The sequence below is a fragment of the Cheilinus undulatus genome, linkage group 8, assembly GCF_018320785.1.
Source record: "Cheilinus undulatus linkage group 8, ASM1832078v1, whole genome shotgun sequence".
Classification (NCBI taxonomy): domain Eukaryota; kingdom Metazoa; phylum Chordata; class Actinopteri; order Labriformes; family Labridae; genus Cheilinus; species Cheilinus undulatus.
In genome coordinates this window covers 11,278,847-11,567,204 of record NC_054872.1, presented here as the reverse complement: position 1 = coordinate 11,567,204, position 288,358 = coordinate 11,278,847, and the positions used below count along the sequence as shown (strand labels likewise).

General features: G+C 39.4%; 4 protein-coding genes and 1 long non-coding RNA gene across 17 annotated transcripts; 3 read left to right on the top strand and 2 right to left on the bottom strand.

The window, feature by feature from the left end:
* Nucleotides 1-45,195: 45,195 nt before the first annotated feature.
* On the bottom strand, nucleotides 45,196-86,693 carry ube3d (ubiquitin protein ligase E3D). 2 transcript variants are annotated; one of them, XR_005992235.1, is made up of 11 exons: nucleotides 86,432-86,693; nucleotides 80,496-80,707; nucleotides 79,874-79,964; nucleotides 74,203-74,425; nucleotides 68,876-68,948; nucleotides 68,713-68,791; nucleotides 67,905-68,013; nucleotides 65,054-65,220; nucleotides 58,119-58,257; nucleotides 45,545-45,660; nucleotides 45,196-45,417 (listed from the first exon to the last, which is right to left on the bottom strand). XR_005992235.1 is itself a non-coding variant. In XM_041793831.1 (10 exons), exons 1-10 carry the CDS (start codon nucleotides 86,521-86,523, stop codon nucleotides 45,640-45,642), a joined length of 1,206 nt encoding a protein of 401 aa, XP_041649765.1. In that variant the 5' UTR covers nucleotides 86,524-86,693; the 3' UTR covers nucleotides 45,196-45,639. The 2 variants fall into 2 exon arrangements, 1 of the variants encoding a protein (XP_041649765.1); XM_041793831.1 differs by having other exon boundaries at nucleotides 45,196-45,660.
* Nucleotides 86,694-88,055: 1,362 nt separating this feature from the next.
* dop1a (DOP1 leucine zipper like protein A) lies at nucleotides 88,056-130,930 on the top strand. Of its 2 annotated transcripts, XM_041793292.1 has the most exons (38): nucleotides 88,056-88,407; nucleotides 92,545-92,740; nucleotides 93,985-94,166; nucleotides 94,269-94,439; nucleotides 95,640-95,829; nucleotides 96,139-96,237; nucleotides 97,710-97,809; nucleotides 98,876-98,985; nucleotides 99,769-99,883; nucleotides 100,019-100,139; nucleotides 101,539-101,658; nucleotides 102,038-102,155; nucleotides 103,059-103,088; nucleotides 105,562-105,828; nucleotides 111,291-111,816; nucleotides 112,075-112,358; nucleotides 112,455-112,607; nucleotides 112,724-112,824; nucleotides 113,938-114,203; nucleotides 114,347-116,477; nucleotides 117,370-117,481; nucleotides 118,035-118,217; nucleotides 119,100-119,225; nucleotides 119,576-119,710; nucleotides 120,047-120,102; nucleotides 120,240-120,344; nucleotides 120,588-120,654; nucleotides 122,555-122,699; nucleotides 122,953-123,032; nucleotides 123,690-123,799; nucleotides 124,032-124,181; nucleotides 126,338-126,399; nucleotides 126,772-126,924; nucleotides 127,240-127,376; nucleotides 129,403-129,458; nucleotides 129,552-129,716; nucleotides 130,012-130,141; nucleotides 130,334-130,930. In XM_041793292.1, exons 2-38 carry the CDS (start codon nucleotides 92,603-92,605, stop codon nucleotides 130,640-130,642), a joined length of 7,503 nt encoding a protein of 2,500 aa, XP_041649226.1. In that variant the 5' UTR covers nucleotides 88,056-88,407; nucleotides 92,545-92,602; the 3' UTR covers nucleotides 130,643-130,930. The 2 variants fall into 2 exon arrangements, with proteins under 2 accessions (XP_041649226.1, XP_041649227.1); XM_041793293.1 differs by lacking the exon at nucleotides 103,059-103,088.
* A 5,068-nt stretch (nucleotides 130,931-135,998) lies between these two features.
* On the top strand, nucleotides 135,999-244,746 carry snap91a (synaptosome associated protein 91a). 10 transcript variants are annotated; one of them, XM_041794454.1, is made up of 29 exons: nucleotides 135,999-136,733; nucleotides 188,856-188,998; nucleotides 194,883-194,958; nucleotides 201,947-202,049; nucleotides 202,499-202,592; nucleotides 204,691-204,802; nucleotides 205,310-205,416; nucleotides 207,127-207,168; nucleotides 215,198-215,259; nucleotides 215,454-215,462; nucleotides 216,561-216,573; nucleotides 216,823-216,980; nucleotides 217,087-217,175; nucleotides 220,518-220,532; nucleotides 220,819-221,040; nucleotides 224,073-224,150; nucleotides 226,532-226,777; nucleotides 230,268-230,348; nucleotides 230,641-230,709; nucleotides 231,060-231,188; nucleotides 233,517-233,588; nucleotides 236,377-236,583; nucleotides 239,991-240,197; nucleotides 240,296-240,314; nucleotides 240,514-240,604; nucleotides 240,748-240,819; nucleotides 240,979-241,113; nucleotides 241,232-241,320; nucleotides 242,758-244,746. In XM_041794454.1, exons 1-28 carry the CDS (start codon nucleotides 136,604-136,606, stop codon nucleotides 241,310-241,312), a joined length of 2,862 nt encoding a protein of 953 aa, XP_041650388.1. In that variant the 5' UTR covers nucleotides 135,999-136,603; the 3' UTR covers nucleotides 241,313-241,320; nucleotides 242,758-244,746. The 10 variants fall into 10 exon arrangements, with proteins under 10 accessions (XP_041650388.1, XP_041650393.1, XP_041650396.1 ...); XM_041794459.1 differs by having other exon boundaries at nucleotides 216,820-216,980; nucleotides 224,094-224,150; XM_041794462.1 differs by having other exon boundaries at nucleotides 216,820-216,980; nucleotides 226,532-226,639.
* Nucleotides 244,747-247,542: 2,796 nt separating this feature from the next.
* On the bottom strand, nucleotides 247,543-256,796 carry prss35 (serine protease 35). Its single transcript, XM_041792629.1, has 2 exons — nucleotides 256,626-256,796; nucleotides 247,543-249,914 (listed from the first exon to the last, which is right to left on the bottom strand). Exon 2 carries the CDS (start codon nucleotides 249,893-249,895, stop codon nucleotides 248,636-248,638), a length of 1,260 nt encoding a protein of 419 aa, XP_041648563.1. The 5' UTR covers nucleotides 249,896-249,914; nucleotides 256,626-256,796; the 3' UTR covers nucleotides 247,543-248,635.
* A 7,804-nt stretch (nucleotides 256,797-264,600) lies between these two features.
* LOC121514223 lies at nucleotides 264,601-265,692 on the top strand. Of its 2 annotated transcripts, none has more exons than XR_005992268.1 (2): nucleotides 264,601-264,732; nucleotides 265,340-265,692. It is a non-coding gene; the product is annotated as an uncharacterized LOC121514223 (long non-coding RNA). The 2 variants fall into 2 exon arrangements; XR_005992269.1 differs by having other exon boundaries at nucleotides 265,337-265,692.
* Nucleotides 265,693-288,358: the final 22,666 nt, after the last annotated feature.

Here is a 288,358-nt window from a genome sequence, read left to right as displayed (position 1 = left end):
GTAACTTCTTGTGTGAATGCTTGTGTACAATGGCTGTTTGGAGCAATTAGCCCTGAATTAATCACAGCAGCACTTTGTCAACACTGGACATTTCTTTATTAAAACAAGCAAAGGCAGCAACTCTAAAAGTTTTCTGTGACAGAAAGGGTTTTTTTTTTGCTCTTCTGCCAATCTGCTACAGCATGAGTGAGTGACAGTTAAAGAGGGAAAGATTGCTTGTTGTGTGAATGTTGTATACTCTGCTAGCAGACCGGAAATGCACAGCATTTCATAATTACAGTTTGCACTGAGACCAACACGGACATCTTTCTGTGACAGAAAACGATGTCCCTCTTCTGCCGCCCTGCTTTGGCATGATTATGTGATAGTTACAGGGAAAGGGTTAGTTGTTGTATGCAGTTAATGAGTTGTTGTGTCCCAGCTAAGGACTCTAGCAGGCCTGCTAGAGTCCTTAGCTGGGACTGAGCCACAGCAGGGCTTCTGTCTGAACTGGACAATGTGTCTAAATCCAAACAAGCACAGAGAGCAACACTGAAAGCTTTCCTTGACAGAAAAAAAATGTTCTCGCTCTACTCCTGGTCTGTTTTAGCATGGCTTCCCAATCATTGCGGTGGGCTTGTTCTAACCTAGTATTGTTTCTCTCCCACAGGTTCTCTGTGTCCTCTGCTTTCAGTCTATTCCAAACTTAGCTATGTGTCTGCAATCTTTCTCCTTCTATTAGAGAAAATATGTAAATGTTAATGATCTCCTCATCTAATCGCCATGACAGAAAATAACCATGTTACTCAAATGTTACACCGTTCTGTTCATGTTAGTGTTAGCACTACTCTTTTCATCATGTATCCCTTTTTAGGAAAAACTCCAGGGGCTAATATGCTAAAAATAAATGTAAGTAAGGGAGAAGGGCTACGCATGAGACTGCATTGTTTTTTTTTTTTTTGTCCAACTAAATCCTCTCAGCAACAGGCTCCTCCAGTCAACCGTGTTAACATTTCCAAGTAGAAGCACACCAACATAAACACTACTTGAGATGTGTGTGCCTGCGTGTCTCTTATCCACTTTCTAAACATTTCAGAGAGAGCCACCATCAAGAGCAAATAACATTTCCCTTCATTTACAAATAAAACGTGACAGTGACACATTTCTGCCATCTGGAGACTTCTGAGTGGTTTTTATATAATCTTAAGTGTTGAGTACTCTACCGTAGACTGAAAAAAATGGTACAGATTTACTGTTGAGATGAGAGTTGAACAGTAAAACACAGTAAAGCCTCTGGACTACAGAAGAGCTAGGTTGCTTTATGGTCTTTTCAGTCCTGTAATGTGAAGTGCACTGAATAAATGACAACAACAGGAGTAAATAAAGTAGAAAAAATAGTAGAAGCACATGGAGAAAAGCATAAGCAAAGGAGTTCCCTGATAGATAAAAAAACAATGTCTTATTGTGCTGCTGGATGTCAGGATAAGAACACGAAAAACCATATTTGCCATTTCCTTTTTTGGATGTACAGTATATTTCTACTGATTTACATTGGTTCTACATTATTTCATCAATTAACTACACAATTAACAAAAAGTTTATCCTAATCCAGACATACAGATGTAGTCTACTGTCAGTATGTAAGTCTTTGATTTGTTTTTAGAGCATGTTTTAATCAGATGTGTTTTATTTTAGCTCTGCCACTATACCTGCTGGATATTCCAGTCATCTGTATGTAATATTATTAAAAAGTAGAAGAGTTTAGGAACAACAGCCATGAAGCGGATTTACAGAATTACAGATAATTACAGAGCAGGGTCAAGACTGCGAAGGCACATGGTGCGTACAAGTGGTCAACGCTCTGTTGATTCCATAGCTGAAGAGTTCTGAACTTCCACCAGCATTCATGTAAGCACAAAAACTGTGTGGTGGGAGCTTCATGAAAACCCATGCCATGAAGCCTCACACCACCACGTCCAACAGCAAACGTTGGATGGAGTTTGTAATCTTAACTGGTCTGACATCAGGACCCTCCTCTACCTCCTTAAGAGAATTAACAACCCAAATTTTGAAAACTTTCCAATCACTCTAATTTCTTTAATGAAAAATGTTGTAGTTTAAACCCCAAATGGAACAAAATATAACTGAACAAAGAGAAAATTACAAAATGTGTTAAATAAAGCAACTTCCCAAAACCAGCTGTTTTCGATTTGCTGAAATGAATTGTAAGCAAGATTATTAAATGACTTTATTTGAGCTGCAACTACTGACAATGACATTCTAAAATGACCTCATTGTGTCGTTAATCTTTGGTCTAAATGGGGCTGAAGAAAACTCGTCTTCTGCTGCAACACATTTAAAACTATTTGAGAAAGCATCCAGGTGGTCAAAAACTTTCTGAAGTGAATTATCCACAAGGTTCTGTCATCTCACTTTCTGTCACCCACAAGAATGAAGCCCAGCATTAGTTCTTACAGGATATGGTTGGCGTACGGACAGCCGTGATCAGCCGTCAGCCAGCTTATCCTAATTATTGCCTTCCAGCTCCAACAGCCAATCACAGCTCTTTTTTAACACAACGGTGTATTTAGATATGACATGCTTCTCGCTATTCCCTGTTTGCAGTAAAGCTTAATCTCCTCCACCCCAGCCTCCTCCTTTATAGCATAAAGCTTGTTGTACCCTCATATTCAGATTTACGCTACTATGGATTGATTGCTTTTGAACTAATTTCATTGTATTTAATACACATTGTCATTAATGTATCTATCCATATAGGTGTTTCTAGCCATGCATTCCCTGGAAAGTCAAAGCATGCTGCTTGACTAACCCAGGGAGCATCTTTGAGCAGAGCCTTCTCCGTCAAGTAAAACTGTGTATCCATTTTGCAATAAGATGTTAAAATGTGAGTGTTCATTACTGAACTCATCTTCACTGTGTACAAAGACAAAGATGGTCCATACAGTCCTCATACAGTCCAGCATTGTTTGTCAGAGTGTTCTGAGCACTTAACACCTCAGGAGGCAAACCATAAATAGATTTTGTTTACATAGTGTGCACATTTTCCCGGAGAACTTCAGAGAAGATGATCAATAACTAATCAAGCAGAATGTCAAATACAGCTGCAAAGCAAAAATTAAAAAGTTTCTATGAAGAACAGCAGGTTGAGGGACTTGCTGAGGGAAGCACTTTAACAGCAGTGATGATGCATTGAATACAGCCTGGTAGTCGGCTTTTGTAGATGTTTTGCGAGGCCATACGGTCAGCAGGGAACAACATTAAACGCTTGGTAATATGATGTAGATCAGCGGAGGTTGTCACAATGAGTAATGACCTCAGAAACACAGCAGCAAGGCACCAGGAGCGCAGACATCCAGGAGGAGCTCGATCACGCCATCCTGCAATGCTTCTTTACAAGGTCATGTGGTGCAAAGCCCTTGTTTAAAAACACGTAGTTTTTTTTTTTACCTCAGCAAATTAGCATGCTCAGCAGGCCTTGAAGAAACAGTGTAACATGGTCCACACAGAATAGGAAAGCTGTTGTTCCTGTCATTAATCTGTTGGTAAAGAGGTGTTAAAGTGGACACTGGTTCAACTCCTCCAGCTACAGCGCTTGCAGAGGGAACACAAATTTGTAATGTTGCCTGAAATGACCCAATTTTTTACAGCTCTTTACACAAGCAAGCCAGATGGAAAAACCTGCATCTCCCCAGGCTTGTTCCTGTATGCTACAAATATATATTTTCTTTTTTAGTGTGCCAGTTGATTATACGTATTTATTCTAGAATGTGACAACTAAGTAGAAGCATCTAGAAGAACACTTAAAAAACAAAAAACTTGAGCCTCCAACTTAACATGTGCACAGGATGTACAGCAGAGACCACCTTCAGTTATAATTATGACTTTGTGAAATATAGAATTTCACTCTCCAATCAGGTGATAAAATGGGAGAAGATTCTTTTGGCTTTTCCTGATATGACTATTATTTATCCTTCCATCTTCTTCCCTGCATTTTGAATTTCTTTATTGTCATTTCAGAAACTTACCAGTGAAGCTTTCTATAGCAGGGAAGACATGATTGTAGATTGATTTCTGATATTTCAGATAATGTCTTAATTATTAATTCTAAAAACTTTTGCAATTAATAACCAAACCAAATACAGGGCTTAAGCAGGCAGTGGTGTAGCTACATAATTCACACTTCCTGGACAGATCTGGATAAACAGGTGCATCTAAAAAATTAGAATACCACAAAAAGTTATTTTTTCCCTGTATTTTAATTAAAGAAGTACAACAAAAAAATTTAAGACTTTCTTTTGTTTAATCATGATGATTACAGCTTACCACTCATAAAAATCGTTGAAGCTCCTTTTATGCAAATTACTGCATCTACAATGGCGATCAGTCCGTGGCACTGCTGGGTTGTTATGAAGCCCAGGGGGCTCTGATAGTAGCCTTCAGCTCATCTGTGTTGTTCTCTCATCTTCCTTTTGACACTTCCTCCAGAGATTCTCTACAAGGTTCAAGTCAGACCAGTTGGCTGACCAATCAAACACACAAACACCATGGTCAACAAACCAGTATCTGGTAGTTTTGGCTTCACTGTGGGCACGCGCCAAGTCCTGCTGGAAAAGGGTATCAGTATCTTCATCAAGTTTCTCAGCAGATGGAAGCATGAAGAGCTCTAAAATCTCCTGGTAGACAGCGTGGACTCTAGACTTGATAAGGCACATGGCACCCCAAACCATCACTCAAACTGGAAACACTGGACTTCAGGCACCTTGGGTTCTCTGCCCCCCCCCCCCCATCTTCCTCCAGACTCTTTGACCTTGATTTACAACAGGACTTTGGACCACTGAGCAATGGTCCAGGTCTTTGTTGCCTTAGCCCAGGTGAGATGCTGATGATGTCTGTAGTTCAGGAATGGCTTGGCACTGAAAACAACTCTGTCCTACTTTGGAATTAGATTAAACCTGCTGATCTCTAACGCCTCCTAAAGACTGTGCGTTTTTAGCAATCTTACATGTTTCTGGCATGCTACATTGTGCAACATAAATCTCATGCAACATCAACTTTGGCGTGTGCTGACTGTACAATGACAACTCCCACTAGCTGCTGAATCACAGGCTATGACAAACGCCGGTATGCAAAGGATAAACGTCATCAGTGTGTACCATTCATCTACTCTGCCAGTGCTATGGGAAATGTTGTAATTGTTGCATTCATATACTTAGAAAAACATCAATTACTTGTTGCTTTCTCTTTCAGTGTACTGTTTAACATTTTACTTGTATGTTTACTCATTGTTTGTCCGTAACTTTGTCTGTACTGCTGCTGTCTTGGCCAGGACACTCTTGAAAAGAGATTTTTAATTTCAATGAGGTTGTTCTGGTGAAATAAAGGCTAAATTTAAAAAAAAAACATCTGAGATCAAGATTTTCCTCCAAGTTGGAATCCCACAAACTTCTGCTTTATGCCATTGTCTCCATTTTAATTCTAACTTGTTTGTTTGTTTGATGGTCACATTGTGAGATTTTATCCCATGCCACAGGTGTCAAACTCAAAATCCAGCCCGCAAGATGATCTGAAGTCTGCAGATTTCCTCAAGTATAAAAATGTGAATGTATCCTTGATGATTTAAGATATCCTTAAGTCACAAAATCTGAAAAAGTAAGGAGTAAAAAATTTAGATAAGAAGGAATGTGGGAAAAGAAATTTATTTGTGTTTTAATTTCACATTTTCAATTTAGTATCTCACAGTTAGGACTCAAACATAGGATTTTGACTTTTAATTTCATACTTTGAGCATTTCAACTTGTGATTTTTACTTCTCATATAATATTTTGAGCTTTAAGGTTTATAATTCTAATTTTTAAGTGATATTTTGACCTTTTTAACCAATTATTTTGTATTTTACCTCATATTTTCAACTCCAAACTTTGACTTCATAATCCCATAATTTGACCTTTTAGACTCACAATTTAAAATTTTGAATCATATTTTGACTTTTAATATCATGATTACAAAATTTATTTCATATTTTGACCTTTTACACTCATGATTTTGACTTCTTTCTGAGATATTTGCCCTTAAAAAACATTATTTTTCTATTTCAATTTCATATTTTGACCTTTTTGAATGAATAAATTTACTTTTCTTAGATTGTAAGCCTTTAAACTTATCTTTTAACTTTTTAAATGTCAAAATCATGTATCATCATTGCTAAGTTTTGTATTGGGTTTTTCATTATCTGTGAAATGAGATTGACAGTTTATGGTTTAAAAGGTGACCCTGATAGGCCCTCAGGTTAGTCCTGAATCCAGAATCCAGCCCCTGCTGTGATTGAGTTTGACACCCCTGTCCCATGCAGTCTTTGGTTGCAAGACTGGTTTGTCAACCTGTCACACAGTACCATGAAGGACTACCGTTTTAGAGCCAAGATCAAAATATCACAACCCAGCCCAAGATTGCACAGAGTATACCAGGCCTTTAACCTTGCAAAGCAGATGGATACGCCAGTTTCCTTATTTTTCACTGGCGAATCCATCTTGCAAAGCTCCCGCCTGAACCGTTTCGGCCCGGTTAGAAAGTGACAGGACTAATCAGCGACGAGGAGCAGTTCTCTCAGGTGTGGAGGAGTCGTGACGTAAGCAAGCAGCAACAAGAGGCCGGTGCAATTATGGGAGCTCAGCGTGGATGCTGCTAAATCGTCAGTTTTGTCAGAACTTGAAAACATTTCTTTGCAGTGAGTTGTTTACTTTTCAAAAATGACAAAAGTCGTGTACTGACATGTCTACAGTCGCCATGGTTCACACTATTCGGTAGTTGCGCACGCGCAGTTTGATAGTGGCTACGTTACGTGTTTTGTTGCTCTGACTGGCCCATAAAGATGCAACAGACAGAACGTCCATCCAATCACAGTCTGAGTTTTTTTCAAATCCTCTGCCCTTTCCCAAACGCTTAGTATTGAAGGTTTTCTAAATGGATGTGTGAAACAAATCCATCTGGCGTGTCAGGTTACCAGGCCTAAGGCTGAAGTTAAATTCTTCAGCTTGACTATGCTCATGGTGATCTTCGTCTCCTAGTTCAATCACTTAGGATTCTATGCTATGGCAGTTCTTAAGGAAAAGAATAAGTTCACAGTTTTGGCTTACACCATGTATTAACAGACCATTTTTCTGTGTATATAACAATCATGGAACTCTTACTCTCCTGAATATCACAAAGCAACTTTTGGGAAAGGGAGCTGTTTTTACCCCAAATATGAAGGACAAGTTTGCATGTCTTGTGTATGTTTCCAATGTCTCAGCCAGCTAAAGAAGCAATGTTTCTACAGTGGAGGTCTTTGTGACTTCACTAGGGTTTTTCCTGTGAGTTGCATGATACAAAGTGAAATAAATAACAAGCTGAGAGCAAAACTTTAAAAACACCAATCTCTATTCACAGGACTGACAGAGACAGCAACAAAGGCATTCTTTTAAGGTGGTGCACATCTTAGCAGTACAAAAATAGCAATTCACTGGTGACTGGATGGTGAAAGATGCAATAATACTGACCACAGTAGCTGAGACATTATCCAGGGACCATAAAAGTAAGAGTGAAATAATGTCTGTTATGGCTGATTTAAGTAACCCCGCAGGTTGGTAGAGTTTTATTAAGAGTCATAGAAAACTTCACATTGTGAAAACCAGAGAAATGTTCATCAAAATGTCATCTTTGACTAAAACAACACCAAGATGGTTGAAGGCAGACTCTATATTATCTAGACAGTGTTGTTGTTTTGAATTATATTTTTGCTTTTTAAGGTTTTGCAAGGAAGCAGATTTATCTTCTACATGTGTCAGTAATGCTCTTTAACAAAAAATCTCATCCTGCTTTCTTTTGCAGAAAAATATGTCAATCATCAGGAAACTTTGTTGTGAAAATAAAAAAAAATGTTTTCTGCAGCATGCATCTGACACCTTGAGTGGCAGCAGTTGCAGTCATTAATAAAACAGAATCAACAGTCTATCCTTGTGCTGATGGGTGCTTTTTTCCTCATAAAGAGGCATCAGTGTTCATTGAAGACTTTCATAACAAGATTAAAATTCCTTCCATGAGCTGAGGCATAACTAGTCTACAATTTCTTGTCTTGAGTTGTATGTAGTCCAAAACTTCATGCGGCATTCTTTGCCGCTCCTTTTCAGATATTTGTATAAAAACAAAACTTGCAGATGATGGCTAAAGATCAGCACTAATACTTCAGTCAAAGAGGTGAGAAGAAAACTGGAGGTGTTTGGGAAAAGAGTTGATGTTGTTGCTGTTGGACGAGAAGGCTTGACCCGCAATTTCCATTCCAGATCACTCCAAAGGTGGGGCTGAGGTCAGCATCTGTGGGCCTGTCAAGTTCTTCCACACCAAACTCATCACACCATGTCTTTATAGTCCTTGTTTTGTGCACTGGGGTACAGCATTGCCCAAAATGTCTTGGTATGCTGGAGCATTAAGACTGGCCCTCATTGGAGATAAGGGGCCTAGCCAAAATCCTGAAAAAACAGCCCCATACTATCACCCCTCCTCCACCAAACTTTGCTCAAACATTGGCGACCATGTGCATTTACAGTTGATGGCCCTGTTTTGTGTCTTAATCTGGTTTACATTTTTTCAAATGCAGCTACCAACACATAACTGTGCTTGAAGTCACTAAGCTCTTCAGAAAGACCCATTTTTATCAAACATGTTTGCAAATGGAGACTGCATGGCTTGGTACTTGATTTTATACACTTTTGGAACAGGTCTTATTGAAACACATGAAGTCCATTATTAACATGTGTGGCCAAATACTTTTGTCCACATAATCAATCTTTATTTGTTTAGGTCTAATTCATAATTAATGTTATCTCAGAAGTCTTTACAATGACAATAAATGGTAAATGGACTTGAGCACTGGTCATCTGATACTCAAAGCGCCCTTACGCTGCAGGTCACACTTACCCATTCACACCCATTCACTTCACATTTCTACACACTCAGAGTGAAAGCTGGTACATAGGGGGGTCATTAGTATTAGCAAATTCTATTTGCATGCATCCACACATTCACATGGCATGGATGCATGTGGAAGCAAATTGGGGTTAAGCCCAACATTCCTTCTTGTAGCTGTAAACCAGAATCTTTTATTGCTAGTTTGTCCGCATTTTTTTTTACAAGTTTTTTAACCACAGTTGTGCACCACCCACAGAAAACCATCCAATAACGAAATTCATCTCAGCGAGATTTGTGGCTATGATGCTGTAGGTATCCCTGATTTGTGCAGGAGGGCAGTGACCGATTGACAAGTGTCACTTGATTAACATGGTTAGTGCTTGATGGGTAACTTGCTGTGTCAAATTATCTGATCTATGACCAGTAAATGTCATCTTAAGCATCCTGCTAAAGACAAAAAAATATGGCTCAAAATAAGGGATGACCCGGCTAATACGAGACAGTTGACAAACCTAGTGAACACTCTGCACATAGCTAGACTCGTCTCCACTGTTGTTCCCAGTTGAAGATCAAGTCCTCCAAACACAGTTGACTCACACTGTCCTGCTCTACTTCTGGGGTTTTTGTGCCCAGCTCTTTGTGGACCTCCCAGCACTAGAGATGGGAATTTATAAGATTTTATTTATATCAGTGCCATTAATGATTCTTCTTATCGATTCAGTTCTTTATCCATTCCCTTACAGATTCCTTCTAAGGAATGTTCTTTGGGTTTTCACTGTTGACTCAAGTTTTTTATAGAGTTTTCTTTTCTCTTAACACTGAAAACGATGCCATCTTCAGTGAGAGTTGTTGACAAGCGCACTTTAATTACTTGCTTTAATAAACAGTTTTGATAACTAAAAATGTTAAACATCAAGTGTCGGGAGGAGAACATGCTAAAATATACAAACAGCAAAGGCAAAGTAGCACATCTCAATAGTAAGCACAAAACACACTCTGTCACTTACTCTTCTGAGCTTGTAGCAAAAGAAACACATTCAGCATAGGTGTGACATCAATCCCCAGCTCCAACTCCTGAGGTAAATACAACGCAGCAGAAGCCTCCAAATGATGACTCAGCGCAGCATTTTGAGATTGTATTGTAAAATCTGCAAATATTTATGATTTTTTTCATGCACCAGTACACTGAAGAAGTCTTCTGGGAGGCAAGGCCGCCAATAAGGGAGCTTCCTGGGGCCCAGCCAAGCAGGGGGCCCATTGAGGTCTGCAAAATCATGGTCAATTGTGAAATTAAACTGTGATAACCATATTTTATTTTTAACCTGAACAATTATCACTCTTGTTAAAGCAACACAACACAAATTTCATTTATTTTTGCTATAGTACAACATTTTTCAAAATGTAATCCCCTTTTATTGAAACCTTTTATTAGTAATATTATCAATGTGGATGGACACACTAAACTATTAGGAAAGTAATGTCAAACTTTATATCTAGGTCATGATGTGCACAAATGCATTCCAGAAAATAAAATAGAAAAAAATTAGACAACTTTTTTGAAAATATAGTGAATAATTGAAGAATTGTTAAAACAGACAACAAAATGGTTGAAAAGTGGCAAGAACGGGTTAATATTGTAAAAATAAATGGGTAAAAAAGGGCAGAAAGTGGCAAAAAATGGGGTAAGGTGGCAAAAAGTGGCAAAAAAACAATGCAAAAATAGGTGAAATGTATGATGAATGGGAAAATGGGCTTAAAGTGACAAAATTAGGCAAAAAGTGGCAGAAAATTGACAAAAAACTAGCTGGAAAGTGGAAAAAATAGTGCAAAGCAGCAAAAATCAGCAGCTATAATGTAGCAAAAAGGTGCAAAAATGGCAAAAAGTGGCAAAAACCAGGCAAAAAGTTGGGCAAAAGACAAGGCAAAGCAAAAACGGGGTAAAACTTATTTTAATGAAAAAAATGGGAGAAAGGTGGCACAAATAGTTGTATAGTAGAAAATAGACAAAAAGTGGCAAAATGAGCAAAAAATGGCACAGGCAGCTTAATTGTCAAAAATTGTAAAGAGATGTTGCAGAAACGGGAAAAAATGGCAAAAACAAACGAGCAAATAATGGGCAACATATTTGCAAATACGGGCAAAGAGAGGTTCACTAAAGTGTCAGAATGGGCAAAAAGCAGCAAAAATGGAATAAAAGTGGGGAAAGATTTTGCAATAATGGCAGAAAAAGTCCCAAAAATGGCAGAATAAATGGTGAAAATGGGTTTTAAAAAGTGGCAGAAATGGTTGAGGAAATATGTGATGAAAAGGGGTTAAAATCTGACAAAAAGTGGATCAAAAAAGTGTGCAGATTTTTTTTAAAGGTGGCAAAAATGGGCTTAAAAAGTGGTTAAGACAGGTTAAAAAGTATCACAAAAATAACATTTCAACATCAGAACCCAATAATAGTTGACACACTTTTAAATTCCAAAACGGCATAACTGTTAGCCAGGACTCTAGCACAATGCTACGAACCAACGCACATGCATTAACATCTTCAATAAATCAAAACTGGGGACGGCCCATTCTCTGGGTTTTTCAGGGGCCCATCTACTCTGTGGGCGGACCTGCTAAGAAGTATCAAGGACAATCTGAGCGACGGTGTGGTGTGCAAATCCAGACAGCCAATCAGAGATGCCTCCAACTGGAGTAGTAAGATGGTGATAATGAGAGGTCTTATGCTAAGGATTGGTTATTTCATAGCTGATCATAGCATCTTGCACTGCATGGTAGCACCTGTGTCTGACTGGACTTGGAGAATTTTGTGGCACTGGCAGATGTCTTTACTGTCTAGATCTTTGCTTGTGGTGTTCTTACTCTCAGATGTGCGTTGCTTTGGACTAAAGCACCTGCCAGGTGACACTGTGACATTGTCGTGCTGGTACAGGGACAAAATGTTGTTGCTGCTAGATCCTTCTCTCCGTGGTTGATGTTCTCTCTCAATATAGGTACATCTTTTCTATCATGTCTTCATCTGTTTAGGTTGAAATGAAGGAATAAGCTTGTCTGACAACGAAAGGAGTAGAAAGTACAGATATTTGTGTTCAGATGTAGGAAGTACTAGAAAAAAATCAGAAAAAATAAATATTCAAGTAAAGTACTGATACCAGAAAAGCTGCCTAGTTACTATTACAAAGTATTTGTCTTTCAATACTTCCCACCTCTATTTGTGTATGTTAAGACCTCAGATTGAGTCCTCTCTCCTGGGAGTCTTAGCTGATGAGAAAATACTTACACCCCCCATCATACATTTCTCCAGTTACAATCTCAGCCCCAGTTGTCAAGTTAGACGTTCCACTCCTTTGCGCTCCATCTTGTCATTTTCTATTCTCTCTATGAAATGAGACGAGTCTCCATGCCAGAAGAGCGGTCTGGCAGCAGAGCTGGGGAATAATGAAACAGGCTTCAGATACAGCACAGGCTCAGACAGGCTCCCGACAGATGAAATGCAATATTCTGTAAGTGCTGTGTAACATGAGCCTCATATGTAGATATCAGATAGGACTTGACGATACCACCATTACCGCTCACAAGCCAACGCTTTGGGCAATTAGGATCTCTCCGGTTACTCCCCTGTACACGAGCCAATCCGAGATGAGAGGGATAAAAACTCAATTAGCTTTTGTCAGCGGCTGCTATACAAACTGGCTCACATACCCCACATTTTCACTGTAGGGTCATACGCAAGTTAAGGCCTTCTAGTTGGGCTTTCCTCTCCTGCTTAATTTTTTGAGTTGAAAATCCAGTCTATCCTTTAAAACCAAATTCTTGCAGTTCACTGAAGTATATAAAGGTGCAGCTAAAGAAGGATTAATCTATCATGCTCTTTTGCAAATCTCCTAAACAATGTGGGGATGAGCATGATCAGTTTATCTGATTTGACAACCTGCTCTGAGGTTTAGTGGGTCCGAAAGTGGGCAGGAAAGTCTTGTTAATTTAGTAATCTCAAAGGAACATGGTGGAGCTGCTGCATTTTTAGTTTTCAGCATGGATGAATCGAGATGATTTTCTTTTGCCATTTCTTCTGAAACTTTAATTTGTTTCTGAGCTTCATTTGTAGCTCTGCCCTCAGAGATTCTGTTTGTAAAAGATTCATTTGTTTCAAATTAATTCTTGTTCATCAAAAATTGTCTGGATAAAAACCAAACAAGAAAAACGTACAAAATGATGTCTGAGGGGTTTTGTGAGACTAGTTCTTCTTTCCAGCTTGGTCTTCCTCATTATGGACCTTATAATGTGACCCAGTAAACCAACAGTCATCTGATTATCTCTTGGCTTTCTAAACCTCATTTTATTCATTTACTTTTGTATTAAATCTAGTGTTTAGAGTAGCACATGACTTAGTAATGCATTACTGTTATTCCAAGACTTTTGGCATTAACTTGGAGTCTATATCCCGGGGTGCTGACAGGAATTATGGACCCCATGAAAAGTCATCACTTCTGGCCCCACTATCTGATTGCATTTCATCCATCTCAATAAATCAAAGTGTTCCTGGTGTTTTGTTACTTCTCTTTTTGTTGCTGTAGCATCTGAAAAGGTTTTCATTTATTATTTAGTTTATCATTCTGGTGCTGGGACAAGCAGATATATTTCATGCGTCAGCATTCAGCTGCAAAATATGGAGATATGATTTTTGCTCCTATTGGCCAGCTTGAGCGGAATGCTACTTTTTATCATCATAAAAAAGGCAGTATCCTTACTGATGAAGAGTGAAGAAAGTAATCCCTTATGCTGATAAGTAAATGCATGTGGAAAAATATTTTGAGAGCCTTGGTCAGCCATGGGCCCTTACCTCCAATTTTCACATACAGCGACTGCGCTGCCATCCACCGACGAATCGTACTGCAGAGCACACCGCTCCCTCTCTAGTCTATCAGAGCATTTCCACAGCCGGCGCTCCAGTCTGGCAGCGGCCGCAGACTTTCAGAATACAACACAATTCACAGACTCCTGATCGTAAATCATCACTATATCAACGTTATGTCTCATCCTGCAGCGAGAGCAAAGGCTCACTGAGAGGTCAGTGGGTCACAGAGCTACAATGGCACCACTGACAGGGAAAAGTTAACTTTTGAGGACATTTAGCCAAAGAATTTTACATAAAAATACAGATCCTTTAAGTAAACTATAACCTTTTCACTTCCTAATGTACTCACCAGATGGCAGAACCAATAATATCATGGACTTATACCGGAAAGGATGATAAACAACCCCAAAAGGTACAGTAAAATCGTCCACTGTTGACATGCTATTTCTGCGTGAACTCGCAGTTCTCCTGTGATCTCTGCCTGCTGATCAGGGTTGTGCGCCGCGGCGCAGCGCTCTAGACACGCCTCCAGTGGGTGAAGTTGCTTGCCTTCAGTGTGTGGCGCAGTAGTCCTATGTGGAAATTGCGGGTAAGAACAGTCCTTACCTTTCTCTGCCTTGTGGCACCCTGTCTTTCTTTTACAACTCTAGTTTAAGGGCACTAATACAACCACGGAAATTTAAAAATCTTAATTTTTTGTCACTTTATATAAAACAGCGAAAAAGTAAGCCATATATGATTGATGTTTACATCTGCTAACATCTGCACAATGGCATCCTGGAAAAAAGAATATACAACAGTAAATTTAATCACCTTAATCTACAACAAAAAATGTTGCTCGACCTTTTTACCAACAGGAATAGACTAAGACTAGCTAAATATAAACTTTGCACAAAAAGTAAGTTTGGTAGATTATTTCTTTGCTGTAATAATGACAATATATCTTATACCGTTGGAAAGCCTGGTTACTTCCTTTTTAAATGGTGCCACATTTGTAAGGAACATGCATTTGTGGGATGAGCAGTACAGCTGAGCATGCTGGGTGTGCCAATGAAAAATGTGCCAAATCTTCTCTGCCAATGCATAATAGCTTATTTTGCTAATTGACTCTTGTTTTAAGCTTCTGGTACCCCAATGAGCTGACACTCATGTGCCTGACTGGCAAGCTATGCAAATTACAATGAGTCCAGATTCTGTCCTTTGCAGTTGGATTGTAGGGTGAAAATGTGGAGAATACATGTGTTGATAATATGCTATGCCAATTGGTGCATGAATAGAGTAACATCTTTTGGTGGAGGCAGTGTGATGGCGTGGGACGGCATCTCCCTCACTGGAAAAATAAGGCTTGCCATTATTGGAGGAAATCTCAATGCAGAGATATTGAGATGAGATTCTGCAACCAGTGGCAATCTCATATCTCCACAGTCTGGGACCGAAATCTATCCTCCAAGATGACAACACTCACCCCCACAGAGTGGGATTTATCAGAGACTACCTCCAGAATTTGGGATTGAAGAGGATGGAATGACCTCAACCCCATTGAACACTTGTGGGTTCAGCTTGGGCGTAATGTTTGTGCACCAACACAACCACATTAGCTAACCTGTGACAAATGCTGGTTGAAGAATGGGATGCCATCCCACAGCAGTGTGTGACCAGGCTGGTGACCAGCATGAGAGGGAGGTGCCTGGCTGTTGTGGCTGTGTATGGTTCTCCCGCAGGTTTGTTAAATAAATAAACTGTAAAATTGCCCATATGTCTTGAGGTAGAATGGCAGGATAAGCTGTTTGACATTGGCAGAGAAGATTTGGGTAATCTTTCATGGTTGCAACCCACATACTCAGCTCTGCTGCTCATCCCATAAATGCATGTTCCAACCAATGTTGTACCAACTGAAAGGCAACAAAACAGGCTTTCCAAGGTAAAAGATTTATTGCTAAGAAGTACTGTTACAACAAAAAATAATCTACCAAACACAAATTGTCTCACTTTTTGTCAGTTACCAATAATATATAGAGACACACCAAGCCCTTTTTCCAACACAAAATTGTCAACGGGTCATCAATCATGACATCCTCATTAATAGAGAATTAAATATTTTTAACATCATGGTATACAGTAAGTGTTAGAGTTTGCTTGTATGGATTATTGAACACATAACTTAACCCAGAATGAGTTTCATGTGATATCCTCTAGCTACACTCAGATCTCATCAGCTGTTGATTCATGTGAATCTAGCAAAATTATTATTTGTTATTTCAGTCTAAGCAGACAGTAAAATGATTAGCTTAAAACAACATAATAAAGCTGTTCATGGAGCTCAAAGAGCATTTCTGCTATCTGCTGGCTAAGTTGATATGTGAGCTGTTTTCAGAGCAGAGGCAACAGATGAGAAGATTTACTTTGGATAATCACTGAAATAAGACTTCAAAGCATGATTGCTCATTTCAAGTTTTTTTTTCTTTTTTTCTTTTAGAGAACATGACTTTGCAGATTTAGATTTTGCATTCTGTTCATGGGTTTTTACTTCAAAATGCAGTTAATTTGAACTTTTTACCTTGAATATCAATGAAGCATTGATGTTAATGAAACAATATTATTCCGGTACAGTCATGGACAAAAATATTGGCACCCCTGGAATTTTTCCAGAAAATACATCATTTCTCTCAGAAATTGTTGCAATCAACAAATGTTTTTGGTATACATGTGTTTATTGCCTTTATGTGCATTGGAAAAACACAAAAAATCTGAAGAAAAAAGACAAAATTGACATAATTTTACACAAAACTCAAAAAATAGGCTGGACAAAATTATTGGCACCCTCAACTTAATATGTGGTTGCACAACCTCGGAAAAAAATAACTGAAACCAATCCCTTCCCATAACCATCGACAAGCTTCTTAGACCTCTCAACTGGAATTTTGGACCACTCTTCTTTTGCAAACTGCTCAGATCTCTCAGATTTGAAGGGTGCTTCTTGCAACAGCAGTTTTAAGATCTCTCCGTAGGTGTTTGATGGTATTTAGATCCGGACTCGTTGCTGGCCACTTCAGAACTCTCCAGTGCTTTGTCTCCAAACATTTTTTGGTGCTTTTTGAGGTATGTTTGTGGTCATTGTCCTGCTGGAACACCCATGACCTCTGACACAGACCCAGCTTTCTGACACTAGTCCCTACATTGCGGCCCAAAATTTTTTGATAGTCTCAAATTTCATGATTCCTTGCACACAGTCAAGGCACCCAGTGCCAGAGGCAGCAAAACAACCCCAAAACATCCCTGAACCTACACCATGTTTGACTGTAGGTACTGTGTTCTTTTCTTTGTGGGCCTCATTCCTTTTTCTGTAAACATTAGAATGAAGTGCTTTTCCAAAAAGCTCTACCTTAGTCTCATCTGTCCACAAAATGTTCTCCCAGAAGGATTGAGGCTTACTCAGGTACATTTTGCAAACTCCAGTCCGGCTTTTTCATGTCTCTTTGTCAGCAGTGGGGTTCTCCTCAGTCTCCTGCCATAGTGCTTCATCTCATTCAGGTTACGGCCAATGGTCCAAGCTGACACTTATGCACCCTGAGTCTGCAGGACAGCCTGAATTTGTGTGGAAGTTGACTGAGGATGTTTATCCACCATTCCAACTATCCTTCATTTGTCAATTTTTCACTTCCATCCACGTCCAGGGAGATTAGCCACAGTTCCATGGGTTATAAACTTCTTGATTATATTTCACCCAGTGGACAAACGAATTTCAAGATCTCTGGAGATGGTCTTGTAACCTTGAGATTGTTCATATTTTTCCATAATTTTGCTTCTTAAGTCCTCAGACAATTCTCAGCTCCTCTTTCTCTTCTCCATGCTTGATGTGACACACAAGCACACAACACAAAGGTTGAGTCAACTTTAATACATTCTAATTGGCCTCAGGTGTGATTTTTATATTGCCAGCACCTGTTACTGCCACAGGTAAGTTTAAATGAGCATCACATGCTTGAAATAAAATGATCTACCCACAGTTTTAAAAGGGTGCCAATAATTTTGTCCAGCTCATTTTTTGAGTTTTGTGTAAAATTATGTCAATTTTGTCTTTTTCTTCTGATTTTTTGTGTTGCTTCAATGCGCATGAAGGAAATAAACATGTGTATGCCAAAAACATTTGTAACTGCAACAATATCTGAGAAAAATGGTGTATCTTCTGGAAAAATTCCAGGGGTGCCAATATTTTCGTCCATGACTTTATATGATGTAATGAGATTAAACGTGATAAGGTCAATATTGCTGCTGAAGTAATGATTTTTAAATAAAAATGTTTTATACCAAAGCCAAAAAATACATAAGAAAAAAGTGGAGAAATATGTGTGTATTTATTCCACAATATTTTAGTGCTTATGCTGTTGTTTTGATATCCTTACATGTGGCCATTGTTCCACTATACTTCAACTATTACATCTTATTCTTATTGGAGCATTTTTGCACTACCCCATGTTCATTTGATGCCTCTGCTGTGTACATAACTGGCTGCTACTAAGTATAGCATGTCACTTCACATCGACACCTCAGTTGAATTGCTACTGACTACACAGACTGTCAACCTTTCATTATCATTATCATTATTATTATTATTATTATTATTAGTAGTAGTAGTAGTAGTAGCAGTACTAGTAGTAGTAGTAATTTTTCAGTTTATTCGTCATGGACAGTAGTTATTGTTGCATTTACAGTGCAACCCATGCAATGTATGCAATGTATACATGACTTTTAGCCATGGCTAATTTGCAGTCCTTGTCCCAGGTTAGGCTTTTAAGGAAGGACACATATGGTACAACAGAATAAAATGGACAACCACACAGATGCATAAAAACAGCACCAGCAGGGCAGACAGACATGCACCCTAATGACAATGACTAAAAAAAAATAATTAAGATCAGTTGGTGAAGTAGCAAAGAATAAATAGAAAAGAAAGTTTTTCTGAAATTGCTCCACAATTTTAGTGTTAGTGTTTTGCAGACTGGTGAACCTGGTCCTTGTTCTTTACTTGTAAGAGACTCATCCTCTCTAAAATGCTCCTTTTATACCCAGTCATGTTATGTTATTAGTTGCAAAATGATCCTCCAGCTGTGTTTCATTAGTACCACTTATGTTTCCAGACTCTTATTGCCCTGTCCCAACTTTTTTGATATGCATTGCTGCCACTGAATTCAAAATGAGCCAGAGTTTTTCATTAAATAGTAAAATGACTCAATGTTAACATCTGATATGTACTTTATTTTCTATTGGAAATAAAATATGGGTTTATGAGGTCTGTAAATCATTGTATTCTGTTTTATTTACATTTCACACAGTGCCCCAACTTTTTTGGAATTTATGTTGTATATCTACTTTCAGTGTCTTAATACATAGTATGACTGAATATATCAAATGTCCTGCATGTATGACAAAGGTTTTAATCATATAATAATATTCAACACCCACACAGTGTATGTTATTTAGTTGCACTGAAGTATCTATCCTAAACATATTCATATATTTCAAATCCAGTGCCACAGATTGCGAGCTAATTTTCCTTCACTAAAATTCAAATTTAATTTAAGAGGGAGAGAATGAATGTGTGTGTTTACATGTGAGTGTGTTACTGTGTTTGTGCTAAAAAATCAAGCAGACAGCTGCTGTGGAGAAATGAAACGCTTCCCCCTGGTTGTGCCCATTAACAGAGTTTTCTAACATGGTACCCTCATCAGCAGTGATCCTGAACAAGGCTGGCAGGGTTGCAGGCAGGCCAAAGCCACAGGCGATACTACTGTGCTACACTGATGTTACAAAGAGGAGTGTAAAATGTTAATGACAACAGATCGCCTGTGCATGCACACACTCTGTAATCACATCATCGTCCCTACTGGCCAGTTAGCTCGTCACCCTTCCTCTGTACAAGCTGCGTTTACAGCACGAGTGTTAATGAGGTGTGCATACGAGCAACGATAATAACCTCATGACACAATAACGCTGTTGACGTGAACACAGTCTCATGCCATGCTGCTTGCTTCCACAGCGACTTTGCTGTGGTGATGGAGCCATTCATGTGATAAAGAAGCTATTCGATAACAAGCAGAGATAGAGGAAGATCAGAGGGAAGAGGCTGCTGTGATAAGATCCTCTGCTCCAGACTCTGACAGCCCTGAGAGGCATCATTTAGCCGTATAAAAACAACAGAGAGCTGTACAGTTCACAGTCAAAAGGCAACACAGAACGCTTCATTTCAGCCCGCTCCTCTGAAATGTTTCATGTCAAACATCACATCGCTGAGTGTGTGCTGAAGACAAAAATCAAGACAAATCTAAGAACCAAGAAATGTGCACAAAAAATAAGCTTGCAAGATATGAACTCTACTTTAATTTTGATCTACTTCGGCATGTTTTTTTGGCTGACCGCTGAGGTCAGCCCTACACATGGCCCTGTATGTATCTGGGTCTCTGACTGTCTGGCTGAGTGAATGAAGCTACTTTCAGAGTCATACCATACAGAGTTAGGTTTAGTTGTACTGAAGCCTTCAGTAATGGCTGCCAGCCATTTGACTAGAACTGGACCACATTTCTGTATGACATAAAGAATATAAACAACCCTCAAAGCTTTTCATGTTGTGAAGACTTTTTTCACTCTTCTGCTGACCTGCTTCGGCATGAGTATGTGACAGTTAAGAGGGAAAGGGTTTCTTGTTGTGTGAGTGCTTGTATACAAGGCCTGCTAGTGGAGCGATTAGCTCAAAATTAGCCACACTGGCACTTTTGTCAGAAATGGCCTGCATTCCTTTATTAAAACAAGCACAGGGTGCAGCAGGAAAAGCTTTCAGTGACAGAAAAGGTGTTTTCGCTCTTCTGCCGACCTGCTTCGGCATGAGTATGTGATAGTTACGTGGAAAGGGTTGGTTGTTACGAGTAGTCATATACAAGGCCTGCTAGTGGACTGATTAGCTCCGACTAGCCTTGGTTTGGTCTGAACTGGACAATGTGTCTTTAAAAAAACAAAGGCAGAGAGTGACACTGAAAGCTTTCCGTGACAGAAAAGACATTTTCGCAGTAAACGTCTGTTTTGGTATGGGTTTCCAGCTGCTGTTTACTTGGAACTGGACCACATTTCTTTTAAAAGCCAGAGCAGAGATCCACACAGAAAGCTTGTTTTGGCAGAGATGTTTATGCACTTCTCCTGTACTGATGTGTCCCCTCTCTGCTGGAATCAAGCAGCAACCTCTGGTCCTGAAAAATGAAGCCAATGTGGAATTGCAACAAATTTGCTATACAGCAAGTGTTTACTTGAGGCTGGCTGCAGGAACTCTGGAAGTCATGTACACAACATGTTAAAAAGCCGTTTATTACACTAGAAATAAACTGGTTTACAGCCTGGTTCAAAAAAAAATGAAAAGTGTCTCATTAGCTAATGTCTTCATGTCCTCACACTATACAGGGGGTGAATTTTTTTTGTACCACAGTTGTTTCGATCATATCAAAGAAAAATCTCACTGTGCACCGGCGCGTCTCATTTGATTAACAGATAGCTTGACAGAAGCTACAGTATGTAACATGTCCATCCTACAACAGTACTTTAAAAGCCAGTCTTACAATACAGAAACTTTATTGTAAGACTGCGTTTACTGCATTACCACAGGGTGCCAGGGTGGCTTAGTTTAGCACTATGTCACTTTGGCTGCAAGCTGCAGTCCTCTCATGAAAGTTTGAATGTCATGTGTGTGAGAATTGTTTTATAAGATTAGATACTTTATTGTTATAGTACGCAATACAAGAAAACTTTGTTGGCAGCAACCAGCCTAGCAGCAGTAGAGAAGACCAAAGAAATAAAAGTATGAAAATATAGATAAAAAAAACAATAAAAACTAGCCAGGAGACTGAGGAGGATGGTGATGGCTGAGGTGAAGAAGCGAAAAAGAGAGGCAGACAAATCCGGACTATTGGACAAGATTTAACAAAGCGGCAAGAGCTTTGCAAAACAGTAGATATCAAGTTTAACAGTTGCAAACTGGTTATGATTCAGGTGAATAACAGACAGATGTAATGTTAGGCTATGGCGCAAGTAATGTATCAGACAGAAATCAAAAAGTTGTCTCTTTCCTTTGTCAATCTTTAAGCCAACTTTATGGCATAAAGGTCAGAACCATCCAGTCCTTGTTTCTCCCTGTCTTATTATACTCTTGAGAGGCCAGAATGTTGACTGGTGGCCAGCCCCCTTTTTAACAACTTTTCTTTGGCGCATTTTTGGGTTTGAGGCAAGACCATGTGTCCATCTGGGATGGAGGATGGGAGCTGCCTGATACTGGAATGCCAGCAATGCTTTTATGAACACCTGGCGTACTTCCCTCGCTGAGCCAACTCATAGCGAATTGGGCGCCCAGGATCTGGTAGGCTGGTCCAGACGCTGGGGGCAACCGTGTGCGTCATAGTGGGGGCATCTGGGAGGATAAGATGGGGCATGGGACTGGAGTAGGCCTAGAAGATGGCCATCAGGAGGCCAGAGCAGTACAGGACCAAGGTTGACATGGAGAAGCGCCAAATTTGCAATAGTTATATAAACAACGGCTGAATACACATACACATATTCCACGTGCAAAAAGTTTGCAAAGAACAGGCTGTAGATGCTAGCAGAGTTTGAGAAATGCAAAAAAATCCAGTATTACTGTACCTTGCCAGTTGGCTTCTCACAACATCATACATAACCATCTCTGTTTGTCAGCATATTCAGGTTGTCTTTTAGGGGTTGGATAACAGAGCTTTTTGTGATTTACAACAGCACGGTTACACCAGGACCTTTGATGGGTACCAATCTGACAGTGTTGCTTCAATCAACTTTGGTTTAAACCAAAAAGTTCAAAACCTGACAATAATTAGTTATCAAAGTCTACATTGGATAATATATTGTATAGCACTTATGGCAAAATTTGAACAAACATGTTCTTCAATCATGCCATGCTATATACATTTTTGTTCAAATGACACACTTAGCACAGAAAATGCCTATGTCTCTGCTGATAATGAGGAGGGGTAAAAGTCAGACACAATTTCCAGTGAAAAACTACAACAAATAAAAAGGGACAAAACATCAACAAGACAATAACAAGCATTTATGTTTGATGGTTTGTTTTCTGTCAAATTTAGGTAACAAAAATTCAGTATTTTTTCCTTACTTTGTTATTTCTATAAAAAAGTATTTCAGATGAGTCTGTTGTCAGTGGAAGAACTTTTCTCTGCTTCTCCGAGTATGTTCTAATTGTGAATTTTAATAAAAAGAATAATTTTGCTTTTACAATGATAAGCAGCCAGAGTAAGGGCTTGCTGAGAGTGACAATTTAAGTGAGCAGAATGGTTTGAAATAAACTCAACATTATTGTGCTTTAATGAAAGGATATTGGCATGGTAAGAAGACCCCTAGGTTAAGGGCTTTGCACACAGTCCTTTTTTCCATCCCTAATGCACACACATAAAACCCAAGTTTTCATACATCAGATTTTTTTTTGGAACAGAATTGACTTTTTGTATCCGTCAAAGTCATTTAAAAGGCTGATTGATTATTTAGAGCAGTGGCTGCGGCTCTCTTCTCACTCCCTCGCTCATCCAGCCTGCCCCCTCTCTCACTCTGAAAGTTCAATTTAAACACTGAGATTTGTACGTGTACTATTTGGATGTGAACCATCAAACATTACCGATAGATACCAAAATTTGTACTCAAAACTATGCAACAAAGACTGAATTGAAAAGTTCCGCTTCATCTCTTGATTTTGACACAGGGCAAGCCTGTGCCACATGAAGCGCTCTAGCAGGATGGATGTACTTAAGTAGTGAAAGAGCAACAGAAGCATCTTCACTGCTTTTTTGTCTTTACAGTATGAAACCATCTGCCATTTTCAAAGATTTTTTGCAGTGAATACAAAAAAACCCATGAAACTCAGTATACAAGATTTGGAAATAACAGACATAGTGTGCAAAGACCTTTATGCCCCTACTGAGAAGTTACTTACATTACTAACCACATGGACTTTACTTGACACAGCATTGCTATCTTCAACAGACCCTGGCTGCATTGCTGCATGGGCAGCAAAAGAAACCTTACTTCTCAGGGTTGTCATCCAATTAGTACCACAACACCTCCAGGAGGCAACACAGTGAATTCTGGGAATCCAAGAGCCATGCACTCCTCTCCATGTAAGCCCCCTCTGTCTACCCTACCATCACAAAGACCTCCTTGCCTCTGTGCAGCAACTAACTGACCTTACCCCAACCCCTAACTGCAAACAAACAGTTTCTGTATTTCTGTAAACTGGTAACATAACTGTCATCCTAACATCACTGTTTCCATACGGTTTGAAATTTCACACAAGTCTGCTGAGGGTGGCAAACACCTCTCTGAGTGTGGTCTTTCTGTGAATTTGTTAGAATATTAATTTTACATCTACAATGATCAGCAGCCACAGTATGGGACTGCTGAGAGTGACAGTTTAAATTAGCAGTATGGAAATTACAAAAGCATCAAACATCCCTGTTACCTTCTGCAGATAACGACATGCGCAGCAATTAAAACAGGAAAAAATGCTGCCTGTCTCTCCCTTCTCTCGTCACTCCGCAGAACTACATTAAATGCAGGATATCGTGACCATGATTCATTCTCTACATACAGTTCAGGTCACCACAGCTCTGTGCAACGTAACACAGTTCAGTACAACACATGTAGCCTACAGCAATCTGAAATGAATCATTTCTCAACTTTGTTACAGAAGCTATAAAAGCTGACACAATGCGTTGTCAGTTCTTCAGCCAGAGGCATCATGTGGACTAACTCTGCAACTCGATCCATAGATGAGAGGAAGAAGAAACAAGATCCAACATCAAATATATAAGCACCAAAGATGGACTTTACATGGATTTGAAAACTGAAAACAAGCCAAGGCAGACTTAATCTACAACTCCAACTCCAATTAAGATGGGGCGCTGTGTAAAATGTAAATAAAAACAGAGCAGAGATTTGCAAAACTCAGAAAGTCATATTTTATTCACAATAGAACATAAACAAAATATCAGATGTTGAAACTGAAACATTTTACCATTTCATGGAAAATATTAATTCATTTTAAATTTGATGGCAGGAACACATCTTGAAAAAATATGGACAGGACAGCAAAAAGCTGCAAATAAGTGGTACTAATAAAACACAGCTGTTAAGAGGTGCATTTTGCAACTAATATGGTTAATTGGGAACAGGTTAATAACATTGGCAAGAGTATAAAAGGAGCATTTAACAGAGTCTGTCAGAAGTAAAGATGGGAATAGGTTCACCAATCTGCAAACAACTGCATCTAAAAATTGTGGAACAGTTTTGAAAAAAAATGTTTTTTTTTTTAAATACGATTTTAAAAATAATACCACATCTACAATATAGAAGACCATCAAAATAAGATCTGGAGAAATCTCAGTGTGCAGGGGAGAAGGCTGAAGGTCAGAATTACATACTCATAGTTAGGGCCCTTAGGTGGCTTGAATCAAAATAATAATAATAATATTAATAACACATTTTATTTGGAGGCGCCTTTCAAGTCACTCAAGGTCACCTTACATGAAGCATAATAAAATATCATTAAAACATCAACATAAAAGACAAGTGAAGTGCATAGTGTCCAGTTAGAGGGAAAATGCCAGTTTGAACAGGTGGGTTTTGAGTTGGGATTTGAGAAGTGATGGAGTCTGACTGTCTTATGTGTGGGGGGAGGGAGTTCCAGAGTCTGGGTGCTGAGCAGCTGAAGGCTCGGGCACCCATGGTACTGAGGCGTGATGTGGGGATGGTTAGTACAAAATAGGCATGACTCTGTCCTGGAAATCACTACATGGACTCAGGAACACTTCCAGAAATCATTGTCTGTCATCACAGATGCAACTTAAATCTGTATTGTGCAAAGAAGAAACCATATGTGAACATGATCTGGAAACGCTGCAGTCTTCTCCGAGCCAAAGCTCATTTAAACTGACTGAGGCAAAATGGAAAACTGTTCTGTGGTCAGGTGACGCAAAAAGTAAAATTCTTTTTGGAAACCGGAAACCATGGATGCTGTGTCCTATGAACTAAAGAGGGGAGGGCTTATAAGCCAGCTAACCAGCTTGTTATCAGCACACAGTTCAAAAGCCTGCATCTCTGATGGTGGGGTTGCATTAGTGCCTGGCATCTAGACATCTCTAGACATCATTGAAAATTCAAGCCGGATAATGCTAAACTACAAACTGCATCCATCACAATGGATGGCATGGCTTGGCAGTGAAAGAGTCTGCGTGCTGAATCCATACAAAACATTTGGCGCATCATAGGACAAAAAGTCTGGCAAAGAAGACCCAGAACTGTCTTGCAGCTAGAATCCCTAGAATGGGACAATATTCCTCTCCCAAAGCTCTAGCATCTGGTCTCCTCACTTCTTAGAGGTTTGAGATTTGTTGCTGCGATCAAGCTCAAAATGAGCTAATACTTATCATGAAATGATACAATGTCTCGGTTTCCACATCTGACATGTTGTACTCTTGTGAATAAAATATGAGTTTATGAGATTTGCAAATCATTGAATTCTGTTTTAATCCATTTTTTACAGTGTCCCAACCTTTTTGGAGTCACGGTTCTACAACTCTGGCAATGGCAATAACAAGGGGTTGATAGAGAATTATCTCACTGCAAAGTACTAACTCTGTATGAAGACACTGTAGCTATAGGTTTAAAGAGTAACGGTGTAAAGATGCTGTTTGTCGAGCATTAATTAAGCCTCTAAAGGCGTATAGCTATGCAGCTCATCTGGGAGAACACAAAAACATTTTTTCTCCCGACGGCCCCTAATGATTTCATACTGTGTCTTTTGTTTCAGTTTAATTGGCCAAAGCTTTTAAATCATCATCATACTAAAGACTTTCCTACAATAAAAAATATTCTGATTTAGCATAAGAAAAAGCTTGTGAAGATAAAATAAGATAGTCCTCCTTTTTGTCCCTGAGCTGTAGAAAGACACTGCTTCAGTAAAGAGAAGTTTCATTTCTGACAGGAAAGTAGATGAGATGAGACTCTCAGCTTGTCAAAATGTCCTTCCCTCCACCTGCCGTCTCTGTGGGATAGCGTTGGTCTTTGTTCAGACTCGGGGACAAACCCTCCTCTTAAAAAAAGGCTTCTGTCTGATATATGAGCTGCCTGAGACCTACGTGCAGAGGGAACTATAATTTGGAAGCAGCTCCTGGAAATGGGACTCTCGCACCTCAAAACATTAATGCCTCAGGGGCTCACAATGAGCACAGTCCTGGAACCATTCAGAAAACTGGACTTGGTCTCATCACAATGAATCCCATCTAAAGATAGAAACATGAAAATATATTGGAACAGACAAAAGGCCTCTGTTTGGCAAGAAGCAATGGGTAACACACAAACTGGCACCCATGCACACAGAAACCGTGGAAACCGTCCTAGCTGGCTAGTGGGAATATGTCTCTGCCTATTATTCGCTTTTGTTCCAGATCTCCACTTTTCTCTGGTTTATCAAGTGAAGGATATGTTGCTGCTGGGTTCTCAGGGTCAGGCCTGCTACACAAATACAAGGCCTGTTCACCCTTGGGCTACAATCAGCTGAAGCTCCTGGAGAAAGAGGGGGAGGACAGGAGAGAAATGTGCTGAGCCCGTTAGTGCCCTGTTCGCTTTTCTCTCCCTGGCTGCAGCTTATTGTGTTCTAGAAATGCTGGAAAGATAGATACTCTAATTTTATCTACTGTTTTTTTATATTTTTGGGGAGAATTCTCTCAGTGTCCATGTTTATAGTCAGGGAACAGATAGTCTGTTAAAAAGAAGTTGTTAAACTTTTTAAATTCATTCCTCTGACTGAGATTATAACTTTGTTTTTCTGAGTTTTATGTATTCCAGTCATCAGGAAAATTCCCATGGGTTCAGCTTTTTGGTTCACAATGGAATACCAGCAAAACTATATCCTTTATAAGCTCGGGTGGAAACAAGAAAACATACACACTTAAGTTAAACATGAAGAGCATTTAATAAACCAGGAGCAAGAAAGCAAACTGCCATATCACACAGGAAGTAGTCCGTGTCATTAACAAACAATGGAGCTTTCCATTGTGAGCAGCTGGTTTTGGGCATTCACCCTCTAAAGTACAAAGCTAATCAGATTCTGCCAACCATGAATCCATCATATCTTAAATCTGTTATCCTCTCTTCTGCAGACGTCATTTCAGTGTGGACACTGCAGCCCTCCTCCACCCCAGCCACCTCCATTCAGTTCATCAGCATTAAGTCCAGATCCTCATAGGTCTTCTGCTCATCTCATCAGGCATACCTCAGTCTCCTCCTCCAAGCCACCTCATTGGTGTCCCAGTCCAGCTTCTCAGAAGTCTACTCCTTATCTGAAGCTGCATCTTCATCAACGCCACCACCAGTGTCTAAAAACCATTAGGGCAGTATCCTATTCCTGCTGTTTGCCTCACTACCTCTTCAAGTACATGAAGTCATCACAGGAATCTAATCGCCAAAGACATTGCACATTTCTCTTTCATAAAAGTTTGTAAAATCAAGTATTGTTCAACCAGTATTAAGTCTCTGATGATTGGACTTAAATTGGCTGCTTCAGGGGACATCTTTGCTAAGAATCTAGTAGACACAGATTACACCTGGTTTAAAATTAGATTTTTTTAAGCTGCAGATGACCTAATTTTCTGTTGTTATTATTATTATTTTTTGGGGGGGCTACAACATATTACAAAGACTGTCTTTTTTTTTAATGACGAAGAACATGTCACAGTGGAGATCACTGATCTCTATAGGTTGGGTGTAACCATGTGATCCTTAATGTCCTTGCAGGAAGTGTGGGATGGTCATTAGGACTGAATGGGAATGGAGAAAAGTTAGTACTTTACAGCTCATATGGAATACGAACCCTAGACTTTACCAAAAAGTGATTTTTATTACAGTCTAATGGATTTACCTGGTGTGGAGGCAATCAATATCACAAATACTCTCCCCTGCAGACCTCCTGGTGTCCAGTGTATTATAGTCAGATGAAGGGAAACAAAAGTCTTGAGGAGTCTTGTACTGAGCTAGCTGTGCCCCTTCAATATATGAAATAATCCTTGTTTCATCACAAACATGCTTGGATTGAAACACTGATGTACCATCAAAGCTTGTGGGATGAATGACCAAGAGAAAATAAGCTGTTCATGAATGAGCCTGTGCAACGAAACGGCTCTGTAATGTGAGCCAGTGTAGTTAGCTCTAGTTTGAGTGTCAGTTTCCTTTCCACCATCCTTTTTGTTATTCAATCCACATTTAAAATGCCAAACTTGTATCAAATGAAGAGCTGTTTGGGGGTCAAATCCACTGAGGTCCACTGAGCTTAGACTAATGATCTGGATCTCTTAAGAGATGGATATCCCATACAATGATAGAGTATGGAGATTGGTGAGGGGGACCTCAGCTGAGTAAAGAATTAAATGTGCTTAACTGTGACAAAACAGTACTAAACCAAATCGGACCGATTTGTGGAAATGGACCATGCATGAGTGCTGTGTTACACAGCAGTATATGGCTATGAATATTTCATTTCTTTCAGGACACAAAAGAATTAAGAATTTTTTTATGTTAGCACTTTGAACACTTGGAATAGTCATAAACAACTCCAAACATGACCTTTTTGGTAGTGTTTTTCTGTGCAGAAATCATTAATTGCCTGCCAAGGGTAATTCTCTGCCGCTGTGACATCATCTGTGAAGAACATTTAAGGAAAATGAAAATGTATTTTTCAAATACAATTTTCAAATCAACTTTTGGTTGATCTTGGGGGACATGTCTTTTCATCTGCTGAGATTTTCCATGGTGTTGAAAGGTGCACTTGTGAAAAAGTCAACTACATCATGAGCTCATTCATGTAGGTTTGCAGTCGAATCAAAGTGTCCGTGTTTGGAGGGTTGTTATACAGTCAGTGTACGTTAGCATGTTAACTATACGGTGTAAATTCAAATAGACACCCTTAGGGGCCCATATCAAGTACCAGTTGATCCAAAATTTCAGCCCCACACCACAAGGCAACCTCACGACCCTGCTCCCCTTCAGTTTAACTGCTGTTGTATTTTCCTCTCAGGTGTGTTTGGTATAGCATGACTGAAATCTGTACGTAATCCTTCTCTCTTTCAAAGGGCAGGTGTATTTGTAGCCAGGTGCGTCTTGCAGCACCTTCCAGTGCTTATTCTTTGATAGACCAGGCTCCAGCCAGGTTTTGCAATTTCTCTCCTTTCACTGTGCAACTGAATGATCAGAAACGATCAGAGAGAGGCGCTGGTTACATTTAGGCACTGTAGCGTGGCTTCATTAATTAATAAAACCTCACATCAACAGTAACACAGATCTTACATTAACAAATGTCCCGTGAGCTTAAGATCAGAGAAAGGTATAAGCAAACATTCACTTATTATATGGTGCTGGGACATTTACATTCTGTTAGTGGAGCGGGAGTGTTTGCGCACCGCTGCACCGCTGGGGTGAAGCGGTAGTGTTAGTGGAGCTGTGACCATTTCCTCCTATTCTGACATCAGTAAGGAGGCCAACAATCACCAATGTAAGACAGATCCCTTTATATACTTTGGTAATTTGCAGAAGCTTGTGAGTGGCGGCGCTTTGCCAAGCATTAAGAAGCCTGTTAGAGAGACACAGTATAATGGATCTCTTTAGTTCAGTTTTTTCTTGCTTAACATGGTTGTGAGTACAAATTTTGCCCTAATCTATGATGCTCCAAGGTTGAAATCAACAAAATGGGCACATCACTGCTTTGAGGGGGGGTTTTCTGTGCAAGGGAGGAAAAGAAATGGGGAGAGAGAGAGGAGCTGCAGCTGGGTATAATAACATATGTGTGTGCAAACAAGCGTGCAATGGGTTTGAGGCAAGGGGGAGGGCCCAATAAATATATTAGCACCAGAACCAAGAACAAGATAACAGCTGCATGTTAGCATTGGCACTGCAAGGTTTTAACTCAGTGCATTGATGGGTTCAATCAGATTGAAATGTGATGTTTGAAACTTCTCCAGGACATGAAGGCAAAGTTTAACCATGTTAGTTTAAAATGTGAAATGCTAAAACAAAAGCTTTATGCTAATTTTCTGGGCATACAGAGATAAGAAAGTAGGAGGACTTGAGAAAAAATGTCTGAAAGAAATTATGTTGGTATTTAAGTTGTAGTCAGGACCCTAGTTGTCAATAGTGTACAAATGGTTACCAGTAGCTGTGAGTCAGGGTCTTTTGGGCCTTGGTCCTCCTGGTCTTACTACTATACTCTTGTGAGGCCTTGACATTGACTAATGACCAGAAGTGCTACCTGGACTCCTCTGTGATGACTTCTCTTTGGCACATCTTTGGGTATCGTTGGAAGACTGTGATGCTGAGGTGCTAAGCTTCCCAGTGCCCAGGACTGGGTGTGCTGGTTAAGATGCTGGGGGCAATCACGTGCGTTGTGGATGGGGCAGCTGGGGGAATACCCGGAGAGATGGGGCATGGGCCTGGAGTAGGCTTTGGCGATGGCCATCAGGAGGCCAGAGCAGTACAGGACTAAGGTTGACGATGAAGTGCTCAACCGGCATATTCTCCCATACCTGACCTGAACAGCTGAAATGTCTTTTTTATGCTGACTTGACAACACAATGGTTGAAATGTCCCTAACTTGGTCAGCATCCAGTTTTATGTGAATCCAAGCAACTAATAAAGCATGACTACATGACAAAGATTAAAGACTGATTAAAAGAATTCTAGTAATTAGATCAATTAGGAAGGAAGTGTTTTCTTGAAGAGAGGAGACATTTTGCCCTAGAAGCTCAAATCTGATGACCTTTGGTTGATTGTCTTTTTACCAATTACCTTGAGGGATTAATAAAGTTATTGCCTTTTTCCTCCCTCCTTCACCCTCTTCTATTCATTCTGGCCTTATATGCAGGTGCCGACTTTAAAGCTAACTAACACCTGTGCTTTCCAATGTTCGAGGTAATCTTCTAATGAGGATATCCTCCTCCTGCAGTGATTGCAATTCATAGTGTGCTTCCTCATCTATTTTGCATATGTTTTTTTTTTGCCAAAGATAACTGTCCATGCTGTTCTCACCTACCCCTTCCTCCAAATCACCCACATGTTTTTACTCTGAACATCTGGCAGAAGATTGCAGAAAATCAGCACCTTTGTGCAAAGACCATGTAAATTCTACCACTGCAAAAGAAATTCAGAGTCCATGTGCTAGCTAGAATCACCAGGGTAAAACACAGCCATTTAAAAAGATCCATCAGACAAGGATAGGCAGTTGTTTGGGTCTCATGCTCCAAGGGGCCTCAAGAATAAAGTGTGTATGAAATATGAGGTGAATATCAAACCTACTTACATTGGGCAAAATTAGTTCACAAAGCATCGATTTGCTTTAAAACTTAGAAAAGAAAAATACTGATAGCATTAAGGGCATCAAAAGGCATATGACACTAATCAAACTAAGATGTTACAATGTAAAGCTCATTATAGTTAGGTAGATCCTTTGAAAAAATTTAAGTGCTGGATTACTGTGTGGTAAAATTCAATAAATATACATGCATGATTTGTGGAAGAGGAACAGATATTGCAAATATCCCTTTTTGATTTTTATAAATAAATCATAGTCAATATAATTTGGCTGTTTGACGAAAAAAGTCTTTAATGTCAAAGTGAAAACAGATTTATACAAAGTGATGTTAATCAAACAAAAAATATGTAAGGTAAAATAAGTGACTGCATGAATATTCACCCACTTTAAAGTGACTGACCTGATTCTGCAGAGGTCCAGCCAGTTGGTGCAAGTGGTCTCACAATGAGTAGAATGTGGATCACCTGTGGAACACCTGAGTGAAGTGAATCTGTCACAAGTGTAGTATAACAACACTGTCTACAGAAGGTTCAGTCACTGGCTAATCAGTATTCCTTGCTACCATTACGCCATGAAGACAAAAGAACACTCCAAGCAAATCAGAGAAAGGTTATTGAAAAGTATAAGTCAGGGGATTGATACAAAAAGTTCAAAAGCACTGAACATCCCCCGGAGTTCAGTTAAATCATCAAGAAATGGAAGGAATGTGGCCCATGTGTAAATCTGCCAAGGTCAGGCCATTGTTAGAAGAACTCATTAAATCTCGACTACAGAGTTCACCAAAAGGCATGTGGGAGACTCTGTGATCAAGAGGGAGAAAGTTCTTTGTTTTGATGAGACCATAATGTTGCTTTTCGGCCATCAGACAAGACACTATGTTTGATGGACACCAAATGCTGCACATCACCACAAACACGCCATCCTCACTGTGAAGCACTGTGGTGGCAGCGGCATGCTGTGGGGATGCTACTCAGCAGCCAGCCCTGGAAGGCCTGTAAAAGTAGAGGGTAAAATGAATGCAGCACACTATCGAAAATCCTGGAGGACAATCTTATTCAGCCTGCAAGAGATCTACTACTTGGGAGGAGACTTATTTTCCAGCAAAATGACAAATGACAAAAAAGCTCCTTATGGATAGATAAAGTCAAATTATTTGAACTAAATTTATTTCCTTGACATTGTTACATGAAAATAAGTGGTTTACCATGCTATGCTTACTGTCTATGATTGCATTCTGCTAAATTCCGAGGTGTCTCTTTGCCTGGGGCCTCAAAATAACTACTAAATCTGCCCCCGATTATATTTTCAGACCTTTCTTTGTACTCAGAGTAGAGCTTCAGACACCTCTAAACTTCAGGAACTCACCCATGAGGAGACATGAATCTGCGTTGACTGAGGCATTTGTCTGAGTTGTGAGTGCTGACAGATTGCTCTGTCACTAATGCCCCCTCCTCTTCATCTCTGGCCCTGCACCCAGTTCTATCCATCTCTCATTAGATCTGCCCTGAAGCAGCAATACAAAAGTTCATATATCTGTCATCCCATTCATGGGACACAGCCGAATGATCTATCTTTGCTAAAAAGTTAGATCTCATTTTAGAAAAAAATCACTTATCAGCCTTGTGTCTATTGCACTGCATCATCAACCATTGCCTCCAACTATAAAAGTAATACTTACATTTTTCATCTTTTTTTCCTTCTGCCCAGCATTCACCTGTAGAAATCTTTTTGTTCATTTTAAATCAAAGTTTTCTTTAACCAAGCACACACTATGCACCTGCCCCTGGAATACAGATTAGCAGCCACAGGAAACTTAACTGCTTATTATTCCATAATCCAAGAGGAACATAAGTGCTGATAAGCATTTTGCCACCGACAGTGAGGGAAGAGCTCCTCTGTCTCCACACACAGAAGAGGAAACCGATTCATCTTCCTCCAGGCTGGAGGAGATATCAAGCAGCAGAACTAGCAGCAGAAGCAGCATCCCAACACCCTTCCTCCAGCAGAGCTTCCATCTCCTCTGTCAGCTGTCAGCTCAAAACGTCTCCTGCCTGTCAGACTGAAGCTTTCAACTCAGTCTGTCTCTGTCTGCCCAACTACAATTACACTTTATTTCTAAAGTTAGAAATAAGGTTTAAATGTCACTCTTAAAAAAATGATGTGTATTCTGCAACTTGAACAATACAAATATTGCTGATACATTCGACAAGTTTCATTCCCACAAACTGCATTCTCACACTGGCATAGCCAGTCATAACAGTAAGCAGTTTTCAGTGCGCCATCACGCTGTCATAAGCAATAAAGTTTCAAAGATGCTGTCTGGGTGTTTGTTTTTAAGATGTTTTTTTTTTTCGTTTGGTTGCCTCATGCTTGCAGAGGCAGCTGTGTCATTCTTCCCCAGGAGCAGGTTGACTTTGTGGCCTGTGCCTGCTGGAAGGCCTGGCAAAGTTTGCTCCAAGGTTGCCACTGGGGCTTGTAGGAACCAATAGACAAACTAATGAGCCCCCAAAGGCCCTACTCGTATGACCCATGGCCTTATTAGAAAGCTGAGATGGGGAAGTTGCAATGGGACGGACAGGGTATGGGTGTAGGGAGTTGTGTAGGTTGTTACACTTGTGAGGAAACAGGGCAAAGCTGGAGGAGAAGACAGTGTTTCTTTGATGAAGATAACTGTGAAAAAAGACCAAGTATCCACAGGCTTGCAGCCAGCAAGGAAAGTCTTTTTTCTCTTCCTAAAAGCAGACTATTTTGCAGTTTCTCCCCTAATTTTTTAAAAATGATTTTGGAATGCATTTGGAGAGCAATGCAAATCCCACAGGAGTGGGAGGATTACCATTGCTGCAGTTAGGAGCGGATGTGAGTGAAATACCTGCAGGTAGGGATAGCTAGTGCTTACCATGATGGAATGATCATAAGGCAGAAGAATATTAGTGTTGTTATGACAACACATAACTGACACTTTGCTAACCCCCTCCCAAAAACACCCACTGTCCAATCCAATGTTAGCAACCATAACTATGCACAAGAGGCCTGCCAAGATTTGACAAAGGGTGTAAAGGTCTAGAGCAGGGATATCCAAACTTTTTCCACTGAGGAGGCCACTTTTATATGCCTCATCCTGAGGACTGTAGTCAGTAAAACCAATCTTATGATGGTTAAGATATGCTTAGTGACTGGGTATACTTAAATGATCATTTTACAGATTTCAGGGAGGCCAGTCAGATTTCAGCAAGGACCCTGGTCGGCCCTGGCTACAACCGGTCTGCCCCTAAAACACCATCAGTACTGCTATAAGCCTTCATAATCCATCAAGGCATTATAAATCAAAATATTGTTATTATGTTGGTTACCAATATGTTTTCCATTTACAATGTCTTCATTTAATTGCAAAAAAAGCTCCAAGAAGTTCAATCCAGTCAAGCACATGTTTCATGTTCACAGGTGGGCCATATTTCACCTAATGTTTAGAATTTGCTGCTTCCTGATGGCCATTGTCCAAGCCTGCTCCAGGCCCATGCCCCGTCTCTCCAATTATCCTCCCAGCTGCCCCCTCCACGATGCAAGCAGTCGCCCCCTGGCATCTGGACCAGCTCACTGGGTCCTGGGCACCCAGTATGGGGTGAGTTGGATCAGGACCGGGAAGGTGCACCAGGTGCCCGTAAAAGTGCTGCTGCCATTCCCATATGAAGCAGCTGGCCCTTCCAATTCCTGCTCTCATGAGCATGTCAGCATTAGACACACTGTCTTGGCAATAATTCCAAAAGATGGGCTGAAGAAAAGTCGCCACAAAGGAGTCCAGCTGGCAATGAGTCAACGAGGACCAAGGCCTGGAAGACTCTGACTTTCTTCCACTTGCTCAGAAACCAGGATGCCACACTGTCTTGCTCAGCAAACCCATCGCCACATGCACGAGTCCAAGTCTGCGGATGATGTCAACCTTTCAGTCAGCAGAATGATGGATTATGCTGCCAAGGTATGTGAACTGCTCTAGAACTTCCACACTTTTAGCATTCACAGACACAGATTTGATGGCAGCATCTAAGGCATCCCCAAATGCCTGGATCTTTGTTTTGACCCAGGAGACGTGCACTCCTAGCTTCAGCCTCCTCACTCAGCAAATTAAGAGCCAACACAAGGACAATTGTCCAAAAGCATCACAGCATCATCAGCAGGTTATTGTAAGACTAATAACGTGCTTTTAATAGCAATAAAAACACAAACCTGATCTGGCTTTATGTCTGAGCAAAAGCAGGGCTTGGGCCACATGTTTCTTTTCGAACATTACCAGAGCCTGAGACAGTAGTAACTGAGCTTGACAGCAAACCCAAGCTGGAGTTACCCAGTTACAGACTGCTTGCTTACATATAGATTTTACATAACCAGACCTTAAAAATGACCGAGAAAAAGTTCTTTAAACACACGTAATGAAAAGTTAGGTCAGCTGTTTCTTACACTCATACAGTCAGTAACACCATGTATGTTACAAGGAACCACAATGGGACTACATTTCACTAAATTGAAGACTTATAACTGAAGACTGTGCAATGTTTGTCGCCATAAGCTGTGAGAAGGTGCACTTTCCATAAGCACAGACTAATGTAGACTGTTAACAATACTCCAGTGACAAATGACATCATGAGTGTGGCTCTCATGCACATATTGTAGTTTGTTTCTACCCCTCTCTAAAAAATTTCAGACCTTTATTTTCCCAGAAATTTTGTCATTGCATGCAGAATACACCATACTTTTAAAGTTAAAAAATATAAAAGGGTAAAGGACCACTTGCTGAGGGCCTGATCTAAAAAGGATTGCATGTTTTTGAACCACTAGTCAAAAATGCACTTTATAATTCACAAAATATACACAAAGTGTTGAATACATGCTTCACACAGAGATGCATGACAGACATTTTTAAGTTGATATTTGCATCGTGGGAGCAGGTATATTTACAGCCAACCAAGTATATTTGCAAACCATTTTTTCTTAAAAAGAAAAAAAGAGAAAATGTAAATAATCTCCATTTTGCATGCATGAGAGAGCTTTTTTAACAGATTATCTCTTCTTTAAGTGCTCTGATCGAAGAGTGAGAATTTGTTTTAAAAAAAATGTGCTGTTGCTTCAGTCTTCTTCTGCAGCTCTTTGCTGCCACCATCATCCAGCGCTCCTGCAGTCTAAGAGGATGGTAGTGATATGCTACCTCATTTATAATAAGCCTTCACACTTGCAGCTCACCTGCTGTGAAACATTTCAAAAAGCAAGTGTTATTGAGTATCTTTATACAACATGCTGTTGATGAATGCTGTTAAATAAGCAAAACAAAAAATTAAACACAAAGAGAGGCAGACCATGATGGCCAACCCTACCACCCAAGTACAATACTATTCTGTGGGAAATACCGTGGATGGTAATGGTCAGAAACCCATACGGACAGGGTGGGACTAGGATTAAGAAATCAACAGTGCTTTATACATTTTTTAGAGCTTTACACATTTTTTTAGCTGTGCTTTAAGTTGTGTCAAAGGTGATTTCTCATAACATTATCTTTAACAGAAGAAGAATCACAGAGGTGGTGCTTTTAGCAAGATAGAGCGTTCTATTTTGTTTTATTTTGTTGAATTAGATTACAATTATAGGCTGTTGTAATGAAAAGTAGGAGACACATTTATCATCAAAAAATTACTTACAATAAAATCCAGAATACAAGTTACACCATTATATGAGCTGCAGTCTGTTTCTTGGAATCTGCCAACTGGAAAAAGTTTAAACATCCTCCTGCATGACAATTTCTATTTTGTTCGGTAAAGTTCAAAACATGCAGTTTTTGTGCAGATGTGCCACTCTTTTAGAACCATCTGCTTTCTACCATATGGAGTTTACTCATCTACTGGCTATAACAAAACAGTCAAGCTCTCAGCCTGCAGTGATGGTTGTGGGACAGACTGACAGTTCACCAGTCACTCTGCCCTCCTCTACCTGACACTAGCTGTAGCTGTAGACACTTTACTGAAGAGTGTTTTCAGTCAAACAGGGACTCCAAAAGAATTATTTACTTTAGGTATCATTCTTGTTTTCTTTAAACAAAGGATTACGATCTAACAAGGGAGAAAATCGCCTAAAAATTGGGACCAACCCCTGTTGGTATATTCCATAGCAGTGTCTTGCAGTTTACAATGAATAGGATACATTCTCAGAGGAAAAAACTCAGAGGGTGACTGGATGAATGTTCTGTCACATCTTTACAGGCCAATCAGAGCAACAAAACACATGACGTCATCGCCACTAGGAATAAACTCCATATAGAACTGCATAATGCGAACCATGGCGACTGTGGACGTGTCAGTACACGACTTTTGTCATTTTTGAACAGAAAACAACTTACTGATGTTCTTTGTTCTTTTTTTAGCCAAGAAATATCGTCAAGTTCTGATAAAACCATCGCATCTACGCTAATCTCCTTCGCCATAATGGCACCGGCCTCTTGTTGCTGCTTGCATATGTCACGACTCCGCTGCGCCCGAAATTACTGCCCCTCGGTGCTGATTGGTCCTGTCACTTTCTAACAGGGCCCAAACGGTTCACATGGATTTGCTTGTGAGAAACAAGGAAACGGGCATATCCATATGCTTTGCAAGGCTGGGGGGGGGGGGGGGTCGTACTGCAAAACTGCCCTCCTGCATACCACTACAGAAGATAACATTTAAATGCTCTCTTTGGTGCCTCTAAATAGTCAAATTTAACAAATGCTCTCTTAAGTGCCCTCTATGTTGACATAAAGTGGCTTAGTATCAATTTAGTAGATATGTGACATGGTCTTTAAATGGACCATGCATGAAAAATTATCCTCCATGCTGCCTTTCCAATGGACAATAAGAGATAAAGTGCCCTGAAGGAAGTCTTCCAGTGGGTATGGTGTCCTCTCAGCGGACGAAACTACCTGTCCAGCAATTAGAAGATGAAGTGAACCACTAAAACCTTAGTGAAAAGGTAATTGTCATTGACATCCTCCCTTGTGTCTCTTTGTTAAATCAGTGGTTAAATGGATAGTAATTCCTTGTCTCTTTTTACAGGAGTGTTGTAGGTATCATCATGATGAAAAAGTTGCATCTTAACCAGGATTTCTGACTATTTTACTGTAAATTTTTGACGTTTTGAATGATGGTGCCCCACAGCGGGTTCCCTCTGTTATTTTTGTCCCTGCCCCTTAAATATCCTGAGTCCACCACTGGCTTACACACTATTTATGGCAAATGTTTGGCATTTGTAGTGGTAAGGGGGCCCTTCAAACCTGACCTAAATGCTAACCAAGGAACTCTTGAAGAACTACCATGGTAAGTCATGCCAAGCTCTTTTATTGATAATGTTCATTAGAAATTCAACAGAATATTGATAAATTTGATTGGAAAAGGCCAAAATATCAGGACATTCCTGTAAAACTTTTTTCCTATAAACAAAGTCACATTAATGATGTCTTAAGTTTTCATTTTTCACCTTTATGGCAATCAATGAGAAGTTAAAAAAAGAAATAAACAAGAAAGATAGTGTGATTCTGCTCTCTCAGACAACTCCAAAGGTTCTCGAGATAGATGACCCATTAGGCTTGGGTGACTAAAACAGGAACTCAATCTAATGCCTCATTTCCTCTCAGAGATGAAACAAGCTTTATGGCTTGACCTCTCCCAAAAGGAGCTTTCTTTCTACAGTGGCCGTGGTGTAATCTCACACATCGCTGTCTCGCTTAATCCGAAAATAATATCAAACACATTAGCAAAGGCAAAGGCCTGGAAAATCCAATTTGAAATTCATACTGTGGTGCTCGTGGACTTGACTCGTAGACTTGATCACTCCATATGTGTGATGTCACATATTGGTTTAATGGACATTTATCTCCAATGGGAGAGAAGTCACTGAGGAGGAAGGCAGTTCTGGGGGAAGACAGCGTTTCCCGTTGCACAGATCAGTACCTGTCTAAGCACTCTGGGTGGGAAAAGTTTTCAGATTTAAATCTTTCTTAGCCAAGAAAAATAGATCATAATAATGTGTTTGTTGTTGAGAGCTGCACATTTCATTTCTACAGATGCATGGGTCTAGGTAAAGGAATATTGGTGGGCCCACTTTGACAAATATCTTGTCACTTGCAGTTCATATATTTTATGAGTTGTAGTTCAAGCAAACCTGGTGCAATTAATGAAACCCTTGAGTAGCTGCATCAAGTATGTTTGAAACAACACTGGTTTTGCATATTTTAATTTTTTCTATTCTATAAGTTGCATTTCCAGTTAAATTTGGGGAAACCACTTGAAGCATTCACTGGGTTGAGCTATCTCAGTTCCTTTTGTTTGATTTTTTTGCTGCAAACAGCTGAAAGTCTGTAAATGTTCACTATAAACCTGACTTGCAATGGGAGTTGAATAACTTTGATCGCAACTGTATGTCTACAAACTATCTACCCTTTTTGCCTGTGCCAAAATGTGGCTGTCAACAGGTCCAATGTTCTTTATTTTGTGTTATGACTGAATATGCACAACTAAGTGTATTTTTGTACTGTTTTTCAAAGCAAATTAGCAGATTAGAGCACTACCACCCCAAAACTTAGACGTAAACCATGATCCATCCCAATCCTAATGGCATTTTTGGCTTTATATTGGGAAGTAATGGTCATTGAGAGCACAAAAGCATGCTTTCATTTCAGCCTAAAGCACTTCTGAGCCTAATTTCAGCCTAATAAAACCACAAGCCTGGCAAACAATGTATTAGCATTGTCAGGGTTATTACACAGACGTTGAAATGTGCTCTTTTAGTTTATGCAAAGTAGTAATCTGCAAGATCTTCAGGTTTTCTCTGTTTGCCCTCAACATTTAATTATATGTGGATCAGGCTATGTATTATACTTATAATTCAGCCAGATCAGGGTTATAAGTTCAACCGTAATAAAAAAAGGCCTTTCAAAGATGGAACTCTATAACAGATAAAGGTGAAGCAATGCATGAGAATGGAAATCCAGAGTATTTAAAGTGGCCTCAGTTGGAAACCTTTTCCCTCATACCTTTACTGCACACGTGTTAAGCAGAGCAAGCAGAAACTGTCATGCACCATGGTGGAGTAATTACCAGGGCTATGGAGAAGACCTTTGTTCAGACTGATATTTTTCATGAAATAACTGTCTAAAAAGGCTAATGAGCTGCACTGTGTCAACACATACACTGTGCTGGCCAAAAACACTGTTAATTTGACACATCTACTGTCTATCATCAAGGGAAGAAAGACAAATAGGCTCTGAGACTCCTCAAGGCCTCTGGTTGACTGTGCCTACTGGTGAGTTCAAACCGCAGAAACAGCCAGCAACATGGAGGAGCTTCTTCTGCTCAGCGGGCTTGAAACAAATGGGTTATTTAGAGCCTACTTCATTTGCACTTGTGGAGAAAGGGCAGAAAGGAAATGAGAACCCCTTGACGGTTCAGTGTTGGATGTATTTAATTAGCCAATTCACTCTCTGCTTTTCCACCTCAGTGGGCACAATACGTCTTTGTATTTTTAAGAGTAATTGTCACTTGCCGCATCAGCATTCAGCCGATCCAGGCATGAAGTCAGAATATGAGAAAAATAGCCCCTCTATCTCTAGCAAGAGCTTGTAAAAATAGCCATGCAGAGAGGTATTTTGCTGCATCGCTGGTAGGAGATAACCTATGGAGCTGGATACTGCGTTCATGAGCTGTGAAGTAGAGGTGTGGGCATCGTAGGCTTCAGCAGTAATCGGTCACAGATCATATAAACTGTATCCAACTGAATAAGCTCTGCAGGGACGTTTGCTGGTTAACAGTAAAATAATGTCATGTTGATTTACAGAGATAGTCAAAGTATCCAAGCGTCTCAATGATCACATCATAAAATATCTTTACTAACACATAAATAACATACTGTGAAGTTTAACATCAAGTCTGAATCTCACAAAGACACTAGAACAGTAGTTCCCAACATTTCCCCCATACTTGAATCTAAAAATAGCTGCCCATCCCCTTTAAATGCCTCATCCAGTTTCATTTAAAGCCTTTAACATTAACTATGCATTAAGTGTAATACCATTACTTTAGTCCTGACTACCTTAGAGCATTCAAAACCCTCATGCCATCACCTGAGATTTTTGCAGAGGGGAAAAAATACTTGATTATCATACCAAAGCACAATAGTTACTCTGGTTAAAATTGACTTAAGTAGAAGTAAAAGTACCGGTCTATAAATCTACTCAACTAAAAGTAAAAATGATTTAAGATTACTTTAGGTACTGAGTGCTGAGGGGAGTTGTAAAGTAAACTATTGTTCCTTACTGGCAAGAACAACAAGAGAAAAGCTCTTCAACCAGGTTGTTCAGGTAAAGTCACACCTCTATAGTAAAGTTAAAGACACCACAACATTGACAGTGTTCATTAAACTCTTATATAGTTACATTATCAATTTAAAAAGATCTTTTTTGGTCCACACTACATATAGTTAGACTACACTTCTGAAAGTTTTAAATATTTAACAGTATTACAGAGCTGCAGTAACTCTAGAAAAAATCTGAGTCAACCTCATTGCTTCCTGTAGGAACACCTAAAGTCACAGCTTGGAAAATCTAATTCAGTGAATAACTTCCCTCATGGTGCAAATAAGTCTCACATAAAACACAACAACAATCCACCAGAAACATGACTAAAAGAAACCCAGCAGGGGTTACTGGCAACATCCAAACAATACTAAAAACATATAAAACACATCTAAACACTCTGACCAAGGGCATGATGGGACACTACACCAACATATCTCCCCAGATTTAAAATTGCAGTGGGCAAAGCTTAGATCAGTTGACGCTTTACAGAGTTGAACTAACACTGGTGGATCAACACTGTCAACAACTCCAACACTGAAGACCATTTCAGTCGAAATGGAGTATAAATTACACTTTGGAGTTAAAATCAACTCCGAAATATAAAACCCTAAGATATCAACACTCTAGTTTTTGCTGCTTTGGGATGTGATGTTTAATCATTCTCTGTGCTGTTGTGTAGTCAACAGAGATGGAAAAGTACAAGAGTATTGTACTCAAGTAAAAGTACAGTATGTCTGGTTCAAACTTACTTAAGTAGAAGTAAATGTACTGGTTTCAAAATGTACTCAAAAAAGTACAAGTAACCAAAAAAACACTAATCAGTTACAATAGTTTAAGTAAATGTAATTGGTTACTTGCCACCCCAGGATCTGGCATCCAACCTTGGGCAGGGGTTCCCAAAATGGGGGTTGCAAGACACTGGGGTCAGGGAATCAAATTAAATTGAATGTTTTACCCATTTTTGTAAACATATATATGCACAAAAACAGTTGAATTTTAAATAAAAGTCATTTGCTGAGATTTACACTGAAATTAGAGTTGCACGATTTTTTTTGTTTTTATTTTTTATTTATCATTTATTTTTACAGGGGGATCCACTGAGACCGAGAGCTCTTTTCCAGGGGTGCCCTGCAGTTACTACTGGCTTGATATCTGTATCAGCAGATATTAGCTAAAAAGGGCAAATATCGGTATCAGCAGATATCAGAATTTCTGACAATATTTACATCCAATATTTTGGCTGTGAATATCAGCATATACAGTACAGTGCAGAGGTTTGAGGCATGTAGGGCGCTAACGGTTCTTCACAGGTCCTGATGTTCCACAACCCCGGGCTGATGAGAGGAGGGAGGGTGGCCAGAGTCAGTGTCAACACATTTGACATGTACGTATGTCGCTCAGCAGCCAAGGTCGAGCTTAACAGCATTTCTCTTGTCCAGGCCTTTGCACCCCTGGTAATACACCCAGCATCCACCAACAGTTTTCAGGTGCTTAGAACATACACAGGACAACCAGGGGGTTGTGGCAACCCTCCTACCCACCCTAACAGTACCCTAGACTATGTGTAAGTGTCACATCTACCTATAACTCCACCCTAAAGCTGTGGTTTTTGTTTTGGTTTCATCAGATTATTTTCCCATGCCCTTGGTAATGTACAAAGACATCCAGAGCATGACCTGGGTTGTGTCAATCCTCCTTCCTGCCTGATGGGGCCCTCAGGTGGGCGCACTTGCCATTACATGCCTTACTTCAGCCTAAAATTTCAGTCCAAACATGCCTAAAACTTCTGCACAGTACTGTATGGACAGCAAATTTTGGCCATATATGGCTAATAAATTAGTGGAGTTTTAGGACCAACAGGCCTATGTCAGTTGAGATCTTTTTCTTAGTTCATCCTCTCCTTTAAACTTTAAAGTGTGTGATAGGGACTACAGTTTGTTTCTTTGATCATCCTCAGACCTTAATGTGTTTTCAAAGGACTCAATTAGTTATGTAATGTGTATTTAAGTATCGGTACCAATATTGGTATCGGCTGAAATAAATCTGTAAATATCAGCTTATTGGATATTTGCAAAAATCTAATATCGTATATCCCTAACTGAAATCAAAGTAAAATCTAATTACTCCCTAAAATGTAGGTCTGCACAGGACTTTAATGTGCATGGTCTCTGCTTGGCTGTAAACTCAGTTGTTTTGCTGACACTACCAACCCCAGACCCACACAGTTAATGTGGTTTAAAAGTACTCCGACATACTCTAAGAACTACTTGACCAGCACATATCACGATACACTTTTGGCAGTGAAGAGTTTGTGATGTTTTGGAGTTTAACTTTACTTTTTCCAAATAATCTCCACTACCACGCATGTTACATAAACACTATCTATCATGGACGCGCACTCTCACATAAACCCACAACTAGACAAAAATCTCCTCGCTCCCAAGCTGTAATTACAGTACACTCAAAGTGGAGGATGCACTGCTGTACCCTGGGGCTGAAGTGCCTCTATAATAAGCTTTCATCAAGAGCCAGCTCAAGAACAATGCCCCACATATCAACCAACAGTGCTCTCCAGCAGACTGGAAAAAAAGACAAGATAAGAGTGATACCTCCAAAAATACTACAGTTTAATCCGTTTATGTCAAGAATAGTACAAAACATAAAAACAAAGCAAAGTTCAGGGAAGGACAAACATCATTCTCATACAAGAAATGTTTGTTTACATGATACATTTGGTTTAAAATTATGATGCAGAATCAAACTATCTGGTCTATGAAGGACAATTCTGATACAGTGAATATCTTCCACTTTTGCATGAAGACTGGTAACAACCTGTGTCAGCATGAAATGTGTGCAAGTGGTGACAGAAAAAAACCGCAGACCCAGTAAGGTTTGACTTAATAAGACATTCCACATTTGCTGCCATTACCTCTGCAATTATTCCCCTTTTAATACTTACTGGAAGCCAGCTTAAACTAACACGCTCACAGAATTTCCTCTCTGAGCTGTCCAGGGTTTCTGGAAGAATGATGGGTGGAGTCCTGACTTGTCACCTCACAGTCTCAGGTATGCTACCTGGAAACAAACGGCAAAAAGAGAAGGATAGGTTTAAAATCTGTGTGGGCAAATTGAAATAAGCAGATAAAAATAGATTCACTTAACTAAAGCAATTTACAAAACTTAGTTTGGACTAAAGAGAATTTCTGTTCCCAAAAGCACAGATGTACTGGATCTCTGCTGTCGGCTGATCAGTGCGAAAAGACATTTTCTGCAATTACTGTCATCAAACAACAAAGAGAACCACAGGTGGTCGAGATTTAATCAACTTCAAAAACACACATACAGAAAAACAAAACAAAGCAGAGAAAACAAATCGCCTCAGCCCAATCCCCCCTCTCTTTCCTCTCTTCTTCCATCTGCTATTCCTGGGTGTTTGCCTGCTGCAGACATTGGTTGCGCTCCACTGAGAGCTCTATATTGGGATGATGGATGAGGGCATTTGCCTCACTCAAGGCCCTGTCTTCTACGTCCCCATGCCAATGTCTGCTCACCACTCAAGCGCATCAATGGTAATTCATACAAATGATAACAAACGGGAACTGGAGGTGAGCTGCTGCTAACACAACTCTGAATGTCAGGAAAGGAAGAAAAGCATAATGAAGAACCGAGCACTGGGACAATAGAGAAGAGAGAAGTCGGCGCGTTTCTGGTTTTGCAACACTGAGGCTGTGAAAATAAAGATAGGAAAATTGAGTATTCTTCCCCTTTGCCTTGACAAGTATTTAGCCAGGCATAAAACCCACAGCTTCTTCTGTGGGGCCCTGCTATGGCCAACACTGGAGCTATGGCCAGGTAGTCCCAAACTATGAATACATGAAAACTGAGTAGAAAGTCTTTTGAATACTGTATTGATTCCTAATTAAATCCCCTGAATCCTTTGTCATAAAACATATTTCTCTATGGCTGTTACCAAAATCAAATATCTTTGACATACAAAAGGATTTAAACTAAATATAGCACCACCCTGACCAAATAATCTGTTTAGAAGTATGCTAACTTATGTATGCAATGGCATATGGATGTACATGTGTTGACGAAATTGTTGGTGCTCTTCCGTTAAAGAAAGAAAAACCCACAATGGCCACTGACATAGCTTGTAACTGACAAAAGCAATAATAAATTGAAATTTACTGAAAATTGACTGATAAAAATTAGACATTGCTTTTGGATTATGGTTCAAGAGAATCATTTTAAAAAACAAATTAATGAAACTGGCCTGGACAAAACTGGTGGCACCCCTAAAAAGATTGAAAATAATTTGCCCATAGGGGCATGTTAAACTAAGGTGTGTCCTGTAATTAGCATCACAGGTGTCTTCAAACTTGTTATCAGAAACTCTGCCTATTTAAAGAGTAAAAGGTAGTCACTGTGCTGTTTGGATACCACACTGACTATGGACCACAGAAAGCTAAGGAGAGGGTTGTCCCAGGAGATTAAAAAGAACATTATAGACAAGTATGTTAAAAGGAACCCTGCATGATCATACAACTTCATCTTGCTGAATAGATAGTTGTATCGCTCATATGTATATTGATCTTTTGAGTTTTGAATTTATAAACTCACCAGGAGGCCGCGATGATTTGGGCCGCATTGATGGTGTGATGTCACTTAGTCAGAGCACTCCTCCCTATTGCTATGCAGTAACCGGGTTTTCAGACTTGCAGTAAGTTTTGCTGCTTGCAGCTGTTGCTTCCATAACAGCTTTTAATACCAGGCATGAATTTGCTGCATGTTGGCTTTGCCTCCCTGCTGTCAGTGCTCTGTCATTCCTCCTGTGTTTTACCTCAATAAACCTCCCTACAAGTGACTGGATTTAGTGTATAGTGGAAGCGTGCTGGTAGCTTTTCAAAATAAAAGCATTATGTACAGGGAAGGGAGTGCTAAAGTGGGGTTTTACTTTGAAATGCGCAAACCAGAAGTGTTTATTTACTGTGTTCATCTTTACCTGCAACATTTTGAACCGTGTGGAAACAGAAAGCTTCATAAATAGTAGAAATTGGGGAACAACTTTATTAGGTTAATAAAGAAACAGATTCTACTGATTTGGATGTACATATTTGCTACAGCAAGGTAAATATGGCTCTGTATTTATCATTTTCCTGTCTAGTTTCACTGATAAACACTCATGGTACAAGGAAAAAATAGATGACACCTCAAATCTCAAAATTCTCTACGCAGTAGAGACGTGCAGCGTCTCCACAGCGTGTGAGATGCAGCCCTAATACTGGCCAGTCTGAAACAGCTGTTACTGCATAGGAACAGTGAGGAGCGCTCTGGCTAAGTGTCGTCACACGCAACCAGTGCAGACCAAAACACGGTGGCCTCCTGGTGAGTATTTTTTATTTACCAAATTTACTTAAAATGCAGATATCTAGGATACCTAGTGAGTGTTTTTAGTTCAATATACCTATGAGAGATACAAATATCTATCTGACAAGATGAACTTGTCTGGTCATTCAGGGTTTCTTTAAAAGGTAAAGGCTACAAGACCATCTCCAAACAGCTTGATGCTCCTGTGACTACAATTGCACATATTATTCAGAAGTTTAAGGTCCATGGGACCATAGGGACATGTTAGCACTGGCCAACTATATCACAGGGGTTTCTGCACCAGCCAGTGCCTTTAAAGTTTAGAAAGAGGAAGCAGCTCATGTGTAAGCATGGTCATGTAGGCCAATCTGACAGTTGAGGGCTTTTGGGCTCAATCAGTTCTAAAAGTTGATCATTTTATTCTGTGTATAGTGTGCATAGTGAGTGGCAATCAAGGCAACGTCTGGGATGTGTTACAAACTTCTGACAGAAATTTTAGTCTGTGGCCTCTACAATGTGTTCCATCATGCCAGCACTGATGACTAATCGGAGAAATGCACAAAAGTCCTGAGTGTAAACAAACAAAATGGTGAAGTAAAGAACAATGATGCAGCTGGTGCTGTGAGATGGAACTATGAGGAAACTTCCTAAGCGCTGGAAACAACACCCCTACTTTTGTGAGGTTTCATTTAAGGTCTACTGTGACAGACTGAACAAAAGAAAAAAATGTAGCAAGAAATTGCAGATGCATTGAACAACCCGGTAGGTGTTCTAGCCCCACCTTCTGCCTTCCAACATCATCGTGTTGGTGGTGGTTGGTTTAGTGTGGTCTGACATGTCTGTCAGTCAAGTTGCGGTACAAATTTCTGACTCTTTGATCGCCAAGTCTAACATAGTACCCCATTTTAACAGACAAAACAATTATGTTGTCTGACTTTTGCATGAGTAGATATTTTTAAAGGTTTATCACAAAGAGACTTAGCTATTCTTCTCTATTGGAGAAGAATATGTGGGTGTTGTTTGATTACACTAATTGGTTTCTGCAGATGGTTTAGCAGGGTGTAATGACACAAATGACTGATAAATTTCAAGAACTGGTCGTCTAGTTTTTCTTTTGGTTTGTGTGATGAAATGAAATAGAAAAGAATTGACACCCCCTACCCAGAAAAATAAACTATAACCTGATTAAGATTAAAAGCATCGGTAGACATCATTAAATGTTCAGATCTAAGAAAAGACACTTCTTTCGCAATATCAGTCTAAATGACTCTTCTAGCTGTGCTCAGTAAATGATCATGAGTGGGTTTGAAAGTAAAATGTCAGCTTTGCCAATTTTGGACTGCAAGCGGCTCAGCAGCGTACAGAAAGCAGAGTATGTACAACATGAAATGTGAAGTCTGACAGACATACAAGCTGGTTTAGAGCCGGGCTGAAAAGACACTTTCTCTTACTCCTGCTGAATGGATTTCATGTTTTTAGACTTTATGAAAAGCAACAAAAAACATCTTAGATAATTTGTATCAAACAGACAAGATAACGTGAAGAAAGCTGATAGCAATGCTGACAGTAAGTCTGCCCTGAACCCTTGATGATAACATGCTCAAAGGTGTTATGGTTCTCTGATCTCATTGAAATTCTTTTGAGCTTTAGCAAAGTGATAAATAAAACATCAATGCAAAGCCTTAAGAATAAAACACCTCGCTGCAGAGCGATAACCTTTGATTTTATTTTACATCTCTGTACAAGAGCTCTTAATTTAAAGAAGGGACTGTGCAGGAGTTAATCTCTGGGTATTAGAAGGTGCTGGGACAATGACAAGATGAGTGAGGAAATCTGTCTAACAAACATTCACTTTGATCTTGACACTTTCAAACATCTAAGAGTTCAGGGGTCTGTTACGACCAGACTCCAAGCTCTCACAGGTCATCTTTTACTGTGGGCCCAAAAATACATATACACTATTTGGACCAAAGTGTTTTTTCCATATAGTGGACATCAGACCCGTTTCTACAAGTGTATAAAACCAAACACCTAGCCATGCAGACATTTGAAAATATTTGTGATACAAAATGGGTCATTCTGAAGAGCTCAGTGACTTCAAGCGTGGTACTGTGATGGATGCCACCTTTGCATAAGACGGTTCATGAAATTTCCGTCCTGTTGGATATTCCAAACAGCCAAACAGCTGTGCAAGCCTCACATCACCAAGTCCAATGCCAAGCACTGGAGGGAGTTGTGTAAAGCACAACAACACTGTGTTCTGTGGAGTGATGAATCACGTTTCTCTGTTCGGCAGCCAGATTGGCAAGTCTTGGTTTAGCAGATGCCAGAAGAATGTTACCTGCCTGACTGAACTGTGCCAACTGTGAAGTATGGTGCAGGGAGGATAATGGTATGGGGCTGTTTCTCAGGGTTTGGGTTAGGCCCCTTATCTCTAGTGAAGCCACTTTTGGACAATGCTTGGCTTCCAACTTTGTGGCAACAGTTTGGGGAAGGACCTTTTTCTATTCCAACATGACAGTACCCCAGTGCAAAAAGCAAGGACTATAAAGACATGGTTTGATAAGGTCGGTGTGGAAGACCTTGACTGGCCTGCACAACGCCCTGACTTTAACTACATCAAGCTTCTTCGGGGTGAACTGGGACAAAGATAGTGAGCTGGGCCTTCTCGTCGACAACATCAGTGCCTGACCTCATAAATGTTTTACAAAATGAATGGGCACAAATTCCAACAGAAATATTGTGGAAAGCCTTCTATGAAGAGCGGAAGCTGTTATAGCTGCAAAAGGTGGGGCCACACCGTATTGTAAGTACACGTATTTGAATACAATGTCATTAGAGTCCCTGTTGGTGTAATGGGCAGGCAGCTTAATATTTTTCTTGGGTTCAAATCCCAGTCTTGGCACTGTTTGGTGTATGTACTTGCCCAGTCTCATTTCCAGACTCTCTGCAAGTGTGTTGGACTGTCCATAGTAATTATTGAAGAACTGAAACTGGAATTCTTTTCCATTTTTGCTTGTTGTCTGAAGTTGCTCCATGGTGAAGGATTTCTGTTGTGGTCATTCGCACCTCCATTTTAAATGGAAAACATCAACATGTGACTGTAGGAGCTGGGGATCTAACCCCTGACCTTCTAGTTGAGGGGCAACTGACTCCATCTTCTGAGCCATGGCTGACATGCAGTAATGATGAAGAGCACACTTGCAAGGAGAAAAGAGTATGAACCACATGCACAGCAATCACGTTGTCATCATCAATCCCTCCAGCTTGCTCAAGGCACATTCATACATTGGCTTGCCCCTACCTCAAGCAGAAATTCAAAAGAGAGCTGGCAGGAAATGTTTAGCATTAAGTAAGAGAGAGAAATTTGGCAGCCTGCATTTTAAACAAGTTTTGTTTTAATCACATGTGAACTGGCTACTGTGCAATCAAACCTTTACTATACATTTCTGTAGTCACCTATACTCGAGGAAATATCTGACAGGCCATTACTCTGCCATTAATACTTTCAAGTGGAGAGATATCCTGACGCAAATACTGACCAAGACCAGCTTCCCAGACCTCCTGCTCTGGTGATAAATTCCTCTTCCTATTCACTGGTCCATGTTCAATGAATCAAGACGTGCAGAGAGAGTAATTTATTCTGACACAGTGCAGACATTCCTGGTGGGAAGCTGTGTGGACTGCAGAAAGACTGAGGTGATGTATGATCGATACATCTCTCAGTCCTTCATTGTAAAATGTTGAATCACTTTTTGGATCAGTTTCTGTTTAACCTACACGCTGTCTCTGTGGGAACGAGGAGTAGATTAATGTGGTAGGGGGAGGAGGGAGGTGTCTGTTCTCGGGCTCCTGAGTGACACCGGGAGCTTGAGCCACTTTACAGCCCATTACACTGGCAGGCCCAGGGACAGAGGGCGGGGACACAGCAGACATTCCACATGCAGCATAATAACAGGCCGGGTTATGGTGCAGGCTTTGATCTACTCACAGGACTGAAATTAAACAAAAAAAAAACATAATGATGAACTCACTTTATTCAAAAGAGTTACCTTCAAGCTCTGTAACAGTAGAGATTTCTAATTATACCTCAGGCTGATTAAAAGAAAGTGCATGAGGAGTTGGTGAGACTCACCTTGAATGTAATAGATCTGACCTAGTTTGGAGTTCGGGAACTCGTTTAAGTCAAAACTTAGTATAAAAGGTTGCCTTTTGAAAACACTATCTACCCACAAACTGAACATTGACTTTTCAGCCTGAATGTATTCTATACTTCAACTATTATAGTTGCATAATCAGAATCAGTTTTACTAGCAAAGTATATGTGGGCACAAGGGATTTGACACCACTTCATAGCTCTAATGTATCTAGTGTATTTCCTCTGGAAGCAAGGGTGGAAAGAGTACAAGAATATAATGCTTAGGTAAAAGTAGGGTTCATTTGATTATAATTTACTTAAGTAGAAGTAAAATCACTGGTTAAGAAATCTATCCATCCATCTTCTATACCCCTTATTCCAGTCTGGGTCGGGGGGGGGCTGGAGCCTATCTGGGCGAGAGGCGGGGTACACCCTGGACTGGTTGCCAGTCAATTGCAGGGCTGACATATAGACAGACAACCAGGCACGCTCACATTCACACCTATGGGCAATTTAGAGTGATCAATTAACCTAATGAGCATGTTTTTGGTGATGGGAGGAAGCCGGAGTACCAGGAGCCACACGTGCGCGGGGGGAACATGCAAACTCCGCACAGAAAGGCCCTGACCGGGAAGCGAACCAGCAACCTTCTTGCTGTGAGGCAACAGAGCTAACCACTGCGCCTAAGAAATCTACTCAAGTAAAACTAAAAAAGCAATTCATCTAATGTTCACTCAGAGCACTGAGTAGTTATTTTTGAGGGAACATGGGACATTCTGTTATCAGTCTACATGTTTTTTGTGGACTGATAGGTACTGTGGGAAAATGGGGTCTCAAGGCTGTTGTGGCATGCGGTCAGGTCCCTGTATGGGCCAAGTGAGAGTTGTGTACACATTCTCGGCACAAAGTAAGACATGTCCCGATGTGTGTTGGCCTCTGCCAGGGCTGCCCCTTATCACGATTCTGTTTGTGATTTTCATGGACAACATCTCAAGGTGCAGTCGGGGGTGAAGGGTATCTGGTTTGGGGACCTCTGAATTTCTGCTGTTTGCAGATGATGTGATTATGTTGGCTTCAGCAGCCAGGGACCTCTAGCAGGCACATGGGCAGTTTGCATCAGAGTGTGAGGTGGCTGAGATGAGAATAAGCTTCTCCAAGTCTGAGGCCATGGTTCTCTGCCAGAAAACAGTGGATTGCTCCCTCTGGGTGGGAAGTGAGTCTCTGCCTCAAGTGAAAGAGTTCAAGTACTTCAGGGTCTTGTCCACTAGTGAGGGTAGAATGAACCGTGAGATTGACAGGTTGATTAGTGCAGAATCAGCAGTACTGCATCAGGTGTTGAAGTGAAGAGGGAGCTGAGCTGGAGGGCAAAGCCTTTGATTTACCAGCCATCTACGTTCCAAACCTCACAGCCTATGGTCATGAGCTTGTGTAATGTCTGACAGCATTAGATTGCCAGTTTGAGTGTTTAAAATGAGATTCCTCATGAGGGTGGTAGGGCCGAGCCTTGGAGATAGGGTGAGGGGCTCAGACATCCGTAGTAGGAGCTCCTTAATGTTGAAAGGAGCCAGTTGAGGTAGTTCAGGTATCTGATCAGGACGCCTCCTGGTTGCCTCCCTGTGGAGGTCTAGGAGGAGACCCTGGACAGGCCCCGAACCTACTGGAGAGTTGATATATCCCATCTGACCTGATAGCACATCAGAATCCCTACGGAAGAACTGGAAAATATTGCTTGGGAGAGGGATGTCAGGGCTAACTTTCTTTGCCCGCTGCCACCGCTACATGATCTTGGATAAGTCGAGGAAGATGAACGGATGGATGGATGTGACAGCAACACCAGAAAATTCGACTTCAAGCATTTTTTGAATGCTTGTTTAAATTATAAGGATCATAATACATTGAATCAATACTAAATTATGCCATAGAGTTGCTGTCATAATTATTTTTGCTTTTTATATTCGTAAGGCATTCTGGAAAACATCCTATAACACTTGAAGTTTGTCTCTAGAAAATCTCAGATTGAAACGCCAAGTAGCCTTGGCACTTCACCCTACACTCCCATCCAGGCAAGATAATATAATATAATTTATCATTCCTATAATATAGTAACATGTGTTGTTTAATTCATTGCCTCTCAGGTGTTCTTGGTTATATGTTCGGTGAAATTTTCATGTCCCTATAATTTTTGGTAAACCAGTTCCAAAGTCCTGGTAAAACCCTTTATTTGCAGGATTCACAATACTGGGTGTAACTTTGCCATCACTAATCTCATTATCCACACCTGTGTTTTTCCTTCTGTGACATGTCTCCTGTGAAAAGGCTCATTGTGCATGTTAGCTCAAAAGACACCTAAACAGAGCAGTCATTGTTTGATGTTATTAGTAACACCTATTTTTCTGCTACAAGTCAAAATCTGCTGTGAAGAAGAGCCAATTGCTTACCTGAGCAGTCAGATGTGCACAAACCTCTTTACCAAACTAAATAGATGAAACATTACAAATATACATACATATACATAAATACATATAACTTATTATTTAAATCTAATATTATGACAGCTTCATAATTTAGCCAGCAGCTTTGTTGTGGGATGTAACTCACTGTTTAGTTTTTATTTTGAAGGCCTTGCACAGATCTTACCAATGAAATCACAGCACCTTTCACATATAATTGCTGCTATTACAAGGGTTTTTTGGTTCAAGGATTGCTGTGATCTCACAAAGCTCTCAGCACAGCTCCTCTTGAGTCTTTGGAGAGCAGACAAAATAGGTGAGAGCACCTGTGTGGGCGTGCTGGGCCTTTGTTATCCCTCCACCTCCCTGTCAAATGTCTAATCTAAAACTTCTGGATTAAATTGGTTAGATAAAAATTAAATTCAAGAAAAATAGTAATGAAATTCTGTTTTCTTAAGCATTAGTTTAGCGAAACTTTAACTTTAAGAGGGAACAGCACAGCTGAAAAAACCTCTCTGTCTCTCTCAGATCTGTCTCTGTCAAATACAGCTCTTCACATCATTATGAGCCTCTATGCTTCTCTCCAAAAGCCACAGAATTTTTTTACCTGAGTATTTTTCAAACAGTGTTTTAAACCAGGACTCCTAGACTCTCTAAGACCATCTCTGGAAACTGGAGATGGCCTTGTGATCGCATTACTCTCCTGTCCTCTGCCGCCTATAGCACAAGCTCCTTCTATCAGGATGTGGTCGACTGTGCCAATTTATCTTACTGTCTATACTGCTGTAACCGCTTCCACCACCAGACAGATACTATGTCCTATCTGTCTGGGTCGCTCTATATGTAGCCTTCTCCATTTCACTTAAACCCAGTGTGTCACCCCTCCCACTACTGTTGATTTTCACCAAAGACAACAGTGCTGTTCATCCCTGTGCCCCACTGTGAAAGAGAAAGAAAATATCTCTGAATTTTTGTCCTCAGGGATTATGGTGACAGAGGGAAATGACAGTCAGCATTTTAAGGTGTGAGGAATAGTACTTTGATAAAAGACAGGAGCCTTATAGTAAGCATTTTTCTATGTCAGGTATAGTGTCATTATACTGAGAAAGGTGCCTATAATAAGAGTAATGGCACTATGGTATTATTAAGCTTATGCTGGATACATCCAACCTACATTATCACCCTGAATTCTTATATAATTTAGTTTCACAAAAGCATGCTAACCATAAACAAATTATTTTAAGCCACAGTTTTTATATTTCCAGGTTTTATATCAACCTGACATGCCAGATAGACCTTTCATATATCCATCGCATGGATATATTTCACATTCATCAAAGAACTTCCAATACACCGTGTTTGGAAAGGGCATTTCTTTTCAAAGAAACGGCAGGTGATTGGACGAATGTCCTATTAGTCACATTCCTTATAGGCCAATTATAGCAACAAGACAAGATGAGCTCATGCTCTTTGCATGTCCTCAACAAGTTCTTTGCATGTGCTGTTGAGGAGCTCAGTAGGCAGGTGCTGTTGTAGTTTACGAACAGTGGAGCTTGTTGGTGGATCAAACTCAAACCAAGGCCGGTGTCGAGAGGTGCAAAAAACATATTGTCTGCCAGGAAAGACTTTCAGTGGGGTTCTTTGCTCTTCTTTCAATAAAAAAATGCTGTCAAAATCTGATAAAAACTCTCCTTAAAGATTCATCTGGGTTAATAGCTTCAATGGCAGAAGCCATTGCTTCTTGCCTACAGTGCACCTAAACCCAACCTGCTTTTATCGCAAATGTATGCCATAGCAGGCCTGGAGAAGAGTGAGAACATCTTTTCTGCCAATGAAATCTTTCATTGTGGCTCTGTGTTTTGTTTTAATGAAGAAAAGTAGCCTCGTTCTGATAAGGCCTCTTGAGATAAACAATCCCAAAAAAGGCCTAGACCTACGGACAGACAACTCTTTAACATCATATATCTGGTCTTGGCTATTGACTCCACAGAGGCTTTTTAAATTTTGCTCTGTCCACTCTCACATCAGGCTAATCAGTGTAATACAACAGCCTTGAAAATCACAGATACAGTATCTATAAAAGTATTCATCCGCTTGGTATCTTGGTGGCCTCTCTCCCTAGTCTTCTTGTAGGTAACTCAGTTTGTGAGGGTGGCCTGATCTAGGCAGATTTACACATGCCCATGTTCCCTCCATTTCTAGATGATGGATTTAACTGAACTATGGGAAATGTTCAGTACCTTGGAATTCTTTTTTGTATCCATCCCCTGACTTGTATTTCTCAGTAACCTTTTCTTTGAGTTGCTTGGAGTGTTCTTATGCCTTCATGGTGTAATAGCAGCCAGTAATACTGATTAATCAGTGACTGGACCTTCTAGACACAGGTGATTTTATACTCAATCACTTGAGACATATTCAGTGCACTCAGGTGATCCCCATTTCACTAACTGTGAGACTCCTGGCACTGATTGTGTGGCCCTCTGTTGAACTAGGTCAGTCACTTTTAAGGGGGTGAATATTCATGCATCACTTACTTACACATTTTTGTTGAATTGATATAACTTGGCAGAAATCTGTTTCATTTTGACATTAGAGAGGATTTTTGTATTTTTTGTCAAAAAAAAAAAAAGCAAAATTATATCGACCATGACTGATTTATAAAATCACTAACCAGGGGGTGAATACTTTTTATAGGTAGTGTATGTAAATGTTATACCACATTTCCTTTAATGGTATATTTCCACTTTCAGTACAAAGGACACCACCATCCACCTGTGGCAGTAATATAAATCAGTTTTAAACACTTAATACTGAATAAGTTATTCATGTCAAACAAAGCTCAACCTTTTACAAAAATAGATGTGGATATTTTTTTTACTGGAAGAAAGTTCTTCTTCTTGAATGCATTATCTATTTCATCTACACTGAGAAAGACTCCAAGACTTGAAGATAACACCACTACTTCAGCTTAAACAAAAGAAGCCTCACATTAGTAAAACTGCAGATTTACCCTTTGAAAGACCTCCTTACCTTAAATTATTCCAGTTCTCTTGTTTTTGTAGCAGGTAGAAAAAAACTTGTTTAAGTAGAAGTAGTCACTTCCTAACTTTCTGAGCAGTAAGTGGAGGATAATGGTGCTAATTGCTCTGTAACTATGTTTAAAACAGCTCGGAGAATGGAGCTGTCAGCAAAGTGAACACCTCCTATTTTCTCGTCAAAGGGTTTCCCTTGGCAACTCGGCTAAATATACATATTTTGCACCATTACAGGTGAAGAGAAGCTGGAATAAGGCTGACAGAAGTAAAACCTTACATTTGACCCTCATAATCCCTAAAGTGGAGCTGTTAAGTGAAAGCTCTGAATCATGAAATTAATTAAGGTGGGATAAAACCACCACCGAACAGTGCTGGATAATGGAAAAACAAAGTGCTGTAAGTAAGAGTCGGTGACATAAGTGATTGCTGTCAGCTAGAAGAGTTCCTGCTTTGTTGCTCATACAGCTTTTTTAGACTTTAAACGTCAACGTGCCTTAGTCATCAACTGTTGCACGTTACAAAACATGGCTACAGTCTTACCTTATAAGACCTCATGCAATGCATGGAGGTAGGAAGTATTGAGTTGCTGGTGTCTATCACTTGCAGCAGCTCCTCACAAACTGTCAGCGGCAGGACCACCGGATGTCCTATAGCATTGACCTCCCAACTAGATACAATCCTGAAAACACACAGAGAGAAGAGCAGGAGTGATTTATATCGACCGCCACTGCATTATACAACCAGGAGTCCAAAAATAGCAGCTGTAAATTCAACGTTGAAGCATTCACTCTGGCATTTTAAGCAAGGGAGTTTTAAACCGTAAACTTAGCAAAGATAACCAGGCATACATAAAAGTAGATTCATGGTGAGCGTGTGACTTTGGAATCAACATACGTCTGTATACGTCTGTGTGGGAGATGGAAAAAAAAAGTTGCAGAGCTAAAAGCAGGGAGAGTGATTGAGAGAGGAAAGATTGATGCTCTGTCAGTGAGTGGTGCTGATCCAGTTTGTTAGGGTGACATTTAGCCATCTGTGCACTATCTGTGACGGAAAGTCTCTAACTTTGGGGTTTTGAAGACGTCACACTTAGGAAACAGTACAGTTAAATTTTCATGCATGGAAAATTAGCCGCTCAACAACATGTCCTAAGCTTTCGACATAGTAAATTTATTCAAATTATGATGTCAACATATTTAACCAAACCTCCGTACAGCATCACTTAAGTGCTGGGAATGTAGTTGCAGTCATCTACATTAAGGTTTGTTTACTCTCATATCAGAATGGATTTTATGGAAAAGGAGTCCCCCATACAATTTCCATTAGACTCAATTTCCATATCTATGAGAGCTTATTCCCATTGTACTGGGCTGTGTTGGTGCATGCGACTTTCATTCCACTCATAATCAAGTGACTGCCATTAGTGACAAGCATAATCCACTTAGGCGCTGGCTCACTGATTCTCCAGCCAATTATTGGCACTTTTAACAACACATACTGCAACCTCAGGTCGCACTCGACTGTAACGGACTGTATCCTGAATAAGAGGGCCATCATCCAGGGAACTCAGTTCCCCAGGCATAGCATTTAATTTAAAAGTGTCAGAGATGAGTGATGAAGGATGAATGGTAAATTATGTAGAGGGAAATGGAAGTGTGTGTAACACCAGCGTTTAAGCTTTGCAAGACTTCAGAGAAATGTCAGAGTGGGTGAAATTTAAAGTGTGTGCTGCAACTGTGAAGCGATTTAAAAACCCAGACTTTCAGTGGGTTTCGTAACTGGCGAGAAGTTGGGAATAAAATTAGGTAGAGAAGGAGTGATAATTTGTCAGGCAGATAACTGGGCTAGTGTTAGATCAAATCCGTATCAGCCTTTTTTCACTTGATAAGTGAGGAGAAAATGGAGTACTAAGAAGAGAAAAATGGATTGTAATAGTATATTATGTATCTGTAAATTTAATGCACAGTGCATGGGATCCTTATCAAACATCTTCAATGGTTAGTTCACTATAAAGTAGTTATGTACTGATATTAAAATCAGAAACAGCTTTATTGGCCAAGTCTGCTTACACAACAAGGAATCTGACTCTAGTTAGTTCTCAGTGTACAGGAATTAAACATAAAAAATAAAAAATTGGATTTAAATATGTAAATAAGTTCTTGTAGGTATTATTTCTAGTATATATAAGTCCATTTGCATTGATAGTATGATTGCAAGATGTACAAAGTGTGCAAGCATACTGACCAGACATGATCTAGTAGCACTTCACATTCATTTTTTTCATGTATTTTTGTTGTCATGATAATGCGTAACACTTATGTAATATGGAAAAGAGTGATTCACTGTTGACACTTTGATGACACTTTTCAGGTTAAAAAAATCTTGCACTGTCTGTGATTTGAAAATTGCAGCATGACAAATTGCTATTTAATCTAATTTTCAATTAATTTCCCAGCCCTAATATAAGCACAAAAATGCTTTGCTAGCTCAGTGTTTTTATCCAAGAAGAAGATAAATTTGAAAAAGAGAAATAGAATTATGGTTTTGAAAAGGCTTTCCTTTCTCTAGCTGTGCTCATAAGCAGAACATGATGTGCTTAATTAGATAGCTTTATGAGAAATTTAAAAGTGTAGGACCTAATTCGGCCATGGAAAATGAATCGTTCTCAGCGGATATCTTTATTATAACAAGACTGAGCTAGCAAATCACTTTTTTGTTTATATGAGCTGTGAAATTTCACTGCCATGCTAGGATGGTGATGAAAGGTGATTATCCTGCTTGATGAAATAAAAAAAGATGTGATCATTTCAAAAATTCATTGCATGACTTTATCTAACAAAATTGCCATTTTAGGCCTTTCAGAAAAAGTTTTATATTTGTTTCACATTTATTTGCTTGCAATATTCTAAAACCAGATGTTTGTGGCTTGACAAGCTGAATCGAAGCGACTGCATCAGGCGGCTTGATTCAAGCTGCAACGGCTCTCTTCAGACTGCCGCAGCTTTCACCAGGGATGTTCTAAAACTGTCTCATTGTGCCGCAAATCTTTTGTCTGAACGGGGCTTAAGAACAGCTACAGGAGCAACTAAAGAGAGGCAGCTGTGTTATGGTTTAGCAGCATTCAACCACGCTGATATTCCTTAACTGATTAAAAAAAAAAAAACGACTCATAACTCTGGTACTGACTACCAAGTGATCCAGATTTAACCATCTGGCCAGCTAATCACACGTCTGCCTCACCAAAGATGGAGTTTCTTATCAATAGGCTGTCAACAAACATGGAGGAAGTCTTAGAACAGCACAGGCTACATTAAAATCTGATCATTTCAGTCAGTTTTGGGACACTTCCATGAAGTTTTCACAGCAGTTGAAAACAGACCACAAAATAAAAGATCAAAACAAAATCTGATCTGAGCAAATAAAAACTGGACAGAGAATGAAAGCTTACACTGTGAATACAGCCAGGGGACTTTTAAAGCCCATCAATGGCAATCACAGTACTGGAAATGCCGTCTAAATCTAACTTTTGGTCCAGACAAAGAGCTGGAGCTGAGCAGGGCCTTAAGCCTTCAGACAATCAGCTATCATGATTATCTGTCTAACATTGAATTTTACAGATCGCTGACAAAATCAATTAATTAGAAAGAGCACTACTCTGAATCTGCTGTGATATTTGTCTTCCCCTCTGGGTCTGATTTCACTCTCCACTATTATTTTTCAGTGTTTTTCATAATAACATAGAGATTTTTGAGAAGACTCAGAGCACTACTCCTGGTGAAATGTATGCACTAACAAGGAGTAGTGCATATAGTATATTGGCTTGTTTTTTTAATAACATGTTTATCTCCTATCACATGTTGTAAATCTAACATTAAATTGCTCAAACTTTTTCTTACCATATATGCTAGGAGTCTAATAGTTCACATAGGTCATCGTTCACTTTGTACCTCATTTTTCGGGTCAACAGTTCAGTATGGGTTTGGTTCATTAGTAAAAAAAAATCAGCATAAAGTCCTGGATATATAGATTAGATCATGTAAAAATGAGACATATTAATTCAACGCCTTTTAAATGTATTGGCAGTAACCATCTTTAACCATGTCAGTGTTAACATCCAGCGGCTTTTTAAAAACAATGTGAAGATGCTGAGATGTCAGCAGGTCTTGTTGTGCTGCTGCTTTTGCTAAAATTTCTTCTTCATCTGTTTTGTTGTGCCTTCCCCTTCTTTGTTGGTTGTTCAATAGCGGTTAACAAACAGTTATGAGCGCCACTGCCACCTTCATTGGCATGTAAATACTGCTGTATGTGTAAACTTTTCTCCATTCAGATGTACAGTCATGGACGAAAGTATTGGCACCCCTGGAATTTTTCCAGAAAATACACCATTTCTCCCAGAAATTGTTGCAATTACAAATGTTTTTGGTATACATGTGTTTATTGCCTTTATGTGCATTGGAACAACACAAAAAAGCCGAAGAAAAAAGAAAAAATTGACACAATTTTACATAAAACTCAAAAAATGGGCCGGACAAAATTATTGGCACCCTCAACTTCATATCTGGTTGCACACCCTTTCGTCCATGACTATATTTGCTGAGTGACTATGTGCACCAAACCATGACCCTGACCTATGACAGTCTGGAACTAACACAGATACCGTTTCACTCCTAACTGGTGCACGTTGGTTCAGAATATTGGTTATCGCTTTCATAAGCACTAATAATCAGGAAGCACTACAGGAAGAAATTGTTTCTGAATACCCTCTTATGAAGTTTTTAAGAAGATCCTGAAAATCACATAAGTGTTCTTATTTGTGATTTGTTCTAGCTAAGAACAAAATCTAAGGACACTATGGAGCACTTTTACAAATAGTGCTGATATGAGAGAATTTGCAATTGTTTTTATGATTTGTTATAATTTGGATGTTACAGATGTTATGCTTCTTCTCCACTTACTCTTGTGTACCTTCTGTGTTTGCACACTGCCCTGCAGACTCATGCCCTTATATGGGGCATAAAAGGGTGTTTCTCTATGATAATCTGGAGAAATGTGCACATGCTTCCTGCTTATGAGTGCCTGGCAGTTATCAACCTAACCCTCTGAGCCCCAAGCTTTTAATCCTTTTGTCTGGACTTATTGTCTCAAAAAGCTTGTAGTGGAGAGTCAAGCTCATTTTTCAGGACAAACCTGGGCTTTATGTGTGCTGCAGTAATGTCATTTGAATTTTTAAAAATGTGTAGGCCTACAAAGACAAAGTAAAAAAATTAAAGAGAAATTAAAAGTCAAAGATTTCTATGTGACACACAGTAAACAATAATGACTTTTTAACACAAACATGTTCTCCATCTCTTTGGGACCAAAAAGTGAAAAAAAATTATTCTGTGACAAAAGGTCTTCATAATATTTGCATACCAGAAAGTCCTTGCACTTGAATTGGCTGAATTTGGGCCATTTTTCAAAACAGTTCCTGCCTGCAGAGACACAGAGGGCCACATCACAGCCTCTCTGTCTCTCTTTCTCTCCATTATGAGCTATTCAGGCCATCTCCCCCGTTAGTGTGACGGGACAATGGAATGGCCTGCCATTGGTTGTCACAGCCTAGGTGACAACCAGTGTAGGAAAATAATATAGTGGCTGAGCTAGCAGCAGAAATGATTGAAAGATAGATTAAAAAATTGATAAAAGACATTCAGTTTCAGAATTAATGGTGTGGATTTAATCTTTAAAAAACCTGTAAACTCACCCAAGTTCCAGGTTTGCTAGAAAAGCCTCCGTAAGGGCTTTGAAGAATACATGGCTAGTGTCACTGGTTCAGTGGATATGGTTCAAAAGTTCTAAAAGCTGTGTCTCTTTATGTCATATATAACAACGTCAGGTAACATACAGGTAAATGAGCACTAACTTATACCAAATTTCATCCTTAAACCAGAATTTTACATATTTATTTCTGCTGTATAAAACTGGCATTTTTGAATGGGTGTGTATATGACTTCCAGGGATTCTGCAGACAGCCTCGAGTGGACATTCTGGGAACTGCAGGATTTTGCATTACTGCTTTGGTTTAATGTTTAAACACTGGAGGTTGCTGGTAATTTATACCTCATTTTTAAAGGCTGTTTTCTTTGTTCAAAGTGGACTAAACCTTTGAAAAAATTTTAGTTAACAAAGCAGTTATACATAAAATACCCTTTTTTCATTCTCTTTGACAGAAAAGGGGAGCTGTTGCTGTTGGTATTAATAACTCTATGTTTCTAGGTATTAAAATCGTCATAAGGTGAAGATTTAATGTAATGAGCAAGGCCATACAACAATAATAATCATCCATACAAAGTTAATAATACAGCTGATAAAAATAATAAAATCAAAGAGGTACTGGGTATCAGCTAACACTCAACAAAAGCAAGGATGAAAACTTTAATGTATGTCAAACAATCATGTGAAAAATGAAGTTTGCTGCTACGCTGAGGGATTTTTGTAATACTCATATTCCACCCCTGTAAATTTTTGAGGTGTAGCACTTGTGTAGCATTTTCACTTAGGGGAAATGTTTTAAGGTTTTTTTTTTTTTTTTGGTCTGGAGTTGAAAAAACCTTTGTAGAAAGGCACAGCTTGTACAATAGGTGTTAAAGCTGAAATTCAGAAGAGCAAGTTCTTACTCAAGCTCCATGAAAACAGCAGTGCAGCAGTCAAAAGTTGCTGTCATGGCTTGTTTCACCAGGATGACGTCTCTCTAAGTACCCAGCATGCACCTGTGGTGAAAAAGCTTCCTGTGCATCACTCAGCCAGTACAGTTAATCGTGTCATTTTTATACACCCTTACTGCTTTTACTGAGATGACAAGCTGCTCTCCTTTCATGTGAGTTTTGCCTCTAATTACCCCTCCTCTGTCAGTCAGCTGCTTGTCAGAATGGTAGAAACAACTAAACCTTCCTGTTCTGCCTTCACTCTCCACGACTGCAGGGGAGAGAAAAGGGAGGAGGTGGAGGAGGAGAAGGAGGAGGAGGAGGAGGAGGAGGAGGAGGGAGAAACGGTGAGTGCTGATTCAGATGAAAATAATGAGGGTGGAAAGCTTCTCCAGTGGGGTGCTGCTGTACTGAATGTGGAGAGCCACATGCAGCACATCCACCTACACCTCTCTAACGCATCACAGCAAGGTGCACATAGTCCCGCTCCAGTCAGAACATCATCCCCTGTATGTGCAACAAACTCAAGTGTGGCTTATGCAACTGAAAATACTGAGAAGACAAACAGTGCTAAATAGCAGACTAAAACTTCTGAGCAGGGACTCTTACTGCAAAATGTTCTACTAAGACTTGAAAACTTTCCACAAACAAAGTGTTCTTTTATCCCTTTGTGGTGAGACAGGTGGTGATGGAGAGGGTGCTTCAGCGAGATGAAAGGATGAGATTAAAAAGAGGAAGATCCAAGAGGAGGGGAGGTTTGGAGAGTTGGAAAATGCGATAAGTGTCCTTGCTTACTCTCTCTGCTCGCTGCTGGTGTCAGAGCAGGCGGTGTAGAGGAGTTTCAGGGCTCTGGCAGCTCTGCGTGATGGACTGTGAAGAGCCGAGGAGCTGATAGAGCTCTCACCCCCAACACACGTCTCTGGGACTGATGCAGTGATGGAGTCACTGTTCAGGAGCCAGAGCTGCAGGAGGAGCAGACAGGTCACTTGAAACATGGCAGATATTACACAAGCAAAGGAATCACGCTCCAACCAACAGACCAAAAGCAACTAAAGTAATGTGGCAGATTTTGGAAGGGAAGCAAAATTGGAAATAAGGAAACAGTTTGAACGATGCTCAGATTTAACTAAGACTAGATGAAGGTGTTTTATGGTTTTTTCTTGATTCGCTTTATCTCATTTTTTAAAACAGAATTTCACAGCAAAACAAACAGTATTACTTTTTATAGTTTTTCTTTAAAATGTATAACAGACAGAATGACTTGAGCTTGTAAAGCACTTCTCTAGACTCCTCAAAGGCTGCATGCACAACAAAAGCCAAACTGACCTGAATCTGATTTTTTTATGATTAAGCACCGAGGACTATGGCCTCCATTTATGGGCGCCTGCTCCACCAACCAAGCCAAACTGGTGCCCAGAAATTGATTTTTGGAGTTAGATCGGTTTTCTCATGACAGAGTGAAGACAAGCCACAATGAAATCTCATATTTTAAAATCTGATTTGGGCTGCTTTCATATGTAGATCAAATACATTGAATGCACAAGCCTGACACAGGCCACATTTTAAAAACTAACATGAACAGATGATCCCAAAAAAAACAGGTTCGAGCAAAAAAATAAGAGTTGAGCATTAAGTCCTGCAGTGAAAATGCAGCCAAAGTGCTGCAGATCGCACTTTTACATCCCCCCACATCCACACTGGTCAGGGGTTTGATCCCCAGCAAAACACTTAACCAAAAATTGCTCCCACTGCTCAGTAGGGCTGAACAATTTAGGAAAATACTGTAACTGAGATTTTATTCCCCAATATTGGGATTGCAAAGCAATATGTGAATATATTTATTATAAAAATTATATTATATTAGTTATAGAAATCAATATTTTTGTTGTATTCAAAACTTTTGGAAATATCTGATAGAAGAATTTAACTAAGATACACTGCCTGGCCAAAAAAAAAAAGTCGCCACCAAAAAAAAGGTCACACACTCCAATATTTCGTTGGACTGCCTTTAGCTTTGATTACAGCACGCATTAGCTGTGGCATTGTTTCGATAAGCTTCTGCAATGTCACAAGATTTATTTCCATCCAGTTTTGCATTAATTTTAATATTGATGATGGGAGAGTCTGACCACTGTGCAAAGCCTTCTCCAGCACATCCCAAAGATCCTCAATGGGGTTAAGGTCTGGACTCTGTGGTTACCAATCCATGTGTGAAAATGATGTCTCATGCTCCCTGAACCACTCTTTCACAATTTGAGCCCAATGAATCCTGGCATTGTCATCTTGGAATATGCCCATGCCACTAGGGAAAAAAAAATCCATTGTTTAAGAAATGAGAAGTTACTCATGGCATCAGCTGGGGTTAAATAACTTGTTTCCAGCTGAAAGATAATCACCCATGCAGTAATTATCCAATAGGAGGCTCGTACCTATTTGCTTAGTTAAATCCAGGTGGTGACGTTTTTTTTTTTTTGGCCAGGCAGTGTATATATCGCTGCTGTCTGGCCATAACCTCCTATCTTGAAAATCACACTTTTTTCAGTGAATAGGGGAAAAAAAAGCTGTATTTTTCAAACAACTTAACACTGTATGGTCATGGTTAGCAGACACGTTTTATCAGCTTTAAATCTGTAAAAAAACACCGACAGATGTATAGAGTGACACAATCAGTGTAGCAATGATTTATGAAAACAATGTAAAAAAAAAAATGGAGATAGGAGGTCTTGGCCTGACATCAGTGATATATCACATGGGAGCAGTTATTTTTAATTCATACAGGCATTTCAATGCGATAATTCTACATATTGTGGAAGTAATCTCATTCATGCATTCACACACCACTGACCAAGCAGTAGGAGAAATGTGGGGTTAACTATCTTGCCTTTATTTAGAGATGACCAACTCTACCGCTGATCCACAGCCACACTATCTATGAGATCAAGTGAGAAGAAAATATTTAAGAAGAAAAAAAAAGAGAATCTTTTTATTGAATTACTTCTGTTATTTTGTTTCTCAGAGACAATGAGGAAATTTGACTGTCAGGATTTTATATTACTATAACAAATTGGCCATTTTGGTCCAATTTCACACAAGATTAATTTTATTATTACTGCTTTCCTTTCTAAGTGAGGAGTTTTAATATCCTATAATTTAAATTCTGCCAAGAACACCATTTGTGGAGACCTGGAATACTTCACTGGGCCAGTTTATGTTATGCAAATGATGAGACACCAAATTATCCTTTGCCAGCTCCAAATAAAATAATATTAATATTTGAGTAAAACACATATTAGTCATGTACTGAAGCACACAATTTTACACTTGAACCTCTTGTTATTTTTATGCTAATACCGGATTATAAAATGATCCTTCTGGTCTTCAGTATTATGCCCAAATAAATGATTCATTTGCAATCATGTTTTCCCTTTTTGTAACATTTTAATGCTGTTTTACTAAAGAGCCACTTGATATAATCCACTTGTGGTTGATTTTTGAGCTGACATCCTGGCGCTCAGCAACTTTAAAGAGCAGTCAATCAGATTTTTAGAACACTTGAAGGACATGCCACATCATTTCTGAAATGATTGGGTAGTCTATTTTTACTAAAAGCCTGTGTTCTTCTCTGATTATATCAGGCTGTTCTCACCAACAAGAAGGCTTTTCCATCAGGAGTCTGCACAGAGAAGTGGAAGGTGCTCAGTGAGTTGGACAGATTCAGTAACCGGGCTGCAATAGTCTTCTCCAAGCAGAGAGATCTATCAGAGAAGACAATACAAGTTAGTTACATATTTGGTCCTCAAAGATTAGCAATACCATATACCTGTTTAACATATTCACAGTAAAACAGAATGAATGAATGGCTTTGCCTCTGGAAAAATGACCAGTCTTTAAGTTTTTCTTGCTAACCAACCATGATAACACAGCTGTGGGGAAATAAAAAAATCCTAATGTTTGTGTGAGATCCCAAAGACACAAATGAAAAGCAATAAAAGTACAAAGAGTCAAGCAATGTTGCAATAATGTTATAGAAAATATACAATTTCAATCACAGTGAGATAATGATGTGTATGTTCAATCATTTCACCCTGCACTGTGGGTGATGTTGATATTAAAAGGTTTAATTTGGGTCTGCATTTTGTAAGCTCAAATTATTTTGAAAAGCCTGAGCACAGCACTAACATGAGTCCTTTCTCAACATTTCAGCAGAATCCAGTCAGTCTTGTGTCTGAACTGGGTGATAGAAAAGAACAACTGATTTGTAGACCCTTTTTTATTCTTACAGGAGTGGAAAATAACAACAACAGCTCAACTACAATTACTGTGTCTGACTTTGTCGTCTCTCCTTTATCTCTCATACTAAACAGACTCCTCCTGTTTATTTTCTGATGAAAGGATGTGCCTCAACAGCTGCAGTTCACAAATCGTCACCACAAGCAGCTTGGATAAAAACCTGCCTGTTAAGTGAAGCTTCTGGTCTTCTGTCTCCAACAGCAGGCTCCACCACCACCTGCGTGATGTACAGTTTCAGCGCCTCTGTGGGATACAGTAGAAAAAATGTTTGCATACAAAGCTAAAAATTTGTGGTTATTTATGAAAATATTAAAGAGCTATTAATACCTGGGGCAATAGCTTCTCCTAGCACTGATGAGCAGCTTGTGCAGGAGATGAGTGCCAGGCGGCGGCAGGGTTTCTGCACATAACAAAGGTAAAAATCCACAAAATCGCTCACAATATGAACCCAGTTGAGGCTGTTTTAAAACTGCAATCAATAGCCATCTTAATCAGGATTGAAGAAAAAAGACAAGAAAAGACAACGAGAGTCAGAGAAAAAGATGCATGGCAGGAAGATTATCATTTGTTACTCTGCTCTCTCTATCTACCTCCCTTTCCATTTCTCTCACTTTCAGTCATGCAGAGAGTGCTTCTCGTGCAGATAATGAGTAATATAAGAGTATGGAGATCAATCCTCATCTGCAGCATGCTGGAGTTTGACTTTACTGATTCAGCCGTCTAAGCCTTGTGTGCCTGTGTGGGTGAGTGTACCAATAATGTGAATATAGATCCAATTTTTGCCTTATATTTAAAAAGTCTGGAATATGGCATCTTATTTTCAGAACCTACTTCTCACAGCAGCCAATTTTTTCAGTTTATATGCCAGTGATATGATCCACAATCATTTAAATGGTTCTTTTAAATAGACCTATTTGAACAGAATGTAAAACTTTTTAAAATAAAAAGGTTACAGAATTGATTTTTTGTTCGCTCTCTGATTTGCCTGCTGAACCACTAATCATTAACTACTGCTAAGCTACTTTCTCTTTAACAAACTTTTGCCTGTGCCAATTATTTTCAGTGCAGTGTGGTGAAATTGTGACCTTAAATGTACTTTACACCGCGTTCCACATTATTATGCAAATGACATTTTTCTCTTATTTTTCAAGTCATCAGCCGTTAGAGGATAATTCAAATGGTTTTGAACAAACTTCATAATGATAACCATGAATTTCTTAAAAATAAAAACCTCAAAATGCCCTGTTCCACATTATTGTGCATAACAGAGTTTTAAAAGATTTTATAGGTTGTAAAGAACTGAAAATGGTCATTCATTGTATTTGTAGCATTAGGAGGTCTATGTACTGAAATCAAAAGCTATTTCAATCAAAAACATCTTAACAGGCCAAGTTACATGTTAGCATAGAAGACATTTGTGGCTGATTCAGAGCACAGACAGGTTCATGCAGATGAAGGCATAATGAGGAAGGTTTCTGATGGACAAATACATCAGATTAAGAGAGCAGCTGCTAAAATGTCATTACAAAGCAGCAAACCGCTATTTGAAGCTGCTGGTGCCTCTGGAGTCCCACCAACCTCAAGGTGTAGGATCCTCCAGAGGCTTGCAGTCGTGTATAAACCTACTATTCAGCCACCCCTAACCAATGCTCACAAGCAGAAATGGTTGCAGTGGGCCCAGAAATACATGAAGACTCATTGTCAAACAGTCTGTTTTACTGATGAGTGCCGTGCAAACCTGGATGGTCCAGATGGAGGAGTAGTGGATGGTTGGTGGATGGCCACCATGTCCCAACAAGGCTGTGAAGTCAGCAAGGATGTGGCGGAGTCATGTTCTGGGCAGGATTCATGAGGAGAGAGCTGGTAGGCCCCTTAGGGTCCCTGAAGGTGTTAAAATGACCTTGGCAAAGTATATAGAGTTTCTGACTGACCACTTTCTTCCATGGTACAAAAAGTGACTGACCACTTTCTGCCATGGTAAAAAAAGACGAGCAGTGCCTTCTGTAGCAAAATTTTCTTCATGCATGACAATGCACCATCTCATGCCACAAAGAATCCCTCTGTGTCATTGGCTGCTGTGGGCATAAAGGAGAGAAACTCATGGTGTGGCCCCATCCTCCCCTGACCTCAGCCCTACTGATAACCTTTGGAGCATCCTCAAGCTAAAGATCTATGAGGGTGGGAGGCAGTTCACATCAAAACAGCATTTCTGGGAGGATATTCTGACATTCTGCAAACAAATTCAAGCAAAAACTGTCCAAAAACTCACAAGTTCAATGGATGCAAGAATTGCGAAGGTCACTTTAAAGAAGGGCTCCTCTGTTAACATGTAACTTGGCCTGTTGTGTCAAAATGTTTTTGATTGAAATAGCTTTGATTTCAGTAAATATGACTTCCTAATGCTGCAAATTCAGTGAATGACCATTTTCAGTTCTTTTCAACCTATAAAATCTTTTAAAACTCTGTTGTGCTTAATAATGTGGAACAGTGCATTTTGAGGTTTTTTTTTTTTTTAAAAATAATGGTTATCATTATGAAGTTTGTTCAAAAACATTTGAATTATGCTCTAACAGCTGATGACTTGAAAAATATTCTGACTGTCATTTGCATTAATATTTAGGACAATAAGAGAAAAATGTCATTTGCATAATAATGTGGAACGCGGTATAACATGGTTAAAAGGCTTGCATGCAGTGTGCATCCATTTTTTTCAGCTCAATTCCTTAGGTGAATGTTTTTCATGAAAAATGCTCTCTTTGGATCTGACTCTGAGGGCGACCACACCAGCAATTCAACCCACCAAAAACCATATGCTCAAAGGTAAAATACTGATAATATGTGTTGCTCTGCTAATGCTAAGGTACTATAACACTACTTATAGTAAACTCACTAATGTAACACTGCAAGTATCATTAGCATTATGTAATGTTAACAAGCTAGCATCAAAATCTACATACTATTTAGTGTTAATGCTGCTAATAAAGCAGATCAGACTGTGTAAGACATCACTTTAATCCCTCTGCAAAACAAGTTCTTTGTTAATGTGCTACAGAAGGACAGCTAACATCAGCTGGCATCATTAGCATCAATATTTTAGACAATTTTACCAATTTTTTCAGAGATTGTGAGTTATCCATAAATACTCCACTGTATTTGCCCTGCTCCTTTCACTGAAGCAAAGTTACAAAAAAACTTCAAATCAAATGAATATATTTAAACGTTAGTCAAACTCTAAAGTATTTTCATTCCTTTAAAATGGGTATGAATTGGGCAACAGGAGATTTTAGCCGCATCCCAAGTCGCTTGTTCATTAGTCCTCTGCCCTCAGTCCTCTGTCAAACAGGAAGTAGTTTCTGATCTGTCATCTTAAAGACCATCTCAAAGACGCTTAGCTGGTGTGAACACAGATGATTGAGGACCGAGGACTGAGATTTGAAGATCAATATGCAGAGACACATGAGCACAGGCTTCCCAGAACTCTTTTTACTGAAAAACACGCCCCTTATTGGATAGCACTCACTGATTAGACGCTGCTACACAGTGGATGTCAATGCAACTTCACAACACCAGAAGAGATTAATAATAGACGATAAACTGACGTAACAGACTCTAAACAGAATATAAACATCAGTAGTTTTAAAAGACTCAATAACTGATGGATTGGGATTTAAAAAGTGTTTGAAATATGTATTAACAGTGAAATATTTAGAATAAATTAGTTAAAATAAATATAAAAGAGTGAATCACTATGAAGTTTCATATTTGATTTGTTTACCTTCAAACATAAAACATGTAAAAGTTTATAACATCAAAAGAATCAGATATAAATATTGCTTTGGTGGTCAGTTATTTCTGTGTTTGATAGATTAAAGGGATAATAGCTGGTATATTGGTCCCCCAAGATCTAGAAACAGCTTGCACAACTAAAGGAAACTAACCTATTACTAAGACTATAGGAATTATGGCAATTAGCGAATTTGCCAAAATGTTGAAGTATCCCTTTAAGAAGAGAATTAAAGTCTGATGGAGCAGAAGTCTGGTAGTAAGAAACATGTTTGAAATCATCGCAGGGTCAATAAAGTTTCTGTCAGTCTGATCATTAGTGAACGTCAGGTTTTTACCATTAACCTTCACATTGAATAATTAGGCTAAAATAGCTTTATAATAAAGCATTTGTTCGTAGAAAGAATCTGCATGTTTTCTTAGTAGACTGCAGGTTTCTCTTCATGCAGGTGTTTCTGATCCCACACTGAGACCAAACACTGCAAATGTGGATATTTGATTAGAATAAATACAGTACAAATGATGCAGACACAATGTTCATGTTTATGCCTCCTGAGAGCTGATTGATGATCAGCCCGCACCATCATCATAAAATGACGTCACTTCTTGTGACGCTAAAGAGGGAAGGGCATCTCATGGGCCGTTAAACATCGTTTCGGTTTTTTTTTTTGGCTTCAGTCCTCTGCTTCGATCCCTGCAGTCTCTCCCTGAGTCTCTGGTGTGATGGACTAAGACTCAAGGAAAAGACTCAGGCCAGAGACCCAAGCCATAAAATAGAGGAAGTGAGATGCAGTCTTTGTCTAAACAAGTTACAGCAACCAAAGAGGGCAGGGCTTGATAAATACTCAGTAGGGCTGTGTCAGAAAGTTTAACACTCCTCTTAATAAATGGATCATCACATTGAGCATGCAGTACGTTGCTGATTAATAGCATGCAATCTAATGTATATGAGAAATCTCCAGATGTATATTAGGTTGGACAGAAATTTATAAAAGAGAGCTCACTGGTTGTTTTAAACCAGCCTAAAATGCAATGCAGCTCTCTGACTATCCAGTACCAAAGCTAAAAAAACACTAACCCTACAGTAATGCATTGTCAAATAACACTCAAACACAACATAGATAAATAAATCAATAATAAAATTATTTTCATTGTTGACATCTATTTACAGTTAATTGCTGCACTAGCTTGTTGTTGCTAGCATAGTGGACAAGGCTCAGACTGGATACATTTTAGTAATAGAGTACTGTGAAGCAGGGAGATGAAGTGGAATTACATACTAAAAGTCTGCTTAGTAAGCAGTAGTACATCACAAAATTGTCATGTCAAGTTTGCAATAACATAAAAGTATAAAAGACTGCAATTATTTTTGTCTTGAATAGTACTTGAAAGGTTTACCACAATGCCTGCAGAAAGAATCTGTAACAGTGCCAGCATTGTATTTTGAAGTACCTTGATTTTCAAAAACGGAATAACTGTTTTTTTTTTTTTTTAGAAAATATGAACTTATTTTGAAAGGAGAACTGTAAGAACTCAAGTCTTGTATTCTTATGCTACTTAATATTTTTATGTTTTGAGTTGAGAAATACACCTCAAAACTATCAATGGTTTCTGCATTTCCCTTAATAACAAAGCAAATAGACTCATGGTACCATTATTTTTATATCATAATTGCAATCGCAAATCACAATATTACCAAGTGATATCCCAACAGCACATAATTACCAAATCATGCAGGGCTAGTATGCAGTGTGCTGTATACACATTTGAATACATAGTAGTAGTATGTAGCATGCAGTTTTGGACACAGCCGTTGTCTTAATGCTCAGAATAAAACTATAAACTGATGATTTCCTTTACGAGCCCCTCACCTTTGGGTCTTGTCTGTCCTCTGAGCCAACAGGACTCACTTCCTCAGTGAGAGTCTGTGCACAGCTGCCATCTCTATTCAGGAGGAAGAAGGTGTCACCCAGTAAACAATCATCAGCTCTGGGCAGCAGCTTCTTGTTAGCAAACGGGTCTGGATGGCAACACCAGTCGTCCACGATGGCGTTCCAGTTGCCATTAGGAAGAGGAAGAACTCTCTTAAACTCTCTGAAAATGAGGGAAAGGATTTATCTGTCAGTGGATGTTTAGTGATATTTGAAAATGTTTTTTTTAAGCACCAGTTTCTTTGGGGACTGAGAAGATTGGAATACAAAAACGAAAAATCAAAGAAGTAATTAACTGACCACAGAGACTGAGCTCTTACATCAGTTATTCCTTAAAATACATTTTATTAATTTAATTTACAGTCAGACAGTCCGTGCTTTGGAGGTTTTTTGACTGACAATGGAAAATTATTAACAATTTCTTATAACTTCCAATATGTCAAAATACCTCCCTGCCAAAATGTTTTTGGCATTAAAAACTTGCAGGTAAACCAGCCCTTCACAATGATATATAGATAAATTACAATCAGACATGTTTGCAGACTATTTATTTAGGGGGTACTGGTGGGGATTTTTGTGATGCAGATGATAAAATAATTTCATCAGTTTAATATTTTGAAAGCTTGATCTGCTGCAATATTTTTGTTTTTCTATCTTAAATTCTATCTCAGCTTTTGGGACCTTTAATGTCTGTTCTGAATACACTGTATCAGCCATACATATCAGCAGTGCATCAGCCTTAAATGGCAGCAAAATATACAACTGTACAATCAGGTTTAGGTGGTCGCCTTAAGCCGGACATACACTGTGCAATTTTAAGCCAACCATACGACAGTCGTGGCAGAATGTCAACTCATACAGTACGTCTGAATATCTAATGACACAAGACCATCATGCACAATTTATGTGCTCACACTACACAGTCTGATGGTCGTGCACAGCCTGAGTGTACTGTACAAGTGAAGTCGGGACAGACTGTGACAGAAATCCGCAGAGCTCCATGCTTAAAAAGTTTCACACACTGAGGGTGAAATGTTTCCAGTTACATTCTTTCTCTCCTCTGCTTTCGCTCTCTACCCCACGAGAAGCATCATCATCTGTGTGAGCTGCATGTCTGCGGGTAGGAATATTTCCCGCTCGCTTATTTCTTTTATTATGGCGGGGATGGTGGCATCAGAAAGTCATTCCAGTTGTTGTCATGGTAATTTAGGATGATTGACAGTTTACAAAGGAAAAAAATACCCCAAAGTCGTATATTCTGCTCGCGTTTCTGCTCTCACTGTGAAGTATGTTAACCTGGCACGCCAGATGGATTTGTTTCACACATCCATCTGGGAAAGCTTCAATAGGAGACGTTTGAGAAAAGGCAGAGGCTTTGAATAAAACTCGGAGTGTGATTGGATAAACGTTCTGTCTGTCACATCTCTACGGGCCAATCAGAGCAACAAAACACGTGGTGTAACTGCTACTGAGCTGCGCGTGCGCAGCTACCGAGGAATAACGCTCAACATGGCAACTAAAGACATGTAAGTACTCGACTTTTGTCATTTTTGAAAAGAAGAAAACTCACTGCTGTTCTTTGTTCTTCTTTTAACGAAGACGTCATCAAATTCTGATAAAACTGGCGCTTTAGCAGCATCCACACTAAGCTCTTCCGCCAATCACACCAGCCTCTTGCTGCTGCCTGTTTACGTCACGACTCCGCTGCATCTGAAAGTTCTGCCCCTCGTCGCTGATTGGTCCTGTCACTTTCTAACCGGGCCCAAACTGTTCAGACAGGAGCTTTGCAAGATGGATTCACCAGTGAGAAACAAGGAAACAGGCGTATCCATCTGCTTTGCAAGGTTAGAAGTGTCTGGAGCCGTACGACCAAAATATCAAACATGCCAGAAATCAATCGACAAGTTGGGAGCAGCTCGTGGGGTCTTAGTCGGGCTGTTGTCAGCTGTCATATGCCCCTGTACAAAGAACGGCAAATGTAAGTTGGCCCGACTTTAAAGTGAGTCGTGCGAGACAAAATTCATGGCTTATTGGGACAAAAATCGGACAGTGTACACCCGACTTAAGATGCAGCACACCCGGCACACCAAGAGCCTTGAACATTCTGAATAACCCCCCTCACCATAAGACAACGACCAGACTGTCTAGTTTCCTGCTCCTCTCTCAACTCTGCTTGACTCAGCCTCTATTTACACAAGAAGACACCTGGTGTTTTTACATTAAAAATATGTGTACGTAAGGGTTAATGCCCAACAAGGTGTCCAGTTATCAGGGATTAATGGACGACGCGGAGTCCATTAATCCCTGATAATTGGACACCTTGAAGGGCATTAACCCGCTTATACCATGGTAACTTGCCAACAAAAATAATTAATGAAACTACTAATTTATGATTTCATACGTTTTGTGATCAAAATAGAAAGTTTTACAAAAACAACAATTTCTTTCCCTAGCAACGCGTGAGGGCTTGACTAATAACTGGAATTAGCCATTCCAATCCCATAACGTTCTTAGGGAATGTAAACGTTATTTACTCCAGTAAATAGGCGGGCCATAGATACGAAGTCACAATGGAACGAAAAACTAGTCCGCTCAGCACACTTTCTGAACAGATTTATCAATGAAAAGACATGAAGACGAGTGAGACTGAGAGTCATCTGTGATCAAGCAATAAACCTGTAAGTTAACATGAACAGTCATCTGATGGAAAGCTTAGTTTTAGCAGACCAGCTGTTTGAATGAACAGAATAATACCTCCTTCAGCACTAGAGTTCACAGACATGAAACAGAGCTGTCCACGACCTGCAGGTGCTGACTCTCCGTCAGACACGTCAATATTTATCAAATATTATCATGCTGGTTGATCAGATGCGTTTCCTCGTGGCTCTACAAAGAAATAATGGCTTCTTTTCTTTTGTTTGTGTTATTTGAATCCTCTGACAATAGTCTATAGCAGTTAGAACAGGAGGGAAGTGAGTTTATTGCGATACTCAGTGTTAAGGTTAGCCTGGAAACAAGACGCACGTCGGATATAAAAGATAAGACCATCTTAGGTTACTGGTCTTAAACCTGGAGTCTGTCATTTTATTTATGTCAGTAAAGTGATGGTTGATGCCGGTCCGCAGGCTCCTTATGCTCTTTAGGCCGGTAGCGCTGTACTCCCTGCCTGAGTTTCCATTAGCCAGCATTTGCTGGCCATTGGCCGGTAAAAAGGGTGGAAGTCCGTCAGATAAAAATATAACCAGTCAAAATGTCTGGCAGAAAACATGCAAATGACCAGATAAGTAAATACTGAATACTTGCATATTATATTTTGTGTAACCTGGAAGATATGTTATGAGAATGTGTTAATATAAACTCAGAGTTGCCTAATCTCACTACATCTACAGTCCTGCGGTGGTGGGGTTGTTTATCTCCTCAGATGGCAAGCACATGGCCAATTATGTATGCATGATGACGTCAAAGTAAGTCTATCTCTCTTCGGCGTGCTCACTATCACTGGGGACTCTGCAGGGAAAGTGGGAAAGTTTGACCAGAGCTTTCTCGTAAAGCAGAATTTTAATCTAAGTGAGGTTTTCCTGGTTAACCGAAGGCTTAATGTCATCAGTGGTATGGAGGGATTGTATGTCATCGCTGCGAGTAATGAGGAGGCTGAAACAAAGGGAACTGTGTAGCTGAGCGTTGTAAACACTGATGCAGCAGCAGAGAGAGAGAGAGGCCTACGCTGAGCAGAATAGTGAACTTCAATAAACTACCTCTGACCAATCCTCAGATAAAGTTGGATTGTAGTCAACACAGAATCCCATCGTGCAGAATGGCATGGACCGCTTGGAGCTTATAACGAAGGCTCTGTCTCTCTTCAGAGGTTACAGTTATATCATCATGAGGACTGATATTAGTAGCTGACGGTAAGACTCATTTTTCATTTGAAATGTAGAGTTCTAACGCAGTGTCCAGTTAACAGAGCACCTTTGATATGTGTTTGGATGCTTCGTTGTTGTCGGTGGAGGATGGTATTTGGCTGTTGTAAGCTGCAAAGTTATGATAGCGGCCAATGAGCTAACAGGCTAAACGCTGCTGATATGAAGCTAACTGTTGTTGTTTATGAGTTTAACGTGGGTGTGTATTGTGTAACTGACTGCGTGTATAAGGAAAAGCGCAGCTTTCATTTTGATACTTTAAACCACTTACACAAAAAAATAAGAGAGAGATTTATGTGTTTTGCTGCTGTTAATGCAGCAAAATAATGTTAAAGCAAATGTCTGGTAGTTGTTCTAAATGGCTGGAATTCTTGAGGACTGCTGGTCATTTTGACCGGGGACAAAAAAAGTCAAGTGGAAACGCCTGCACAGACTCAGAAAATATGACTGTCTCAGGTTGCTATGGTTACTCCTAACCCCTCCTAACAGAGTAACGGCTACCGGCTGCTGCGCATTAATTTGGAACAGTGAAAAGATTTTTTGACCAGGACTACTTGAGAAGTTAAAAAGGTGTCCGTATATCAGAAGTTAATTGACACCAATGGAATTTCCAGAGCCAATCAGAATCGAGTATTCACAAAGACCATGGTATAAATATCAATATTTGCTGAAATACATGTAGAAATATTGGCATGTCAGGTATCAGCAAAAATCAAACATTGTGCATCCCTAGAAATTTTGAAACATAATTTGCATTTGTTGTGAGTAATGCCTCTTGCAAGCCCTTATTAATATGCATTATGCAGCTTAAACAAGGTTATTGAGGGCTGAGTCTGATCAAAAGAATAGCATTTTGGAACTTAAACTCAGACTGTGAGTTGAAGGACCCCAAAAGGTTCGGTGGGACAGAGAGGATTTGTGGAATAGGTGATTCATATTTCCACTTTAAGTGACCTCTGTCCTATCACATAAGGATATTTGACTTATTGTTAAAATATTAATAACATAGTGATGCCGTTCTACAATGTTCACTTGATTCATTACAATACAGCACAGGGTAAGCAAACAGTTCTGCTTTGTAAGAGTCTCTCAAAGAGGACGTTCTGGTGGGTGCATTCAATGATAGCTTTAATATTTCTGAGCAGCCATAAAGAGAACATACTGTCCTGAAGCATAATGAGGCATAATGTTATTGAAAATCCAACATCTAACCTGCTTCAAGCACTCTTCCTGCCCCGTGTACTCTCCTCTGCCATTGTTGAAAGTGGAAAAAAGGATGGTTTTGGCAACTTAGAGCTGGTTATTGCTGAGAAACATCGCCAGGGGCCAAGGGTCTGGGTAATGCAGTGATTGCAATTTTCAGCATGTCACATTGCTGACCAGAGAAAGCTACAAGCTTTGGGCAATAAGAACAATATCTCTGTCCAGCTGAGTCACCTCAAGGTAAGAAAGAATTGTTTTTTAATGGGCAGCACAGACCTTTACGTCACACTGACTCTATAACTCTAACCCAGTCAAGCTGACAGCTGTAGACTCCGCTCAAACTCACTCCATCAATTTTTCTCCCCCAGACTACCACTTCTAACGGTCGGTCAAACCAACAATAAACACCGGCTCTTCTTTCCAAGGAGGGGGGTGTGAATAAAAAACCCATTTCCACTGATACTCTTCTTCGTCTGCCTGTTCCTCACCTGTCCTCGAGCAGTCGGGTCATGCAGCCCTGGCAGTAGAAGCAATAAGTCTCTTTTGTCCGAAGTGTCTCCATCACGCTGACAGAGGCGTCTGTGGAAGGCCGAGGGGAAACAAAAAAATGAGTCAGGTTTTGTGAAAGAGTGGTAACCTTGTACTACAGAGTGCAAAATCAATAAAATACTGGGTGGCAGAGGAGGCTTGGCAAGGGAGCGGACAATCAATCTGATTTGATTGGATTTGACGATAACTGTCCTTAGCTGTATCTTTCTATTTTGCCAGAAGGGACATAAAACATCTCAGGAAATGCCAAAAGACAGAGTTTGTGGATATTATGCAATGACTCTGGGGTAAACTTTTGATGATATGAGATCAAATCAAATGGAAATATTCTCATGGCTGAGAAGATCAGTTGCGCTTGGGCCGCTGAGTTACCCAAGAGTAAAATTTACACCTTAACTGTCTCTGATGACCAAGTGACTCAGTCCAATTAATTCAAAATAGACGGTGAGCTCTAAATAGCTACCAAAAGACTTTGTTCTCGTCTTGGCACAGAGGAGGCTAGCAAAGCAGAGGGAGGTTGCACGTGTCTGGATGCAGTTCCGTAGTTGTCCTCAACGTTACCTTCATCTGCGTCTCTTGTGACACTTATTCGCAGTCTGAAATGCAGCTCCTCTCCACAGGATTCTCCCGCAGGTGTTGGAATGCAGGATCCCTGCTCGAAGGTGACTCCTGCCGGCAATTTCAAACTCAGCTCACCCTTGGGAGTCTGGATGTTGAGGGAACAATCTCCACCAGTCACGGCCACATCAGCAGGGCTCTTTACTATATCCTTCCTGGAGAGGAGAAGCAAATAGACAATTTACACACATTTAAGTAAATATACATTAGAAATCTGAAAAATCTACATGCTTATCTATTTTCTTTGCTGAAGATTAAGGGAATAAACACCTCTTACTAATTACTGTATGTTAATATGAAACTTCTGTCAGGGGACAGTATTTAACTCAGCACAAAGGGGGAAACACCCAGCCTGCTTCCTGAGGTCACATTTTCACCTTGATGGGTACAAAAGCTCTGGGGAGTTAAAGCCACACTGATCAGTGAACTTTTTAGAATGCTTGCAGGCAGACTTTTGTTTAACAGAGTCAGGGAAATTCTTTCCAGTTGTTTACAGTCTTTTTTTAGTCTCAGTTATTTTCTTTGTCTGTTTTCTTATTGTGGACAAATGGATAAAAAAGCAGTACTTGTATTTTTATAAAATGCTCAAAGAGAAAAAAAGATAAGCAGATTTTAAAGATGAAAAAGTATTCTAGCAGAACATCAGACCAAAAGCCTGATTTCTTTTTTTTCCAACAAAATGTACTCTAAAGTATAAGACCTTTTTACTGAAGAGGCTGCAGGTGATGCTCAATGTTTTTTTTTTTTTAGTGAAACACAAGCCAATATCCCAAAAACATGTCGTAGTCGAATCATAAATAACACTGATTTAGGGAGATTTTTCATAGATGAGGTCTCAGCGGGACGGATACTAAGTAAGCCAGCCATAAATGCAGCACGCTGGACTGTGCATTAAAGTTTGTCATTTATAAATCAACATTTATACACTTGCTATGGTGCAGATAAGTAGTCTTCAGCATTTTTTGCCCAGTGCACACCTACAATCAGGCCAAAGTCTTCAGGAACACCATAGTCATATCTATACAAGATAGCCTCTTTAAAACATGCTCCATTTACTCAAGCCAGAAGTGTCAAACTCAAGGCCTGGGGGCCAAATCCGACCCGTGGTACAGTTACACCCGGCCCGCAAGATCATATTAATTCTCATTATAACTGGCCCTAAAATATAAGGTCTGCAGATATCCTGCAGTATAAAGATTTAAACTTAAGCTTGACGATATGAAATATCCTTAAGTCATAAAAATATGAAAAAATAAAGAGTTAAAATAACTAGATCAAAAGAAATGTTGGAAAAGTAATTCAATTTTTTCTCATTTCATATTTCCCATTTTGCATTTTAAAATTATGACTTCAATCTATTGTTTGGACTTTTACTTCATATTTTGACCATTTTCAATTTATTATTTTCACGTTTTGTCTCATATGTTGACCTTTTCAACTTATAATTTTGACTTTATCTAATATTTTGACCTTTTCACTTTAGGATTTTGACTTCTTATCTCATATTTAAACAGTCAATTTATCATTTTCACTTTTTATCTAATATTTTGAACTTTTCTAATCATTATTTTGACCTTGATATCATATTTTGACCTTTTAGGTGCACATTTTCAATTCTAGACCATATTTTTGCCTTAAAAACATGATTGTGGCTTTCTTTTTATATCTAAAAGCCTTATTTTAATATCTAATTCCATGTTTTGACCTTTTGAACAAACAAGTTTGACATTTTATTTCTGGTTTTGAGCCTTTTAACTAATCATTTTGACTTTTTAAATCTCAAAATCATTTATCATCATTGCTAACTTTTTTTCCCCCAGAATTTATTACTGGCAAAAAAAGAGGTTGACAGTTAAATGTGGACCCTGTTAGGCCCTCAGTCCAGACCTTAATTCAGAACCCGGCCCCTTCTGTGATTAAGTTTGACACCCCTGACTTAAGCTGTTGTGTCTGTATTGATATCATAAGGTTGTTGCCTCAAGGCCCACCAGTATGCCTTGCAAAACCATTTGAGAACCACTGGTGCAGATAACTATGTATTGCCTTGTCATTGAAGTCAGGGGTTCTGAAACTTTGCAATGAAAAGGACCCCAAGTACAGCACTAACCTCTGGCAGGGACCCCCCCTAATATAGAATTTTTTGAATTCCTTGCAAATAGTGATGACAGATATCAAAAGTTGCAAATACAATTACTAAATTTGGCTTGATTACGTATTTTCATAATAAATCAGTAGGGATGGGAAACATGCATAATGTAAAATCTCAGTATTTTCAAACCAAATTTGCTTTATTTTATTGAAAATATTCAACAAAAATTATATGGTTCCGTTCAAATTAATACTCTGAGTTTTTCTTTATTGGTGTACTTTGAAGTTTCAGCAGAGGCTTTCCAATGAGGCTTTCCTGGTTAAATAAATCTAAATTAAAAAATAAATAAACTAGGATTGGCATGAGGAATCATTTATCTCTCTATTTACTGAATCAATACTGAGTACAAAGTTTTTCTTTTGTTATTATCCTTTCCCATACAAACAACAGGTTCATTAAAAAAAAATAAGGAAGAATGGAAGGAATAATGTTAGAAGCAATATTACTGGGTGACTGTGGATGAGTGGATGGAGTTGGTCATCTCACAATCAGAAGGTCAAGGGTTTGATCCCAAGCTCCTGCATGTCGATGTCTCCTTGGGCAAGACAACACTGCTTCGTTGGTGGCTTAGAAATGTTTATGGTTGCATTTGAAGAGGATTGGCTAGTACTGATAGTCAGTTCTCCATAACAACATCTGCCATCAGTGTGTGAATGTGGTGTAAATGGGTAGGTGTGACCTGCAGTGTAAAAGTGCTTTAAGTAGTCAGATTACAAATGCTACACAAGCTCAAGTCCATTTCCAGAAGGGCTACATTATTATTTATTTTGTCGATCTGACTTGAAACTTATTTCAGTGTTTGTTCATAAAGAGGTAGAACACAATTATCTACGTTTCTCATTCTTATGCTGAGTTTCCAGGCAGTCTGTCTTGCACTAAACAAAGCCTGAGGGGAGCAGCAAAATTCAAGAGAAAAGTTAGATATTCATTCTCTTCAAATCTTGAATTTCCACGAATACAATCTATGAATAAAACTTACCAATCAGGCCTACACATAACTAATGCTGCTTCTCAAAAATTCTTTAAAATGATGATCAGCATTTGGTTTTCTTTTATAACTGCTGTTTTAATTATCAACTGCAGATTTCTCTAACCTTCTTGTCATTCATTCAATATGTTTTGTTGAATATATTTTAGGTACGTTTTTCATGAAATCAAATGACTGGCATTGACAAACAACACATACAGTGCTTAACAAATTTATTTGACCACCCTAACCCTAACCAAAGTAAGGTTTATGCCACCGCTGCCCTAAATTTACAGCATTGGTAATCATTTTTTATGTTTCTATAATGGTTAATACACCAATATGTAGAAGCTCTTTAAACCAAATGATATTTTTAATGCTTAAATAGAATTACTATTATTATCCATGAGTTTTCACATTTACTGATTTACAAAAACCTGAAAAAATAGTAAAGCACATTATTATTTCTTGATTAATATGTCAAATTGTAGTTATTTACTTGCGTTCCTGAACAGAAAAATGAGTTTTAGTGGTTGAATGTTATGCTTGATTCATTTCTGACTTCTCAGAGAAGCCCAGTGAGCCGGCTCAAATTTGGGTGAATTCAGTTTGAAATCCCTCATTCCTGTTCAAAATGGTAAAACGTCAAGAGCTCACTGAAAATGAAAGAATCCGCATTAAAGCACTTCATGATGCTGGATGGTCCTTGAGACAAATATGAAAGGTGGTCTAACACATTTGTTAAGCACTGTATATTTCAATGTGTAGGCCTAGTTATTTATAACTAATGAAATTACATATAAAATGCTATCATGCCAAAAAGTATTACTAGTTCATTTTTATGTGTCGAGTCCCTGCACCCCCTCCCTCCCTCCACTGCCCCCAACCGACCCTCACTTTGAAAACCATTATTCTCTGGTGGAGAGATTATTATATGAAAATTAGAGTCTTTTGGCTGCTCTAATGTTTTCTCCAAAGCTGGGCCCACTAAAAAATAAAACTATGATAAATAATACTGTTATGGTGAAACAGCCCTCTGTGCCTCCTGCTGAGTGCTGCTGCCTCAGCTAAAGGAAGTACTGAATTATGAGTGACTAGCTGAGAGAAGCACAGCTTTCTCTGGAAACAACCTGGATGCAGACTATGCACTTACGCTGATAAGACGTTTCTAAAATTCTATTTTTTCCTTTCTTCTCATGGTGAAATAAAATGTGCAGTGTACAGTTGTAGTCTGAGTGGATACTTGTTTAATGTCAGATGGTCTTTCTCAATGTTCCAACATCAGTAGCTTCCTCCTTATTATCCTCCAAATTGCACACAGGGTAAAATTAAAAAGGGTTTGAAAAAGACACTCCATAAGAAAAGATGTGGGAGGAACAATGCAGCCACTACAATGGCCGCCTACGTGTGAATCTCTCTTTTAATTTTTCACAAAATGTAGATATCTGTGTTTTTTGTACAACATGCATATTAAAGACACCATTGATATTCAGATAAAGTAAACATGTCTGGATGTAGATTGGCCCTTTCAAAGAGAGAAGCAAATCTCATTTTGATGTCTGTCAAATGTCATTAACTCCATCTAGTGATGACAATGGTGAACTGCATCCACTTCTTATGAGTAATGCCCTCTTATCAACACTCTTTGCTACTGATCATTGTGCATCTACGGTAAATTCACATTGAGGATCACATAGCAAGATTTGGGCTGATAAATAACTTAGTAGGCTGTGTTTGCAGTATTGAGGTAACTTTTCAGACAGCCATGCCTGTCGAGTGAAACAGCACTTTGTGAGGACACAGAAGCTCAATCTGTGAACATCAGTGGTGGAAGAAGCATTTCAGTTGGTGTCTTTAGTGAAAGTAGCAATAACAGCAGAAAGTGTATTACAAGAACGAGTCCTGGAATCAAAGGAGCAGCAATATAAGCCATATATTGAAAAATATATGTGCAGGTACATTAGAAAAACATCTGGCACTGTTTCAGAAAAATTGACAGGAAACCAGTTCAACTCAAAGCCATTTTAGCAGAAAAAGCTTCTTAGATTTTTCCATTAAGGAGGGAAAAATGGCTGTTTTGTTTGGAGTGGTGATTATGAAAATTGGACTCTGCACCCACATAATAACTGAACTTTGTAGCTGAGGGAAATGGTCAAAACAATACACTTTAGAATGAAGACGAAGGATGTGTTTTTGAAAAAATCATCATCAGGGTAAGAGAAAGTGTGGTGTGTATACAGTGAAGTATTTACTAGTATTTAACCCTCTTTAAACCTGTGTTTTTATAGTATTTTGCTTATAAAAACCTAGAATATTATGAGTCTATGAGTTCTAAGTTCTACTTAGAATTTGTTAAATGCATCTATTCTATAAAGATATGGTGCCAGGATAAAGAGAGCCTAAAGGAATAAGTTTATAAACGTGGTGCTGCATGCCTTACAAACCTGGCAACCCCTGATATGCTCCTATTTACTCCGACTGGACAGGTAGATAATTTGTGTTATTTAGCAAGGCAAAGCCTAAACTACTGTACACATAGGTGTATTTATATAAAAGTATAGCTCAAATCTAGCCTAGTTTCTGTTTACAGCTTTCCCCGTGTTGTTTTGAACCTGTAGCATCACTTCTAATTCATCAGGCTAACTTGCTAATACTGCTTGCTAACCTAGCTTTAAATACCACCTTGCTGAAACATGACACTTATAGAAGAATATATTCATATTATCCTTGTGTAAATGCTAAGCAATCTTTTAAAATAATTACCCGACAATAAGTAGTCCACTCTGAAGCCTTTTCCTGAGCTCTAAGAAAACTCCAACTCCATGTGTTTTGGCTGGCATCTTCAAGTCAGACATTCAGACAGCGAAATATTCAAATAACCCTAAAGTTAAATAATGCACTCTTCAAAAACGATGCTGCTCAATGAACCTGGATAGCAACATAAATTACAAAGCAGAACAAACATAAAAATATATCTATCTTCTTTCGTAGATATCAGAGGTTGCCACTTGTCTGCAGCGTGATGTTACCGTTATCAAACACACCAAAGTTAAATTGGAACATCCGGTATATAATGTCAAAATAAAAGTCTGTTAAACAGCCCCGTTTTGGCATGACAATGTTATTAGTTGTGATCAGTGCCATCAGTTGATAAGTGAATGAGCACACATGCGCGACCCCAATTACCAGTACATTTTATTCATGTATTTATTGCTGCAAAAAGACAAAAGTTTTTTTCAGGTTACAGTCCCCATAGATTTAAAGCGTACAGACATACTGATATTTTTTTATGCCATATAAAGAAGGCTACAAGTATTAACCTGTGTTGCCGAGTTTTAATTACTTCCTAATACTAAGTCACATTTCAAAACTGTATCTCCCTTTCTCTGTGAGTACACCCTTTTTATTCCTTTTTTGCTCTGTTAGAAAATGCACAGTGAAAGCAAATGTATAATAAAAGGAGTCCTATAAAATTCTGACTCAGTGCCAACAGATTAGCAAATAGTGTCAGATATTTCAAAGCTGGTAATGTGCTTAGGTGTGCAAAATGGCAAGAGTTTCTAATGACCCAGATCAACTGGCATTTTACACTAGATGGGTCCTGAAGCATTTACATACTTTTCCAAATAGGTAATCAGGCCTTGGGCTGGCTCAGACAGATTTAGGAGACCAAAATCAGGTGAAAACTGATTAAAGGGGTTCTGATGTGCAGTATTTACTCCCTGCTGTCTTGTAGGTGGAAATTCAAAGTGTAACTTACAAGGTTGAAAAAAAAAAAGATATTTCCATATCTTTGAATAGAATATAATGCTGTCAAAAGGGTAGAATGTAAAGACAAACTGAGTTACACTAAGGAAATAACAATCAAGAAACAAAATAAACCAGGAATTTAAAAAAACATTAACAATTAAACTTTAGTGGAACAGAAGCATTGCTGTTAACCGGCATTTTCAGTGTCAAGGACAATAAAGCTGTATGTTTGTTGTTAAATTTTTAATTGCATCCTCTGAATATATAACACTGACTTTTTTTAAGGTAAGAAAAATATCATACTATTCAGTCAGACAGACTGTAAGAGATGGGCGATAACCAGACAATATGTATTTAGTTTTAGTGTCTTTTTTAATAGTTATTTTGTCTGAGATCATTATGAGTTATTGAAGTGACGAAGACAGTTAGGTCCTATGTAAATATCATACACTGATAGGTGTCGTTGTAAATTGCAAAGTTTGGAGATGTGAAAATATTAATTTGGTTTTATCTTTTATTTTGAAGAAAAATCACACTATTTCCGGCGCTGTTTCCTGTGTGTCTACATAGCTTCACAGAGCAGGGAGGCGGAAGACGTCCATGCGGAAGACATGAGCAGTTGGACGCTGTGGTTGGACGTGCGGCTGGTCTGCAGTGCAGTCTGGGAGCTGTCAATCGTTTCGCTTTGTATCTCTGGCACTGGAAGCTACTGACGCGCTCATCAGTGTTTATTTACCCCCATCAGGAAAATGATGAGACAAATAAGAATATGTAGGAAATAATAATCATCTGCCTGCTTCTGGAGCCTTTTATAAAGGGACGTGACTTAAATGAACGGGTGACATCGGAGCCGGGCCTGAATCTCCATCATTTAAATAACCTACCAACGTTAGCTACCCTGCTAGTCGTGTTATCGACGTTGTCAGCCGTTTTCACCTGGCGAACCCGGCACATAATTGAATGACATTGGTGGCCTATATCCTATACTGGTAAGCTTTTATATAAGCGTTAAATCCCTAGGTTTCTAAGTGTCATGTAACTAACGTTAGCTAAAATGATCTCACCTAGCTAGTGACAGGTAGCTGTTAGCTATAACGTTAGCGTTAACGTGATGTATATCTCTCAAACACACTTACAACTATTGTATGGGGTTTATTTCTGTTTAGAAATATTCCTTAACAAAAGCTGAGTTTGTTATAACATTATTTATACGTGTTATTTTAATACAGTAGGCTAAAATGTCCGAGCTTTGGTTGTACCCGTTGTACTGTTACTGTTTTGTTTACTCTTTACACTTTGAAACGAGACTGTGTTTATCTAAGAGCAAAAATGACAGCTGTCACAAGATAGCTCTCACATTAGTTAAAAATATAACGGCTGCCTCTTTGCTGTACGTCTCTGAAAAGTTTAGACCTTGTTAAACCATGTCAGACGCCACTTACTGCTCCATTTATACGCCACAAACACTTTTAGAGCAGACCATTCGGCATTTTTAAAGCAGGTAATGCACATATGTGATTAATGACAATGAATAATAATAGCAGCAGTAGGCTTAATGGCTCAGTAAGATCCTTTACTGAGGATATTACTCGGTACTGAGTCACCAATAATCTTATTAGTTCCACCTTTGCTGATGTGACAAGGTAAATATCTCCCATGACAAAAATGTACAGTAAAAAACAGTATAACTGTCTAGCATTGCTAAGTGCTTAAAGCCTATTTTAAGTATTAAGCTATTAATTTATCAAAAAAAGAGCCTAGCTGCATTCATTTATATTACTGCTATTGAGTAGCTTTTTGTGTGCTTGTACTTTTTAGAGTAAAATTTTAAATCACTGATTTTACCGGACCAAAGTATGCATTGGGGACAAGTATTGCTCTTCATTACATTTTAAAAAAACAACTCAAAGTTAAAATGCAGAGGTTCTAGCATTCTGTCAACACATGAAACTGGCCTTTTGTTTGGCTTTGACTACACGGTAAACTATTGCTAGTCAGTGATTCCACATCACATCTCAAAACAGCGGTCTCTTTTTGAAAAATGTGTGACTTTAGAGCCATATTCTCATTTTGTTGTCACCAATAAGAAAAGATCATATTTAATTGTGCTTTCCTCAATAGCCACTCACAATCATTGCTTTCAGTTAACTTCTAATTAAATACTTATTGCTTTTACTTGTGTAGGTTTTTAGGCCAGTTATTTACCTCTACTTAGGTCAGTTTTAAAGTAAATGTCCTTGTCCTTGAGTACAGTACTCCTGTGCGTTTCAGAACAACTCCCTGAAGATAAAAATTAAGTAAATATCTTTTATGCTTCATAATTCCAGTTCTGCACAGATCTTCTCCGGTCTGGGGTTCAGCTTTGAGACTGCCACTCTCAATTCATTTTTAAAGTTCAGTTTTGATCTGTATCTTGTCTTGATTGAGGCAGCAGCAGAAAAACCTATCTTACACTTGTAGGATGTTTCAAAGGGGAGATGTGTGTCCACGGCTCTCCTGCCCAGCAGCTGATACTGCTTTTCCACTCCAATTCAAAATGCAGACAATGTCATGGACTGGAACTGCAACCACGTCATTGAATCTGAGGTGACATCAATGAACTGCATTGCAGAAATCATCAGCTGATGTTGCTTAACCTTGCCTTGCTGCACCCCCCCCATGTCATGACACCGCACCCTTCTGGAGGGGCACATGGACCACTTTTGGTACCATTGCTTTAGGTTAAATCACACCTGATAATGAACAACCTGGTTGGAGATTCATATCCTCTTCTTGTTATTGCACAACGAGGAAAGATCATATTTTACTATAAGCTTTAAATGATATACTTTTACTTTTACTTGAGTAGATTTATAAGCCAGTGCTTTAACTTTTGCTTAAGTAACTATTAACCAAAGTAACTGTACTTTTACATGAATATGATAGCCTTGCCCTTCATCCACCTCTATTGAAAAGACACAACATATTGTCACACTTGTTAGCCTAATATCCCTCCTCCAACCATTATGCTGTTATCAGGACAGGTTAAAAACAGTTCATGAGGCCAACTTTTGTCAGGTATTTTTATGTGCTACATATTTAATCTGATCTTCCAGTAAAAGAAAGAACATTGTTTCAGCCTGAGTGATACTCTGTGTCATGGGCCTTAACTATATGCATCTGGTCACTTGATTCAGTTCATTCCAATTCCAGTTATCTACTCGGGATTCTACACTTAAAACAAAAAGTAAGGAAATTTGTGTTTGGTACATTATTTCTTTGTTGTAACAATGCTTCTTGGTAATAAATCTTATATCGTTGGAAAGCCTGTTTATTACCCTTTTATATGATGCCACATTTGTAAGGATTATGCATTTGTGGGATGAGCAGCAGAGCTGAGTATGTGGGTTGCACCCATAAAAAATGTGCCAAGTCTCTTCTGCTGGTGCTATACAGCTTATTTTGCTGTTGCTATTGATTCTTGTTTTGAGCTTCTGGTACCCCCATGTGCTGCCAATCAGGCGCCTGATTGGCAGCACCTGTGAGCATGGGCCCTACTACAGTGGTCAAGTTGCAGCATTGTTTGGAGTGAACCCTAGTACCATCTCCAAACTGAAGGCCAAGTTCCATATAACGGGGAATGTCAGAGACAGGCCACGAACTGGGCGTCCCAAGAAGACGACACCCCAAGAATACTGTTTTCTCACCCTGTCAGCAAGAACTCTATCCTCCAAGATGACAATACTAGCCCCCACAGAGCGGGGTTTATCAGAGACTACCTCCAGTATTTGGGAGTGGAGAGGATGGAATGGCCTGCCAGCAGTTCTGACCTTAACCCCATTGAACACTTGTGGGATCAGCTTGGGTGTGCTGTTCCAACACAACCACGTTGGCTGACTTGCGACAAATGCTGGTTGAAGAATGGGATGCCATCCCACAGCAGTGTGTGACCAGCCTGAGGAGGAGGAGCTAGACTGTTGTGGCTGTGTATGGTTCTTCCACACGCTACTGAGGCTCCTGTTTGTTAAATGAATACATTTTTAAATTGTCAATATGTCTTGTTTCTTCAAACTTCAATCATCCAAAACACCAAACAAGAGTCAATGGCAGAATCAGCTGTCTGGCATTGGCAGAGAAGATCTGGCACATTTTTCATGGGCGTAACCCACACACTCAGCTCTGCTGCTCATCCCACAAATGCATGTTCCTTACAAATGTGGCACCATTTAAAAGGGTAATAAACATGCTTTCCAATGGTATAAAATTTATTGCCAAGAAGCATTGTTACAACAAAGAAATAATGTACCAAACACAAATTTCCTTACTTTTTGTTTTATGTTTATTTGATATCACTATGAGTTGTATCCTCAGTTTTCTGTTCCACTTTACACAGCTATGTTTTCCATCAGTGATGACTACTAGTAAGATGAATATGAACCCCCTTTTAATTTCTTAAAATTTGCTCCAAAAATCAATGTCAGCATGACTTTAGTTTGTAAACCAGAATAACAAATTGTGTTGCCTCAGCAGTGGCCAAAAGATCTACAAATAACACCAGTACACAGATTATGTTCTGGCACTGTTAAAGCTAGAATCTGTTGCTCTCATGAATCATAGGAATGATTAATTTCAACAACTGTAGATTTAATGTCTATGCATGTTTGCATGATTCAAATTCATATTAAAAATGTTCGGAATGTCATGTGATGTAAATACCAAACACTCCCATCCCGCTACTGTTCACCAGTCACAGAAATCTGTTGACTAGAATGCCATTCCTTTTAAATAAATGTTGCCCTGAAAGACAGCATTGTAGAATGGACAGAAGATTCATTGTTTGACAGATAGTGACTCCTCCAATTCTCTAAATTTTGTAGACCTACAATAGAGCAATCTGGCTGCCTTTCTTCATTTTAAAATACTTAAAGAAAGCACAGTAATGGCTGCTCATGTCACACACTGACACTTGTGGTTAGTCCGACTTTGATAAATGAGTTGATATGTACACTCACTGACGGATATGAAACGCTGATAAGCTAACGCTGTTTCTTCATGATGATTCAGCCTTTTCGTATAAGCCTTGTGTGTTTTTCATCTCATAGTTCTCACTGTCTGCAATTCTTGCCTTTTTTTTGTCTTTATTACAGGAGTGATGTACTTATGTGTGCCTGGTGTTTTACATTAGCATACTAATCACCCAGGAGAATGAATGCAGAGGAAGTGGAGCTGCTCAGTGACTCCAAGTACAGGAACTATGTGGCAGCAGTGGACAAAGCTCTCAAGAACTTTGAGTACTCCAGTGAGTGGGCAGACCTCATCTCTGCACTGGGGAAGCTCAACAAGGTATGGATGCCAGACAGGATCCAGATGGACTTTCACTTTGCAACAGCATAAGTTATAGAAAAGGCAATGCATAAAACATACAACTGCATCCACATAGACTGAAGTCTATGCGTGCCTCATACGGCTGCTCAGTTATGGGGACATTGTAATCACCAATTTTGTCTTTGTTATTGAGATCTTTATGTTTTTTATGGTTACTCCTAAATTACTCAATGTGAGCTAAACATGCTACAGCCTGGATGAGAGTTATGCTGCATTTAATGGATACAGGCAGACTCAAGGAGGCAAACAGGAAATCGTTTTAATGGGCAGGAACATTATGTGAGGTCAGCAGAAAATACCAGCAAAATTCAATGGCATTTCCTGTTGCCAGAATTTACAGCGAGTTGCACCATCAAACAGGGAGAAACCACGTGTGATCTGGATAAGTGGAGCTAATAAAATTGCTGCCCTGCCACGCTGTCAGAGTTTTATCTTTAGTCAGGCTGACTTGGTTGACGCTGTCAAACTGTTAGTTAAGTTTTCACTTGGCCTAGAGAAGTTTTTGTGTATTTACCATCTGCCTACATCTATGTATCAGGTATTTTGGGAGTATTTGAACATTGCTTTATAGTGAAGATTGTGTTTGATTCCAAGGTTGAGATGCAGACAGATAATTTAACTGGCTGTCAATACATGATAAATATCACAATATTTTCTGTTTATAAACAACAAAAATAATGTCACTTCCTTGTCAAAACCCCCTGAGCCAAATACAAAAGTCACACAAGCTTTTTTTTTTATTCAGTACCAGATACAAAATATCTACATGTGCTTGAAATATGACTTAAAATTAGACAGCTAATATGTGAAAAAGTACTTCTCACATTAGATAAGTGCCATGATAATTCCCCATTCGGAGTAAACATGTCGACTTTATATCTTGTGGTCAATAAGCATATAACTGTCAGTTGTTCTTACTGTATGCCACTTTTTAATGAGCCCTAAGCCTTGTATTTTATTTTCAAAATTAATACAACATACACTTTTTAAAACAATATTGTCTTGCCTTATATGTCATTTGAATATATGATGATACATCTTAAAAGGCCATTACACTGCCCTGTCCTATCTGGTTTATACTAGAAGACAAGAAAGAGCATCATAGTAAAAGCAGATATGCACATCTTATTGTCTGAGATTTATTTGATCAGTCTTGCAGCAATAAAGGCCTCATGTCCACTATTCTTTATGCCCCAATTCAGGTTTTGCAGAACAATGCAAAATACCAAGTGGTACCCAAAAAGCTGACAATAGGCAAGCGGCTGGCCCAATGCCTCCATCCCGCCCTGCCCAGCGGGGTCCACCGCAAGGCTTTGGAGACCTATGAGATTATTTTCAAGATCATTGGTCCCAAGAGGCTGGCCAAAGACCTCTTCCTTTACAGGTAATACTGTTTTACCAGTTTCTGCGCCCTCAATTAACCCAGACTTAAAGCTTTCTTCTTCCTGGTAGATCTTGACAACACATATTTTTTTCAACACTGCAGCTCTGGGCTCTTCCCTTTACTCTCCAATGCCGCCATGTCTGTGAAGCCTGTGCTGCTGGGGCTCTATGAGACCTACTACTTACCCCTGGGAAAGACCCTGAAGCCAGGCTTACAGGGGCTCCTGACTGGGGTCCTGCCTGGTCTAGAGGAGGGCTCTGAGTATTATGACAGGTGAGCATGATGGACTGGAAGAAAATCACTTGGAAAGAATATTAATGTGAGCATGTAGGTGAAAGCCATTAGGAGAAATCAGTTTACAGCATAATGTGGAAAGGAATTGATTTTAGATTGTATGAATGATACATGAGATGTATGAGTCATTGCAAGACTGATGCACCAGACTGAAGACTCCTGGCTTTCAGGCTTGGCCTGGTGAGTTCAGGGATGTTTATACCAAGAATTACAGACATTTTCCTTTGGTCTATTAGAGCTTAGTCTTATGCTAGGCTGACTAACCTCTAAGACCTTATTATTTGTTGATTCATCTGTTTTTTTCTGCTTTTTGTCTCATGAGTTCTAAAATGTTCACTGTCACAGGCCCTAGATGGCGCTACAGATATAGGCTACGGCACTTTGGCATAATTAACAGAGGGGGGAGCTACATCATAGTAGAACTTCACACTGACCTTTAAATTGTTTAAGCTTGGGATGGAAAATATGTCTGATGACATTAACAACAGCTGCATTACTGTCCCTGTTAGGGATGCCAGATATTGTCAGCTATTCCTTTACTGGCATGACATCACAATGTCTGCTATTGGAAGGGCTGATTTATAGAGGACAACAAGTATACCATCATACTCTTTGCAGTACTCTTGCAGTACGTTTTAGTTTTAGAGCTTGTAATAGTTCTTGTTAACCTTTCCCTTAGTTATCAGCTCATACTTGAATTTTTCGTACCAGCGATTCTGATTCCAAAAAGAGGAAATTTAAGTATATTTATACCTTTAAACCACTCCAGAATTGTTGAATATCTCCAGTCTTATCAGCCTTGATAATCTTAAAGTCCCATCTGTTCCAACTGAGCATAAGATAAGACAATACTAATGAGGTATTAGACAGGCACTGGCAAATTAAAGCTGTAGAGTGAGATCCAGTGGTATCATATTAAGCATTGAGGTGAGCACTACCGGATGTTATCTTAAACTGTCTGACTAGTTTCTGTCTGCCTTCCTCTCTGTCTCGCTGCTGCTTTAGACGTGTTTTGTCCAGTTAACTAATTAGATGAGGTGACTGTTTGCTGTAAAATGATGTTCCATCTGGGAAATAACACTTAGAAACAGAATTAATCTGTCAACAAAGGAACACTTAATAACCTTTGCGTCACTGTTAAGTCATCAGACTTAAGTGCTCATCTCTGTGTTTCCACAGGACCAACACCCTGTTGGAGAAAGTGGCTGCAGCAGTGGAGCAGTCGGCCTTCTACAGTGCCTTGTGGGGCAGCATCCTGACCAGCCCCGCTGTGCGTCTGCCAGGGGTTTCTTTTGTTCTGCTGCACCTCAATCGCAAGCTCTCCATGGAGGATCAGCTTTATGTCATGGGCAGTGACATTGAACTCATGGTAGATGACAGCACACTCCAAAACAAACACCACCATCGTGTTGTTATTAACGTTATCATAGGCATTGCACTTTTTACCAGCCCATCAGATGAACTATTTAAACATCAATATCATTAAATTAGAAACCAGATAACCAAAGCCAGATGGTGTGAAATCATAATGTAAAAACAGGGTCATAGAGCCAGATGGACAGGAGTGAGTTCCTTTTATTAGATTAGCTGCCATTGCAAGTTTAATTTAATTTGCTGTGTTCATTATTTCATAAATATCTTGGCTTGTTTACTGAAAGCATGCCTTTGTTCTCACCAGGTGGAGGCAGTCAGTACCTCAGTCCAGGACTCCAGTGTGTTGGTGCAGAGGAGCACCCTGGACCTGATCCTTTTCTGCTTCCCCTTCCATATGAGCCAGGTATGAAAAGCTTAGGCTTGGCTGAAAGCATTTGATGCAATAAATTTTATGTCTTTCGGCCAATCAACATGGAGCATGGATGTTACTAAGTGTAGGAGAGGCAGGGAAGAATTTTCATTCTCTACACATGGCATCATTGTTTAAATATTTTTATTAAGGAAAACACAATCCTTACATAGCATTCGGAGAAACATTTTGCCTTTTTATTTCAACAAATAACAATATTTGAAGGCCTGAAATCATAAGCTTCATCATATGTATGGTAAGTTATGTATAATACAGCCCCACTGAATGCATCTAAGCAGCGATCTGCCAGAGTGTCTTGCTCTGCCCGTTTCTGTTGACCACTGTCTTTTTAATTTAGGTGTCTTTCCATTAAAAACTGAACTCCCCAAGGTCCAGGACAGTAAACCAATGTTTCATTTTTATGAATTTCACATAATTAGAGAGAAAAGATGTTTAATGGTGCCAACACCCTCCAGCCTTGCACTGCGAGGCTCCTAAAATGTTTTGCATGTAGCTAACATCTGCTTAAGGCACAAGTCAGAATGCGTCGGCACTTTTAAAACAACTTTTCTCCTTCAAAGTGAGAAATGTATTCATGGTTGACAATGGTAGTTTACTTAGTAGTGAATACACATAATCAGGATAGTTTTTTTATCGAAAGACTTGTCAATTTAAGACGGGCAGGTCAGCAACAGGGGAGAGCAGAACACAACGCTCCACTGGATTGCCGCCTGGATGCATGCAGTGGGGCTGTACCGTTATTCCTTATCAGTAAGCTACACATGGAATCTCTGTAGTGTCAGGCTGCATTGCAGCTTTAAATTATCAATATTATTGAGTTCGGTCAAGTGTAAATGTTGTTTATGTAAGGGTTTGAAGTGTGGGTATTAAAACTCTCTCTGATAAACTGCGTCTCTGTGTAAAAAGTCTTTTGATTTCTTTTTTCTCAGCAGTGCCTGTGCTGTAGTGAGGTTATTATTTTAATCACTCAAACTTAATGATCATAGCTTACTCTTTGTGAAAAATTGAATAATTAAGCAATTAAAGAACTGCAAAGAGTTGAGTAAAATGAAAAAAGTAAAGACCAGCTACATTAGGTGGTGTGAGCAGTGTGTGATGCCTACCTTGGTACACTAATCTCTGTGGTGACTGCAGCTAATTCATTTACTTACAGTGGACACATACTTGTTTCAAGAATGTCACTTATGTGCCCCATGTACTTACACTGATACACTCTACATTAAACCAAAGTAACTGCCTGGTGTGTATATTCTAACCCTGACGTTGTTTTGAATGCATCTGTACATTGACTCATGCTGGCTGCTTGTTAAATTCTTCACCTCATAAAAGGAGCTGTTAGGGTTTGGTCACAGCTCTTATCTGACATCCATAAAGTGTTTGAATGTATGAGTATGTGTAAACGTGAAAGATAAACACTCATAAATGTTATTTTCTTTTGTGTTTAGGCGACTCGCCCTGACATGATTCGCATCCTGTCAGCAGCTTTGCATGTGGTTTTGAGAAGAGACATGTCCCTCAACCGCAGACTTTATGCCTGGTTGCTGGGTGCGTATGCACAAACACAGTACTGAGAATCAGTTATATCAGATTTCCCACTCATGATGGAAATACGTATAAGCCACAATCTTCATCCACATTAGGAAAAAGGGAGAAGTACAAGAATTTCTGGTATATCATGTCAGAGTTTTTACAAGACTTGTCACTGCATTTTGGATTCAAACATTTCAAAGTAATTTGTTGTAGATTCATGATAGTTCACAACCATACCATTATACAACAGGAAAAAGGACGAGTATATGCACCAGTATATACAACTCTTTAAGCCAGTGTTTCCCAACCATTTTTCCTTGGAGCCCTCCCTACATGTACCTAAGAAAAGCGGAGCCCCCCCACAGGACTCAAGAGAGAAGAAAAAGTGACACACTGCCACCAAAAATAAACATAGATTTTAATTGTTTCACTGATAAAATCCTAAAAAAGCCCTATGCATGCTTTTCTTATCAAAAGACCTGTGTATAAACTACTTAATAACTAGAGTATCATGGCTTTAGTCAATATTTGCAAATCTAATTCACAGTCAGGGTAGGGTTTGGCTACAGCCAAAGCCTCACACCCCCCCTAAGATCTTTGGTGCCCCCCTGGGGAGTCCCAGACCTCAGGTTGGGAACCAGTACTTTAAGCCCTTCTTGTTCTTTTTTGTGGTTTGCAAAGATACAAGGTAATTCTGTGATTTGTTGTACATTTTTTTCATTCTGTGGAAAAATCTTACATCTCTTGTGGTCATTTTCTGAGTTTATTTTCTTACTTTTGCAACTTACTGCGGATGAACGTGATGGTAAGTGTCTGCATGACTAAGTCGTCACTGAATGTACAATGAGAAAGAAAAAGCAAAGCAGCCAGAGAACATCATCTTCAACTGAAATCTGAGTGAAGCTGGCAACAGCTTTTAAGACTTAAAAGGGATGAAGAAGGAACAGGGATTAAGTGGATGATACTGATGCTTTCCTTTAAACTTAAAGTCTCTGCTTGCTCCACTCTTTATATTCTCTGCTTTTTTGGTTGAAATGTGAGTTTTTTGGTGATTAGAACTGCATGTCTTTATTTTTTGAAGGCTTTGACAACAACGGGGTGATGATAGGCCCCCGCAGCACTCGTCAGAGTAACCCAGAGGAGCATGCCAGCCACTATTTCAACACCTTCTCTAAAGACATGCTAGTTCAGGTGAGCTCATACCTAAATAGAATACTAACAGATGACAAATTGTGTGTTATGTTTAAGTAAAATTCACATATCAAGGTGTCCTCCCTGACAGCGATGCGGGGTGGGATAGTTTGTGTATGTGTTGGCTGAAGTTTGTTCTAAATTTGGAGCATTTAGATCTCTTTTGTCTGTTTTACCGTTTTTCCATCCACTTTAATGCCTCTCCTCCCACCCCCCACATCCTCCCTGGGGTTTGCATATATGTCCTAATCTCTTCTTCTGTTCCCAAAGGCCTGTCCTTTTGAAGAAAGCCTCCACTCCTCCTAAACACACTCATATACACAGTTGTGTAGTCTGTACTTCCATGTACAAAACAGCCTTTACCCTCCTGGCATGTGTGCCCTGGTACTCCAGGGGTTGGAACACAAGGCACACAGAGCGACCAGGAGGGGAAGTTTTATTTTTTGGTGCTTTTTAAAATGTTTGGTTTTTTTTTTTTTTTGTTTTCCGCTCTACCATCTGCTCTAAGGTAGATATTGGAACTCTCTCCTTTGGGAGAACGTTTATACTACAGGGAGCGTCTGTTCCTGGCTCCTGCCTATTATGTGGCAGACGAAGCGTGAAACACACACAAAAACAAAAAAAAATCAAAGGGGGATGAATCCAAAATCTTTAAAAAGATAGAAAAAACACAAATGTGCCCTTGACAGTGTCAAAAGTGACTCTGAAGTTCAGATGTATTTTGATCTCTGCTGTTATCAAGGTTGTTTGTCATTGTGTGTGCATGTTTGTGCTTTTTTTCAGGCAATGGTAGGGATACTGCAGGGTAAGGCCCGAGGTGGAGAAGAAGAAAGCATCCTTATGCATGATCTGAAGCCATTTCGCATCCTCATTAGTCTGCTGGACAAACCAGAGCTGGGTAAGCAGTCTTAGTTTTCTACACCGGAGTACTAGCTAGTGTGGTTAATGTGTGAGAAACAGTATAAAGCAGACTGTTACGTATACTGTATTGAATAAATTCAAAGTTCACATTATATTTTATCTCACTCTTCAGGTCCAGCAATCCTGGAGGATGTTTTGATCGAGGTGTTTCGAACTCTACACACACAGTGCAGAACAGAGTTGGACCTCCAAAATCAGAGTCCCTTCAGCAAAGACCACACACACCTCAGCAGGTAAGTTCACAGTTTGCTGTCCTCTGCTTCTCAGACAGTGCCTTCGATTAACTTACAGTGCTTAACAAATTTATTAGACCACCTGTCTCAGAGACCATCCAGCATCATGAAGTGCTTTAATGCGGACTCTTTAATTTTCAGTGAGCTCTCGATGTTTTACCATTTTGAACAGGAATGAGGAATTTCAAAGTGAATTCACCTTTTTATACCCAAATTTGAGCCGGCTCACTGGGCTTCTCTGAGAAGTCAGAAATTAATCAAGCATAACATTCAACCACTAAAACTCATTTTTCTGTTCGGGAATGCAAGTAAGTAACTTTAATTTGACATATTAATCAAGAAATTATAATGTGACTTACTATTTTTTCAGTTTTTTTGTAAATCAGTACATTTAAAAATTCATGGATAACAATAACAATTCTATTTTAGCATTAAAAATATCATTTGGGTTAAAGAGCCTCTACATATTGCTGTATTAACCATTGCAGAAACATAAAAAAATGATTTTGGTTTACCAATTTTTACCAATGCTGTTAATTTAGGGCAGCTGTGACATAAACCTTACTTTGGGTGGTGGTCTAATAAATTTGTTAAGCACTGTCAATTAACATTATGATCGGAGTTGCTCAAAAAGCGATACTCTAGCTCAGTGATTTTCAAATGGTGTGGAAAGGCACAGGCAAGTCTATCAGCTGACTTCATGCAAGCCCTCATCAGCTGACAGCAAGCTGATTCACACTAAGCTTCCTATTGGCTAAATGCACTCATACCATCATTTTTAAGCTGTTCTTGCTGCTGACTCTTTGTTGCTCCCTCTGTAAGCTGCTTTTGCAACCTTCCTCCATCCCAGCTCCTCCATTATGCTACATCTTACTTAATCAGTGGCATTCTGTCGGGACTGATGCCTGCTCTGCTCTGGGGTTTTCTGCTGCTTCTCTCCCTGCCTCTGGATTTCCTTGTGGGATCCCAGAACAGCTGTACTGCCAAATTTAAATAACGACAATTAATGCATAATAATTGTTGCTAATAAAATTAGAATATTATTACTGAAAACTATGTGTGTTTCTTAATTCAGTAGGCCTGACTGAACCTAAGATACTGGTAACACGTATTCAAAGAGGCTATTTTGACTGGAAATGGATATGGTGTGCCTTGAGATTTTGGCTTGAAAGGTTGAAAACCCCTGCTCTAGGCAATAAGAATGAGATTGCAACATAAAATTTGAAAGGTTGACAAATGGATTAGAACACAAATATTTTCATTTTTAATTGAGTTGTACATTTTGAAGCAGGACTTTTCTGATCAATAAATTGAATAAACACGATACTGTACCAAAATATTGCATGTTTTTGTTTCATTAAAAACTGATATCTTTGCATCCATTTTCCTCTTTTCTTAGCAAACTTCGAGAGAACAAGAAGACAGCAGAGCTGATAAAAACAGCCAATCTCCTGTTTAACTCATTTGAGCCTTACTACATGTGGGACTACATCGCACGCTGGTTTGAGGAGTGCTGCAGGTGAGTTTGGTCAAACTCTTTAGTATGTTTAAGCTAAATTCACCACTTTATGAGGTGAACATGCCGCTGAAAGTCAGGATATAAGGCACAGTGGGTGGGGTAGAAAAATGTTGCTTTCAGGTGAAATAAGCCACTCCAAGGTAAACAGTACGATCCAGATAGAATACAAAGCAAACTGCTACCCTGCAGATCTCCACTTGCTTTTTTGTGCTGTTGTGTTGTAATTATGTTCTGCTGGGTAAAGGCTGCTTTTGTTTCCAAGTAACCTTCCTGCCAAAGCAGAACAAAGTGAAACCACAGGTTTATGACATCAACAATGAGAGTAACCTTCAGCTGGTATACAGAACCCCCTATCAACTTACCTCTGCCTCTATTGCAGGAGGACAGTTAACAGCAGCACACATGCACCAAGGCATGCTGGGAGCTCAGACCCTCCCGAGCTGTCATTGGTGGAGTTCTGTCAGCTAGTTGATTTCCTACTGGATATTGTTTCATTGGTAAGACTCTTCTTAATTTTTGTTTCCATCTTTCTATGTTATTTTTCTTTTTTTTCTGTCTTATTTTTGTTTGGATTTCCAGTTGAGTGTTTTTGTTTTGCTTTATACTACGGTCCTTTTTCTCATATTTCCACTTTCTGTAATTTCTTTAAGTACTCTGTAAATTTCCTTTAAGACTCTTTTATCATTGTCAGTACTTTTTGCCTTTATTATTTTTTATTTCTCTGCCTTTTTTACCCCATTATAATTTCTTTCCCCCATAATCTTTAATTTCCTTTACTTATGCGTTTTCATCCTCTTTAACATGTCCCTGAGTTTGTGTTTATTTCTGCCAATTTCTCTGTCTTTATTTTATACCACCTTCTTTGTCTGTCCCTGCTTGGGACCCTTCTCTCACATTCGGTTTTTTGCTGTCGGCTCACACACCTTCTTTCTGAATCCTGTGTGTTTCCCAAAATAACCCCCATGAATATATGCAATTTGGCCTCTCTGTTTACAGATTTGTTTCCCAACTTCATTTTTGAAACCAGCACTGAGATACCACACTTCCCCATAACTCTCCTGTGTCTGTACACTGTGTGAAATCTCTTTATAGTTTCAAAAATGCTCTTTTTCCTGCCAAAATTTTTATTTTGCATCCTCTTAGAAATAGGCTTTTCTACAAAGTATTTCCAATCTTAGCAGTTTGGAAATCCCTCACTCCTTTATTACCCTGTTTGAGTGCTTGTTTGTATGTGTTTCCGAAAGAGCGAGAGAAAGAGAACCTTGTGTTCTGTGAGATTGTGAGAGAGAGAGGAGAAAAGTGTATGGGAAGTGTGTCTGTGTATCTGCGAACCAAGTGTTGTGTGGCCTGTGCTCTGCTTGCTCCTGTCTGTTCAAACTATCTGCTCTTTCTCCTTGAAGCCTACTAGAAGCATGAGGGTAATCTGCCAGGTAAAGTACTGCTCTTTCCTGCTTTTTCACCTCACCCTGCTTCACTGAGGCTATGATAACATTTCTGCAATGTCCTGCCAATATTCCCCAGGCCATCTTTTCTCCTGCTCTGCTTTGAGTGATCATTTCAGAATGACTGACTGACTGTCATATTTTAATGCATAAATGATCCTGTTGAAAAAGTGGGATTTTAACATTCATCACACGTGGTGAAAACTTACCTGGCTGTTTGGTGTGGATCTTGTGAAAATGAAATCTCTGCCCAGTGTGTTTTTGTTTACTGTAAAGCATGCATGCCGTTATATGCCATTGCATTGCTCTCATATTTGTATGAAATATGACTGCTGTAAATGACCCCATGGTATAATGCTCATTTTATTATTTGGTTGTTCCTTTTTGCCCTTTTTTGTTTCATGACATGCCTCTTTTAGAACTCAAAATGTGGGTAAGAATCAAGTATGAACATGTAAGAACATGCCCCGTATTTAAATCAACACCAAAAGTGTAGGAGAATCCTCAAAGTAAATATGAATGAAAGACTGGTTTTATTTTGGTTAAATACATGTTAACAACACAAGCATCAAACAAGATCATTTTACTTAACTGAAAAAGGAACAGGCTGAAGCCAAATGCTTGTTTTTGCCTATCCTTTACATCCAGGGAAAACCCCAGAAAATCAGTGTTACAATGTAAAAGTAAATACATTATACTTTGAATTAGATACCTTAAACTATAATTCAGTTTCAATTCACATTGAAACCTATAGCAACTTTATATTTCAGAGTCTTTTTAAAATTCCCTTCAGTGAGTTTAACAATTTCACTTCATCATTAGGTCTATTTCATAATTTCAACCCCAAAGCTGACACAAACATAAGCAATCTTCTTAAAATGGGATTTACCTCTGTTAGCTAAAAAATGTTGACAACAAACCAGAATGCTGTAATTCACCACACAAAACATAACTTGAATATTCAATGTCATTGTGATGATCCTATTAAAACCGGTTGGTGGATTTACAATATCCAACTCCTTTTATTATCCTAACTGCTCTTTTCTGCAGTGTGATTATTAGATCTTAAACTTGGCACAAAAAGTAAGGAAATGTGTGTTTGATAGATTACGTCTTTGTTGTAACAATGCTTCTTAGCAATTAATCTTATACCGTTGGAAGCCTGTTTATTTCCCTTTTAAATGGTTCTACATTTAGAGGAATTTGCATTTGTGGGATGAGCAGCAGAGCTGAGTATGTGGGTTGCTCCCATTAAATATTTTCCAAATCTTCTCTGCCAAAGGTCAGCCGTTGTGGCTCTGTTGGTCACTCTGGTACGGACTGAAAACCCAAGCTGATCCTACAAGTGTTCGATGGAGTTGAAGTCAAGACTGCTCGCAGGCCATTCAACCCTCTCTACTCCCAGTCTTATGGTAGTCTCTCATAAACCCCGCTCTGTGGGGGCGAGCATCATCATGTTAGGATAGAGTTCGGCCCCAGACTGTGGAGATACAGGATTGCCACTGGTTACAGAATCTTATCACCTCCAATAATGATGAGCCTAATTTTTCTAGCGAGGAAAATGCTGCCCCACACCATCACATTGCTTCCACCAAAATATGTTTATCGGTGTAGCATTCAGGACAGCATTCTCCGCATCCCTTCCACTCTTTGACCCTACAATCCAACTGCTGTCTGCAGAATTGTCACTCCTTGCTGAGCATAACAGGTGCCTGATTGTCAGCACCCGTGGGTACCAGAAGCTCAAAATAGAGTCAATAGCAACAGCAAAATAAGCTCTTTGGCACTGACAGAAAAGATTTGGCAAATTTTTTTTATAGGTGCAACCCACATACTCTGCTATTCATCCCACAAATGCATGTTTCTTACAAATTTGGCACCAATTAAAAGAGAAATAAACAGGCTTTACAATGGTATAAGATTTATTGCCAAGAAACACTGTCACAACAAAGAAATGATACATAATGGCAGTTCTTATTTATTCAGTAAAGCACTTGTTTTGCAAAGAATACCAATATACTTGGATAATTTTTGCTTTACATGTTCTAAATTTAAAGAAAAGTGACTTTTCATCAAAATCCCTTGGAGGACCCTCTGCAATAGTACCAAAATTTGGGTGATAAAGTTTTTCTTTGTACCTGCAAAACTGTGTAAAGGAAATATGAGAAAGGTTTAAGAAGAAAGTGCATTTTTTTTTATTTGAGGTGCTTAAATTTTCTTTTGCTAAACACCAGTAAAGACAGCATAACTCTCACAGTTAATGTACATTGACGATGATTAGTAGAAAGAAAAAAAAAATGCTTTACATATATAATTTTGAAGAGAGAAAAAATCTTAAAAGGTAAGCACCAGAATTCTTAACATAAAAAAGCGTTCAATTCAATCATATTTCCTTATTGTATGGCTACAAGGAGACACACCTCAGTCCTCATTTGACATTTGTTTTTCCCAACACGTCCAGGAAACCTACATTGAGATCCAGACAGAGCATCTCCCTCAACTGCTGCTGCGTATGGTGGCAGCGCTCACCTGCCATCTGCAGTCCCTGGGCCTTGGAGAGCTCACCCACTGCCTTCGTCTCTGCTCCAAGATCCTTAGCAAAGTACAGCCACCGCTGGTCTCCCCTCTGGCCCTCCCATCAGGCCCCCAGGCTCAGGGCCTTTCAACTTCCCCTGGCAACCTTTCAAACTCATCAAGGGATAAGAATAGGGAAAAGGAAGACAAGCGGGTAAGAAAAACAAAAAAAAAATATTGTTAAAAAAATATCAAGTGGACATCATTCTGGTAAACCCTTAAGGTGTTATATAACAGGTCTTGAATACCATGTTTCTGTACTTCTTAAAAACTTGATTACTTTACATATGTTAAGATCAGAGGATCAGCTCACATATGCTGTCCATGAGAAAGTAAAATTTTCACATGCATCACAGTTTGATGGAATTTAAACGGTCAACTTTTGACTTTGAAAATCAGACAGCTGACCATTTTGTTCTGTCTCTGATCCTTCAAAAGTCTTTTATGAAAGTACAGACCCTGTAATTGCCCCAGTAAAAGTAAATCCCAGTTTGGCTCCCTTCTCCTACAAGTTGCTGCCCAAAACTCCATCAGTCCACTCTCTGATGGTGTGCCCTGGTCCCTGAACAGGGCCCTTCCGGCTCCTGTTGGCTCCTGCTAGCCCCCTGCCCTGTGCTTCTGTTGGCGAGTCGGTCCCATGACTGGCCCTGCAATCCCACTCTCCCTTGGCATAAGGCATTTGAAGAGGATTTGAGAGCAAATGCTTCATTTGGCTGTCCTGGTGCTCCTGGTCCCTGCCCAGCAACCTGGCTGTTTAAGTGTTTTTGAGTTCAGTGAGTTGTAATTAAAAGTTCAGTCAGTCAGTCTCATGTTCAGAGATAGTTCTGGGCTAGATGGATTGGGCTAGGCCCGGGAGGAGTTGAAGAGAGGATGAGTAGAAAGACAGAAGATGGTTAACCAACAGCTGAGCCCAGCTCGCCTTTTCTCTCTGAGGAAGAAGAGCAGTAGACTAGCCTGTGCTGCCTCCTGGGCGAGCCATCTCTATCAGAGCGGAAAACATTCCACATATATCCCCTTAATATTATAACATCCTCGCAGTCCCACCCCCACCCTTCAGGGGCATATGGAGAACGTGCTCGCTAACGTGCCATCTGAGCCTAGGCTTTATCATGTGGCTGCTGCCATTTTCTAAACACATCCAGGGAAGCCCTCAGGCTCCCAGAGGCTTTCCTAGACAAAGTGTTGTATGAACTTCAGTCTGTCTGTCTGTCTACACCAGATCCACACAACAAACTCAACAGCTGTGTATACTCTGACTATATCACAACCAGTTTATAGAGCACAAAGTCTATCAGCTGTTGAAGCCTAGTCACTAAATGTTGAGTGACACATTTCAAAACAGAAATCTTGTTATGCATAAAATATACAGCTATTTTATACTGATACAAGATCAGGCACAGTGAAAGAGAAGCTGTCAGAGGCTAGAGCAGAAGTGCTGCGCCTATAGAAAGCAGCGGTGCACACATCTGTGCTAAAGTACAGGTTAAATTAAGCAGGATTAAGTCACTTGTCAAAATAAGGTATGGTAGCCCATATGTGTCAAAACTTTGTAGATATCTCCTATGTAGCCTTTATTTTTTTCAATCGGAGAAAGGAGCAGAAAAAAGCTGCACAGACAGCAATGAATGCCCAAGTACCACCCCAAATTACAGAGATGTCGATTTGCCCGGGGTTATCATTACCTGTGGACCTATGTGCACTGAAATATGGTGGGTAATTTGCACAGGAATTTTTACTTCGCAAACTACAGACATGGTCAATTCGCAGGGGATTAAAAACACAGGCGCCCTGCATGATTATTACAAATTACCAGAGGAATAGGGCCTTGGGCTTTAGATTACAGTGTTTTATAGTTTTAGTCACATTATAGTCATTTTGACTCTTTAAAGTTTTGCCATAGTTTAGTCCAATTACCTCCGCCAAGGAGGTTATGTGATTGGGTGGGTGGGTTGGTTTGTTTGTTAGCAACATAACAAAAAGTCATGGATGGATTTTCAAGAAATTTTCAGGAAATGTCAGAAATGGCATAAGGAAGAACTGATAAGATTTTGGGAGTGATCCAGATCACCATCTGGATCCAGGAATTTTTTTAAAGGATTTTGTACTATTGGGAGATAGGGCTAATGGCAGAGGTCTGTGCTGTTACCACTTTACACCAGGAGATGGCGGACATGAGTAACTTATTCAAAGTTTTGGACTTTATAGACTTTGAAGGACACATGCCCGGTCGAGGAGAAGAGTCGGAGCGTAACAGAGAGAAAGACAGCGAACTATAGTGAAAATACTCACAATGCTGTGAGGAATAGAGGAATGTTCACCCTCTGCCATTACTTGCAGTCGTCCAGTGAGACCATGGGTGCTTCAGCCATGATAGTCCACACGTAGCGAAGCCGATGCTTTGCCTCACCGTGTCTCCACCCCACCGGGGAGGGAGTAATCGGCAAATTAGATTTTGGGAGTGATCAGGATCACCATCTGGATCCAGGAATGTTTTTATAGGATTCTTCACTATTGGGAGATAGGGCTGATGGCAGAGGTCTGCGCTCTTTGAGTGCTTTTCTAGTTTTAGTCTCGTTTTTAAATCATCTTTGTCCATTTTTGGACAATAAAAAGTTCTTATATTTTTGTCTTTACTTTTACCTTCTGGAATAATTTAATTGGCCATATTGTTAAACTAACTAAAATGTAAAAACTCCTATTAATACTCAATCAATACTTCAATAAGTTTTGACTATACAGAAGAAAGTACTGACCTGACACGCCACATGGATTTGTTTCACACATCCATCTGGTAAACCTTTGATACACAGCATTTGGGAAAGGGCAGAGGCTTTGAAAAAACACTCGGAGGGTGTTCGGATGAACGTTTTGTCTGTCATATCTTTACGGGCCAATCAGAGCAACAAAACACGTGATGTAGCCGCTACCGAGGAGTAAACTCCATAGAGAACTGCATAATGCGAACCATGGCGACTGAAGACATGTCAGTACACGACTTTTGTCTTTATTATAAAGAAAACAACTCAATGCTGCTCTTTGTTCTTCTTTTAACGAAGAAATGTCATCAAATTCTGATAAAACTGACGCTATAGCAGCATCCACGCTAATGTTTTCCCCCATATCTGCACCAGCCTCTTGTTGCTGCTTGCTTACATCATGACTCTGTAGTGCCCAAAAGCACTGCCCCTCGTCACTGATTGGTCATGTCACTTTCTTACCCTATCCATCTGCTTTGTAAGGTTAAGAAAATACTGGAATATCTTAAATTCTCACTACAACATCTCTGCTTGTGTTTGAAAATATGCACAGTGGAGAAATATAAAATTTTAGTTCTAGCTGTCCAGCACTAACTAGACCTTTAGACTTATTTTAGTCTCCTTGACAAAAACTCAACTAAGTTTTGTCAGCACTTTTATCATCAGAGATTGATTTTCATCTAGTCTTAGCCTGTCTTCCTCATTGAAAAAAAGTAAAAATAAGTCATTCTGTTATTCAAAAGACATTACCACTGAAATATAGCCCAGGATAAAACTCAAGTTCTCCATCAACCCTAATGTTTAGTCGCTATGTGAAAGAAAACTCATATGCAGTTGGATATGATATTTTAGAAAAGCTATTGGTGCAGCTACTTAAATGCTGAAACAGTTCTGTCGTGTACATTTTTTCTGCGTACTGGCCCACTGAAATGATACAGTAGGATACTAACTTTACCAGAGTCCTCATTAAAGTTGCAAATTTACAATCTCCATAGGGATCTGCATAATTCTTAATAAACTTTGCATCTTGATTTTTATCTCCATTAGAATTAAGCTCATGAGTCGCTCATATAATTCATATTCTGTTAACAAAAAAATGTATTGCACTCAAAAGCAACTTCTGTCAAAAACTTTGAACAAACATTATCTCTGAAAGTGCTGGACCTAAACAGTCTGCTTTACTTTCGAATTTCAACACTACATAAAATGAATGAATAAAAAGCCTTAGGATTAAGAAGATAGAATGTAAAGTTTCAGAATTAATTGATCAATTGTAGATATAAAACTACCACCTATGCTTTTTAGACTCTGCCATTGACTGGCCTTAAAGGCACTGTATAATTTTTGGCTTACTGAGGTTTGTGTGGTCTGGCGGCTGGGATTTTGCTGTGTGGTTTCCATGTCCCTTATTGCTAACTCACACTGGATTTTGAGGGTGCTTGTGGTGGGTCTAGAGACTTGTGGTGTTACCTCACAGTGCTGTAATGATGCTAAACTATTGCTTGCAAACTATTATGGCTTGTCATCAGGTTTCATCTTTAAAATGTACATATGAAGGAATATGCTCTTTTTGCACTACCAGCATGGTGTCAATCTCGCCATCACCTCTGTACTTTTTCTTAGCATTACTTTATCCCCCTTCCCTGTAAAAACTATGGCTTCAATTCCATGTAAACCATGGAACCCTCCTTTTTGCTTGTCTGTGTGTGTCACTGCTGCCCTAATACTGTATGTGGTTACTTTTGTAATGATGATTGACAACAGAGGGCCTGGAATGAGGGAGGAGATTGAGTTATATGAGAATCATAGGCTAATCTATGTCCTGATAAATTAATTAGATGCATGTTTTGCCTCACGCTGTGTGAGTCTGGCTCATACAGCAGCTTTTGATGAGAAGCAAATAAATTAACATGCTAATGTAGTTTGTTTTGTTTGCAAAGAAAAGTGAATTGCCATTATTAAGAAATGAGATTATATCTATATATGAACCAAGATCAAGATGATCCTTTTAATGAATAAAGAGAAGGAAGAGGTTATATTCATGTATTATTTGGCAAAAGAAGAAGGGGAAAAGAAGGGACCTTGGAATACCTTTGTCTTAAAAGAGACATATGTTACCCTTTTAAGACAAGTTTACATTGGTCCCAGAGGTCCCCACAACATGCCTGTGAAGTTTATGCTGAAAAATCACTCCATTATTAGATTTTTGCATGTCTAAACACTCCTCTGTTTCAGCCCTTCTCTCAGAACGAGCTGTTTCTGTGGCTTTAAATGGTAATTAGCTGTCTGGCTCTGCCCCTGCCCACACCCCTCTCAGGAAATGGATGCAGCACCCCTGACATTACAGACACTTTTATTCAAAGTATAGGATCTGACTGGGATTTGAACTATCAATCTCCCAGATTGTAGTCAGCCGGGTAACCCACTGAGCTATCCAGCATCTCAACTGGCAGCTGAGAGAGTCAGTAGAGGAGGGCAGAACTTTTCTCCAAGTGGGGGAGGGCCAACCAAACCTGGGGGCGGGTGCTTACACCCTGGTGAGGTCACTAGGTGTAAAATCTGTGAACGGCTTGTTTCAGCACACATTTTCTGAAAGGTGGAGAAAGAGAGGGGGAGAGGGAATGGATTTTTCTGGTATTTGAGGGGATTGTGGACAGGCCAGGGGCATGTATTTGTGTTCAAAAAGCCTAAAAATGTGATTTTTGCATAATGTGTCCCCTTTAAAGGCTCAGTTGGAACACAGAATCTAAGTGTGTCTGCTGTATTTTCAGCGTACATATCCAGACACATTTCTAACCTACTGCTCCCATCATTCTTATGCGAAGTCTCCATAATTTTTCTATGCTTTGTTCTCCTGTAGGCCTTGCCCTCCACTCTGGAACTACATGCCAGTGGTGAAGTGTTTGAAGATGGGGAAAACCCTCCAAGCAGTCGCTCCTCAGAAAGTGGCTTCACAGACTTTGTTCAGTACCAGGGAGATGGTCCTGAGGATTCAGAGCGAACTCCTCACCCTCACCCAGCAGTCAAAACAGGCCGCCGCTCCTCAGGCCCACCTCAGACCAAGCCTCTGGACAAACCAGTCATGCAATGCTGCCTAGAGCATTTCCAGCAGTTTCTCTCCAGACTGATTAGTTTATATATCACACCAGGGAAGGGGCACAAAGCTGAGCTTGTCAGAGCTGAGGTCATGCAGTCAGGTGCCCTGGTTTCAGAGGACTCTCAGCACAGCGATCAGATAGAGTTGTGCTCAGCGTCAGGGGTGTTCCAGAGGGAGTGTGTTGCTGCCTTCACTGCTGCCTGCCAGCTTTTCCTTGAGTGCTCAAGTTTCCCTGTCTACATCGCTGAGGGGAACCTCAAATCTTCACCCACACAGGAAGAGCAGTTTGGTGAGTGACAAAAACACTAAGCTTATTTTTCAGCAAGTATAGAAATTGTTGTTTTAGTCTAATTTTCTTATCAAATGGGGTGAAAACGACAAAATTGCTGAATACAGGGAAAAAAATGCCGCATTTACAGTACTGTCAAGTCCGTTTGAAAAATACAGAACATGTGAACTGTAATACTTTCGGTAATTTGTCCTTTTTGACCAACATGATATGCTTGATATGCACATTTATGACTGTAATTTCCCCTCTGGTATACAGACAATGAGCAGGTCCGTCTGCCGGTGTGGCTGCAGACCCTGATGGACGCCTGCTGCTTCGCCAGTGACTTCAGCCTGCAGGGTGTTGCCATCTCGCTGCTAATGGATCTTGTGGGACTTACCCAGTCAGTTGCTATGGTGACTGCTGAGAGCGTGGCATCTGGTTGCAGCACTGAGTCCACACAGCCCATGAGTCCCAGCCAGGGTCGAGTAGCTGTCGTCATCAGGCCACCACTCACTCAGGGAATCCTAAAGTACATAGCTGACAAGACTGACTTCTTTAAGGTAGAACTCTCGTTTTAAGATGACTATCAGTGGGCTTACAATTTGAACATTTTGACCCTGTCAAATCTCAATCTTCATCTCTAATTTTTTTACTAGAATGTGGCTCTGATTTTGTGGGACCAGCTGAGTGAGGGAACACCTCAGCACCATCAACGTAGCGTAGAACTCTTTTACCAGCTCCACAACCTGGTACCCTCCTCCAGCATCTGTGAGGATGTCATCAGCCAGCAACTCATGCACAGAGACAAGGTTTGTACAACAGGCAACATAAATCCAAGGTTACACTCCTAAATAACATACACAGAGTCTGCAGATAAACAAAATGTGTCAGTGAAACTCATACAGATGTTACTTTTTCTTCACAGAGAATAAGGCTGGAAGCTCACGTGAAGTTCTCTGTGCTCTGGCATTTAACACGTGATCTCAACATGACCAAGTCCTCTCCCTTTAATAGGACATTTGACAGGTAGGAAAACCCAAGAATGGAGGGGGGAGTCTTTTTTATTATGGAGAGTTCCTTAAATGGATCAATGACATACAACACCTCAAAAAGTACATTTTAAACAGTCTTTTACGAATGGATGGAATACAGACATTTTTTTGTGTATGGAACAATGTCTTTAAAAAGTTATTCCAGATATAAAACTTGTTAAAGTGTTTAAATTTATCATTTCCTTTTATTCATTCTGGGTGAAATTTATTGCAATTATCTCTGAAAGTGTCCACAGTACCTCACACATATTAAATATAGGGGTGTCTTTTGTATTTAAAATAGTTTAGGACAGTGGTATCTATTGTCCTAGTATTTATTGCCTTTAGCAATTTTAATTTTAAAGTTATGAAAAGTAATGCTACAAATTTGTAAATAATTCATACTGTATTTTGCAGCAAGAAAAACCTCCATCCATGTAAACCTTTAAAAAAAAAACAAGAGTTTTACAGTGAAATAAAATGAAACAGTTTTACATGGGTTTGCACCAACAGACATGGAAAGTTGAAAAGTAACAACTTTCATCAACTGAAGTTAAAAGGATGATATGGATGTTGAATTTCAAAATAAAATTCCCATTATTATGGTTGTGCCATGCTGACATTTAAGAACTTGCAAATTCCAGGACAAATTTTTTTTTTGTTTTACTAACTTTAAACCTAAACATGTTTATGACATTTGTTAATTTCAAAGATTTCAAACACAATATCATGCTAAAGTGATTTAATGTGATTTTTTCAAAATGAAAATCCCATTTTTTAATAGTTAAAATAATCTCAATTTGTTTGTAAGGTTGTGCCAACTGACATTTTTTTGCATTTGAGATGCCAAAAAATGAAAACACATTTAAAGTAACTAATTATTTTAATATATTGGAAATGTATTCAAACAAAGTAGAATTTATTGCGAAAACTAATAAATGCCGTGAACTGTTGTTGTTTTTTCAATAGAAAATAATAGATTAAGACACATAAATTAGAATGTCATGTCACTGACCCAAATACAGTTTAATTCTCTACATTCTAAGTGCCTTTATTGTTATTAAATGTTCTCATTTCATCCTTCATCTTTTTAATCCTCGGTCTTCAGGTCTCTCTTCATCATGCTCGACAGTCTGAGTTATTGGGATCCGTGTACGAGTGCAGTTGGTCGAGGTTGGCTGAATCAGGTCCTTCAGAGACATGATATTGCTCGGGTATTAGAACCTCTGCTACTAATCCTGCTCCACCCCAAGACCCACAGAGTATCCATTCAAAGGGTACAGTCCCAGCGCCACTGGGCCCAGGTTTTCCCTGAGCCACGTAATCAGGAGCCGTCAGAAACCATGTACACTCGGGACTCTGGCTTTTCTGACAGTAAGGAGCCACTAATATTTCTTTGCACTTGCTTTACTTGTATGTATTTGTGTCCACTTGGTTTCAGACTATCTGTAATTAAGACGTATTAAAGGCTTGCATTTTTATGATCCTCTTCTAATTACGTCTCTTTCTTTTCTTAGACTTAAGTCAGAACCATGGGGAGAGGGCGTCCCAAGACGAGCTCCGATGCCTGGCGATTGGGGACATGGAGCCCTTCTGTCTCACTGTCAACCCCTTGAGCGATAGCCTCTCCTTACTGAGCCTTAGCAGTGAGAATCTGCAACTTGCTGGTGAATATCAGTCTGCTGACCAGCAGGGGGAGCCCCAGAGCTCTGAGTCTAGTGGTTCTCAATCATCGACAGTGGAAAATGGCAGCTTTGAGGAACAAGAGGGTGTCAGCAGCACAATCAATGGCTCAGATCAGCAGACTGGCATTTCAGATGACATGTCTGAGGACTCTGTGGAGGAGGCTGTTTCTTCTGTTCTAAAGGAACTGATAGACAGAGTTTTGATTTTAGTAGAAGAAGATTCTCTTGATGTCTCACCTCCCCCTGAAAACTGGCCTCAGACAGACACAGACAGCACCTCCTCAGATACCTCAACGGGTCTCCGTCTTGACTCTGGCCCACCTCCCATCAACAACCACCAGACATTACCTGAGATGCTGGCTGGAGGAACACTGGAGTTCCTCTCAGTTACACCGGCTGATATATCTGCAGAGGAGAAGCACAGAGAGGGCATTACCCGTCATAGTTCCTCACCCTCTATTGTCACATTGCCAGACTGCTCTGACCCAGTCATCCCCGACCACAACCTGCATGTGGACGACCCTCAGGCCCGTAAACGTAGCCATAGCAGCACCCAGCTCAGCCTTAAAGGGAAGATCATGGAGCGGCTTGCAGACAAATCTCCAGGGGCAAAGCCCAAAATAAAGAAGGCAAAGAGAAAAGAGGAGGAGAGGCAAAGGAAGATGACAAACCAAGCTGAAAAATTAAGACCTCCCAGTATTTTCTTTGGGGACAGCCTGGATCTGGAGAACTGGTACAGCTGCGGGGAGGGAGAGGTGTCGGAGATCGAAAGTGACACTGGCTCACCTAGTGGTGGCTCAGGTGTGACTGTTGGGGGTACTAGTGTCACAAGACGTAGATCCTCCTCTGCCCCACCTCGTTTCAACATCCACCCTCTCTACCAGCATGTCCTGCTCTACCTCCAGCTTTATGATTCCTCTCGCACACTCCATGCTTTGTCAGCCGTTGCAGCAATGCTAAGATCCTCTCCCTCAGGGTTTGTAAGTGCCATCTCCACCACCAGCATCAATAACACCTACACTCCACAGCTCTCTTTGCTTCAGAACCTCCTAGCCCGTCACAGGGTCTCTGTCATGGGTAAAGACTTTTACTGCCCAATCCCCCAGGATTCACACTCCCACTCATTCCGCAGCGCCATGTACCTTGAGATTATTATTTCTCTCTGTCTCTACTTCTTAAGGAGTTATTACTCTGCTCATGTTACAGCAGGCCCTCAGGACTTGGCAGGAAACCGGGCCATGCAGTTGACCAGTGTAGAGGTCTTAACTCTTCTTTTCAGTGAGCTGGCCAAAGTCACAGGTGGCTCTGCTAAAGGCTTTGCTAGTTTCATCAGTGATGTCCTCTCCAAGTGCAAAGTTCAGAAGGTGGTTCTTCACTGTTTGCTTTCCTCTATCTTCAGTGCCCAGAAGTGGCATGAGCAGCGGGTGTCAGGTGTCAACATAGCCTCTGTGGAGGAGGGTCTGTCAGAGGACAGTGTGATCAACCTGTCAGAGGACCAGATAGACAGCTGCAGTGCTGTACAGTCTCAGCTGCTGAGACTGCTGCAGAGCCTTGTTGTACTTGAGCACAGAGTCCTGGTGCCTGCTGATGAAGGAGGAGAGGGAGGACCAGTGGGGGGAGGTTCAGGAGGTGGAGGGACAGGAGGAAGTGTTGGGTCTGGGTTTGAGATGCTCGGTGGGGAAGTGGAACATGTAAACCCTCAACAGCCAATGACATCACTGCAGTACCTTCATGGACAGCCTATCACGGCGCAGGGTATGTTCCTGTGTGCGGTGATCAGAGCGCTGCATCAGCACCACTCATGTAAGATGCATCCCCAGTGGATAGGACTCATCACAGCCACCCTGCCTTACATGGGGAGAGTGCTGAGGAGGGTGGTGGCTTCAGTCACCCTACAGCTGTGCAGGAACCTGGATAATCTTCTTCAGCAGTACCGCTATGAGACTGGGATTACTGACACAAGGTATTAACTTTTGCTTTGATTATACTAAAGAGTTTTACTCTAATAAAAATGAAGTTGTAGTACGGCATTAGGTTATAATGGTCTTCATCAAAGACAGTGTGTAGTATTTAGGCTAATAGCATTTAGTGAAACAAACTTGGTTAAAATGAAACACAAAATTTATAACTAGGCCTAGAGTCTAAATTAATGTTACACCACAGTAAAATTGCTTTATTTTTATTAAATTAGAATAAAACTTTTTTCATACATAGGGAGGGTCCCATCCATGGACTCTGCCATCTTTGATTTTTAGCATCGTCAGTGTTTCTGTTGTACCACAGAAGGGACCAAACTACAGATCTGCTTTTTTTTTTTTTTAAGTTTTACTAGTTTAAATAGTTACCTGAAAAAGTGAGCATCACAATCTAGAATCTGACTGTCAGATCCTGCTAATATTCCCAATTTTACACACTTTATCTTCAAAATAACTAAAAACACTAAAAATACACATTTTTTTGAAGTTACAAACAAAATGCATTGAAGGATTATGAAGTATAAATGAAGAATTTAATTCTAATTTATCAGCTGATAAGTTGTAAACATAATTTTATTTTAATGTCGTCCTTCACACAGCTTTAACTTTTAGGCACCTCTTTACTGCGAAGCCAGAAATACACACATCTGCTGCAAGGTTTAACATAAAAGCCTAACCCTAACCCTAAAGCATTACAATTTAATAAAAAGACTTAACAAGCATTTCGCCTCTAGATGGCATTCTTGACCACTAAATGAAATGACTCTAACCATATGCTTAATCTATCTGCTGTACCTACTGTTATAAAGATACCTGGCAGTCACTGTGTGAATCATTTCATTAATGGGTTCTGTAAACTTTGTACTGCTGCTTTTTTAGACCCCAGTGGATGGCTCTCTGCATCCCTCCTGACCTGATTCTGACCGTGCTGGAGGGGGTGACAGCCATCATCCATTACTGCCTTCTGGATCCCACTTCACAGTATCACCAGGTGAGGGCGCCAATCACCCATGGGTTGTTTCATGTTTGGTTTCTGTCACTATCTTCATGTTCTGCAAAGACTTCTTTGTTGCAACTCTAAATTTTGTGATACTTTTGTGTACTTCATATAAATTTCAGATTATCAGATAGGCTTGATATTTCCTATTTTTTTCCTTTTTTTTCCCATTGCAGTGTTAACCACTATTAACCACCATTTCATTTAGTGCTGCTCAGTTACTGTAATCGCAATCACGATGGCAGGCTGTGTAATTACATAAAAGTGGAATTATGACTGAGTTAAGAAGTACTTAAAAGATTGACAAAAATGCTTGCAAAAAAAAGCTGCCATTTTTGCACTTTGTAGAAGTACAAATATCTTTTGGGAAAATTGTTATTTTAGAGTACTGTAAAAACTTCAGGTTTTGTATTTTCTATGCTACTCAATATATGTATGTTTTGGTTGAAGAAACACTCACTTCAAAGCTATTATCATTCTCTACATTTTCCTCGATAATGTCGTCAAATCATGCAGCACTAGTTTAATTATGTATTCTTCCTCTCAGTTACAAGCAAGCGTTGACCAGAAGCACCTGGCTGAAGCTCGTTCAGGCATCCTGTCCATCCTCCACACCATCATGTCTTCAGTTACACTGCTCTGGAGCGTCCTCCATCAAGCAGACAACTCAGACAAACCAGCTGCTGCCTCTGCTGCCTCCACATCAAACATCAACCTGGGCTCAACTAAGGTAAACCAGGCGTTATCAATTTATTTATTTATTTTTTCAACAATATATTTGTCCTGCAGGTTGTTGATTGTAAAACATGATGATTGCTAGCCTGATTCTTGTCATGGATTAGAGTATGTGTTGTTGAATGTAAAAAAAAAACCCATAAATTTCAAACACACAAATGTATTTTAGTTTCTTTACTTGTATGTAATTGTTTAGGTTCTGAAATCTGAAATGTAACCTTCAGCACCCAAGAGAGGTTTTGTATGAAATCGGAATCTGTGATCTAAGGTTTACAACAAGAAAGCTGAAGTAGTCCGGTGTAACTTGTTCTCCAGAGAAAGTATTAGGAACATGATACTTTTATTATTACAGCCAACAGTAAAACAGGAGCTCATACATACTCTGAAGGACTTATACTCTTCTGAAAGTAGTTATTTGCAAGGTCCAGATGATATTATTCTATCCCTTTGGGTGGGTAATGTAATTTTAACTGAGATAGTACAGTTTTTAGCCTTTACAGAACAACATTTTAAATCATTACAGGGCAAATGTCCCAGCAGAAAGAATAATGTAAGGACAGGAAACCTACTTCCTTTGTTTAGCAGCTTACTTTTTGCAGGTTGGATTATTTCACACGAGGGAGAACTTGACTCCAGCTCAGCTATGATTCATATTATGTTGTCAGACTGTTTAGATATTTAGATATTTGATTTTAAATACACATAGTTTTGTTTGATTTATTTCTTGCATGCAGCTGTTTTTTACCACCACTTTACACTGACAAGTACAGATATCGATGGGCATTTTTGGTGAAAAGATGGAACTAACCTCTTTTGTTTGTATTGTCAGTTAACAGCTGTTCAGCTCTAACCTACCTTCCTCACATCTATTGTGCAGAACCTACGGCAGCAAATATTGGAGCTGCTAGGTCCAATCTCCATGAATCATGGTGCTCACTTCATGGCAGCCATTGCCTATGTCTGGAATGAGAGGAAACAGGTCAAAGCTCCAGTCAGAAATAAGGTGGGTGTTTTATAAACAGTAAGCCCATTAATCATTAATTCTGTTTTATTTTCTTGTTTTATTGAACATTTTCATCCTGCTGGTCAGTGTAGCAAGATGAAATGGGAAAGTTTGTTTCTAGTAACATAATTACGTATAGTAGATAATTTTTAAAAAATGTGATTAACAGCAGGCTTGAAACAGTGCTGTATTCCCCTCTCTTGTTAAAATGTACTATGCTATTTTGGGTGTCATGTGCAAAATAAAAATAAGTGCAGCATATGTGATTTTTTTGTCTCACAAACACTGCTATTGAAAAAGTCTTTTTGAGTATACTGTGTAGATAATTCCTTATATACTGTGCTTTGTAGGTGATTCCTTTAGCGAGTGAAGAACAGCTGCTGCTGGTTGAGCTGGTCCGTTCAGTGAGTGCCATGCGCACTGAGACGGTAATGCAGACTGTCAAAGAGGTCCTGAAGCAGCCGCCTGCTATAGCAAAGGACAAGGTCAGTGTTCAAGTGGGTCTTCAAGAACTCATTAATGAAATAGTTTTACTCCCATCTTTGTTCACTCTGCGTAAAGCTACAAGATACAGCAAAGTCACTGTATGTTTATAGTGTAATCACTACAAAACTGCTAGAGGTTTCTCGAACAATGTTATTTCAAAAAAGCAGGAGAAGGTAACATTAAGGCTTATTGTTTTATGTACAGTTTGTTATTTTGGTAATAACAAATATCTCAGGTGAGGCCATTCTTATTCTCTCACAAGACTTTTATGTCTTTACAATTTTATAGTGTCCATTAAAGATGGCATCATGTTATTTCTTTACTCTTCCCCACAGAAGCATCTTTCATTAGAGGTCTGCATGCTCCAGTTCTTCTATGCCTATGTACAGAGGTGAGTCCACTCCTTCCTAACAGCTGTGTACAATCATACTATCATTTATCTCTACTTGTATATAAGATGTCATGATTACTTTCAGAGAGCTTGCACATGTAAACCTTTCTAAATATACACTCATGTCTCTTTCTCAGGATCCCTGTGTCCAGTTTAGTTGATAGCTGGCCGTCTCTGTTGGCACTACTGAAGGACTCAGTACCATTAGGCCTGCCTGCTCCTGGACAGTTTCTCATTCTAGGGTTGGTTTCTCTCCCCCTCTTCTTTATCCTGCCACACAAGTGTCATTATGTCTTTAAAATAGCAGAGGAAACACCACTGTAATTAATATTTTATGGATCAGTTCTGTGGGTGAGGGTAGGTTACTCAAAGTTGAAGGTTCAAAATGGTCACGTAGATTAATCCATCTGTCAGGACTGCAGCTTTGTCTACCAGCACATAATTCATAAACTCATTTAACATGTCTCTCTCTGTGTTTTATGCAGAGTCTTGAATGAGTTCATTCTGAAGAATCCTAACCTTGAAAGCAAGAAGGACCAACGGGAGCTACAGGTAATTACTCTTGCCACCTTGACTCCTATTATCCACTCAGCTGTTTCCATTATGCATCAGTGTAAGAATAGATTTATGCCTTTAAAGTTTAAACATAATCACCATAAATCCAAAAAAGTTAGGACATTGTGTAAAATAGAGATAGAAAGCAGAATACAGTGATTCAAAATCCGTTCAACCTAAATTTCATTGAATACAGCACCAGGGAAAGATATTTCTTTTCAAAACTTCTAAACTTTATTGCATTTTTGGAAAAACTGACAAATTCTGAATTTGATGTGACCTGTTCCAAAAAAGTTGGGACTGGTCCATATTTACCACTGTGTTACATATCCTTTTCTTCAAGCAACACTATCAAGGAACTAAAGACAGTAATTGTTGATGTATTAAAAGTGGAATCCTTTCCCATTGTTGTTTAATATACATCTTAAGTAGCTCAACAGTGTGGGATTTCTTTTGTCATTTTTGCACCTTAAAATTCACCATACTTTTACTGTCGGAGACAGGTCTGTAATGCATACAGGCAAGTATTACCTGTACTCTTTTACTGTGAAGACATGCTGTTGTAACTTGTGCAGTGTGGCTTGGCATTGTTTTACTGTAATAAGCTGGTACGTAGCATGTATGGAGGCATATACTGCTTCAAAACCTGTGTGTACCTCTCATTAGATATGGTGCCTTCACAGGCATGCATGTAGCCCATGCCATGGACACTTCAACACTGCAGCACCATCACAGATGCTGATTTTCAAACCTGGCACTTCTAACAATCTGGATGGTCCTTTTCTTCTCTAGCCTAAAGAACTCAGCAGCCATCATTTCCAAAACAAATCTGACATGGGGACTTGTGAAACCACAGCACACTTACCAATTTAGGTCAGTCCATCTCAGATAAGCTCAGGCCCAGAGAACATGGCAATGCTTGGCAAACGTGATATCCATTACAGAATGATGACACTTTTTAATGTGGTGCTGCTTGAGGGATTGGAGGCCACGGGTATTCAGTGTTGATTTCCTATCTTATGCACAGAGATTTTCCAGATTATATGAATGTTTTGATGAAATTGTAAACTGTAGATGATGAAATCTCTAAATTTGCATGTTAAAAAAAATTTCAAACTGTAGGAGTATTTGCCCATGCTGTCCTTCAAAGTCTTGAAATGACTGAGCCTTTCAGAAGTGTTTCTTTTATACCCAATCATGGTAATATTATCTGTTACCAATAAACCATTCATCTGGTAAACCTCTCATACTAAGCATTTGGGAAGGGCTGGACTTCTCAAAATATTTAGAACAGGAAGTGATAGAGTGAACGCTATAGATGTCACATTCATTAATCAGAGCAACAAGAAAAAATGAGATAGTAGGCATGTGCAGCTCCACTAAGTAATGTGAGCTCAGTAGGCAGGCTCTATGGTAGTTTACGAACAGTGGACCTTGTTGGTGAATAGAACTCAACTCAGTAAAACTCACCTCCCAATCTTCCTTGTCAAGAGAATTTAGTGTGGGTCATTGCTCTTGTTTTAATAAAAAGTTTCCCAGTTCTGAAAGATAACCTGGTACATCTGAGCTAATCGTTATCGATTAATCGAATATGTCCATTTCATCTGCTTTGCAAGGCTAATCTTTCTTTGCTACTGCCCCTATTTTAAGTATCAAATTCAGAATGAGTTTCTATTCTAAAAAATAGTTGTTTATTATTTGAACATCTTGTATTTGGGCTGTATTCAGTTGAATATACAGTTGGTTGAAAACAATTTTTTAAAACAGTATTCTGTTTTGATACACCTTTAACACAACGTCCTAACCTATATTGATATCTGGCAGGATTATACTTAGTGAAAATATCTGATTTAACCCGATTTTTACTGAAGTAAGATAATATTTCCTGTGTGTTTAGGACGTGACCCATAAGGTGGTGGAGGCCATTGGAACAATTGCAGGCTCCTCTCTGGAGCAAACCACGTGGCTGAGGAGAAACCTGGAAGTGAAGGCCTCCCCTCAGATAGTTGTGGATGGAACCAACCTGGAAGCAGATGTAGAAGGTGTGCTTCATATTTGTGCCTATCAAGACTACATTTGCTGCTGTTTAAAAGCTAGCTTAACAAAATTTGAGGGGATAGATTATTTCAGTTTTTACTTGGGCAGCTTGTATATTGATATATTTGGTATAATTTCTGCAGTATAAAGTCAGGAATTGCATGCAACATGAATGTCTTGCACAGTTTGCATGTTTCAGCATGGCATTATTAGTATTTGGGCTACATAGTCTCTACTAATGTTTTGTGTGTTTTGTAGATTTAATGCTCACAGTGATGGAGGCCTCCAGCTTCACTCCATCAGTGTACAGCGTTCATGCCCTCACACTGCTGGCTGAGGTAAAAACGCTCTGTGATTCATGCCACTTTTTACCAAACAACTGTTGTATCTCAGGCCATCAGTCTGTGACCCAGCAAATTATTTCTATTGTTAATCATGATTATGTCTCCAGCTGCTCCCCCTTACATTTACCAACAATGTTTGAGCTTGTAGTTCTCAGGCACAGCCCTGCAATACACTAACACACTCCCACTGAGCTCCTTAAAGCTGATTTACTGCTCTTTCCCCACCTCTACTTCAATTATTGTTAGTCAACCAATAAATCAATCGAATGTACTTTGTGTGGGGCTGTGAATGAGCTGAGCTGGTCAATTGAAACCTTTAGGTACCTCTTTACTCTAGGTTATTTAAGCTTAATGCTGAGCTAATTATGCAGATTTTGTCTTTGCATCGCTGTTCACAGAATATTGTAGACTGATGGATTTATACTGGCAACATATCACCATAAGGCTGGAATACAAATTGTCTGCTGTTTTGTGCTGTTATTTATTGTACATATTTGTAATTTTCCAGCCAAGAAACCATTATGGCTCAGTGTTTAGAGATAAATGGCTACTCTTTATTTATTAGAAGACATTCATTTAGCGTTTTCCTGCCTTCTAAAAGCATTTGTTGTAAGATTCACATAACTTACTGTTTCATTATTCATTCATCAGGTGCTGGCTCATCTGTTAGACATGGTGTTCTACAGTGATGAGAAGGAGAGGGTGATCCCACTGCTGGTTAATATCATGCACTATGTAGTGCCCTACCTCCGCAACCACAGGTGGGAATAAGCTTCTTGTATTATATAACATTAATGTCTCTGTTTTTCTCTGAAATTCAACATCTTAAATTCATGTTATCACAAAATAATGACAAATTGAGTTGGAATATGCAACATGTCAGGCAAACCTTTTACTTTTGGGGCTTAAGGATGGAGAAGTGGTAACCTACCTAAAATGAAAACAAGTTGTATCTGATCATATTGCATGCATATTTCCTGTTTCTCCTGGCAGTGCTCACAACGCCCCCAGCTACAGGGCCTGCATCCAACTGTTGAGCAGCCTCAGTGGGTACCAGTACACCCGGCGTGCCTGGAAGAAGGAGGCCTTCGACCTCTTCATGGACCACACCTTCTTCCAGATGGACTCCTCCTGCGTCAGCCAGTGAGTAGGAGTTGCAGTGTGTGTGTGATGACTTGAATAGCTGGTCTTAATATGTAGCCTATGTCACTGCACAGAGAGAGATAAAGATTGAAGCTTCAACAGATTGAAGCTTGCATCTGTAAGGCACCAGTTTCTCAGCTGAAGATGGAAACAAAATCTTAAAGGAGTTGAAGTCAATGATATTCCCCTCTATCTTATTTTGTTGACTTTTGGTTGAATGCTAAATTCACAGTAATACCATTTATTAGTTTTTAATTATCAAAAAAATGTGTCATTCTTTACAACTTTAAAAATGTATGTATATGAGATTCCTTCAGACAGCATAAGCATTGAGGCTAGATTTTCCCCACAACCCCACGATACAATAAATGTAATGACATGTTGACTTTTTTATTTTACACATATATTACACAGAATTCACTGTAGCTGCTCTTCTGATTGTAGAGGATGACTGCAAAGACTTAGATTTAAGGATCTTACAGAGAGATTCAACAAGTAAATTGAACTGGCCCCATGTGTTTTCTCACTTGCTGTTGTTTTTTATACTTTTCATATGATAATACTCAGGATTCACTTTACTGTGAGCTTGTATTTGCAAGAGTGTTTTTATGCTTGACATCTGCATAAAATTGAACCACAGTTTCTATGATGAACTGTCGAGGAAGAATTAAACAGTGTGAATCAATCTCAGTAAGCAGCTACAGGAAGCTTTTTTTTTTCAGCTACACTGTACAGTTCAGGTTTTTGCAGAATAAAGCATGAAAGTGCTGCTGATCTTTTGATCTGTGAAGAAACTGAAGAAAATTGTGACTTTGTAGAGTCTTTCAATGATGGTTTGGATGGCCAGGTAAAACAAGTCATGCTAATCACCAATTAGCCCTGTGTCTTTTAGAAGAGTGGTGTTGCTGCAGTATTTTACCTTGTTTTGTATGGCTTACATATTGCTTGACTCATGTCCATCTCTTGTCTTTGGTGTTGGAAGAAATCTGAAATAATCTAGTATCTTAGCTTTCTGTCTCACAGGCAGCAGGTAGATTTCATCATCCATATTACTTGAAGTTTTGTTTTTTATTTGAGGCAGGCGCTGAATCATGCTGTTTAACTTAAAAAGCCATCTGTTGGCTATACCGTTGGTGTTGTACATTTCAAAACTGCTGTCTCAGTATTTTCAGCCTTATCAATTCAGTAACATCTGTATCGATACATGTATCAGCGAGGAACTGAATATATTGCAATACTTTTTGAGTAGAGACCTGTAAAGCATCACACACTGTTAAACTCTCATCCTACATTTTACCATTTTATTGCAAAATGGATATACAGTTTTGCTTGGTGGAGAAATCTCAGCTCAAAAGATGCTTCCTGTGTTAGACAAGCAGCATGCTTTGACTTTCCAGGGAGAGCATGTCTAGAAACCACCATATGAATATACATTTATCACAACACATTTGAATAAAATCAAATTAGTCTGAATGTAAGGGTGCAACAAGCTGTATGCTATAAAGGAGGAGGCTGGGATGGAGGAGGTAAAGCTTTGCCAGCAGCAGCAGCAGTAGCATGGTGCATCAGCATTAATGCAAGCAGGGATTAGTGAGAGGTGTGTCGCATTTAGATACACAGCTGTGTTTACAGAAAGAGCTGTGATTGGTTGTGGGAGGTGAGTGGTGATAATTGGGATCAGCTTGTCATCACCTCATCATGGCTGAGCGTATGACTACCGTGTCCTGCATGAACTAATGCTAGGTTTCATTTGTAAAAAAGAAAACTAGATTTTGACCCTATTTTTGACTACATTTGGTTAAGTTTTGATAGGCCTTAAGAAATTTATGCATAACAATGTTGCTACATCTTAATCAAATACAATGCTTAAATCTTGAAAAAATATATTGCATGCAGTTTGAGTATTGAGGGAGATTTTAGATAATGTTTTTAGGGGCAGTTTGGAAAGACATCTATTTTAATTGATTTATGTTGAGTTAAAAAAGCACCGTGAATGAAGTAAAAGTAAACACATAAATTTGGTGCAAGTTTTCTAAAAACACAATATTGGTGAAGTATACAGTATGTTCATGCTTTTAGTACAGCAGCTGGGTTTTGAGTGTTCGAATGTTTCTGATTAATTAATACAAACTTATAATAATTTTCTTCTTTTTCAGCTGGAGAGCCATCATTGACCACTTGATGACTCATGACAAGACCACATTTAGAGACCTTATGAGTAAGCCTTACAATTAATTTTCAATTATTAATGAGAGTAGATGTTGCTACAGGGTGTGGTTACAGACCATTAATCTAATCATCTTCTGCAGGGCCCTTAGTGATTTACACTTATCACATCTCATCTCATGCAGTATTAAATCTGCATACTAGAAATTAACCTCTTCAAAATGAACCCTTACATTTTTACTTCATTTTAATCCTTAGCATGTGCATGAGCAAAAATGTACAGAAGTTTATGTCCTAACATCAGATATGTCTGATTTACTTTAAATTAGTTTGACTTTATATTACTTCCTAGAAAAATGACTTTTTTAAAAACATTTTGAAGACTTTCAGAGACAAACAACGGCTGTATGTGTTTCTCTTTTAGCTCGGGTGGCTGTAGCTCAGAGCAGCTCTCTGAGTCTCTTCACCAACAGGGATGCTGAGCTGGAGCAGAGAGCCATGCTGCTCAAACGGCTGGCTTTCACCATCTACAGCAGTGAGGTGGACCAGTACCAGAAATATCTCCCAGACATACAAGGTAAAGATTACATACATAAACTGGACATGTACCGGTGTTTCATAGCATAGCATTAAAGCTATTTTAAAGTTGTCACAGGTATTCCATTAACATGCCTCAACAGATTAGCAGACAAACCTTATTTTTAAGTTTATTTAAAGGTTTTTGAGCCCAACTGAAAGCAAACTCATAGAGTTGCCCCTGGACTGTCGGCCATAATTACCTGCACTTATATCATCCCACCTAATATTATCCTATTAAAGCATCTGAAGATTTATCAGTTGTGTTTCATAGTTTTTACAGGGTTGATAGTTTAAAGTTTTTGTTAATTTTCAGAGCGTTTGGTGGAGAGCCTGCGTCTGCCTCAGGTGCCCATCCTCCATGCTCAGGTGTTCCTGTTCTTCAGAGTGCTGCTGCTCCGCATGTCTCCTCAGCACCTCACCTCACTGTGGCCCACCATGATCACTGAACTGGTAAGAGCTAGACCTCCATGACTGTACCTTTCTCTCTGTGGACTTTCTCTGTACTCTTATGCATCATTGTTCAGTTGCTCTGTGCCTCTGCAATGTTAAGACTATAATTTCTCCTAACCCAAGAGTAGCTTTGGTCATGTAATAGTTAACAGTAGAGCTAAATTATATTGGAAAAAACTTAACTTGCTGTTGATATTTTCCTTTATGCAATTTACAGTGCTTAACAAATTTATTAGATCACCTTAACCCTAACCAAAGTAAGGTTTATGCCATAGCTGCCCTAAATTAACAGCATTGGTAATTACCAAAATCATTTTTTATGTTTCTGCAATGGTTAATACACCAATATGTAGAAGCTCTTTAACCCAAATGATATTTTTAATGTTAAAACATACTTATTATTGTTATCCATGAATTTTTAAATGTACTGATTTACAAAAAAAACGGAAAAAAAGTAAAACACATTAATATTTCTTGATTAATATGTCAAATTATAGTTACTTACTTGCATTCCTGAACAGAAAAATTAGTTTTAGTGGTTGAATGTTATGCTTGATTCATTTCTGACTTCTCAGAGAAGCCCAGTGAGCCGGCTCAAATTTGGGTGAAATGTGTGTTCAAAATGGTAAAATGTTGAGAGCTCACTGAAAATCAGAGAGTCTGCATTAAAGCACTTCATGATGCTGGATGGTCTCTGAGACAAATATGACAGGTGGTCTAATAAATTTGTTAAGCACTGTATATAGCTGTTTTTTTATTAAGGCATGGCCTTATTTATTAAGAAAGTCAATTAGCCCTGATAAATGCAGTGTCTTTTTATATTCTTACACATAATATTAAATTTTAGGATATATTTTTCTTACTTGGGTCTTTATATCATATTCAGATTTAAATATTACACACTAGGTCAGCCTTCTGACAGTAGCTTTGACATGCAGAGGACAAGGGTGGAGAGAAAGATAAGGTGCAGCAACATATTTCTGAACTTGTAGCTTTTCATCGTGCTACTTAAACATCAACCATTTCTAACAGCATTTACATACACTCTACATCATCAGCTCTGTTAGTGTAACTATTAAATGGGAGCTTGCAGTGTTCAGCAGCTACGACTGTCACACACTGCAGTGCTAACTTACAGCTTTAAATAAAACGACTATCACCTCTGTGGTGTTAACAGAACATATATAAATGAGAACCAGCATGAGATGCTGTTGATAATGGGGGGGGGGAATTCTCTTTAGATTAGTCTTGCATTATTGATCTGTGACAGCAGCACTGTGTCCTGTAGCCTGGACATTTTTACACTCAGAAGACTCACACAGTGCTCACTTCTCTAACTGCAGGGATAATTTCAGCCAAGCATTTATTGAAGATTTGTCATGAAAATGACACAACTTGTGGTTTTGGATTGCATCAAACAGCACAGAAGTGGCAGCATAACATGTTTCAGGTCATGTGGCTTACATTGCACATACTGGGACCCGACTGTTGCGTTTATGCACATCGCCATTTTGGTTGTTAAATCATATATCATTCAGCCTTAGTTTGCTGTAGAATCTACCCAAGTTAAAACGGCTTTACGCACACACTTCAGTGGTATAAGCCTGAATAAATGGGATTTTATCACAGTTGAGAGAAACTTAAGTATATCAAAACAGCATCATCATGACGCAGCTTTGGACATACAGCAGATTTTTGGCTCAGACTCAAAGGCTTGATCTATAATGGATTATTAGCTGCACAGATATTCATTTACAGCAAAACATACAGTAGATCATTATAAGACTGCCACCACTGATTTACTATCAACATTGACAGAGTTCCACCTGTCGTTGTCAACACGGAACAATAGGCGATTGGTCAATAAAGCTTAGACTGCAAATGAAAAACCAGAGTGCTTAACACAGTTAAAATTACTACTCCTTCTCTATGTAGGATCTGTGTATAGAGATTAACAGATATTGACCTTAATGCAGAAAAATCTCATACATGCTCAATCACACATTGTCTTTCTGTTTCCCTGCAGGTTCAGGTGTTTCTTCTGATGGAGCAAGAGCTGACAGCCGATGAAGACATATCAAGGTACAATAACTGATGGTACTATTCACTGGATTGCAGCAAGCGAACATCATAAATTATTTCTGTGATGTTCAATTTCACTGTCTTTGTATCTAGGACATCAGGGCCGTCTGTGGCTGGGTTAGAGACCACCTACTCTGGTGGAAACGGCTTCTCCACCTCTTATAACAGCCAGCGCTGGCTCAACCTTTATTTGTCTGCCTGCAAGCTCCTGGACCTGGCCCTGGCCCTGCCTCCTGAAAGCCTGCCTCAGTTTCAGATGTCAGTACATAAAAGCTTAAGCAGTAATGGTCTTTGCAAATGATTGGGGAAGGTTGAGGAATCAGTGATGCATAGTTTGTTGAAAATTTGCATGCATGCCAGTCATTATTTTGAATGGGTGATTTCAGCAGGGGTAATTTTTAATGCCATATTCAATTGGAATAATCTCCAAAACTCAATATGTGGAGTGAATATGAATGGATATATGATCTTTATATTTGAATATCTATCTCTAAATGCTCTGAAAACTTGTTTGAAAGAGTGTCATTTCTGATTGAGTCCTACCTCACTACAGGTACCGCTGGGCCTTCATCCCAGAAGCATCAGATGATTCAGGATTGGAAGTGAGACGTCAGGGGACTCACCAGAGAGAGTTTAAACCCTACGTGGTCCGACTGGCTAAGCTGCTGAGGAAACGAGCCAAGGTATCTTATCCTCTCTCAGTCAGCACAAAGTTATTTAATGATGGAGACAAATGACTGTCTCTTAAGAGCTTGTTTAAAAGTTAAGAGTGGGCCTGTAGTTTATCTCATTCATGCTGCATCATTCCCCACCTACAGGGTGGCAAATTAGTTTTTATTCTTGAGAAATTAGTCATCTCTGTCCTTTTCCTTTAGAAAAACCCAGAGGAGGACTGCTCTACACGAACCCTGTCCTGGGAGCCAGGTCACCTCATGCTGACCCTCTACGTGATCCGCAGCATGGAGCAGCTGCTCCCCTTCTTCAACCTGCTCAGCCAGGTGTTCAACAGCAAGGCCAGCAGCCGCTCAGGGCCCGCCTTCACCCACAACCCAGCAGACGCCTCCTTCCCAGGCCACAAAGAGGGCCACAAACTGGAGAGCCAGAAAGTGTTCTGGAGCCGGGCTCGACAGAACATCGAGGAGATGGTGGAAAAAGACTTTCTAGAGGGTCTTATCAAGACGTGAGACTGCAGAAGGGAGGCGGGGGGGGTGTTAACACACAACTGATCAACACTAGTGACAAACCTCAACTTTACATTGAAAAATAATGGAACACAAATGGGAAAATAGTTTGTACATTTTTTGTATTTATAATGATTATTTTACTTTTCAGAAGCTATTGTATTTAATTTTAATTATTTGTATATATGGAGCAGCTTTGATGACTGACTTTTAACATTTCATCTGAGTCCTTCTGGACAAAGTGAAGATGCTGTGCCATTCCATATCAGTGTGACTTAATAAAGCTTTCTAATGGGATGGATACGCACACCTTGTCACTGTTTACTACACTTAAAATTTATTTACACTGCAGTTTAGTCTTTTGACTATCTGAGCCAGCCCACTGACTGAGCCTCCCACATCCTTTCTTTGTCCTTGAATCTAAATTATGTCAAGTAAAATAGGAGTTCAGACGGTCCGTATTTTGGAACTAATCATAAATCAGACTGTTGGGATGCACTAAATATTTAAGAAAGTCATAAACAGAATCTGGCTGTGCTTTTAACTTGCTTTTGTTGTGCCCAGGTAAGATGCGACCATGAGCCAGCAGGCTGCGTATCAGGGCCTTTTTAGGGAATGTAGGGGTCTTATTGATTCAGGTATCAGTGATGCGCTATGGTACTCTTTAGGGTATAATTGTAGACTAGCATTAAAATATTTGTCTTAAGAATACATGGCCAAATAATAAATACTGGGTTACATGTTAAGCTTGATAAAACCTGGTCCACCATAAACAATGGCATCTCTTATCTTTCTGCATCACCTCTCCAGATGATTCTATGTAGATTGCCCTTGCTCGATCTACAGACTCCTAAACAATCATTCATCACAGCTTTAACAAATATCAAATAGTATAACATTGAGGAATAGACTTGGGGTTTATCAAAGATATGCTGTCAAAGCCAACATCAGTCTCCATTCACTAGCTTATTATTAGCTAGCAATAGTATGAATGAAACCATTACTACATCATTTTAAAAAATCATTGCATCAGAATTTTTTATAGGAATCACATTGATGGCAATGATACTATTCAACTTTTGTTTTTGTTTCATAAGGAATCTGACAACTTCCCTAAACAATACACCAGACTAATGAGCAAAACAATCCTACTTCATTTGTGTACTAATGTGCCAGATTGGTGCTCCAATATTTGACTTAAATTTACTACTTTAAATATTATGTTGGGTTGTCTTGAGCAGGGGTTCTCAACCTTTTCAGCCTGCGACCTCTAAAATAGAGGTGCCAGAGACTGGGGATCCCCAATGTACAGCCATGCACGTTCAAGAATAGTCATGTGCCAAGAAAGCTTCCCATAAGGAGGAAGCTTTCTCGAGCCCAGCCAAACTAGGGGCCCATGGAGGTAAGCAAAGTCATGATCCATTGTAAAGTTAAGCTGTGGTATGCGTATTTTATATTTAACCTGGAAAAGAACAACTCTTATCAAATAAACACATATTTATTCATTTGTGCCGTAGTAGCCTTCTTGTAAATGTAAATGCCTTTTCTTAAAACAGAATTAAAATAGGTTAAAATGGCCATAGGGATTAAAAATTGCAAAAATTGGTGGGAAAAGAGGTGAAATGGGATTTTGAAAGTAGAAGTTGGTTGGAAAATTACATATATGTTGCAAAAAATAAGCAAAAAATGGGTTAAAATTACAGACAGGGCATTAAAATTTTTGAAAGGGGATTTAAAGTGGCAGAAATGGGTGGAATATTTGGTGAAATGGGATGAAAATTGTTTTAAATTAGCAAATGGGATAACTGAAGCAGAAAAATAGGCAGAAATTAGCAGAAAATGGGTTAAACTGGCAAAAATGTGCATAACACTGGAAAATGTGGTTGAAAGGGGTAAAAAAAATTTTTGGGTGGGAAAAGTGATGAAAACAGGTTAAAATTTGGCAAAATTGGTGTGAAGTGGCAAATGTGTAATCTAAAAAATACCCCTCATTTTTAAGGCATCTGGAGACCCTCTCTCAGTGTCTCGTGACCTCGAAAGGGGTCCCAACACCCATGTTTCGAACCATGGTCTAGAGGAGAATCATCCTCACATATCAAATATTGTGCTGCAGAACTTCTCAAAGCAATGGCTTGGCTTCTGCAAGATCCAGTGAGTGGTCTCCTTACAAGACATTCATTTATAATACTAATATATGTCCATCAGATCATTAGTGTTCGTGTGTCATCTTTTTAGCCTAGTTCAGATAAATTCAGGAGCAGACTAAAATCATGTTTGTTACAGAGTTAGTTTGTGGTCAAATGCGCAAGCATGCTATATTTCTTCTTCTTTCTCATCTCAATCAATCAATCTGCATCTCGGCATTTATTGATGGTTCTGGCTTGGTAATAAGCTGTGCAAAGTTTGTCAATGGCCCACCCCACTGCAATGCCTTGAATGAAAGGCTCACATTAATTTAAGGAGAGGGGATTTACATTTAAGACAGACTACATATTTACTGAAGCACTATTTATAACATGAGTGTTTTGGTTGAAAATGAAATTTAGTTGTCATTATTTAAAAGTACAACCCAAATTTCAGAAAAGTTGTTGTGCTGTGTAAAACCTCAGACACCCATATTTTATCCATAATAGTACATAAATAACATATGGAATGTAGTAGGGATGCAGCAGCTAAAGGCTGGAATGAAAAACAGCTGCAGGTGCTGCAAAGAAGAGGCCATTTGTGAACAGATCCAGAAACACTGTCATCTTCTTTGACCAGCTCATTTAAAATGGATTGAGGCAAAATTCCTGCCATTTCCTGTGGACTAAAATGAAGAGGGACCATCCAGCTTGTTATCAGCACTCAGTTCAAAAGCCTGCATCTCTGATGGTATGACATAACATTAGTGCCTTGACTATTTCAGCTGGACAATGCTTAACCACATACCACATCCTTTGCAACAGCATGGCTTTGTGATAGAAGAGTCCAAGTGCTGAACTTGGCAAACCATGGTGACTGTAGACATGTCAGTACACAACTTTTGTTGTCTTTGAAAAGAAAACAACTCACTGTTGTTCTTTGTTCTTCTTGAAATGTCGTCAACTTCTGATAAAACTAGCGCTTTAGCAGCATCCACGCTAATGTCTTCCGCCATAATTGCACCGGTGTCTTTTCCATGTTTGCTCACGTCACGACTGTGCCACGCCCCAGAGTACTCCCCTTCGACGCTGATTGGTCCTGTCACTTTCTAACAGGGCCCAAATGGTTCAGATGGGAGCTTTGCAAGATGGATTTGCCAGTGAGAAACACAGAAACAAGCTTATCCATCTGCTTTGCAAGGTTACCATAGCATCCCATCCAGCCTGAGGAGATTATTATATTCAGAAAATGTGAGGAAAATGTGTTATGGTATTGACAGTGTCTTTTCATTTTCAAAAATCCCTACAGCTATTAAAGGAACCCCCAAATTAATTAATATTAAAACCTTTGTTTCTGGATCTGCTTGATGCTTTAACAGTTTCACAAAAATCCACCTGTCAGCCATTATTAATAATTAAGATCCATGATAAATGCACAGTCATCAGTCCATTCTTGATTAGAACTGCTTTAAAAATTAAAAATTAAAAAACAAAAGACCTGTTCACTGCATGTGTTTTTCACCAATCAGGGTTAGACATATTTAACTCAAACCCATTAAACAACATGACAACCCTAGAAATTTGCATTTAAAATATCTCAATCGCCCTCTTGTGGCTGGCTGCGGTATAGGCGATAGGCGCTGAATCTACTGCTAATGCCTAAAAATAAGGTTAATTACTATTGATATTTGTGTCGGCCATTTTGTTTATTCTTCTTCTTCTGCGTCAGCCATCTCCTTCATACTTTGTCTTATCAACACCGTTTAAACTTTAAAAAGTTCAGTTTCTTCGTCATTCGACTGCTATGACTTTTCTCATTTCTAACTTTTATAATTTTTCAAATATAGCTACTTTCATGCAATTTTTTTTTAACTATTTCTATGCTTCTTCAGCCATTGAATGCAATTTTCAGCTCATTCAAGGCCAAAATCAGCTATTTTTAGGCTATTTTCAGCTTTTTCTTAGACTACTTTCAGCTGTTTTTCTTCTTTTTTTGAGCTATTGAATGCCATTTTCAGCAACTTTTATGCCATTTTATGCTATTTTTGTGCTTTTTGCTATTTTCAGCAGTTCTTGCACAATTCAACTCCCAGCATTCCCACACAATTTCAGCTGAAATTGCAATTTTGATCTAGTTTCAACAGAAATCAAAACATCTCAATAGATCTTATTTACTTAATTAACAGTCTGGGCCCCACAGTGTCTGCCAAGAAAAAGTTTGGCCCTTGTGCAAATGTAGTTGGTAATCCCTGTGCTACACAAGGGTAAATATGGGTTTATGAGACTTGTAAATCATTGCAGTCTTCGTTTAGTTATATTTGACACAACAGCCCAATTTTTGGGAAATTGGGGTTGTATGATGGACCATGTTTTTGCTGACCCACATGGAGCCTTGCATGGGGCTGGGCCTCAGAAAGCTTCCTGTTTTCCCTCTTATGGGTGGCCTTGTTTATAGTTAAAATATGTATTTAATTATTTATTTATGTATTCATTTATTCCTTTATTTATTTAGGTGAAATGGGTTTAAATAGAAGCTTAATTACTCTATTCTTGTTTTCATATGAAGTATATTTTATGTTCTGATCCCTTTGTTAGAATTAAGAATTTGCTAAGGGAAATCTATACATGTTATTTTGCACATTTCTGCATTGTCTCTCTCTTTTTTCTTTTAATAATTGCTTGTTGTTAATCTTTTGTTGTATGTCCTAAAAACAAATTACTGCTCAGTACTGTTTTCTGTCATTTGATGCCTTTACCTGATTAAAAAAAGGTCCCACAGGAGAGCAGATCAGGCAGATCAGCACCATGGACAGGGACTAAAGCTGAATGCCTGCATCACGTCCTGCCTGGTTTCAGTCGCACCGATGTATCTGCATCAAAGATCAAACAACATGGTGATATCTGAGGCAGCCCGCTTCATATGACCTTCATAGTATGGTACCAACATGCCATGAATCAAGCTTGGCTGTAGAGTAGCTCTATTAACCCTTTCCGCTCTCATATACCTACAACCTCCATCCCAGCTCTCGTCTCCTCCCAGCTCTCGCGATACAAGACGAAGCAGCAGGGTTGGTAATACTGCGTCACCTGACTCAGAGAAGGGGGCGGGGCGCTTCGTGTCATATAAAAATATTAATAATTAAATAAACAAGTGGATGTAAATCCACCGAGAACATCGCCATCGTGAGACCCGCGTTCCAGCGCCCACCGCCGGGTCTTGCAGGCAGAGAGAAGCCGTCAGGCAGGGGCGGAGGTGGAGGGAAGAACCGCTGCACCGCTGGATGTTGTGGGGGGGGATGATGTTCCCCTGCACGCCCTGCTGATACACAGGGACCGTTGGAGTGCTGCTGGTGCTGAGGATTATCCGTGAGGCAGGAGGAGGGAAGACAGAGAAGGGGGGAGGCAGCAGCAGCAGCGAGCATCATCCGGAGGGGAGCGATTTTTCAGTTAGGCTGGGCGACAAAAGCGCAGAACAGTAAGAAACTGAGCAAAAATTGAAGGGAAAGAGCGAAATATACACCTGCAGAAAGGATTAACAGCAGGAAATTATCGCTTTTTTGAATATAGACTGTAATTTTCAAAGCCTACTGGTCCTTAGGGAGGAAAGTCAGTTTATGATTGTTCCAGAAACGCATGCACATCTGACTGACTGGGAATCAGCCAGTTTCAGCATTGTTATGCAACTAAACCCAGTAGTAGCCTACAGAAAGTGTCCTATTTGAGTTTCTGTGGTGCATTCGAGGGCAGCTGGGATTACTGAGGCTGGTCCTTCATTTCGGTGTTGTTGGGGTAGGACCGTGCTGGACGCTTGATAGTCGAGGGAGAGCTCCACGGAGAGAAGATGTCGGGTCAGACGCTGACGGACCGCATCGCCGCGGCGCAGTACAGCCTGACGGGATCCGAGGTGTCCCGAGCTGTTTGTAAAGCCACCACACATGAACAGACAGCCCCGAAGAAAAAGCACATGGAATGTAAGTTACAGCCTATATCTATCCATCTAATCCTCTTGTTTTTGCACCTTTCTCTTCTGAATGTGTCCTTTCGACCCTCCATCCATCATCCTCCTCACGCACAACTAGGCCACGCACCACAGCCATGATGGGAGCCTCCCCCATCCATTCCTCCAATGCACGTTAATGTGCTTGAAGGGACTCCTCAGCCACTGTATGTGCGCACATGTTTGCACAAACACGCATCACGCTTTAGCATCCATTCCTCTAATGAAACAGAACATATAATCTTATTACAGCAGGGTCTGTTATCCATTATGATGTAGAATAAGAGGCAACCCAGTAAGCATTTAAACCAAATACTTAAGCCATTCTGACTGGAGACTGTCTGTCCCATGATGCTTCAGTGCTGTTGAATACATAATTAAAAAGGTTAGCGGAGATGTTGCTGCCACAGACTCAGGCCTCTTCCTGGGTTCCTGTGCCCTCTGATAGTGCACAGAGGTGCTGGCACAGTCAGCAAAGAGCCTCACTGACCCTTTTTGTTGGTGCAATTTGTTGATTTGTTGGCATATTGCTCAGTACAAACAAGGGAAGGACAAAGTGGAATAGGTGCCAACTCATTTTCAAATGCTAAAAAGAAGCACATAAAGAATCTGGAAGGGACATGAATCCAAGATGCAGCATTTATGGTAGCTATAGATTTGTAAGCATTATCCCTAATCAACATAAAATGAAAATATGTTTCCACATGTGAAGTATAATGCACAAACTCACAAAACACTTAATCATGGATACGAGGATGTTGATGCTCAGGAAGTTTCGACAGACGTAAAAGGCCTGCTCCTTAGTGTGAATAAAGCATCTCAGGATCAGGATTTTCTGTCTTTTGTGCATCAGGTCATGTCCTTGAATATTTTAGTCACGTTACAGGATTTGCAATACACTAATTAAGACCCCACCAACCTTATCACTAAATGAATCAGCTTGATTCACATCGTGAAGGATACAAACAGCCTCAAGGACTGTCAGTAATCTACCAGTATTTGTGAAAGTCAGACTAAAAGGGGCTGATTTGGAAAGACATCAATAAAACCTCAAATATCTGAGCTCCCTGACATCACGCCACTTTTTTTTGGATTGATTTATGATTGTTTTGACAGGTGCAGTGAAGTAGCCCACCCATTTATATTCTTATTACAAGGCACCTTAGCTTAAATAGAGCATCTTGATCAAATATAACCCAAAGACTACAAGCTCATGCCTGTGGAACAAAGGTAAAGTTAGGCATCTCTTAACTAGGAGGTCAGGGGTTTCATTCCATGTAGAAGTGTCCTTGGGTGAGCTACTGAGCCCTAAATGTCTCCTACTGCTGCATCAGTGGTGTGTTAATTTGATTTCATAACACTGATGGATTCTTCATAAAGCATCCTCCGCCATTAGGGTGTGTAATGTGAATGTTTAAGTGTGGCCTGCAGTGTACAACACACTTTTAATAAGCAGATGGCAGAAGTCCATTTACCATTAGGAAAGACGCAACATAACCTGACATGCCACATAGACTAATGTATCCATGTCGTGGAATATACCTACTTCATCTTTTTTAAGGGCAGAACTCTTAAAAAACTTCTTGGAAGGGGATGGAAGAATGTTCTGTCTGTCACACTAAATATGAACCAACCAGAGCAACAAGAATAAATGAGGTAGTAGACATGCAAAACCCTGGTATTGAGCTAAGCTGGGCAGGCTAATGCTGTCTTAGTTTATGAAAAATGGAGCTTGTTGGTGGATAAAACTCATGCAGAGGCTAGTTGGTAGAAGCACAAAAACATCTCAGCCAAGAAAAGCTATAGTTTGGCTTTTGGTTCTTGTTTGAATAAAAAAAAAAGTGTCAAAATTGTGATGGCTGCTGCTACTTCTGAGCTAAATGCTACATCGGTGGCAACCATTGTATACATTGGCTCACAGTACAGCTAAACCCCGCCCGTTACTATTGCAAACTCATGCTAAAGCAGGCAGCAGTGAGGTGAGACATCTTCTCTGTCATGAAGCTTTCAGTTCTTTTCTTTGCTTTTTATTACGTGAAGAAACGTGGTTCAGTTCTGATGAAATACCACTACACTGTAGCTACATCAGAGCCACCCTGGCAGCTTCCAGTACAACTAAACTCTGCTCATCACTACCTCCTCATTCTCCTCAAGTGATGCTAATTGGTCAGATTGATTCTCAGATCTGGCTCAGTCATTTCAGATTTGGGCTTTGAAGGTGGATCTGCCTAATGACAGACATTGGATCTGGATTTGCAAGATTACCAACAATTAGACACCTTCTTTTCTCAGTAGTATCTGTAACATGATTTTTAATGACTCCATGTACTTAATATTTCCTTTAGTCAAAGAAATACTGCCAAGAACACATGATATCAAAGTAAAATAATCTTATTCTGGCATTTGCAGCAGCTTCAATCTCAAAAAGACAAGTCTGCTGTTCTTTTATGGGCCTCCTTAATGTACCTAAAGTTAGAGGTAAATCTGGTGAAGGAGCATTTAGTCATTATGGTGCTGTCCTATGGAACAAGCTGCCAGCTGACCTGAGATCTGTAGACACTTTAGGCTCTTTTAAGAGTGGTCTGAAAACACTGATGTTCGGGGGCCAAACACACCTAAATATTTATGAGAACAATTAAAAACAGGAACAGACAGGACATATTTAGATAAATACTGAAAATGACGCCATGGAGACTGGATAAAGAGGATGAAAGAGATTCATGATAGAGACTAAAGTGAATGAAATAGTTGTTGGGTGGCATTGCCAGTGAGTAAACAGATATATCTGACATAATTTTTAGATTCACATAAATTGCAGGTGTACAATAAACCCACTGCTGCACCTCTACATCATCAGTATAAAATCTAAAGGAATGGCAGCAAGTTCATGTTGGCAGAGTCACACCAAGTGGGAGAAATCAATCCGCCTGTCTGTTTGTGTTCAGACATAGAAATGAAACTGGATGATGACCTGCTTTAAATCATAGCACAACAAAGTGGAAAGCTCGCCCACTTGCCAAAGTTTGAGTCAGCTCTTTGTTGTGGTGGTGAGAGCAGAGGAAGCAGTGGCCTCCACACATTTTCTCTGTTCTCATTAGCAGCAGCTCATATAACTGATTGAATTTCTAAAAGAGAAAATATGTGAGACTGTCACATGGGGCAAATCTTGACCTTAAAGTGTCTAAAATGCTGCCATTGTCCTGAGTTATCATGTGCACACTAGTTTGTGTTTGATTGGTAATCTCACGAACAGTTTCATTTCAGTCAAAAAGTCTATAACTCAACTTAGCTGACTTAATGCCAAAATATGTAACTCAGAGGAATACTTACAGACTTTAACTGTCAGAACAGGTGTGGTCCAGACCAGCAGTCTGGTCCTACTCGAGGTTCTGAATGTTAAAAATACGTTTTTTTCTCTCCACTGTTTCCATGTACTGGCTCATGGTGGATTCTTGTTGTGTCTTTCTAAATTACGTGTCAAAAACTTCATTCTACACCTGCTCTTTTTTTTGTTGCTAATTGTCCTTAGATAAATTTTTATTCTAATTAAGTATTGGGAAAAAAGTGATTGATGATTGGGCTTCAGAAGTGTAATTAACTTTAGCACAGATTTAAAAACAGAGCTCTCTAATGATGTGTAAAGTTATTGTCTTTTTCTAGATTATTTTTCTTGATCCTTTCACAAAAACAGCTGAAGGGTAATTAAAGGAAAGTAACGACTGTTACATTCATAAACCCTCTGAGACCAGCATTGTTCCAAGAGACAAAGTTGAATAAATTTTTTAACCATAAATCTGAGCCACTTGTTTTTACTCTGAAAGCCCTCAGTTGTGCCGTTCTAATAACACTATCCACCCTTCGTAGCTATTACAGAATCTTTTCTAGTGAGCCTGGAACTTAGCTGACTTCCTGGGGTCTTTAAAGATGAAATCCACACCAGTAACTCTAATACTGACTGCTTTTTATGCATTTATAATCAATTTTTTAATTGTTCCTGTAGCTAGCGGGTTAGCTCACAGCCATATTGTTAATTTGTTTCCACTGGGCTGTGACAACCAGTCTCGGGCTGTTCCACTGCCACGTCATGCTTGCTAAACAGGGCATGTGCACAGACTTAGAAACTGAAGGAGAGAGCCTGAATGACTCATAATAGAGAGAAAGAGGCTGTGATGTGTCCCTTTGTGTCACTGCAAACAGGAACTGCTTTGATTAATGACTTGAATTCCCAAAAGTGCAGGGGCTTTTTCTGTAAATGTATGAATATCTTGAAGACTTTTTGTCACTGATTAGTTTTTATATTTAATTATTTGGTCCCAAAGAGATGCAAGAACACGTTTGTGCAAAATCCTTAGTCATTAAGGTTTACTGTGTTTAATATATACAAATCTTTGAGTTTTGATTTCTGATTAGTTTTCCTCTTTTGTCTTAATTGTTCCATAACTGTATTGACATTGCTGCAGCACATGTTCTTAAAGCCGTGGTTGTCCTGAAGAAAAGGATGTTTAGAGCTTGACTGTGCACCACAGGGTTGATGTTTTACAAGCTTTTTAAGACAAGAAGTCCAGGTGAGGAACAATGGTAGCCAACAATGGTACAAAACTGGCTTAGGGCTCAGAGAGTTAAGGACCAATCAGAAAAGGCATATCACATATGATGTAGTAGGAGTGCATCATCCAGTAAACCAGTGGATTTCAATCTTTTTTTGCCCAAGGCACACCTAAGGTTGAGTCAGACTCTCAGAGCACACCATATTCATGTCCAGTCTCAAAAGCCTGTTTAAGTTGTTAAATAGTTGTAGTGTTAACTTGTGGTTGGACAAATTCCCATGGCACACCTAGACTTGCCTCCAGGCACACCAGTGTGCCTCACCACACCATTTTAGAAACACTGGAGTAAACCACATAAGGCAGCCTCTGTCATTGTTCACTGTCAGTGGAGACAGGTGATGAATTCATCTCTTGCCAAAGCCTCTGCTTTTCTTTTGATAAAGTCATGTCAACTTCTGATTAAACTGCTGCTATAGCTGCACACCTACAATTGACTACATGTAGCTATGTCCTCTCTCCCCTGAGAACATGCTGATAGGTCCTGTCATTCTCTGAGAGAAAACAAGCATATAAGCTTAACATTTTGCAGGATGGAGTCACCTGATATGGAAGAAGGCTATTCAGTCTGCTTAACAAGTTTCAAAGTGGCTGTAGTTCAGTTCTGTCAGCTTTGCAAAGCTACATAAGGGATGTAGAGCTCTTTGATGTTATCTCTTTGTTTTGTTTTTTGCAATCTTTCATCTAAACCCCCCTAGAAGGCTTTATGTCTATATTAGATGGTCTTGGACTGGCTTAATGGTGGCATAACTTAACTTGAATTTGAGAAGAGTGGTTTTATGTTAATAGACTGCCTTATAAAGACCAAGTTTGCTAAAATATTTGACAAGTGAATCACCCTTAGACTAGAGGAACTGCCTTCAGTTATATAATTTTTCTCTGTTAAAGCCAACTATACTTGGGCTATTGCAAACAAAATTCCTCTATTTCCTAGAAAATCACCTCTCTACAACACTGATCATCAACTGGAGGCCTGGGGGCCACATCAGCCCCCCCACAGCTTCCTATCCAGCCCCAAGAAGATCGATTAAATTCAGAAAAAGTGCTGAGGAAAAAATGTATTGCAATATTTAGACTATCTTTTCTTTCTTTCCTTTATCAATCCCTACAGATATTTAAGTAACTCCAAAATAAGTGAGATTGAAACACTAAAAACAAAAAGACTGGCATAATGTTTTAGTTTTACTAATATTCAACGATTATTAACCATTATTAGCAAATAAGATGCATGACAGACTTACTCATAAGTCCATTATTGAATATTCTGGCACATTTACATGTTTAGGTCCATTAATATGCATTGTCCCACGTTACAAATAGATAAATAAATAAAATATAGCAGCAGACTTCTGCATAAATGTAACAGCTCAGGTGGGTTGAGAGTTTATTTTTTTCCTTCCTGTGAATTAAAAACATATATTTTTCCTTCATTTGTTTTAACCAATGAGGACGCAGCATATTCACAGTCAAACTACATGGCAGCTCCAGAAATATGTAGCTTGAATATTTCAATCGCCCACTTGTGGCTTGCTGCAGTATAGGGGTTTAAGTGTGTGAATAGGGATTGAGCTCACTGCTAAAGGCTAAAAATAAGGTACATTTCAAAGAAAATACGATTATTTGAACAAAAATGTTTCTTATACGAAACATGCCGGCCCTCGCAGTGTCTGCATAGACATAATCTGGCCCTTGTAGAATGCAGTTGATGACCCTTGCTCTACAACATCAGCTAAAGTGGTATAACACTCTGTAAGTCCTTCACAGCTATCCTATTTGCATCCTGGCTCACAAAGCAAGCCCCACCCATTCTCCCTGTAACAAAAGGACCCTTATACACTATATACTACCTCATACAGCCATCATTCTAACTTGTTCACTGGTACAATTACAACCTACAGTAAGCTTTTGATTCTATGGAGAAAAAAAGGTAAAACCTGGTTGCACAAATGTGTCTTAGCCACACATTTGTTTTTTATCTGTTGCTGCAGGATGTGATGACATAACACTCCTTCACATATTCTAATAATGCAGATGCTGTAATTGATGGAGGTAGAATCATAATTGATTGATACACAATTGATACATTTTGGAGTCTCATCTTTTTCATGTTCTCTGCATGACAGAAATGAATCCATGAGGATGGCTGCAGCTACTGCACATCTTTCACCTGGCTTTCTTCGTTTCTCTTATTGAGGTCCAGTCGGTTGAGATCTCCATCTAGTAATGCAGCTGGTTAATCTGATCAGCATTTTCAGGACAGTTTGTTGTATAACATGGTCAGAAAATCCAGGTGGCTCTTGACAGATACGTGTAAAAAGACTATAAATAATCTCTGATGAGCTGTTCCTGTTAAAGCTAAATCTGTATTGGTTTGTTGCACAGCTGATCCATTTTACAGCGACATTCATAGAGCAGAGGGTGGTAAGCTTCTCATGCTGTGACCTGAGAGTGTCAGACTGAAAACAGGAAAACTGAGAAAATCAGAGAGCTTTGAAAATAAATTATACCCATAAATGTTCATATCACATTGGGAGCTTTTATTGGAAAACTATGGGATTATGGTGTGAACAGCCTTTAGTCAGATAGGACAGTGGCTAGAGTTGGAAACTAGGGAGAAAGAGAGAGTGGGGAATGACATGTGAGACAGGAGCCACGGGCTGGTTGAGGACAACAGTCTCTGTGCAATTTTCTGAGTTTATACAGTCCCATGACATGTCCCATGTGTCATTGGGTAAGACACTTGACCCCAATTTGCTCCCACTGCTGTGCCAGTCGCATGTTAATGAGTATTGATAAGTACGGATGGGAGTGGCTAATAGTGATGGCCAACTTACATTTCAGCTTTTGTCATCAGTGTGTGAATGTGGAGTGAATGGGTAAGTGTGACATGATGAAAAAACACTGAGAGTAGTGAGATGGCTGGAAGTGCTGTACAAGCTTAAGTCCATTTACCACATAGCATTAAACCCTAGTTGTGAAATAAATAAATGCTTAGCAAAAATGATAACCCCACTAAAGTTAAAAAATGATATATGTCTATGCAAATACTTTTGACAAAAATGTTGGAGACACATTTTTAAAGAGCCTCACAGATGACAGTGATACAGATCGGAAGTCCTCTAAACTCTTTAAGGATTAGAGCTCAGCAGCAGCACAGATTGCCTGCCACCACACATGCCAGAGAGTTACTCACATGCACCGTGTGATATCTTGAAAATGGCTGCATGCATGTGCATGTATGTTTGTGTGACATGGAACCCCGGTCGTGCATGTATGGCACGTGCAGGCAAGTCAGTATCTGAACGAGTCTTTTTGTGGATAATAGCAGGGTGGTGCAGAAGAGGAGGTGCAGCTGTGTGTCAGCTCCCCTAAATGGAGCTGAAGTATTAAAGGCATCAGGATAATTACTTTGAACAAATAAGGCCATCACGAACATCCCCTTCTTCTATTTTAGAGCTGTTTAAAAGCAGGAGTGCTACTAGCCAGTGGGCCTTCTGTGGTTTTGATGTTAGTGCAATGTTTTTAAAAGTGACTCCTTATTTTCTTCATGCCATTATCAAGGGATCAAAGCTGTTTGTGTTGAAGTACAAACTAATTCTACAGCTCATGTGAGTTAAACAAAAACTAAATGCCTCTACATGACCTACAAAAGGAAACAAGACCATCAGCATCAAGACTGGCTATGTCTTTGTAATTTAAATGTCTATTAATGCTGACTGGACTTGTGCCAGATCAGACCATTTCAACAAGGCATGCCGCCCAAACATCCTTTGTCTGCTTTGTCATGGCAAAGATTTGGGGATGCATTTTATTGGCATGATATCAGTATCGTCATGTCTACAAAAATTCTGCCAATATTTATGATATTAATGTATCTTACAGGGAGTTCTGTGTCTCTGCTACTGATGATGTCTCATAGGTTTCCACCATTGAGGATGGCGTGCCTCAGGGGTCAGTTCTGGGACCAATTTTATTCTCCTGGGGCACAACATTGGAAGGCATGGTATTTAATTGCACTTGTATGCAGATGATACTCAGCTATACATGCTAGTAAATCTGTCTGATTAGGGTTAGTTATAAGGAATCTATGTGGTGTGTAGTTTAATAGCAATCTAACACTTGAAAAGCATGCAACCAAAATTGTGCAATCCTGTTTTTATCAACGTTTAACTTTTAAAGCTCTCAGTGGCCTGGCCTCCATCCACATTATAGATCTTTTAACCCTGTATGAGCCATAATCTCATCTCTCATCTGTCCAAGGGGACAGGGCATTATTAGTCCAGGCCCGTGAGGCTCTGGAACACCCTGTCTGAGAAAATCAGGTTGGCTGAGTCAGTAATGTCCTTCAATTCTCTTCTTAAGCCACACTTTTAACCTTTCCTGATTTTACTTGAGCTAAACTGCTTTTATTTTTACCCAACATGCTTTGATCTTTTTTTAACCTGTACCCACTTTGCTGCCTGGTTTTACTGCTATAACTGCTTCATTGTCTTTGCTGCTTGTGAAGCAGCTTGAAACTTGGTTTGAAAAGTGCTCCATAAATAAAGATTATTATTGGTATAATCATCATGGCTGATATATCAACCTGCATAAATCATAGAGGAGCCTAAAACTATTCATCGACAGCCTTTTTTTCCATGACAAAAACTAGATTAAGACTAACCAAAATAGATCTGTGATGACTGAAACTGAGAAAAACTAAGTTTAGTTTTTGTCAAGATGACTAAAGCTATACTAAAATGTAATTTAGTTTTCAATGGACATTCAAAATGCGAGATATTTCTCCACTGGTGGTAAATCTGTCAAAAAACAATGCAGCTGTAGCTGTTCTGCCTCTCAGCTGTAGAAAGCATGGACCTCAGGTTTGGCAGGGTGCCGAGAACACACTACCATGATTTGATACCAGATTTAGGCAAGAGAATAAATGCTTGGACTAAAAACAAAGACTAAAATGTGAGGACTTTTTATGGACTAAAACTAGACTAAAATGTTTTGGAGTTTTCGTGGACTAAATCTAGACTAAAACTAAAAAGGATATAAATGACTAAAATGTGACTAAAACTAAAATGCATTTCATTTAAAGACTAAGAATAAGACTAAAATTAAAAATAGCTGCCAAAATTAACACTGTATAGTACTGTTAAACTGATCTTGAACCTACTATGTAAAGATGGAAAAGTTACAACTTCATCTCCATGCTATGACAGAGATATTGCTACTTGCAGCACCTATCTTCAACAGGTGGCAGATATACTAATGTAAGATCATATTTTTAAAAATCATTTTCATTGCTGCACTTAAGCTGTAAGCGGAAATTTTGCCACATTTTAACACCGCCATGAGCAAGATTTAAATCTGGTTTATTCAGGAAGAATACTGTCCTTTCTGAGACTAGAGAACTGGGTTTTGGATGATCCTGGTGCAGTCTTGTGACCATCTGGCACGCTGGCAGGGACACGACTCAGGGGTTCAAGATGGCGCGAGGAATGGCACACGCTATCCATGTTCACTGGCACCGAAATGAGCTGGTTATTTTTGGGGTGAGAGTCAGTACAATGAGAAATATACAGTTTTGATTAGAAAAGCATCACTGACCGTGTTAATAAAGCATCTTCATCTTCTGGTGACAGAGACAGAGACCATCATATTTTATAAAAACCTACTGAGCTCATTTACGCCGCACATCCATCAGGACCTTGTTAGTATGCTGTACTGGTTGTGATTAATTTGGAGTGATTGGGCCAGGTGGACTACATGACACCTGGCACATAATATGAATAAATTAAGCTGGTAAACTGAATACCTGGGACACGCTTCTGCAAAGCTGCTGTTTATGGACAGCAGAGTAGTTGGCAGCTTGATTTGTTTCTACAGCTGTTAAACCATTATCTTTTAAATCAGTTTATTGTCAAATTTCAATAATTAATGATTAATTTTCTTTTTAGTAACATTTCTTAATCCCAATTATTTTGTATTTGAAAAAAATTATTAAGTCTGTAGTGACAATGTAAAGTATTTCTTAGCAGTGGTGATTTGGGGTCAGATGAATGTAAAGAGATGTATGTCATGATTGTGATTTTTGGATTTATTGTTCCAATAATCTTCTGGTACACTACCGTGGTCTGAAACCATAAGTCAGAGGAAGAATACAAATTTAGAGTGCTTATGCTGTAAAATGCAGAGTGTAACACTTTGCCACATTAAGCAATGTGAAGGAGCCCATGCACAAAATGACTTACTAAAGTCCAGTGATCCCTGATAGTTAATGGAAAGGCATTTGCACTTTTCATGTAAGTAACAAAGCCAAGGTTAACAATTAAGATGAGAGACTGATTATACTTTGTAATTCTTGCTGTCTTTAGCTAAAGGCACTGAACTTTAACCGGACATGCCAGATAGACAGTTTCATACATCACTGACATCGGCGAAAGCCTCCTATCTCCATTATTCATGATTTTAATATTTGATTTCATAAATCAGGGTTATTGGTCACTCTTTATATCTGTGAGTTGGTTTTACAAATTTCAAAGCAATAAAAAGTGTCAAAGAGATTCTGATGTGTTTAGTGTTAAATTATTTGAAAAAAGAAACATACAAAGAGTGTTTTGTTGTTTTTTTCATTCCTTGTAAAGTGGTGATTTTGGAGACAGGAGTTTATGGCACGACGGCAGCAATAAACTTTGTTTAGGATATTTCACACCCATCCCAGAATACTTCCATACCATGCATTTGGGAAGGATTTGTCCCAAAATTCTCGGAAGGTGATTGAACACCATTATTTCTGTCACAGAAACAATCACTGTGACAGGGTGAGGTTGTAAGGCATGCACAGGTCCGCTGGTAACCTGAGCTCGACAGAGAGGTGCTGCCATAGCCAATAAAAAGTGGAGATGGTGGCTAGTTGAGAGAAATGCAAAAACATCCTCTTTGCCAAGAGAAGCTTTCAGTGTGGCTCTTTGCTCTTGGTTTTATGAAGAAATGTGGTCCATCTCTGGTAAAACTGCCGCTGTGGCTATATACGAGCTAGGCAGCAGCCATTGTACATGCTGGCTTACAGTACAACTTAATCCCGCCCGTAGCTATCATAAACTAATGGAAGTAGAGTGAAAACATCTTCCCTGGCATGAAAAGCTTCCATTGCTTTTCTTTGCTCTTCATTTAACAGAGAAATGTGGTCCAGTTCTGATATCAACTGATGCTATGCTAAAGCTACATCTGAGCTAAATGCCACAACAGCAACAGCCATTGCCAGTTCAGCAAAACCCCACCATAGCTACTGCCTCATTCTCCTTAAAGAGGGGGTATTATACTTTTCCGATTTTTAAAACATAAATATAAAGTCACAATGTTGGGGGTCCATACTTCACGTATGCAAATTTTTTAAACCCCAAGATAAACATATGTGGCAGTTATCTTGGAATTAGAGTGTAAACTGATGAAAACGGTTCGTTGGGAATCTGTTCGAGATCTTCCCAAGACAAGGTTTCGAAAGAGCGAACTGATGAGGTCATCGCAATAGGATCTCCTGACTGGTTCGTCCGTGCTGCCGGCACGGACCACCCCCACAAGATGAACAGAGTCTACCATTATCAAAGCCATTTAGTAACATAGTAATTAAACACTTACCAAACAGATACGTCCTTCTCTATCCTTCGCTGCTGCTGGTTTTCTTCCCCCTCTCTCTCCAAACTATCAGGATCAGACTCTGGGTCTAACACGTACTGACGTATATCAAAATTCGCCATATTTTACTCAGTCTGACCGGTTGAGTCAAAGTTTACAAGTACTAACATAGTAATATAGCCACATTGGAGGGGGCGGGCACAAAACATTGAGTCCTGCCACCGGCCAGCCTCCAGAAAATCGGCCAATCGGAGAAAAGCAGGTCCGTGGAGGGGGGGTGGGGGTGTTAAAGAGACAGCAGCGAAAACGAAGCGTTTCAGACGGAGGTTAAAATAAAGGTTTTTCAGGACGCCAGTGTGAGAAACATGAGGAGTTTTTTGAGCTGTTAACCATGTAAAGCTACTACGTGGGTATCAGAAAGATGGTGTAAAGCTTTGAAAAAAAGGCATCATACCCCCACTTTAAATGGCACTGATTGGTTGTATCTGTTTTGAGACCTGGCACAGTCATTTCAGATTTACGCTTTGTGAGTTGGATTTGCCTGATGACAGGCATGGAATCTGGCCAATCCATCTACTTTGCAAGGTTGACTTAACTTTCTGTTTGGATAAAATTCTGCTTTTGTTGTGAAATAGGAAATTATAGAAGAGTGAAAGTAAAAAAAAATAGAACTTTCCTCAGGTCAAAATCAAAACATCAAAATGTGAAATGCTGAATGGAAACAGCTAAAAGGAATATGCAGATTATTTCTGACTTGCTCACTGAGCAGAAGTTTTTAAATTGAAAGGAGACATTCACAGACACAGTGGGACCCTTTTTTCATCACTGTGACAGCAGGATGACAGTGAGCTACAGTGGGTAGCAAACAGCTGCTGCCTTGCTATAGTAAATTAACTGCTGTCCACCTAAAACAACAACACAGTACTGGATTAATGTGATTGGAAAGATGGCGTTATTTTTTTTTATTGTTTTAAGGCTGATGGCTCTATTTGTTTCTTAGATCAGCTATTTCCTTAAGATTGATATCATCGGTTTTGTTATTGCTGTGCCACAAAGAAGCAGTAACTTAGAAGTCAGAGTTCACTTTGATGGCAGGATTTTCCTGGTTCAGTCAGCCTGACAGTGAAACGCTGCTTGGTTTGAATCTCAATGTCCAGATCATGTATCAGAGGAAATGCATGGTGTGTTCAGGCCAGAGAGACTGTTAAACGACCGGGTGTAAAGGGGTCTGAATGTCTGCCAAATGAAGATGGCTCTGTTTCTAGAGACAGGCTCCTTCTCTCCTGCTGCTCCTAATAGCCTCCATCTTCATCTGCTGCTGCCTCAACCTCCTAATGTTTCTGCTGATCAGTGCGTGAGCAGCTCTGTGACTTGAAGGTGATTGTAAAGTTGTATGACATCATGTCCCAGGACACAACATTTAAACCTTGATGATATTCATCCCTATAACCTGATTTCTGATCTAGGGACAGAGCTGAGAGTCTGTTTCCTGCAACAATTATCACCAGCTCTACTGCAGCTCGACTAGTCATTCCAATTAACAGTTTTTTAACACAGTGATTCAATTACACTGTGCTCAGAGCTAATGCAGGATAAATGCCCTGCTGGGTTTGTGCTTGTGTGTGTGTGTGTGTGTGTTTGGTGAGGCAGGGGTGGAGAAGGCAGAAGGGTAAGCCGTGAGAAACAGAAACAGCATGCTGAGTCCCCCTTTGGCTGTGAAGGTGCTGTTACCACAACATGAGTCACGTCAGTGTGTTCCTGCATCTGAGAAGCTGACTGCATCTCTAATATGGGGCGGGGTGGGGGGGGGGTCTGTGAAGGCTCACATGTGACAGCGTAGCTATACTAAAGTCAATCTGTGCAAATTCTGTTGGATGAGTATTTCATAAATGGTGAAAAAAGCAGCACAGTCCACATTTAAGTGCATTAAGATTCATAAAACCAATCAAATAAAAGCAACAGATACTTCACAGTTATGTTTTCTCTGCAGCTGGCACCACATCCTGGATTTTTTCAAGATTTTTCTAAATGCATTAAGTCTTTATCATTCTCTCTCCCTATAAAATACCTGTTACTCCAAGGTTCTTATCATTTCTTTTATCATAAATTTGCATTTAGATTATATTTTTGCTTCAGGTGTTAACAAGCCAGATGTGTGAAAAGATGCCACGTCTCCTGGAAACCGAATGTGTCGTGTCTGCAGGATGTCAGTCTGAAAATACTGCTGCATAAAAACTTCAGCAGGGCATACAGTGCTTAACAAATTTATTAGACCGCCCCCCAAAGTAAGGTTTAAGCAGCAGCTGCCCTAAATTAACAGCATTGGTAATTACCAAAATCATTTTTTATGTTTCTGCAATGGTTAATACACCAATATGTAGAAGCTCTTTAACCCAAATGATATTTTTAATGCTAAAATACAATTATTATTGTTATCCATGAATATTCAAATGTACTGATTTACAAAAAAACTGAAAAAAAAATAGTAAAGCACATTATTAATTCTTGATTAATATGTCGAATTATAGTTATTTACTTGCATTCCTGAACAGAAAAATTAGTGACTTCTCAGAGAAGCCCAGTGAGCCGGCTCAAATTTGGGTATAAAAAGGTGAATTCAGTTTGAAATCCCTCATTCTTGTTCAAAATGGTAAAACGTGGAGAGCTGACTGAAAATGAAAGAGTCCGCATTAAAGCACTTCATGATGCTGGATGGTCTCTGAGACAAATATGACAGGTGGTCTAACAGATTTGTTAAGCACTGTACATCCTGTCTTTATTCATCAATAGTTTACAGTGGTTACATGACACTACTCTGTTTAACTTTAGACAAATAAATGCCTGAAGATTGGCTGTAAAAAGTAATCCAAGGTCAATTTTGTGAGGAGTCTTACTTGTTGACCCAAAGCTGTCAGTGTGGTGGTATTAATTGAAATGGTAGCTTGCTTGTTGTTTTCATGCTGTTTCAATTACAAAGCTCTGTATTAGGAACAGTGATGTAGTGATTTACTGATTAGAATTGCATGGTATCAAATTTTCATTACCATAATACCTTTACAAAATGTTCAAAGTGCATATTCTGTTACCAACAGGTGTTTAGATTCAGATTGTACAAGAAGCAATTCAGACCAAGTACTCACCGTGACAGTAGGACTGTGAATCATTTTTTAGGGGTGTCAGACTCAATCACAGCAGGGGCCAGATCTGAATTTAGGTCTAATCTGAGAGCCCAACAGGGTCAACATTCAATCATAAACTGTCAACCCCCTTTTCACCATCAATGACAAAAAAAACTTGAGCAGTGTTGATGAATGATATGGAGTTCTATAAAAAAGGAAATTGATCAGTTTAAGGGCTCAAAATCTGAGATAAAAAGTCTAAACTTTTTGTTCATGGGTCAAGACATGAGATTAAAAGTCAAAATAATGTTTTTTAAAGGAAAATATATAAGATGGAAAGTCAAATCATGAGTTTTAAAAGTCAAAATATGAAATTTAATTTGAATAAGTGAGTTTTAAAGATTCAAAGATGAAAAAAATTGGAGATTATAAGATTTTAAGGTCAAAGTTAAAATCAAATTTGAAATTGAGCATTTTAAAGGTCAAATTAGGAGATCAAACAGGAAATTATGAGATTTAAAGGTCAAAATATGAGGTAAAATTTGAAATTGTAAGTTTTAAAGGTCAAAATGTGAAAAAGTGGAAATTATAAGATTTAGAGGTCAAAATATAGATCAAATTTGAATTAGTGCATTTTAAGGGTTAAATTATGACATGAAATGGGAAATTGTGATATTAAAAGGTCAAAATATGAGGTAGAATTGTAAGTTTCAAAGGTAAAATTTCAGGTTACATTTGAAATTGTGAGTTTTGAAGGTCAAAATAAGAGCTAGAGCTTGAAACTGTGAGTTTAAAGACCTAATATGAGATAAAATATGAAACTGTGAAGTTAAAAGGTCAAAACTGTGATAAAATTTAAATTGTGATTTTTCAAATATGAGATGAAATTTGAAATCGTGATTTTAAAGGTCAAAATATAAATTCAAATTTTAAATTTTGAGTCATAAAGGTCAAAATATTGCATTAAAGCAAAAGTAAGGAGCTGAAAAGGTCATAACCTGAGATCAAATTCAAAATCATGAGTTTGAAAGGTCATAATATAACTTAAAACTTGAAATTTTGAATCTTAAATATGAAATAAAAAGTCAAAATAAAAAATTATAAAGGTAAAAAAATGAAATATGGGATAAATAATTTCTTTTCCTACTTTCCTCAGTTTTTATCTCATTATTTTCCCTCTTTACTTTTTCAGATATTGTAAGACTTAACGAGAATACTTTTTAAAAATCAAGGTTAAATGTACATTTTTATAACTGGAGGAAATCTGCAGACCTCATACTGGTGGGCCATATTACATAGAAATATAATATCATCTTGCAGGCCAGAAATAACTGTTCCACAGGCCTGATTTGGCCCCCGGGCCTTGAGTTTGACAACACTGATTTATGTGAAAGGCAGCATCTGGATGAACTTTGTGAAACAACCTCAGATAGGTAAATACATGTAAGCTGAAATGGTTGTCTGCTCCATAATCCTTTTTTCCTTGATGATGACTTGATTCCCTGTTGAAATGAAGCTGCTGGTGTGTCATCTGTGGGCGTTTTTAGGCTGTAGCACTGTGCTGTGCAGTAAAAGCCCCATTTACCTGTGATGAGGCTTGCAGCTTTTATATGTGCTACCTCTGCTGATAGATATTCTAATACATTCTTGTCGAGGCCAAGAAAAGCGCTTTTAGAGAAATATTTACATACCATGATTCCACGGGTTTTTGTGTTTCCCAAACCATCACTGGAAGGTGCCAGCAGTGTAGTGACGTGTGCAGAAGTGGATATACTCTTCATTTAAAAGTGAATATACTCCATATACCAGCATATACCAGCATATACCCTGCACTACACCACTTCCCTTATTATTGCAATACAGCCAAAAAAGTGATCTTCTTTGCTACATTTTTCCTGTCTTCATGCTTAAACCACCAACCCCTGAAACATGAGCTGTTCATTAACTGCTTGTAATGGAACATGAAATACATTAAAACAGCCTAGCCTTAGTTGTTAGCTTCCTCCATGCTGTGCACAGAGTGATGTAGCACACAGGCTTGCAGAGCATGCAGAGCTGTGAAGGGATCAGCCCTATGGATTGGCTCATTGCCAATGATACCCAATCTAGCAATTTGAGTCATGGTCTGGCTGATATCTGATACCAGGATTGGACTGGCACATCCATCACTTGGAAAACAGCTCATTATTTTGACAGATAGTGGTAAATCTTGTTATAAGTTGCATTAAATCAAGTTGCGTTGATCAGTTTTGGCTATAATGTCCGTAGAAAGGGCTATACGACAGTGTCACTGAGTGGTCATATTTGTGCCTGCTGTAGGGTTAGTGATCTATCCTGATGAGAAGATCATAAAATCTTACCAGTCTGCCAGCATCTACTTCAGAAAAACATGAGGCAACTGAGGCATGAGTCATAAAGGAGGGTTTTAACATGCTTCTGTTTTCAAAGCATCCTTCAGTCTTTCTGTTCCTTCAGTTGGTCCTCATATTATCTTCTTCAGCGTCACCCACTCAGTCATTTCACCACCACTCCCACTCTGTTTCTCATCTTTTTCCACCACTCAGTAATGATTCTGTGCGGCGGCTCTCTAATGGCGAGTTGCAGGGCACAGAGGAATGTAAGAACCCCATGTGTACTGCAGCGCTGATCTCACAGCGGGTATCCTTGAAAGCCTCAGACTGCCTCTATGAGGTGGAGCGCTGTGTGGGAGGTGGACTGTCCAGCCAACAGTGTGTGTCCAGATTAATGAGCTGGGAGCAGGATGCCCTACACAGCTGCTATCAGAGCATTATCCACTCTCATGAACAGCTCATTTAAGTTGATTTGTTCCTGGTGGACCCTCCACCTCTCCATGCCTCTCAGGCTTTTTTTTTTTTATTCCCTGTTGAGGTTGCCCTGCCCTTGAGCCTGCAAGCCAAGGATAAAAACATCAATATTACACTTAAGTCATATCTTAGAGGGATTTATTTCACCTCAATAAAAGATATAAGAGAGGTACTGGTAATTCCATTTTGAAAAGACAAGCAGCCTTACCAGCAGCTCGGAGATTTTAGGGCCATGTCTATACCCAGGCTGCGTATCAATAATGCAGCAAGGCTTGGGTTTCCGTCTGTTTTATTACCCTTCTGACTGCTGAGTTCTGCTTCAGGGCCTGACTTTGTAATGAAAAATAGTGTCAGAGAAAAGTGTTTCCCCCAGTGACCGATACACCAGATACAAGGAACCCTGTGGAGACTTACAAACAGTTTTACAAAGTTTGGATGAGTTTGGAAAGTTATGCAGCAGCATCTCTCATCCCTGCTCACTGGTTTCATAACAAGTATATCTGAGAGGGTTTCACTTGCTGGCCTCATACTGTTCATGATATTATACTCAAAGAGTGAGTCTAGAGATGCGTGTCCTATTCAAAAAGAAGAATAAAGGACAAAAACATGCTTTTAAAGCTGATACTTGTGTCTTGAATAACAATAGCTAGATGTGCTAAGTCATTAGTCACATATTCACATAACTCCTGCAGGCTTCCTGAAGTTTAGGGGGTTATTTTTTGACTACTTAAGCTTAGGATTATAAACTTCATGTTTGGATACAGACCTGCTTTTATTCTAAGGAAAACAAGGACCTGAATGTATCAAATATTATGATATGACCTTTACTACGAATAAAGGAACTTGTTATGGATTATAAAGAGCTCAAGGGAACAGTTTATAGATACATTTTTAAAGGTCACATATTTTACCCCTTTAAGACGAGTTTATATTGGTCTCAGAGGTCCCCAAACATGCCTGTGAAGTTAGTTGCTGAAAAAACACTCCAGTATTGGATTTTTGCATGCCTAAAAACCCCTCTGTTTCAGCCCTGCTAATTCTGTGTCTGTGATTTTAAATGTTAATTAGCTGTCTGGCTCCGCCCCTGACTCCACCTCTCAGGAAATGAGTGTAGCTTAATAGATGTGGCTCTCCTGATCCTTCCTCAGCTGGCAGCTGAGAGGAGGACCGGGAGAGAAGGGTGGAACTTTCTTCCAAGCGGGGAGGGCCAACTGAACCTGGGCACGGTGCTAAGTCCCCACATGACATCATGAGGGGAAAATCTGAGAACGGCTTGTTTCAGCACACATTTTCTGAAAGGTGGAGAAATGGGGTGGGGTTCTGTTTCTTGGGGTGATTTTGGACAGGCCATTACATATTTTTGTCAGAAAAGCCTGAAAAAGTGATTTTTGCATTATGTGTGACCTTTAATAAAACAGGTTGCAGGTGAAATTTGATTGTCCACTGAGCTGTCTGTGAGTTTTAACAGGTGAAATGAGACATTAAGAAGCAATGGTGGACTTTTTTTACGTCACTCTTGTGGCAGGGAGACGCTACATCGGCTTAACCAGAGTATGCTGAAAGGTAGAAAAAGGCATGGGGTACAATTTATGAATTAACTCGAGCCCTAGTTGAAATACATGGGGTAGTGACATAAAGACAAATATTCTCATTATAACATTGTATATAAGACTCAGTTGCTTTTTCCACCATTTCTACATCCTTCTTTTACCTCTTATCTTGCCCAAGCAGCAACCTCTGGTGTTGCAAAATAAAGCCAGTAATAATAAGAGCTAGTGTTTTTGGCTCCTGTGAGATGTAAGTGATCCAGAGAGCAAAATCTAGCCTGTGACTAAAATCTCAGAAACTTTTCGACAAATTGTGATCAGATACGAGAGGGTGTCAGATGTTCAAATTCCTCTAGTGTAGGGGTGTCCAAACTATGGTCTGGGGGCCAGATGCGACCCGTGGTCCATTTTTGATTGGCTCGCAGCAAATTCTAAACATTAGATGAAATATTGACTACATTTGAACATGAAGCATGTGCTTGGCTGGATTGTACTTATTGGGTTTCAGCACAAGGCAGTGCTACCATGCTATTTCTGTTAACAAACATACTGACAAGAAGAATTTATTGATCTGAGTTTTTTGCAACTAAATGAAGAGAACATTGAAATTAAATTAAATGAAATTGAAAAGACAAAAATGAAAAAACATATTTTGATTTATAATGCCTTGATGGATTATGAAGGTTTATAGCAGTACTGATGGTGTTTCAGCGACAGAACCAGTTGTAGTCAGGGCTGACCAGGCCCCCCTGAAATCTGACTGGCTTCACTAAAATCCGTAAAATGATTTTCCTTGCCAGCCATTGACCAATCACTAACCATATCTTAATCATCATAAGATTGGTTTTACTGACTACAATCCTCAGGATGAGGCATATAAAGTGGCCCCTCCATCCTTATTTACACTGTAAAAAATGTCCGTAGAAAATACGGCAAAAGACTGTCAAATAGCAACAGTAAAAGACCGTAAAATAAATAAACATATATTACTGTATAAAATACACAGAATTGCTGTAAATCAAGCAACGGTATGAAACATAAATTTTTACAATTAAAGTACGTAATAATTACAAAATTGTACCGTTTAAACGAAAGAAGATTGTGAAAATAAAGGAAAAATACTGTAATCTTCAAGACGGGCAATTACTCTAAAAATTACAGTAGTATTTTGTTAAAATTACAGACTTTTCTCTCATGTACATTTAAATTCACAGTAAAAATCTGTGAAAAAAATTGCAATCACATACCGTAATTTTAGCAGGGACAAGAGGTTAAAAATCCTGCATGATCAGGAAAGTTCTGTAGAAAATACAGTAAAAACCTGTCAACCTGCAAAACCTGTGAACAAGCACCAATTTGTTGTTATGTTCACATTTGTTTCTCAGTGCTACACCACATGATGCTGCCTTGTGAAATAAACGGACAGTTACAGTTAATATGAAAACCTTATTGAAACAAGAATGGTACCAAAAATCATTTTGTTTGTTCTTAATTTGATGGATGAAAGTGGTCAATTATTTTAGTTTAACTGATTTATTGGAAAAGAATGATGTTAATTGCTCTCACAAAGAATGCCATTGCATTTGTAAAGCCATTCCACTTCCTTTAATGCATCTAACACAAAATACATTGATGTACTTTAATGTTTCAGTCAATCTTTCAGAACTGAAATTGGATGACACATATTACCGATAGGAAATATAACAAGGTAACTGGAAAGAACTATTTTATATATACATAAAGAGAGAGAGAGAGAGATACATACTGTATATATAATATGTATATAATACAGTTGAATATATAGTATATACATTATATAAATACAATAGTTATTTTTACTGGTTAAATAACTTAAACATGAATGCAAATAGAATGACAAGAAACCCTCCATAATCAGTTTTAAAAATGAATGTGAACTGTACATATAGTCTATCAAATTGATTTCTAAGGGAAAAAAAAAATTCTTAAAAAAAAAACAATATGAAACCATGGTTTAGTTTCTGAAATTTTAATTTACTTCTCATACCTTATGTAATTTAATCTAAACTTCTCTTTACCTGTATGTGGGGTTATTGATGTCTAGTAAATACGTTTTGTTTCATGTGCCTATGCTGTATTAACTATTGGAATCTGTTCAATAAAGTTGTATCAATATAAAAAATAAATATATAAAAATAATTTTGAAAAACTGTTTCCCGTCGCCATTCAACCCTGTCTACACAGGAACGTCTTCTATTCTGTCTGTACTAGAACAGCGATTTGGGTGTTTAAAAATGGAACAATTTGGAAACGAGCTCCAGAGTGAACAGTTTTCATTCACCTCCCTCCATGCACACAAACAGTGCTGCTTTCTCGAAATGCGTTTGCGCATTGTGGTTGCAGTCAATTGCCATGCGCGAATACGGTTTCGCGCAGGCGCGGGGAAAGAAGGACCTAATACGCATGCGTGTGTGGTTCGTTGGAAAATCAAACCGCCAACGGCTGCCTGGTAAACTACAGCTTTTTCGTGTCTTCTGTGGTCTCGTGTGCGCGGAAATATTTCATAAAGTTGCTGTCTGCTCGTAGAACGAGCTGCAAACGAAGATGGAATACAAAGCAGGACATTGGCGTGTATTAATTCGACGTCACCCGGAGCATCAGCCTACGAGCTATTGGTAAGGTATGTAGAACCTCTTTTGTCGTAGTGTCAAATATTTCTTGAGTTCTTTTCATTCAGTAACACCACGTGTTTATAGGTAGAAGTTAAATGGGTCAGGAGGCTTTTTGTTTCAATTCTAGACCAGCCAACATTGCTGTCTGATTTGTATTTTTTGCTGTCATTTTAGCGTGGAGAACGTTTAACACTTGCTGTGTTGGGGACCATAAGTGAACCCCAAGCTCAGAGCTAACTCCGCCCACTTCAGACTTTTGAAAAATGTACAAAAAATGGGCGGTTGGGTGCTGGGAACACTGGGAAGAGGGAGAGAAAAAGGACGGAGTTTTCCAGATGAGGTGGGAGTGACTGTGAGGACCGTGATGCCCCCTAGCCAAAAAGTGAGAGTCCCGCCGCAGCACTGATGCTTCAGAGCGACCTAAGGTGAAGGATTTTTCCCCTTCAGAGTCACATTCATATCTGTGTTCAGAGTCCCCTGAGGTAGGCTTTCCAGCTTATTCCTACCCTTCCATGAATATGGGCGCAACTTCCGCTCCGTTCTATCTAAACGGGACTTTGTATAGAAACGAGATGCTAAACGTGACTATTAAAGCAATTTTGATACCAAACTACATAAACTTAGACTGCTTAACCTCAAACGGGATAATATTATTATTATTTCTCTAGCCTCTACTGGAGAGTTCAAATTGATGACATTACTTTAGATAACCTACACGGGCATATTTAGCTAACTTTATTAGCTTTATATCAGTATGAAAAGATACATTTCTAGTTTGTGGAGTTGCTGAAATTCTCATTTTACAAACTAATCCCTCTTAAATATGGGAATTATATTTATAAAATTATCCATGACTCAAGTTGCCAGCTCTTCAGTTTGGTAAATGTCAAGTTTTGTATTAAGAATTAATGATAAATTAATACTAAAAGAATCACATCCCCGATGCACTTAGACAGTGGACAGCATGTTGTGAGAGACATATTTAACTTTGTCATAATATTAGTACCATGAACATAGCAACAGGTACTGAGCATTGCAGAAAATATGATTAAAAAATTTCAGCTCATTGATTTAACAAAAATGAAGCAGTATTTATTACAGCAAATATTTATTTATTTCAGAACAACCACTGTTGACACTAAATCACTTTAGTAAGCCTTTGGAAAAATCATGTTTTTGCTATTATTGTTACTGTACTGGAAGTTCCACTTCCATTCATAGCTACAGTAGACCCCCAGGAATAATGTGGTATCCACCTTATTTACTTATCTACAGCTTATAATACAAACAATGTGAACATGTGATAACAAAAAATATAAATATTTACAAATTCCAGAAGAATTCCTATTGAAACAACTGTCGTTCTTTGTTAGCGTTCATAGTTAGGTGCTGTACTAGAATACATGTATTTAATGTAGCCTACTTCCGTTTTGGCACCGGAAGTTTCGCCCATATTCACATTTGCAGTAGCGGCCCCAGGAATAAGGGGATAGTGTGGTGGTGGACTGTGGTGGTCCTGGGCACTACCTGTTGGCTCCAGCACCTCCTAAATGCACAATGGGGATATGTGCAGTGTCATGGCACTAAAGATTTAATAGCTCACTTGATTTTTGCAGGATGCCACAAAGCTCAAGATTCAGAGAGGACAGTTGGAGGGCTGCTCAGAGGACATAAAGGGCTTCTCTCCTGTTTGACAAAAAGAAGACAACCTCTTTTGCCTTGTTGAAACATTCTTGCCAGATGGGGTACCAGTGGAAAGCCTGCCCCATGTATTGTTTTTTGTAGTAAGTGGATCTCAGAAACACTTTAAAGACTCATTTGGATGGTAATGGATGATTTGCTTGTAATTCTTTTCTACTTTTATCATCCTCCCAGGAGCCTCTTGCTAGGCTTCAAGGCAGCTCATGCTATGCATTGACCAGCATTGGGATCCACTCAGGAGTTCCTACAGAGGTAATAATTTTTCCTCTTTAGAGGTAGTTATATGGTATAGTGTAATGCTGGCAAAATGTTTTATTTCCTTCCAGCCGTGTGCATCATATGATACAATATCAGTTATTTTTATAACTGTGTTATCGTCACCTGTAACAACTGCTATCCTGAGGAAGACGGTTCAGGACAATAAGAGCCAAAACTAACAGACTGAAAAACAGCACATATCCCAGAGCAGTTGCAATAATAAACTAGAAAAACACTCAGAGAGCGCAGACCTCCGCCATTAGCCCTATCTCCCAATAGTGAAGAGTCCTTTAAAAATTCCTAGATCCAGACGATGATCTGAATCAGTCCCAAAATCAAATCAGTTCTTCCTTTGCCATTTCTGACATTCCTGAAATTTCATCAGAATCTATCCATAACTTTTTGGGTTATGTTGCCAACAAACAAACTAACAAACCCTGCTAATCACATAACCTCCTTGGCAGAGGTAATAATAATTGCACTGAATGGAATCAGTAAAAATTTCGTTGTACTTGTGTACAATGACAACAAAGATTCTGGTTCAGATTTTTAGGTTTGATAGTATCCAAATTTTCAAATTTAAAAAACAAAAAAGAAATAGATGTGCAGCATTTTTTTCTAAACCAAAACTGTAGTGAGCAGAAAAAGCGCAACGCCAAGCAAGATGACATACAGAGATGTGGGATCAACACACACACTAAGTGGAGGGGGAAGCACCACTCACAGCTTAGCGTTGATTTTAGAAGAACATATAAACACAGCAACACCCGTCTGATAACTGCTTGACAGCTGGATCACTCTACATGTATGTCTGCATTTTTGTGTCTGCTGTAGCTTCTGCCACAAAACACAAGGGATGTGACAAGACATTCAGCTCACGGGACAAGAAGAGATTGGGTCCACTCCTTTTTTGAGTGAATTCAAAAATTGGATAGTACTTTGCAATCAGTGCATACATAAGTGTTCAAAACTTCTAAGTTGACATGAGTTGGTGCTTTACGTGGTCTTCTATTTTCCTTACTCTTTTTTAAGGTCCTGTTTCTTCTGCTAGTAGTGACTAGGACTCCATTACTTTATACTGTCTCCGGTATTCCACTCTTCTAAAAAGACGCCAGTTATCAAGGATTAATAATGGTAAGCCTTGCACAGCATTTGTACATACCTCAATAGATTCTTTAGATTAATCTGGTCATGTAGAAATACCCAGAATACTGCCATGCCACTGCTTTGTCCAGCTTGTTCTCAGTGTTCTGATGATCACACCATATGGGGGCCAATACAGTTTTCTGTGTGAGTCATATGTTTTCATTATGATTGATTTAAAATTCAGTGCCCATCATCTTTGTTACAGCAAAATCCTTTTGCACCCCAAAGCATTTAGGGTAAGTGTACCCATTAGGCCCACCAAAATCTAAGTTCACGATTTTTCATAGATACTAAGATGGTTTATAAACATGATCATTTGTTAGAATGAAGGATTAATCCCTCATTTGAAGGTATATTTATTTACTTATGCATATTTTAAAGAACAAATTAAAGAAATGTTATGAATAAAGTCAAAAGTCTGGCATGGCCTTAATTGGTACCTAAGTACCATTTAAGCCCACGTGTGTTCCAAATAAGCCCACAACCACGTTTATTGACAGAAATTTAAAAAATTATTACATTTTTCAAGTAGTAAACATACATTAATTCAGTAACATGTTATACATGTTAAACACAATTTATTTTTGAACTTGGCTTTAATGTTTGGCTTGTAACAATGGACCACCACAAACATGACTAAGTAGGCCTAAAACTAATTTTCATTGGCTTCAGTATTTAACATTTCATTGAACATTTTATTTAATATTGACAAAATTTGATTCAATATTGACAAAATAAAAAATGTGTTTGTTTTTAAAAGTATTAAATGACATTACAGTGCATCAACAATATCTTATTGAACTTAGATTTAATGTTTGGCTGTCACAATGATGATTTTAGGACAGTTGCTGTAATTCCTCTTTTTTGTTGGCATTTTTCTCACTATAAACAAATAATTATGCAAAATTAACTGACATAACAATTCTTCTGGTCAGTGTGTGATCTGTGATGTACTCGTGTTAATGAAGTTAGTATAACAACATCCAACACAGGATTACAGCGAAAAGCTATCAAACCTCAAAATTTCATTTTTTTATATTGAAACACATAAGATGGGCTTAAATGGTACTACAGTGACTACCAGGGAAATGAAGATAATATGTTCTCACCAAAATTAAACAAATGTTTAAAGAAATGCCTGTAGCCTAAATATGCTGTAAAACTTGCCATCAGTGTTATTCCTCTTCTGCCAAACTTTCTGAATTATCAAGGAATTCTTGTTCAAAGTTTTATGTAAGATTTATGTAAAATGAATCAGAAAACAGTTTGTGTACTTATCATTTTTAATCATTAAGCAGTGTATCTGTCAGTAGGGCTACATGTATTGACTAGTGATTAGCGCACGCTAGCTAGCATGACTCATCTTTTCACATAAAACTAAATAGTAAGAAATTACAAAAACTACCTGTTTATACACAAAAAACAAATCAATAATTACAAATTACATAATATGAATGTACTTAACAAGTCAGTGGCTGAAAATGGTTGAAAAGAGGTTCCTTCTGAGGGGTCCCAAAACACCAAAGTTTTTAGGCGACTTTATCTGAGCCTCTTTGAGACTGCACAAATGTAGGCGGGCCTTTTCAATATCTACAAATGTGATTGGTGTCAAACAAAAACTGACATATAATTAAGAAATTGTGTGATTGGACCAAATAATGTATAGCATAAGACAGGCCCCTCTTTTTTTTTTTTTAAATTGACTTCAAAGTCGCCAGTGGGCTTAAATGGTGCCTGGGCTTAATGGGTAGGCTTACCCTAATACAATACAATAATAACTTTATTCATCCCGAAGGAAATTATATAGAAATTATATATAAAATTATATATTATATTTACATGTAAAAGCAAATTCTATATTTATTTGGGTGGTCTTACAAGTAAATATATATATAAAGAGCATAGTTTGCAAATATTTATCTTGTGGTTCAACTACCTAAAATCACAATATAACCCTTATGAATGGTTCATACCAAGGTCTTTTGCTAACACTTGTGGTTTGGGCTATTGTGAGTAGCTTTAAATCAGTGTTAATTTCGTCGACTAAAACTATGACTAAAAATGTTCATCGACAGCCTTGTTTTCCATGACAAAAACTAGACTAAGACTAACAAAAATAGATCTGTGATGACTAAAACTGACAAAAACTAAGTTAATTTTTGAATAGAATGTAATGTAGTTTTCGTCGGACATTCAAAATCCATGATATCTCTCCACTGTGGGTAATTCTGTCAAAAAACAATGCAGCTGTAGCTCTTCTGTCTCTCAGCTGTAGAAAGCAGGGACCCCAGGTTTGGCAGGGTGCAGAGAACATCCCACTATGACTTGGTGCCAGATTAAGCAAGACAATAAATGCTTGGACTAAAAGTAAAACCTAAAATGTGAGGACTTTTTATGGACTAAAACTAAATGGACAGAAATGACTAAAATGTGACTGAAACTAAAATTCATTTCACTTAAAGACTAAAACTAAGACTAAAATTAAAAATATCTGCCAAAATTAAAACTGCTTTAAATAATGACATCAATTCAAATTTATGTTTAGTTTTTACAGCAATAGCTATGTCACTTTTTTGTGTGGGTCCATATCTTCTTGGATATGTGAAGGAGGGGGAGCTCAGTGGATACAAGCCTGGGCACCACAGCTTTAAACTATAGAAAAAGCAAATTGCAATTAATATGTCATAACTGTCTCATTATAATCAATAACGGAAAAGTAATTGGCTGTTGTTAGGTGATTGCTGACTTAATAGCTGGCACTTGTGGGTACATTTGCGTTTCTTCACCATATTCTATTATAGAAATGATCTGTATGTACTGTACACACTGTTTATTTTATTCTGTTGTGCTGATTGTAAGCATGGCTTATTAGAGCCTAGTTTTCTCAAATTTACATCTGTGTAGGCATTAAACTGAAGCACTGAATCACTCTAACTTTGCTTTGTATATGTACTTCCTGCAGAGAGGATGGAGCCAGTCCAAAGTAGAACACCTGATGAACTGTGCTCGAGTCTTCAAGAAGATAAAGTTTCTTGGCCACGTGAAGCTTCCCAAGTGGAAGGCCTTCTTCAGTCAAGACTGGACTCATTACTCTTGAATCATTTAGGGGCAAGTGACTTTGTTTCATCTTCATGCATTACACCAAGGACTACCTGTCATACATATGGACACAAGCTTTTTCTTCCAAGATCTAAACTGCTTTGTGAGTATACAGAAAAGTTATCAGATGTGTTGAAAGGTTTTTTATTTCAAACATATAACTGCAGAGTTTCTTGTTGTTTATTCAGCTTGAATCTTTTGTTAAAAGTAGGAGTATTAGGGCACGACTGCAAAAATCTAGCAAATTAACTGAAATTTCACATGTTTTGTACTGTATTTTTTTACAGTAAATTTCTGGCAACCACAGCTGCTGGTAATTTACCGTAAAAATTTAAAGTAAGGCAGTATTAAGCTACTACTGTAAATTCTGCAAACATCAGCTGTAATTTCTCATGTTTTGTCCTGCATTTTTACGGTAAATTTCTGGTAACCACAGCTGCCAGTTATTTACGGTAAAATTAACAGTTGGGCAGTATTTTGCTACTACCGTAAAATCTGCAAACATCAGCTGTAATTTCTCATGTTTTGTCCTGTATTTTTTACGGTAAATTTCTGGTAACCACAGCTGCCAGTAATTTACTGTAAAATTTAAGTAGTTATAATAAAATACCGTTAAACATTATACGGGTCTACTGTTTTTATTACTGAGATAGACTGTATTTAGGTTTACAGGATTTCTGGTGTTTTTAAAGTAATTTACCGTAAACAGGTTTGTTTCATTATCGTTATTTTTACAGCCAATCCCTGTAGAAAATATTGTAATAGAGCTGTAATTTCTACATCAAATTACAGTAAGTTGTACAGCAAATTACCGTAAATATGGTTACAGTATAACTGTTATTTTTACAGCAAATCCTTGTATAAACGGTTACAATATTGTATTTTTTTAACAGAAATTTACAGTTAAAAAAAAACAGGTTTGAACTGTAATATTTACAGTTGTAGAATGTAAACACCGTTTTTTCTCATACATTCTCACCGTAATTTTTACAGTAAATCTCTGGTAACCACAGCTGCCAGCGTTTTACCGTAAATTTAACGGAATTTTTTTTACAGTGTATTTCAGGTGAAGGATACTCACCATCACATGTTAGATTAGGGAAGATGACACAACTCATGAAATTCTGACAATTTCTAATATTATTATTTCTCAGAATATTATGGCAAACACCCACCACGAATATTTTTGTAAACCAAAGTTGATCTTACCACAGCGTATGGAAAAAAAAATGAGATGACCAAAGAGACTGCAGTTCCTGCACTGTTGAAGTTTGTTGAAAATGAAAGTTTCATGACTTTTTGCAAGTATTCATGTAGCTTTCTTTCCATGCATCAGAAATTCCCCAGAAGATGCCAGGTTTCTCATTAAAAAGTTAAGATAAATAATCATCCAGGTTATTGCTACACAGCACTGGTTTGATGTCAACGTCCCTATCCTGGTAGTCATTACAAATGCCTGCTGTAAAGGAGGTAGATTTCCACAGATCCCCAGATGCTGTTCTGCAACACGCTGAGGTGATTTTTTGGTTTTCTTGATTATTGTATTACTCACTCATGCATACACCAGACTCGCCAGGGGAGATCTCAGCTCATCCTCCATCTGTACTCTTCTAATTTGCAGCTCCAGGAGTATTTGGATTTCTTCTGATAACTTTTAACCCTTTAGTGCATGTTTGTGACTGAATTCCAAAAACACCTGACATCCTCCAAGCTGATGAGGGTGATAAAAATGCTGGCTTGTTGTTGAACACTCACCTATATTTTATTTTACTATTCATACGCTGCAGTCTAGATGGAGATGCATGAGTTGTTAAGAAGTGTAAAGGTCAGACTGTTTGTCTTGTAAAGTGTGCTGTAGCTTTATAACACCAATAACAATGTGTTGTCACCATTATGAATGTTTTAACAGCTACAGAGACCACAAGCATGATTGCATTTGGCTCTCTGTATCTTCTTTTTCTTAAGGGTTAATGAACTTAAAGTTTGTTTTAGTGCTGACAGCTGTAAGAGGCAGACTATTTTCAGTTGTATTCCCCCTTAAATCCAATATCGTGCATCCCTGGAAGCTTGTTTTCAGTTTGAATGAGCACATTTATCGGATGAGGGGTGGCCTGAATCAAGCTTGGATGTTAATTAAGGTAAAAGCTTCAATTTGCATTGACTTAGTCGAGTCCAAATTAAAAAATATATTTGAACTCATTGCTTAAAATATGCTAAAAAGAGCAAACAGAACAATCAAGAGAAAACACTTCCCTCAGAAGGGAATAAAGGATAATACTGTCAAAGTGCTGCATCAATTAATTATTTTCAAACATTCAGGAGTTATTTCCACACCTCCCACCTCGTCTTCCTATGCTTCTTCAACCCTGAACAGACCTGTTTTAGCACCCACACACAGATTCTTCTCTGTCAGAAAAATAAGCCCAAACAATCCAGCAAAGAAATAATCTTGGCTGCATTCTTTGGTTCAGGATACGAGGTAGAAATCTGCTTCTGACTCCTCCTTTAGTGCAGATACACAACCTACAAGCCAGGGATTTTCTATTTAGACAGTGAGGACACAAAGCCTCATGGGGGATGAGCAGCTAATCAGGGACAAAGGGAGCTACAGAGGGCGAAAGAAATGCACATAAGAAAACAGAGGATAGACTGCTGATACCCAGGAGCAAATATACTTTTAATGAGAGCTTTAGTAGTGAGCAGACCTGAGTGCTGTGGGGCCAGAAGAGGTACAACAGAAGTTTTTAAAGGAAGAGTGATCCGTCAACACAGCTGATGATGCAGATCCATCCACAGGAAGGAGATATTTACCCACTGTCTGTTTGGGCGCTTTGTTGAGTGATTTGTAAAGATGAAGGAGGCTCACCTGCAGATCAGTAGAAGCTTATTTGATTCTTACTGAATGATGGAAGAACTGCACAATGATCCACCTGTTGAGTGACAGCTCATTTTTTTATCTTCCAAACACCAGATAGATTCAATTTCCTTCAAATATCTGCACAGATGTGTTATTTTTGTCAACACGAAAACAGTTAATGAGCATTTAAAAAGAGAAAGCTGTAAGTTTGAGCATGGAGATGCAATGATAAATCTCTTACTTGTCTGCATGCTAAGCAACCTAACACTTTGTGAAAGCATACTGATCAGTACGTTTACATGCAGGAGCTGCAGTTACAGCTTGATTAGGTTGTATTAAACATCAAGCATCTCACTGAAGAGGATGCAAATATGTATTCATGTGCACATGACGGACCACAGGCTTATTATTATAAGTGTGAATCTTTGAGTTTCTCAAAATCTGATTTGATCTGATTCCAGTCCTGGGGGACATGATTTGACTAGATTCAAATTTTCATTTTCCTCAGTAAACCTCTCTACAAGTTAATTGCCTCTGTGTATAGCAGAATTGTGCCAGGAAGAATTACAAATAACAGCATTTTGTACAGAAAAACCTGAAGTGTACTGGTACTATGTTTAAGATTCTGTGTATCTTCAACATGTCATAGGAAAGACATGTTAAACCAGCGTGGAAATAGAAAGCTTCTCTAACAGGAAAAGTTAGGACAACAGCTTTAATGGACTTTTAGTTTGTGGCCTTCATCATGGGTTGTTAGGAAGCAGATTGCAAACATATACCAGTGTGGATGTACACACTTGCTATAACTAGGTAAATATGGGGCTTTATCATTTTCCTGTTTCATTGGCCAAGAACTGCGGGCAGCACAGAAAAAGAAGGTGAGACCTCTATTCCTCAACAGGCGGTCTGAAAGCCCTGACAGACTGAAAATTAAGCCGTGTCAAGATGTGCATCTCACACTGCCTGTCTGAAATGGCCCTTAACATACTATCTGACATGCCAGATCCACTGTTTCAAACATCCTTTTCATGAATATATCTCACATTCATGTGGGAAATCTCACATTTAAAACTCTTAGGAAGGGCAGGACTTTTCAAAAAATCTTGGGAGGTTGAAAAAAGGTGGGTGAGTGCTACATGGGGTCAAAGTATCCAACACTGTGTAGTCAGGATCAGGTGTTCTTCAGGAAATGGACAAAAATTTATTGTTTGCAAAAGAAGGGAGCAATGACTTGCCTGTTAACTTATCAATAATAGTCCATAGTATAGATGGCAGTCAGAACTGAGAATCCGAGGCCCTCTGATGTAATAAAAATCGTTTATTTAACAGGGATATCCATGCGTTTTGACTCCAACGAGTCTTCATCAGGACATAATGAGCAGATAAAAAACACGTTTAAGTACAAAAAAGCGCCATGTGACACAATCATAAAAATAAAACCCAAATCAATGACAGTAGATGTCATGAAGCGTGGAACTTGCATTCCTATAGTACTATAAATAGCTCGTAATAAATACAGCAAATAAGGACTGTATTTATGAGTAAGGAAGGTCATCACAAAAACATTGATGTTATATTAAATATGGGCTCAAGAAACATGACAACAAGGTCACTAAGGTACTAAAGTTTTGTATTGTTGTTTTGAAAAATCTTGGAAGGTTATTGGAGGGATGTTCTGTCTGTCACATTCATGACGGGCCAATCAGAACAACAAGATGAAATAACGTCCGCATGTGCTACTTTTGTGCTTACAGGCTACTGCTGCTGTAGATTGTTAATGGCAGAGCTTCTCTGCAAATAAAAGTCATGCCAAGGCCAGTTGTGAGAAGCTAAAACTTCTTCTCTGCTGACAAGCTTTTGTCGTGGCTCTTTGCCTTTGTTTTAAAAAAAACATGGTCCAGTTTCGATTAAACTGCTGCCTTCCTACGACTACATCCAAGCTAATAGCTACTGCAGCAGCAGCCATTGGATATACTGGCAGACTCCAAACGTAATGGTAGCGAACCCATGTTGTAGCTCTGACAAAATCACTGTTGTGGCTAAGTGTGAGCTAATCATTACGCAAGCAGTTATTGTATAAACCACTCACACAACAAGTAACCCCACCCCCCATAACTCTCACAGACTCATGCTGAAGCAGGTCAGCAGAAGAGCGACAACATCTTTCCCATCATGAGAAGCTTTTAGAGTTGGTCCAGTTTGTAAAATTGACACTTAACTAGAGCTACAGCTGAGCTAATCATAGTACTAAAGGCAGCTATTGCAGTTGGCTTTCCGTACAACTAAACCCTGCCCATAGCTACCACCACATTCTCCTTTAATGATGCTGATTGGTCTAGACATTGTTTGGTTTGGCACAAACATTGTGGGTTGGATCTTGTCAAGATGGATTGAGGTTTGGTCAGAAGTATTCACAGTTAGTCTTAAAACTTTTCTTTTGGAAAAGTGGGCAGGCTGAGTGACTCATGGCTTCACAGACAGATTTTTTTCAGTATGTCAGACATAACGTTTAAAACGTTACTGAGAGTGAGAGATAGTGCTGCTAATGCTAACAGCGCAGCTTACAAGCCACACACCTCCTGAAGCATCCGTGCTGGAGACAGCATACAGGAAATTCTAGCAGCAGGTTGCTCATACTGTCTGCTGTTAAAAATGCACTCTGGATGCCATAAAGTATGTTTAAAATCTCTCTCAACTCTTTTCAATTTAGAATCATAGAAGTTAATATTTTTGATTCTCACATAAGTCGATGTTATATGGCACGGGGACAAAAAGACTAAGAGGAGGTCAGTTTTTGAAGACAGCGTAAGTCAATCAGTGCATGTTGGCAAATTTTAATGAAAAGGATGGGCTTCTGTCTGTATCATGCAGGTTTTATATTCATACTTTTGCATTCGGCGGTTCATGCTTGCTTGGTTGCCTTTGGCTTCAAGTCTACTTCCTTCGTCTAATACAAACTGAATAAATGTGAAAATTTCTTGAGCCACATCACAACAAACAAACCAAAACTCCACCAATAGCAGAGTGAAATGTCACGGAGAAACAAAGCTCATAGAGGAAGGCAGCTCTGCTATCTGTGTGCAGCAGCAGTAGCGGCAGTATTGTGTGGCATGCCAGCTTTCTCCTCAGATGTCACTTCCAGCCTCCACGGTGTTGGGATCCCAATGGCGTCCTCTTTGTGTGGCTGCCACACTTCATTGGTGCTGTGCTACGCAGGGACAGAGTGCATTCTGGGTATTTTTTCCTCCCCTTGTATGTTGCTTGAGGGTGAGAGGAGCTATAAATAAACTCTGTGCTTTCATGGTCCGCTCATGTGTGGCTCAACAGGGCATCACTCATGCAGCATGGCTGTACTACATTCTGCACTCTCACATAGCCATGATGACGCTTTCACTGAATGCACCAATCACAATGTTTATGAGTCATCAATTCACCACCACAGAGCAGTATGGAGAACAGGAGAAACATTTGCATGGACAATTAAACAATTCAGATATATGCATGCGTGAAAAGTATTGTAAAGTTTTTATATAAAATTCTGTGTTGAATCTTTCAGCAGCTGAAAGCCAGCATGACTCACTTTGGCTGGCTGACCCCTTTTGGGGACTTTGCAACTGTCACATTTCAAAGGAATCTTACTGCATCCTTGATCCAACTGCAAATATGAAAGCCTGTTGCCTAGGAAACCACCTTGGCATGTCCCTCATGGTTTTTATTGATACATTTGTAAAAACCCATAGAGAGAAAAAATACGAGGATGGTGCTGCATGTGTCGTGCAGGCTTGTGTCTGTTTTTTGTGCTCTGCTGCACATGCTTGCTTGGCAGTTTGCCCTCAGTTGTAGTCCCAGCAGCTTTGATATCACTTACAGATATTGATATGTTAAAAGGGTGCCATGCAAAAATGGGAGTCCTATCAGTACAGTGCTGGGTGTGGTGGATGCTGCAGGGCATTCGGGGGTAGTATAGAGTGACGGTCATCTGACACTGTGGGTCAATAGAGCACACATGTGTGATAGTAGAACATCTCAATTAATACAGACTGAGTACAGACCCTGCTAAGGTGGCACTACAAGATAAGCCTGGACTAAATTTGAATTTTCTGGTTAAAAACTCTTTAAACAGCTCAGACCAATCCTGCAGTTGATCAATTACCTGATCCTGGCTCAGCTCCAGCCTTTTTGTCCTATTATAGGAGAGGCGGCATGCAAAATGCATGTTTTAGTACTTTTGCACATATATTTGCGTATCTGGTGTTTCTAATCCACAAATTATGAAATAAGCCAACCTAGTGCTTTTCGTTTGGTCATCATATAGTTTGTCTAAAATCATGAAATCGGACGGCCTGTTCTAAATCTAAACTCATTGTGACAAATGAGTCGTTATTATATCCACCCGTCACCTGGTATCTCCGCCTATAGAGTTCCACCCAAAGTCATTGAGGCACACATCTGCACCAAACACCATGGATGAGAGGGGCGTGTCTATTAAGGCCTCATTTGCATATAAAGAGACAAGCACCTAAACCAAGCATTCTTAGACAGGCTGTCTAAAGCTGGTTTAAACAGGGTCAAAAACTCAATGTGACTGCCCTTAGGTTCTCCAAATTGGATTTGCAGATAAATCCAAAATCATGATAACACACTTATGAATAGTTTAATTATACAAAGGCATTTTTGTTAGCACGTGGGTTTAATCAATGGAAACAGTTATTACATATCTTCATTTATCACCGTAGTATTTAACTTTTATTCATGTGGTTCTTGGTGGGACTCAACTCTTTTCAGATACAAGATGGGTGGTTCAAAGATTTAAACCCCCCTAGAGAAGGGGTTTGAAATGCGACCTTTAAAGATAAATTCAAACATGTCTGGAACAGATAGTTGAACTTCAGCTGAGCCTTTTAAAGATGCATGGTCTGGAGAAAACATGTTGTGATGATGCTGCACTTGGGATTGGCCTTAGACAAACTCAGTGCAGGCTGGGGATCAGTTGTAGAGTAGGGCATTTTTCAACCACAAGGTTGGTGGTTCGATCCCTTGCTCTTGCAGTTTAGGCCAATATATCCTTGGGCAAGACACTTAATCCTAAATTTTTCCAATGTTGTGTGTCAATGGTATGCGGGTGCATATCAATATGATTAGTTAATACTGATGGCTATAGCAGCCTGCACATCAGTGAGTAAATGTGGAGTGAGTGGGTGAAACCTAAAGTGGAAAAAGCAATGACCTGTTTGATGACTGGAAAAGCACTATGAAAGTTAAAGACCATTTACCACATACCAACCATGTACTCACAGTATGAACTAACATTGACTACTTTCTGCATTGCTTTAAGACACTTCACCAAAGACCTCCCTGTAAACCTCAGCCTTAGGTCTTGTTTGTTTTGAATAGTAAATGTGAACATAATAACAGTAATTATATACTGTATAGACTGTCTGAATGAGGCCAACAATGCACCAGCACGGTGTCTCTAGTAGTTTTACAACTAACAATAGTTTTACAAATCAAAACAATTATAAACCTATTGGAGGTTTTGGACAGTTCACCTGCTCACCTACTATTCACCTTATTGTCTTTAAACCTGTGTAGCTTATGCTGTATGCTTCGGGTCATTGTCTTGTAGAATTGTAGAAACTAAGTGTTTTTCCAAGCTGTAGTTCTCTTGCAAACTGAATAAGATTGTCTTTCATGATTTTCCCTACCTTTACAAGCCTTCCAGGGCTAACAGTCGAGAGGCAACCCCACAGCATGATGCTGCCACGACTATGCTTCACAGTGGGGATGGTGTATTTGTGGTGATGTGTTATGTTTGGTGTCTGCCAAACATATTATCTTGTCTGTTGTTGAAAAGGGACCATTTTGGTCTCATCAGACCAAAGAACTTTCTTCCATTATGAGTTTTCTTGAACCCCCCAGGGAAACATCTATCAAACCAATGCCACCCAGTCCACACCAAAGCCTAATTTTGTCATAATGTGTTCTAACACACGGACAAAAAACAGATTTTTTCCCTCTGCTTTTCTCTCAACAAAATAACCCTGTGATATCAGGGTGAGTGGATGTGAGAGGGAGCAGCAAACAGAAAAAGTCACCACAATGAGCAGAGCAGGTGATTGTGTTAACATCACGGAATAGTCATCATGCACCCTGTGAAGATACTCTGCTGCACTATCCTGCTCTCCACTGTGTTTTACCACTCCTTCATTGTCTAACCCTGTCACTGATATTAGTGAAAACACTGTTATTAAGGTGTCAGATAATGTTGCAACATGACATTTGTGCATTGTCTTTTTTAAGTCATGTCTGGCCTCCTGAGACCCCACCACCACCTCCTTTTGACAGGGAGGCACATACTGCATGTCGGCAGGCAAGTCAGGAGCAGCTCAGGGCAATCTATACTGAAATTATTTTGAATTTTGTAGGTGTGAAAAATGCTGTAGAGACCACTCTGACCACTGAAGAGGCCTTGAATACTGATTTGAATAAGTGGCAGCAGTAGCTACATACATGAAGCAATGGAAAATCTAAGCTCCATAAATAGTAAAACAAACTAAAAACACCTCAGAGATGGATTCTAACATAGACCTAACCATGCCAGGGTATTACTCAGCAACTTGAAACACTGTAGGCAATTAAAGGACCCAACATCTGAGCATGCTCAGTGAAATTTCAGACCAAAATAAGAGATGTTGCAGAATAAACCCCTCTGGGCTCATTGTTATGAATGAATACTTCACATGAATGCAACTGTATAATGTGTTTTTGATGTGTTTTTGGATTATAAAACTTTCTTAGAAGCCTGAACAACCTGTGTTACAGAGAATACAACTCAGGATGAATTCACTCCTGTGTTTCTCCCCCTGTGACGGCTTGCAGCATGGCTTAGTTTCTGTTTTTGAAAATTGTACAAGGCATTTCATGTATTAAAGATAAGGCTGCATGTGATGCATACTGTTTGTTTGTCTCAGAGAGAATGCTGAATAATGTAAAGTTGCATTTTGAAAAGTCAAATGTGAATGTCTGTTTGAGCTTGTGTGTTAGAAGTTTTCAGCCTGACATCAGGACGTGTATATACTTTTCTTTCCTTCATCTGATTTCAGAACCACACCCACACAAACACACAGGGTCACAGAGATCCTACCCCTCTCTTTGCTCAGTACGCTGCACACTGACAGCTCAGGTGCTGTGGCTGTAAAATAACAGCACCTCTGTGCAACATAAAATAATGAATGTGGCTTCTATAGTATAGTGTAGAGGCTTTAGTAATCCTCATGTTACAAGCAACTGTGTCTAACCTTGTCCAAAACTCCCCAGGCTTTTAATGAAGGACGTATTCTGCATGTCTGCTCTGAGAGAGTACAATTTTAGACCCAGACAAAGGCAGAGAAAAATGCAAGCTGCATATTTAATTGAATATTCTTTTTGTTAATGCATATTGTGTAAATGGTTATGTATTTAAACCTCTTTATTCTTGTGAGAACATAGTCAAATGTGCCATTAAAAGGCCATTAAAGGCTCATTTATGCTTGTTTTATGCATGATTATAGATGCATACATTAAAGAGATGCAATGGTCGCAACCCAAATAAATAAATCTGGGAAACAGGGAAAGTTGAGGACCCATTATTACTGCAGTGGTACGTCATTATAATAACTGTAAATTTGAATGATAGCTTACTTAAGAGTGCACATTGTTTCTTCTTTATACATGGCTTTCCCTGTTCAATATTCTTCACAGGCTGTAAAGGCAAAGATCGCACAGAAAGCTGAGATGTTCTTCAGAAAAGGATTAACAACAGAAGCAGTACTGTGGCCTCTCTGAGTGATTTAAAGATGACATTTTATCGTTAAATCCCAGGAGGTTCGTAGAATAATCTTGTGTATAACAGAATTTTACTAAATAGTGAGTATAACAGACCAGGTAAGACAGAGGGTAAAAATATGCATATCTAAAGAAAATTAAATTTTAAAGATAAACTAAAATAACATTATACAGCACTTCCTCACAAACATGTGGCAGATGCTGGATGTTCGAGTTTTTTTCTCTATTTCTTAAATAGATATTAGACATAGATAAATGATATTGTAAGACCATCGTTCCACATTATGCCACACTCAGTAGACGGCTACAGACACTACAGTTTCCACTGCTGTTATGGTGACCACCAACCATACAGCGCTGAACACACATTAGCCCTAGGATTTTTTTATACCCAGATGCATTCTTTGTTTTTTATGTTAAAAATAATTAAACTTCTGATGGAGACTTCACTTCCTCCTATGGCTTTTGCATTTTGCATTCAGGTCAGTTCAGCACTCAGTTTCTGTCAGTGGTGTAATGAGGCCTCAGGAAATGGGTATACTGGGTATTTCCAAAGCACCCATCTAGCACAGAAAAACCTCCCTGTATCATAAACAGAGATGTATAAGACCACATTGTACATTTAATTTACCTGAAAAATGTATTTAAGTTATTTGGACATTGTTAGTTAAGTTCTGCTGCTTCTGGAAGTAAAGATCATTATGTAATTAACAGTCAAAGAAGATTTTACCATCGCCACTGACTATTGGCTGAGACAACCACTGTTCATGATTATGCATTTAGTTTGAAATATATTTCTCAGCAGTGTTGTATGTAGAGAGGGGAGTCTGGCTGCAGACCACAGATCCTGGACCAACACCGTGAGACACCACTTCTGTCAGATTTGAAGGGACGTAATTTTACAGTGCAATGTTTTAGGGGTTTTGTTTCGAATTCAACTTTATTCATAAACAAAGTCTGACAGTTCAGCCATGAAACAACCACACTGCAAACATTACAGACAAAGAAACATTTCATAAATTAAACTGAAAAAAAGGTCTAATCCAGGGTTAAAATATGTATTGACTGGTTTTACAAATTACTTATGACTTTAGCCTTATTAGCTTTGGTTAAAGCTAACATGGCTTTGCAAGCTAACATTACTATATAAGCCAATGCAGCTAAGTTAGCTTAAGCTAACACTAACTAACTAACAAAGCTAAAGCAAGCTACTGTTTGCGTAACTACTTCTAAAATTGGGGCTCTCATATAGCTAAAGTAGCTTCTTTTGCTTTAGCTTCAGCTCTGTTAGTTGTTACTACATTACTTATGTAGCTAACATAGCTTTGCTAGCTACTTTATCTACTTACAGCTAACCTTTGTTAGTTTTAGCCTTAGCTACGTTATTGGTGTCACAGTGTTTTCATGGACCACATGGCTTTTTTCCTGTCAGCAGAATGTTTAGGCTACTGGGCTTTATTAAACATTTTTTAATTTGGTTTTTCAGGTCTAGTTTTTGGCTTTCAACTTTTGGTCTCTAACCCTTGGTATAAGTTGGTATACGTCGTACACCTGCATATATCCTTCATCATACTCTTCTGGTTCCCCTACAGCAGTGGTTCTCAAGTGGTCTAGCATCAGGACCCACCAATTGGACAAAATTACGACCCAAATTTCCAAGAAAATATCAACAATACGCATTTGGTGAATAAAAATGTTGCATCTAAACTCTTGAAGAAACAGGATTTATTACAGGAAAAAGACACTCAGACCCAGGAAAAGCTGCTCTTCAACCCACTTTTGGATCCCAACCCACCAGTTGAGAACCATTGCTCTACAGTATCTAATTGGCTGTACTGTTGTTGTCTGTCCTGGTTCCAGGAGAACTAACGTAACCAGGTTTAAGTTCTAAACCAAGTTGTGCAATCTTTCTTCACTTTTCAAGTATTCTTCCACTTTGCATTTTCTGGTCTGGCCTTTTGGCTTCAAACCTCAACAGTGACTTCATAATGACCAATAGTGTTACAACACACAGAAATACAATATTAAAGCAAAGTATGAACAGTAGACTCCATCCATACCCATTAGCATGTTGAACTTACAAACAAGCCTTTATGCTTAAATTATCAGTATTTTATTACTGTTAGATGTTGGCTGTTGTGATCACTCATACATTTTTGCAAGCTATTGCTATGATTGGCCTGAACCTAGAAAGAGTTCAAATGACTTCCATGATAGTTTTTATTTTAAAATCTCCGTAGAAAACAGAAGTGATACAGATTTGTTAAGACACAAAATTCTTGTATGATAACATCAAGTGTTTGAGCTTCACCTCTGAATCTGTGAACTTATATACATTACAGCCTAGAGTCTACATTAACACCTGCATTTCTGCAGATTTAAGTGTAAGTGCGACTATCGCAGTAATCACCAGCTGTTGGCTTAGAGCTCCTGCAGCTGTAGAGCTCTGCTATGCAATTACTCTGAGTGCTTCAATCCCTGCACTTCTACACAGCAGCAATCAGACCATACATTTCCATAAGTCTTTTTTTCTTACAGTAGGGTGACATTTATCTTTTTCCTCACTTGCTCAGTAGATCTGTCTGCACTGTTCTGCATATTAGAGCTCTGAATGCTGGAGATGTAGTATTAAAATTTCATTTTCATTTAGTTTCATGTTCTGTGATCAAAGTCGACCACAGAGTTTAGCCACATGCTGAACTGAAAGGGCAACAGTCTGCAGCTTTTACTCCTTAGACTCAGTGTCAAAGTCAGTCTAACTGAGATTCATCAGTTAGACTGTCATGAGTTTCATCCACTGTTTTTCTGCAGAGTTGTCCTGCTTTCAGCACTACATAACTTTGGCCACAGTTCTGTCGCAAGAAAATGTGTACAGCTTTCCAGCACTAGCTCACAGTCAGTCAGTTAACCATCTCAGTACTGTTTAATCGAGAGGCTGAAGCTAAGAGGAGGGACAGAACAGCAACGAATGAAGCTGAGAAGAGAAAAAGAGAGTGACCAAGCAAGAAGCCGCACAAAAAGCTACAGAACAACAGCAGAGTGTACATCCCTCCAGTTATGATTCAGAGCAAAACAGCACATAACATCAGGCCGTAGTTGTGTGCGTCATCTAAATCAAAACAGACTGAATTCTTACATCATGTTGCTTTAACTATTGAGAAGCAAATTGATGAAATACATGAAAATAACTAGTAAAATTGTTTGGGAAATAAGTTAAAAAGAAACATGGATTGAACAGATTCTTTTAGTTATTTTTGAATGCTAAAATAATTGCTTCCATTTAAGGATTAACATATTTTATAATTTGCCTGTGGATGAGCAACTAACAGTAAACACATAATTTAACTATCATGAGCTCCTGAAGTACGCCAAACTTTTGCCAAATAGTGGATTATGTTCACATCCCTCTGACAAAGAGATGCATTAGTTTTCATTGGAGTCGTGTCTCTGAGGTCCAAAGTACAGAGAACATTTAGTCCTTTAGCTCTGTATTTCATCAGCTCCTGGAGCAAACAGGAGCTAAAAGCTTGCTGATATTGCTGCACTGTGTTCACCTGCTTGTATAAAGTCTGCCATGGCAGGAATGGGATGAACATTGAGCTTTAGAGCTTTTCAGCCAAAAACAGCTTCCTGTGGCTGGGGACAGCTTTAAGGGGAGCAATGAGCCTGAACTTAAACAGTGGAAATGGAGGTGATAAAACCAGACATAACGGGCTGTAAGACATAAGGACCATCTGTAAAACTGAAGGGAAATGCTCAGGGATTTTCTAGTATCTGTGATAATCACTAAGGATAAAGTCTGTTTCAGAATTTGTAGCTTTTCAGGAGACATAAAAAAAGATCAGTGGTTCTCAACTCTCACTGAGAGCCTGTAATGGGTCATGGGCCTGTTTTCAGTGGGTTGCAAAACACCTTGTTGCAGCAATTGATTTGTCTTTAAAAATTGTCACATTGTATATATTGCATGTGTATTGTTTATTATGTTTATTGTGTTGTAAATATGTTCACACATATTAAGATTGATTTAGAGGGCCAAATATGAGTGCTGTCACAGTGTCAGTTCACTGCATGCTGACTTTCCACTCCAACCAGCCAATCATGGTTGACACTCTGTAACCAGAAGGGTATTAACATTTTTTAAACCGCACCACTACTGTTTGACTTTGACGAAGACGCAATGAGCTTTAAAATGTCAGCCCTCTGCACCTGATCAAATCACATAAAAGTGGAAATAATATCCTCTGCTTCTGATCAAATTGCATAATAGTGAAAAAAGTCATCTGCACCTGATCAAACTGCATGACAGAGGGAATACAATCCTCTGCACCTGATTAAAATGCATAAAAAGTGCAAATATAGCATCATCTGCATCTAATTAAATTGCATTGGATTCAATTGTGAGGTCTATTTTCTTCTTTGGATTTTCCTGGGAGAATGTATCCATTGAAATATCCTTTTTTTTTTTTTGCTGGTACTCAACCTCCACCTGTGGAGGGGCTGAAGGCTAACATACTCCTTTTTCATATATATAGATATTGTTGATTTAAACTAGACTAAAACTTTGAAGGTTTTATAATGATGTGCTTTTCTTTCATCATGTTGTGTTGTGTGAATGTTCTTTCTTAGGTCCAAACTGCTACATTTCTCATTAATTTTATTTGTTTAAAGAGAACATTTTTTGGAAAAACAGATCATGCTTTGTCATCATGGAGTTAGCAGGAGTCATTGCTGCTCCAGCTGAGAACCACAGGCTAGAGTTTTTGGTTCCTCACACCTATTTGAAGCGGTGTTCTCTGTGCCAAGTGCAAAATTTGATATAGTAAATCATTAGCTTTCTATTAATCCAGAGTACAACTGTACGATGTCTTCCCTGGCTTTAAAGATTTTCTACAGAATAACTTATAATATCTCAGTGCTAATAAGCACTGCCAAGGCCAGGACTCAAACAGAAAGCCTGTGTAGCTCCTGCTGAATGAATTCTGAAAGATTTGGGGCATTGTTCAGCCATTGGGTACACAGATCAGATCTAGAAGTTTCCTCATCATGTTATTGTTTTTATTCCTCCAGGTCTTCAGGAATGCATGGTTTGAAATTGTTGTCTATCTTTCTGCATTGCTCATGCAATCCATCATCTTATTATTTGATTATCTATGTTAAATCATTCAGGATATTGGCGGCTGATCCATGCATATTCTTGTTAGTTTGACCCCGTGGGTGAATCTGTGAGTGTGAATGTGCTAGTGCCTGACGAGGACCACATATCGAGCTGCCTTGCACTATCTCTGTTTCTGCTTCTAACTCATGGATGAATAATTGAGAAGGAAGGTGTGGGGGGCAGTGAGTCAGGAGTTCCTGCTGAATTGTTGTGCAGAATCACAATCAGAGCACAGACTCTGCTTTTTCCCTTTAGAGTTATTTTTTCTGTATATTGGAATGTTTCTCAAGATACAATCCTGCACTCTCCCATGTAAACGTTTTTTTTTATTTCATTGAATTCATATTAATTCAAAGTTTTAGCCTTAATGCTCACAATTCCCTCCCTTTGTGCTGTTAGTAAGCAGCATTGTCTCCCAGTATTGAACTAACAGACCTCCTAGTGTTGAACTGCTGTTTGACTGACATGCAGTGCAACTTCAGTCACCTGGCAACAAGACATGCACATGCGTCGTCTCTCTGCGTTCGTCTTCTGCTGTACTCGTGTTCACACATGGCAGTTGGTCGCTCTGACAGTCTGGCGCTGACCCTCGCAGTGAGACACAGTGAGACAGGCAGAGGGTGAGACAGAGACGCCGACAGACGGAGACGGAGAGATGAAAAGCGTAGGATGATGCAGGCTGCTGACTCATCACCCCTGCAGGGATTATCCCTCTCTCTATCTCTCTGTGTGCATGTTTATGAGTGTTTATGTGTCTGTGTATCTGCTGTCTTACTACTGAAGAGGCCGTGCACGGCATTCATTACTGCATGATGAAAGCATGGTAGAGGAAGTGAAGCGCAAGCCGACTCGTAACATAGCCATGAAAGAAAAACGACCTTGAAAGCGTTTTCACATGAATATTCATACTTTCACATTTAAAGCCTCTCTGAGCTATACGCAACTCATTCATGGAAATAGAAACAGGCTTAATGAACCAGAATTAATGATGAAATATCAAGATGGCGGGCTTGGTTACACTGATGTTGGAACACATAATTTAGGAATCATCAGAGGTAATAATGGTAGGGATGTAAACATTTGAAATGTTGTTTATCCACCATATGCTAAATTCAACAAATCACATGCATCCATATGGCAGAGGCTCCTAATCTGCCCACCAGCTATGATAATTCACAAACCTTTGATGGTTTTGCCCTCAGGAGCTCTTTGAGTTTTGATGTCTTTCCCATGAATACCTAGACGTGCAGTCTGCAGGAGCGTGGGATCAAGCCTGTGATGCTCAGATGAGTGAAAACCCTGCTGGTTCTCCTCAGCCAAAACCCCCTCTGTGGCTCAGGTGAAACTGAAGCAACTAAATCATCGCAAAAATGCTGATATGGTAGATCATTCAAGCTCATACTAATAGAACAATCCCTCACAGTCTGTATCTTCAATACATCTTCATTCACTGTTTGCATATGCAATATTAAGTCAATATTTGTCAATATAAGTGAAATAAATCTTTGAGTTAAAGTGTTTAGACATGTGCAGTTCTACTGGTCTCCCCTGTCAGAAACAGCAGAAAAAAGATGTTCCTTCCTGTTAAAATAAATGATGAATGATCTCTGACATCCAAGGAACTGATCTCATTAAAATAATGGACAGTGGCTCTAGACAATAAATCTGATGTGTTTCCATTGGTGGATTTGTGTGTTAATAGAGTTTTCTCCAGCATGAGATCTCCTTTAATAAGAACTGATCTGCCACTGGGTGTGTTTAAGCCTGTGTTAGTTTTTGGGAATCACATTAGAGTCACAGACTCCACCTGTGTTGTAAACAAACACTGCAGTCTCTGCAGGCCTCCTCCACTCTTCCTGTTGCTGTGTCACAGATTTAATTCTCCTTTTCTCTCCTGTCTGTGACTTTGTATATCTGTGTTATTTTCTTTTTCTTTATTTCACAATGAACCTACATCCAGAGATGGGGAGTTACTTATTACATTTATTCAAACTACTGTTACTAAGTAGTGTTTTTTATGTACTTGTACTTTTTTGAGTAGATTTTGAAATCATTAATTTCCTGCCTGTTTTAATTGAGGTCTTACAGAATCTTGAATATTTCCTAAAGTTTTTAAAGACAGAAAAAATCTGCATTTTAATAATTGTTGTGGGATGTGTCATTTTTATGGAGGCTGCCATAGGCTGAAAGTTCAATTACTCAAACTCACCTTAGTACCATGGCTTCATCAACCTCCATGGCTCCTTCTCACTACTACTTCTTGTTTTGAATTAAGGACTCTTGTCAATAAAACAGCACCTCATAAAGCGTATTTATTGGAAAACCAACATTTTGTTTTCATTCATACATTTTTCATAATGAGGGAGAAATTCTGCTTTTTCCAGGCATTTCTCCATCATTATGAAAAATGCATGAATGAAAACGAAACGTTGGTTTCTGTCAAGTACGAACAAAACAAGAAGTAAACAGTGAACTTGGATGGAGCTGGGCGGTGCTGGTCTGGCTTGTCCAGTTGAGAAACTCCAGTCCTGAAAAATGAAGCCAATGTGGTGTGCAAAAATTGCAATACAGCGAGTGTCCAGGAGGAACACCTGAAGTCACATACACAACACACGTTAAAAAGTCTTTTTTACACTAGAAATAAACTTGTGTTACAGCCAACTTACAAGGGGGAAAATTTTTTGTACCACAATCATTTTGATTTTATTCAGGAAGAACCTCGCTGCACACTGATTGGCATGTTTCATTTGATTGACAGATAGCTTGACAGGCAGACGCTACAACCAGAAGGCTAGCTTTAGCAATTGCTTAGCTGACAGGAAGTTGAGCTCAGTGGGTGGTCTTGTCTGCTGTTAGGTTGATCCAAAGTTCGGTTGAAACAGCAATTTCAGTAGGGAGGCCACCACGGATTGGCTTCAAAGCTGTTTGACTCTGCCTATTGTAATCAAACAGCTGATGTCACACAGGCTTTGTCCAATTCTTATTAACTTCTATGGACCTTTCATGTTGTTCTGTTGTTATATTATTATAAATATATTTTGGGAGGAGTACTGCACTTCACTACATTATGTTATCTGTCAGTCCTGTGATTTGAAGGGTGGACCAGTCCAGGATGTACCATTCAATTTCTCCTATGACAGCTATGGTGCTAGCCCCCACAACCCCAAATGGGATTAGCAGTTTGGATGATGGACAAAGGGATGGATGGATGGATTGATGGATGGATGGATGGATGGATGGATGGATGGATGGATGAAGGTGTTTGACTCTTTGCTTGTTGCCTTAGGATGTCATCAAAACCCCTAGAAATCACTGCTCCTGGTCTTGAAAATCTCCAAAAAAGATAACTATTGTTGCTGCTCCTTATTTAACTTTTACACATAAAATATGAATATATGCACATTTTCACTTTGTTTAATCTTTAAAAAAATATAATTTTTGTAAAAGATATTTTTGATAGCAAGGCTGTGTAATTCCTAAACTCCCCTTTTCCTATTTTTATGTGGTGAAAACTAATGATAAGATGTCCAGTGGCTAAGGCATATGGGTAAGAGGTTTTCTGGTGATTTTTGTCTGTATTGATGAAAGCATAAAAAGTCAATATTCACCTCTGATGTGGTTCTCAGTCTGCTGGCAGTAAATGCACAGAGATGAATATGACACTATTAATGAGTCACAGAGCTCTATAGTAGCTGCCCTGAGTCCACCCTGCTCTGCTGAATCAATGCTTTTAAAATGATGCCGCTCATGTTTTCTCTCCCTCCCTGTCCATCACTCTGCACACAGCCACTTATCTCTTTCCTCACACGGTCTCTGACAATCTGCCCTGAGGTGTTCCACAGGAGGATGGCTCTCCTATCTGACAATGAAGAGATATTCTTATAGAGAACAACCTTTATTTCTGACAGACACTGATAAACATATCTCATCAAGGTTTATCGATATCAGTCAATCCAGCCAATCAATTATTTTTATTGTGACAATGAAATCTCATAGCAGTTTACGGAAGAGCAGCTCCAGACCATTCTCTAGCCATCGTTGCTCCACCATGAGTCACAGCATGTAGTCAAGTGATTGTTTTGTTTCTGACATAGATATTTGACATTGGTGTCAGATATCTTAATTATAAAAAGGGTTAACATAGCCTGCCTTATCAGCAGTGGTCTGATGTTTTTAATCCAGCTATGACCTTTGGCCTCAGTCAACAGGCAGCAGCAGATACCACCAAAGTTAAAGTGACCCTCCAAGATGGCAGCATATCTGTGAATCTGCAGTAGAATTTGTCAATAGATATGAAGTGTGCATTAACACAAGGATTTCTGGTGTTTCTGTTGTTTCCCAATAATTACTGGCCTCTGTTAATTGTTGATATTTGCACCAAGGGGATTTTCATGGGAAGGGAGCAATTTTCCACTGAAAATTTTAATAATCCCTTATTTACAAGCATGCTATGGGATATATGCACCAAAGGTGCTTCTTACTTTTCAGAACAGTTTGTGTTGATTTCCGCCTTGAGCATGCTCTGTGGGCTAGTCTTTTGCACAGGTTCCTCAGTCTCAAAAAGCAGCGATATTCTGTTGTGGATCCGGCTTGAAGAGTTTGCTTAACATAGATTTTGATCATTTCTCATTGCTAACCTTAACTCAGTATTGCTTTTAAGTTATTCATTTCATCAGGTGTGCATTTCTTAAAAAAAACAGCTGCAAAACTCTTCTACTGCAAAACCATGCTGTTGTGATGGTGTGGTTAAGCATTCAGGCCTTCCCTGAAGTAGAGGTGTGGATGGGAGCATATGTTGCTTTAAAACATCAGTGCTTTTCAGCATTGGTGGCTTTTGAACTGTGCGCTGATAACAACCCGAGTGGTTCCTCTCCTCTTTAGTCTGCAGGACACGGCATCCATGGGTTCCAGAAAGAATTTCAGATTTTGAAGTCCTCTGACCACAGAACAGTTTTCCATTTTGCCTCAGTCCATTTTTAAATAGCTTTGGCCTAGAGAAGACGTGGCGTTTCTGGATTGTGTTCACATATGGCTTATGCAGCTTTAACTTGCATTTGTGAATGGTACAGTGAACTGTGCTGACAGTGATTTCTGGGAGTGTTCCTGTGCCCGTGCTGTGATTTCCAGTACAGCATCTTTCTAATGCAGTGCCGCCTGGGCCTATAAGATCATGTGCATTCAATATTTATCTTAAGCCCAATCCCTTGTGCACAGAGATTTCTCAAGATTCTCTGAATACTCTGATGATATTATGTACTGTGGATGGTGGGAGATTCAATGTCTTTACAATTTTACGTTGAGGAAATATTTTCTGGAATTGTTCCACAATTTTTTTTTGCAGATTGGTGAACCTGTTCCCAACTTTGAAAGACTCTGCCTCTTTAAAATGCTTATTTTATACTCTGGCATGTTACTGACCTGTTGCCAATTAGTGGTTAATTAATTTGTTGCAAAATGTCCCTTCAGCTGTTTTTCAAACCACTTACTTTTCCAGCCATTTGTTGCCCTGACCCTTCTTTTTTGAGATGTGTAGCTGCCATCAAAACAAAATTAGCTAATATTTTAGTGAAATGTCTCAGTTTCAACATCTGATATGTTGTTTATGTTCTGTGGTGAATGGAATATGGGTTTTATGAGATTTGATATCATTTCAGTCTGTTTTATTTACATTTCACACAGTGCCCCGACTTTTTTGGAATTGCTGTGGTAGTATCAAAATGCATAATTCTGGTATCCTGACAACTGTAGTATGCAGCACAGTTGTAGTCTTAATAGAAAGTTGTAACGAAGTTGACTTTATATTCAGAAGAGCCACTGACAGGTGTGAAGTTTTCCCAAGACGACATCAGATAAGATCTGAACACACATGCATGGTCTGCACTCACAAAGGCTGTGTTGTTTTATCTTTTTTTATTTTGTGGATCAAGTATTAAATTTAAATTTAGTTTGTAATAATGATTAGCATATGTCAACATGAAAACTAAAGCACATCATCAAAAAGTCATTAAAGGTCACATATTTTACCATGTTAAGACAAGTTTATATTGTTCTCAGAGATACTCAAAACATGCCTGTGAAGTTTGTTGCTGAAGAAACATTCCAGTATTGGATTTTTGCATGTCTAAAAATCCCTCTGTTTCAGCCCTGCTCAGAATGAGCTGTTTCTATGTCTGTGGCTTAAAATGTTAATGAGCTGTCTGACTCTGCCCCTGACACCGCCCCTCAGGAAATGGATGTAGCTCTTAATGTAAGTGGCTCTCCTCTAGAGGAGGGCCAACCGAACCTGGGGGGGGGGGGTGCTAACTCACTGACATCATGAGGGGAAAATCTGAGACTGGCTTGTTTCAGCACACATTTTCTGAGAGGTGGAGAAAGAGAGGGGAGGGAATGGATTATCCTGATTCTTGGGGGGATTGAAAATAGACCAGGGGCACACATTTTTGCTAGAAAAGCCTGAAAAAGTGTATTTTGCATAGGAATCATAGAATAGGTCAGATGCAATAACAAACACACTGACTGGCTTTACATAAAAGCTGCAATATATACAACCACAGCTACATACAAGCGCTCACTATTTCTTACAGCAATCAGGGATCTCACTAAAGGGTTTTTTGTTGTTGTTGTTGTTCTTCTGCTTTAACTGTTAATGGCCCTGTCCTCAATCTTTTTAAGGTAGCATTGGAAAGTGTTTTTTTGGGGTTAGTGAAAGCTTGTTTTCAGTGCTTCTTGCTGCTGGTCTCTTTCTGAAGGTTTAGCCTTTAAGAGATAAAACCCTGATGGAGCAATGCAATGTGAATGAGAGACAGGGAAGAGGACTGAAAGGCTGAGAGTAGCATGATAACAAGTGGTTATAGTTTTATCTTGTTTTCATGACCATTAGAATCCTGTTTAAAAAATTTGAAGCTCGATCAATCACCCAGCATCATAAGACATTTTCTCTAAAACACTGTGAGAACCAAATGACCAGTTGGACAAAACCCAGGTGTGTTCCTTGATCTTATTGTGTCTCTCTGACTCTGATCTGCAGGGCTGAAAGTCGCATTTACTTTTTGTTTTCCTCCCTGTGCTGTGGATCATCCTCTCCTCTGCCTGTGCTCGTACACTAATGACTGGCTGCAGAAATGGACAAAGCTATGACTCATATCAGGCAATGGAGGCATAATGTGAAGCACTCTGCTATCATACATTTCACTGAGACAGAAACAGCAGTATCCGGTGCAGTCTTTTCATAAAACTCCTTTGCTTGTCTTGCTGCAGTCCTCTGGCCTAACTCTGATAAATCACCTCTCTTCTTGTAATTTTGACCTCCTGATTAAATGGTATTAAAAATATAACATGCTTTGACATTTTTCTTGCACATCTTTAAGTATGACTATAAAGTCTGAAACAGGTTGATAAACACTGAAAACATATAAAATATCTCATTATATTAACATATGTGAGAACATGTTGTTCCAGTGAATCTGCTGAGGTGAAAATGAGAATGCATGAGAGTACGGAAAAGCAAAGCACACCCCTGTTTGTCATTTCTCACCCATCTGTCTCTTTCTGTTCAATTCTCAGCAGTGGTTTGTGTTGTTGTTACTCGTGTTGTTGCAGCGTTCTGCTCTTGCTGTACCTGTGCTGAATCTCTCCTCTGCTAATATCATCTGACTTCCTGTTTCTCTCGTCCTTGTTGTTTTCTCAGACCTGATCCAGGCCAGCCAGGACTCCACTGTGAACGTCCCCCAGATGGCCGACACGCTGATAGAGAGGGCTGGTAACGCCAGCTGGGTGGTGGTTTTCAAAGCCCTGATCGCCACGCACCACCTCATGGTGCATGGAAATGAGGTGAGATTATTACATAATCCTTATACATGCCACGTCTACAGGAATTGTTATGGTCTCCATGTCTGGTAAAAAGCAGTCAGGGGCAGTGGGCAGGATGTTGTCTCCCCTTGAACATGGTGCATAAATATCCGCCAAAGTGTGGCTGCAGCCTTTAGTTGGACTGGAAAACCATCAGAAATAAAAAAGAGCAGAATTGTATTTCAGCATGTCTGTTTTTGGTCCGTTTTACCAAAGAAATTGCAAAATGATCAAAGATCAACTCCTACAGTATGCACAAAGCATGAGCTGTTAAATCTACACTGTATTATACGTGGAATAGAATAGATATAACAAGATTTTTTTTGTCTGTTGGTGGGGGATTTGTATGCCATTATTAGAGACAGGACAGTTCAGCGGCTCTAAAGAAGAGCTTGAGGCAACAGGTGCTTCTAAAGAAATGTAATAACTGAGGCTGTGGCTGTGGTTTCCAAACACTTCTAGCTAGTTTCCCATTTAAAAAACGAACTCCCATTGATTTATACAGCTATTTTCTACATTCCATTGTCTAGATGTACTATATCAGTGTCATTATACATCTAGGATCATTAGAGTATTTAACTCTGTTGTCTAGGCAGTATGCGGTCAGCTGAAGGTCTGCCTTTCTACAGCCTAGTTTACAGCTCATAATCTGTAATCCAGCCACTGGACTCAGAGCAGTGGAGACACGTTCTCTGGAGTGATGAATCACGCTTCTCCATCTGGCAATCTGATGGATGAGTCTGGGTTTGGCGGTTGCCAGGAGAACGGTACTTGTCTGACTGCACTGTGCCAAGTGTAAAGTTTGGTGGAGGGGGGATTATGGTGTGGGCTTGTTTTTCAGGAGCTGGGCTTAGCCCATTAGTTCCAGTGAAAGGAACTCTGAATGCTTCAGCATAGCAAGAGATTTTGGACAATTCCATGCTCCCAACTTTGTGGGAACAGTTTGGGGATGGCCCCTTCCTGTTCCAACATGACTGTGCACCAGTGCACAAAGCAAGGTCCATAAAGACATGGATGAGAGAGTTTGGTGTGGATGAACTTGACTGGCCTGCACAGAGTCCTGATCTCAACCTGATAGAACCCCTTTGGGATGAATCAGAGCGGAGACTGAGAGCCAGGCCTTCTCGTCCAACATCAGTGTGTGACCTCACAAATGTGCTTCTGGAAGAATGGTCAAAAATTCCCATAAACACACTTCTAAACCCTGTGGGAAGCCTTCCCAGAAGAGTTGAAGCTGTTATAGCTGCAAAGGGTGGACGTCACATTAAACCCTATAGTTTAAGAATGGGATGTCACTTAAGTTTATATGCGAGTCAAGGCAAGTGAGCGAATACTTTTGGCAGTATAGTGTATATATCAGAACTGCAAGTCACAAAGTTTCTGTTCTTTGAAAAGTACCTCCAACAAATACAGAATTTTTAAGAGTAAAACAGTCACTGGTAAATTGAAGACTATAGGGAAAGTTTCTGTTAGATTTTTTTTTTTTTTTTTTTTTGCTCCCCTGGTAAAGTCAATCATCTGTCAACCAGAGGGTCATGGGTCCAATTCACAGTGAATGTGAAGGTAGAGTAAATGGGTAAATGTGACCTTATGGTGTAAAAAGTTTGAGCAGTCAGATGACTCAAAAAGCTCCAACAATCTTAAGTCAATTTACCTTTTTTTTTTTTTTTTTTTTTTACAGCTGATTGAACATCTGTATTATCATTGTACAGCTGCACAATAAAATTTGAAATGCTTTACCTTCAAGCATCTACAGTTACAAACAGCTTGCATTAAAGTGTAAGATCAGGGATGCAGTATTTATTGCACAACATAAAAAAAAAATCACAGCTGACTGTACTGTATTTGTACAGAAAGAAGCAGCTTCCAACAAAGCAACAAATATTTCAAGGTTTCAAGATTTACAACATACAGGGATATGTAGTAAAGGGTATTTTGCACAGTTATAAGGATGAATTGCCATATTGAAGCTAATTACTGCACTAGAAACACATTTTATTAATGAAATCTCCAGTTTGTCCTTGAATTTTGTTAAACCTCATGAGAAACTCCCATTGCTTTACTCCAAGGTTTTCTCTCTACAATTTATTTTCATTTCCTTGATTAACTAGACAGGTGTTAATATAGAGCCTATAAAAAAGACTGAAATGTTTTACCCTTTATTGGTTTTATGAGTCAATCATGGTCAATATAATTTGACTTTTTTTTTTACAAAAAAGAAACAAGTCTTTAATGTCAAACTGAAAACAGATGTCTACAAAGTAATGTCAATTCAATAAAAATATATAATGTTTAATAAGTGATTGCATAAATTTCACCCCTTTAAAGTGACTGATCAAATTCAACAGAAGTCTAGCATATTGGTGCTGTTAGTCTCACAATGAAATGGGGATAACCTGAGTAAAGTGAATGTGTCTCAGTGATAGTAGTATAAAGACACCTGTGTCTGAAAGATCCAGTCACTGGTTAATTGGTATTTCTGGCTACGATTACTCCATGGAGACAAAAGAACACTCCAAGCAACTCAGAGAAGAGGTAATTGAAAAATTTAAGTCAGGGGATGGATACAAAAGATTTCTAAGGCAATGAACATCCCCCGGAGTTCTGTTAACTCAACTACCAAGATCAGGCTGTTCTCACAAACTGAGTGGTCGTGCTAGAAGGAGACAAGTGAGAGAGACCACCAAGACACATATGACTACTCTGAAAGAGTTACAAGCTCACAACAATGCAATATACAACAACTGTTGCCTGGGTTCTCCACCAGTCTAAGCATTATGGGAGAGTGTCAAAAAGAAAGCCTGGACTAAATTTCCCCAAAAGGCATTTGGGAGACTCCATCCTCAAGTGGAAGAAAATTCTTTGGTCTGATAAGACCAAAATGGTGCTTTTTGGCCATCAGACAAAGTTCTATGTTTTTGGGACACTGCAAATCACCACAAACACATCATCCCCACTGTGAAGCATGATGGTGGCAGCACCATGCTGTAGGGATGCTTCTCAGCAGCTGGCTCTAGAAGGCTTGTTAAGGTCGAGGGTAAATGAATGCAGCAAAATGTAGGAAAATCCTGGAGGACAAAATTGATCAGTCTGCAAGAGAACTAAGACTTGAAAGAAGATTTTCAAGCAAGTTAATGACCCGAAGCATGGGAAAGCAACATAGAAATGGTTTAGAGATAAGAGTGAATGTTGTGGAGTGGCCGATTGAAAACCGTTCTTTGACTTGAATTGGATAACAATTTATGCTATAACTTTTTTTTCATTACATGCGTTTATCTGATTGGCATTTCTTTGTAGAAATCTGTTTCACTTTGACATTACAGTTTTTCTTGTGTAAGTCCTAAAAGGCCAAATTCTATTGAACAACACTGATTTATAAAATCAACAAAATGTAAAACATTTGTGGGGGTGAATTCTTTTATAGGCACTGTATGTGCATGCAGCCTTGGAAGCAGCACAGGGACTGACCCTCTGCTCCTTTGTCCTGACCCTCTGACCCCGTTCATGTCCTGACAGTTGACGGATGATAAAGGCTAAGAATTGGCAACAAGGGAGAACTCAGAGAGATAAACAGATGCTGCTTTACTGCCCTCCAAAAGAGCAGGAGGTGCCATTGAAGTGCAGATGACACAAAGGAGACAGATGAGAAAGGAGAAAGTGAAACAGAGAGCAAGATCTCCCTGATGTTTGAGCTCAGATTGGTGTGATACTAGCTCAGAGGGGGGAGGGTCTTATGTGTCACTGAGTCATGAAATCATGTTTGACAGGGCAAAATACAGCATGTTTACAATGTGGTAGTGGTTTATTTTTAGCCTCTGCTGAAAGAGAGAGAGGAGGATGGGAGGTTATGTGTAGCTCACGATTTCTCCAGGGAGGCGTTTCCATTCTGAACCTCCCCTCATGTTATTGTGCTCCACTTTGTGTAAATGGATCCACTGAATAAGCATCATCAGTGTGTGCGGGGGATGTTTTCATGTGTGTCACTGGAGTAAGCGCATTCTCTGCAGAGGAAGCCAGGTGTCTCAACCGTGCTATTTCCTGGTCCTCTCCCTCTGTCTTATCCAGATTAACACCGTTCTGCTCACGACTGCTGCAGCGTTTCTCCTTGAACGCTGGATTTCTATTAAAATAGCTCTAAAAAAAGACGTGTATAGAATCACACCTACACCTTCAGCTACAGGCAGTTTCACAGGTTTGTTGAGCAGCCCTTCAAGAAAGCTGCGAACTTGGAAAGCTTGACTGTCTTATATTTTAGGTAGAGCCATCTGTTTGAAAATTATCATAAGCCAACACGGCTGGAATTTACAGAACCTGTTTATTTATAACTGTAGGTATAATCTGTTGTCATCTCTCGATCAAAGCATGTATGTTTTTACCTTCAGTGGTGTGAAAAGGTAATTTCCCCTCACTGATTTCTTATTATTTCCATTTTTTCACACTTAAATGTTTGAATATTTCATTTATTAAGGGAAAAAAGCCACCCAGACCTACCTGGCTCTATGTGAAGAGGTACCATTTAATAGCTGGTTGGCCTACCTCAGCAGCAACAACTGCAAGCAAGGGTCTTGTGGAGGAATTTTGGTCAACTCTTCTCTTCAGAATTGTTTTAAAACAGCCACTTTTGATGATTTTTGAGCATGAACGGCCTGTTTTAGGTCATGCCACAGCATCTCAATCAGATTTAAATTCAGACTTTGACTTGGCCACTCCAATACCTTTATTTTTTTTAAGCCGTTTATTGGTGGACTTGCTGGTGTGTTTCAGATCATTGTCCTGCTGCATAACCCAAGTGCACCTGAGCTTGAAGTCATGAACTGATGACTGGAAATTCTCCTTCAGGATTTTTTTGCAGAGAGCAGAATTCATGGTTCCATCAGTTATGGAAAGTCTATGTCCTGAAGCAGCAAAGCAGCCCCAGACCATCACACTGCCACCCCCATGTTTGCTGTTAAGTTTTACACTGTAATGGGGCACTTTCCAAAAAGTTAAACTTTTGTCTCCTTAGTCCACAGAGTATTTTCCCAAAACTCTTGGGCATCATCAAGACATTGTTGGCAAATGTGAGACAAGCCTTTGAGTTCAGTTTGGTCAGCAATGGTTTTCATTTTTAAACTCTCCCATGGATGCCATTTTTACCCAGTGTCTTTATGATTGAATCATGAAGGCTGACCTTAGTTGGGTCAAGTGAGGCCTGCACGTCTTGGAGAAATTTTGATAGGCCAGGCCACTCTTGGGTAGGTTCACTTCTGTCCCAAGTTTTCTCCATTTGTGGATAATGGCTCTCAACATGTTTCGCTGGAGTCCCAAAGCCTTAGAAATGGCTGACAGGTGTCAGTGATGATTTTTCTGATCTGTTCTTGAATTTCTTTAGTTTGCAGCAGATGTGTTGCTTTTTGAGCTCTTTTAGCCTGCTTCACTTTGTCAGCAGGTTCTATTAAAGGGATTTCTTGAATCAGATCTGGCAGTAAGCAGGCCAGGGTGTGGCTAGTGAAAATGAACCCAGCTCTCCAAAAAACGTGGTTAATCACAGTTAATTCATGATTTAACAAGAAGAGGCAATTACTTTTTCACACAGGGCCAGATAGGTTTGCAAAACTGCATTTTGCATTTACACTGGTTTTCTCTGTCTTATATTAAAAATTTGTTTAATGATCTGAAACTTTTAAGTGTGGCATATATGCAAATTTTTTTTTAAAAAAAGATAGAAAACAGGGAAAGGAGAACTACTTTTCACATAACTGTATTTTTTATTACTAAAGAGTGCTCATTTTCTTCTGTTTCTGACTGGTTTAAAGTAAGACATCATATATATCATCTCTGACATCTTATGCCTGGAGGAAATCTAACCTCTGTTTCCTTCCTGCAGAAATTCATCCAGTTCCTGTCTTCTCGAAACACTTTGTTCAACCTCGCCAACTTCCTGGACAAAACCGGATCCCATGGTAGGTTTTCTTTCTTTCTTTTCCTACTGTTCCATTTTCTGAATCAGCCCCATATTCAGATTTCGACACTGCCAGTGACTATTCTGTGTTTTTGGCTCCTTCTCCCTCTAACAATGGAGATGTTAAAGAGATGTTTTCACACTTACAAGAGGTGAAACAGCAAAATTCAGAACTGTCACCAACCAGGCGTTTCCTCTATTCATCCTTCAGTTTCAGCTCCCATAATCCCTGCTCCCTTCAATTACGCTCATCTCCATGGAGATACATGCAGTCTCCCATGGTGATAAACACTGGGCTCACAGTCTGTCGTCATGGGCGTTTTGTCTACAAGGCTTACTGAACTATGTGCACAGTTTAGAAAGTCAAATTCTACAAGGACGACATCATCAGGAGGGCATTTTGCACTAACAGTGCTAAGCCTTGTGTTTTACTATAAAAACTCATTCTTATTATGCATTTGTATGTTTTTTAGAAAGACATTTCACATGTCACCAGCATTTTCCTCTCTGAAGTTGTTTATAACAGCATTTCCTTCAGTCTGAACCCACTGTGCCCATTTGCTTGTTTGATAAAAGCCTTGTATTTTGACTTTCCACCATGGCTCAATAAAGGTGCTTTTTGACAGCAGGGACTTCCGCCAGGAACTAGGGGCCTTTTCAGAAACGGTTTATTGACGACAGGAACAAGGTACTAGATTTACATCTAAGGTAGATAATCAACCCATGAGTCCCTGCTCAGGGGGCAGTACTGTCCAACGGCTCTAAGACTACAGGGAGAGGGGCTGCAGGACTGAATGTTTCTGACTGATAACTGATCAATGAACATGCTGATGAATCTTACACCCATTATTAGCACTCAACAGAAAGGTCAAGAGAAATTTCTCTCTGAACTGAAGCGTTCCAGAGAAGAAACAAAATGAAAATGTCTTCATCAGCCTAAACCATGTCTAGTTTAGATCAAGCCTTGGATAATCTAGATTAGTGGTTCTCAACTGGTCTAGCCTCAGCCAACCCCACCCTCCTCCTCAACAGACATTGTGGCCAAGATTTACTTTTCAACCACTGACATTTTTTTCAATGAAAAATGTTGCAATTAAGACCTTAGACAACTCTAAACATATACATGCATGCTCACATTTTATTTCACTTTGTTTTGCCATGTAATTTTTTTTACACAGAGACATTATGACGGGGGAACCAGCTTTTGTATTCCAAGAGAACAGGATAGATAATACAAGATCTCAAGTAAACACCCAGGGCAAACAGACTCAAATAAAACATGTAGATACATGACCACCAAGGACTTCTTTACATCTTTGCTGCACCTTTTATCCAGGTACCAATTCAAGACCCATTTAAAACAGCCCTGTGTTCCACTTTTGGGCCCTGACCCACCATTTGAGAACCACTGATCTAGATGACTGAAAAATGACACATACGTTTCATAAGATTCTGATTATACAGTATATAATAGAGAATAGATACTGTGGCTGTCCTCTGACTCAGACCTCTCATTCCAGTACATCCAAATATGTATAATAAAAAGTGTAAATCACAGAAATTCTAATTAAAATTCAAATTTGGTATCTGCTTAAATGCATGAATATTACATTTGGTCTGTTAAGTATTAGATTTTTTGGCATCTAAATCTTTATAAGTGAATGATCTGATATCTGATGATGAGTCTGATTTACTTTATCTTCTGGAAGCCTGGCTGTATCTGGTGTGTGAGGAAGTGAAAGTAGCCAACCATGCTACACTGCCTATGAAAAGTATTCACCCCTTTGTTTTACCCTTTTTTTTATCTTACAAACCATTCATGGTCAAGATACAGTGCCCTGGAGGGCTCATAAAGGTAGAGGGTAAAATGTACTCAGCAAGAACAGGAAAGTCCTGGAGGACAAACGTATTCAGTCTGCTTATAGACAACAGTTTAAAGTTAAAAGACAACAAGGCGAATGTTCTGGAGTGGCTGAGACAAAGTCCTGACCTCACTCTAATAGAGAATTTGCCGCTGGACTTGTACAGGGGTCTTCACGCCTGATCCCTGTGCAACCAGACAGAGCTTGAGCAGAGTAAAACAGCAGTATCCAGATGTGCAAGCCTCACTGAGACCTATCCACACAGACTCAGTGCTGTGATTGCACCCAGGTGCATCTACTAAATGCTGATTTGAAGAGGCTGAAAATGTATTTAGTCACTTATTTTATATTGCATACATTTTTGACATTCTTTGTAAAAATCTGTTTTCCCTTTGGCATTAAAGGTTTTTTTTGTCAAACATGCCAAATAATGTTGACCATTATTGTATAAAATTGATTCATTGGTAAAACATTTAGAGGGTGAATGCTTTGTACAGGCAATTTGTGCCTGAAAACATGAAATCTGACAGTCTGTTGAGAATGTTTGCCAGTTGTTAAGCCCCTTTGATTTATTATAATAATGTCTGCTCCTCATCTGGTACCTTAACACACAAATCTCCACCTATAACTACGAAATCACAGGATGAGATGGAGTTTATTTCCATTTAGAGAGACACAGCAAAACAAACTGCTGTGAAAGGCTGTTTAAAGCTGGTTTATCACCTCTGTTGGTGCTTGATTCCTATTCAATTTTAGCAACAGCCCAATACAGATGTTTTGTTTAGACCAAGAGTGGAAAAAAGGGGTATATATGTTCCCCATGAGTAGTAGGTCTTTTACCTGGGCTAGATAAGCAAAAGCTGAACCATATTGACAAACTCATGTAAAGACAAGTTAGTGTCAAACTTTAATTCTGAAATACATTTGTGGTGTTTCTATTGATTAACACAGAAACAGCCCTGGCAACAACACTGGGTGGTATTTGTACAAACCTGTGTTGCAAGCATGGTGCATAGTTTTGGTATTTAGACTTGTTAAAACCGGGACCTGGTCTGTTAAAAACGTCTGTAGATACAGTATTTGTTTGTTGGGACATGGAGCTTTAAGCCAGGATGGTCCCGCTAAACTTGAGATGGTCATGGCATGGTCAACTTCAAGTAAAACTCGATGTGACTGAAGGTTTGAGGAATCAGCCTGAACATGTGATGTCTTCATATATTGGGTTATGTGTGGCTTAAAGAGAGGATAAAAAATGTAAAGAGAGAAACTTTGGAGATGATTCAAGTTTATTTTCATACATTTGCGATAGCTGTGTCCTCCTGCTTTCAGTCTTCATGCTGGGCTGGAGAAATATCTGGATTTCAAATGATTCAGCTTTAAGAGCCAGCTTAAGTCTTGTTCGTGCATAATTAGAAATAAAACAGGATTATTAAATGATGTAAATGTTGAAAACAAACACACCTTGATTTGATAACAGTAAGAGCTGGTAATATTTGATATTTTTGGATACAGAGCACATCTCTCAATGATGTTTAACACATGTGGAATATTTTTTTGATGTTTTCACATTTACCTTTTCTAACTGAACATAGTATTTCTTTATGGTATTGTGGATGAGATTAAGTGCAAGTCTAAGAGACCAAGTCCTGATTAAATGTAGCTGAATGGTTAAAGCCAGAATCGATACTAAGTAAAGGGTTGTTTGAAAGCCAAAAGGGCTGGATCTTATTTTCAAACTGAGCCAAATGACCTGGCACACGAATAAAAGGAGTTCCCATTATGATGAAGATAATGGCTTCTGTGTTTAGACTTTGTGCTCTGACAAGAGAGTGGTTTTAATCTTCCCTTTAGCTAACCAAGAAAATAAATAAGAATCTGCCTCCCCCAAACAAAAAGCAAGTGGTAGCAAGTTGTTCTGCTGGATAACTTTGCTGTTCAAATAAGATCCATTTCCTCCTTCCCCTTTTGCAGCTCTAACAGCCTCCACTCTTCTTGGAAGGCTTTCCACAGGAGTGTCTCATTCTGTAGAGTGTTTATGAGGTCAGGCACTGATGTTGGATGAGATGGCCTTGCTGCAATCTCTGTTCCAGTCAATCTCAAAGGTCCTCAGTGGGGTTGATGCAGGCCAGTCAAGTTCCTCTGCACCAGACTCATGAAACCATGTCTTTATAGTCCTTGTTTTGTACACTTGGACACTGTAATGTTGGAACAGAAAAGGGCCTTCACCAAACTGTTGCAAAGTTAGAAGTAGAGGTGGGCGGTAGACCGGTATTAATAACGTCACCAGTAAAATTTTTGCCACGGAATAGATTTCTGCAACACTGTCATCACCGGTTTAAATGCCTACGTTGTGCTGTGATACACATGCGAGGCATATCCGCTCCCACAGCTTGCAGAGAGAGTGAGTTGTGACACACAGCTCAGGTTGAGTCTAGTCAATAGCACGTTTAGCTCTAGCATTACGTTTAGCCAGGTAACTAACCGAATGTCAAGGACTCTTGCCACTGTAACTGGGCACAGTTAGTAGGCAAAACACACGTTTTTTCCTCTCAAAGTCTGACGTCTGTACTGCAACAAAATCAGTGTGCTGTCTCTGTCAGCCTGCCTGGGGTTTTAACACAAGCTAAGTGCTGCTTTGGCTAGTCTCAGAGCCCACCGCTGCAGCTCTTCCTCTTACAACGGCTTAAGCAACCGTTTAGAAGTCTATTTTAACTTATGACTTTCTTTTCCAAGTCGTTCTTGGATACATCTTCTGATGCACCTGAACTAATCATCAGTGATGTTTCCTGGGGTCATAGGGTGTTTTGGGTCTCGAGACATCAGACACCCTCACACAGGCGACCCAGCCACGGTTGATCAGGCCGTGGCTTGTGTTCAGGTGGCATTCGCCTATCCCCATGGATCTCCTCTTCGGATCCAGAGCCATCTCGAGGCCTTCTCAGCTGCTTTGGTTATGTTCTTGATGGCTCTGGTCCTTCTAACTGAGAGCTTTGTGGAGTGAGTGCCCCACAAATCCTCTGCAGCCTACTTCAATGGACATACATCTCGCCTTCCAGCCCTGCTCTCGACATCTGATGACCAGATGGTCTTATCTGTCTATTTTAACTTATGACTTTCTTTTCTAAGTCCACAGTGAGTCAAAGATCCAGGCTGCGATGTTAAATGAGGTCAGAAAAGCTGCTGTAAACTAGCCGTATTCTCCGGTACGGCAGCCAAAGCTAAGCTAACTCAATGCAAACACAATTCTTCCGTCAAGCTCTTCACAATGAAAGCGTTTTTCTGAAACGCTTTTATTGTGAACGCCTTCACTAGGAAACGTGTTCAAGTCATTAGCAGCTTAACACACCTCATCAGGTTAGAGATGAAATGCGAAACTTGGAGTGCAGTTAGACACAAGTAAACCTAGAGACTTAAAAAAAAATGTTTTCTGTGTTCCTATACTTAGACATAAATTGAGTATGCCATCAAAGGCTTGTTTTAAGGGGAGAAGGGGGTTTGTAACACTTGACTTTGGGTTAAAAAGCATAATCTCTTTTTAATTTTGTAATACCGTGATATAATACCGCTATCGTCAAAGGCAAGAAAAATACCGTGATTTGATTTTTAGACCATATCGCCCAGGCCTAGTTAGAAGCATAGCATTGTCCAAAATATCTTATGCTAAAGCATAAAGATTGTCCTTCACTGCAGATAATAAGCCTAGCACAAATCCTGAAAAACAGCCTGGTACTATTATCCCTCCTCCACCAAACTTCAAAGTTGGCACAGTGCAGTCAGGCAGTTGATGTTCTTCCAGCATCTGCCTAACCCAGACTCAACCATCTTACTGCCAAACAGAGATGTGTGATGAGTCACTCCACAGATCATGTTTCCACTGTTCCACAGTCCAGTGTCATGAAGCTGCACAGTTTGCATGCTTGCACTAATGCCAGTGGAGCTTCAGCACAGAGTGTTAGCTACTTTTATGCACCATGTGCCTTAACATTTGTTGACCCATCTCTGTAAGTTGTTGTTGTCTTCCGTTCTTTAATATCACTTACAGTTGACTGTGGAAAATCTAACAGGAATGAAATTTCACCTGCCATCTTATTGCAAAGATGGCATCAATCACAGTACCATACTTTAAGTCAATCAGATTTGCAGAATGACCCATTTAGTATCTAGTGGTGGCTGGTGCATTTTTCTTCGGGGGTGAGGTGGTGGTGGTAGAGTTTATCTATATTCATATACATTTTTATAAACATTTATTGATATTTAAGGCACATTTTTAAAAAGTGTATTCAGTGAACTTAAGCTCTGTCCTCTCTTAGTGGAGAGAGTGATGACCAGCCGCCACTGTTAGTATCACAAATGTTGCGAATAGAGACTGCATGGCTTGGTGCTTGATTCTAACACCTTTGGCAATGGGTTTGATTGAAACAAGTTTATCAAGATGTGTATCCTGTTAAAACGGTTTTCCAAAACGTACCATTTTAAGATAGTGGCAAAGATGAGTCATACAGCGGCCAATCAGGACTGCAACCATGCTGCTCTTATTGTTAATGACGTCTCCATGCTCAAATGCTTGTTCCCTGTCAGAAAAAGACCAGGCCAATCACTGTCATTGAAGACAATGAAGTAATCAGGTAATCGCTATAGGAGAGGTTTAGTTTAATGCGAGCCTGTAAACATTGCAGCCTGTGAGGAGATTATCAGAGCAGCTATAGCAGCAGTTTATTCAAAACTAAACAACATGTCTTTATTATGATGAAAGATGAACATTCATCCCTTCATCCTTTGGGGTTTTTTGAAAGGTTCTGCTCTTACCAAACACCATGCATGGGGTGTTGCCCACATATATTTGTATTATATCCCAAGCCATGGATGTGTGAAACAGTCTATCTGGTGTTTCAGGTTAGCATCATGGTCCTAGAGAAACAACATTTTACCTCACTGTGGACTTGTTTATGGTGTAAAAAATAAAACATGACTTGACATGTTTGAAATGCTAATATTCCTCATAATTAGAGCAGGGGTTTTAAAATTCCTTTTTAATTCCTTTTGCTTCCTTTATAAATGCCAACAGATACCCTACACTGTGTTGACATTTGCGTCTGACCATGTGCTTATGTTCTGTGTCCTCCTCAGGCTACGACATGTCCACGTTCATCAGACGCTACAGCCGCTATCTGAACGAGAAGTCCTTCGCCTACAGACAGATGTCTTTTGACTTCGTCCGAGTCAAGAAAGGGTAGGTTTTTTCATTCCTCACGACAACGCCCTGCTGTGTAACTATTTCAGCATCTTTATTGATTCTTATTTTTCTGAGAATTTTTCAATTTTCTTTGGAAAAACACGAGCCAAAGCAGCCCCTGTGGGCTCAGCTGCCTCCAGCCAGGCGTTTGGCTGTGTGCATGGCTTTACTGGATGTACATACAGAGTGCAGAGATGAATACAGAGTGGGTTATTACTCATGCTCATGGAGTGTACAGCTCTGTTTAGCTGGCAGACACAAGGCCCCTCTGACTACATAAACTGGCAGAGAGAAATAAAGCTGCAGACTGCAGAGTAGACATCAGACACACTGGTGAATGCTAAATGTGTGACAGGTAGGCACAGATATACACCTGCTTATAGGCAGCGTGTAGGTCCAGAGTTACAACATGGCTCTTACTGTTTCTGTTTTTCCCTCCGTTTCAGAGCTGATGGAGCGATGAGGACCATGACAGTAGAGAAGCTGTTGAAAGGAATGCCCATCCTGCAGAGCCAGATCGACTCGCTGCTGGATTTTGATGTGAGTGACACTTGATAATAGAGAGCAAAGTCACTTTGCAAGGTTACTGGATTGGATCAGGGATAAAGAGATGTGTGGAAAAGCTGCCACCAGGGTTAAACAGAGCTTAGACCTGTCACGGCCCCTGTGGAGGCTCGACAATTACAGCCCCCTTTTACATGAGGGACCACTGCGGAATTACAAGTGAAGTATGCAGCAGGGTTCATCCGGAATTTCACATCTAATGTGAAAACGTGGCCTGCATGAATCCTACACGTGAAAACACATTTTAAAGGAGGACTTTTTAGTGAAATGAAGACATTTAGGACATCAGCTGTAAAAAGGGTTGCTGGGCAACTAGAGCAGTTGGCAGCAAGAAAGAAGCATTTTTGAGTTATATCATGGAATTTTATCATTTCACAAGTTGACAATATATGTTGAAACCTATGATGACAAAGAAGATGAATAATCCAGGACGCCTTTGAAAGGAAGAACAGGAAATTTCAATAAAGATAAACACAAAAACTACAACTCCTGGCTAGCTAAAAAGCTAACAACTACCAGTTACAGCCTTGGAGCACTGCCTGATCAACAGGAGACTACTGAATGCTACCTATTGAGGTAGCATGGCGGCAGCGCGTAGTGACAAAGTGGCCCAGCGCTCCATCACTAACAGCAAAACAAAGCTCCACACCAGGAGTGTCCAAACTGTGGCCCGGGGGCCAAATGCAGCTCACGGTCCATTTTTGATTGGCCTGCAGCAAATTCTACTGCTAAAATGAAATATGGCCCACATTAAAACATGAAGCTTGTGGTTAACTGTATTGTACTTCCTGGTTTCAGCACAAGGCAGTGCTACCATATTAAATCTGTAAACAAACATTTTGACAAGAAGATATCTAGTTTAGTAATGTCCTGATGGATTATCACAGCAAATAGCAGCAACAATAACTTTTCGAAGGCAGAGCCAGTGGTAGCTAGGGCTAAACAGGCCCCCCTCCCCTGAAATCTGATTGGCTCCTCAAAATCCTGAAAATGTCTGTCTATTTGCCCTGTCAGCCATCAACGAGCCATTTAGGCATACTCAATCACCAAGCATGTAATAACTTTCATTAGATTGGTCTTACTAACTCTAAAATCATGGTGAGGAATATGAAAGTGGCCCCACAATCCTAATGTATTTCTGTATGTGGACCGCTGTGAAAAAAAAAGTTTGGACACCCCTGCCCTACACTCATAGCAGAACTGACATTCTGTGTATAAGAGACTGCTTCTTAGTATACTGCAGAGGAAGTGAGCAGTCTTTTCCGACTGAAATTATGTGGAGAACGAAGCGCTTGGAGATTGAAAGGAGGAGGACGCAGAGGCTGCACGACACCTACAGCCGGGTGGGGAGGAGTCAGAGACAGCGTTGTGTAAGAAGGCATAAGTGGGGCAAACAAGCTGGGCTGCAGGCTAGGCCAAGAGCGGGCCCACACAAACCTGCTGTACTGAGCATCTTTCTCCTGGGTGCCCAATCCCTCGCCAGGGGGATGGACGACGTGGGGCTGTGGATTTCTAACAACTGCTTGGACGACTGTGTTTGCTGCTACAGAGGAGACTGCCAAACGAAATTTGTGTTTTTACTATGCTATGACAAACTATCTTTCTAAAGTACCTTTCATGTCAAAGTATCCCTGCTAATGTTGATTTAAAATACAGAGCTACGTGCTGTTTAAACTATTTTTGTTTGTGTGCAGGCTACATATAATGATAATAAATCTTAATTTATAAAGAACTTTTCAAAACAGATGTTTAAAAGTGCTTTAACAGAACATAAGAGTCTGAGTTGCGCTCACACTTTCATTCACTTGTTTATGTTGAAACAAGTAATGAGCCTGTTTTGGCATCATAAGGAGCAGAAAGTACAGATGTTTGTGTTCAAATACAGGGAGTAAAAGTAAAAAGTCGTCAAGAAAATAAATACTTAAGTAACGTACAGATACCTGAAAAATCTACTTAACTACAGTAACAAAGTATTTGTACTTTGTCACTTCTCACCTCTGTAAGTTTATCGTTTCATGTCTATCTCTGAAATCTTAACCAGACTGTTTGTCTTGGCATTAATTTCTGCTTGCAGGTGCAACAGAAGGATCTAAACAATCCAGTGATAAACGCCTGCTTCCTTCTCCTCTTCAAAGACTTGATCAAGTTATACGCCTGCTACAATGACGGCATCATCAACCTCCTAGGTATGGAACCACGTTCTCCTTTGTGGTTGGATTGATTAAAAATATGTAAATTTAAATGCAACACCCTTCAAGCATTCTTAAAGTAACTTTTCTGAATGTCTCCAACACTCTCTGCATTTTTCACTGAGTCCTGAGGCATTTATGACACTACTGATAAAATAAAGGATTTTAATTGGGTCACAAATCCATAGTTCTATTTTTAAATCATGCTGGGCCTTTTTCAGCTGCAGACTCTATGCCACAATAGGTTCTTACAATAACGAAATCATGAATGTTGGATCATCAAAAATACCACTGTGCATGTTTTCATGGTTATGAAACATGTCGGCTTGTTCAGTTGTTAGGCTGGCTGATGTGCTTTTAAGCTTCAGGCACACAGGACTGAAAGATATCCAGCTTAGGCACACAGACAATATGCTGTTTCTGATTCATTTAATGGGAGGAAAAAAAAAACACTGTGAGATTTTACTGGGATTAAGGTTCATTTTTGTGGTCACTGTTTTACAGAAAAATTCTTCCAGATGAAGAGAAGCCAGTGTAAAGACGGGCTGGAGATCTACAAGAGATTCCTGACACGAATGACCCGGGTTTCAGAATTCTTCAAAATTGCAGAGGTACTAAACTTTATCATGAGGAACTCTCAACTTTGGTCTAATTCAGTGGTTCGCAAAAAGGGGCTCAAGAGACAGTGAAGGGGGATCACTGGATGCTTTCCTAAAACAAAGAGAAATTAATACGATTTATAATCATACATTTTATATATTTTTGTAAAAGAACATTGTTAAAAAATAGTTCAATTTAAAATAAAAACAGTTATCAGTTAAGTGTAAGTAAAAGTTATAGAAACTACCTGAAATGCAACTTTTATACTTTATGCTTCATGCAACATCTTGCACTTTATCCCCCTCAAGGTGAGGTGGGGTCCCTGAACTCTGACGTTATTTTGGGGGTCATTGGCTGAACAATTTGGGAACCCCTGGTCTAATTGATTTCTGCTGCACTGAAATAAGCTCTGCACAATAAATAAATGGTTCCTCTTTGATGAAATTGTGCTGTTGAGAGGGAAGAAGTCTTTTTTTTGGACTAGAGGAAGATGTTTCTTAGCAATAGCTATAACTAACATGGGCCCTTTAATATTAGTTTATGAACACGTCATACTGCTGGTGTCAGTGTTATTGGTCACCCATTATATCTGTAAGTGGGTTTTACAAATTTGAAGCTAGTAAAAAGTATCAAAATTATACACCAATCAGTGTTAGGATTGATTGAAAAATTCAGCATTATTTTTTTGTATTTTATTGTTTTCATTCCCTGAAAATTTGGAGAGTTTGGAGTTAGGAGGTTTTGGCCAGACAGCAATGATATGCTAATATTAATTCTGAACAATGCTGTTGCTCATCACATTTTTTCTCATGTCATGCAGGCAGGACAAAAACAGTCTTAAAGTTTAAAAAAGAAAAATCAAAACTAAATGTTAATAGCCCAAAGTAGAGAAGCAGGTTCTACCCCTGGTCTAAGAAGAAAAAACCTGTCTCATTGTGCTGTTAGATATCTGAATAGGCACATGAACAAATGTTTCTATAAAACATTGTCCTTTAAGATGCTCATTGTAATAGAAAAAATAAAGAAGCAAATCAAAATATTAGCTAGAATATAAACATCACAAAGGTGCAAAAGGAGAAACTCTACAGGTGTGCAGTTTTTCTAGATGAGTATAGCACACAAAGTGTGCAGTTATGAACACTAAAGATGGTCCAGTGAGTGTTGAGGCAACATTTAAGTCTGTGTAAAAGTGCATAAATCTCTCTCGTTTCTCCACAAGGTTTATGTAGATGCCTGTGTAGTGGAGTGGTTAATCTAATGAGACAATTTTGAGTACAGATCAGGAAACCTCAGCCCTTTCTTTACCAAGACTTAGCACGTCACCTTTAAACAATGTGTCTCCTGCTGACAGACGATTAGGATATTTGGAGAACGTTTCCAGCTGGTCCAGAACTTTCTGATGTTAACTCGCTACTAGCTACTACTAGTTAACTTTGTGGGGTCCACCCACAAAATATGTAATCAGTGAAGCTCAGTGTTAGTTCATGCTGGACACGGTAGAGCCTTCTCTGCCAGGCAAAACTATATATCCATTTTGCATTAAAAGTGTAAAATGTAGGACGAGAGTGTTCCTAACTGAACTGTGTACAAACATGAAAAGTCTTTTTGTACAAGTTCCATATTTTTCACACCATATTATATGTATCAGAAAAAATACTTCAATGCCAGTTTTCTCTAATAGTTCTCAGCCCTAACTGAAATATAACGGTTTTCTTTTGCAGCAAGTTGGAATAGACAAAAATGACATACCTGAACTCACCCAGGTAAGACTAACATTTTTCCTAATCTGCTCTTGTTTCTTTAGTTTATCCTCTGTACCTTGATATATTTTATATTTTCTTTATGTATGTATTTTTAATATTCTTTTATGATCAATCTGTGATGTTTTTAAGGCTACATACTAACAGAGCATGTGTGTATTGTGTGTTAACTGTGGTGCATGTAGTGTGAATGTCTAAAGCCACCACTGGTTCTTTTCTCCTGCTGTGGTCACTTTAACTGCTCCTGTTTAATTATAATCCGACATTCACACAGAGCCACACAATCATGTAATAAGGAGGCATATCCCACTGTGACCTCCGCACACTTCCATACTCCATGCGACCAATCAGCTGTGGTTCTGTGGTGATTGACGGCCCCTGTGGCGCCCCCTCTGTCTTTTCACTTGCAGAGATGCAGATTGATCATTGAGGCTGAGAGTGTGAGTAGTGAGTAGTGCACAGAGCTAGCTTTTTTGGGAGCAAACAGCTTAGGAAAGGTCAACATCTGAACTCTCCTGGAGTGCACTGAACTGAAGCACACTGCACAGCAGCGAGTGCACACCCAGCATTCAGACATCAGCGCTGTGATGAAGTGGGATGACGTGACTTGACGAGGCAATTGGTTGAGCTGTGATATGCTGAGCGATGCTGCTGACTCGGCGGCTGCTTCCTGCTGCTAAATCTCTGAGCTAAACATGGTTTTAGTTCAACAACTGTAGAAAGGCAAAGCTGCAGAGTTTCCATAACAGATAAAGAGTCAGTGATGCCTTTTAAATTCCTGATTTTTGATTGAATAATTGTAACCCTGAAGAAAGAGATCTAGTTTCCTCTTATGCATACTAAATAGGCCTTAAGTTTGTCAACTCCATTCTGTTGTGGAACCTCTACAGCCGGAGTTCTCCTTTTAGATTAACGGTATGGGTTGCATGAAGCATGCCGCTGCTGTCTGATTAGACTACTGAACTCTAATGGTACAAAATAGCTCTACTCCATCTCTGTATATTATTAATGTCTGTCACTGTGTGTTACTGTAGTGTATCTGAGAGTGAGAGTTGGGGTGTCAGAACTCCATAAACAGTGAAACTTGATAGGTCCCAACTTTATGCTGTAGGTTTGGGTAACCCTGAGCCCTACATAGAAGTCTACACCCAGAAAGTCTATACATCAAAACAACACAGACCAAAAGCCCTGTGATTGGTTGGTTGGTTGACTGCCAGCCTCTGAGTAAAACCTACAAGCATATTGTGCTCTCTACTGTGAGATAAATGGCTACTGACAACAATCCAATTTGTCAACTCTCCTTGCTGACATCTGAAAGTAATGGAACTGTGTTTCCTCATCAACGTCTCTCAGTGGCCAAACAAGCGGGAAAAATCCCCCCGTCCTCCGCCTCCACTAATTCAGCTGACATTCAGTGCATCACTGACGTCTCCTCTCTTTTCTTCTTTGCAATATTTGCAGTAAATCAGCTGTTGCTCAATGTTTGTCCACTCTAACATAATATGTCTCCATAGTTTCTTGTGTACAAAATCAGAGAACCTGAGGGGACCGGAAACTGTTGATATAACTGGCAGAGAAATTGTTCTGCTGACTAATGTCTTGGCGGTGTAGCCTATTGCAAAGCAATGCTGATACACCAGCGCACAAGTATGAAGAGCCCACAGCAACATGGGCCACTGTGTTATAGCTACAGCATCATTTAGATGCAGAAGTATAACCTTTAAATCCATGAAGAAGCTCACAGAAAATAGCCTAAATCATGCTGATTGACTGAATCTCTGGGCAAATGAGTGGTTTCTTTTTTGTTAGATCAAGAATTAGGTTTGTTGAAACACTTATTTATATTGGCTAATTATCCTGCCAGAGCAATTAAACAGTTAGCTTGGCTTACCATTAAAACAGGAAATGTGAGGGTATCTGGTTTGACCCTATTTGAAGCAGTGTTAATTTTGCACACTAACACTTTGACCAAAAATGCTTGTCAAGTCCCTTGTTTTTAGGAGGAAGACTAGACTAGACTAAGGGCCAATCCCAGTTCTACCCCTTAACCCTGCCCATTAGTCTCCACCTTTCCTTGAAACAGAGTGGTAAGGGACGGGGTGAAAACCTTTCCTTAAGAAATGAGACACCGCTTGATTGCTGTTCATCATCAGACATTGCTGATAAACAGTGTCATCAGAGGTGGCTATAAAGCATCAACCATCATGTGCATACTATAGATCTCTATTGTGATCTTCTCCATATATTTATATAGTTAATAGCCCTGGTTTACACGTGTATAATACTGAAAATACAACAAACTCCCACCCCTAGTGGCTAAAGATTGAATATATCAGAAAACAAAACTGTTGTACTTTCTATAATCATTTATAAATGCCAAAAATATTTACATTTACACGCCTCCTTTGTAGTCTGTTTTGCCATTTCGTAAGTGAATGCAATGCATGGTGGGTAATTCATCCTACTCCTTGGTTTCAGTTGTGGTCCTGAAAATCTTCTTTATGAGCGTGATGTAGCCCTTGGCCGTTAGCCCTCGATTCAGAAGAGAACTGGGACACCCCTTCACCTGACGTGAACGACCAAAACTAAGGGGAGGGGCTAAGATAAGGGCTAAGGGGTAGAAACAGGACTGACCCTAAGACAAGCTAAAAATCAGTCTTTAATTGTAAAAGCTCTTACAAAAAGTACGTTTAGTTTTCGTCAAAGAGACTTAAACAGGACTAAAATGTAATTTTAACAAGTAGTCTACCTGAATCTGCAATCAGAACTGCATTTAGAGCAACCACTGCATTCAGTATAGGACAAAGTCTGAAGCTGGGGACACACTACACAACTTTCAGTCTATACAGATTTTGAAAAGACTAGCAATGCACAATAACAGATTGGTTTCAACAGATTGTGGGATCACACACTTAACAACTGCACCTGATGAGCGATCATAGACTACATGATTTATCAAGCCAATTAAAGCTGACTGAACGCACAAACTCTCATGCAAACTCTTACAAGGGCGGAAGTTCTTCTGTTCAGTTGTTGTATGCACTGAAACCAACATTATATAGGCACTCATGCTCTCGCTACAATTTGATCAATCTCTCCTCCATTTCTGTGGTCGAGGTTCACTTTGTCGCCGCTCTTCCTCTCTCGCTGTTTGCCATCGTTGTTATAATTTTCCTTTTACTTCCTGTCGTCTTCTGACGCAATTTCCTGTGTCCCACACTGTCTTTTTCTTTGGCTGTCAGCAACACGTTTGCACTTGGGTCTGTAATCAGTTGCCTAGCGTCCAGATTGGCTTAAAACGTTCAAACATGTTTGATTGACTGCGACTGAGGTTGTCTGTTCCCCAAACACATTTACAGATTTTTGTGCTGATTAGCCATGCCGAATGTGCCCAACTAGTGCAGACTGGTGCAGACTTTGTCCAACTGGGAATCGTGGGTAAAATCTGATGAAAATCTTGTAGTGTGTCCTCAACTTAAGTGACGCCAACCTTTGGTTACTGAAGCCATTTGTTGAAGCAATCCAGTGACTGTCACCACTACTGAAAACTCAAACTATTTTTGATCAATCTAGAAACAGACAAAAAGTGAAGTCAACAGAACCTTAACAGCTACAATCAGCCTATCAGCCATGTCCCTAATCACACATAACTCATATCCTTTATGGAAAAAATAAACAATGACGACATCCAAAAAAGAAAAAAAAAAAATTGAGCCCCTAGCGTGTCTGTAAAGAAATGATCTGTTTTGAATAGAGATGCACGATATTAATAACTTTATAATAACTTTATTTATATTGCACTTTTAAAAACAAGGTTTTACAAAGTGCTCTAACACTCAGAAAAACAAAGCAGCATTATCGGTACAATGCTGGTATTAGCAGATATGAAGTTTGTCTGTCGATCCAATATTTGGCTGTAGGAATCTGCCTCTATCAGATGTAAATTTATGATGTAAAAAAAAAGTTTGTGAAGTTTTAGGCTCAACCAACAGACCTTCGTCAGATTTATTCATCATCAATTCCTACACTTCATATATACACTTGTAAGGACTAAAATCTGTTTGTTTTTCTATCCTCAACCTTTAAATAGTTTGTTGTAAGGTATCGAAAGCTGCAAAAATCCAAAACCATGCCTCCCTTCTTCTGACCTACTTCACAAGCCATTTTGTAAATGTCTTTATTTCTTTATTTCACCTTTCAACAGGCACTGTGCAGCCAGCCTCAAGTGGACACTTGAGGAACTGCACTTTAGCGCTCATTAAATGAGCTTGCTCTTCATACTCACATGAAACTGAAAATAGTTGAAACAACACGGCTGTATCACATGTCCTTCCTGTTACATGTCGACTTCATGACCCAGCTTTAGTTTTGTGGGTTTATCTGCCACGCTGCAGTTTTTACTTCTTTATCCTGTTTTCACTGTTGATCTGTCCTTTCTCTTTCCCCCACAGTAACAGACTCATGTCACATTAACCTGACTTACTGCTGTGATAGGAATCTTTTCAGAGCATCTGCCTCTTCTTGCTAATGGTGTATACTTCTGAACAACAGTCATATATCTAGGCACAGGTACAACCAAGGGGAACACCCAGAGAAGGTCACATCCATTCCCTACTGAAGGGGAACTCACCAGCAAGAGCTGCCAGTTCCATATAACACCATGGCTGCAAGTCACACCATGTCTTTATTCAGTACTTTATTATATAGAACTTTAACTCTATGTTCATCTTATCCAAACATGTTAGACTGTTTCTTCACAGGTACTCTAAAATGTTGGAATTATTGATAATGTGGTCAGCTCAATTCAAATCCTGAGCAAATGTGATATTGTGACCTACCAGGGGACTGAAACCAACAGAAAAAGATGTAAAGATTAATGACTCCATATTGGACTTAAAAGCATTAGCGTTTGGCTAAAGAAAATTGCAAACTTGAAGCTTTGCAGGCTGGGAGACAGGGTTGTTTCCTCTACAGGAGGCCCTGCTCCCAACTCTGACAGTAGCTGCTATTCCGTTACCCTTAGAAATGCACAAAATCTAAATAACGCATCAAAAAACTGCCAATGGAAACACCTGAATGTTGAGAAACCTCTCAAATATTGCTAAAATGAGGGGGGTTTTCAGACGTTTCGTTATAGAAATATATAGAAAAAATGCAATGGAAAGACCTTTTTCCGCATTTACAAATCACAGGACGTAACGTACGGTGTCACATGACCAGTTTACTCCGAGACAACGTGACATGGTATGTGGGGAAAGAAGAGGTGACGAGACTTTTCTTAACATCATGCTTATACTCTTATATGTCATCTTTTGTTCAGAATTGTCAAGGCAATGGCTGTAGAGGTTTTCAATGTCCAGCTTTCATGTGAACGTCCACGCTACATGAGATTTTAGGAGAATTGCAAGGCTCATGCCCAAAACTCCCCTCAATGGAAACCCTTTCAAAGCGCAATTGTGCTTAGTCGAAATTTCAGAAATATCGCTTTTATTTTGCGGAAAACTGTAATGGAAATCCAGCTACTGTATCTTTAATAGACCATTCATAATTATCCAATCAGAATCAAGTATTCAAGGCAGTGGTGTGATACAGTTTTATTCATGTTTTATTTAAAAGGCTTGTTCTTACACCTCCTGAAGAATGAAACTTTTCCTTCCTTTTTTCATCTTCCCCTGCCCCCTTTTAAGCACATTTTGGTTAAAATTGCTAAAACTAATAAATCATGCAAATGCTGGATGGACTGACTGCACTATTCCTGCTTGTTAAACCAACAGCAGTGTGTCCCACAGTGAGCTTGATTACAGTGTATGAAACATAAAACAGTGAGTTTAGGTCACTCCCTCTATTTGACAGACTGCATCATTTAGCAGGTGTGCAACAGTCTTTTAAGTTTTACTGCCATAAATCAGTGGGATGACTTCATTAATCTTTGCAGTTCAACCTGCATATCCTAGAGGCTGCTGTCTTTAAAAGGAGTCTCTTCATGGTTGATACAACCTTATTAATGTGTCCAGAAGAGCAGCTATATCAATCTCCTCTGTCCCTCTCTAAAGTGGATTAATCTCAGTTTATGTTGCCAGTTTCTGCTCATATCCATTCCAGGATGAATCACATTTGCACAATTAAGACTTAGATTAATTTAACCCTCTGACCCTTTCTGTAGGTGAGAGCACTCGCTCATTTGCATGCTGATTTTTAAAGCACCAGGTAGATTTATAAACACTCTTTGAATGACGGCAGTGTTGAGGATCATACACCTGCAGGCCTGTTGCAGTCACAGCCACAGGGAGATGGGTTTATGTCGTTCTCTGTAGGCGAGAACAGGTACTTTATTTGTCAAGGCATTTCTTTCATTGAAAGAGATTTTGTGTCTGTCCTTTGTATTCAGAACAGCCGTCTTGTTCTTGATGGAGAGGACAGACATTTTTAAGTGTCTGGATGGTAAACTGTGTGCCGTCCCTGTCAGTGCCAAGACAAATAATGATCAGCCTCTCTGTTTGCTGGTCTTTGGAGAAAGGAAACAGAGCATGGAGTTATTGAAAGGGAATTACTGACCCATTTAACTAACTTATCACCGTTATTTAACCGTCATTGTTTCTGCATGTTTGGAGGTGTCGTTGTCTTGTTTGTCCCGGTCGTGCATGCAGCTTTGCACGTGGCTGGCTGGCACTTTGTTCCTATTTTAACCTTAAACCTTTTACTGTTTTACTTTCTGATTTATTCCTGTTTATTTAGAATTTGGTTGCACCCTTTTTTCTAACTTCCTGTAAAACAAATGGATTACTAAAGATACTAAATTCCATAACTAACATAAAACATGAAATAAACTCCAGTGACAGGTTTTTAACTGATGATTGTGTTATTTTGTAGACTTCTACCTTCACAAAGAATCTTTAGAGAAAGACTTATTTGGCATTTTAAACTTTTTTTGTTTCATTTTGTTTGCTTTTTTTGTACTGTCTTAAGCAAGCCTTCAGTTTGGATACAGAACTTTTATTCTGAAAGAAACAAGAATCTTTGAGTAGAGTGAAGAATATGATGCAAACTTAACCATTTGTTAAGAACTTGCTATGGATTGAAAGTGAAATAATTAGAAAAAAGAATTACTTTTATGAATAATTGTTGGGAATTGTTTGACAAGGATACTTTTTCTGTTTTGTTTTGTTTTTTTAATTTAAAACTGTTAATTTTTTCTTTAAATACAGTTGAATAGGTGTAACATTTTGGTCATGATTTCTCATTGAAAGAGGTGGTCGTGGGTTCTCCTAAGGATAGACCAGCTGAGAACCATTGCATTTAGAGACAACCCAAAGGAAAATCATCTTCAACGCATCATAATGAAAATTGTGGTATTCAGAAAGCGTTTGCAGCAAACACAGTGAGCTTTGGAATTGTCAGGAATTTCCATGCAGGATTTAAGTTATGTATCACTGCTAGACATTGTCCTGTACAGACTGTGCACTGACAAAAGCAATGAACCCAGTGACTGACTCAAGTTAATCTGAGAATATAGACGGCAATGTTCCAAGACTCAGTGCAGCTAAATCAATGATGATTGGATTAGTCTGAAAAATAGTGTGAAAGAGATGATTTCCTGTGGAACAGGAGCAAGACCCACACTGAATCATCAAAGCATGCTAACCTGGCTCACTTGAACACTATTGTCACCCTACCGACAATACAAGCTCATTTAAATTAAAGGAAGCTTTATCAGTACAGCAACATCCATCATTTTCATGTTAGCAGTTATTTTTACTAGGGGAGATGTTCCATATGTGACTCTTACAACTACATAAGGTGTCTGCAGCAAAGACCACAAGGAGTGTCTTAAACAATTCTTTAATAAGTCTTTAAAAGTCGAGGCATAGTCTGAGAAAAGTCACTTGGATCAAAGTATGGAAGAAACCAGTTTTTCAGTAAAACTGCTGGACTGTGTGGTTTTCTGAGTTTCACTGTAGAGTGTAATGAAGTATATCAGCCTCTCTGACCTTTCCTGACCTTTAAAATGTTTCCTGACTTTATCTTTTTACAGGCCCCAGAGAGTCTTCTGGAGTCCCTGGAGACCCACCTTAACACGCTGGAGGGGAAAAAGCCGTAAGTGGTTCAATATATCAGGGTTGGCCTTTGCCTCACTGAAAACTCTCTGCAGTGATTTGGTTCGGGCTGTCTTGTCATTCTTTCATGTTCCTGGGTTTGTTTTGCATTTTGATGGTGATGTATCTCTGTTAATGTGACCTGTTTTACTTCTGATACATCTCTAACATGTGTTTCCTGTCTTTACTCAACAGAGAGGATAAGTAAGTATTGAGTCAGTGAGAACCATCATTTGTAATGGTACATTAACCATCATGATCCATTTGGGTTTTCATAATTTAATTGAACTGGCATCTGGACAAACAGCTGGCATTTTAAATTTCTGTGTCCCATCATTTTTAAAAAAAATGTAGGTCGAAACAAAAATACTTGTATCTTTTTCTTAACAGTGTTATTCCACCTGTGTAATAACAGAATGTAAACCATTGTTGTCATTGACATAATGTCCAATGACAAATCACGGCATTGAGCTGACATGATTACTAACATTTTTATTTTGGTGTTCTCTAACTCTGTGATACTCAACCTGAAGCTCCCAAGCCACATGCAACTTTTTATGGCAATATGCGTCACTTTCATCCCACTTTAAAAAATGTGAATGAACATGCAAGCACTCACAAACTTTGTAGCAAGTCCTGTTTGCTGAAAACAATGTTGAAATCAGTGCAGAAATTGGTAGGATTAGAGCTATTTAACTAACTAAAGGAGTTTATTTATGGTTACTTTAAGATGTGTTTAAGGCTGGCTCAGGAAAATGACTATTTGGGATGTAAATAAGATGTCACTATAATGTGTTCAAATAAAACTATTCAAATAAGATTGAAATAACTAAATAAATAAAACAAATGAATAAACGCAATAGCTGAATCTACAATTACAATCCTTATTTTCAAATACAAATTGCTTTCAGGTAGGAAAGGGATGGTTTGGATTGTGTATTTGCAGATTGATTTGTGGCTCCTGAGGAGGTTGAGGTTGAGTACCATTTCTCTGATTGTACATTCTGCCCCGACTTTAACAAAGCCCAAGTACATGCTATTCAAAAACATTCAGACTTAACTTTGTGTCTGCAATGTTGAACAGCAAAGCTTTGTTAAAGAGGGCCCTGAGCCAAGACGCTATTACTCAGCAGTGCAGCATGGATCCATTTACTGCAGATGTTTTCTAAATGGAAGTGCTGAATGCCTGCCTGTTTAAAATCACCAAAGTGATGCTAAAGCTTTCAATTTGTTTCCAGTCTCTGTAAGAGCTGTTATACATCATTTACCTCTTATACTAATTTTCCTTTGTTGTTTTTTCAGGTCCCCTACTAAGGTGAGCTAAATTCTATGATAATCACTGTCATGAAGTCTTTGTATATTCATTTTAAAATGTCCAAACACAGCAAATCAGATATTTATTTGCAGCATATGATCAAATTAAAACTGAAAGCACAATTAGTGCTACAAGGATCTATTTGTTGTGAATCTGTGTTTTAAAAAGCTACTGAATCACATCAGCTTACATAACTTTATTAGTCACAATGTTCACTGTTTTTTTTTTTTTTTTTTTTTTCTGCAGCAGGATGCCACAGCCAACAGCACACCGGCTGCGGCTGCTGCCCCACCAAAGCCAGCACCCCCCGGTGGGCCCCCTGCACGTCCTGGGCCTCCTGCTAAACCTCCTCCACCCTCTGTCACCCCTACCGCACCAGCTCCCACAGCCACCATCGCTGCAAGCAAGTAAGAGTCACCGGACAAAATAAAAACAGTGCTAAACTGAGCTGCAGTGATATAAGACACAGGAATAAATTCACTCAGTCACTGAGCCCTCTCTATTTCTCTTTAGTGCTCTTGATGACGGCTTCTTGTTGGATTTAGACCCCATGTCCTCCTCATCAGCAGGGGGCGCTACAAAAACAACTTCTGGATGGGGAGGTGAGAACTTTCTTCTCTATCATTTACAGAGAAATAACAGTCTGATTACAGTGGTTTCTGCTTCTGAGTGAATCAGTCTTGCTGTTGTGGAAAAGTGCTCTGTGCATATTATAAAGACAACTGTTTTTGTTTTTTGGTGTTGAAATGAGTCGCTTATGCTAGATCAGGAAGGTCCAAACTATAGCCTGCAGGCCAACTGTGGCCTGTGGTCCCTCTTTAACCATCCCAAAGTAATTTCTAACAATTAAAAAGAATAATGACCTGCATTAGAACATGAAGCTTAGTTTTGCTACTGGGCAATGCTGTGTTCAATGTGGTTGGTGGACTTGTCATCCTTACATTTTTCTGTATGAGACCCTCAATGAAAAAAGTTTGGATGCCCCTGGTTCATCTTGTTGCTGTATTTTTTTTTTTTTTTTTTTTACATATTCTCACAGTGGACGTGGATGATAAGCTAAATTAGGCTAACCTTTAGTTAAAGCTGTAGTTGCTACTCTAGTTAGCCAGACATGCTAATGGATCATATATATTTCTAAAAGATGCTCCTTATACCAGGGGTGTTCAAACTCTAGCCCAGGGGCTGAATATGGCTCACGGTCCTTTTTGATTGGGCCAAAGCAAACTCTTTAAATTAAATAAAATGTAGCCCATTAAAACATGAAGCTTGTGCCTGACTGTATTATACTTCTTAGTTTCAGCACAAGGTGGTGCTACCATGATTATTCTAGAAAAAAACATATTGACAAGAGAAATTTAATAGTTTTTTGTTTGTGTGTTTTGTTTTTTTACTAAATTGGGACAGCACTATAAATAGTAAACATATTGGCAAACAAAATAATAATATCTTGATTTATAACGCCCTGATAGACTATGGCAGCAGTACCAGTAGCATTCCAGGTATGGAGCCAGGGCTGACCAGGGCCACTGAAATCTGATTAACTACCCCAAAATCCTTTTAATGATTTTCTATTTGCCTTGTCAGCCATTAATCACACAGCATATCTTAACCTACATTAGATTGAGTAACTTTAAAATTCTCAAGTTGAGGTTAATAAAAGTGGTGCTGCACAATTAATCTAACTGAAACTGTAATCGCAAAGTCAGTTTAACCCTCCAGGGACCCTCTGACCCAACCGGGTCCTTTTAGCCACTTTATAATTTTCAATAGTGTTTTTTTGTTTTTGAGTGTTAATAATAATGGCATGATATTTTCCAAAAGGGAATGGTTTGGATCAAGGTTAAAAGTTGCAACTTCACTTTTCATCACACCTTCACAGTTTAGTGATTTAGCACTTTTTCTGATGGGACCCTTTTGGGTCCCAAGAGTCCCAAGTGTGAGATTTTTTTTTTTAAATCAACCTGTATTTCTCAAAAAATAATAATTCAACAAAAACAATGTCGTTATAATTTATTGACATATACATAGTTCTAATAACTTCAAGCCAAACATTCCACTCTGCAATTCATGTTTTATATTTTGCATTTTTCTTGTTAAAATAGGGGGTGCTATTATGACAAAAATGGAATAAAAATGTAAAAAATATTTCAAAATCAATAAAAACTGTATACTTCTAAGTAAGGCTGGAGATGATTAAAAGATTTAAGCTTTGACAGTGGGAAAAATGTTAAAGTATATGATTTTTATAGCTCTTTTACTAAAGGGACCTGTTTGGGCTCCCTTTTTAAAAAAAAAAAAATTTTTTTGAAAAATATTGTTATTTTTAAAATTCACATTTTTTATGCTATGGAATATTTGTGTGTTTTATGTTGAGAAATACACACTTCAAAAGTATCCGTTTTCTCTACATTTTCCTTTAAAACCAAGCATGTCGACTGATGATACCATAAATGTTGTAATTGCTACTGTAGTGTTATCCAGTATAATCACAGTCCTGCATCATTACCAAATCATGCAGGACAATATGAAAGTGGCCCCCTCATCCTTAGCTTCGTGTCCTGTCTTGAAATGGGTTAAAGAAGTTTCAGGTGCGCTGCTCCTGCAGCCTGGAATCTACTACAGGAGACTTTGAGTTTGGGGGAGCTTTGAATCTTTTTAAAAGCACACTGAAGGTGTTGGAGGATTTTGCATCAAGTTGCAGATGTTTTTGACCAATGACTTTGTGCTCTGTGACTTTGGATTGGTTGATTTGTGTTTGTTTGTCTGCAACTCTGTTGATTGTGATGCTACCTGTCTTGGCCAGGACACTCTTGTAAATGATTTTCTGGTTAAATATATTTTGATGAATAGATAAATCTAATTCTGTATGAGGCCTTTGGTGGAAACATCCCTCCCTTACACTGTCCCTTACACCTTTCTGATATATGTATATTTGTGGATTTGAAAGTGTTCAAAAGACAAATATAACTAGAAAAGCACTCGGAGAGCGCAGACCTCCGCCATTAGCCCTGTCTCCCAACAGTAAAGAATCCTTTAAAAAATTCCTGGATCCAGATGGTGTTCCGGATCACTCCCAAAATCTAATCAGTTCTTCCTTATGCCACTTCTGACATTTTCTGAAAATTTCATCAAAATCTGTCCATAACTTTTTGGGTTATGTTGCTAACAAACAAACAAAAAAACAAACTAACAAACCCTGCCGGTCACATAACACAGAAGGTAATAACTCACTTTCTACCCCTGCATATTGCTTCTACATAATGAGTAAAACAATGCATGTGCATTCTTGTAAAAGGGTTAGGCTATGATCAATTTTGCAAAAGTAATACTTTAATTAAATGAGTCAATTCTTAACAGAAGGCTATGCCATTATTTAGCATGGTTCCTTCTTATTAACTCAAACTTTTACTTACATGTGGACCATTTTCTAAAGCATACAATAAGCTGAGGTCCCTGGAGAATAATTTTAAGATGACAGTAAGCTTAATGTTAGCTCATATCTGCTTTGTGAAGGAAATTGTTTAAAACCTAGGCTTAACTCAGAAAATATTGGCAGTGATAGAAAGTTAAAAACTGTAAGTACATCTGAATTAGTCGTCACCATTTCCTGTTGCTGAAATAAGTAACTTATTTTAATCATAAAGTTGATGTAGGTCTTTGGCATGCTCCCTGATTCCCCCTGCATCTTCACTGATGCTCTCAAAACTAGAAGTGTTTAAGCTTTTAAACCCCAGATCAGATGCAGGAGTTTGAGCTCTTTTAAACGTTATAAATGTTGTTCTGTATGTTTGCTTCTGCTTGCTTGTTGTCTATGATGTTGGCAGTCTGCAGATACTGATGCCTACATTTTTATCTCAGCCCTTCATACTGAAAAAAGACATCCTCTCCTCTATGCTGTCATTGATTCTCTCTCACCTGTGCCTCTCTCTCTCTCTGTTGTGCAGATCTCTTGGCTGAGGGTGAGTATTCTGTTGACAGCACTGCACTGGACTATATATAAGAAACGCCTGCAGGCGCTTCATTTTCCATTATCATTCTTGGCTCTCCTCCTGAGCTTCTTATTGCCTCTTTGTCAACTATTCTCACCTTCTGCACCCCAAAAATCTCCAGTGCAAAGCTTTTTATTTCATTTTCCGGTCTCTCTGACTCTTTCATCTCCCTCCCATCTCCTCTTTTTCCATATTCCTCTCTCGTGGGGGTTGTGACTGGGTCCTGGTATTTGGATTTTGGGGTTTATCCGCATAGCAACTCCGGCTGCCACCGATGAAGTCTCTGAGGCGAAGAAAGAGTCTGATGCTGCTGCTGGTGCTGCAGCCGCTGCTGCTCCTGCAGCACCCACGTCTGCACCCGCACCAGCACCTGCAGCCGCTGCTGCTCCCACTACCGCTACAGCTACACCAGTGCCAACCTCGCTGCCCGTCTCCGCCCCCGCCGCTCCTGCTGCCACAGACATCGACCTTTTCGGAGGTCAGTCTGGTCAAAGGACAGGAAGTAGACAGGAAAACACAACATGGCAGCTGGTCTGCTTGTCAGCAACTAGCCACATTATTTCACTGACAGGTTTCCTGTTGTACTAAGCTTGTAGACAGAGCATTGAGATGGGATGCTACTACTGTAACTTTGATTTTTTAAGAGCAAGATGTTATAAATTCAGAATAAAAACAGATTACAGATGTTTGTAACATAATGTAAGAACAAGGAAACTTCGCAGAGTCCTGAAACCTGCCAGAAGCAAAAATACACTGTAGATGATCACTCTTTAGTAAGCAGATGGCACCTTAGCCCTAGTTTTTACATGTCATGTCTAACCATCACACCTGAGTCACAGAGCTTTACAGCCAATCTGCAAGATATAATAAATAGTCTGAAAAACTTACAAGATTATAAAACAACCCTGGGGGTGTTTCCAGAACTCAGAGACTTATCTGACTTATGCAAGCATAAAGAAATACAGATGTTACTCATTATGTCCTTACTGATCGTATTATTAGGTACACCCATTCACTGCTCATTAAAGCAAACGCTTAATCAGCTAAACACATGGCAGCAACCACTTCATTTAGGCATGTAGCGATAGAAATTATCTTCTGAATTTTAAGCCGAGCATCAGAATGGGGAAGAAAAGTGATTTTAGTAACTTTGAACATGCCATGGTTGTTGGTGTCAGACTGGCTGGTCTGAGTATTTCTGCTGATCTACCAGGATTTCTACATACAACCATCTCCAGGGTTTACAGAGAATGGTCAGAACAAGAGAAAATATCAAGTGAGCAGTGGTTCTCTGGGCCAGAAGGCCTCATTGAGGACAGGGGTCAAAGGAGAATGATAAAGCTGGTTCAAGCTGATAGAGAGGAGGACACATTAAACCGAGGTATGGAGAAAGGCATCTTTGAATGCAGAACACGTCAGACCTTGAAGCAGATGGGCTGCAGCAGAAGATGACACCGGGTGCCACTCCTGTCAGCTAAGAGCAGGAATGTGAGTCACAGTTCACACAGGCTCAGGTAGAATTGGCAGTGAAGGTAAAGAAAGGAGCATGCTTAAACACTTTGACCTCTAGAGGTGAACGACCAAAAGAAGGGTTACAAAGAAGAGTCAGCTCTCAGATACAGTGCCTATAAAAAGTATTTACCCCCTTGGATGTTTTACTCTTTTATTGAGTTTATAAATCAATCATGATCAATACAATTCGGCTTTTTTGACAACAAGGTGAATGTTCTGGAGTGGGAGTCAAAGCCCAGACCAATAGAGTCCAATAGAGGATTTGTGACTGGGCTTGAAAAAGATTGTTTACACCCTTTCCCTGTACAACCTGACAGAGCTTTAGCAGTTTTGCAGAGTAGTATGGAGTACAATTGCAGTGTCCAGATGTGCAAGCCTGATTGAGATCTATCCACACAGACTCAGAGCTGTGATTGCAGCCAAAGGTGACTACAATATACTGACCTTCAAGGGATGAATATTTATGGGACCTCTTAATAAGCAGAAAGCTGAGTTTTATTTCATACAGTTTACTGACACAAAATAGCTGTTGTGTTACTTTAATTTACCTGCCCCAGTGGTTGGTAGGTTGGCCAAATTCACCTGACACTTCTCAGAAATACCTGCCTGGCGGTAGATGCCAATTTCCCACCCTGGTCTGTAAAACTGGACAATAGAAAACTGCTGCATGATCTGAGGAGTCTCATTTCCTGCAGCAATATATGAATTGTCGGATCAGAATTGAGTGAAAACAGCTTGAAACCTGCCAAACAACCATCAACATGGCATGTTAAACCACTTCTTATTTCCAATTCTGATGCTTGTTTTGAACTTTACATTGTCATGACCATGTTTTCATGCCAAAAAGTGTTGATTGCTTCCATGTGATTGCCCGATTAGATAATTATGTTAATAAGCAGTTCAACAGGTGTACCTAATAATACGGTCGGTATGTGTATTGTTAGTCATTCTGGCACAAATCTGAACAAAAACCCAAATTCTGAACATCTAAAAGTTTAAATCAGAAAAAAACCAAAATAACACTATTATTACTATTCTAGAGGCACATTCAGAACAGTGTCAGGCATTGCTTAAACCCTCAAAGCTTTTAGAAAGATCAGAAATGATTTGGCATTTTGCTGTGACTCAAATGTCATGGTTTTCTCTGCTTTCCTCTTTTCTAATGTTTTTTACATCCTGTTTGTCGTGCTCATGTATCGTGTTGAATGCTGGCATAACGTCAAACGTTCACACACTGTTTTGCATTGAGCACAGAGCAAAACATTTATTATTTGTGGCACTTGCCAAAAATATGAGCCAATAAAGTGGATTGCTTTTGCTTTTTGCTGGGTTTTCTCCGAGCTGCACGATTAAAGAAAATGCACCATTGACTTTCATCATGAAGAAGTTTTACACTGTCATTGTATTTCATCATAATCTTATGCAGCTCAGTAACCCACTGAAAAGTGATACATCTGCTGTTGTGACTTGTATTTGGGGGATTTGCTGCTTCTGCTTCTTTTGTTTAACACCCTTTATTGATTCCTCCTATAATGGCTTACTAACAGTTTCATAAATGTGTCAAGATAGTGATTTTTCAACCATAACTAAAGTTCCAACTTTGAAAATTTCTGCTAAATAAGCCATGTTGAGTCACAGAGTGATTTTACCTTTTCCTTCCCTGAACTTGACATTCTCCCTCTTGTCACAGAGTACAGAAAACTTGTGACAACCTGCCTCATTTCACAGACCTGCACAGGATGTGCACCCACTGAATGCAGCATTATGCAGCCCTTTAAAAAACAATGTTATTGATGGTATAACATGATCTTTCCCTGTGGGCTGCATATTTCTTGTATTCTCTGCTTTTTCCTGATTCTGACCTCTCATTTTTGTTTCCTGTCCATTTCATCTGTTTACTCATTTTTGTTCCTTACATCCATGTGTCTGTTGGTTTGTCATCCCCGGGTGTTATGTTTTGCGTTTGCGTTCCGGCTGTTTACATCTGCAATACCCTAGATGCGTTTGCACCTTCCCCAGGAGACGGTCCTGCTGCCGTGGCCGTGGGTCCTGCTGCTGATGCATTTGCCGGATCTGGTGGGTGAATAAACAGCTTTCTGTGGAAGTGTGTGTGTGAGTGTCGACATACAGTACGCGCGTGTGTGTGTGAATCTTAAAGCTGTTGCTTTATTGTATAAAGCTGCTTCTGCTTCCATAGGAGACAGTAGACTCAACTGTCTCACCCCAAATCCTGCTCTAACGCCCCAGTCATGGACCCTCCTCTCCCTCATCTCAACTACTCTTTCCTGCTAATATTCATCCTGTTAATACTGCAGTAAAAAGCAGAGTACGGTTGTTAAATATACTATAGATTATGAATGTATACGTCTGGTTTGATTCCTAACGCTGATCCTTACTATTACTAACTGATTATGATGATGATGCATTGTCAAGCTTTTTCCCCCTTTTTTAATTGATATCCCAGTTTACTCTCTCTTTGGCTAAGAAGCTCTGATAGGAAAACCACTGGACCCGTTTATGTAATACCAATGCATTTGTTTTTTTTTTGGTTTTTTTTGTTTTACAAATTAGTTTCAGAAGAAACTCTTAAGGAAAAAGTCTAGCTTAGTGCACTTATTAAACACATAACCACACATTTTCTAAATGATATAACAATATTCCCTGCCTCACCCCCTCTCTGCATTAGTTGGCCTTAAAGGGGACTGTTTAATAACCTTCCCGCCCCTCTGGACTCTGCTATGGTTTATGATCTGTGGTTTTTATCAGAGTTAAGCTAGTTACAATCTGCTAAACTAACACAGTGGACATTGTAGGGGAGGAGCACCGCCCAAGGATTATGGGCTCTCACACATTTTTAAAAAATTTTGAAGAGTTTTCTGTCATGGATCCTTAGAAAAGTGTGGAAGCCCACTTTATTTATTTAATTTACTTAACCTGGAAAACCACATTGAGATCAATAATCTCATTTACAAAAGTGTCCTGGCAAAAACAGGCAGCAGCACAATTAACAGAGTTACAGACATGAAATATAACAGTTTAACACACAGATCAAACAAATCCTGATTCACAGAGCACAACGTCATTGGTAAAAAACATCTACAACTTGAAGCGTCATTCACCACTTAACAGGGAAAATGTGAAAATAAGGCAATTCTAAAAAAATAAATAATAGAGAGATAATAATAAAGAGAGAGACAAAAAGTCAAAATTATGAGATAAAAAGCTAAAATTATGAAATCAAAACTTGAAATTATGAGAAAAAAAGTCATGAATATGAGATAAAAAGTCAGAACTATGAGATAGAAAGTTTCAATTATGAGATAAAAAGTTTAAATTTTGAAAAAAAAGTCAAACATGTGAAATACAAAGTCATAATTATGAGATGATTTTTCATCTCATAATTATGACTATTTTTTTTATCTACATAGCTAAGTTTGCTTTAGCTACATTTGCTGATGCTCACATTGCTGAAGCTAACTTAGCTATAGGTGATGGAGCTACTTAGCTAAAGCTGAGCTCACAAAGCAGCTATGTAAGCTACGCAGATATGTTCTCTACACAGCAATGTTGGCTTTAGCTACATTTGCTAAATCTCATTTAACTACAGATAACTTAGCATCATTGGCTTAAAAAAGCTAACAAAGCTTAACTGAGCATCTGTTCATGTAACTACTTCTGAAATGGGTCTATACATAATTTAATCCCAGATTAGACCTCTGACCTTTATCGCTGTTGTATTGAAGAAATGCTGATTGGTCTGTGAAGTTTGCATTTTGGTCATTTCATGAATGCAACAGCCAGATTTTGCTTATAAATAAAGTTGAATAAAAATACGAAAACTGGAAATATGTTGTACTTTAAAATTACAGCATTTTTTTGAGTTATACTGTGTCTCAGATGAATGATTTGCGAGAGTGGCTGTCAGAAATCCACTGTCTGCAGCCAGACCCTCCCAACATAACTAGAAAAAGAACTGTGAATTCAGGTGAATTCAGGTTTTATTGTTATTACGGTCCATAGCATGCAGTAATTATACAGAAAAAGGTTGGTTCTTCTATGCTAACATGTTGGTAGCATCATGTAGCATGCACCAGGGTCGTGTAGATGCTTCTGATTTTTTGGGTTAAAAGACAAATTGCATGGAATAAATCAAAATCCCACTTTTTTTTTATCACAGTCCCATGTTTCTAACAAGTTAGATAATAAATTTGAAGCATGCAGTTCTGATGTCAGTGAGTGAGTGTGCTTGGTTTCCCTTTTTTGTTTCTAACTCTGATTTTAAGCCTCTAAAGTGTCTTGCCTAACAAAAATGCTTTTTACAGAGTTTGTTGCTTTAACAAACCCTCAATCCTCCCCCTCCCTTCCCCTCACTCTCCCCCTTTTCCCTTCTTCTCTAATCATAAACCCCCTCTAACCTCTCTAACCTCCACACCTCCACACTGCTGTTCTTCCTGAAGACCCCTTCGCTACAACGGAGGGGAGTGCGGACATTGCTCCAGAGCTGGACCTGTTCGCTATGAAGCCCGCCGACACGGGGGCCACCGCCGCCACCCCTCCCACCTCTAGTGAGGCGCCGACTGTCATCGCCCCCATCGCTCCCCCCGCTGCCCCCACCCCTTCTTCCACCGCTACCGCCACCACAACCACCACCGACACCACCACCACAGAGTCTGCAGCCGCCCCGACTCTAGATCTCTTTGGTGGTAAAGTCCTCTCGCTCTCATCATGCTTCTCACTGCATTGCCCTGCATTATGACGATGATGATGATGATGTCATGATGATGATGAAATAGGTTTTGATACTGATGATGACTTTGCTGCTCTTGTTAGTGATGATGACAGTAGTGCCAATAACAATAACATGCCCGGCCCCTACATTTCAGATTTGTTTTTCTATTTTCCATGATGCCTCCCTTTTATATACAGAACATTAATCAAATTAATCAAGCATCTTGACCTCCTCTGAAAAATGAAAATACTTAAAAAACCCTCAAAAAAGTTAATTAGGTGGCCTACTTTAATGTATAACCTATTATCTGACATTTAGAAAGTAAATTCAGTGTTAAATTGCCTCTGTGAGGACACCATTACAGATTAATCATTGCTTGTTAACAGAGGAGGCTCAATTTGCCTTGATTATTTACCTAATAGCCTACTAACAGAATGCCAGAATTAGAGGGAAGAAAACTGTTTTCTTCTCTTGCTTGTGATCAATATTTTAGATACTGAGAGTTATAATAGCATATGCACTTTGGTTAAAAGGGTTTATTGTTCAATGTCAGAATTAAATGTTGTTTTGGCTTTCTCCAAGTTCCAGACAATGACCAGACGATTTGTGACCTCAAGTCACCCATGCAAAGGTAAATGATGTAAGATCTAGACCTTTGACCCTCCACAAAATTAGATAAAGGATGGATGGATGGACATATACTGCTGTTTTAAACTTAAATATCTACACCATTAATTCTTGAGCTCTAGAGTCACCACTGTAGAGCCAAGTAGGAAACTTGAAAAGCCAATGGTCTGGCCGGACACCACGTTTGCCGGTAAATCCATCTTGCAAAGATTCAAGCTGAAACACTTGTTTCAAGTCAGAGAATTGCTGGATCAGTTAGTGTCATTTGAAGAGAAAGAGTTATTTGTTTACTTTTACTGCAATCCTATAAACAATGATGACCAGTGAAGATAGTGTGGGTGCAGCTATAGGCTGTTTCCTGAATGTCCGTTGGGGGACAGCTTTTAGGAATTAATGTGTACAGAGGAATGTTGGTACTTTGCAGCTCTAAATGGACTCTGCGCTACAACTATCATCAGAATATGTCTACATACATTGAATACAATCCCTAAACTTTACCACAGTTTAACAGATTTACCAGGTGTGAAGGCAATATCACAAAATACTCAGTCCTGCATATCTCATAGCATCGGCCATCGTCTAGTCAGATGAAGGGAGACAAGAGTCCTGAGGAGTCTAGCACTGTGCCCCTGTGACATAAAGTATCCTCATTCTGTCACAAACATGCTTTTGAAACGGTGATGAACTGAATAAACCTTGTGGGGGGTGAGTGACTGAGAAATGATGAACCATTCACGAACAAGCCTGTTCTGAGAAATGGCTGTTTAATGTGAGCCACTGTAGCTCCCATTTGAGCACCAGTTTCCTTTCCTCCATCCTTTGTCATTATTTAATCCACATTTAAAAAGCTAAACTGTTGCCAAATGAAAAGCTGTTTGGAAGCCAAACAACCAGTTCTACTGAGCTGAGCCAAATGATCTGGATCCCTAGGAAGAGATGGATTTCTTGTCACAGTGAGAGAGGCTGAAGGTTGGGGAGACAGATATCAGCTGAGGAATCAGAGTTTAATGTGCTAAACCATGGTAAAATGTACTGCACGAAACTGGACCGTATTAAGGATGTTTTAATTTTTGCACTTTGAATGCTTGGCATAGTCATAAAACGGCTCAAAACATGCCCTTTTTAGTAGCGTTTCTCCATGCAGACGTCACTACATGCCCCCCAAGGGGAGTTCTCTGCTGCTGTGTGACATCATCTGCAAATAACAATATGTTTTTTTTTCATAACTGGAAAACAATTCATTATCTAAAGAAGCACAGATGACAACAGCCATCCTCCCAAACGCCCTTCAAGATTACTTAAAGTAGTTTACACCTACTGCACAATGATCAAGATTTGCTGCTCTGACTGGCCCATAATAAATGGACAGACTGTTTCCCAAGTTTGCCCAGATTCATGATACATATATCCCATGCAAAAAGTGCAAGTCCTCCAGTGTTCACTGGAGGCCTGCTGCAAAAGCCAAGGCAGCCTTAAAATGGCTATTTTACTGCAGAAGCGCACACATTTACAGGCTGGTACAAAATGGTTTTGGTGTGAATAGATCATGCCATGGGGTAGTTACACAAAAAGGTAATGCATGGCACTCTTTTTGTTACTATTTGGATAAAAATCATTACTAACCACTGATAGTAGTTACACTGCCGGTACATTACTTTTTAACAACATAACATCACATGTCACTTACTTTCCAAATTCAAGAAAATCAAGTTAAACCTTACGTATGCCCACATGAGTATAAATCTTCATTTTAAGGCCCAAAGCTATCATCACTAGACCGTAGATCTAAAGACTATGAGGCAAATCGACTCAGACCACAAGCCCTGTGATTGGTCTGCTGGTTGTCAATGATGACTGCTAGTCTCTAAGTATGTCCACAGGTATGTTGTGTGTTTCCTAGTGAAAGATAAATAGCAGCAGACAGCAAGTCTCTTGTCAAATCTGCTTGCAGACAAGAGATGTCCATTTCCTCAACCATGTCTTTCTCAGTAACTAAATGACTATAAAACATTCCCTTACCCTTCGCTCAGTTGAAACAGTGGCAGTTCATTTAGTGCTTTATTTATGTTTTCAGTGCTGTAGATAAATGTTGAAATGGGAGCACCAGTGTCATGGATGCTTGAGGATCATTCAGGATCAGGGTGCCTTTAATCAGCAGTTTAATGTTAGCAGGTAGCTAGATTTGAAGTTTGCAATGGTAAGGAGTTGTTCATGGCTTTGGCTTGAGTTTACACTTTAATGTCACAGGAATAAGCCAATGTCACACAAGTAATGTCAGATGAGTGTTGCATAAGAATGCCTAAAAAAGAACCTTTGATTTGTTCTTCTATCCTCCTGTAATGCAAAAAGTTGAGTGACTTAAAAAAAAACACAAGATACAGTCACATGATTGTCATGACATCGTTTCCTTTAAACACAAGTCTTTAAAGGTTCACACTGTGGGGGTGGGTGAAGTCAGCCTAGGGCTTCAAAACTACGCTTCAGAGACCACTGAGGGACTTTATTGAGACTACATCCATGTTTGTTACAGTCTGATTGTCTGGTCCACAATTTTAGTCCAGAGTTAACCATGTCCAACTCTTACAGACTGTACAAATGTACCCCAAAATGCACTTAAGTAAACAAGAAAGCCTTTATTCTGACATTCAGCAATATATGCTTTTAACTTCTGCACAGTCTCATTTGCATTGCACTGAACCGAAACATTGCAGCTTAGCTGTTAAAGACTGAAATCTCTTCTCTCTCTGCTCTCCCCCATCTCTCTTCTTAACTCATCTTTCTGTATGCACTGGACTTGGAATCTGAATGTTCATATGATTGTGTGTCCTTGTTTGTAGATATGCTTGATAAGCCTGAGCAAAGCCCTACCACAGAATCCAAAGCTGCTACCACTCCTAGCGTAGACCTTTTTGGTGCAGGTACAGGAGTTGAAATCCATTTCTCTCTGTGTGGAACCTCTTCATATCTTCTGGTTACCATACGTCCACTCCTCTGTCAACTGTTTTTTACCCCTCACGTCTTGGTTTGTGCCCCATAGTGCTATGAGATCTGTGCATGTGACCCACTTGTGGAGTCCTGGAGTGTCCTTGTGGCTGCTTTCTATCTTTGCTGTATCTTCCTACTTGCTGGGCTAACACTTTTCTTTGCTCCCCAACCTCCGTGGTTTTCTTCTTTCTTGTATTCTGCCTCTCGCTTGCGTTGGTAAATTAGACCTTCCTGCTGTTTCGCGCGGGCCCTCTCCTTTGCCCGAGCCAGCTCCAACTGGAGACATTGTGACTGGTGAGTAAAGCTGCTTAGTCTTAACTGCATCACTGTTTTCCCTTCCTATATTAATGAAGAGTGCAGCCATTCTCAACTTATGAAGACTTTTGATTGGTGATGGTGCATAAACACCAGTCCTGTACTTCTAAATGGTGCACACTTCAAGGATGTGGATACACAGTAAAGATGCAGGGATGCCTGCTTCCTTCTTCTTCTTCTTCTGCATGTCTGCTAACCCTTTAGAGCAGATTTAATAGCAGTGCATGAAAAAAAAAGAATTCCCTCTCTGGTCGCTAACAGCTGTAGCCCCTGAGATTTCTATTGTAATTTATTCCTTCCTGCTTCTGTCTGCTCGTCTTTCTGTTCAGACACATATACACCTTCAGCTCCTGCAGCTCCCGCGGCTCCTGCTCCAGCTCCGGCTCCTGCTGAAGCTCCTGCCCCAGAGGCCTCCACTCCTCCCAAAGCAGAGCCGGCACCTGTCATTGATCTCCTGGGTACTGTACCTCAGAACACACATGCACATCTCTAAAGGAACAGTATGTTAGGATTCAGTGTGGTGTGCTTCTGCACCCACTGAAGGTGTCTGAGTGTAATTACACTGTCGCACAGCACATGTAGTGCTGTTATGTACACCTCTTGGCAACATGCATTTATTAAAAAGCAGGGGTGAAGCCAGCAAAGACATTGTAAGAGACTTAAGGCGTGAAAAGTGTGCATTTTTATTTTACCGTAGCCATGGCATCCAATTCTTACGTCTTAGTCGAGATAGGATTGTAAAATTCCACACTTGAAGATAGAGTGAGAGGAAAACATTGTGGGGTGAGATGGTTTTTAATATTTATTTAGCAGTTATTTCTATTCAGTCTTAAAACACTACTCGATGCCTTTTGTCGCCCTCCTAAGCTGCTAAACATAAAACAGATATTGTTATATAATCTGACATAAATACTGTCCTCATGGATAAACTTTGTACTCAGTTTCTTGCATTTTGTCTTTCTTCTTGCTCAGTAACTCCATCTTTTTCAGCTCAGATTCAGCTGTCAACTTTGCCATCCTCTTCTGCGCCTTAGGCTACGTTCACACTGCAGGATTTAACTCTTAGAGGTCCACTGGCTGTTTTGCCATTTTGTTAATTTTCTTTTGACAAAATAAATCACTCAGAAAATGTATGGCATGCTCATGTTTGATATAATCTTTTTTGGGACTACCTCAACTTTATAAAACTATGTTTTTTAAAAATTAATTAACTGTATTAGATTTAGGGCCTCCAAAAACACAACACCCCACAAAATGGATTTTTAGAAATTATTATTTAAAATAATATCTTGGAATTTTTAAAAAGAAATTAAAACATGCTTAAATTATGAAAAAACACCTGTGCCAGTCCTGTACAGCATGCTCCACTGTCCCATATGTGTAACATTAATTCTTATATGAAATTAAAATGATCATATTTCCTGTTTTACTTGGCCTATTGACATCAAACAAAAACTGAAAGAAAGCTCAAAGATCATGCTTTGCACACAAAGCAAAATGTGGCTTTGTTTTCATGCTGTCATGTGACAAAAGTAGTGCATGATGAAATCACGTCACTATGATTGTGGACCCTAATTAATGATCAATTCTGATTTTTTCTCAGTTTTGATTTTTCTTTGTTTGCCTGTTCACACTGCAGTCAAATTCCAAAATTAGATTAGGTACATCTCTGATTTAGAGCCACAAACGAAAGCGGCCTGAATCTGATTCATAAAGGTCAGATTCAATGTGACTTATGCTGTTCATACTGTCAGAAATAAATCTGATATGACTCACATATGAGCAAAAAAGTCTGATTCAGGTTACTCTTAACTGCAGTGTTAACGTAGCTTTTGTCTCAACTGTTGTATCAAATAGCACTGAGACCTGAACATGGTGGGCAGGGTTTACACTGGACTTTATTTGTCTCCAGCCAAAACTGCCACCAGCCTCCCATAATTCCAGCCATTTCCAAAAACTACCAGACATATAATTCTAAATATCCATGTGAGACTGATAAGCTGCCTTTACAGAAAAACCAAGACATTGTGATACAGATTTAGGTCTCATCAGAAATAAAGAGTCCCAAAGCAACACGAGTTGTTGTTATCCTGATTATTAGCTTCCATCTTATAAAGTGTAATTACCCAGTGGAAAATCACTTTATTTCTTCTTAAACCAATTAATAGATCCAGTTTTTTTGTGCTAAAGCGTGTTGTGCAGACGGAGAAATCTCTGATTAGATTTGATAAACTGTAAATCAAATCTTGTCAGGAACATGTGATACTAAAGCAAGAAAAGTGATATCCATGACTGTGTTTTACAACTGAATGCAAAACTAAAGACATTCACAAGAGAAGAGTTTTGGCTTAACTTAGTTAAGCTCTAACAAACTAGCATGTTAGCATGCAATAAACCAGCAGCTGAACATTTTCATAGTATTCATGTCAGCTAGATGTGGCTGTGGTTTGTTTTAACTATCATTTCCTCACATTTGTATCACAATCTACCATAAATCATAAATGTCAGTCGCAAATGTCAAGATATTTGCATTTTCTACAGTGTTTTATGAAGTATAAAAATGTAATCAATAAATGTGATTGATATGACAGACCATGAAGCAGACGTCCTCCATCGTGATCAGGAATGTTTCTCCATCCTCTCTAACGTTCTTTACTTTTGAAGTCTTGTTTACGAGGATAATCTTGTCTCCTACCCTCACCGTGTCCCAGTGTGTGGTCCAGGGCTGACCTCTTACCCCTTTCTGCCCTCCATGCTGCGTTGTGGATAACTGGATGGTCCTGCAGACTCTTTCAGCGGTCCTCCAGAGGAGACGCAGAGCTCTGCTCCTGGAGGGCCTGGGGATGACCTGCTGGGAGGTGAGACTCCTTTGACCCATCTCAGACTTTTGCAGTTACACTGATGTATTTAAATGGAACTTAGGGATTGTACTATAAAAAAAAAAACCTATAGAATCTACTGAATGAGATTGAGGTAACAATTTGCACTCAGTTAAAATAAGTGGATTTTAACCAGTATTTGGTGTCCATGGTACCTAAAATTTGTAACTTTAATATGATCAAATTATTTGGGTAAATATCTCTTGAAAAATTTTAATCAGATTTTACAACTTATAACTTAATAAAAAGGAGTGAAAGTAACTGTTTTTTAACATGAGGGAGCTTTTTCTTACATAATAAGTTGTTTGTCTGTGAGAAAAAGACAAATATGGGAACTCTGAATGAGCTCCTAAATTGAGTTTAGCACACCTGTCATGTAGAAGTCAGGCCCAATCCACAGGCAGAAGGTTACTGACTGAGTAGGTAACTTCCTCATGGTGCAAGAGTGTCTACCACAAAGTGACTCTAGTACCAGGAACATGTGCAAAACAATTATCAGTGATTACTGCAAAACAGACATCAGAACACATTTAAACTGTTTCTTTAAACTTTTAAACCAAAAGAATGATACCAAAGGATATGTTGGGAAAACATCAGACCAAGTTTTTTTATCCATACAGTTTGTCTTCATGGTAGTGGCATCTACATCTGGAATAACTGATTGATAGAAAATGTATCTCCATGTATTTTGATAAAACAACCACTTGAGTTATTTTCAAAGTAAGGAAACAAGAAGCTTCTGGAATACTTACAGTTTATGTTATATCCATTAACAGTGCACATGTTGATGCAATGTCTCCAACCTCACACTAGTCATTGCCCTTTGTCTGCAGTCCATGACTAGAGATGAGGTGGCATCCCTTTGCTCAACAAAGATACTGTAGATACTAAGGAGTACTTGGGAAATCTCCCTGTTATGCTGCAGCATGCATCAGAATTTCTGATGTAAACTGTGATTCCTAAAAATAATACAGTGTTAAATTTAGAGGATCCATGTATAAAGGTTCACCACGCCTCCTGTAACACCAGTTAGTCCAACAACAGCCTCAGGAAAGGAGCCCCCTCTAAAAAGCTGAAATGCTTACTTTCTTTCAGTATAATCTAAATTATTTGACTGATATTATTTACTACCCATGAAAGCATTTTTATAGTGTACTTGGAAAGGCTGAAAGATGAGCAAATAATGACAAGATAGATGCTGTCTTAATGAAAGTTTCAATGCTGCCTGCTTTTCAATGCATGAAGTAATGAAAGATATGCATTAGTTGAATTCATAATGACACCAACTTGGCAGAACTACTCATGCTGCATTAAAGTGCAGAGCCAAAGTGGTTTTGGACTAATTAAGAAATGTCTTTGAATGGCCTTTCACGATGACATCATGGTGGTGTCTGAGCCACTTCCTTGCCTATCGGTGCCCAGTCTCAGTTTATGTCTGCTTTGATTTCTTTATTTATTTTATAAGGGACAGTGTACTTTTATCAACACTGGAACAAAAGTGTTCAAAAGTAAGAGGGGAAAGGACCCAGATATACATTTTATGGATTTTGATTGCATAACTAGAGCAGACCGTACAGTGTTGGATGTACAGTTATCACACGAAGCAACACATTGACATTTGGGATTTTCATCAAACTGATTTTGACTCTCAGACTGATTGGGGTTAGCTGTAAAGGATCCTCTACACCAGAGCCAGACATTTTTATATTCAGTGAAGTTTTCCAACTAAACTGAGTGCACTTCTTTGGGATATAGCATCAGTGAAAACTGAATGGTTTCTTGTTTCAACTTATTCATATACTGACTCATGAGGTTTTAGGGTGTTAGAGTGTTGGACTATTAAAGAGGGTGTCAGTGATGTCAGAGAATAACTGACTGTATGCTACAGTTGATAGACTGTTTCTGACAAACTATTAATCCAAAGTCAACTTTATTACAGATTTTATTTTGGGTTTCTGGAGCCAGGGTTTGAGTCAATGTGAACTCTTAAGTGTTTGTATTGTGGCACAGCTTGTAATCTTTGTCCTGAGAGCAGAAAAGCCCATATCCAGGTGAGTTCAGAGGGTTAGAAAGAACCCTGCCTCACAGCCATGCATCCAGAATTTAAACAGTCGTTTCCTCAACATTAGCCCTGGTATCTATTTTTCAGGTCATTCTGCCGTCAACAATGGAGAGATAAAGCCTGAGGAAACACAAAACTTTATTTCAACTCATCAACTACGTACATCAGATCCTGGAACAACCTTCAAAGTGTGCACAAGAAACTGAATCCATCTTGAAAAGCTTTAATCTGAAACCATTGTGCCAGGTCTGAAAACAGACCTGACCAATGAGCGTAATGTGAGGAGAACAAGGCCGTAAGGGTGGAGTTTAGTTGTACTGGCAACTGATTGCAATGGCTGCTGCCAGTGTAGCATTTAGTTTGGATGTAACTACAGTATAGCAGCAGTTTTATGAGAAGTGGGCCATATTTCTGTGTTAAAAAAAGAGAAAAGAAGAGCTACAACATTTTTGAAAAGACCTGCCCTTTCCAGACACTTTGCATGAAAGGTTTCCCAAATGAATGTGAAATATATATATATAGAGGTGATAGTTTTACAATTGCGCTTTGTGTTCAAAAGATGCCGCATTTTAATTTTGTTCCTAAATGGCTGATGCCATATGTTTTGTCCTAAATCATATTTCGAACATGTCTCCCATGGGACAAGTATTAATGCAATACTACATAACAAGTCTCATCAACCGTCCTGTCTGTTCTCACTCTCAGGCCTGATGTCCCCCACCCTGGCTCCCACTGCTGCCCCTGCTCTGGCTCCAGCTTTGGCTCCCGCTCCAGTTCAGAACGACCTGCTTGAGTCAGGGTTTGATGCCCTGGGCTCCCTTCCCTCTCCAACACCTCCTGTTCCAGCTACAGCAGCAGCTCCAGAACCTGCAGCCACCACAGCAGCACCCTCTGGTAGCTTTGATGCTTCAAGTAAGTGATTAAAACGTGTCCTAACATTTATTGTCATGCCACCTGAACGTGAAACATTGAAGGATTTAAAAACAGTGGATCCATGGATTCTGCTCGTATTTGCACAGGTCTTTGCGCATTGATCTCTGGTTCATTAAAACTGCTCGACAGTAACCATGACCTTATGATCTTGTCCTGCTGAGAGCTTAACTAGTGCATGAATGACACTCTGACATGTGCTGCTGTCACTGTCCTCCTTATTTCTGCTCTTTGCTCAACTCTTTAGCTCTGCTGCCTCTCTTGCAAAGATTTGGCTTAGTATCTTTTCTCTTAAATTCCTCACATCTTTTCAGCTGCTGTGCTCTCTCCAGCTTTTCACCACACCCTTCTCTATAATCTCTCTTCTTTCTTTTCTATGCTACACACTTCCTCTCTTCTGCTCTATTTTTATTTATGTCTTTTTCACCCTTCTCCACACCCCTTCCACTCTGCTGGGTCATTGCTTGCTTCTTCTAATCTGTAATTGGTGAGTTCAACCACTCAGTGATTTGCAGCATGTGCAGTTTGGACACGTCTCCCTTTAAGCATTAATGCATGCTACGATAAACTCCTGATTGCTTCCTGCCTGAAACAAAACGACTTTTGTATTCTTTATTTTTGTACAGTGTATCTGTATTCACCCTTAATCTTTTTGTTTCCATGAAAACGTTTGTTGCCGTCAAGGCCGTCAGCTCCATTAGAAATAGCAGGTTTTCATTCCAACTCTAAAGTGCTACAACTACACCTTTCAATTACATAACGGTCCAACGGCATCTCTTTGAAGTAAAATCCAACAGTCTCTATAGAGGTGACCATAATTGAAGATGTCTTCAAAGGGCGTCAAACTTTGATGTGGGTGTAGCTCCATAGTTCAACTTTACTCCCTGCTGTAAGTGTAGTTATTTTTGTCGGTGGTTACAGCTTGTTCAGCATCCCAAAATGGATGATCTAAAAATTGATTTTGTGTCCTTTTTTTTTGTTCAGTGGTTCCCAAATGAGGTGACTTCACCAAAAGATTGTTTCATGACTATATCTGAAAGTACCTCAGGTCAAGGATGCCAGATAGTAGCCTGCATGGAAATATAGCACATATAGTGAAGTACCATCAGTTTCTGTTGTTTGGCGACCCCTATAGGTCAACCTGTGTATCTCTTTGCTGCTGTTGTCCTAAAAGTAGTATTATCTGACAAAAACGTCTTTCTTCCTACATAGAAGATTTTCCAGGACCACAATTGAAACCAAGGGGTATGATGAATTTCCCTCCATGCACTGGGCTCAATAGTGAAATGGCACAAAGGACTACGAAGGAGGCGCATAAATACAAAAATATTTTTGGCATTATGATTATAGAAAATACAACAGTTGTGTTTTCTCATATATTCAATCTTTAGCCACTGGGGATGGGAGTTTATTGTATTTTCAGTACGTACACGTGTAAACGAGGGCTATTAATTTTATAAATAAATGGAGAAGATCATCATGGCGATCCATAGTATGAACAAGATGGTCGAAGCTTTATTGTCACCTCTGATGACGCACTGTTTATCAGCAAGTTGTGATGATGAACACCAATCAAGTAGCGTCTCATTTCTAAAGGGAAGGTTTTCACCCCTACTCCATACCACTCTGTTTCAAGGGGAAGGAGTAGATGAAGGGGTAGGGCTAAGGGGGAGGGTTAAAAGGTAGAAATGGGATTGGCTCCAAGTGTGGTCATGAAAAATCTTCATGTCAAGGGCTATGTAGCCCATGACCCTTAGTCCTAGCACTCAATTCAAAAGAGAATTGGGACACCCCTTCACCTGACATGAACGCACAAATCCAAGGGGAAGGGCTAAGATAAGGGCTAAGGGGTAGAAATGGGATTAACCCTAAGCTGAGGCTGAATCAAGCAGACCTGATGCAGAGGAGTGAGGAAGTTGATTGTCTGTACATTTTAGGCTTCATTCATGGATTATGCCACTGGTGCCCCCTAGAGTACAGTGCCCTACAATGCATTCATAGAGTATTCAGACTCTCTTCTCTTTTTTCAAGTTTGTTTTGTTGCAGTCTGTTGCTACAGTTGTTTAAATTTATTTTTTCTGTCATTAATTGAAATTCTGTATCCCATAATGACAACATGAAAACAACACTTTGGAAATTAACTAAAAAAAGAAAAATTCCAATATCACAATGAAATAAATACTCAGACCCTTTGCAGCAACACTTGACGTTTAGCTCAGGCTCCTCCCACTTCTCTTAATGGTTGGTGAGATGTTTCTACACCTTGATTGGAGTCCACCTGTGGTGAGTCACTCTACTCTCTATATAAGGCCTCACAGCTGACAATGCATATCAGAGCAAAAGCCATGAGGCCTAAAGAACTGCCTGCAGAGCTCAAAGACTGCATTGCTGCAAGCCACACATCTGGGAAAGGCTACAAAAAAATTCTGCTGCACTGAAGGTTTCCAAGAGCCTAGTGGCCTCCATAATTCTCAGATGGAAGACAGGTGGCACAACCAGGACTCTTGTCAGAGCTGGTCGCCTGGTTGTACTGAGCGATTAGGGGATAAGGGCCTTAGAAGGAGAGGTGACAAAGAACCTGGTGGTCACTCTGACTGAGCTCCAGAGATCCTACCTCAGGACTACCTGGGTGAAACCCCAGTAAAGTGTGGTTCCCACTTGACAAACTCAGGGATGTCCTGACTCTATCTGCCCATCAGTCAGATTGGCGGCCCTATGGCCATCTGGTAGCGTGTAGAATTGGCATTGTCACTACCTGGAGCGTGGGTCTGTCGAAAGTAGTATTTTTGTTTGGGTTATAGCGTTACATTTTGTAGTTTACAGTAGTCCATACAGGGGCATTATTGTGAATAGGCGTCTCTTCACTGAGTGCTTATCCTGTAATTAGGGCTCTAGTATCTTGTATTTAGTACAAATTGTTTACAACCAATTCAGAGGACCTCAGTTTAAACATGATGCATTTGATGAAGGGTTACTGGATACGGTGAAACACTCTTAACCATCTCCTAACAACGCAATGTTTTTATAGTGGCTGGTTGGAATGAAAACTTGTAAACACGTTGGACCTGAAGGGAGCTGATTCAAAACCAAGGCTGTGCCTAAAATCAGCCGGTGTAAATTTAAGAGATGAGGAACTTTGTGAGCTGCTTGCCAAGTGGCTGCAGTTGCTGTAATTATATCCTTTTGAATGCTGAAGCACATTTCCATTACAGCCCTTCATTGTGCATGCACTGCACAGCTGACTACTGATACTGTCTCCGCTGGACCGTCCCCTTTACTGTAACATCCTGTCATATTTCTGCCTGAGTCAACGCTGCATTATAGAATTTTTTTATTTTAATCTGAGTTTTTGTTCTCTGATATCCCACTATTTCCATCCACTTTCTAAGTGTTCGGTGGGTTAGGTGATCTGCTGATGCCAGCTGTAACACCTCAGAGCACTGGTGGAAGCGGTGGAAGCGGTGCTGGGAGCACAGCAGGAAGCATGGGGACTCCTGTGGCAACAGGAGGCATTGCAGCCGCTCCCCCCGCCACTCCCCCTCCTACCAAAACCATTGGAGGAGACCTTGACTCATCTCTGGCTGACCTGATGGGAGGTAGGCTTGAGCTTCTCCTGTCAAGAACTCAGTTGTTCCTGCTCACTGCTTCAATATATTCTAAACTAAATTAAATTATCTTTCTTTCTTCTATTCAGACCTTGGAGTAAAGAAAAAGTAAGTGTTTGCATTAAAAGAAACCAACTAAGAAGAATCAGCTTGTGTTTGGTAATATTCATGAGTTAATTTTTGAACCATCAATTAAATCTTCTGTGATGAATGATACAGAAAAGAGCTGCAAAATTAAATGAGTTTAGATGTTTGATGAAGGTGGAAAGTCTCTTTTTAGATCACTTCTGGATTTGTCAATATCTAGGGACCCAATGGGTGAGAAGAAGCTGACAGGAGGTTCCAACTGGACACCACAGGTTGCACCTACAAGCTGGGGAACACCAGGGGCCCCCATGGTAAGACCAGCTCTGCCTACATATGCAATAGACTTAGCTACTTTAGCTTGTCATTCCTGATTTATGCAATCATGGCAGCATTAATAAATCCCTAAAGCTGACATGGGGTTTTCTGATGTGTATTCCTCTTGCTATATTTTCAGGCTGGGGCTGCCCCTGGAGCTCCTGGTGCAGCCATGGTCCCGCCAATGGGTGCACAGCCTGGATTTGGCATGGTGAGTTTTTGTTTAGTTATTAAAAAGCGCAGTGAGCCTTCTTCAACTTTTCTTGAAATCAGAACTGTATTTACCATAAATGCATACTTTTTGGATAATCTTTTAAATATTTGGAAATTCATATGCATAGTTTCAAAAACACAAATCTTGTGTCATCAGCCTCCTGCAGGAGGACCTGGAGCTCCCATGATGCAGCCAATGATGGGTCAGCCTATGATGGGACAGCCAATGATGAGACCTCCCTTTACTGGGGTGGTTGGGGCTGCACCCGGAGCTGCTGCACCAGGAGCACCGGTAACCAGCATTACTCACATCAGTACCTTACATTCAAGCGATCGTGTCAACTTAAATAATGCTATATTGGTTTACAGAATAATCCATTTCTATTCTAATTTAAAATGCCCTTTCTTAGCTCTCTCCAGGACCTGCCAGCCAGAGTCCAAAGAAACCCAAGGATCCTTTGGCAGAGCTCGACCTCAAGGACTTCTTATAATGCCCCAGGTGAGAGTTAGGGTACATTCAGGTTGTTGATTTCAGGATTGAATTATTCATTTTAGGGGTGCTGATAGTTTAGCCTCTAGCTCCCATCATACATACAGGATATACGGTGGGGATAGTCCTCCAAAGGGGCAACCGAGGTTCAAGTCTGGCATTGCCCCTTTCCCTACTTTCTCTTCCTGATTTCTCTCACTGTAAATGGCCCAGTCCTATCAAAATGAAGGTGAAAAGCCCCCCAAAATCCTAAAAACTGGAACAACCAACTGGTGGTTACGTGGCTCTGCAAAGTTTTCAATTGTTGGACAGTGATCATAAAGTAGTTGCTTAAGAAGGGCTGGGATCTCTCCTGTGTTACAGGAAAGTCATAACATGCACATCCAAACCAAGGTGAGCTGGTGCTAAGCTGAAAACACAAATTTTCTCATCAAGAGCTGACCATAGGGCTGAATGGCATTTCCCTTGACCTTTGACCTCTAAAATCCATCATTCTTGAGTAAAGCTGAGCACATGTGCAAGTTTGAAGAAAGTACTTCAAAGCATTCTTGAGATGTTGTGCTCACAATAAGGTATTGGAAAGCAAGGGATAAACATGAATGTCAATGACCTTTGACCTGTGTTGGGGTAACATCACATATTTAGCGGTTCTCAAATGACTTTTTTGTTCTAACAAAACAAAAGAAAATTGTTCTAATGAGTTATTGAAATGTTAGTTTTGCAGTTCAAGTAATCTGTTATAGTTGTTTTTCATAAGTAATCAAATTCAAAGTGCCCCTTTCCCATAGTCATCACAAAATAAATTAGAAAAATATACAAACAAAACAATCACAGGGGCATATGCAGAGTTTCTCTTTCTCTCCTTCATGCAACCTGAAGGTCACAGTGTCAGTCACATACAAAGGTGGACATTCAGCAGGACTGACATGTCAAACAAGTCATTTTTAACAAGTTTGTTATGATGCAATTTAAGAAAACCAAAAATTCAGGAGTTGCAGTTACTACACCAAACACAAGAACCAAAAGAGACATGGAGCTTGGAGCTGGATAGTAAACCAGAGGCAACTAAAAAGCAGCTGTGCTTACTGGCTTGTAGGTGGAGATATATATATATATATATATATATATAGATAGATAGATAGATAGATAGATAGATAGATAGATAGATATGCGCAAAGGTTTTGGAATTCTGTCATAGTGCTTTTGAGATACCACGTTTACAAGAATAACCTGGATGAACAGGCAGACGACCAGGAAACATAGTGGCTCCAGTCTTGGCTATTGCCACTGCAACGAAATAAGAATATAGTCTCATGTAATGTCAGCATATGATAAATAGCTTTGCAAATGTGTGTTCTACAGTTGCAGCTACTAGCCTACAGTCCATATGAAATTGTTAGCCCACATCATGTTGACTTGAACCCCTCCTATGTTTCTGTGTTCCAGCTGCTTTCTCCTCTGGAGCAGGGCCCTCTCACCTGTTACCTGGTGTCTGTTAACACCTCAGGATGCCAGCGATGTTCAGCTACTCAACCTTACAAGAGCCTCTTTTATCCACCCCAACCATCAACACCCCACCCGTCTCCTGTGTGATGATGTTGTAGCACAAACTGTGAAAGTGAAACATAGCGGATTATATATATATGAGGAAAAAAAATACAAGCGTGTGCTTATGTAGATGTACTAATCTTTATTGAAAGAAAAACACTCGAAACCCTGACAAAAACGACACAAATTAGGAAGAGGAAGAGAAGGCGTATGTGTTTAGATTTCTTTTATAGTGAGTTGAATGGAAGTGTTTTGGTGTCCTAAGCTCCACTTACAATCCCATATCTGTTCTGCCTCCTTAAGAAGGGGGAGGAGCTTTATTTGTCAATCTCTGATTGGATGGGAGCGGCATTCAAAGACCTGATGGATTTTCAATGAAACATGTCATGTGTTGTTTACAGAAAGGCCCTCTTTGATGTACATAGATTTTTCCGGCAAGGATTACGTCTCTGTTCTGTATGTCTGTTAAAGAGATATATAAATGTGAATCTGACATGAAATTGTAAGAAGTTGTGTGAGTATCCTTCTTATTCCCATCATCTTTTCAAAGTGTTAAAAGTGAAATGAATTCTGCTTTATGATCAGTTCTCTGTATATGAACTTCTATGGGTTTCTGATAGTCAACAGACCAGGAAGTGGTCCTTTTTGCTTGTTTTTTTTTTTACTTATGACTCAGTTTTCTATGTTTCTTTTAGTCTTTTTTGTTAAATGTTATTTATATGTATCATTTCTCCAACAATACTCCTTCAAACTGCTGTCCATATTTGCTGGCAATGCTATTAAACAACATATCTTACAACTTTACTACCGTACAGAACGCTTCAGTTATTCATCAGCAAGGTTAACTCAAACTATCCCTCAATATATCTGTACAAGTGTCTACCTGCAGTTCTGACACTTCCCATGTGGTTCTGTCTGTTGCCTGTGCTTTCATTGTACTTATGACCAGGTCAGTATGGTTATTTCTGTATTTAGAGTAAAACATTTTATTGCTGTCCAACCTTTGTGTTCAGACAGGTCCAACCAAACAATACATGTAGTCCAGTTATGAGGATTAGATGATGATCCAGGTTGCAAAAATGTCAAAATTGACCTAAAGTCTTATCTAAATTAGGAACTGTGTACAGTTTTTCAAAATAAAGCTCTCTTTATATCAGTTTCCCTAACGGATGTGTTTAAGGAGTAAAAAGCTAAGAAACAGAGGTCTGCTGCCCAAACGCTGCATCAGGGAGCATCAGGGTACCTTTATACTCCATGTGACTCGCCTATTCCTTTAGGTGCATTTCTACAGAATGAGCAGTGTTTCCATCTGCACTGATGCTTCAGCAATTTTATGATTAAAGACATCCGTTTGAAAATGCAGATATTGGATTAAAATTCATGTTTGATTGCTGTCTGAACATACTTTTCGTTCTTTTTTTCTTGTTGCTGACCTATTGTGAATTGAGCAGTATACATATTGTAACCGGCCACATGGGAGTGATGTGTACATTGTGTAAATCAACAGGAAGCCTCTTTCCGTCCGGCCATGATCTTGTCCCCAAAACCGCCCTAACAGAAGCCCCTCTCTGCTCCTTGCACACTTGCCATGAATTTAACATGTCGATATGCATCCGGACAGCTGTATAACACCGGAGTCCTCAGTCCTGTGCTGTAAATCAGACTAATGTAAAGTTTACTCTGTGTTGTCATTTCTATGGACTGAATAAGAATTGGTTGTGAGAAAATGTTGTGATTCAGAGAAAAAATGGATGATTATTAACATTTTTCATGGCTGAATTATTAAAAATGTATTTTTGTTTAGTTGTAAATTCATTTTATTTTTTGATGACCCTCCCCAGTGCATGTAAGCCCTTTGAGGTGCAATAAATTCAATGACCGATTGAACTGCCAGTGACGACTCCTCTTCCTTTCATGTTGTAAATCGTTACAGAAGTGCCAGGTAAAGGAGAATTTCACATACTTATATGCAAACACATCTTTAACATGATCATGACTGTTATCCAAGGTCATATTACCAAAGCTTCATTACACTGGTTGAAAATTCCTTAGTAATCCACAAGGCCTCATATGCATTGTGTATTTCTTGGTTTTGGCTTGTGCTATTAATTATGTTTCTGTTTGCAAATTTGCAACATTTTAGTACAGTATGGAATAATTAACATCCTACATGTGTGTCTTGAATGATCCCTTGTCAAATGTTCTTACTTATTTTAAACATTTATGATATTCACTATGATAAATAGATTTGAATTCACAACACACTAAATCAGCTGCCAGGTGTTTGTTTTTTTCTCCACTGGCTAGTAGGTGCCCTCAAAGATTAGCCCAGCAAACTTGATGCTGACTACAGATATACATTATTATTACCTAATTGCACATTGCAAAATTGTCCTGGATGTCTTTCTTTATCACTTTGTCCTTGAAATATCTGTCTTTTAAATATTACACTGCATCTATATATACTAATAAACTCACTTTTAACTAAGCTATTACATTAACAATATAAAACTCTTCCACTTTATATTGAAGTTTTAAAGTTGGAAAAAATTGTTGGTACCCTTTCATCCAAGAAAGAAAACCCCACAATAATCACTGAAATAAATTGAAACTGACAAAAGTAATAATAAATAAAATTGTACAGAAAATTAACCAATGATATCAGGCATTGCTTTTGAATTGTGGTTCAACAGAATCATTCTAAAAAATCAATCTAATAAAACTTTCCTGGGAAAAAATGATGGTACCCTTAAAAAGATGTAAAATAATTTGGCCATAGGGCCATGTTAAACTGAGGTGTGACCATTATTAGCATCACGGGTGTCTTCAAACTTGTAATCAGTCCATCTTCTTATTGAAAGGGTTAAAAGTAGTCACTGCTGTTTGGTATCACACTGAACATAGACCACAGCAAGCTAAGAAGATAGTTGTCCCAGAAGATTAGAAAGAATATTATAGACAAGCATGTTATAGGTGAAGGCTGTAAGACCATCTCCAAGCAGCTCGATGTGCCTGTGACTACGGTTGCACATATTATTCAGAAGTTTTAGGTCCACAGGACTGTAGCCAACCTCTGTGGGTGTGGCCACAAGAGGAAAATTGATGACAAATTGAAGAGACGGATGATAGGAATGGTGACCAAATAGCTTAGAACAACTTACAAAGAGACTAGAGGTAAACTCAAAAGTCAAGGTGCGTCAGTCTCAGAATGCACCATCCATCCCTGTTAGAGCCAAAGTGGACTTAATGGAAGACAGCCGAGGAAGACTCCACTGTTGAAAGTAAATTAAAAAAAAGCAAGACTGGAATTTGCCAAAATGCATATTGACAAGCCACAAAGCTTCTGGGATAATGTCCTTTGGACAGATGAGACAAAACTGGAGCTTTTTGGCAAGTCACATCAACAGATGTAAAAATAAAGCATACAAAGAAAAGCAGACTGTACCTACTGTGAAACATGGAGGAGGCTCGGTTATGATCTAGGGCTGCTTTGCTGCATCTGGCACAGGGTGTCTTGGACCTGTGCAGGGTGCAATGAAATCCCAAGACTATCAAGGCATTCTGAAGCTGTCCAGTGTCAGAAAGCTTGATCTCAGTCGCAGGTCATAGGTCATCCAACAGGACAATGGCCCAAAACACACAGCTAAAAAACACCTAATAATGGCCAAGAACACAGCATTGGACTATTCTGAAGTGGCGTTCTCTGAGCCCTAATCGAAATCCTATTGAACATCTGTTGAAGGAGCTGAAACATGCAGTCTGGAGAAGGCACCCTTCAAAGCTAAGACAGCTGGAGCAGTTTGATCACAAGGGGTGGGCCACAATACCCGTGGACAGGTGTAGAAGTCTCATTGAGAGTTACAGAAATTGCTTGATTGCAGTGATTGCCTCCAAAGGTTGTGCAACAAAATATTAAGTTAAGAGTACTATCATTTTTGTACAAGCCAGTTTCATTAGTTTGTTTTATAAATGATTCTGTTAAACCACAATTCAAAAGCAATGTCTGATTTTTATTGGTTAATTTTCATTAGATTTTTACTTATTATTACTTTTGTCAGTCTCAAGTTATTGCTGGGATTATTGTGGGTTTGTCTTTCTTGAACGGAGGGGTACTGACAATTTTTTCCACGTGTGCATGATGTTGTTTTATGGAGGTAAGACGTCAGTTGTATTTAGCGACCTTCAGATCAACATGCACTACATCGAATGCCCATATTGTTGCTGTAAATGTTAGGCAGGCTATAGCTAAGGAGGGGTTTGGATGTCTATTGTCAAATGTGATGCTGATGAGAGAAGTAGGAGTGAACAAGTAAAGATGAGGGGATAAAATCATCTAGTTAAATCCCTCAATAGCCCCTAAGAGCTGAGATGAACTGCAGTAAGTGAATAGTTCCCCAAAGGTTCACCACTAGATTTATACAATATTCTTCTACTTTGCAGTAGTTTGATCCATTTGTATCATAAATTGAATTAAATATATGTCATGGCAAACCCACATAAAACTTCCCCTTTGGAGTCTGAGTAAAATAATGTGCTGCTCAGTGGTTTGAATTAAATGTAGTCCTTATAAAACAATCAAAACAAGCTCAATAATTGGCACTTTTTTCCTATCCACAAACAACAGAGATAGAATCATTGTTGTAATCAGAGTCCACTGCAAACATACAAACACAAACACAGTCAAATTGTCATCTTTGTTTAATGGTTTGTGTTTTCAATCCATTTCTTCCTATTCAGTATTTGGTATTGAAATGATATTCGTGTGGTTTTGGAACTTAAACAACATGATGAAATAAAGCAGAAACATCACATCCCAGATTTAAATCTGTTATTATTTTATAACAACATTCTTTTACAATCTCAATGAATCCTTTTAAGAGAATTAGAGAAATCTCAACAGCTCAAGTAAATGGTTATATGGGTTATGAAACACAACCCATGCATGTAGCCTTACATTAAATACATAGATCCATACTAGGCTATCAAAATATATTCTGAGAAGCCCCCCCCCAAAAACAAAAAGTTTACAATTCCATAAATTAGCACCACGTCTTCTGGATAAGCACCCATATAGATATGTGCACAACAATGAAAGCACATTTCACTGCTTTGCAAGAATAGACAAAAGGTATAAATCAGAAAAAATCCTCTGATTTGAATCCTGAAGCACATTTTCTCTATTAAGACAGAAAAATAGACTTTTTTTTCAAGGGTATTTGTAAAAAACAAAATTTAATCTCTAGATATACACAATGCAAAAATACCAGCTTGTTCACGGAAATGTTTTAAAAAATAGTGTCTCCATATTCCTACGTAGATCATCTACAATCTGGGTTGTCTGTCAAAGCCAGATGCCTTAAGAAAACCAGTCTCTCTACACAAAGCCTCTTTGACATGTAGGATCAACTACTAAGGTTTTTTGCTGCAAACATTTGAATTTACATACTTTACAATGTTGAATCCAAAATGGTCAAATATTAAAAAGAATAGAAATTGAAAGCAGATCTAAAGGATCTAAAAGTACAACAATACAAATATTTTTCTCAGTTTTTTTAGCAAATAAATTAAAAAAGCTGAAGAGCCACAGGTCTCTTGAGTCTGTATGGCTGATTGTGTATTTGTGTGTTTGTGTGTGTCTGTTTGTGTAGATCAGTGTAGCAGGAGTCACTGGGGGGCACAGGAGGGAGAGGCAGTCGTCGGGCCCCAGGTAGGTAGGTGATGCCAGGCGGGGGTTGGAGGGTCTGAGGGTCAGGTGGATGATGTGAAATCCTGTGTTTTAAGCTACCTGGCACTCGCTCGAGTCCCCATGGATCCAGTAGCAGATCTGAGCATATTTGAGAGGCGTTATCCTCACCGCCACATTGTAATCCTGCTGCGACCCGTCCCCGTTTACATCCACCCACTGGTGACCGGAAAACACCCCGATGATCTTCCTCTTCCACTTCTTCTTGCCAGCCTCTTTGAGTCGGATGTAAACCCCAGAGCCGCTGGAGCCGGGTTTGGCATCGCAGTACTGATACAACAAATCATTGGACTCCTCAGAGACGGAGCAGAAGCGGTACACCAGGTTTCCGGGCCGGTCGTCATCAAAGCCAGAGAAGTGGATCCTTCCGGCAGGGAGCTTCTTCAGCGAGGGGATTACACCCAGATCCATGTGTCTGACTTTTGGTGCCTTCTTCAGCTCCAGAACAGCATAGTCATAATCTGCAGCCAGTCCATCAGACACACCTTTGAACCAGCCCTTAGGCACCTGGGTCTGCTTGACCCTGGTCCACTTAAACGAAGGTTTTTCAGCTTCTGCACTTCGCCGACTTCTTTTCCTTCCACCTCTCTGTTTCCCTTTACGTTCTCCTTTGTCCTCCTTCTCCAGCACTTCCTCTTCGCCTTTTTCTCCCTTTCTCCTCTTACCCTTCCCTCGCCCTCCTTTCCCTTTGCCTCCTCTCCCTCGTCTGGACTTATCCTTCAGGATACCAACACGAAGCTTCTGAGCACCATCGAGATAATCCTTTCCATCATGGATGCAGTGTGCAGCGGTCAGAACATGTTTAGGTGAAATAAGAACTCCAGAGCATCCTGTGGAGATCTTCACAGAGGTGGAGAAGGGATATTTGGTGGAAAACTGCTTATCAGAGATGGTAAAGCGGGTGTCTGTGCCGTACACCTCTCGTTTGCGACGCGAGCTGGACGAGATGTTTCCGGGCCATGCAGCCACCTCACTGAGGCCCTGCACGGACACAGAGGTATATGTACGTGATCCATTCTCGTAAACCGTCTCATAGGACAGGAACTGCTCCAGGTCATCCAGGGAGGTGGCAGGGAGGCGACGCTGACACTCGATCCCACAGGTCCCACTCAGCTCAGGCTGAGGACGAGCTGAGAAGTTAGGGCTGCTGAGAGGCACAGTGCGTCTTTTCCTAACCAGAGGGACCTTCCACTGTGGCCAGGTGTACTCATCGTCCGCTGCAATCCCCTCAGCAGCAACAGTCAGAGCCAGAACCGTCAGCGGGAGCAGGACACACAGGGGTATGGGGCCCATTGTTAAGTCGGGCCTGGCTCTGAAATGTAACAAATAGAAAGAACATTTAGGGAAACTCTGGAAGAGAGATGCAATGGAAAGATTCAAAGACTGTGACTTTATATGCAACCAAAGGAAATATCTCAAAACTATGACCAGCATTACCATAGAATATTCTCCTTCAAGATATTATGTCATTCATGTTCTCTAGAAGACAAACACCATCAGTGTTTTGTTACCCCTGTTTCCCCCCCTCCAGCACAAACATGATGTAAAATATATGTATTTTTATAGGCAGGTAGGCCTATTCAGTTGAGGCCCATAAGAAGTGGTACAGAAGTCTGGTGTCTCTAGCAAATCTCAATTCTATCTGAATTACTTAGGAAAAGTTCTGACCCCTCATGTGGTGCCCCCAGCCATTAATAGCTATCAGTTATCCAAAGAAAAATATGATTGTCTAATGGATGGATAGAAACAGACGGTCATGAATCTTGCATCTTTGTTTGATTGCATCCTATACACACAGTATGGCTGTAGTATTACTTCTAACATAAATCTCCCCCTGCTTTCTTTAAACAGTCAATTATTCCCAGCAGGAAAAATATGAAGTAGTTACAAGCATTAAAATTAGACCTGTCAGCAACAATGTGTTCATTTTTCATCACCTGTAGCAGCCTGATACTACCTTAACATCTTCTTACTGGTACAGTGTTTAAAATAAGGACACTGCTATGTCTTTAAATGTCTTATTCCACTTTAAACACTCACAGACAGCTCAGTGGCCAAAAGCAATCTGTACCTCATGATATCAAACATTACACTTTTATACTACACCCTTTCATTTACTTTTCAATCTGTAAAAAGTTCTTTATTTTCTCTGTTAATTTAATGTTACCACTTTTGATCTACACTGTCTTTATTTTCTATTGAATTAAAAGCATGTTTTATTCAAACAGAAACTTTTGTGACATTAACTAAAATTACAAAGTGAAAGCATGACAAAGACTAGAGAAACTCTCTTAGCATAAATGTACTCCTGAGGAACTCAGGAACTCCTGAAAAGTGCAAATGCAGAGGTATTACCCAGATATCATTGGGCCTCGGTGAGTCATTTAGTACATGCATTCAGGCCTTCCCAGAGAGTTGGTTGGACCCCTGAGAGACCCAAAGATTGGGACACCCCCCCCCCCTCCCATATGATTTACTGATGATATCAGTGCAAGTGGGTTGGATCAGAAGCATTGGTGCTAATGTCCTGGCTAACAGTAACTTAATTTTGGAGCTTGTGTCAAGCTATTAAATGGTTCCAACGTTGAAATAATTTAGTTTTGCCACTTTCTTACCACCTTTTAATCCAATTTCACCACTGTTTCTTCCCAATTTTTGCCACTTTTTCCACTTTTAACCATTTTTTTCACATTATGACCAAGTTTTTCCACCTTTAACTTATTTGTCCACTATCAAACCCCTTTTCACTACATAATACAGCCATTTTTGCAACATTCTTGCAATTTTTTTACCATTTTTGCCTCTTTAACACATTTTTGACACCTTTTCACCAACCATTCTTGCCCCATTTTGCCATTTTGTTGCCACTCTTAAATGGTAAATGGACTTAAGGCTTGTATTTGAGGCTTTTACAATTGCCAAAATTTGGGTTAAGTGTTTTAAGTGTCTTGTTCTGGGGAGATTGGGAACAAACCCACAACCTTCTGATTGCAAGACAACTGACTCTACCTCCAGAGCCATAGTCGACCCTGTAACTTTTAAATGACCATGATTTTCCTTCTTAAAATCCCTTCTCACCACTTTTCTGCCATTTTTTTTTTGCCACTTTGAATTCATTTTTGGCACTTTTTGCCTGTGTAACTCATTTTTGCTGCGTTGTGACCATTAATGCCATTTTTAAACCATTTTGCCACTTTTTGCCACTTATTCATTATTTTTCCACCAATTTGCCCCTTTTCATATTTTTTTAACCAATTTTGCAACTAATCCTATTTTTTTGCCTCATTTAACCATTTTTGCCACTCTTAAACCCTTTTCATTACTTATTCTGCCAGATTTTGCCACTTTTAACCCACTTTTTGGCAATTTTTAAATATTTTCCCCTTACATTTGTCTTAGTTCCTTTTATTTTATTTTCTGGCTTCCTTTCAATTTTGTTCATCATGGCTTAACTATGTAGCCAGCCATTACTTTTCTAAGTGGTTTAGTCAATGCCCATCCACAAAAGCTACATTGCCGAAAAAGTAATTCTGTTGTAAGAAGAAAGTTTACTGTACATCTCGAGAAAGGCTGTAGTGTACTACAGCATAAAAAGATAGAATTTGTTTTTGTTGCTTTCATAAGAGCGGTTATTATTCAGCTTAGACATAAAAAATGGTTCTTGCAGCTTAACTATACAATAATCATGATTTTGCTGACCTCCATGGGCCCCCATTGGGCTGGGCCTCAGAAAGGTCTCCCCTTTATCCCCCTTAAAGGTGGCCTTTCATGCAGTCACACACGTCTTAATGTACATTAGTGTTGAACACCATATTTCACGACAGAAGCCCTTTGCAGCTCTCTCCTACCTTCAATTACATTTAGAGTAGTACTGCTGACAGGCCAAACAAATTCAGGAGACGTGTGGGAGCTACAATTTGTCCTGTAATTACACACATAGTGACAGCCAGTATATCTCCCTTCTAAATCATGGTTGCAGGCCACGCTGGTGCAGCAATGAAGCACAAATATAAAAAAATAAAGCCTCATGAAATAAATTCCTAAATTCTTTGGATTCCAAAATGAAGACCCCGGTGAAGAACTGCTGGACATCATCAATGTGGAGTCAAAATTTGCTATCAGCAGTAAAATTTGGGAATTTTTAAAAAAATGTGATCATGATTAGCTGTTAAAACTCAGTGGTTAATTTTGATTTTAGAACCTTGTCTGACAGCCTAAATTCAAATAAATCTTTGGAGACAATCATCTTTTTCATAAAAAGGTCCTCACAGGAGCTTTAGGTTAAGCAGAAAGTGTCCTCATATAATCATATAAGGACATGCTAACACATTGAATGAGGATGTAAAAATTGGTACTGGCTGATTAATAGCTTGCTGCTTGCTGACCTGAACACTGGGAGCAGACAACACTGGTCAGCATTATGATAAAGTGAGGCTCCACAGAGCTGCTGCTTTTGACTGCGAGACTGAAGTCAGTGAAGAAAAGGTCAGCAGCTCAGCTACCTCCTATCAGCACCACAACTATCCCATCATTACTGACCTATTTAAAGACACAGTTTGATTCTGTGATGCCTGCTTTAACACCATCACCTCTGCTGCACACTACACAAAAAAATTTGGTTAAAAAAAATTACTTCACTTTGCAAAGAGCAACTGCATGACATTTTTTCAACACAGGTTTATGAGCTGCAACTCAAGTTAACGTCTTGCAGTTAGTCACTGTTGGTTGACTAAACTTAATCTATTTGAACCACTTTCTTTAAGGTTTTCCAACAACTTTCTTGTTGGAGTCTAGCAAAGGGAGCACTTTAAGCATCACAGACATATGGTCTAAATCAGAGGTTCTCAAAATTTTCAGCTTGCAATCCCAAAAATTAAAGAGCCAGAGACCGAGGACCCCCAATTAACTGAAGGTGGGGGCACAATCAAGAACAGTCATGTGCAGACAAGGCTGCTATAAGGGGGGAAGGATAGGAGAGCTTTCTGGGGCCCAACTGAACTGGGAACCATAGAGTCAGCAAAATCATGGTCCACTTTAATGTTAAGCTGTGATATCCATATTTTATATTTAACCTGAGTAATAACAACTCTTATCAAAGAAACACTGTTTTTTATTATTTTTGTCGTAGTGAAAAACCTTCAAAATGGAAATCCCTTTTCTTGGAAATAAGAATTTAAATGGGTTTAAAACGGCAAAAACAGGTGAAAAAGGTGGTGAAATGGTATTTTGAAAGTGGCAGGAATGGGTTTTGAGCTGCAAAAATTGGACAAAAGAGACAAAAATAAGCAAAAAAAAAAAGGTAAGAATGGGTTAAGGTGGCAAAAACAGGATGAAAAGTGCTAAAAGGTGAGTAAAAAGTGGCAAAAATGGTTCCAAAGTGAAAAAAATGGGTGGAAAATTTTGTGAAATGGGAAGAAAAATTGGTTTAAACTGGTAAAAATGGGTTAACTGAGACAAAAAAAAAAAAAAAAAAAACATAAGAAATTGGCAGAAATTGGTTAAACTGGCAAAAATCGACAACAATAGGAGGGAAGTGTTAGGAATTGGTTAAGAAGTGGCAGAAAATGGCAGGAGAATCTGGTGGAAAGAGTTTGAAAATGGACAAAGATGGGTTTAAGTGGCAAAAATGTGTTAAAATTGGCTAAACTGGTTGGAAAAGTGATGAAAACTGGTTAGAATGTGTTTAAATTGGTGTTAAGTGGCAAATTCCTCATTTACAAAATTATTCTTCGCTCCCTCTCAGTGTCTTGAGACCCCCGAGGGGATCCTGACCCCCACTTTGAGAACCACTGGTCAAATTAAAAACAAATGTCAACCAACTCTAGACACATCAAACCTGCTAAATATATCAGTTTTCCCTGAACTGAGGGGGTTTGTAACTAAGCTGATGTCTGTAATGCTAGAAACAATAAACACAGATCCATTAACAACCACAGGGAGGCAGTGTACCCAAGAATATCAGAGGCAGCGCACTGCCTGGAGCAGGAGGGCACCTCAGCATTTGTGGCAGCACAGAACACTTAAAATACTCCAGTTTTCTTTTTTAAGAGCACAGTTCCTCGAAATGCTACAGTTTGCAGAAAAAGATTGATGTCATTTGGTGATGCATTAGCAGCAGTCTGTATAAACTCCTAAGATGACAAAGAATTTCTCTCCAGTCGATACATTATCCCTGTGGTTAGGAGGAGATTTACGTCCTCTAAGTGTTGCTGGAGGCTGTGGGCAGAGAGGAGGATAGGATGAACCCTGATCCTCTGAACAGGCTGAGACAGTGGCTTGGAGGTTTGCCACAATGGTTAACCTTCTCCCTCAGTAATGACCATATCTGGTTTCCTAAGCTGTGCTCCGCTCCTTGTCCATGCATTCAAATGACATCTAGCAGAGAGAGCGTGCGGGCTGCAGGCGGCCTGCTGCTTCATGCTTCTGCTGTGGGTTGACTTTGCCAGCAGTCACGATAACACTATTAAGAAAGTTACAGTTTGATGGAATTTTAATGGCGTCAGCAGACCATCACTGAGCTGCAGAGCTTCATTGTGTAACCGTGGTGATGAAGTCACTCAGGCTGCTTCCAGACACAAGGGGAGAAAATCATTTCAGTGCTGTTAAAGTGAGGAGCTTTGGAGCAGGAGTGCAAATCCAATCGATTATTTTATTAAAGGTCCAGAGGGAACGTCACAGTGAATGCGTTTATTCTAGTTTTTGGGTTGTTGAGTGAGAGAGAAATAGATCCAAAACCTTCAGGGGAGGCAGCATGCTTGGCCAGGGGGTCCAAGCTTTCAGTCTCACTGTTAGAGAAGCATGGAAACGTGACAGGGCCTGGTTTGGCAAAGCTCCCAGGAGGCTGAGCTGGCACAGCATCATCTGTGGACCATGTCACTGCTCTATCATCACAGTAAGCCTGCAAGGTTTAACATCTGAAGTTCACTATAAATGCCCTCTCATCCTAAAATGAGACTGCTGGCTGAAGTTTAGCACCCAGTGACCAATAAAACATACACAGTGGCCAACATCTAACCAGTCCTCCAACAGACTGTAATAAAGTACAAGCCCACAAGAGCTGTAAAACAGGCTCAGTAAATGAGAAGACAAAAATGACCCTTAGATTCTGCTCAAATTCACACTCCCACATGGAGACTCAGACGTGACACCAGTCCAGCAGAGAGCCTGTTATTATTCTGCAGAGTGGAAACTGATATGCTGCCATGATGCCTCGGTGCTCATTTGAACTTTTTTTCCACAGCAGTCAGCCGAATGAGGAGCAGTGCCCTCGCCACCCCTCAGAGGAGGGAGTCACTGGAAGGACATAAAGTGACCAAAGGGTGGCGCTGTGGGGCAACTGTCCATGTCAAACTCCTGAGGCAAGTGCTGTCTAGTTCATCACCAAGGTAAAGGGTGATTCCACTTTTTTACTTGTCTCTTTATACAACTTGCATATCTTTCTAAACACAGAGCTTCCAGTTTCCCCAGTATAACAGTGGTATATATTTTAAGAATTTGTAAAAAGCATCTTTGGTTGATCTTGGGTATACCAGTATCACATCTATTTAAAAAAAAAATCCAAAAAATGTGTTTTCCTGTTCCATAGTAGAAAAAAAGATACAACTAGCTGTTAAAGGAGAAAACTGCCCACTGAACTGAGGCATCCAATTCAACGAGAGTGTCCTTAATCCTGTCTATCCATTAAACCATATTGACCACATAAGTTAATTCCAAGCATTTAATACTGCATATTTCTGGTGCAGAATTTGAATGGGGATGGCTATTACCGATAAAAGTATTTGCATAAATGCCTCGAAATTCAGAGCAAAAATAAATATTGTGTTCCATTATGTTAAAACCCCCAATGAATTTCTAAAAAACAGTCCTAAAAGAAAGTTACTCAAAATAAAGGAAGCAACAACCCCAAAAAGAAAGAAAAATAGTAAGAACTCTTCAAAAATAAGCTCAGTAAAAATGCAAAAAGAGCCAAATTTCTACCATTATTATCATTGTTAGATCTTCGTTAAGGACAAAGGCGCTCTACCTGCTCGCATCCGATTGATGGATATCCCAAATCCGCAGAGTATTGTTTGTTTTCCGGAGAAATATACAAATATGATCCCAGTGGAAAACAAACGGGGGTTAGTGCATCCCAGACGTCCTGGTATCAGCAGGGAGACGTACTTCTCCTTCTCCTCATCGCTTCTTCAAAGAGGCTGAGAGAGAGAGAGTCAGAGCTCCGAGCAGCCTGCACTTGATGCTGAGGAGGGAGGGAGAAAGAGAGAGAGAGAGAGAGGAGGGGGGATGGAAAAAAAAAAGATCTGAAAAGGGCTTTTTTTTCACTTGTGACAAAAGCTGTTCACATTTGGGTGGGACCAAACCAAGCGATCTAAGTGCAGGCTGAGCCTGGTGAAGTCAGAGCGCTATTGAGCGGAGCGCAGGCAGGCAGGCAGGCTGTGAGGGAATTAGTTCCACTGCTCTGTACAAAGGCTTTCTCAGGAGCTTCAATTCTGAGACTCAACATCTGCAGCATCTTTATTCTACAAGTCCAGCCAAGTGTAAACACAAGCTTTGCTTTCCGGGTTTATTACCTGACATCAATGTGAGCACAGCTGGCACAACAATGGATACATAAAAACGGAATTTAAAAGAATATCTATTATATTACAGAAAAAAGCCTTTATTATTCTCTTGTGGTTTATTTTTTTCACCAATTAAAAAATTATTTAACCACACAAAACTTAATAAAATTACACAAGTTAAGGGAAGCAGCTTTAATATTGCCTTCTAAATAAGGATAGGACAGTGATTCTGTCAATAAAGGCATAAACTAGCTAAATAAAAATGTGTTAGAGAGACCTAGCCAAGGCAAAACAGTGGGCCTATCCAAAGACCCCCACCCCTCGACTTGCATGTAAGGAGAGCAGAGCACCCCCAGGCCAACAGAGAAAGTGACACTTTGCTGTCATAAATCAACATTTATTTAATTTAATTAAATTTTATTTTATCTAATTTAATTTAATTTAATTTAATTTAATTTTATATTATTTTATTTTGTTTAATTGAATTGAATTGAATTCTATTTTATTTAGTTTTAATTTTATTTTGTTTAATTTAATTTAATTTAATTTAATTTAATTTAATTTAATTTTATTTTATTTTATTTTATTTGTAAAGTTCAATCAACTCAGCATTAAGTCAGACTGGACATCTGCAAAGTCTAAATAAAAATTATTCTCTTTGAACTCAAAATCAAACTGATGAAGCCATGGATCATTGCAGACATCTGTCATATCATTGATGAGGTATTTTGATCACAAAAGTGGCCTTGAAAGTAGGGGATGAACATGAAGTCCAGGTCCCTGACCCCCAACCTATACCCTCCAAAACCATGTGAGCCTGTCCCTGAGTCAGGGTGGAGACCACTGCAGAGCCTGAGGAAAATCTGTCAAAGTGCTGTTGAGGCATTGTATTAGAAAATATGGCTCTGCCTTACATGTGAGTTTGCACACACTGACTGACAACCTCAAAATAAAGTTTCTCTTGCCCTGGCTATTGGTGGCGTGTAGGCATTTATGTGCAAAAAAAATCTATTTATGTGCAAACCTAAGTTTGACAACTGCAGATTTTTGGCGTCTGCCTATGGATGTCCAAAGATTGGGAAATGGATCAGACAAATGGATCAGAGGCTAAAAGTGGCATCAACAAATCTTTCCATCTCACCAAAAGTTTCACAAAAGACTTTTTTGTTCTTAAATATTATGTGGTACTTATAGAATAAGTTTGTGACCATTTTAAGTGTTGTTTGATCAGAAGTCATAAAGTGTTCCAGATAAAGTCACAACGAGTGTGATGTACAGAGTTATTAATATGTGGGTGTGGGCCAATAATAATTTGACCTTAGAACGCCTCATAGCCCACCACAGCTGGAAAAATTTCTGGGAGAAAGACGTACATCTGAGCTAAATTTGCTCTACCTGTCCAACCATGACCTGAACCTGGAAAAGGGAAAGTTACTGCATCAAGACAATTCTTTTCTGAGTTTGGTAATATTACCTTTTCTTCTGACATTTTTTAAAAAAGAGCCTGAAAATTCTGAGTAACCGTATTCTGTATTTGTTTCAATGGACTCAGGAGCCAATGGGCTGACAGGCAAGATTATGGACGCTCCAGTGAAAGGACTTTAACAACAATATGTACATTTCTTTAGAAATTATGTTCATCTATTAACTTATAACAAATGTATTATGCAGTAAAGGGCACTCAGTCTGTAGCTCATTTATCAAGAGGTAATACACATGCCCAGATGATATAATATCTCCATTGAAACTCTCCCAAACACTATTGTGCAAGTACTCTTCTTTTGTCAGTGTAATAAGAAGTGATGGACTGTGACACCAACTCAAATCCTTTTTGTTTGGTCTGCATTATGCAAGTTCAGGACCAGAGGGAAGACTCCAGGGCCCCTGGCTGACAGAGGAGGAATGCCATGGTGAGTGGTTGAAGTCTCAATGAGCCAGGAAAAGACATGGAAAATATGTGTGTAATGAGGGGGGGGGGAGAGGGAGAGGGGCAGGTACAGTGATGATACACATCTGGCTGAGAGGGGAATGAGGGGAGCAGGACGTCATCGAGATGTGAAACTGATCTTTGGATAATCACTTCTGTCACTCACTTTGATTTACAGCACACTGCAGAGCTGTTCCACTATAAAATTACACCTGCTCCTCAACCTGTGTGTGTGTTTTCGAGTGGGTGGGTGTCACAAAGGCATGGAGAGAGAGTGAGAGAGTAAAAAGAGACTTGGGTGGCCTGTACACCTGAGCAGCATGTTAAGGAGTGTACACTTGTGTACACTGCATAGTTAACGTTAAAGCCCAACATTTTCTCTGAATTATGAGGAAGAATGACCGTGACTTTTTTTTTTACCCTCTTCTTTCTCTGGGTATTGTCCTGAATATGAATGAAAGCTACAAACTCCAAACTCTTCAACTGTGAAGCTTTGCTTTTGTGATGGATGTGGTATTTGGTTTAGCATTGTCTTGTTGAAATATTCCTTGAAGAAGCCGAAGTCTAGATGGGAGCATCTGTTGCTCTTAGACCTCTACTTTTCAGCATCGATAGTGCCTGTCCAGATGTGTAAGCTGCCCATGCCATAGGCATAAATGCAACCCCATACCATCAGAGATGGTAGGCCTTTGACCTGAGCAGTGAGAACAAGTTGGTCTCTCTCCTCTGAAGTACACAGGACACGACATCTGTGGTTTCCAAAAGAATTTCACATTTTGATTAATCTGACCACTGAACAGTTTCCCATTTTTCCTCAGTCCATTTTAAATAAGCTTTGGCTCAGAGAACACAGTGGCGATCCTGGATCTGTTTACATATGTCTTCTTCTTTGCATGATACGGCTTTAACTTGCATTTTTGGTGAATGGCACAGTGAACTGTATTGACAGACAAGGATTTCTGGAAGTGTTCCTGAACCCATGACCCCCGGGTGCTGAATTGTCCCACCTGCAGTCCAGACCTTTCACCAATAGAAAACATTTAGAGCATCAAAAAGACAGAAATCTGGCCAAGAAGATCCAGGACTGTTGAGCAGCCAAAATCCTACAAAACAGAAAAGACTGGGACAACATTCCTTCACCAAAACTGCAGCAACTGATCTCCTGAGCCCATGCAGTGATTTCCGGTACAGTATCATTAATGTAACAAAACTTGCGAGTAAATTTCAGTTGATTATCTCAAGCACAATGATTACATGCATCTTACTTACTTTTCTAGCCTTTGGTTGCCCTAGCCTTACTTTTTTGAGATGTGTTGCTGCTATGAAATTCAAAACAAGCTAATATTTTCATGAAATGGTAAAAATATCTAAGTTTAATCATCTGATAGGTTGTTTATGGTTTATAGTGAGCAGGGGCGTAGCTAAGGATTTTGGGACCCAACAAAGAAAACTACACAGGGCCCCCATTAACAAGCCAGCTAAGCAGAAATGTTCTGCAAATATCAATCTGAATTAATTTATCTTTGAACAAAAATTTCCCTACATTAATGAGCAATATTTTTATTAATGTTAAAGTCAATTTACATATATTATTTCTTTCACATTAATCCATGTTTATTAATCTCATCTTGCTCTCCGTCCCTACTTTCTTCTCCTCCATCATCCTCATCTTATTCTGTGTCTCTGCTTTCTTCATCCTCATCTTACTCCCTTTTCCTGCTTTCCTTTCCTTAATCACCCTCATCTTGCTCTCCATCCCTGCTTTCTTCTCCTCCATCCTCGTACATTTTTCCTCTCTTCCAGGGTTGCTCTCCTCTGTAGCACAAGGTGTTGACTATTATTTTGACATTTTTTTAAGGGAATAACAGGGGCTCCTCAGTATTTAAATTCCAGACTTCTTTAGGCCCACAGCCAGCTGTGGGCCTGGGTAATCAGTGCCCTTTTTCTCCCTGTGCTACACCCATTATAGTGAGTAAAATATGGGTTTATGAGATCTGTGAATGCCCCAACCTTTCTGGGATTGAGGTTGTATTTTTTAGAGCTTGACCCTCAGTGAAAACATACTGCAGGGACTGCAAATATACAGGATCTCTGAAAGTCGACGGGCCCTGGCGCACTTCTTTTTTGTCATCCTTATAATTTACCTATTAGGTAAAGTAGGGTGCAGCCCTGACAGTAAAAGCAGATCATTTTAAAGTTCTGCTCAACACTCAACACAATCTTTGTCAATTTACTCCAGCCACAATATCAAAACTATTTATGGTCTGAGCTGGGAGAGGCCAAAGTTGGATGAAAACCTTCAACCTTCAAAGTTTAGTCAGACAGAATGCATCATTTTGATGTGGGTAAATAACCCGACTGAGATCCTGAGCTGTTGTGGCACATTACAACTGCATTTGGATTTTTAGAGCCAAGCAGCTTTGTTAAAAGCAACACACTGTATGAATTTGGATTTGTGCACACAGCAAAGATCTCTGAGTGCACTCAAACTGTCATGAAACACACAGAGTGTTGGCAATTCCACTTATTATAAAAGACTTTGGGCTTATTTTTTCTTGTGAAGTTATTTACAAATATTGTCAGTCAGAGGTTGCATTTTTTGGGCGTGCTTCTAAAGTGAAGTTGCTTATTTTGGCTAAGCCTGCTTCTTCTTTGAACCTTTCTTTTTCTGACCAGCTCTTTCTAATAAAGCAGAGCATGATAGATTGTACTTTAGCCAGATTCATTCACAACCCTGTTTCCTGGGTTGCTCCCGCCCTGCCACTCCCCCCATCCAGCTCCTGCACATAAAAGGCACAGGTGAGGTTACAGACAACACAGTAACTGACAGCAGAATCCAAAGATTTATGGTTGTTTTTATTTGATGTTTTCACATCTGATAATGAGTGGAAGTAAGTGAAATATGGGAAAAGGGCAAAATAGAGAGTGGAAGAAAGACAAGAGACTGAAAGAACGTCTCTTGTTTCTCTTGTAAGCTCTGGCACCCTGCTTATAGTGCTTTTTTGGCTCACCCCAATAGACAATGCACAGTAGAGACATTGTGAGGTTTGCAGAGCTGGCAAAGACATTGTGAAAAGCTAAAGAACTGTGGCACGGTACAATATAGCATTATCAGATTTTGAAACCATATGAGTCTTCTAGCATCTATAGCCTGTTGTTTGCAACTTCTTTGAATGCTATGCTGAAGAGGGTAATCTATCATGTCCAGGCATAGATTTATCATGCAAACCAGAGACAAGCTTGGGTTGAATCACCTTCTACATCCTGGAAAGCTGCTGAACATGATGCAACAATAACATCATTAATGCAGCCTAGCATCACAGTGTATTACGTTATGACTGGGGGGTGCTCTACAGTTAGATTGCTACTTCTTGTTCAGCTTCTTGCCTGGTCTCTCTCTTGTTTATTTTCTTAGCTTTATCCATCACCACCTTCTTGCTTTTCTTCACCCCAGTTATTGTATCAAACCGTGTCAAGATGGGCCAACTGGCTTCTTTTTAGCTGAAGGCTGGTGTGTGAACTAGGGTCATAAAGTTCTTGACTTTGAAAAATGCTTTAGTAAGGTGTGCAAGTCATAACCGTGCAAAGCAGATGGATTTGCCCGTTTTTGTTTTTCTCGCTGGCGAATCCATCTTGCACAGCTCCCGTCTGAACAGTTTGGGCCTGGTTAGAAAGTGGGAGGACCGATCAGCGTCGAGGGGCTGTACTTATGAGCGCAGCAGTGTCGTGATGTAAGCAAGCAGCGACAAGAGGCCAGTGCGATTATGGCAGAAGACATCAGCATGGATGCTGCTAAAGCGCCAGTTTTATCAGAGCTTGGTGACATTTCTTTATTAAAAGAAGAACAAAGAACAGCAGTGAGTTGTTGTCTCTTCAAAAACGACAAAAGTCTACAGTCGCCATGGTTTGTGTTATGCAGTTCCATATGGAGTTTACTCCTTGGTAGCAGCTACAACGTCACCTGTTTTGTTGCTCTGATTGGCCTGTAAAGTTGTAACGGACAGAACGTTCATCCAACCAGCCTCCAAGTTTTTTTCAAAGGCTCTTCCCTTTCCCAAACGCTGTCTGTGGAAGGTTTTCCATATTGATGTGTGAAAAAAAAAAAATCCAACTGGCGTGTCAGGTTAAGCAAGTCACATACTGTTGCTCAACTAAACACAGTTCTCTTGAGGTCAACATCAAGTGGACGTTAGAGGAACTACAGCTCCAGACAAGCGTCACGTGTGATCTCTCAGTGACCTTAGAACAACTTGTCATGGTTCTTTTACTGTTCTAATTGCACATAAATGCCAGTTTACCCAGGTTTTTTCTACAGAGGGTTTGAAGCTGTTCATATGATATCAAGTGGGGGTAATGTGCTTAACAGTACAGCAATGTGCCCCTTCATAGCACGGACAGATAGATAGGAAGTTTGACTACATAAGGGCCGAACCTGAAGGGACAAAATAGCAAAGGTAACTAAAAGCAGTAGGTGCAGGCTAAGTGTTCTCTATGTACACTGAACTGATGAGGAATGTGCTAATCACACAGCACCTGCCATCCACCACAGCCCTCATGTGTATCATTTGTAGCCTGGCCCACTGACACCAATTCAGCCAGCTGTGTGAACCCCTGAAGCTTCATCAGAGCTCCTCCTTTTTTCTTCATAATGCTGTTGAAATCCTTCATACAAGTTTGTTTTAAGGTGCATGAAAAAATAAAGTTTTTTTTGAAGTTTTACTTTGAAGGACTGTAATTTAATCATTTTTGAAAAGTTATGTATTTCATGCAGCCAGCCCCTCTTAGAGGCCTCTCATCATCCCAGAACCATAGAAAACTGTGAGCAGTGTTATCAGCCCTTACAGATGCAAACACAGAAACACAGTCGAGATTCCTGTTTTCGTTTAAGTTCAGTGTTAAAGGTCAGAGGAGAAGAGAGAGAGCGCTGCCTGTGCTCTGGGCCCTGTGGCTCCCAAATAGAAAAGCACTGAGTGATATTTCTGGTTGGGGTCGATGCTGTGCGCCGTGGATAGAGGGGCTTTTGTGCTGGGTGTCACACCCTCATGGGAAGTGCTCCCTTTGCGCTGTGCTTCGGTAGATGATGTTTACTGGTCCAAAGTAGTTTCAGGAATTTCATTAGTTTTGTTTGGGTGTAGAGGATTAGACCTTGTTCACCTTCACAGCAGTAAACCAGCGATGGATGCTACTCTTAGGATGGTTTCACATCAGGGACTCAGGTATGGGATCTGAGTACATGTGACCTCAAAGTCCAGTTTGAACACAAGTGTACAGAACTTAAAGAGGCGGCCTCAGTACCAGTTTATGTGAATGCTGCAAAAGTGCCCTCTCTGTGGTAGATAACTATGATGAAGTGATTTTAAGGTGCCCTTTAAGGACAAAATGTAAGAAAGTGTCCCCTAGGTTGATCTCTAGGTGGACACAGTTTGATTTACATTCATTCACAAGAGAGCTATCACTAGAGAAAGGCTGGAACAAGTCACACTGGGGAGAAAGCTACAAACTGGCGACATGAGGGAGCACACACCGGGATTAAATACACAGACAATTAGGGGCTGACAAGACACAGGTGCAGGTAATCAGGGGAGGAGCAGACACATGAGGCGGGAAACAGGAAGAGCAGGATCTGGGACACAGGGACGAGGGTAAGTAACTTCAAAATCAAACAGGACATATCTAAAAACACAAGGAAAATAAAATATGACCTCAGGTAACTTGACCAATTGTCACTTTCACCTTCAGGCTTTTTGGGCATGCAATTTTCCGACTTGCGTTTTTCATAAATAACTACACAGCATATTAGCATCAAACCAAGTGATTGACAACATGACAGCCATAGAAATATTCAGCAAAATTATCTCAGTCGCCATCTTGTGGCTAGTTTCAGTATAGTGACTGATCTCACTGCTGGAGCCTAAAAATTCACAAGAAAATAAAAGATACAATAAAATACAAGAAAATCTGTTGAAACAATGAATAAGACCTTTTCAAAAAATTATTTGTTTTGTTTTTTTTAACCATTCGGCCCCCAAGTGCCAGTTTGGGAAAAAATTGGCTTTACTGACACCTGCACTAGGATGTTTCCTACGTAACCAACGTTTGATTAAGTGCCCTCTTAGAGGACACACTTTTACTAAATTGCCCCTAAGAGTGCCTAATGGTTCTCCTTTAGTTTTGGTTTTTGCTGTGTGGTTCCTGTTTTTGTTGTGTTTTCTCTCCTCTCATTCCTGCTCCCTCTTCTCTCCTCAGCAGAGCATTTGTGTGGTAGGGAGTGAAGCTGGCTTGTCCTGCTGCAGCAGATGAGGCACACCTGTCTTCAATCAGCTCACCCCCTTGGCCATGAAATCCTGGTGTTCATTTCACTGCCAGATAATTCCATCCTGTTCGGTAGTGCTCGTTACACCTTTTACTTGTGTTTAGAAACTGAATTTTATTTGAAACTTGCCAGTGTCTCTGTTTGTTTCAGGCCTTCATATTCCTCGCTGCAGGCGACTTCTTGCCAGTATCTTCTTGTCAAGTATCTGTCTCATTAAGCCAGTCTGCTCCCTGTCTTCTCTGCTAGCCTTTTTCCTTTTGTATTTTTGGGAAATAAACCTTTACTTTTACTATTGAGTCTGTCTCTTGCATTGGGATCTTCGTTGACTCAAACCTAGCATGAAGGACCTTCTTTCAGTGGATGAAATCTGGTAAAGTGCACTCTAGAACAGGGTTGTCAAACTCAATCACAGCAGGGGCTAGATTCAGGATTCAGGTCTAACGGCCTAAGAGGGTCAACATTTAACCATAACTGTCAACCTCATTCTCACCAGTAATAAAATATGAAAAAAACCAGCACTGATGATAAATCATTTGGTAATTCAAAAAAGTTAAAATGATAAGTTTAAAGGCTCAAATCTGAGATAAAAATTCCAATTTATTAGTTCAAAAGATAAGAACACGATAATAAAAATAGAAAAAAAATGTTTTACAGAGCAAATATATGAGGAGAAAGTTGAAATCAAAAGTTTGAAAGGTGAATATATGAGATCAATTTTGAAATCATGAGTTTAAGAGTTAAAATATGAATTAAGATTTTAAATTGTGAGTCTGATAGTTCAAAATGTGAGATTAGAAAGCCAAAAATTAGAATTTGAAAATGTCAAAACATGAGCTAGAATTCAAAATGATGACCTAAAAAGTTAAAAATATGACTTAATTTCAAAACTAGGAGTCTAAAAGTTCAGAATATAATGTAAACAGTACAAATGAGTCATTTAAAATGTCAAAATATGAGAAAAAAAAATGAAATCGTGTTTTTAAAAGTCAAATTATGGAATTAAAAAGCCAAAGAAAGGAGTTGAAAATTTCAAAATCTGACTTAAAGATTTGAAATTGGGAATCTAAAATATAAAAATGTGACATAAAGTCCAAATTCTGAGTTGAAAAGGTCAAAGCATGAAATGAAAAGTTGAAATCATAAGTCTGAGTTGTAATTTTGAGATGCAAAATTGAAAATATGAAATAAAAACACAAATTAATTTCTTTCCCCAAGTTCTTGACTTTTTATGAAGTCTTTCTTATGCTTTATTTTTTCAGATTTTTATGGCTTAACAAGGAAATTTTAAATAATCAAGTTGAAGTTTACTATATTATACTGGAGGAAATCTGCAGACCTTATACTGGTGGGCCAGTTATAATACAAATATGACATGATCTTACGGGCCAGATATAATTGTTCTACGGGCCTGTAGTTTGACACCTGTGCTCTAGAGGGTTCATGTCCAAAATGCAAGAAAGGGCCAGAATATCCTCAGTATAAAGTTAACTTTCACTAACATTTTCTCTTGTGTATCTTTGTGAAATGGATGTTTGAAGACCTAAAGACAAAGACTTTTAAAAAAAAAAATCTTAGTTGGTTTATTTTAGTGAAATAGCATAACATAAAGAGAAAGTCACATTGGTGACAACAAGGCCAAGCAGCAAACAGGAAATTCAAAACTGACAACAATAAACCTGGAGATACAAGGAGAAAACAAGAGTTCCTTAAGAAAGTAGAACACTAAACAAAAAGTACTAACAAAAGACAAAGGGTAACATAAAATAGCAATGCATATAACATTTAACAGAAGGCAGAAAAACATACTTAGAAAGACTGAAACACTGAGACCAAATGGTAATTAATAAAAATGGTGGTCTATTTTATAAGGGCGTCGTTTTTTCTTCTTTTTACTCCCTTTTTTTTTTTTACGTTTTTGTCTGATATTACAAGTTTGTCTGGATGGATCTCTTGGCTTGGCTTTTGGGTAAAGTTATAATTGTTGATCTGTGGAACTGAGAGGTTTGAGGAAAGCGGCCCAATGATGACGGAACTGTTCAACTTTTTTCTGTTTTTTCTTTGATTTAGATTTTTTATGTAGTCTGAAAGTATATTGAGTGGGTACATAAGAGTGGTTTTCTTGGAGATTGTTAAGACTATCCAGGTTGATTTTAAGCTTTTAGATGGTGGCTCAACCGAAGAGAGATCTCCCAACAGCCAGACGTGGGGGAGGCTGGAATGCTGCAACTTGATACGGAGGAGAGTGTGTCGGTATTTGTTTTCCAGAATGTTTGGATGGGTGGGCAAAATCCAGGTAGCGTGTATGTAATCATTGTCAGTGTTCAGTTTGCAGTGGCTGCATTTGCCATCTGTTTCAAACTACTTCACTTTAACTGTATGACTTTTTTTGCACTGGTGCCCAACCGCACACAGCAAGTGCCCTTTTTATCTTTTACACCCCTGCCCCTCACACATCCTGAGTCCACCACCGTCACCAGCCACTGTATCAGACAGTGTGCATAAGTGTGCAGAACAATGTGATTAATGTGCAAGATGGGGGGCCAGTCATGCACAGGCATGGCGTACAACCTGCTGTGTCTAATCACAACCTTGTAGGAGTTTGCAAAATTTTGAAATGATCAGCCTTTCTATTACCATTCATCCACGAGCACCCAATAACCCTGACACACAGTATCACAGAATCAACCCTATGTAATTGTGTTAAAAAGATCCAAGCATTTTCTTTTTTGAAGCTCTATCTCAGGGAACCATATTGCCCTTTAAACTGTATGCAGCATTAAAGGCAGCCCCCTCCTCTGCACACACCGCACTAATAAACCAACTCAGAGGGCTGCAGTGACCCACAGTTCACTTCCACCAGTTTTATTTTGACAACTGAATGGCCTCTTAGCTTGGCTTCACCCTAAACAGAACACCATTGATATGATAGGACTCTCTACCTCACTGCCTCTCTCTCTCACACGTATATACAAACATTAATACAGTATATATAGTAAATATATAAACATTAATGGGACAGTTAGTTAGAGGTCTCGCTTAGATCCACATGGAGTTTATAACAGTTTTTAATAGTAAATATTTGGCTGAAGGGTTGGCATGCCAGCGCTCAGAGACGACAGTGTACGTGATGAAAGGCCGAGTGAAGTCACACGTGTTGCTTTCACTCTCATGTGCAAATGAACAGGCAACCACAGTCCTGCTGCAAAGACTGACTGAAGTTGACTTTCAGGAAATGAAAACAGCTTTTATTTCATACAGTTGATACACAAGTAATTAAAATGATGCTGCATTGGTCCCCCAGGGGTTTGAATTGATTTACTAAAGACATTAGAATAACTTTGGGTGTCATTTGAGTGAAGCTAGCGTGAGATTGGCAGGCAGATTGGTGTGGTGTCAGTAACACCCCAGATGACTGACAGGAACGTCAGGAAGGGAAGGGGGCTGAGTCCAAAAATCTGTGTTACGGCCCAAACCTTTGGTCATGACCTTTGGCGATGTGTGGAGAAAAGTGTATGAGGACTCCTGGGCTTGGCTTTAGAGATGCAGACATGAGGCATATAAGAGGAACTTAATATTGTTGTTAGTTTGTATTGAGAAATGTAGATGTTCAGGCATCCCATCATGCCTGGTAGTTGTCTTGGTAACAGTATTGAGGGTTAACACATCACAAGGAAATACATTAATTATGTTAGTTTACACTTGTTTGTAACACCGTGCTATAAAGCATTACTGTAGCTGATGGTATAACTGTGTTGTTTTAAGTTCTTAAAACTGCATACTGGGAGAACCAGAAGCAAATCAAACACTATTTTTCACTATTGCATAACTCATCAGACATTACTCCTGTCTGTGACTGGGTGCATGTTTGCAGCATGACAGCTGTTGCACATATCTCCTCCAGCTTGTACAGTCATGGCTTTCATACTGGGCGTGTGTGTTCTGTGTGTTTTCTTTCTGCTGTCACAGTCCTGTCTTTCTCCAGAAGTTTTACCTCAATAAGTCTCACTACAGGTGACTTAACTGTTCTGGGGGAACAAGCATCCTCTTCAAACAAGGTGAGTTTCGCCCTGTAAATGTCAAACTGGCACTCACTTACTTTGAAAAACCCAAACTGGAAGGGTAATTTTTCTGTTATCCTCACTGTGACATATTCCGTCAATGTGGAAACACAAAGCTCCAGTTTAGAGAACAGCTTTGTTTGACTGACACATTTTGTTTCATTTGATGCAAATGGTGGCTCACTGTAGCTCCATAAGCTGCAGCTAGACAAAATTTGGTATAATAGCCATGTAATGAATTTTACTGCATAAGCCATTGTAGCTAAGTTAGCTTCAGCAAAGTAAGTTTATGCAAATGTAGCTAAAGCTTGCTAAGTACTCATCTATGTAGCTTCAAAGCTGCTTTATAGGCTTATCTTTATCTATGTTAGCTACATTGCTACATTATGGCTATGTTATCTATAGCTAAGCTAGCTTTCGCAACATGAGCTTAAGCTAACATGGCTAAAGTTTATATAGCTATGTACACTACATATCTACGTGACTTACATAGCTGCTTTATGAACTTAACTTTATCTATATTGGCTACATAGCTACATTAGCTACATAGCTCCATTATCTATAGCTAAGTTAGCTTTAGCAATGTGAGCCTTAGCAAACATAGCTAAAGCTTATGTAGCTATGTATATGGTTATTCATGTAGCTTACACAGCTGCTTTGTAGGCTTTACTTTATCTTTTAGCTAAGCAGCTACCTTAGCTAATAGCTCTGCTTTCTAAAGCTAAGTAAGCTTTAGCTACATGAGCTTTAGCAAATCTAGCAAAAGCTTATGTAGCTTTGTACACAATGTATCTTGGTAGCTTACATAGCTGCTTTGTAAGCTTAGCTATACCTACATTAGCTATATAGCTACATTAGCTACATAGGTATGTTAACTAGAGCTAAGTTAGCTTTAGCAAATTAAGCTTTAGCCAATGTAGCTTAAGCCAATGTAGCTTTTCTACATAGTGCATCTACTGCATGTAGCTTACATAGCTGCTTTGTGAGCTCAGATTTGTCAATGTTTGCTAGGTAGCTCTAGAGATCTGCTAAATTGCTATACTATTTATAGATAATTTTGTTTTAGAAATGTGAGCTTTAGTTAGCTAAAGCTTACTCAGCAATGTAGATCATGTAGATTTGTGTAGCTTTGTGAGCTTATCTTTAGTTATGAAGCTCTGTTATTGATGTAGCTTGTGCAGCTAACAGTGCTAATAAGCTACACTAGCTACGTTAAAATGTTTTTTATGGAGGACAAGATTTTTGCTGAAAGCAGATTATTCACTCAACTTTATTCTAAGTTTTGTAATCAGGTATTGAAGGTCAGGTTTTTAACTCTTAACTTTTGGTGTATAACCACAAAACTACAAAACTCTTGCACTAACCCTAAATAAACATTTAATCAGATTTTATTACCAAAGTCTTGGCATGTATTTTCATTTTGAGATGTACGCTGTCTCTTATCAACGGTCTATAAGAGTGGCCTCCAGATATACGGTCTGCTGCCAGACTGTCTTGAAGAAGTTAAGGCTGCGACAGCAAGGAGACAAAGCAAACACATGTGAAAGCTGTAATGATGCAAGCAGCTGACATGCACTGCAGCAGTCACACAGCAAACATGCACCCAGCCTGAAAGAGTCATTAGAATGAACATTTATACTGACTGTACCAAAATCTTCTTGAAATTTTCAGAACTTCCTACAGTCATAGACAAACCTGCCCACCCAACATGTTGACATTCCCCTGCACAGTGCTAATGAGTTTACAGGTTTCTACATGTAAACAGTAGTTTTCTTAAGCTGAAAATCAAACACCAAACAACAAAATCATCTGTATTTAGTGTCTCTCTGCAATAAAAGTGAAAGTTATTCTGTGATGGATCTGAGCTAACATTTATAAAAACTAAACCTCCTTTGCCAAGGTAATTTGCAGCTTTTAGAGATGCAGATGAGCAGTCCAGACTGAGTCTGTAATTTACACAGATGTATTCACTGAACATCATCTATGACTCGTTCTGTGTGGCCTTCTGTTTACACAGACTTGGCTTAATCCCTTCCTGCAATAAAAGCATAAAAATATCATTCCGCATCAGTCACTTCCACGCACCTGAAACATTCTTTATAGATTCTTTAATCCCCTGATGGCTGAGGTTGGCATTTGGACCGTTAGCTATGACTGATGATCCTGTAATTTGTGCTCCGGTTCAGTAATGGTTAAATCGGAAGGACCAAAGTATGTGAGGGAAATGACATTTAGGAGTTAAGCCTTTGGGAAGGTGAACTAAAAATAGGAGGCTCCTTTGCTGCTCTTGCTCTGACCTCTCTGCCACATAGAGAGGCCTTAACTATTTCTGCTCAAAGAACACACAGAGAAAACAGAAATGAGATTCAAAAACCCCACACCAGCAGAAAAATCTGGACTTGAAAAACAGGAAGCAAAACAAACATCACCAAGCCCAGCTCTTATCATGATAATAATGTGTGCACACCATGCAGGGCAAGGGTTTTAAGGGAAGTTTACACAAGATGTTGTCCACTTAAATCAGTTCCTCAGCTTAGCAATAACTTTAACACTGTACAGCAAACACATATTTTGCAGATTATATAGTAGAGGCATCATTGGTGAGGCTGATTTGGCAAGACAGAGTAGACTGGAACCAAGAACTCAGACCTGTTATCGAGACAACGGTAACAGATCTGGAGTGTGTCCACACGGAGAGGAAACTGTTTAGACACGCAGAGACAAACACAGTGATATGTGACATTTATCCCTGACAGAGCTCATGTTTATAGAGCAGATTTGGACAGAGGAGGTGTTTTCATTGCTAAACCTAATGCCAAGACTTGAGACATGTGAGAAGAGGGAGGATGCAGGGAGAAAGACTTTTTGTTTATGGTTTTGTTTGGTGCAGTTATTATGTAGGGAAACTTTTATGATCAAAAACTTGCAAAGCAGATCAACTAAAGCAAATATGTGCGGCTGAGAAACACTGACAGAAAGGAACACATAGCAGGAAAACAAGTGGTACACATATAGTGTAGGCACATGTCCATTTTTCCCTTTTTAATCCATACCTAGACTTACCATTTGCTGCAATGAATTCTGTACATTTATGATAAGAAAACCTGAATCTCTTGGTAAAGGAACACCAACAAACATAAATACCAATGCTCACAAGATTGCAGTGATTTCATACAATAAGAGCGAAGCAAGGAAAGCAGAAAAAAGCTTCAGTGTGTTTGTGTTTAAAGACTGAGGGACTCACATTTTCTGCAGGGTCAGAAAGGTTAAATAAACACACTGTTTGACTAGGTTAACACACTAATCTCTGTCCTCTTCCCTGGAGAAGAAAGAACATTTTGTTGAAGGCCAGTGATGACGCCTCTGTGGCTTTTTGTGCCACATGCCATTTAGCAGTTTGACTGGAGAAGCTCTGCTGTCCCTCTGACCGAGCCTTTGCTCTCTGACGCTCAATGTCTTGTTCAGTTCTGTTTGGCAAACCTTGACCTGCCCGCTCCACAGCTGTTTTCATTCTGAAGTCAGACTGAGTTCAGTGGCACACCTTGTTTTGTGGGTATGGGTATTATTAAAAAAGGCCAAAGCACACCCACATAGTCATGCCTGCAAGTAGAAACAAAAACAGAGGCAGACATTGAGACAGATTTATTCTCTGATTGTTCAAATTCCATTGTGGAACAGGTCAAAATGTTTTGTTTCCTTAGTTGCCTAAAATGTGTAATATTAATCAATGCTGTTGTAAGCTTTTAGCCTTGGGATGACTTCCTCTTCATCATTTATTCTCTTTAGTTTTAGTTAAATATGTGCAACTAACAGCTTGATAATGATTACTGGAATTGAAAAGCTGATCATCATTAGTCACATTGTTAAAAGCATTTTGAAATTGAGTTGCTTTGCATGTCTAAACACACATCTTTACATCTTTTATACATATTTACCATGTAAAGAAATTTTAACAGTATTTTGATTTTTGGGTCAATTCAGTGAAAAGAGATGCATTCCATGTTTTTGACTTTTAGATTTATCTAAATGAGTGCTGCAGAGCTACCAACATTTGGGTCTGAAACCATGAAGCAACAGCTTTAAAGAGCTTATTCTGTGAAACACAGAGTTGAACACTGCTATTCATTTAGAAGCATGCAGTAGTACATTTACAAATTGACCCATGGTGGCACTGCTTAAATAAAAAAAACAAGAAAAGCATGATTCTGTACTCCATGTCACTGCATGAATTCAGGAACACTTCCAGAATTCATTGTCTGTCAAAGCTGTTGGCCATGTCATCCACAAAAAATGCAAGTTAAAGCTGTATAATGCAAAGATGAGTCCATATGTGAACACAATCTAGAAACACCACTGACTCCAAAGCTCATTTAAAATGGACTGAGGAAAAATGGAAAACTGTTCTGTGGTCAGATGAGTCAAAATTTGACATTTGTTTTGGAAAGATGCTATATATTGAGAACTAACAGGAGAGGGACCATCCCGCTTGTTACCAAGTCACTGTTTGAAAGCCTGGATCTCTGATAGTAAGAAGTTACATTAGTGCCTATGGTGTGGGCAGTGTATACATCTGGAAAGGCACTAAAAAGTATAAAGAGATTTTAGAGCAATGTTTGCCCAAGAACAATGTCTCTTTCTAGGAAGACCTTGAATATTCCAGCAAGATGATGCTAAACTACATACCACGTCCATCACAACAGCATGGCTTCACAGTCAAGGGTCTAGGTGCTGGGGTGGCCTGCCTGCAATCCAGACCATTCACCAGTGAAAAACAACTGTTGCATCATATAACACAAATCTGGAAAAGAAGATCCAGGACTGTTGAACATCTAGAATCCTACATCAGACAAGAATGGGACAACATTCATCACCCAAAACTCCAGCAACTGGTCTCTGTACTTCCCAGATGTTTACAGACTGTTGTTAAAAGGACAGGAAATGCTACACAATGGTAAACATGGCCCTGTCCCTACTTTTTTGAGATGTGTTGCTTCCATTAAATTTGAAATGAGCTAATTTTTTTTCATAAAATCTGACATCGGATATGTTTAAATGTTCTTTTGTAAATAAATTTGGGTTTATGAGCTTACATAGCTTTTCAAAAAAGTTGGGACATGGTGTAAAATGTACTTTTTGTATTGAGGGGTTGTAATTAATATGATTTTTTTTCTTGTTAATTTAGTTGATTTGGACCTCAATTATGCCACAGTTATAGGGGAGAGCTAAATGTCCTAATTTTTGGTAAATTATGGTAAACACTGTGTTTTTGTAACACATAAAGTTGTACTATTACATGACAGATATCATCGTAGCTGCACTGTTGCATGTACTGTATATTAAGATGGATGAAACAACAGCTGTCTGGATTGAGGCCAAAGATTTTAGAACCCTTCCCTGTTGACTGGCTTCTACCTCCTCCATGTTCACAGATGGGGCATGGGTTCAAAACTGTAAATCTGTCAAACTGGAATTTGTTGTGAAGGTTCTTATCATGCTGATTCATGTCCAAGCGTTCATTTTCTGAGTAATTTAGTTTAAATTAGTTATTTGATGCAACAAAAAGAGCAGGAGTAACTTCATGACACAGCTCTGTTGACTGACTCCCTGCTGCATTGCCATCTAGATTTAGATTAGCACAGCAGAGAAGGAGAGGTTAGAGAAAATATATGTACAGTAACAATACAGTGATTGAAGTTTCCACAAGACCCTGTGCTGATATGGACTGCACCATTTTAAGGGATCTTGGACGTTTGATCCACAGGTTCGAGATGTGTTTTGGAGAGCAGATAGGGTGTGGTGTCAGTGCTGCAGCTCCACAAGCCAACTACAGTCTGCACACAGCACTCCAAATCATTCATCCAGCGCAGCACATCAGGGTCTCTCACAGGGCTATTTTGGCTTCAGCTTTGTACAGCGTGAGGAATCCATGTTGGGTTGTCTCCTGTAATGTACAGTCAGTGCTATAGAAATATAAAGTACTGTGAAGGTTATAGACCAGTGAACTTGATACATCCACATGTGTGTCAAAGCAGAGGCTCAGCAGTAGCTTCCTCAGGATATGTTCAGAGCTTCCGTGACTCAGCCTGGCCTATTATGATCAAGCTCCTTCTTGCAGTACGCTCGTGTCAACTGAGCTTTCTCTAATAATGCAAGACAGAAAAGCTTCAGCTTAAAGCTCTCTTTTTTTTCCACCTCTCCAAATATCTGTGGGCTCAAACAGTGGGTCATTATGAGGAGTGATCAGTGAAAGGGCCCATTGATTTTGGGGCTTGGGGGAGGTCATGTATGGACTAGTAGGAGAAGGCAAAGGAGCCAGGGTAGACATGTACGCTTGTATGCATGGCAGGAGAGTTAGACATACGGAATTCTTCAGGAAGTTGTCCAAAACATCCACCCATTTCCTCTGCTGGTGCTGAAGCTGCTCAGCAGGCCGGATGCCTCTGAGCTCTTTGGTGTGGGTTCTGTTCAGGGTCCAAAAAAACAACAATTATAGCATCATAAAAGTAGGTAAAGGTGGTTCTTTTTAAGATTTTCCTCTGCTGGTGATCAAACTTGAATCTTTGTGCTGCCAGTTCTCCAAACTGAAAAGGCTTTTGAAACCCTAGGGGTATAATGGAATGGCTAACTGTGGGAACGGTTGTTCTAGAAGTTTATAACACAAACCACCCACAGATCTTTGAAGGTAGACTTGATCCACGGTGATGATTACAGAAACTAAAAGGTCCAGAAGGCCAAGGCAGGTAAGCCCACCATCATACATGTGTTTCACCAAGGCTCTCATGTTTCTTGCACTTTGACCTTTGTACCCTTTCACCCAGAATCACTTCCCCTTTTACTTAAAATCCACCGTTCTCCTGGTCTGATATCACATGACTCAGCACAAGGAGATTTTAGATGTGATACCTTGTTTTCATGTCTGCAAGGATTATAGAATCTGAATAATAAGACCAAACAGAAAACATGATTAATCAGATGAATCGAGGGCTGGGCAAGAGCATTTACTTAACCACATGAACGGCTGATCTACCACAGAATGGGAACTGGATCACAGATAGATGATTAGTCACATTCAAATCATCCCAGTCCTGGAACTTCCCCACCACCAGATTCTTTTTCACTCAATGCATCAAACATGCAAAACGACACTTCACATCATTAAATCTAATTATCTGCCCATGGTATCCATGTCAAAGGTTAATCTAAGATTTTTGATAAGGCAGTGAAGAAAGAGAAGGTGTGTACATGTCTACTGTCATGTCAGTGTTGATTTCTTCCATCTTCTGTCATGAAATAAAACAGAGAAATTATCAGTGCTTTCTCAATGGGTACATTTTACCAGCTGTATAAATGGACATTTTTACAATCTGGATTGATGCAAATAATTTCTAATGACACCAGTTAAAACAGAAAAAACTTTAGGGATTTTTTTTGTCAAATAAAGAAACAAAATAAGAATATTAAGTTCACAGAGCTCCTGAAACCAGACCATACTGATGCTACCAACAATAAATGCTAGTGAGAAGTGCTTGTGGTTGTGGTTGAAGTAGATGTAAGTTCTTCCAGCACAGAAAAAAGGTGGCTGTGGATTCAGGTCCTAAAGTAAAGTCAAATCTACATCCATAAAAAGCTTTAAATGGCTTGGCTCAAGATATGGCAGATCATCAACTATTTGTAATAATGTCAGTTTTGATCCCTGGCGCCTGTAGAGTAACACTGCATTATCTTTTGGTCTTACACTGAACTTTTATAACAGGCTTTTTATTATACTGTCTACTGCTTGTTTAATGGAGGCTTACCAGTTCAGATGACTTTGCATGTCCCTGTGGTCATAATTTATGGCAAATAATTTTGCTGAGTCATAAATACAAACCAATTTATGGCACAATGGAGACTGATTGATAAACAAATGCCATGGGGCCATGTTTATTCTCAATGCCAGATGGCCAGATTTTTACAAAATGCAGGATACTCTCAATAGAAACCCCAATTATTATTTTGAAGTAAAGAAAAAAATTATAGTTTTCATCACAATCTATTATACCATTCAGGTTTTCAAACACAAATAGTAATCAGATAAACATAGAAGTCAAGACTATTTAAACCTTTGAAAGCGGTGAACACAACACTTACTGGTTATTTTACTTTCATATTTACCATATTCATACAAAAATGCATTTAAAGATGTACATAAAAGATCTTTGCAGTGCTAAAAACAGCCAATAATACCTCAAAAGTCTTGCAAAGAGCTGAACATATGTAGTCAAAGATAATTATAGAGATGTTTCCACTGCATTTTTTTGTTTCTGTTATTTTTTGTTGGACAGATCAGATCATGTTTTCTTCATGTTTCCAATTTTTGTCTGAAATTGAATTGCGGGCGACACTCTGGAGGAGTGATTGGTAGCTATAAACTTGTTATCTTGATGTGCTTGTGTTTGAAAGACATGGGCCAGACATGGCCATTGAACAGGCCGGGTGGATCTGGCACTGTGTAGTTCCTAGAGCACCTCCTCTTTTTGCATTCTTTGCACAGGATGGGAATAAAGTAACGTTAGTTCATCATGTCGATTAAAAGTTAGTAGGTGTAAAGCAGAAAGCCTTCTACAATAAGGATGTGAGTCTCAGACGCACCCTGGATGATCTTGGTGTCCAAGGTGTTATCAACGCCATGAGAGTTCTCAAACTTCACCGGGTCCTCCAACCATGCATACATCATACTCATCATGGCGACCATGTCCAGAGCAGTGATGACATCGTACTGCTTAAAGCCAGCATCATCAACTTCAATCTGATCGTGGGGCTTGAAGAAGTCATACTGATGGACCACACACCAGTTGGGCCGGTTTTTGATCAGTCTGTTGGTGACAGTGAGGAGGAAGGCTGCCAGTTGCCCACCACTATAATAAAGGAAAGGTCAGATGAGGTATGGGAGCATATGCACTTCACCATGTCAGCCTTGGTCCTGGACTGCTCCAGCTTCTGATGGCTGTTGTTTAGGCCTGTGCCAGGCCCATGCCTCATCTCTTCAGGTATCTTCCCAGCTGACCCCTCCATGGAGCACGCAGTCAACCCCTGGTGTCTGGACCAGCCCTTAGGGTCCTGAGCTGGATCAGGTCCGTTAAAGTTCAGCTGCCGTTCCTGTATCAGGTAGCTGACCCTTCCAATCCCCATTCTCCTGATCATGTCTGAATTAGTAGATGCATGGTCCTTCCAATGATACCCAAAGATGCACTAAAGAGAAGTAACAAAGGGGTCCAGCTGACACCTCTGGTTATCAGTGAACATCCATGCCTCACAAGAATACAGTATAGTAAGACTGGAAGGACCAAGAACTGAAAGACTGACTTTCGTCTGCATAAAGGAAAGGCTTAAAGATTTTTCATTGGCCAGTTTATGTTTGGTTGATCATAGCACCCAACAAAAATGAACAGCAAGGTATAACAATGTACAATGTTTCACCATGGCTTTAACTAAGACAATGTACAACAGGAGTATGGGGTTGCTGGAAATAACTGCCTTACATAGGGCCTCTAGTGTTTAGCTGTACAAGATTTATTACATTTAAAGTGCAAGTGCAATATTTGTAGGGTTGTTCAAATCAAATATGACAAATATGGATAATAAAAAAGAAAGATGCCTCTGTTTTTAACTATAAAGACATGGTCAGTAGTGATCATCTGGTTTTACATCACTGTCAAAGATCCCCTTAATCAGTGATCCCAGGCAATGGTCAGCTCTTCAGCCTTCAGTCATTTGCTGTAACCAGGAACCTACTTGTCTGATTTGTTTAGTCTCCAGCCTCTTTTAAGCCTTGACAAAAGTGAAAGACTGTCTGACTGGTTGTTGCCTGAGGTTATGAGTAATCCCCACACTGATGACATCAGCTATCATCCTCAGGACCTGCTCATGATGTCAGTGTTTACTGTCTTCCCAGTACCTGTGCTCTAGAGATCCTTTTATCTGGCAGAGTGGGCATTCTGGGGTTTCTTCCAAACTCCTACAGGGCAGATTGGATGGGCTTGAGAGGATGACATTAACAAACTGGATAAGATATTTGAATTGGTATCTCCCTATTTTCTAGACAAGCTTTTCCTGCCCTGCTCTGTTCTGCTTACCACCTGCCCTACTTGAACAGACTTCCTCTGGCTGTTAATGAGTTCTTCTCTGCTGTCAGCCATGCTTTGAACTCAGTTTATGCATGGGGTTACCTGGAGTCTTCATTTTATACAGACAGATGCCGATACAATACAATCATAAGGTATGGTTTTCCCAACCATGGAGCCTGACTGTAATTACATTTAATGACCACGTTTGTGAATCCTTTACCATCAGCTTGGCTGCAGGAAGTACAGCCAGGTGTTGCTGTCAGTATGCAGAGGAATAAATGGAGGTGAGAGAGAAAACCATATGTTTGTGGGTGATTTGATGCTCAGTAATTGTGCCTTGTCTTTGTCTGCTGTCTCCTCCTCTTCCTGACCAGAAAAGCCCCACAGGGATAAACAAGAGTCAAAACATAGACATGCAAACAACAAAAAAACTGACAGGCTGCATGGATCAAAATCATACGGTAAGAAAACTCCTCAACACTGTGTGTGGCAGGAACAAGCCTCAATCCATCACACAAGACAATGCACCATGATGGAGGCAGCACTCCTGAAAATGACACTGTTGTTGATGTATTATCATATTAGTATGTCCATGTGAGAAGTGTCTGGTATAACTATTCGGTGTGATTTTGATCCACCAACAATCTTATTTTTCACTGCAGCTGTGCATGCCTACTACTTCATTTTGTCCTGTCACTTCAATCCAGTCACCTTCTGAGAGCTTTTAGTGAAGTCCTGCCCCTTTCCAACATGTTGTATGGGTTTTTTTCAGATGCATGCCAAAGGTCCCATGAAATAGATAGAGAAAACAGACAATCTAGCTCATGAGGTCAGAGTGGAACAAGCAGAAAACCAGGACTCAATACACCTTACTTCTGTCAAAAAATATTCTGCCACGCTAATTTTGCCTGAAATTTACTTGGCACTGCAAAACAGCATATTCCTCGGGTGATTGCATGCAGCAGGGACAAATGCAAATGCTGTTACTCCCCTAGAAGATTCACTCATGTGTGAGTCAGGACCAAGCATGTTATCAAGATGCACTCACAGGAGATTACATCTGTAAATCATCTGGTTCAACAGGTTCATGACAAGTTGCCTAGAAGAGATTATGCAAATAAAACCAGAGGCCTCTCAAGATAACAAGTTTATTACATAGCTACCAATCACTCTGTCAGTATGGCAGCAAGTTTTAGTAGAAGGCATTTCATTATCTGTCATTACGTCAACAGTAATAATAAATGCTCTATGCTCTCTGTTATCAGCTGCAGAGCCTGTAAAGATGCAGCAGTTTGGCCTGACGGTGATCCCTGTCACTCTCTCTGACTTGAATGTTAACCTTTCAGCTACTGCAAGACAAGAGAATGCAGTGGTTAAAGAAGTTTCAGAGTAGCTGTGAAAGTAAGAAAACAAAGATATGATTTTTTGTAATCATATACTGCTTAATCATGAATTTTGTTCTTTACTCTGCTATTGGAGAAATAAAATTTGGGTCACTTATTTTGTGGAAATCCCGTCTCTTCACCTCCTAAATCTAATTTAATTTTGACGTGTAATACATCATTATGTCATCATGAAGTTTGTGTTTCTAAGGGCCAGTTGCAACAGGAGACATCAAAAGAGTGTGGGATAATTATTAGTTAAGGAATACTGAAATGTAGCGGAGTAAAAATGAAAGCATGGTCATTAGAAACTTGCTTATCTTTCTGTAGTGCAGGATTTATATTGATGTATGTAGTTTCTATCTGACACTGATGAGTTGAACATTGTTCAAGATGTTATTATGTTATCATGATTTCTATGCAGGAAAGGCAACTGTTAATCTTTTCTTAAAGGGTGATAATTCTTTATTGCACACTGCAACAATTATTCCCCACAAAGAGTGTGGCCTCCTGGGCGGCTGTGTTAAGAAATGATGATGAAGATAGGAATAAAAGAAATGCACAATACTAAAAGAGCTCTAACTTGACAAAATAGATCAAGACAATCAAGGGAGAACCTTGGGAGATGAGATGGATTTATCGGATTCTGTTTTTCTTTTTGCATTGTAATATTCATTTATGTGGTTTAAATAATATTGTGATTGACTTTCGGGCATACCACGTGTTGAAATTGAGACATTTTACCATTTCATGGAAAATATTAGCTCTCTTTGAATTTATTGGCAGTAGCACATCTAAAAAAGTAGGGACAGGGCCATGTTTACCATAGTGTAGCATCACCTCTTCTTTTAACAGCAGTCTGAAAACATCTGTGAATGAGGAGACCAGTCACTGGAGGAATGTTTTCCATTCTTGTCTGATGTAGGATTCTAGCAGCTCAACAGTTCTGGGTTTTCTTTGATGGCTGTTCTGTTTCACTATGAGCTAAATGCTTTCTATTAGTTGAAGGTCTGAACTGTTCTTTCACTGTGAAGCCATGCTGTTGTGATGGATGTGATATGTGATTTAACGTGGACCTGCTGAAAAATGCATGGCCTTCCCTGAAAAAGGCATTGTCTGGATGGGAGCATCTGTTGCTCTCTAACCTCTCAATACGTTTCAGCATTGACAGAGCCTTTCCAGATGTGTAAGCTGCCCACGCCATTGTCACTAATGCAACCCCATACCATCAGAGATCCAGGCTGGATGGCCCCTCTGCACTTAACTCTTAAATCTTTCCAGGGTTTCCAGAAAGAATTTCACGTTTTGATTTGTCTGACCACAGAACAGTTTTCCATTTTGCCTTAGTCCATTTCAAATGAGTTTTGCCCTAGCAAGACATGTCTTCTTCTTTGCATGACACAGATTTAAGTACATTTGTGGATGGCACCGTGAACTGTGCTGACAGACAGTGATTCCTGGAAGTGTTCCTGTGCCCATGCAGTGATTTTCAGTACAGAATCATGTTTGTTTTTAATGCATTGCAGCCTGAGGGCCTGGAGATTTTGAGTGACCATATTGACACACAGATAATACTCTAAAAACCACTGAATCTTTAAAATGATATTATGTACTGAAGATGGTGGGATGTTCAAAGTCTTTGCAATTTTCAGTTGAGGAAAATCTAGACAGTTGTTTGCAGATTGGTGAACCTCTGCCTATCTTTACTTCTGAGAGACTCTGCAACTCTAAAATGCTCCTTTTACACACGGTCATAGTGACCTGTTGCCATTAAACCCAATTAGTTGCAAAATGCTCCCCCATCTATTTTAAATTTGTGCCACATACTTTTCCTTCTTTTTGTTGCCCCGTCCCATCTTTTTTGACATGCATTGCTGCAACCAAATTGAGAATGAGTTGATATTTTCACGAATTGTTAAAATGTCTCAGTTTCAATATCTGGTATGTTTTTTATGTTCTTTAGTGAATAATAGTGCAAAGCACAGTGAGCATTCCTGTAATAAAGTGTGCTCTATAAATTAAAAAATGCAAAAAATGGGTTCATGAGATTTTCAAATATTTGCATTCTGTTTTTATTTACATTTCACACAGAAGCCCAATTTATTTAGAGTTTGAGGTTGTATAAAGGTGTGTACCAGCATTACCCCTACATGATAAATTTTATTTTTATAACACTTGCTGCACTTGAGTTGAGATAAAAATGCCAAGAATTAAACACATTATTTATTGAAATTTCTACATATCCCAGAATAATTATTTATAAAAAGGTATTTCTATTTCCTTTGTATAATCAGCTGTTTAAAAATTCACATTTGTTTTTTAAGTTTGTCCAATACACAGGGGCCTTATCAATAGAGACAACTTCCTCGTCAACATCCAGCTGTTCCAGTACTGTGCTCATCTCTCTAATAGGTGGGCTGGTGATGGTGGTGTGTTCCAGTCCCTCTCTGCATTCCTCATGCCCTCACACTGCCAACTGGCCTCCCGCCTGAATCTCAAAAATAACTTCCAGCTTGTGATGCAAACACAGGGCAGATGTTTGTTACTCCAGATTAGCCAAACAGAACGGAACTCTGATAAACAAAGAGTCTAGAGTCTGTCTGTCCAAGTCTGGAAAAGTTCAATGTCATTTTCACTTTACTGAGTGTCTTAAGGGAAACGCATGCTCTAAGGTTTGGCAGTATTTATTATCTGGACACTTGCATTCAAAGCTGTCTTAAAAGTCAGAGCTTCTGAAAACCCAGGTAGTCTGAAAGTGAAGAGCGTGATTTCCTACATAAAAATGATTTATTGCCAATGACTAAGTCTACATTAAGGTACCAAAATAAGCTGGACAATAGTTTTATGTGATGTTGATTTGAGGGAGAATTTCCATCACAGATCCAGCTGTTGATCTGATCTCTTATCTTCTTTTCTTTATCTTTTTTACTGTTAACAGCTTTGAACACCTGTTATATAATCCAGCTCAATGAGGATGGCAGCCTACATCTTATTTTTTTTAATTATCAACAAATGGATCAATCATTTTTGTCCAGTAAAGTAAAACGACATCTGATTGTCTTCATTTATTTGGAATTTACTGTTGGGAGTGAGTGCTGTTTGTCTTGTGAACACTCCCTCTTCTGATGTGTGCCAATATATGTAATGCTTTTCATACCTGTTTGTACAGAATCTGTGAAAATAAATATCACAGAAGGGATAATAAACTGACTAACTAAAAAATACTATTGCATTTACAGCTAAGATTATGACATGTAGAGGAGTGATATTGATAATAACTCCAGGTAAAGCTGTGCAGCACTAAGACATCTCTATTAACAATACTGGAGGTGAGACTGATATTTATCAATGGCAATATGACAGTTTTGTGTTTGACTATGATCAGCTGTCTGTTGCTTCTTTTCTGAACTTTCTTCCTTTTTTTAAGGAAGGCAGGACTTGATGGAAAATGGTACATTATATGCACTTATCTACATTATTTTTAAATCATATCATCATGATAAAGTCAAACATACTGACTATCTATTGACTATTTAACTATGACTTTATCAGCTCTTAGACTGGTCCTCTTTAAAATCCATTTAGGCTGTGTAGTTTTGTCAGACAATGGGTTTATTCACCATGGAAAAACTTCCAGGCTAGATTTTATGTAACTGAAATGCTGCATGCCAATAAACCAATGAAACCAAAAGGTAGCCTGTTGCCATTTAAATAGTGATTATATTTGGATTCAATTTAATCTAATCAGAGCACAATCAGTACACTGACAGATCAGATATTCATTAGCATATCTGATCTAATTACAGCTTACCTCCCAGTGAATTAGGATGCAGACATTTGCAGACACATTTAACCATTGCATTAGCTCTATGCCTACAATCTTACATACAATAATGTGTGTATCTTTAGTGCAATATTACGTACGTAGATGTATTTATATATGCTATCCCTGTGCAATAAAACATGCACAAACATATCTGTGTATGCAAATTCTGTGCAGCAGGGCTATGTGCAATTATATTAGCTCTTTAAATAAATAAGCCAAGGGTAAATGTGCAGTTTCCACATGATATTTACAATCATGTGCAATACATCAGCACTTCAGCACTATAGCACTTCACCATCTGCTTTATGCACTTTAACTGAAATGGTCATTTTATTTCTGGTCAGTCTTAAGCATAGTCATATAGCCACCTTCTGTAATGTTATATGTGGCTTTTTGCATAATATTGTACTATTTATTTTGTCTGATTTTATATATGTTTTCAATTTTTTATTATGTGCATGTCTGATGTACACTTTTGTATGAATACCATCAACCTGCCGTGGACTACAGATGGCACATTTATGTGTCCATGTTCACTACTGTGCACTATCCCCTATAATAAACAACCAAAATGAAATAAAAAAAAAATTTCATACCTCAACTTTTAGTCCCAGGCCCATTTAGTCATACAGTATGTACTCAGAAATATTGAGAAGACTGAGGGATGTTTTCCAGAAGTTTCACTCCATACGTACATGCTGTTTTTGTACTTTCAGTTGAGGCAGATCTATTTGTTTGGCTGCAGCAGCTGCCCTGTTGACACTGAGCTGTAAGGACAAAGTGTGTCAATGCTGTTTACCCCAACAGAACCAATACAAACTTTAACTGACCGAATGTAAACCTTCAGAGCGTGCTGTATGGATGCACACAGGTGCTCAGAACCTATAGATAATGTTTCATTTTTTGTACAGCTTTAAATCAGCTAAAAGAAAAATCAAAAGAATTACATAAAGGTTTCTTTGTTTACTGTGCATTTTATTTTATGAATACACAGTGCATGAATGTCTGAAAATAGGCAGAGGTATAAAGTTAGTCCTTTGAGAGATAAAAGTGAGTCTAGACAGAGTGCAAATATGGCAACAATAGGGTATGACACAATTTGGATATGAAGTCTGGATGTTGCAAGCTTAGACATATTTCCCCCAGAGTTAGAAAGCATCAACTGTAGAAATGTTGGTTTAGAGACTGAAACAAAGAGAGACGTTACAGGCAAACCCATAAAACCCTAAACATCAGATACATTTGAAAGCCATATGAGGACCCAAAGATGGATTTTTTTCTTTAACTGTCCTCCAGTGTCTATTTAGACTCGCACCAGGCACTCTTAAGAGGAGTTAATCAGTCTGAACATCTTTACACACTTGGCACGAACCCAACCTCGACATAAGCCCTCAGACGTGTTCACTCAGGGTTCAACCTCTCCTTATCTCTGTGACACTCCCTGACTTACAGCACGATTAATGAGCTTGGCAAATCAACTGTTTTGTCAATACACCTTATTGAATTGGAAGAATTCACTTCATTAATGTGATGGATGCAGATTGAGGGTTAAATAACCAATCTGTCATTCCTAGAATTCCAGGATATTTCTGACTGTCCCACTCTCTGCTGTCATGTTGCATAACTCTGCTGAGAAGGCTGAAGGCTGACCTTGACTTCAAATGTCCTCATTCCCTTCACAACCTACAGTGTGCCACAAAAAGGCCCTGTTTACAACAAGCACTATGACACATCTACAAGATGGGTTAATTTGAATCATAGGCCTCAATAGTGCTATATGACCTCTGTATTAGACCTGAAAAAATCAGCACTGTTAAAAGTGCAAGGTTTGCATGAAATATGCAAACAATTTGCACTAATTGTTATGAGCCCACTCTTGTGGGGTTGTGGTGCCAACATTAACCCCTACCACTACTTGTTTGGGGGTGCTGATAGTGCATTAATGTGAGTACTTTACATTTGTATTAATTTAAAAATCAGTTCAGAGAGAATAAATATTGTGACTAATAGTAAAGATTGAAATGTAAGTGCTTTTTGGGTTTTTAAAAATATTATTGAATTTTTACTAACTAAAATTAGACCAAAACTATTTGCCTAAAATGCCTAAATGTGACCAAAATGAAAAAAAAAAAAAAGAGAAAAGCTTTTATTCTGAAGACTAACACTAGATTGAAGATAGCTGCCAAAATCAACACTGTTTTTTTCAGGGAAGGGGCCCATTGTGCCTAAATTAATTTTAGGTAAAGACACATGATGCACTAGATATTTTAGACTGGCAGTTATACAAGGTATTTTCTCACCATCTTGAATACAAATGTTGATTTTTAACAGCAACAAATCAAACTGTTAATCTGGACAGAAATCATCCTGGTCCACCTAACTAACATCATCATTTCTAATATCTAAGTGTTCCTCATGATTGAGACCAACATGTTGACAACCAAAAATTTTCACTTCTGCCTCTTGAAATTTTAGTATGAGGCTATAAATATGGTTTGATTTGGTCAGTTTAGCTACACGAATTAAGTTTTTCGTGTTTAGTTTCTTCCCATCTGTTACCTTTGCATTGAAGTATCATGATTGTCAGCAGATAACTAAACCTAGCACAAAACATAAGAAAAGTTTAGTTTGGTAGATAATATCTTTGTTGTAACAGTACTTTTGGCAACAAATCTTATATTGCTGGAAAGCCAGTTTATTTCCCTTTTAAATGGTGCCACGTTTATAAGGAATATGAATTTGTGGGATGAGCAGCAGAGCTGAGTAGGGCTGCACCCATTAAAAATTTGCCAAAGCCAAACAGCTGATTCTGCCATTGACTCTTGTTTTGTGTTTTTTTTGTAGATTAGATGATTGAAGTCTGAAGAAACAAGACATGTTGGCAATTTATCAATCAATTCATTTAACAAACAGTAGCATGTGGAAGAACCATACACAGCCACAACAGCCTGGCACCTCCACCTCATGCTGGTCACACACTGCTGCAGGATGCCATCCCATCCTTCAACCAGCACGTAGTTGGCCACTCTGGCACGAACTGTATGCCCAAGCTGATCCCACCAGTGTTCAATGGGGTTGAGGTCCGGAGTGCTTGAAGGCCATTCCATCCTCTCCACTCCCACACCATCACACTGCCTCCACCAAAACATCTCTATCGGTGGAGCAATCAGCATCTTCTCCACACTTTGACCCTACAATCCAACTGCCATTGGCAGAATCTGGACCCATCACTGTACATAATGTCCCTCAACATGTCCATGTTCTAGAGCATGTGTTACTGACACCAGCACACTGGTGAAGGGCAGTCATGGCTGGCCTTCTGGCAGCCCTATGAGACTGGAGATTGACTGCATGCAGTCCCTTCCGAATTGTCTGGGCAGAGCTGTCAGCCATATCCTCCTGCAAACCTTGATGGAAATCTGTAGAGGACAGACTACAGGTCTTGAGTCCTGACAATCAGGTGCTTGATTGGTACCTGATCGTCAGCCCATGGGGGTAATAGAAGCTCAAAACAAGATTCAATAGCAACAGCAAAAACTGTTTGGCATTGCAGAGAAGATTTGACAGATTTTTTCACTGGCAG

Excerpts from the sequence above, each read along its gene's own strand:
- ube3d (XM_041793831.1), bottom strand. The coding sequence starts at position 86,523 with ATGTCTGACTTGAAGATGCCAGCCAAAACACATGGAGTTGGAGTTTTC. Across the intron at positions 80,708-86,431 it reads AGTGGACTACTTATTGTCGG|GAAGGATATAGTAAAGAGCC; the intron begins GTAATTATTTTA and ends TCTCCTCTCCAG. Across the intron at positions 58,258-65,053 it reads ACCAGCAGCGAGCAGAGAGA|GATTGTATCTAGTTGGGAGG; the intron begins GTAAGCAAGGAC and ends GTGTGTTTTCAG.
- dop1a (XM_041793292.1), top strand. The coding sequence starts at position 92,603 with ATGAATGCAGAGGAAGTGGAGCTGCTCAGTGACTCCAAGTACAGGAAC. Across the intron at positions 100,140-101,538 it reads GACCACACACACCTCAGCAG|CAAACTTCGAGAGAACAAGA; the intron begins GTAAGTTCACAG and ends CTCTTTTCTTAG. Across the intron at positions 129,459-129,551 it reads GCCGATGAAGACATATCAAG|GACATCAGGGCCGTCTGTGG; the intron begins GTACAATAACTG and ends CTTTGTATCTAG.
- snap91a (XM_041794453.1), top strand. The coding sequence starts at position 136,604 with ATGTCGGGTCAGACGCTGACGGACCGCATCGCCGCGGCGCAGTACAGC. Across the intron at positions 202,050-202,498 it reads TTCGTCCGAGTCAAGAAAGG|AGCTGATGGAGCGATGAGGA; the intron begins GTAGGTTTTTTC and ends CCTCCGTTTCAG. Across the intron at positions 240,605-240,747 it reads GAACACCAGGGGCCCCCATG|GCTGGGGCTGCCCCTGGAGC; the intron begins GTAAGACCAGCT and ends CTATATTTTCAG.
- prss35 (XM_041792629.1), bottom strand. The coding sequence starts at position 249,895 with ATGGGCCCCATACCCCTGTGTGTCCTGCTCCCGCTGACGGTTCTGGCT.